General features: G+C 35.8%; 2 protein-coding genes and 2 long non-coding RNA genes across 5 annotated transcripts; 3 read left to right on the top strand and 1 right to left on the bottom strand.

The window, feature by feature from the left end:
• Window positions 1-90,785: 90,785 nt before the first annotated feature.
• Window positions 90,786-132,260, top strand: dag1 (dystroglycan 1). 2 transcript variants are annotated; one of them, XM_069189411.1, is made up of 3 exons: window positions 90,786-91,788; window positions 112,331-112,806; window positions 126,078-132,260. In XM_069189411.1, the coding sequence occupies exons 2-3, from the start codon at window positions 112,495-112,497 to the stop codon at window positions 128,388-128,390; spliced, it is 2,625 nt and encodes an 874-aa protein (XP_069045512.1). In that variant the 5' UTR covers window positions 90,786-91,788; window positions 112,331-112,494; the 3' UTR covers window positions 128,391-132,260. The 2 variants fall into 2 exon arrangements, with proteins under 2 accessions (XP_069045512.1, XP_006631055.1); XM_006630992.3 differs by having other exon boundaries at window positions 90,786-92,066.
• Window positions 132,261-132,930: 670 nt separating this feature from the next.
• Window positions 132,931-234,956, top strand: LOC138238441 (uncharacterized). The gene is made up of 4 exons (XR_011189487.1): window positions 132,931-133,895; window positions 160,474-160,572; window positions 180,571-180,611; window positions 234,880-234,956. It is a non-coding gene; the product is annotated as an uncharacterized lncRNA (long non-coding RNA).
• On the bottom strand, window positions 195,482-281,771 carry LOC138238442 (uncharacterized). Its single transcript, XR_011189488.1, has 3 exons — window positions 281,710-281,771; window positions 276,375-276,471; window positions 195,482-195,569 (listed from the first exon to the last, which is right to left on the bottom strand). It is a non-coding gene; the product is annotated as an uncharacterized lncRNA (long non-coding RNA).
• On the top strand, window positions 249,186-267,341 carry nicn1 (nicolin 1). Its single transcript, XM_006630962.3, has 8 exons — window positions 249,186-249,334; window positions 253,627-253,654; window positions 254,150-254,293; window positions 255,694-255,876; window positions 258,776-258,889; window positions 260,467-260,538; window positions 266,243-266,347; window positions 266,771-267,341. Coding segments are annotated over exons 1-8 (690 nt in total). The 5' UTR covers window positions 249,186-249,332; the 3' UTR covers window positions 266,813-267,341.
• Window positions 281,772-288,358: the final 6,587 nt, after the last annotated feature.

The raw sequence follows: 288,358 nt of genomic DNA, 5'->3' as shown, positions 1-288,358 counted from the left end.
ACACTCAGGACCAATCTGGCTGGCGTTATACTGATTTTTCTGGCTTGCTGTCTGTTGCACCAATTGAAGTTTGAACATCCGCCAGTATTGCAAGATTCCTTTCTGCCTAAATGCACACTCCAATAAATTGCAGTAGTATAACTTTCAGGTACAATGAAGTGCAACTCCAGAGAGGGAATGAAGCGAATGAAAGATGTTATTTGGATTACTGTAAAATAGGGTTACAGTGGAGAGCTTCAGAGGAATATCAGAATATAGCAAACAACTGAAGCAATTTGCATGTTCCTTATGGCTGTTCATTGTACTCATTTGAACTTGTTTTTTTTTCAAAACATGATTGAGGTACATGTTATGGTATATAATTCCCAACCAACTTTTCTTTATTCACTATGACCATTACAAAAAAGTTTAAAACCTGTCTATTGTCAAAGCTTTTTTATTTTTAAAATAAACTTAACTTCACTGCTAGTTATCTTTGAACCTGTGCACTACAGCTAAGCCATACAAGTGTGATTCAGGCTAAAATGTACTTCTAAGATGGTGTTGGACTGAGTCTGGCATGAAGCCCCTATGGGTAATCCACTGACCATCCTATTCATTTACAGCACAGAGTGAATGACATGGCACAACGGGGGGTAAGGAGGTAGAGTCTGTTGTCTGTGATACTGAGCATGGAGAGGTCAGGGTCGGTGATAAAGAGAGAGAAGAGTAGAGCAGCAAGCAATACAATTGACACACAGGCCTCTGAAGGCTAAACAACAGAATTACAACAGAGACCCCAAATAGGCTTCTCACTGACCTGATGGCCACTTGGCTTTTTATTTAAAGTTGCTGTTAAGCAATTCAATAAACATAATATGTCATCTACAGAAAGGCTATTGTTGTGGTGCTGTTTTCCTTTCAACATTAACATTATCAGTAGGAAGGATAAAAAATGTCTGTTTTGTGCTAAAATGCTGCATAAAGAAAGCATAAGTTCTTCACCTTTGTCAGTGATATCATCTCTTTTGGTAAAAGGCCCCCACTTAAATGGATTATGAATCCCTAAATTGTTGAGAAAGCAAATTTTACAGACAGCTGTACTCATCAGAAGTGTGCTAGAGAGCTCAGGGTAGCTGTCATGCTTCCCTACAGGCTAAGGTTAAGAAATATCAACAATTTGGTTAGAAAAAACAGGGCCCTGTGGAACAGAGGACGTCAATAGACTGTAAAATTCAGACATTATACTTTATAACTTCATACATCATTATTAATATCCTGTTATGGTTTTGTGTAGTGTCACTTACAAGCCCTAAACCTTCTGCATTTAGGCTTCCTCACCTCAGTATACCAGTTCATATGAGCAAGCAAATCATTTCACTTTTTGAACAAGTCAATTAGGGAATTCATGCCAAACCTCTGAAACAGCATGCATTCCCAGTGTAGGTAGCTCAGGAGCAGGAAGACAGACAATCCCTTGTTTTAGTCCTGCTTTTCCAACACTTTACAAGACTATCCCTGAGAGCCGATTGTTTTTTGGCTTGGATTTGCACCCGAGAATGGCAGCTTGCCATAGTACTGCCCCCACTTTCATCAAGAAAGATCATATTGCCTTCTCAACACACAACAAAAAAAATGAAATGCCAATTGCTTATATTTTAGTTTAGATGTGCTCTGAACCTGAGTTATTATACGTTGGTAAATACATTTTTTCCATAGGTTTTCTTTTAAAAATAAACACTTGTCTCATGTTTAGTAATGGGCTACCAGACTGGATTAATTCTAGTTTGTTTATACACTCTTGTGTTTGGACATTTTCATTTTTGTAACTATTTGTCTGATGTTCATCTTCTTAACAAGACTTGTTACAGCCTTACAAGACTTGTTTTTAAATATTCTTAATTAGATATTGATGTACAGTGGTTAATGAATGTTGTTCTCCCTCCTTGAAAAGTACTGTAAAAATAGTAACCCAAACTGGCATATTGTTTCCTGGAAAGCACTAAGAAGCACAAGGCAGGGTACACCCTGGATGGGACGCTAGTCCATTGCAGGGCATATACACATACACTCATGCCAAGGGTCATGAGAAGCCAGTTAACCTACCGTACCATTATGTCTTTGGACTGTGGGAGGAAACCCATACAAACATAGGGAGACCATACAAATTTCCCCTGAAATTGCAATTTAACCCAGGGACCCAACGCTGTGAGACAACAATGTTAATCACTTGTGCCACTGTGCCAAAAAATAGCATTTGACTGAATGATTATAAATGAGCCTATGTGCATTTCTTAGGAACAATACAGAGAGCAGCTTTGCCAAAGGTACCCTTAATAACATTTAAAACACTAGCACTCAGGCCAGGAACAAAGAGGAAAAAAGAAGAAACTGAGATGTAAGTAATGACACAAAGACAGAGAAATGACATTGAGGAATAAAACCTTTTAAGAGACACGTGTTAAAGAAAAATATTCTGAGGGAGTTGTTCATAAAAATAGTTTGTATTTTCGGATAGCTATATTAAAACCCTGTGACAGCTTTTTTTCTCGTTCAGAAAAAAATGTCAGGATAAATAAAGTAATGTAGATGGAGAGAAACGCAATTAACCTACAATTAATAATAAAGAACAATCTTGTAGCTCAACCTTCTCAAAACCCTTAAAAATGCAGTGAATATTGAGAAGCATGTCCAGCTTTGCTATAATGTTTTGCTGTAGAGTACCCCTGAAGCAATGTTATTGTTTCAGAACAGTGAAATACATTCAGAAATGTTTTAGGTCTCAGCTCTTTTAGGCTGACCATCATATAACAATCCACAAGTACATATAAATGATAGTTAATAAATTGTAGTACCAGATCTGAGTTGAGAAACTTGCACCTTCATCAGCCCCTATGCCAGTACTTTAATAATATACTTTTCACTTTATTGGACAGACACTCAAACTCGGGTGAAATGCATCCCATGCTCTCCCTTTTGCAAGTACCATTATAGTCTACAGTAGGTCAAATAAAAGACCTGACAGTAAAATTAGTACTGTGGTAATAGTTATGGAACTATTAAACTAAAGCAATTTGAGGGAGATAACACAATAATAATAATAATAATAATAATCTGTTCCTTAGTCCCGCTTTATAAAAATGTGTTTTTTTCTACTTAAGAAAAGAAGAACAATCAAAATAAAGCCTGCACACACATATGCAGAAAACAAAAGTGGAAAACTGAATCTGACACATATTCATGGACATGGTCTGTATACAGTGTGTACAGTATTTCACCCGGATGTTACTAACACAAGCATAAGAACATGAACATCTGTACAGGTGAGAAGTATTTTGGCCCATTGGTTTTTAGCAGCTAACTCACTCTACAACCTATTCCAGCTGTTTGTTTCCAAAAGGGATAATCTCTCATTTTTTGGGAGCAGATTTTCTGTTCTCTTTGAGACAATTTATTAAGCAGTGTTCAGCTTAATAATAAAACGGAATATGTAATGATGTTTTGACTAGGCCCCTGCTGAAAGCTGAAAGACGGCATCTTCATGGTCATGAATCACATAATCATCTGATTGAGAGTGCCATTTGTTTTGTAATCAAAATCAGTTTTGGAATCACCTAGTGGCCAGTTCCCAAGGAATGAAACAATAGGCCTACTCCATTGTATTCTCTGAAAAAATTTAAGAGGTGTTAAGTGCATTTGTCTGTGAAGTGCTGAGACTATGAGAACTATTAACAGAGCTGCAGAGTCCATTAAATTCACTGCGATTTCCATTTATTGCCTTTTGGGACATCAGGGAGACATGATAGATTTGCTTTCTTTTAACAGAGCCACCAATTTTGATGCGGTTAATGCACACAACAGTGGCATGCCTTATTATTAACCCTGGCACTGTACTTGTGTGGGAATATCTCATAAAGATATTTTTTCTCGCTCGTAAACAAAAGAAGGCAGTGTGCACACATTCCTTGCAAGACTGAGATTTAAAAAATAATTGATAGTGTAAACTGGATGTACTGTATTTGGGTAAAAAGATAAAGTAATGCATTGTTTAAGCCTTTGTACTGATCCTGCTTTTCAGTGGGACCAGCAGCAGATTGGGAGTTGTATGGGGAAGCCACTTGCAGGGCAAAATTCACTTGGAATTTTATTAACAGGAAAGACAGACAGCACGCTGACAGTGCTGTGCTGTGCTGCGCTGCATGTAGGCAGAGGTTCAAAAGCTGCACACGAAATGGTGGTGTAGCAAGCAAAGTAGAAAATCCAGGTGGGCAGCCAGGCAGGCAGGGATTCAGCTGCAGTCAGGCAGCCACACAGTGGCTAAGGAGCTGTAGCCACGCTGCTTAGGTGGAGAAAAGTGAAACAACCAGGGAGCAAACCAAGTGGGATGATCAGGCAGGCGTGAAGTCGTAGCAATGAAGATAGTTTCAGGAGACGGGCAATCCGAGTCATACGTAGGGAGATGTAAACATAGCCAAGGGGAGATCCATGAATCATGATCGAGAGAACAAAGCAAGGTCAGAAATCTAAAGGAGTACAGGAGACAATCCTAGAACACCAGACATTTTTTTATAATGTTCAAGCTCAATAACAGAGCCCACAGCAGAGTCTGAGCAGTTCTTAAATATCCCCCCAAATCACCTGGACAGGCACCACCTCCAGGTGATCCAGGTCTCCTGTCAGTTGGTGTCCATGGCAACCAGCACTGGGAGACAGGTGGGTGGAGCAGAGGTCAGCTTTCATGCCAAAGCTAGCTTACCCCACAAGACAGGGAGAACATGACAGCCTTAAGAAAAAACATTGCTGAAATTATTTTTTTGCTAGTTCACCAGCTAATTCACCAGCAAAAACCAACAGTTTTTTTTCAGAACCCTTAATTTAAAAACAGAATGAAGATACATTAGCATTCCTTTCAAAAAGGAATTTGTAGAATAAAACACCATGACTGATGTCTTTGAAGAGGAGAACAAATTCATTAGTGCAGTTTACAGTTGGGATTCATTTGATGTCATTTAAAATGAATCTTTCATGTTTCATTTAATTATGCTTGTTTTCTTTCTCTAACCATTTGGAATATAAGGTAAATTTTCTTTTCAGAACAAACAATGTAATCAAGGAGAATTGATCGTATGCCTTCAGATCACATTTTCCAACTATCTCCTTTCTAACAAAGGAAAATACTAATCATTTAATGTTTTATAAACTAAATAGCTAAATCTCCAGCTCTAGTGTTCCAGGTCCAGTCCTGATTGCCAAATCAAATTTTCCTTATGAAGTGAAACATTCTATCATGTGTAGGTTAAAGATGACTCAAAGAGAGCTTTCAAACCTGTAGGATCCTGGCTTTCAAGGATCAGTGCGGCAGACTCTAGTTTATAATGTTTAAATCAGAGGGAGGTGATTTTTCTATCACTTCATGATGCTCCTGCTCAGTTGGAGATGTAGCAGAGTGAATGGAATCAAACACAGATAGCTGACTTGTCTTCAAACCCTGGGAACACTGTTGTCAACCTCTAACCTCTATATTGTAGTGTACTGTTTCACTATAAAATATACTATACAATCATTTTGTTTGTTACAGAGAATTAATCAATTAAATATTGCCTTATTATTTGGCAATTATGTAATTAATGTGATGTTATGCTAATTATTACTAATCAAGTGTACACTTGGATCCCTATGTACCAGATAATCCTTGAAAATAATTTTGTTGTATAAAGGAGGTGTGTTTGTTATGTCCTTATGTTTCTCCAGTGGAGCATATGCAATATGGTTGTAGATATTCCCTTTTTTCCCAATGATGCTCTGGGCATAATTGGCACCTGGCTGCAAGTGAGCATGCAGATGGCATGGTGACATTGTCTCAGCATTGTTGCTGTTGTGTTATCAAGTCTGAATCCTCTGCTGCTGTAAGAACGGTGTTATTTACTAACCTCGTGCAGGTCTCCAGGGGAGGTCCGGAAGCTAAGGTACCAAGGCATGCGACGAGGTAGAGTGGTCGGTTATTCCAGGCAGGGTTTAGTCCAGGTAATAGGCACGAAGAGAGGCAAACAATCAGATAGGGGCGAGGAAAGAGTGAGAAATCCTGATGTCCAGATAAGGAAGAAAAGGTTTTTAGGAACAAAAAGGGGCAAGGTGAGCTCATGAGGCAGAAGAGATCCTAATACCACATGATGTTACAGGGTGAACTGAGGGTTTATAAAGTGAAGGAAAGGGTGTGTAAGGGAAATTGGATAATGAGGGGTTAATTGAGGCCAGCTGCAGCCATAACAGGTGTCTCTGCAACCATGTTGTCTGTGTAACTAAACATAACATAACTTTGTCAATCAAATGATAGAAGCATCAGTATTTAGCTGGACATTTCAGCTAAGAGCCATTCTGGTATTGGAAAGGAAAAATTTGTGTGTGTGTGTTGTTAAAACTGCTAAGTAATGGCAAATGACAAAGGCAATGTATTGCCCTGACCTCCCATGGTTTACCCTGTGGTTTGTCTTTGATTATGAGAAATGGTCTAGCATTTTAAATCTTTTTTTAGTCTTTTTTTTTACAACTTTAAAGTCCTCTCGGTCCTGTCATAACTGAACTGTCAGAGCATGTTTGTTGAACTCTGGAAATAATTCCATGAGAGCTTTTCTTTCCTTTTCAATCTAACTTTGCCAACACTGCGAAGGAGCTGAGTAAATGATGAAAATGCAAAATTATAAATTGTGTTCTGCATTGGAGAACAAAATATTTAAAACTCTTGGTCAAGATAGTGAGAAGTGGATGTGCAGATTACAACGTCCTGAGGAAAGAGATTTGTAGCACAGTAGGTTGACAACCTCCATGAATGCTGATGTCATTTTGTGTTTGTTATGCTTTAAAGTTCAAAGGGGATATTCTAGAACAAAATCAGGATAACAGAGCTCTTTTTCCTAAATTTAGTGTGAAAATAACTTGTTTATTTTTAAACACATTTTGTGTTAGATTTTTAAAACAGAACAACAAAAAATACAGCACATATGGAAAAGATACCATATTCTTTAGATATTCGGCTCCAAAAAGAAGATACATTCCTTACATTGGTGTAATACTTTCATCGCAAAGTTCTCAAAGCACTCTTTATACTGTATATTGTAGGAGGGAATTCACGTCATTCACCACTGAAGTACATCACCCTTCATGGGTGGCACACAGCAACTATTATTCACCAACAGCTCTACTATACAGCAGATCAAGTACAGCAGGGAATTATTGATTCATCAATGGAATTAACTATATGTAGGCCAGATTGTAAAAGTCCGGGACACTGGAATTGACACTATATTCTTGTGTGTTGTTTCATGATGAATTTAACTGCATCACAGTGTCCCTTCCCAGTTTGGGACTCTCATTTGGAATTTGTGGTAAGCACCTCTTACTGATCACTGAACACCACTAACTGCAGCAAACTGGTTTTGCTTAATGGTCTCCCATCCCAGTACTAACCAGATGTCTGAGATCTGATGAGATCAGATTAGAAGGTAGTAACTAAGCTGTGAAAGAGGTTTCAATAACATGAGAATAACATCTGCTTTTTTCAGTTCAGAATGGTTAGAGATAATGGGATCAAATATTTTGAAAATGATTCATTTTACTTTTATTAATAAAAAACAATGGAAAGCAGGAGCAAGAGGTCTTTATTTATTATTATGTATGTATGTACATATAATATATGAATACATACAGTGTTATAAGTATGCACATTTGGATCTCATGCCTAGTTCTTGTGACTGGTTTTATCGACACCCTTCTGTATATACTGTATATCTCATATATGTGTTATGGATAATATATCTGTATTGTTTACATTCAGGTGTATCTTTTGACCCATGTTAAAAATCCTCATGAAAGAATTGTCTATTTTTCAAAACAGCTAAAAACGGAAATGCATAACAGATTGTGACTCTCAGATTCTAAACCACACATTCTTTCGTTTGACGTTTTTTTCTTTTTTGTTTTTTTTTGGAAGCTTGAAAAAAAAAACAGCTGTTTAGAAGAGGGTAAAGTTTGCCACCCAGAAGATTCTGAATCTGCTGGGAGCAACAGAGAAGTTTGTATTCAACAAAGAGATCTCATTTATAAGCTTCTTTAACTTTCATACACTGACACCTAGGATCTGCCAGCTGGCATCACATAAGAAGCTATAGGAAGGATTTACAAAAATAACACAGTGATGCTTTTAACTTCTGCTGCTTTTGAGGTGATCTTGGACATTTAGTTAGCATTACATAACGAAGCAGAGCAAAGAAAAGATTATTGCCAAAACAGGAGAAATAAAGACTCTCTGAAAGCTGTTTGGTAATTCCAAACAGATCTTATTTGTTTGATCTCTATAATGTTATGAAATTTATTCTCAACGTGCTTTGGTACAGTAAGTATCAGGGGAAAGTGTCATGACTTGGTAATCACCTGGCACGCAACCAAGCCCGTAGAATATCTCCTCAAATGCAAACACGCCAATATACTTGCACTTACATACAGTGCAATTCATGTTTAGATGTACCCATCTCAGTACCAACTCACAAAAAATACACAAAAATCCTAAAACAATATCGAAACCACCACAGTAATCATGATAAAATGATAAATAGAAATCAGTTGATTACTTTGAATTGGTTTTCCTGTAGACCTCATTTTAATTACACTTTGCAATAAAGCAATATGTATATAGTGCATAAGGAAAATATAAAAAAGCAAGAAAAATATTTAGCTTTTTATATATACCTACTGTAAAGGCATGTACATATATATATTTGTGAAGCTAATGTGCCATATCATAGGTCTTAATACAAAAAGTTTTAAATTTCTAGGTATTGTACAAATATCCAGAAAGCAAGGTTAGAATGCAGTGAAAAGCAATAACTGAGTGAATTAAAACAAAAGTCACTTTGTTTCCAGTATGTACGTCATGATTCTTACACCCACAACAGTTTTCTCACACTGGATAGTTTATCCTTTTTGTCATGCATTAAGATAAAAATGAAAAAAATGTAATGTGTTTTTTTTAAACATTCTTAATGTAGGTTTAGCTGTAAAAAAGATGCTGGCTTTCTCTCTTATCTCAGAATAATTGGAAACCTACAGGTATCAAAAACCTGTTTCTTCTATTGTAAAATGTCCTTCCTTTTCTTGAACCTTGGGTGTTTTTTTATCTTCTTTTCCCCTTTATAAAGTACTGTATAGATTGGGATTTGTTTTTCTGCTTCAAGTTTTTTTTATGTTTTGTGGAATTTATTATTGCTTAAAATAAACATGACAATAGTTGTTACTGGATATGTTCCAGAAATGATATTTATTTAGTGCGAGGAACTGATATACAATGCAAATTATGTTCTGAGTTTGGTTGTTGGTGTGTGGTCTTGAAGAGTAATGTTGCAGTGAAAGCATGACGTCCATCACCATCCACTACAGTGATTCAGAGATCTCCTGCAACCATGAAGGCGGCTAAATATAAGCATCATCCCCAGTTTCTGACATATTTGGACAGAGAGGCAGCCATGCAGCTGTCTCCAGACTCAAGTTACTCTTTTTTTAAAACAGAAATATAAATAAAGTAAGATGAACCAATCACCGTAAGTTGCAGAACATCAGGATCCCAGTCAGGCAACAACAGAACTAGAAAAGTCTAATATCTGTTACTATTATGTCACACAACTATATTCAACTATAGGAGTTTTACTGTTTGTGCTGTGAAGTGAGATGTTCCTTTTATGGTATCATTTTCTAGCAGTACTGTTCATAGGCATTACTCAACATCTAAAAACCTCTGCAAAAACAGGGAGAACATACAAACCCCATGTAGATATCCCCAGTGCCTAGTAATTTAATAATTACTAAAATTGTACATACCATTTTCCAAAGCATACCAAAGTGCTTTACAAACGGGTGTAGATTCACTTCATTCGTCACTGAAATGCAGCACCTACTACCATGTCCTGTCCCAGCAGCCCCACCATACTGCAGATTGAGTAAAGAAGTGAAAATTGCTTCAAAAAATTGGTTTAAAGGAGAATTATAGGTAAACCAGATTGTGTAAGCCCAGACTGAAATTTAACTAGGGTTAACACCTCTACTCTTCTGAACATTGCCATGATATCTTTTGTAATCAACTAGTCAGGACCCCATTTAACATCACTTACAAGGGAACTTCTACATCACAATGTCCACAATCACCATAATGGGGCACTTATTTATAAATTATTTCCAGGGGACAGAGTGCTGCCTGCTGGTTTCCCAAACCAGACCGGGCCTAGCCTTGTTTATTAGCTTCTGAGATCTGATGAGATTTGGATAGATAAAGGTAGCACAGCTGTCGAAACGGGGCCAGGAATTTGTTAGAAGGCAAAAGAGAAACTACACTCAGGGTCATTGCCCTTGAACTATGGCATGAATGCGCATTGGAAAAGTCATGTCTTTCCTTGCATGACAGCTTCACTTCCACTTGAGAGCACTGAGAGACAACAAGGAGAAGCAGACCCTGATGAAGTACAGACTTAGCAAACACAACCTGACCATATAAACTAGGCAGACCTACAGTATCTACCCACAGCTGACAGCTTATGCTCCCACTGCCAGTGGGGTGAAGCATAAACAGAGCTGCTCATTAAGCTATTGTAGGAAATAATCAGGGATAAGACGAACATTTTTCTCCAAAATAATAGATCAAATCCCACATTCCTCAAACTTTCCAGAGTTAGAATACCTATCAGTCCTACTGGGGGTGGGGGAGAACACTGTGATCTCCTGTCACAGGCAGAAGGAGCCTCTGAAATAGTAATGTTATTATTTTAAAAGTCTGTAAATGTATTAGAAAAGCCACCATTTGCTAATTGTAAGTTGGAGTTTGTAAATTGGCAACATTTTAATGTGGTGTTAACTTCAATCCACTGGTCATACCAATAAAGCTTTTTTAATCTGAATTTACACTGTATCATACTTGGAATATCCACTTTTTAGAGATGCTGAATTAATCTCATTCAAAGAAATTCCCATTTAATTATTTCCAAAACTATACTATTAAAGGGCTGTACATGATGAACATACAGCTGTTCTCAAGTCAAATAAAAAAATCAGATTCCAAGTTGAAGAAGACATAGTGACATATTTCTGCTGTGTTTTACTGAAATATATGGTACATACTTTTGAATGAATTTAATCTAAGCTTTCCTAATATTTTATGTTTTAGTTGTTACAGACTATCACATTTTATCGGTCAGATAGATTTTTGATTGTTTCTTCTCAGGCTGTTATTTTCAATGCTGACCCACAGTTTTTCTGCTAATGAATATGAATAGCTGTGTCTAAAGTCACACTCTGCACTCAAAAGTCTGGGTTTGTTCTCTCTGTTCAAATACCCACCATTTGCATCCAGATTTGAACCCCCACTTCCCCACCCAATCTGATCCATTTCTGAAGCATCATTTGCCAGTTTCAATGGAATTTGTCTCCATATGTCAGAGTTGAAGCATTTTTTGGAAGTGTTTATTTTTTTGTTATGTTCTGTGGTATACCCACCTAACTTAGAATCACCAATGTTTAAAACTTGACTTATGGCCTGAAAACAATGCTTTTCTGACAAACTCATCTTCCAGAATCATTCTTTAGTTGACTTGCTGCAACTCCATGAAGACCCTGGCCAAATAATATCACCCCTGTACAACCAGAGAGCCTTACACTAGTAACATCTTTACTCTAGGGCTCAACCTGCTCTAATGAATCTGCACCTGATTGAGCTATTTGGGAATCTGATGGTAACATTTTGACATGAATTGCATTGTGCATCACAGTCTCCAGAGGAAGGAGGAGGAGAGTGTGGAGTGTGGACCCAACATGAGGCCCTTCCAGTTCAGCCCAGAGCTGTAGTTCAGTATACAGTTGCTGGTGCTGCGGTTATTTGTATTGAAGCTTCAGTTTATTAATTAAGTGATTAAGAAAAAATAATCAAGAAAATTAAGAAAAAAATTGCAATGAAGTGGCCTGAAAGAGGCACTGGTTGAGTATCATGTACCGTATTCTCTCTTAAGATTCAGGGACTAAGTTTATTTTGTGACCTAGTAAATGATAAGTGATTGACTAGTGACAAGGGAGCAGCCCTGCTTTTTGCTTTCAGGATAAGCTCCAGGTTGTTCATGAATGAACACCTTCCTGATAAAGGATTTATATGCATAGCTGGTATTGCAAATAACAATATTAACCTAAATAACACAAAGTAAAGCAGAACAGGATAAGATATTAAATAACAGTGAAATTCAGAAATGTAAATGCTGTAAACTTTGAAGTCCTCACTAAATTCTGAACCAGGGTTTTGTGGAGTTCTTTTGTCAACTATATCCTGACCTTTTCTAAAGAATGTTTTGCCATCATAATCAAGTACAAAGTACTTTGTGAAGTAATGTGCACATAAAATAAACAATATGGAAGATGTTTCAGCATTGAACCTATGGGAATGACATTCATGCTTACTTGAGAAAATACAATTTCACATTAAAATACAGTAGATTCAAGTACACCCCTCCCCAGTCTGGTTCAGCTGTCAATAGCATTAAAAAAAAGTATTTAAAAATATTGATTTCCTTTGTGTGTTCTAATGCCACATCATATTGACAGGCTTAAACTTGCCATGCAGAGGTGATTAAAAAAAAGTCTCTTGTAACTTTCCCATTTCCACACTGACTTAAACCATGAACTACATAAATTATCACTGGGGTGTTACATTGAATAAATACACACCCCACCCCCACACCTAAAAAAGTAAGGTTTCTATGGTTGATTTGGTGGAATGTGGCTTTCAGAAACCCCTTTGTGTCATAGCAGGAGAGGTAAACAGTGTTGGCATTTTTCCAGGGAGGTATGGGTAAATTTCTAGTCTCCATAGAAAAGCGTTACACTCAGAAAAATGTCAAAGGGCTGGGGGAGGGCAGGAGCAAGGCCTCATCTTTAACCACAAATGGAGAACTTAAATAACATTTTTGATATATTGCCCAGTATTGGAATTGTGGTCATTCCCAAGCCAAAGAAATCATCTCATCTTTCTTCTAGCTATGCACGCTTATTCTGCAATATCGGGGTGCAAGTATTTCCTGTGTTAATGTGAGAAAATGTGTATAAGCCAGGCATGGAGAATTATATTTTGAGTGCAAATATTATTGTTCAATAATATAATTAATGTTTTTGATGTACTTCATATGTTACAAGTTGAGCATGTTTGGGTAAGTGTAACATTTCTTTAGAAAAAGTGAATACAATATATGTTTATAAGAAAGCAGCATGATCCTTTTAATTCATTATTCATGCCAATAAAAGGTTGTCTTGAATATGTGGTTAACACTTGCTCATTTAGATTAAATATTAGGTTTGTATTTCTGTGAAAATGTACTGAATGCAGAGACTTTGAATATTCAAGTTATATGATAAGGAAAGATGTCTAAATTTCAAGTTTGTGTTTGGGAGGTGATAAACTGTGTATTGAAGTAGTACACAGGAAAACTTTATCTAAAGTTTAGGTCTTAAAAACATCTGATAAAACAAACATCAACTGAAAATATCAAATCCACAAAATACAACATGATACACAGGTACAACAAAACATTGACACTTTTATCTATCCTTAAAATTTCTTGCGTTCAAGACATTGTATTAATTGAATTAATAAGTAGAATAGTATGAAGAAATACAAAACATATTATAAAATATGTATCTCAGATTTTCCCCTAAACCACAAATACCGGGGCTGAAAAAGACTTCAGAGGCTAACATGTCGGATTTCAGCAGTGAAATCAGAGTACACAGTAACAAAAAGGGTCATAAAATACAACTCCTTTTCTGATGAACAGTTATAGGTTATACTGCTCCCTTTTTAGAATTTAAAGGTATCTAGAGGTTACTTTGATACAATTGAACATTCTTAGGAATTAGGAACAAGTAATAGGTTTATTCCATGCTGAAAAAAAGAAGAAAGAGAACACAACGTTTCGGCCGTGGAGCCTTCTTCAGGTGTGAGAGAGACAGGGCAGTAGGCAAAGGTAAAGTAGCGGGAGAACAAAGGTTGGGAGGGAGGAGGAGTGAGAGGCGGGAGCAGGGGACAGAAAGAGAGGCCAATCAAGAGGTAAAATCCACATATAATTCTTAGGAATTATATGTGGATTTTATTCAAAGGTTGTTTTCTGTTCATATCAACCTTTATATACCTGATACCTTCATATCAACTGAAAATAGCTTGTGCTTCAAGAAAAATGAAGCACGTTGTGATATCACTGTCTGGCACATACCTAAGTACAGGCCCTCACTTTGTATTTATCTAAGTTAAAGTGGTGTTATGAAGTGCCTGTGTGAGCTTCAACCCTTCATTTGTAGTAAATCAAAAGAAATCCACCATCATCTTGGCAGTCAAATAATGAAGAAGGGAACTAGAGCTAGTGTTTTTTTTTAATTGGAAGGGTAGTGTGGGTTTTCCCTGTTATTTTATTCAACAATTTGTGCAATCTGCTCTTCTGCTTACATGCAGGTCCTCAAACAAATTGTAAATTGAACAGTCTTGAAAATGTTCACATCTAATAAGTTTTTAACTCCAGCTGTTTACTCCATTGAAGCCTTTGAACACTGTGATCTGACTCTATAGTGTAAACAAAACTTACTGTTGAAGAAGTTAAGGTTGCCTTTTTCATTTTTGAAGTGTTTAGGCATTTTGTTTTACATTTTGTTCACATTTTAGACATTAAGTTGTTATAAAGAATACAGGTAAAGTTAAATTAGAAAATGTTTTTCCTGTCCGTTTTTTAGAATCGGTGAAAAATAGACTTCCTCACTGAACAGCTTTCATTATTCACTGCTCAAAAGTGTATGTCCACTTTTTTTTCATACATCTCTTATTCTCAAAAGAAACAAGGGACATTATTAATCCTGCTCAGTATTACAATTGGTAGTATTAGTTACAAAGTAATTAAGGTTATAATTAATAAATAATCAAATCATACCACAAAAAGATCCACCAGAATAAACACAGCTGAAATCACCATAACTGAATGCTATATTTAGTGAAGCCTTTATTTATTCTTTTACAAGAGACTTCTGTTTGTTTTAAGGGGCTAAAATAAGTATTAAAAATAACATAAACTAAACTATCGCAGTAGGTTGTATACCATGGTGATTAGTTTTTGTTTTCTTTATAGTCTTGTCAAATCTTACTTGAGTTCTCCACAGCAGGATATCATCACCATTCACCTTTTGCACAAAGCTCTTAGAAATTTAAATTGGCCTTCAATTTTAAGCTTTGTGGTTAAAAATTTAATTAAACCCCCTCTGTAACAAAACTGTAAATGCAGTGTTATAAAGGGCGTTTGCACAAGTAATATGAAAAGTGAAGCTAAGCACGTTTTTGTCTTTTATTGTACTGATCATAAATGTAAATAATCATGGAAACCATCAGTTTCCAATATGCTTTTCTGAAACCTTAGCTAAGACAGGCAACAATGAAGGGCCTACTTCCTGCCAAATTAGTCCATGCTTGGCTCTTTCTTTTGATCGTCCAGCACATAAAGCAAAGAGTCAGCTGATTCTTAATCCTCTCATGCTGGCTGAGCAGTGTTCACTGCTCAGACATTAAGACGAGGGCTGATTAGTGATGGGGGGTTTTCAATCATATAAGCCAGATGTAGGAAACCAAGGTCTGTTTGGCTGAGTGAACCTTTTTTTTTTGTCAGGAAGAAAGGTTTTCTTGAGGTTTTGGCGCCATGAGTAAAGAAATCATTAAGCAATGTGACCAATGTAAGTTATACTCTTGGTGGTCCAAAACTGTAGGAAAAATAGTGCTTCGAGGCAGTATTCAATCTAAATATATACTGTACAATTTTGTTTTCACTCCGGTGTTAACACTGACCTTTGCACTTTTGTAAAGGAACAAACGAAGTGATTTTCGACAGTGTGTTAAAAAGTGCAAACAAACACACATGTAGCGTAAAGCAAGAAACAACTGGTTGGATAAAAACATAAGGCTTTCATAACATTTGATCATTATTGATAGAGGGTTTATTGTTAATACATCATGTTATTTGTTAGAATTCTGCTAAATGTCATGTTTTATACACTTATAAATCAACCTCATTTCGGAACCTTTGGATTAACCCCAGTATTGAGCAGTTTACAGCCGGAGCAATTTGAACCAGATAAAAAGGGCTTTAACCCACCTGGCTGAGGAAACCAGCTACTTTGCCATGAGAATGAGGTTTTTGGAATCCTGCCAGGGAGTTGCTGCAAGGGCAGTGACAGAGTGGCGAGAGGGACACAAAGTGATGAATGCTGGGAATCCCTCTACTTGCACTTAATTGGATGTGGCAGAGGGTCACTCCTTCATTCTTCAGATAGACACTTTATTTCAGAAACAAATATTCCAGACCAAAATGAAAAACATTTTAGCTGATCTTTTAGCAAATCATCATTATTGGTAATTTGTGGTAAAGACTGTGTTTTCTTTTATGTACATTACATGACCACATTGCAGGACACACTTTCTCTCTTTAACACTACATACAGTATATAACTGAAATATACCATTCAGTCATGTGCAACCTAGAGAATAAGATCGTATCCTGTCTAATATTCTTCTTTCTTTTGTTGTTTACATGGAAAAATATTTTTTTAATGATGTTATGCCTCAGTTATTATTTTCTGGAAGAGAGCCTCCATCTGTTGAACACAAAGATGACCACAATGAAAATATTCCAGGAAACAAATTGCATATCTATGCACATCTACAGATATTCGTAACCAAAGGCTGACACAACATTTTTTTTCTCCTCGTTCTTTTTGATGTTGTGAAGAGTATGGCACTGTAGAGTGTGAAGTCACCTTTGGGCTTATAGTTTTGTAGAAGAAGAAATAGGAATTTATAGAAGAAAAAAGAAAACAAGAGAGAAGAATGGGAATTTTTATAATGTATAATATATAATACATAATATATACATAATAAAAATGCAGTGGTTCTTTATTTTAAAAAGTAATGATGGTACTTCTCTTGTTTCTTGTACACATATAGTGTAGAAATTAATAATCCAGGAGGACAACGTGACACTCAAACAAACTCTTTATTTTTTAACCTGTAACTCTGAACCCATTAGCTCCTACATTCACTATGGCCTGTTACCCTGAACCACCCTTATTCCCGCTCAGCCCTCCACCAATCAACGTGCAGTTTCACTGCTGACACACACAAATATTACAGTACTGAAAACTATATATATATAAAGTTCACAATCTGCTTACAACAAGGAACAACAGCTGAATACTTATCATTCTCTTTAAGAACCTACAGTAGTTAGACTCAATTACAAAGCCTTATCTAAGAAATTGGTGGCAGAGCACTTGGCCCCCAAACAAGCAAGCACATTTTGCCATACTTTAATGGTTTCATTTCCATTTTTAGCTTAAATGAGTTCTTTGACATGTCTTATAAATACAAATATCCACACAATAAGGAAGGTTTTTGTTCACGCTGAGTTGTCTTTCTGAAAAACTCATAGCCTTCTTGTCATGAAGCGTTCTTTCAGGACCCTTTGCAGACAGCACAATCTGGGGAGGAGTGAGGAAAACACGAGGAAAAAAGTATGCGAAGGGGTGATAGGAAAACAGGGGGTGTGTCCTAGGTGCGCTGGTGTTCAGGGGGCTGTCCAAGGCAAACAGTCCGAAGGAGTCCGAGGCAAATCCGAGAATGTTTCAATGTCCAAAACCGGGAAATCCATCTAGACACAGACAGAGTTAAAAGCCGGAGTGGGATCTGGTGGAGGGTCGGGGAAATAAAAAGAGGGGTTACAGGACCGGACACTCCCTAATCCCGGACTCAGAAGGTCAGGACACCGTGATTAAGCCTGTGCCATCGAGTCACTCTTGGACTCGCGGATAGCGGTTCTTCCGGGTGTCCATCTTCCAAAGCTGAGCCCAGATTGGCAGAAATGCCTGGCTTTTATAGGATGAGGGGCAGGAACCAGAGGCAAGTGCAGGAGATAAATACAAAACTAGGAAGGGCTGGAGCATCCTTAAGAGGACGGGTTTAGGAGCTTGACACTTCTAGGACTTTCCATGTTGTCCCTGAACATTTACAGTTTTCAGTGGACAGGTTACAAATGATAGAAATGTCATACCACACTCTAAAATCCTTACCTATTGGTCTGTCACAGGAGGAATAAAGAGGACTTACTCAAAATCCCTTATCCCTTCCATTAATGCCTAAGACATACATACTTGACATACTGTACATGGACAATTTTGTACTCATAGTAGTTATTTTGGTCTTACATATAAGTGGGCAAATACCTGGCAGTACCTCTGAGACCTCACAAAGGTGTACAAAAGAGTTGTTTTATTCAATACCCTGAATAGGTGGATGGGATGAAAATTGAAACTTTATTATGTTATAAAAATATGCATTTGCTCAGACTTGCATGCACTCACACAAAGCAGCTTTTAAAGCCAAAGAGACATCTCACAACACATGAAATCTAAAACTCCACTTTGACAGCTGCCTCTTTGAATTCTGGGTAAAACAAAAGGTTTGATTTGAATGACATAGTATCTGCATTATAATGTAGCATTGGATGGTCGTATGGTCAAGACATGCATTGCCTTCATTACCATGTCCTAAAAATGAAATGAAATTAAGCTAAAAGTTAGTTTTCTGCATGATTTCATAGTTAAATTTGTCAAGCACCTGAAACTCAAGTGCTTTTCCAGCTCTAGTGGCAACATAATAACCAACTATTATGTTATGTAATGCAAATGCTCGCTTCTATTTTTGTTGTCGTGGGTTTAATATGTAAATTTCATTCCCACTGTACAAAATAAACGTATACTATAAAACAGATGGTCCAAATTCTAAAAATGTCAATATCCTAAAGCAAAGAAACTTTGTGATTCATGGACTTTCTATTTACTGATGTAAGATAGCTGATATGAGAAATCCTTTAATAGTAACTGGACAGAATGCAAAGGCGTGGTTTTGAATTCTCATTAAGTCACTTAAAAGCCCCAACTAGTGATATTTTTTTTCGAAACAGAAAACCCTTTTCACCTATTCTGTATTACCTTAGTCACCACATTTGAAAATGGCTATCAATGTTGCTTTTGCTGGAACAGCACTGTTTCAGGTAGCATTTCCTGGTATCTACTTTCTAAGAACTTATTTTTTACCACTTTTGCATCTTTCATCATTTTTGTTTCAGGAATGTCTGTGTATTGACACCGGCTAGATAATAATGAGGTAATACCACATTGAAAACACTCTATATTATTTATTGTGCTTACAGTATAATGCGAGATAAGAGCATTATCAATGGAAACAAACTGTGACAAATAAGACAAAAAAAAACAAGTAAAGTTATAGAAATGGCTCAATATATAGAACAGCCAACAACAATAATAAACAAGATGAGCAAAAGAAGTAGAAAATACTTATTTTACAAAGAAAAGGTGAGACAAGTTAAAAACTTTTCTACCCAGGACATCATCATCACCAACATTATCCTTCTGCCCTTTACTGTCTGTGACATTTTCTGGATTAAGGCTGTGCAAAGTTAGTAGCCTTCAGCTAATGCAGTATAAAACAATGTTAGTGTACAGTAGCCACTGTAACGTCTTTGAGTTGCAATGATTCACCTATTGCCTGGAGATGAAGTGGTATGTTTAATTCAAATGTTCTTTTCTCATTTTAATTGCTGAAGAGTGATTGACTGGGAAAAGCACTGAACTGAAAATGTCTTTGCTACTGAGTGACTAACTATCCAAGCTCAAACAAGAGCTCTGTGGCGCAAGGATATTTTTTCATTTAGTGGGGATTATCACTTACAGGCACTCAGTCATAATCCCACAAATGGTAGGTAGCTTCACAACATCTTACTTCTAAAAGAGAAGAATAGTGAGTTAGAATATAAAGATAATTTAAAATAACAAGTATTATCTGAGATGCATTTGAAATTGAGAACATGAGGCACTTTTTATACAAAAGGTTATGGGAGTCTGCAACAAGATACCATACCTAGTCTTGTTTCCAAAGCTGATAGCTGCAGTTCTTTCAAAACATCATCGGTTGAGATCTTCGGATCAATTAACTACTAAAAACGCAATAAGCATGGATGGGCCAAATGGCTTCTTTTCATTTGTAACCTTTCTCATGTCCTTATGTTCCTAGTTTTGTTACATTTTATCTGGCTGGAAGACTGCACACCACTATATTTCTTGAGCATTTATCTAAGTGTATCTTGAGGCCCTCAATCACTGTTTTAAGTAGACTTCACAAGTGTGTTTTTAATTCAGAGCTACTAGCTCGTGTCTGATAAATTAATAATGGTCCTATGGATCCCTTAAACTGAAATTTTACATATTATTTCATTAGCTAAATATTTATATTGCATGGGAAATGCTTTCATCATAATAGTGTGCATAAATGTACATAAGCCCTAAGGTAATGCCATCCAAGTTCAAGGACACACTGGCACATCTGTATGAATAAGGGTTAACTTTCATGAATGCACTATTTTTCCCACATGAAACGAACAGCAGCAATTGTATGGCAGCTGTGTTGAAGCTATCATGCTATGTGGGGTTTTATCTTGCATGCGTGGGTGCTCTGAAGGACATTGGTTTCCCGTGAGAAACAAATGAAGTCACTGGCTAAGTGGGGTTCTGCCTGTTTCAGTGGGCCGATTCAATCATAACACCACAGCCCCTCAGCTGGTATCCTGCATGGAAACTCAGTAGGCTCAGATAATACTCAAATAATACTTTGGAGCTCATTACTCAGCAGGATGAAGAGTGGGTAAACCACACATAAGATTTTTTTTTTGCTTGGTAAAATCCCACTTTTCAGGAGCTAGATCCAAGCTGAATAATTTGTGGGGTTTTTTTTGTTGTTTTATTTTTGGCTTTTTTCCTTGCACAGCAACATTACCCATCACTTAATGTACAGTAGATATTTAATAATTTTCTCAGGGAAAAATACATTTTCTGTCATTGCAAAATAAAAATAATTATGCTGGCTATGGGGCATGTTTGGAGAAGATAAGATCACTTTATTGTCCATATACAATTTCTTGTATTAGGAATTCGTCTTTTTGCATACCCCAACTTGCTCTCCGTGAGACACACAGACAGGGAGAGAAGCTTGGGGTCAGAGTGCAGAGTCAGCCATTTATACAGTGCCCCTGGATGAGGTTGGGGTTGCTCAGGGGCCCAACGGAGTAGGATTCCTCTGTCAGCCGCAGGATATAAACCAGCAACCTTCCAGCCTCTAGTGCAGATCCTTAGCCACAGAGCCACCCCACTACCATCCCAAATGTATGTGTTGTTAATGGTTTGTACACACCAAAGGATACCTTTGGCTTCTTTAATATTTTTGAAAACTTTCATTTCTTGGGGTACTCCTGAGTGGCTGAGCCAATAAAGGAACCCATTCAGAGTACAGACTGACCTCCTTGATCGAGAGGTTGCCAGTTTGCACCTAGTCTATTTAATTAGGCTTGTGGTGATGTCACTGATAAATGCTTTGCCCCTCCAATTGATGGTAACTCTTCTGCCAGACGCTTTGGAACTTGCAGCATATCAAATGACAAATCACATTGACAAGTGGGCGTGAAGATCTTGTTCACCGGTCTCCATTCATCTCCCCAAGCAGTGTTATCACTATTAATGTTCAATTTATGTAACTGATATTCTTATCCAAAGCAACTTACTGTACAAAGGTTACAATAACCTGTTTTTTATTATTTTCATGTCTAAATATTCATACATATGGGTTTGTTGAAACATTTTGGATAAAGCAGATACAACAACAAGAGATAAGGGATACAACAGCATGTGTTGCCAGGATTTGAACTTAGAACTCCAAAGCCAAGGTTTAAATTCTTGCTGACTGCAAACGGAGTAGATATAAAACAGAAAAATAAATGGCAATTCCAATTTTCTAAAGAGGTCATCTTTTGTTACTTGCAGCTAAAAGAGAGTTGACGTTCTGACCAAAACTATATGCTCATTTGCATTTTTTGCATGCTTGATATTTAATTACATTTATTTCTTGTTTAAAATATTATACTTTATGTGTTTTGTCATTAAATGGATTAAACAAAACTAAAATATAATTTTTTTGGGTGGGTAGCTGCGTCAGCATGCGTAGGCTTCTTTAGGCCTTCCTAAAGAACGCCCCACAGCCGAAACATTGTGTTTTCTTTCTTCTCTTTTCAGCATGGAATAAACCTATTACTTGTTCCTAAAATATAATTTGCTGTGTTTTCATGACTGTGTTTGTCTCACAAGCACAGAGCTGGAAAGTGCCTTGAAATATTATGTAAATTATGTATGAGTGCATTTCTGACCTGTGTGGCTTTTGTAATCCAGTAGCAGACCTTTTCAGATTAAAGCCTGCAATTTGCCTCTTCCCCAATACTTAATAAGGGCACATTACACCCAACAGAAGTTTCTCTTCATTTATTCTTTGTTTCCTTCAATCTGTCAGGTTGAAACCCTTGTAACCACACAGGTGACAGACAGGAACTATTGTACTGAAATGGAGGACCCTGCTGTGCAGCAGAACTGGTTGTGAGTTGCCCTTCAGAGACAGTGTCAGGGAAAAAAAAAGTAATATAGGCTTCATGTGAAGCACAGATCAAATCCTGACACTTTCTTGCAACACACATTTACAGATGTATATAATTAAATAATAATGAAAGAGCAAAGTTTCCTGAAAAAAGAACTTTCAGCCTCACTGATGTTTGCCAGATCATATCAATGGTTTAATATTGAAAGTGTCACAAGCTCAATACTCCTATTGAAAAGAAATGGGTTTTCTCAAGAATGTCTATAAAAAAAATCTGTCCAACTCTTCCAGGCCTAACAAGGAAATGAAGCAAAAAAAAAATCTGCTTCAACATAAGAGGTAATAAACTTTCCTATAATCGCTTAGAGATTATTGTCTTACAATTATTTAATTAATGGAATACTGTAGTTTTTATTCTCTTCTCCTACTGCATTCTTAAGAATTCTAGCAGCATTTAAACACAAGTCAATAGTCAATGGCATGTCTGTGTTAAATTAGGTGCATTGTAGCTGTGGCGATTCTGGCCAAACGAGTCTCACGTCCCCTCCCTGTTATTTTCAGCCTTTGCTAGAAAGGAGATAAGAAGAGAAAGAAAACTGATTTTAGCTTGTCTGGGCTTACAGAACCTGAAGTAATAATTTATACGGGAAATATCCTAGATATGTGGTACTGAAATGCATGCCTCAGTGAGAAAGGTTAGAGAGTGCCGCTGGTGTGCGTGCTGATGGAGTGAACAGATTGAGGGTCTGACGGTGTGCTTTTCCCCCACGTGTTGTGTGGATGGCGAGACTTTGATTTATGTGACTGACAGCCCCATGTGCTGTTATTAATGTGCTCTGTCTGAGTTTAATGTCGCTGCTGCAGTCTCAGGGTTTATGAAATCTGCGCATTGTCTTCTAGCTTTTTAACCCACTCCTTGGTTACTACCAGCTGGTTTAAAGGGCTTTCTCAATCTATTTTGCCTAGCTATTTCGGAATACAAGATAAACAACCAACAACCACATCCAGTACTGTGCTAAATCACATGAAAATAGCACTGGTCTGCGTTTGACAAATTATTTGGCCAGTTATGTCATACTGTATATGTTGCTTGTTTTTTATACACATATTTATTTGCCTCTTTCTACATCTTTAATTAGCTTTTTAACAAATCCCTTAAGGAGCTGTCTTTTATGATGAATCCCATTTTGGCTCACAGCAACACCCCAGTTTAGTCACAACATCTCATAATCAATTGTGGTTGTTTTGTCTCCAGGTGTATCTGTTTTGGTGTGTCAATTCAAACCACATGACAGCCTGAACATGCAATCCAACTTAAAAGGGTTTGTTTTTGTTCATAGTATTTATGACTTTATTTCTTCTGCTTTCTGCTCTAGATCGTTGAGTTGCATTTCACGTCAATCAGAAACCTAATTGTACAAAGGAGCAAAGGTAGATAGAGATTCCTCCCATATTAAAACTTATAGACTGCACAATAGTGACAATCCATACACAGTACATGTCACAGACATGTCCATAAAATTGCACATACAGCACACCTGGGCTGGAAATATAGGCCTTGTACATCAGGCTAGATCTGAAATTCACACACAAGACTTATGTTCATACAAAACAAGGTTTAAGGTGTAAACTGGCTGCAGTATGCAGGGTTGTTTTTATACCATTTAAGAGCAATAAAACAAATAAGATGCAATTACATGACATACTGTAAGATGGTAACGAACACAAAGGCATTTACAAAATCATGTTTGGATATCCAAATATCAGTTGAAGTTTATCTTGAAAATAAAAGCTAAAAATCAATACAACGAGTTGGTTTTGATTGTAATTGCTTCGCAGTCACTGACAGTATTTAAATTTAATTCATTTTTGATTATGCTTAAAACTCAATAATGAATGTTGTCACATAATTAAGAAATTTGTTCAAACTGAAGTTAAATCCAAACATCATGGGTACCGTTCAAAGCATCAAATAATAATCAAGAAATGAAACAAATGAATTTAGACTTTATGATATTAACGACTAGCGCTATGATTTGCTTCTTGATCTGAAGAGTTGTGTACGAAATTCATTGTCAGGCTCCTTAAAACCTGTGTGTTTTCTTTGTGAAACTATATGATTGGACACCTACAGGCTTCATTCATTATTGAAGAATTTCAAAGGTTTTTTTTAACTTTATGTATGCTGTTTGCAACTGTGTATTTGCTAGTTTGGTCTAACTTTGGTCTAAACAAACCAACGACTTTGAAATGACAGCACTGGACAAATTTGAGCACTGACACAACCCCCCTCAGTTATGAGGAATAACCCAGGGAGCTCTTGCAAAGATTCAGCTTGGGAGGGAGGTGAGAGAGGGGTACTGGAAAAGAGTAATTTGACCTCCTCCCGGACTTCTGTTGAATAATACCATTTCATGTGTAACATTCTCTAACAATAAAGCACCATTGATAGATAAAAGGTGACAGATTCTCAGAAATATGCAGAAACAGTCAGTGTGGAAATGTATCTTTATTGGTAGGAAAATCACTTAATCACTGGAAAGCAGACTCAATTGAATCTGCAAGTTAGCACATTGTAAGTAAACAGTATAACTCCATTTTTCTATCAGGGTAATTCTTCAAAATGTTTGCCTTTTAAAGGTATTCAAAAAACTATCATTGCACAGATCCTGTAAGAGAAGTTTCCATCTTGAAAGAAAGAAAATAACATCCTGCTTTTCCTGGGAGAAAGTAAAGTAACATTTCCAGGTGAGCATGTTGTGTGTTGCTGGAGTTCAAGCAGGTCATTATTAGTACTGCAGCAGAACATGACTTGAGATTGTGATTTTCTAGCACTGCTGCAAGACAAGTTTATGTATATTTGACAATCGCTCATCAGCAATCCCAGTATCAGCTGAAATGTCACGTAGTGTTCCTTAAATTGATGAGATTGCATAAATAGCCATTTTTGGAGCCTGTTTTAGAAGAGGAATGTCATCTTTTGCTCCCAAGGATGAGAAATCTTTTAGACTTTTAAAATCTGTATTAAATGGACGCTCAGTGTTTTTTGGCAGGTACCTGTAAATCCCAGGACCTGTGACTGAATGAAATCAGTGTCTTCTTTAAAGCTCCTTTTTTGCCATTAAGCATGTTACAGGTGGCATTCAAGAGATGTTACTCAGGTAAATGGTAATGCAATGAAATCCAAAGTGAAAAATGAGGGGAATGTGAGCTCGTATGTTATTTCTGAAGGTAAACACCCCTGACATTTTCTTGGCAAACAGAGAAGGACAATTGGGATAGACCTGCTGAGCTCAGAAACACAAGCTACACATCATCTGCTTTAAGTGAACCTGTGAGAGGGCAGGGCTTTTGATTATGTGCAGTGTAAGCTTGTTGCGTCCTAATATAAATCATATTTAGCATTTGCACGCCTTTCTACAATCCTATCAATCCCACTTAATAATTCCTTACACTTATATAGCATTTTTCTTCTGGATATTCCACTCAAAGCACTTAAAAGAAAATGAGGACTCCTCTCCACCAACACCCATGTGTAGCACCCACATGGATGATGTGACGGCAGCTTTAGTGCACCAGTACGCTCACCACACATTAGCTATTAGTGGGGAGCAAATCAGAGTAAAGAATCCAGTTCGAAGATGAGGATTATTAGGCGGCCATGATCGGTAAGGGCCAGGGGTAAATCTGGCCAGGACTCCAGGGTAACACCCCTAATCTTTTCAGGAAATTCCCTGGGATTATTAATGACCATTGAGAGTAAGGACCTTTGTTTAACATCTCATCTGAAGGATGGCGCCTTTCTTATAGTATAGTTTCATCATTACTCTACTGGTTCATTAGAACCCACACAACGGAGTGCTGGCCCCACTAACACCTATTACAGCAGCATCCTTAGCGTTCCAAGGAGATCTCCTGTCCAGGTACTGGCCAGGCTCACACCTGCTTAGGTTTGGTGGGTTTCCAGTTGCGAGTTACAGGGTGATATAACATCAATACTTCTTATTAAAAATTGTTAGTAACATAGCATAAAATGTAATTGTCTTAATTTTTGCAAAATAGCAAATGAAACACAATGTGGATCATGTATCCTGATGTAATTTTTCTATTAAAACTAGTTACTTTCTATATAATGTGCTCTCTTAACAAAATAATGCAGCATACTGATTTAACATGCTAAACAGTATGTAATATGCATTGATAAGCTGAGCCTCTATGAATCACTGCTCAGTCCATTATTGTCAGACAATCAACCACTTGATTTAGCAGCCTGTTTTTGTTTTTATAGCATTTTTCATGATGAGCATAATTTCAACACACTTTACAAAGATACAATAGGACACAGTAAATGTACAGCACATGAGAAGTACAAAAACTACAAAAAAGTTACCCAGTCAAGAAATGTCAAGAAAGAGGTAAATGTCTAAAAACAAATTTAGTTATGATAATAAATTAATGATTGTGGGCTCAATAATATTTATTTTATATATGAAAATTAAGAAGAAATTGAACAATTAAAAGCAAAATTTCAACAAGCATAATGGCTATGAAAATTGGGAAATCATTCAAAAATATATTGAACTTAGCCTATGAATTAATAATGCACTGTGTTCCATTCTACTAGATGGAAAACAGCTTCTCTTTCAAAACATTCTAAGCAATGTAAAATGGTATTTAATTTAATGAAACACCTCAATTAAAATCAATAAACAAAAGCACAACTGAGACACGCCAATAACTACATGACCAAACAGGTTTAATGTGTTAATACAACTGGAATTCATGTATTTTTCATTGTTTTAAAGAGACTTCAACCATTAAAAACACATGTGCCATCAGGCTAAGTATTTAATACTACATCTTTAATACATACTGTCAAAGAATTCTATTTCATCTACGTCCTACCTTTCTTACCTGTCTTTCACTCTTGCATCTCTTCCAGAGAGTCCACCTCAAACCTCTCTGTCTATCATTCTATCCCAGTCAAGGAAAGTAGGTCTATCTGTCTGGAAGACAGCAATAAAAATGACCTGCGTCCTGCTCACAACCAAACTCAAGCTGAAATTCAGTTTTCTCTAGATTTATATATTAAATACTTAATGCAAGTTGTTAACCAACTAAGTCTTAAAATTTAATCAATGTACCAGTGTTAAAAACTAAATATTCATCTTTACTTACCTCAATACACAGAGAAAACTACTACTCTCTACTAGTAATTCTGTATCCTTTTAAATTGCAAAAAGCTCCAATATCTTTGCACTTGAAGTTTTTTGAAGAAATAAAAATCATTATCTTGATTCCAAATCAAATTTGGAATCAAATTTTCTGGAGGCTGCTTAATTCTTACAATTAATTGTGGAGCAAAGACTAGCTGATACAGATAATAGTAATTATACAACATTATTCTAATTTTTTGGGCCACAAAGCTGTAACAAACACCACCATCTGAAACCAATTTTAAGAATGAATATGCCGTAGATACTTCATTTAGATGCTTTCATAATAATGTTTGAAATTAATATTTTACATATATTGTTTTGGCATCACTGAGTACGAAACCTAGTTTCTAATATGTAAAACTTGTATTGCAACTCATACTGTAGAAACTGTCAAAAATTATATTGAGAGTGCTGCCAGTACCATTTCTATTTAGAAGAAATTACTTAGATAAAGAGGGATAGTTAGCTACTATATGGTGTTCTATACGGTGAAAAAGACATCTTAAAAGTGAAGAAGGGGTATTTGAATGCAGTTGGGTGGTCCTTTTGATGTGAATTATAGTGGAACCTAGTGTTTTTTAGTCCTTCTCAAGATAAGTGCAATTTCATATAATAAATCTGTTATTCAATGTACTGTACATTTCTTGCACGAACCATTGGATTTACAATTGCATGGTGCTTCAGAATTGTTCATCTATTAAATATTTCATGCCAATGACTTTACCTGTCTTAGTTGTTAGCAATTTGTTGTTAATCCAAAAATAAATCTTTTAGAAGTTGCGGTCTGGATTTTTTAACTGGAAAAAATGAGTCTGACCATGTTAAAATGAGCAGCCGTAACACAGATTTAACAAGTGTGATAAAGTGTTAAGCACAGAGTGATGTGGATACAAGTGCATCTGAGTCTGGTTGGTTTTGGTCTTTTGAATTATACAGGACCTAATGCATGCTGAAATGCATAAGGCTCATATTTACACCACAGGCATGGAAGCATTTTTTGGGATGGACTTTCCATTTTAATGGAATAGTTCTTTTTTTCCAAATAAATCTCTTTCTCCTTCTGACTGCATAAACCATGTTTGTGTTTCATCCTGAGATGCACAGCATAGTCTATACAAAGGAAAGACCATTTCAGACTCTTTCATCTGCAAACATTTTAAACTAAAGTGTGCTTGATAGCAGATTTATCAGCTGATAACGCTGATTCAAGCTTGTTGTGAAAGATAAGAAAGCATTAAAATCCTAAGAGCTTATTGTATGTCAGGGTTACTTTCCTTTAATCGGGTTTGTCTGTTTGCCAATGAGATCATGCAGACTGAAGTCTCTATGAACAGTATCATAATAAGTTCTTAGACTCTGTTTTAAGTCACCAAGAATGGGTGCATCCAGATTGTCTTAGTTTACTGATTAAATACTCAGTTGTGTTTTGTTGTTAGTCATATACTCTCTAAGTGTAGAAAAAACATTTCTGTTATTGGATTGTTTTGCTGTTAAATTGTCTCTTTAGATTGCTTCTCATTCATGGATGATGTAACTGAAATTGTAATACTGAGTAAAGAATAGATCCGCTGACTTGTAACCTTAATCCTCAAAAAGTGTTTTTTCTCATTAAGATAAGTATTTTATGTTGGAGAATTCCTAGCACCTTTCTGTGCCTACAGCCTATTTAACTGCTTCTAGGTTTAAAAAATTGAAGAATGAAATCATGCAGAAAAACATAACTATAAAACTTTATTTAATCAAATCATTACTTTCTGTTTGCATTACAATGTGTACATAAGGTCTTTACCTATACAATATATGTAGTCATATATAAAATAGAACTCTTCACATTACTTTGCTTCCTTCTGAAAATTCATTGAAATTCAATCATGATTCATTGTCTTATTTTTATTCATACTGTATAAAATACTGTAGCTCATGGAGTCAAAGGTGGTAAACAAACATATCAGTTATCATTAAAAATAAACTGTTAGAGGTATACAGATACAATGGTGAGTCCTGGATGATATTACCCTAAGGTCTTTCTGTACAAAAGACATATTTTATTTTAGTAAAGTTTAGTAAAAGTTTTAGTAAAGTTCCACAAATAACATGATATAAATTAATATTACATTAACTAAAACCAGCACATTTATAAGTAGATCTCAGCAACAGCGATGATTGGTATTGAAACAGAAATCCTGCAGGCTCAGAACAGCTTTGTTTCAAGAACAAATCTTGGAAATGGAAATGAAAAACAGAAATGTGGTTTCTAGCAATTCAAATAGACACCACCAGGAAATCAGCAATTCAATTGTTGTGTCTCCAGCGGGAATGGACACAATACATTTTCTGTGCTTGATCTGCAAACATAGACAATTTCCCGGAAACACCTTGATACGAAGGGCAAGGGTTTACAATACAACATAAAATCTATTGGAATCTGTTCTTTACTCACTTTTGGTCATGATCTTATTGCATGCCTTATTTTAATTTTTCTGAGACATTACAGTAAAGAAATGGCTACTCATTAAAGATTCCATTGTAATCTTATTTTAGAGCAGGGATGTTAATCCTGGTGCCTGGCTAAATTCCACTTTGAGCTTGCATACGTTTTGCACTCTCCAAATCACCCCCTCTATTTAAGTGGTGAAACAATTTCTTAGTTCTCCATTTGCTGTTTTGGTGCATTTTTGATGCTATGCTTCACCCAGGTGAGTTTTGCTTCGCAGTAGAGGACAAAGTGTGTCCTGTTCTTTAGGTGAAGAGCTCTTAGATCCTTTGGAATGCAAAGCATTGTATAAATTTGAGCAACAATTATAATTATTTAGCAGACAGAAGAAAGCCTTCCTTTGTTTAGCTATCAATGCAGACAATATTAAGTTATCCCACCACATGTTTTTTTGCAAGGGCTTTGTTCAGCTTCTAGACTTTCTAGCCTTCTTTTAAGCAATTTCTTCGCCAGACACACATTCACTTCTTCAGAATTCTCCATAATACCAGGGTGACTCAACAATGTGATCAAATGCAGTATAAGAAAGAACTATCAGATTCTTGCTTTTGCAATTATACATGGTCCACATTTTGAATAACTCAATCACAATATTCTAGATTGCTTTTTTCACTACAAATGCTTTGGCTTTTGCACTTACACCATAATGGATGTTGAGAATAAACAAACTTAAGCAGACATCAAAGTTAAGACACTAGAATTAACTCAATCAAAATGCATTGAAATAGTTCACTGCTGCCCAAAACACTTTGATGATAAAACAGTGTTTGAGTTTTTATTTTCAGCATTCACAGGTAACCCCGAATGAAAGAAAAGGCAGAAATAAGAATTCAATCTTGAATATTGTGAAGTACCTGCTTGGGTGTACTCAACATGAACATTTCACTTGCCCATAACCAATACTCATTTATTGATGGAGCAGTTGTATTGAATGTGGGATAAAGGAGCTCCTGTCTGTAAAGTCTGCACTAAGGAGTCTCTGAAATGTCTGATTGAAGCCATCAGTTAGTATTGTTCATGCAAAACATGCAAGGGATCAGAGGAGATTCAACCAGCTAGTCTCAACATATTCTTAATGTAAGCAGTTTGAAAGCTGTGTTCAAGTAGCTGCCCTGCTAATTTCCAACACATCCTGAAGAGTCTGGACATCTTGGCTTGTTGTTGCATAGAAGCACTGTTTCTCAAGACAGATATTTCATACCAAAGTACTGTTGGCACCAAAATAAAGTAAATTCACTGTTGTACTTCATTACCATTTAAGTCTACATATGCTTTTCAAGACAGATTAGTATCTATTGTACTGTATGTACTGTATATTCCCATATATGGAAATATCTCACCTACTGTATGCTGAGATGTAGAGAGAGAAAACATCGACCAGGCAGAGCTTCTGATCTCTACCATATCTGTCACTGAGCACACTTGCCGACAGAAAGAAGAAATGTCTTAAAAGATTAAAATTGTGAAAAGAAAACAAATGCAATTCAGAAATGCATGTCTAAAGATAAGGCCAACAAAGGCTCTTAATGGAATCTGTCTCCCAGCTATTGATTTCCTAAATGTTCAGGAAAGAACAAAGCAAAAAGGTTGCCGGCAGCCTTTTCTACTAATATGTCTATATGAAATTCTTCCTTTTTTACCCCTGTTTTTCTTTATGTAATCAAGATCTATTAGGTTTCCAAAGAAAATGTAACCACACAGTCATTCACACTGGATGTGTACTAGTAAGTAAAAGATAAGAATAGAGATGCATAGCAGTTGCCTCAGAAAATTAAATTGCCTCCAGGAACCCTAAAATGAGACAATTAAGCATTTTTGTGTCTTGAATTGCTGGGGGATTCTGTAAAAATAGCGAGATATGTTTATACACTAATGCAAAACAGTGCAAAAGATTGAAAAGGGATAACTTCACCTAGAACAAGCTTTTGAGATCACGTTCGGAACAAGTTTTTTCAAACAGCTCAATGGTAACCAGTTAATTGATGAAGACAATGATGAAAGACAAGCTTATGCCTTGAATAAAAGTAACTTGTCTTTGAGAACATTTTGATGATATGCTGGAGGAAATATGTAAGATTGTTTTCGCAAGTTGTCTTGGCTGTGTTTACCTTTATTGGGTGTAGTGGAAAGTATTCACCTAAAGACCATCAGGTACAACATGATTTTAAAAAATCAGAAGTTCGGTAAAAAAGGTTGCCGCGTGATAAATTTCATGTATGTGAATTTGCTGATTTTTCGAAATCGTTAAGAAAATGTTTGTTCTTCGAGCAAAGCATTGAAGAATACAATCCTCTATCTCTTGTTTTACAACAGTAGTTGAATAAGTGTTACTAATGGGGTCAAATGTAAGAGTGCAGTGTCAAATGTAACTTGTTGCTTGTTTATTTTCTGATATCTGTTTTTGTTGTTGTTTTAGCTCTGACCTGCGCAAAGCCAGAAGGTCTAATCGACTAAAAATAAACCTCCATGAATGTTCTTTTGTCAGAATGGGTCAATATTCCATTAGATGCCTTTCACAATCCAGCAGGAAGTATTAGTAACAAGACTAAAACTACAATTTGTCCTGCAGGTGAAACCACATAGTAGTTTGAAAGGTGCAAACATAAACTTTATCATACAGAGAATAATTAAAGCACCTGTGAATAACTATGAGTATAGCCTGTGATTGTTCTTATGGGGCTTTGTCAAAAAAACGTTATTGAGTCATAAAAGAAGACTACAGCCATTAATATTTCTGGAAAACAAGAATATAAAACAAACAATACATATTAACAATTCTTAATGTGTAGACTTGTATAGGTATATTTTGCTTAATACTCATAGAGATGGAAGATGTTTTTGGCATGTATAATTTATCATCATAGTACTCAGTGGTTTGAAATTGTTTAATAAATTCGGTAGAAAACCAAATAAACTGGAAGATGTGTAATCCTACTGCAGTACCCAGCATTCTATAGATCTAAATATCTATCTATATCTATACAGCCTTTTGATCTTGAAAAGGAGTTCTCCATCTCCCACTTCTTCTGAATTTTCATCTTCTTTTTTTATTATTATTGTTAGAAGACCTAAACACATTCAGCTTGGCTTTTTGCAACCAGAAGAAAGACAGTGTTTATATCATAGGTGTTCAGAAATGCTGCTCTACGATTGTAGGCTTTGTTCATTTAATTATGAATCAATACATGTTATAGGTATTATGTTTTGGTTCACAGAATCACAAAGTTTTGACAATATTGTAATATTAAATGAAAGTCAGTTGAGTTCACTGCATTATAGAGTTCACCGCATTATATCAAGTAAAATGTGGTACTAATGCATTTGCCCATGCTGAAGAATATATTTTATGAGATAGAAGCATGGATTTATTATAAACCATATGCCTTCTTTAGGTAAATGTTTATATAAAAAATTGCCTTGATTTTTGTGTAAGCATGAGATGTCCCTGTATTTGAGAATATCAGTAAAAACTGTAAAAAAAATCAGTAAAAAAAATTCTGAAAAGTGAAGTGTGTGGGAAACAGGAGCTTAGGATAAACACACAGCAGCTTGACAGGTGCTAAACTGCAGAGGGAGAAATGTTAGAAAAGCCCATGCCAAAATAAATCAACCATAAAAAATGCAATGTGCTAAGAGAAGCTGAGGTACTGTTCCAAGTGATACCTTGCCACTGTAGGTTAAGCTGTGCTTCCCTAAAATGATAAAAGCATGTAATTTTCTTACAGGATCTTTTGCACAGTTGAAATATTTTCTGCATGTTTTTCCACAGTTTGACAAGTTAACACTCACATACAGTCTTACTATTATGTTGTAATTCCAGCATTATACCATGACTTTCCTATCACTATCAAAACTCACTTTTTAATAAAACCAAACAGACCTTAATTTAAAAACCCAATCTCATAACAAGCATATTTATTCTTACAAACTTAAACAACTTTCTTTTATTGTAATGTCCAACTATTTAAACAGGAATTGAAGTCGGTTGACTATTCTTCTCTCTGGGCCACACTTTCCAGACCAGTGCCCCAGTAAGATGACTGGGAACATTGTGTTGTAGGTGTTGCCATCCTTCTTAAGAGACATTAAACCAAAGTTGTGACTATGACATGGTCAATCAAAGGATCCCATTTCAAACTTCAAAAGTTTTGTGTTAACTCTGGTGTCCTGACTCAGATCCACTTTCAGCTTGACCAGACTTGCTTGTAAGAAATCCCCCCTTAATTCGATATATCTCTCATGTGGTGAATGGATTGAGTTTTTTCTTGTATGTGTTAGTGTGCTTTAGTATCCTTTGGGATGAAAATGTTTTATTTATGAAGTGAATACCAATAGCAAACGTAATAAAACAGGGCTCTATTAAAATGAATGTTAAGCACACAGCTTTAATTTCAATATGTAACAATATTGTGAAAATGGTGTGGAGAACATACAAATAAGAGCCCCTTAATTATTGATTATTATTGAGATATTTATTGATATAAAAATTGGATAAAGTAAGAAAACCAATATCCAGCTAAATGCATCACAAACATGGTTGAGTAGGATGTTCCAGGCTCTTTTATCCCTTTGTCTAGAAAAGTACCTTCTATTCTCAATTAAAATCACTTCACCTTAGTTGAGAACTATGGATACTTGAATCAAGTACCCTTGTAGTCTTCTCTGTTTGAGATTTAAAAGATCTTTATAGCCTGTCAGAATAGGACCTTCTCTCATTTCATCCAGTGAAGGTACTTGCTTGCTCATCTCTGGACTGAATCCAGAGCACACTATTCTAAATGAGGTCATAGGTACATTGTAAAGTTTTACTATTCGATCCTTAGATTTAAATTCTATGTTTTTAACTATAAATTCAAACATTCTGTTTTCCTTTTTTTATTGCTTCTTCAAATAGAGTACAAGATAATGTTGTGTCAACATAGTTTTTTATTAGTAGCTTCTTCAAGCTCAGCATTTTCTATTTCTTAAATCAAGTTTGTTTTTACTACCTGCATACAACACTATGCACTTGCCTACATTAAATACCATCTGATAGGTGTTTACCCAGTATTTAATTCTAATCTTTTTTTTAATTTTCTTTGCATCATCTACAGTGTTTGCTAATACTATTATTATTTGCTGTTTGCTAATACTATTATTTGCTATGATCTGCAAACTTGACTAGTTAGCGAACGATGCCAGAATCTATATCACTGATATAAGCTGGGACAAAATCGGGCTTTTCTTCCTTTTTCTTCCTATTTAATATTAATAGCATTATTTATTATTTACCTATCCTATTAACGCCGTCATTTACATCTACAAGGATATTACACAGCCCAGATGACAGTGATCATGTAGATAGAGTTCAGCTAGTAAGTAATGAAATAAAAGGAGCATATAAATATAAATCAATCTTATGAATACTGGTCAATAAAAGCCATTCGTTTTGCTAACAGAAATGCAGCTTTTATGGAAGTGTTAATCACAGGATCAGCGCAATTAAAACATAACAATGGTGTATTTTAAAATTTCCCCTTTGAATCTCAGAAAAAGCCAATTAAATAAAATGTTTCTAATGGTAATCTTCAGTGACAGGTTGAAAGATCCGATGACATTGTGCAAAAAGGCAGTGACATTGTACAAAACTATCAATGCTTAATTGCCATAAGAGCCATTCATACCCTGCTTAATAAAAGCTTCCTAATCCTAGAGGTTGCTATAGCATTCTGGCAATAAACGCAGCCCCTGTCAGTTTGCTCTTCAGATTGACATGTTCAGGGTTTTTGCAGTGGTAGAGTTGTTCACAGATCCAGGTGCCATACAAACATGCACCTTTTTTTGAGGCCAGTGCTGACTGTTCCCCTGCCTTGTTAATGCATTGCTGGAGGGGAAGGCAGTTGTCCTCTGCCAGGCATCGTGATGATCTATCTCTGTCACTGCCGAGAATAAAGATTGATACAGCTGATTGAAAGTGACATTGAGAAGCAGCTGGATGTCATCGGTGCCTGGGGGACCTGTGTCCAGGTAACACACTTGGTCAGAAACCAATGCCCTCAGTGTCATTGTGCCACAGCAGAGAAATCACACATTAGCAGCATCTTATTAAGTAATGCTGAAAGGTTTAAAGCAGGAATCTTTAAAGGTTTAGAGCAGGAGAAAAGATTGTTGAATTAATTCTGTTTCTCTGCAACCAGATTGGCACCATCACTCCTCTGACCCATTGCCCCACGGTCCTGCTATACTAAAATGTGCATCATCTAAGCATATATTGTCCATTTTTACCTTAAACCACTCCTAGCCTTGAACATCAATGTTTGCATTGTCTCTGTTCTAAGCTTGGTTTTGCATTGACATTATATTTTAACATTAATAATGGATCCTAAAACTATTATTACATACTAATTACACATTACTTTAATATATGGTATTAAGTTCCAGTATTATGGTACAGTTTTTTGGGTTGGAATCTGATTCTTTCTGTAGGATAATGCTCCCTGTAATACTTAACCTAATGTAATACATAACAACTGGCAGCCCTATAAAAATAAGAATGTAAGAAACACCCACCTGAATATTGTAACATTTGCAGAGATTATGTCTTGTCACATGATGGCAGTCTCCATGTGACAAGTGGCCTCGCAAGGTATTAGAGGCTCATGACATGGGCCATCCGAGATGGTTGGTGTCTGGCACATTCAGAGGAATATATTATGTGTATGATACTAAAATACAATAATGACTTAACTAGCACTATAAGAATATTTAACCAGGATTCTGTGTGCATTTAAGACAGCATATTGTAATTGTAATTACACACATCCATGATAAAATCCCTATATGAAGAGTTGTCATGTAAATATTATTTTTCTATGTAAACTTTTGATCATTTATTAATGTATATAATATGTACAGAGATTCAAAAATATCATTTGGAGTTTATCCTTTTTAAAGTTTTGAAATACCCAGAGAGACATATGTTAAACCATCTATCCATCCATCCATTTTCCAACCGTCTTATTCGATACAGGGTTGCGGGGGGAGCCAGAGGTACAACGTGGACAGATCACCAGCCCATCGCAAGGCACACTCAGACACAAGCACACCAGGGCCAGTTTTCCCAGATGCCAATTAACCTAATACTGTTTCGTTGGACTGGAGGAAGATGTGTCAGTGAGTGTGGGGAAAAAACCCAAGAGCAAATGTAATAACTGGGAAGAAAAATTAAGGACAATAAAGGGTTATCCCCTGGTCTAATACACTGTCTTCTAAATCAAGTCTGATTCATAACTGTCGACTGACATCTGAACAGGCTCCTTCAGGAGTTGTGCACCTCTCCTCCATGTTTAGAGTGATTGTTTTTGTAGCCTCACATTGACAGAAGCCAGAAACGAGGCTGTTTAACCCTGTGGCTAAGGATCTGCGCCTGTGATTGGAAGGTTGCTGGTTCAAATCCAGCGGCTGGCAGAGGAATCCTACTCCGTTGGGCCCCTGAGCAAGGCCCTTAACCCCAACTGCTCAAGGGGTGCTGTACAATGGCAGACCCTGCACTCTGACCCCAAGCTTCTCTCCCTGTCTGTGTCTCCATGGAGAAAAAGCTGGGGTATGCGAAAAGATGAATTCCTAATGCAAGAAATTGTATAGGGCTAATAAAGAAACATTATTATTATTACCATATGGAGAAACACAAACTAAGCTGCTTCTTTCAACTTCACATACTACTGCATCTCAGATGTTTTCCTATTTTTCTTTCCAATTTGATAATTACACACTGGATTATATACTCTTGTTGAATTTTTTTTGTTGTTGAACTTTCTACCTTACAGTTTTCCTTAAGAAAATATCTCAAGTGCTGTATTTCTGCATGTTTAGACTATGGCTTTTATTTTTATTATTTTAATTGGTTTAAAGTATCCCAGAATTTTTGAATGGTCTGTATTTCCAAGTTCAATTTTCATTACAACAAGTTAGACTTTAGAATGAAGCATACAAACAAAAGTGAAAAAACTCTGAAGTAAAAAGGGAAGGTACAGTATATGATAAGCATAAAATGGTTGAAGGGTCAGAGGGAGTAAAACCATATCATATGAAGTACAGATGAAAATCATGTAATATGAAGGAAGGGAGATGTTTCTAATACAACCTGCATACTTCATTCCAGCAGTGTGTGACCATAGATAGCATTCCTAAAAAAAGGTTTCTTTGACACTTTTGAAGATCAAGAAAGTATTTTTTGCAATTAAATAAGTCTTTTCATTCTGAAGGATCCATACAGTAAGTGTTTTACACATTAGAGGGGATCCCACTTAAAACTGGCAGATAGATTGACAGGAAGGCAGACAATTATAATAATCTGGATGTACCAGGACCTGGTTTAAGGAGTTGTACAGAATAGCTGATAAGGAAGTTGTAGATTCTGTAAATGTTGCTCAAGAAGAAGCAGCAGGAATGAGCCAGAGAAGAAATGTGCAGGCAGTAGTGGACAGGAGGTTCAGGAGTAAAGCCGAAGTTCATGGCAAAGGAGGAGGCATAGAAAATGTGAAAGATGATTTGGTGAATTGAGCAATAGATAAAATGCAATTACGTAGATTATGACACTGTTACAAGCAGTGAAAGGCTGATGCAATGCAAAGAATTAAATGAGAATTTGAACTCTTGCGGGTGAAGAAACCAGAGTGTACACTGATTTCTTTGTGTTGGGAAATATTTCAAGCATTCAAAATAAAAGGGTTTCTTCATCACGCCAGTGTTCCCAGCAATGATTCTCATTGTGATGATGTCCATACCATAAATATGTGCAGCTCACCGCAACTGTGCACAATAGAGTCCTCTGTATGGAACTGAGAAGTCACTTTGTGATAGTTTTAAATGGATCAATCTAATGAACTTGTTCATTCTGTCCTTTTTTGTACTGGTATATCAGTAAATTAGTGATACAGCTCACGGGCTACATTGTTTTAGACGTCACTGATAAATAAAATAGTAAAAGGAAGAAATGTTATTCTTCTGGGTTATCACTGCTGATAAGCTTGAAAAACAGTGGGAAGGAAGACTGTAGTTTTCCTGACAGCTTCAACAGCTTTTAAATTGAATTTTTGATTAGTTGGATCAGTTAAATATTCTACACACATTGTACAACATGGAGGGTATCCATCTATACAGCAGGAGACTTGCTGACACTTAGAATTGGAGTGAAGTAGAATATTCAAGTATATAACATCTCCATTTATCTCAAGATTTGAACCCACAAATTTTGGAAAAAAGCACCAACACAGCTCTCCACACGTTCACAGGTACCACAGAGGACAATGTTACCAGACAAACTGAGAAAATAATGGATGACTTCAATCTTTTATGAACTCAGCAACAGAGGATTCTAATCAAACTCAGCTATTGACAAGCCAGACTCTAATCAGTTATTTAATAGCTATAACGGACATTTATGCTTTCATCATACTCTCTATAATACATGATTTTGAAAACTCTAGTCCATTCTTTCTAGGAAGTTTAGGAGAAATCTACCTTAACAATACATGCCATTGGAATCTGAAACAATTCTTTGGAAATGTAATCAAAATATTATGTTCTGTTGTTTTTTCTGCTTGTATTTTCAATTCTTTGAAAAGCTTCATGGAATTCCAATATTATTAAAACCATTCACTTTTTTATGTGCCCAGAACCTATCCCAGGAAGTATTATTGTGCACACAGACACAAACACACTCACTCACACCCGAGCCAAACCCATTTACAAAGCACCCTAGGAATTGAACTCAAAGCCCCAGCACTGTAAGGTGACAATGCTAACCACTGAGCCACCATGCTGCCCTCCCATAACATTATAGGAACTAAGTAGTATCATAGAAATGACAGTCTTCTAAAAGAAGACATGTCAATTTTAAATTTGGTCCAACTCAGATTAACTGGAAGTGTTATGAGCTTAATCTGGGGAAGTGGGATCATTAATGGAAACTCCAATGTTAAAGAAAAGTACAATATGGCAATGGAATTAATTAATTTCTTAATTTGTTGCCCCTCCCCTTCAAGAGACCTTCCAAACAAAAACACTAGGACTGTTCAATATCCCTACAGTACTTATCATCCCTTGTATAAATATCAGCCCTTTCCTAACCATATAATTCAGGATGCTCAAGGTCAAGCTACCAAACACAGATGTGGTTTAACTCTTTGTGGGCTTTTTTCACATTCCTGTACCTGCATTGCTTATTTTAATATCCATGGATTACCTCTTTAGGCCAGAGACACACGAGCAGATTTTAACAGAACGAAATTTAAAAACAAAGTTTTGCAAGATACTGAAAAGGCTTAAAAATTGTTCACATGTCTCAGGCCTTGAAAGAAGCTACATTGACAACAAGGTCAGAGCACAATTGAAGTGCTCTGTTTGATTTTTTTTTTCTTTTAAATAATGGAAATCATGAGAGGGACAAAACAGACTAGAATACTGTGACTTGGCTGTTCGAATGTACTCAACAGGCACAACAGGAAGCTGCAGCAGCAATAAAGTCTGATGTAAAACAAAAACTATTTCTTAGTGAACCACTGTTGTGACCATTCCAACTTCGAAGCTTTAAATTTATAATATTACCTTCAGACGTTACATTTTAATAAAACCAGTTAAGAAGAAAACAAACCTCTTAAAATAAAATGCATAAAAACAAAAGTACCAACAGTAATGTAAGAGGAATACATGTGGCTTGGTGTTTTCTATGTTCCAGATAAATTCTTTCTGCCTTTCCCGTGTAACACATGTTTAATATTTTGTTTAAGTATTCAGCCATAGAAACTTTTTGCAGGGGACACATAGGAGGGCTGCAGTCAAGAATGTATTTAAAGGCCTGGAAGAATGAATACTTGCAGACGCTCTTGTTGCCCTATAGGAGTAATGTTGCGCCACCTCCGATGTAAGTTAAGGAATTACATTTTAGTATTTTTGGTGTTCATTGATCACTTTTATTTTTTTCTCTTAAAATATGTCTTCTTAATTTTTTAATAATTTCACTTTCACTGCTACAATCGCTTTCATTTTTTTAATTTTCTCATATGATTTGCAGAAGGTTCATTCCAAATGCACATTCACGTTTTACTCCTTACAACTGTCTGACTTGCCTTTGAAACTACTCTTCTTAATGTTCCTATAGTTCCATTTTGGTCTTCTTCCATGTCGACTTATTGCCTGTATCTTAAAGAAGAGGTATAGAGTAGGCTGATCTTGTCAGTCTCCTACTTTTCAAAACTGATTTTAAAAATCTATTCATTTTTGTATGGAATGGAGTCAGGCAGTCCTTATCTTTTGGAATTGAGCAAAGTGTTAAGTCTACGAAACAAAATGATTTTAACACGGCCATTGCTCAGAAGAAACTAGCTACAGTACAAATGGAAAAGAGAATAGGGTTAAGGGCCTGAAATATTTAAGAATAAATGTATTTCAATTATTCTTTGTTCCAATGCAGTGTTCTTCTATTGTTACGGATGCTTACTGTTATTAATGCCAAATACATCAGACAAAACCAATCCATCCATCTTACACGTTTTAGCTTCAAAGGGATTAAATAAAAAGGTTTGTGCATGATAACAGTTAGGTCAAGTAAAGGTTAAGCACCAAAATGAAACAAGTTAGGTAACAGAAGCATTAAATATAACAAACCAAGGGTGTTAAAAAATTTTCTTACATCAGAGGTGTCCAATCCTAATGTTTAAGAGCCCCAATCCAGCAAACTGTATTGTCAACCATCTCACAGACAAACTCTCAAGAGATATGGAACAATGTATGCCTTTATTCATATCATCAGAATGCCTATCATATTTTTATTTTTTTCTCTTTAAAGGGCTTGCATACTATTTCTTTGAACCCAAGCCTAAGTATGTCTTGTATGCTTAAGTATAGGTGGGGTCATACAAACACTAGTTCAATAAACTTGGTTCTGTCCTGCAGTAGTCTGAACCTGGTGTAATAAATTGTTTTCATTAATGTGAACGGTAACAAAAAAAAATGAATCATAACTGCATTGTAAAGGAATTTCATTTTGTCAAGTAATCACATTTATTTAATCTTATATCTACCTCAGGGAGCAAATCTTCATATTCATTTTGATACAAAATAAACCTCATATTGTTCATCTTCCTGTGAAACAGCTTTAATTTTAATGTTTGCCTTGGGATTTGTGTGAAGCTTGGAAATTTGATATTAAAAAAGCAAAAAAAGAGTTATGATCATAACATGTAAAGCCTAATGACCTTATCCATACCACTTACAATTAATAATTTACAATGTAAACAATTTATATTTATTACATAAGTCATTATAAAAGATATGATTTTTTTCCATGGGACCATATTGAACACAATACTTACTGTAGTAGTTTCATTACTCCGTAGTTTTACTTGTTTGAATGGCATGTCTAGTTTTCTTTTCATTTATTTGAATTTTATAGTGTTTTGTGCCTTGAGTTAATTGTGATCAAGATTGTCATTATTTTAAGAATCAAGATTTCTTGAACAACATTTTATTGTTCTTCTTGAGGTGATAAAGAATCCACAAAACAATTCCAGCTGGTTTCTATGTGAAATTGCTGTAAACAGAAATGTGAATATAGAGGATGTAGCCATTATTTAGGTATTTCTTGATTAAAAGGAGACTTGGAAATTGATCTAATGCTAACTGATATCACCTTTGAAGTCACTGATGTTTCTTCTTTTCAGAAAGGGGGAAACCTTTCCATATCAATAATACAAAAGAAATCAACTAAACAGAAGACTATATAAAATATGAATAAATGAAGATGACTACAATGAAAAATGTATAGAAACAGGTAGATGGGGAGGGGAGAATACAGCTCTCTCTCTGTGGTCGAATGTTACAGTGAAGATTGTCAGGATGCAACATCTGCCTGATGTACAGTAACACTGCAGGAAGGGGTTTACGTTGGAAAATTGACTGCACCTGCTGTTTGACTTCTTATCAGAAGTGAAGGCCATTGAGTCTAATGCAGTCAGGTGCAGTCCTGATCACCACTGAGAGAACCTGAGAGACTTCCAGCAGTTGTGGGTAGTCAGTGTCCTCGTTGCCTCACTTTCAAATGTAAAACAAAAAACAAACGTGTTCCAATTGAGTTTAATACTTCCTTTGAGGACTGTAAATATCTCAGTTAACAAAAAAACACCTGATTTATTTTGTTTCTCCCAACATAAAATATGTAATCTGTAAAACTGTTCCAGATTGTTGTTTGCTTCTTCAGTAACATTGCCAGCCAGTACTCTCAAGAGTATGTGTATGCAGTAATTTATTCAAATGTGCTAAAGTGCCTCTTAAAAGGGACTTAGGATGCCCATAAATATTACACAATTTTTGTGCAATGTAATTTAATATTTATTTGTTTACAGTAGACATCCCCCACCCTTTTAGCTACATTGGACAGGCTGTCTGTGGAAACTGTTGAAAACATTTCCAAGTCTTGTTACTTGTTATTCACATAAGACTTTAAATGGGTTTCTAATGCTCTATTCATAAGAGGTCTTTATATCCCTAACCACCACTTAAGGAAGTTGAATGAGAGACTAAAGACATTTAGTGCATACCTTTGGATATACTACATTGGCAATGTATTCGCGGACATTGACTCGTAGCCTAAAGGCATTACTGATTATAAGATTTGTGGAATATGCAGTTAAACAATGGCATTGAAGCATTCTTAGGCTTCTATGATTGCACTGGCATGGTTTAACATGTTATTTTACATGTGAAATTGCAATGCATGTTCATATTTGGGAAAACAACTTGACAGCAGCATCTAAAAGCTCTTTCCACCTCCTAGATCCTCTTTGAGCCTGCTAGAGTATTTCTACTTACTGACAACATGGAACTCCATGTCCGAATAATAATAATAATAATAATAAACTTTATTTTATATAGCGCCTTTAAAGGTGGCTTCTCAAAGCTCTTTACAGGATGACAATAACAATAAATAAGAAGACTACAACAATAAATAAGAAAATTTCACAAGACAGGACACAATTATAATTACAACAATACAACAATAACAATAGAGGAGACCGTGGAAGATGGTATTAAGAAGAGCAGAGGGGTGAAGAATGGAACCAGTTAAGTAAAGGCTTTTCTGAAAAGGAGGGTTTTGAGTCTGGATTTGAAGGAGTTTAGAGAAGGTGACTCTCTAATATCCTTGGGCAAGGAGTTCCAGAGCTTGGGGGCATAGCAGGAGAAGGCCCTGTCGCCCATACAATGTAGACGGGCTTGGGGGACAGTAAGGAGGGCAGAATTTGAAGAGCGGAGGTTGCGAGGTGGGGAGTAGGGCGATAAAAGTTCAGACAGGTATTGAGGTGCCAAGTCATGTAAAGCCTTGTAGGTGAGCATGAGGATTTTAAAGTCTACGCGGAATTTGACCGGAAGCCAGTGCAAGGACTCCAGGATAGGAGTAATGTGAACACTTGCACTAGATCTGGTCAGGATTCTGGCTGCTGAATTTTGGACATACTGCAGCTTGTTCAGAGTAGATTTAGATACCCCAGGGAGCAGAGCATTGCAGTAGTCAATTCGAGAGAATACAAATATGTTGATCAGCTTTTCAGCCACAGTTAATGATAGCATAGGGCGTAGTCTTGCGATATTTCTAAGGTGAAAAAAAGATGTTTTGACAGTATGCTGTACATGTGGGTCGAATGTTAAGCCAGAATCGAATATAACCCCAAGGTTTTTCAATTTTGATTGGAGCTCAAGTACAGAGCCATCTACAGACAGGGTTACAGGACTGGCTTTACGAAGTTGATGGGGGGTACCAATAAGCATGACTTCAGTCTTGTCACAGTTAAGATGAAGGAAGTTTTGAGTCATCCAAATTTTTATGTCAGAGATGCAATTAGATAGAATAGAGACAGCCACATCAGTGTCGGGTTTGGTATGGATGTATATTTGAGTATCGTCAGCGTAAAAATGAAAGCTGAGGCCATGTGATCTTAAAAGCTGACCAAGTGGGAACATGTAAATGCTGAAGAGCAAGGGGCCCAGTATTGAGCCCTGAGGGACACCTCAATACCTTAACATCAAGGATGGTATGCAACATTCTTTTGATTGAGGGTTCTCGCCTCTCACGTCTACCACTTACCCACCTGTTGCAATGATTTCATCATATCTTCCCTATTCATTAATAACAGGATTATTTTGCATTAAAGGGAATGCTGGGTGGTTGTTACAGCCTTGCTTCTCTGAAAAAGAATGCATTTTGATACACTTTTTCAGATCTGTCCAGTTGGCCTCAATGGATTCTGTGAATCGTCAATCTAGCATATAGCTACCAGCTCTAGCGGAGAAGGGCGGAGCTGAGTGACATGCATGGTGCGACTGGATGACTTTTGTATACTGTCTCAGTTAGACAGCAGTCATGTGACACTGTAGCAAATGCATTCCTTTTCAGGGACCCAAGGCTGTGATAACATATAAATCCATCTTAAGTATATATTTGTTCATTCATTCAAAATGTCACAGAATTAATTAACAGAGGTATTATTCACATCTAGGACTATATGTCATCCTACCAGTGGCATTTAAAATGCGTATTGGGAAGCTGCTGTAAAACAACAGTGCATGACAAACAAATCAACCAGACACAACAGATTTACAACTGAGAGATTTATTACATATGTGTTGAAACATTTTGTTTATTAGGAGAAAGGGAGCAGATAAGTTATGTTTTTCTGTTGTTGAACAAAGTAACAGATCTAGACTGACTGAGATTGCTGACTTGCCCAATTGAAAAATGAGCAACTGATTTAATAGTCATATAAAAGTACTAAAATCTACCTGCCTCACAGTACAGAAAGCCATGCATCACCAGCTAGAAGCTGCATGTACAAAAAGAAGTCGACTCTTGGTAAAACTCCCAAAACACAGTAGGATGATTCAGCAAAGCAGAATGGTGCCTGCGGTGCAGGAGCCCTCAGTTTGGAACTGTTTCAAGGTTATTAGACAAAGTCTGTGTGTGGAAGGAGAGGCCAGCTCTGCACAGCCTGTGTGACAGAGCAGTAGTCTCATATCTCCAGGCTGCTTTTCAAACATGAGGATGGCAGACCTCAATCTGACTCCAGCCAGCCTCATCTTAAAACTTGAAAACACAATTCCTCTCCTGTGGAACAGCTGTGCTGAATAATCAATTACAATCAATTACCAGTCTGTCCAATTACCTCACGGCAGGGTCCTTGGAGAAATCAATTAGCCACTTATTTGTGACTAATCAGAAGCAGCTGGCTGAATGTCTCCCAGTGACAGGTATTCCCCTCTAGGACTCCTGCGGTCTCCCTTCATTTCATATCCTAACAATTTTTGCAGCTCACTGGTGTGTAACTCCTTTGTGTTCTTGTCCTTCAAATCAATGAGACACAACTTTTGATCTCACTGACCTTGATCTCAATAACTCTCAAGCAAAAGTCTTTACTTGTTCATTGCTTATGTATTTTATAGCCTGCATTCTCTGTTACCCAATTATGAATGAGAATTTAGGACTACATGGCTGATTTATTCTGTCTGGTCACGCAAAGCTTTTCTTGCCACTAAACATACCTACCATTATTTTTCTGATGCCTGGGAGATCTGAGATGAGATGAGATGAGATTTGATCTGAAATCTCAGAATATATTTGCAAAAGTTCAGTAGTATAACTTGAGTTGATAAACTTGATTTTTCTTTTCGTTCAATTGTAAAATCCCACATACCTGATGTTACTGATAGTGTTTAACCTCACATGCAAATCCCCAGTCATGTCGTCCATACAAAGCTGAAAACATTAGAAAGTAACTGTCATTACGCCGATGATTAATCAAGTCAGGAAGGTTTCATGTTCCAGTTTCTTGAGATATTGCAACTTTATGTCCTGACCATTTGTCATACTGTCTCAAAAATATAATTTCTCTGTAATTTCAGGCATGTACTATTTACAAAACACCTTTTCATGAACCCAAATTTCACATTCAAACAGCACTCGCATCACCTACAAATTTCTCCTGCCTCAAAACTTTGCACTGGTACTGTCACTCTTCACCGAATTTTATTTTACTGTATTTGTGTCATATTCCATTCATTGTATTTCTGCACAGTAACATACAAAACATTCTGCCCATTCCTGAACTATGTTAAGTGAGACATTTTGTCATTTTGAAACTTTAAATTGTACTGAATTTTATTATTATAACCCATGTAAGATGTTTATAAATACTTTATTCAATGCTATTAATGTTATTATTATTATTTTAGGGTAGCGTGGTGGTGCAGTGGTTAGCATTGTTGTCTTGCAGTGCTGGGATCCTGGCTTCAGTTTTGGTTCTGTTTGCATGGAGTTTATATGTTCTCGCTGTGTTAAATATTGGGGTTTCTTCTGGGTACTCCATTTTCCTCCAAAAAAAACAGTAGTGGTTTTTATTTGGTTCTGGAAAAGGGCTTGTGTGTCGTGGTTGTGTCTGTCTGCCCTGCAATAGACTTGAGTCCCATCCGTCGTGTACTCTGCCTTATACCTGTAGCTTGCCAGGATAGGCTCCAGCTCCCCTATGATCCGTTAGAAATGCAGTTAGAAACTGGATTTTAACACAACATATTTCTCATTTACATTTGCGCAATATGGCAAATGCTTTTGTCTTTGTTTGTTTTGTGTGTGTGGGCCTGAACCAGGTTCCATTTTGGAACAATGGCTGGTTTTGATTTGGATTGCTCATAAAGAATTTCGAAGTTAGTAGCAACAAACAATGTTTGAGTATGTAAAGCTATGAAGGAGAATGGAGTATAATCATCTTTCCTTGTCAGGCAAAAGTATGATATAAGATATGTAAGCTAGTGGAGGAAATCTTTCTTTACTCACCATTGCTAAAATCCCAGCAGCTCCACTTTATCATTTCACAGGCAGAACATTTGCAGGTATTGGGAACATTCTTGCTTCATTACTTTCACGTAGAGTAATCGCCAATAAGCAACCAGCTATTTGGATGTTGGGTCAAAGTTGTGCAATTTCTTGAAATAGGGTTTCGAAATAATCTTCCTATCCTTAAAAAGATCAGGAATGATAATAGATAAACACAAGTACTGTTTTGTTGAGAAAGAAATGTTCAAATCTATCCTAGGGAGATGTGGATGAAAGGAATTCAAATTATGATTACGCTGTATATATTGCATCGCAGAACCCCTTGATTTTCAGATATTAATTCTCTTTCATTCTTGACAGAGTTTTAATTGCATTAATTTCACCATTTTGTAAAACATATTTTTCTTTTGACTGCTTTCTTTAAACATTACTATTTCACCTAAGATGCTTTGGCTATTTCCTAAGATATTTGATTATTTTTGTTGACAGTATCAAGAGTAAGCTAAGGAAAGTTACTTGCTTAAGGAAAGTTGGTAGAATGGCTATTACCGAGCTTTTGTCCTTTAATATACTGTCTTACTTCCAATTAGCTTTTGCAAATAACTTTCCTTAGCTTACAGCCTAAGATGTGTCAGCAAGATTTAATTTTAACCAGTTCCCTTGCATATCTTAATTGGCTTACAAAATATTTAAAGTTTCAATATTGAAGTTTATTAATTTAAAAAAAAAACTTTGGGAAGTTATTTATATTGATAATGTAATATTACCATTAGAAATCACATTTCAGAAGAGAAAATAGATTTTTAAAAGGTACAGTATCTCACTGGGTCATTGGAGACCCAATTGCATTACTACTTACCTGTGTACTTCTGTGTATGTTTAAGCTTAGATTCCCACTTCCAAACCTGATTCTTATCTTAACTTCAGTCTAATTCCTAACTGCAACCCTAATCCTAATCCTGAAACCCTATATTATGCTTACCCAACTAAGGCACATAGTTTTGGATTCTCTTGTATTGTCAGCATTGTACCTGGACTGACAATAGCAATCCTGGTAGGTTATAACTTATTTTAGTATAGAATTACAATTTTATTGGAAATCTATAAAGCCACCCTTATCATATTGTTAATCACAAGCATTCCAATTATATCTCTAGTGTTCTTTTAGACTGATTTCAAACTGAACAACTTGTAGGCTATGTTGCTTACAACAGTGTCTGGCTTAACAAATGCCCACATTATGACCCACTTAATGTTTTTTTAATGACAAAACTAAGTACATAGCTTTTGAGAGCATCCTAGATTTTCTGTGAAACATTCCTAATGATTTGAATTATATTTCCCTCTCAAATAATGTCTTGAATGATATGTGAATAACATTAAAAAGAAGTTTTAATAAGTCTTGAATAGTGAAAAATCACTTTGAATAAGTCCCATAGTGTACATCTGCTATTAACAGGGTACCTCTTCATTTAAATGCATAATATTACTGAGGGAAAAATTAATACAAAATGCTGCTATCATAGTTGATTGTTTTTTAGTTAATTCAGTGATGCTTATTGAAGCATCAACTTTCTTAGAGAATGTGAGGCCAGGGAATTGGACATTAAATTTGAATGGGAAATAACTATAAAGTGTTCTAAATTGCATTTTACTTGCAGAGTAAAAAGTAATGCTTAATGTATAATGACTTACTTCGGTATGACATTATACAAAGCCTATGTGTACTGCATGCAAGCTCACATGAATGATATAAAGAATGTGACAAATAACAAATAAAAAACATTGTACTTTCATGCACATGGTGATTACAGTGAAACACACTTTGTAATATATTGTAACCCAATTATATGTTTACTTTAAGAAAATATGTTATTATTCAGTGTGAATTTGTTAAGTTCTTTAAACACACTTAGTTATTGCAAAAGCTGGAGGAAGGATGGTAAATAAACATGAGCAACCGAAGTGAAGGTAACTAAGATATAGAGTTGAGAAGCTAGTTAATTCAGCATCACTATCTCTCCAAGGCACCTTATCTTAGAAAATCCTATACACCATTCAGTTAATGTTGAACTGCGTTGTGTTGACTTTATGAGGATTTCCATAAGGCCTTAAATTGAAATCACCTGAGAACTAAGCTGGATTTGAAAAGTCTGCATAATTCATGCAATGCACAACCTGTCCTCTAAGGCTGGCATTCTTCACACTCTCTTGAGTTACACGACAGGCTACACTACAGTATAAGAGGTCAAAATAATTCACACTGAATGATTCCTTCTTTTTTGTTGTGAAATCAACAGATTTCAGTAAGGCCTGCGCATCACCATTTTGCCAAATAGAAATCTAACTTTACTCATTTCATTTTGAAGAATACCTGCAAATACGTATTTACATTGCTGTACGTGTAATTTGCAGGTATTCACCTCTTGATAATAGAGAAGGCCTCTGAATCTGATCTCAGCTATAAAGGATTGCATGTCAAAGCTTTAAAAAGTGATGAGTAACAGTAAAATATAAGCCTAAAGTTAACAAAGCGCTGCAAAATGAGAAGATGGTCAAATTAAAATTTAAGTTAACAATGGAAACTATTCTTTCTTTCGGTGTTTCTTAATAGCAGATTGCCACTTCTCATTACAGTACCATGTGATTGCATTTAAAAATAAAATGAAAAAATAACTATTTTTAAAAAGTATTAACCCTGCACTATCCATGCCAGTTGAATAAAAATAAGCTCAGTCCTTCAATTGCTCACAAGCTGAACGCGAATGTGATAAACATATTTTAAACAGTGAAGAACTATGACTTTATCTTACTATACTGTATGTACAAAGCTTGCTTCCTTTTTCCATGGGATAGTGTGGAATAAGCCTGAAGAAAATTAACAGATGCATGGCTTTTTTAGACAGAGCTAAACTGAATACGATTAACATGTATAGGTGTTGTAGATAGTGATGATCAAACCTACCTCGATATTTTGTTATCGAGATTCATGCTATTTATTTATTTGTTCTGATCACTTCTCTGATACATATGAATATAGCAGTATTCTCCAAGATTAAAAACATCAGGAACTGGGAAGAAGCCAGAACTACCAGAAGTTAGGGGTTTGTTTACTTAGAGTAAAAGTCAGTGTGAATGAGGACAAAGATGAGATTATTAGTTTTCATTCATGGTAGGCCCACTCTTTCTGAGGGAAAAAGATTATGATAATCATGATATAAAAAATTCATCTTTCTTCTATTCATACAAAACTGAGTTAAACAGTGTGGGCTGGGTATAATAACTTGTTGCTTGAATTGATTTTGTGGCTTCAATTATCTCTCGACCTGTATCTCATGTTTTTGTCACTGCAAACCTTAATAAGGCTGAAGGAGAATATAACACTTCTTGCCTTAACATGGCTATATTTTCAAATAAAAAATGCAAGGCCATCCAGTTTAAAACTACAAGCAAAAGGTTGGAGATTGTAGATACCAAGAAATAAGAAAATTCTTTGATGTGGATTTACATACAGCCTCAAAGATAGGCCATAATTAAATGAAAACCATATTAATGCACCAAGATAAGGGCAGGAGCAGAAATTTCAAGAAAAGGTCATGAGTTTTTGGAACAGAAAACAGAAGACATGTCTTTGCAACTAGTGTCATGGGGGGTCTGAAACGTCTTCTCTAGTCACAAAGAGTAGTTTCAACAAACTCAAAGGCTCCTGTCAAGTTGGACATTGAGGGATCTTAACATTACAGGCAGCAGTGTGGAACAGATCAAGGTTCTGAACTTTTGTCTGGAAGATTTTGACTTCAGATCTGAGATGGAGTGGCGCTGTTATATATTTGAGTAAGATTCTTTAGAATACTCTTCGCCTGTCTCAATGAGTAAGCTGCTTTCAGTTTAAATGTCAGCCTTATAAATTAACAATAGTTGTTCATGAAGATCCCAGTAAAAATGGAGTCATGGCCTCCTATATTTTTTTAATGTTCTGATAAAGTTTATGTAGATTGAATTGTATAATCACAGAACAGCATTTTGTGTTTCTGAAGGGGATTGAAGTTTGTGCATGCAATAATTGCACAAAAATTGTCCACAGACACATGTATTATTAAACACACCAGAAAATGCCTAGGGCAACAGAGGCATTTGTCAACACTATAAACATTCTTTGAGACTTTGAATACTACCTGCTGTGAAAATGATGATATTCAAAAGGACTGACTTTCTGTCTAATTGTCCAACGAGGGAACAGGGCACCCCATATCCTTTCATTAAAAGGTAGACTAATCCTTGTAGAGATCTTTAAAGAATTGAGAACTATCCAGAACATTGATAGAATGTGTTTTAAGCCTTGAACCTTTTGATGGTGGTGAATCTCGACTCACAAGAAAATGAATGAAGTGAATAATAAAGTCTTTGTGTACAAGACGAAGACACAGACACTCAATTTAGAAACAGGTAGCCATCATAAAAAAATATTTATTATTGCTTTTCTGTTTTAATACTACATGTAAAAGTTTAGAACCTACATTTTAATAGTCACCAACAGGGGTCAATGGATTCAATCATTTGTGAAAGCTCCCTTTCCATAGTCATTATGCAAAGAAGGAGTAGTTATGAAATGAGTTTTTTTTTAATTATGAAAATGATAAGTGAAGCCTATAAGGCACCAGAAATCAGGTTAGAAGTTCTCAGTGACAGTGCAAAGAAGCTCTTGTCATTGCTGCAGATGGTACAAAAACAGCTTAAAGAAGAAACAAAACACATGTTGGAGGCACAATGAGGTTAGAGCTCTCGACTCCAGACTAAGGGGCTATGAATTCAAACCCTGAGAAGTATGCCACTGTTGTACCCTTGAACTTTTAAGTATCGATAAGAATTCACAATTGACAATTTAAAGAAATAATTATGTATATGTGTGAAAATTCTGGAAGGCAGCACTAAAAACTACAGAATTGAACTTCACATTACCTGTGTCTTCATGTTACTTATTTGTAAAATTACTTTACTATCCAGAAAGCTGACAAAAAAAATCCAGATGTACAAAATCTGTTCTTTCCGGACCCTATGCGGACGACACAGTCCAACGGAGTGGGGAAACACTAGGGAAACGTCATGCAGGAATACGTGGCTGAAGACAGGGGGGCATGCCCAAGGTGCGCTGGTGCACGGGGGAGGTGTGGCCGAGGCGAACAATCCGAGAGAGTAGTCCTTTGGGAATATTCAAAAACGAGAAAGTCCAAAACCAGAAGATCCATCAGAAGAAGGAATTAAAAACCACGAAGGCCGGGTCGGAACCGGCGGACGGGGAACAGGAACGGGAACGGGAACAGAGGTTAAAACCTTAACGGGACCAGGCGCTTCCAGGTCCCGGACTCGCATGATATGGAAATCAGATGCAGAGCCCGGATGAGCGTCAGCGCCTGGCTTTTAAGGTGGGCTGGGAATGGGAAACAGGTGCACCGAATAAAGTCTCACGTGAAAGGGCTGGAGCACCCTTAAGGAGGGGGGACTAATATCGTGACAAAATCAGCCAGGCTTGAACCCTTTGACAACCCCTCAGGTAAATACTTATGAAACCAGTTATTTTCTGTGGCATATTTATGATTAATTTTGAGAGATCTGTAGAAATGTGTTTTCACTTGGACAATATAGAGTGTTTTGTGTCAATCAAAGATAAAAAAATCTCAATTAAATACATTATGATTCCATATTGTAACAGGATAAAATGTGAAAAAACAAAGGAGGGTGAATACGTTTGATAGCCACCCTATGATTTATAAAGTATTAAAGATAGTTACCAGAATTCTGGCCATGGTGAGTGCTCATCACTGGTACCACTCTTAAAAGTATTCTTGAGGCTCTTGAGGCAGTCAAGGAAGGATGTCTTCTCAGAATCACCCATGATATTCTTGACATAACAGAATAATATGCAAGAGAGCTAGTCTTTGGTTTTCTGTTTCAGTGCTGCCAGGTAGTCTAAAAACTTTTCAGAAGAGGCCAGGTTAATTTTCTCTGACTTTGAGGAATGGCAGTGAAACATGCTGAAAGACAAACAGCTCTTCTGAAAAGGAGTGTGAGAAGAGCATAGCTCATAATGTTGTGGTATATTTTGAATTAGATAACTACAAAAGAATAGCACATACTGTAGTAACCTCCAAAAACAGATGTAAAAAACAACAGTTGATGATTACACCAGCTATAGACATCGGCCAGTGAGGCATCAATATCTTCCACTACCAATTTTAAGCTCTGGTGGAGCATACTGAAGTCAGAGCTTGACTTAGTATCAGAAGACAAATGAATGACAAAAAAAATATTTGTTACTACACAACCCTTTCTGAAATGTCTTGCTGATTTTTCATTTAAAAAATACTTTTCAATAGTGTGCACAGCTGCATAATAATACATCAAAGAAAGAAGCAGATTCAGGTGCATATTTCATTTTCTCTGGATATTTAGACATTATATTAAATACAATACAACTGTGGCAAGATCAGTGTCAACAAGCAGTTCACTCATTCTGTAATAAGTGATCCTAAACTACCATCAATTGAGTTGTAAATGCACATGTAATTGATTTGTCATTAGTTTCCATCTCAGATGCTCTAGGGGTAAATGTGCTTGCACTATCATTTGATTTCTAATGGGAGAGAGAAGGAATATGTCCTCATCTTAGCTTTTAGTACCTCATTATCCAGTAACTAAATAGCATCTGGTGCCCGGGTTATCAGAAAAAAGGACCTTGTCATAACAAAGTGTTGTTATTATTGGTTGAGTTGCATTGCTGAATATCAGAAAAACTACCTACCCTGTTTCAAAACAGACATTGATGGCAGTAGTGAAGGTATATTGAAGCAAAGGTGAGTAACATAGTGTAAAACATAGGTCAGTTCCAAGTAAGCATCATCCTGAAATTAATATTTCACTGTTTTGATCAGCCAGGTGCTGAAAAGGCTTCTGTATCATTTCGCATAGCAAAAAACACAGAGTCATTGTTTAATAAATTGTGCCCATAACTCAAAAAAATGTTTGAACAATCAAAATCTTCCGATGTCATCAAAAATTAAAAATTATATAAATATATGTATGTCTAAGAACAGTTTGGTCATTCTGAGAGGTTGTGGATTTTAATCGATTTTAGGTTGTGTGTTAAATTTGATTAATTTTATCTAGTTGCTAAATTACAAATCAGCTCAGTTTAGATGTTAAAACTTTGCTTTTAACTTTCTAATACCTCAACATAGAGGTATTTCTAACATTGTAACCTTTGACCTCTGATGCAGCTATGAGCTATAATGATACTCTTCTAAGCAGGAAAAAAGTGAAGTCTATTTAGAGTTCACTTGGCCAAGGGTATGGTAGGAGGTTATCAAACATTAATGACTATACACTCATTTGTAACCCAACTTCAATCATCCTGTCAATCACAAGTTTCACATTTGCAATATGAGCTTTATAATGATGACCAGGTTTATCAGGAATTGTAGGACATTTGAAGGAATTATCGCAGGAATAATAAGAGCAAAGTCTGAAAGCAAAAATAAATTTGCACTGTACAAGTCTGATGAGTTTTACTGTAGATTAGTGAGGTGCAACGTATTGATTCAAGGGATAAGGATCGCTATGAAATCCCATTAGCTGTCTTTTTATAAACCAAAAGCAAATACTAATACAAATGTCTACTGGCTAAGAAACAATGTAAACAAACACAGATAAATCAGATTTAAATGATCCAGATTAGAGAAATCTGTTCTGGCACTTGCACCGTATCTGCATGGTCACTTTCAACTAATTCCGTTGGTGTGAATTTCTGCTCAGTCTGCTTTCCCAGAGGGCAACAATAAGCTTCTGCTTTCCTGAATGCATTCTCTCCAGGATTTGTGATATCTGAAGTTCTAGTGTTTCAAAACAGGTTTTTTTCTTATTTCCCCCTTTCAAAATCATTTCTCCTAATCAGTTTATGTTAAGCAGCCCATGTCTCCACAGAAATTGGTTCTGAAAAATGAATTATTAATTGAATGATTTAAAAACGAAGCTCCCCACTTAGGCAATAAGACTGGTAAAATAAGAAATCTATATAGTAAGTGCTTTGCCATTTTAGAAGGCAAAAACTTGTGACCCCGTTGCTGCAAGATTACTGGAAATTCAAATAAAGGATTTCTTTTTAACAAAGCATTGTGGACTTAAAACTTAACTTTATCTTACAACACAGCAAGCCTCACACTTGACTGCATGTATCACAAGGTCATTGTGCTCAATCCGGCAATATTTATGTCTCCTTCTGGCTTTATGAATTCAAATGAAGATATGGCAACCTGCACTTTTATGTGGGCGTAGTTTTTTTTGCCGTTCCTGTTTATTTTAATCCATACAAGACAAACTGAAGACCAACGGAAGAAAATAAAACAAGTCAACAGAAAGGTTTAATTTGCCCGCAGCACAAACATTTCTGAGATGATTGTTTCAAGAAAAGATATGAAATGCAAGTCGTGAGTGAAGGAACATTATGACCTGCTTACCCTGCTTTCTCAAAAAAAAAATAATGTCAAGGGGAGATTTTACTATTTTTACTTTGTTTACTGTTTACTTTTCTCCAATGGGCAACAGATTTAGGAATTAACATTCTTTTAAAGATAACTGCCTCACAACAGATATGTTTGAGTTAATCACGCTTTCCCATCAGCTACCTTAGTGATTCTCTGATTAACATAAACAAAAAAACTTTTTTTTACTTTGCTTGAAGGTAATTAGAGCTGTTATAACAGATTATAGATTTCATAACTGTGTGGCAGTCCCCAGTGTTGCTGTGATGATCTATAATACTTAATGCCATTAACCAAGTGTGGAATGCATTCTGAGCCAGTCAAACAGTGCAGAGTGTTTGATAGTGGAAAACACAGACCTTAGCAGGTGGCTACTGTGGAGAGTAAAGGGGAAATTTACTACTGTACTAATAGTATGTAAATAGGTTTTAAATGACCTGCTGAAGCTTATGCATCCTTGGAGGCCTGTATTATTAGATAGGCACCAGTCTCTTTAGGGGATTGAGTAGCTATAAGGGTAATTAAGGCCTAGTATAAGTGAAGCAAAGGTATAATTCAATTGATAACCTTGGCTGTGAAGTTGCAAGGGAATTTGGGCAGTCAAGGTGGATTTAAACTAAAATTGGCCAAACCATCTTGGGGTGAATTTATAGCTCTTATTTATAGGGAATATAAATAAGAGGAGTATTTTCTATTTTGGGGTCTATTTGCTTCTTAAACTTTCATGTGATCCTGGTGCAATCTTCTCTTTTTAACCTTAAAAAAGGAGTCTCTATAATGTTATCCACCTCTCTTGGGAACATATTTGGCAATAATACTTGATATGGCCATGATAAATTCACACTTGTTATTTAATAAAACAACACAATGAAGTTATGATCGTAACATAAAACTTCATTTAAAATCTCAATACGAATAATTAAAGATAATTATTTTTGTCCTTTCTTTCTATAATTATCACCTGACCTGATATTTTTGTTACATTCCAGGTACTGCAGTGATAAGTGAATATACCATTGTCAATAACTGCAAAAATTCTACACAATATTCTGATGCTGAAGGACAAAAAGAGGAAAAAATAATATTGTTAAATAAACCTATAATATTATTACATTTTTAGATCAAAGTTGTAATTATTTATTTTAAAAAGGTGAAATATATACATGTCCTCTTTTTTGCAGTTGCTGTATTTAATAATGCCTTATAATTTCTGAACAGTAGACTTAGATTTCATTGCAGGAGTTTAACATGTAAAAAGACCTGTATTCTTACTTGATGATAATAATAATAATAATAATAAACTTTATTTTATATAGCGCCTTTAAAGGTGGCTTCTCAAAGCGCTTTACAGGATGACAATAACAATAAATAAGAAGACTACAACAATAAATAAGAAAATTTCACAAGACAGGACACAATTATAATTACAACAATACAACAATAACAATAGAGGAGACCGTGGAAGATGGTATTAAGAAGAGCAGAGGGGTGAAGAATGGAACCAGTTAAGTAAAGGCTTTTCTGAAAAGGAGGGTTTTGAGTCTGGATTTGAAGGAGTTTAGAGAAGGTGACTCTCTAATATCCTTGGGCAAGGAGTTCCAGAGCTTGGGGGCATAGCAGGAGAAGGCCCTGTCGCCCATACAATGTAGACGGGCTTGGGGGACAGTAAGGAGGGCAGAATTTGAAGAGCGGAGGTTGCGAGGTGGGGAGTAGGGCGATAAAAGTTCAGACAGGTATTGAGGTGCCAAGCCATGTAAAGCCTTGTAGGTGAGCATGAGGATTTTAAAGTCTACGCGGAATTTGACCGGAAGCCAGTGCAAGGACTCCAGGATAGGAGTAATGTGAACACTTGCACTAGATCTGGTCAGGATTCTGGCTGCTGAATTTTGGACATACTGCAGCTTGTTCAGAGTAGATTTAGATACCCCAGGGAGCAGAGCATTGCAGTAGTCAATTCGAGAGAATACAAATATGTTGATCAGCTTTTCAGCCACAGTTAATGATAGCATAGGGCGTAGTCTTGCGATATTTCTAAGGTGAAAGAAAGATGTTTTGACAGTATGCTGTACATGTGGGTCGAATGTTAAGCCAGAATCGAATATAACCCCAAGGTTTTTCAATTTTGATTGGAGCTCAAGTACAGAGCCATCTACAGACAGGGTTACAGGACTGGCTTTACGAAGTTGATGGGGGGTACCAATAAGCATGACTTCAGTCTTGTCACAGTTAAGATGAAGGAAGTTTTGAGTCATCCAAATTTTTATGTCAGAGATGCAATTAGATAGAATAGAGACAGCCACATCAGTGTCAGGTTTGGTATGGATGTATATTTGAGTATCGTCAGCGTAAAAATGAAAGCTGAGGCCATGTGATCTTAAAAGCTGACCAAGTGGGAACATGTAAATGCTGAAGAGCAAGGGGCCCAGTATTGAGCCCTGAGGGACACCAGACTTGACAAGACCAATTTCAGACCTGTACCCATTGAGAGAGACAAAGTGACAGCGATCAGTGAGGTAAGACTTAAACCATTTGAGGGCAGTGTCAGAGACTCCAAACACAGTCTCGAGACGAGAAAGCAAGATGTTATGGTCAACAGTGTCAAAGGCAGCACTGAGATCAAGAAGGATGAGTATGGAAAGAGAACCAGAATCAGAAGCTATTAGGAGATCGTTGGTGACTTTGACTAGGGCGGTTTCTGTGCTGTGAAGTTGACGGAAGCCAGATTGGAGGGGTTCGAAAAGGTTGTTTGTCATGAGGTGGTTATGTAACTGAAGTGTGACAGCACGTTCTAGAATTTTAGAGAGAAAGGGTAAGTTGGAGATGGGGCGAAAGTTGTTAAGATTGTCGAGAGCCATGTTAGGCTTCTTTGGCACTGGGGTAATAGCAGCAGTTTTGAGGACCGTTGGTACAATGCCGGTGCTCAAGGATTCATGTATTATATTGAGGACAATGGGACAGAGAGAAGAGAAACAGGACTGGAATAAAGTGGTGGGAATGGGATCTAAAATAGATGTGGTGGGTTTCATGCGCGTAACTAGTTTGTTTAGGGATGCTGAGTCAAGAAGAGAGAAGCTGGAGAGACGGGAACCAGAGAAGTTGGATGAGGAGGGAGGAGGTGTGGAAATTATATCCGTAGTGGAGAGAATGTGATAACAAACTAACTGGTTATCCAATTCAGGATCACAGGGAACCAATGCCTATGCCAGCAAGCAACGTGTACAAGGCAGGGTACACTTTTAATGAGACACCATTCTATCATAATGTAATGTATAATGTTTCTTTATTAGCCCTATAAAATTTCTTGTATTAGGAATTCATCTTTTCACATACCCCAGCTTTTCTCCAAGGAGACACAGACAGGGAGAGAAGCTTGGGGTCAGAATGCAGGATCTGCCATTGTACGGCACCCCTGGAGCAGTTGGGGTTAAGGGCCTTGCTCAGGGGTCCAACAGAGTAGGATTCCTCTGCCAGCCGTGGGATTTGAACCGGCAACCTTCCAGTTACAGACGCAGATCCTTAGCCACAGACACAAATACACTCACACCAGGGTGAATCTTACAGAAGCCAACTAGCATACCAGGCAGATATGTCTTGAGAGACTGTGAGAGGAAACCAGAACACCCGGAAGAAACCAACTCAAACACAGGGAGAACATACAAACTCCAGACAGCACCCCAGGAATTGGTCTCAGGTCTCCAGTGCAGCAAAGCAACAATACTAATCGCTGCACCACCATGTCACCCAATAAGAAAGTCATGATATTGTAGCGCCATGCGGGGCGCTTTAGCATGCCCTAGCAAGGCGGGCTGAGAACAGCGCCTGGGGGAGGGACTACGGGACTCTGTATAGTGGGACAGAGGCTGGGAGACAGTCTCTTCTCTTCGTGTCTTTGTGTTAGTGTAGGTGCAGTGCTGTAACCCCTGTCCCTGTGTGTGTACCTTTCCCTGGTTCGAGTTAATAAATGTGTTGTTCAACCTCATTCCCTGAGTCCCATGCCTGCTCCATTCCATACCGAAGCCCACAGTTGTTACAATATAAAACACAATAGCTGATGATACCCTAATAAACTGAAATGTTTGTTTCAATAAGATATCTGAGTCTTTGTCGAATTAATTTGCAAACTAAATTTGTACTCTGTCCTTTCTTTTACAAAAAGACCAAGTACAGGAATCAGATTTAAAGCAAAATTAAGCACTTTGGTGAGAAACTAGCGTGTTGCCTCTTCAGTTTATGGATAGAACATGATGATTTTGTTTCTTTAACATTTTCAGACTTGAGTTTTTCACAGGACCAGCAATTAAATTCCATGGTTTTATTTAATTTTCAATTATTAATGAGAAAAGCAATTGAAACTGAAGAAAGAAGTTGTGAGAAATGTTCCCATTTTGAATGGACAATTTGAATGTTTTGTGATGATGGCCTTCCTTATGGTGATGTTGATTTTTCTGTGCCCAGCTAAGAAGGTATAAATCATTTCCTACAAAAAATACTTAACTTAACAGTAATTATTGTACTTAATTAGACTTAGAATATGAAATTATTGAAATACCAATACTATATCTTCTTTGTCCTTTGCACATATTAACTATTCTTTTTTCATTATAAATACTGTGTTTAAAAATAGTCTTGGAATGGATATAACGTACTTATGAGCTACTATCATACACCTTGGTAAAGTCATTTATCTCAATCATTTTCAATTTATTGCACATCTGCACCTCAGACAGGAATCATTTTACACGTCAAGAAAGCCTTCCTGATGTAATATTTTTAAGACAAATTCTTTAAGCATGAAAAAAAGTGTTCATTAAAATTGCTTGAAACGTTTTGTAAATGGAAAATTTCGATTAAGGAATTAGGGACAAAGTTCCGGGGATGAAAGTGATGAGTAAAAATCTTGTAAAGTACAATGCAAGACCTGCAGTAAACAAAATATACATTTTTGACCAAACAACCATGAGAGCATAAGCTTCTGTGCTGCTGGTATGTGCATGAGGCTGTTACTATTTAATGACAAAATCATTCAATTTTACTTTCAGTAACAGCTGTAAATTCTCAAGCATTTGTCCCACCAATGTGTTCTTTCTTTCTTCACATCCAAGATATAATTTGTTAATGCAGTCAGGGGAAACAATGTGGTTGGCCTATATGAAGACCTCCAGGAGGATCATATAGGCCACTCATGCTCTCAGAAATAATGTAAAAATAATCTGAATACTATTGAGATGTGCTTTAAAAAATGCTGTATCACTTCTTTCCCTCTGTAATGTTTCTGTGGCCAGCTTTGAAATCATGGCACATTTTCACAAACACAAAGTCCTGGGGTGCATGAGATGTTGCTTAGGAACAACAAATCAAAGCTAATCAAAATGGCAGGGAAACACAGGTAACAGGGAAAAACCCCTGTTCTGTGATGCTACCAGCTTATTCAGACGGAGTGTTATTAATATGATTGACATGTCCGTAATGTGAAAGCAGTTACATTATAAGTAAGGAGATCAAAGCAGACCTTCTGTTCCTAATTAACTCCTGTTATTCAGTAAGGTTGCTGTTCAATCCAGTATAAACCATTACATTTGACATATAATATTGATTCTATTTTATATTTTAGTACCAAATGTTCAGTATAAACTACACAGTTTAAACATGTATTCTTTCTGCAGATTACTGTTGAAAAGTGTGTTGTGAATTAGAAGGAAAGAAAAGGCTCACTAAATAATAACTTACTTTCTACAATAACAATTGAAATTGTTTATACAGCAAAGTACAGGAATGTACAGAGTACAGAACATTAAGGAGATTAAATACAATATAGTTAAATATAGTACAGTACATGAATACTAAAATAGGGCAGCGGCAAAGCAGAACCATCCAGCAGTCAGTCTGTACAAAGCTTTTAGAAGGATCTGCCCTTATGAAAGTTAAGCATAATTAATTTATTATGGTATACTTATACTTTAACAGGGGATTTGCCTTACTTTTGCTATGGTTTATGGTTATGTTTATAACATGACTGTTTTACTATACTGGACTCTGAGTAAACCATGGTGTACTATAGTATACATAGTAACTAGAACCATAGAAAAATGTATACTGTAAATACCACTAGAACTTCAGCACAGTAAAATACATATTTAATTTGTGGATTTTATAGGCATAGATTTTATGTTTATAAAGATTTCAGAAATGTTGTGTCTTTTGTATGTCAGTGGCATACTGTAATTGAAACTAAAGGGAATATTAGATAAATTGCAGTGAGCTCATCAAGCAGCTGACTCATTCCAACTCAGAGACCTGTCAAGCCTACGCTGTTGAAATTGGTGAAATCAAAGAACTTTGTACTCTTGTGCTGGATGGTAGCAGTCTTTTGGAATGAATGGATTATTCTTTATATCAAAGCAGACCTGAGTCACATGGTGAATATCTGGATTCAGCATTTGTTTGGAAACTATCGACGTATCGGTCTAGAGGTTGTGACCTGAGATTTAGTCAGAAGAAGTACCATTGTCTTGAGCAAACAAGCAGGAAAATGTATTATTCACATCATGAAAAAAAAGTCAAACTGTCAGCAGATCTGAACAATGATAACTTTAGAATTGCCGGCTTGATGGTGCAGCCTGTGGCAGAGGGCTGATCTCTCCTCACTTTGTAATTACAGAGAGCACAGAGCATTGGGTAATTACCATTGATCTAGTCACAGAGCCATTGCAATTGATCTGAAAGAGAGGACAGTTTGTTTTTCCAGTGGCCATACCTCTGTTTGTACACTGTTGCACCTCAGTATTGACCATGCAGGGATGAGTAAGTAAAGATTTTCTCTGAAACAATATAGCTTTAAAAAAACTAGCGCACTTCTGCTGCATTGCTTATCAAAGTCAAAGGACAGAGTCCGTTGAAAACTGATGTCCAGTATCTAGCCTAAGGGCCAATGTACAGCCTTTAATGAGATATTTGCTGGTTGCAGCTCTGTCAACTCACCAGTTGAATCCCAATAGAAATGGTTCCTGCTGTCTGCAAAAACCAGCTCTGTTTTAGGGCTTGAGCCAGGATTTAGCTTAGAGTTAGGTATTAGTTCTAGAAATTTGTGGGTGCTCCAGTAGCCATGAATATCCACAGAAAGCTTTAAAGTAATCTGATTGAGAAAATGTACAACCTTCCGTACAGTCTTTTTTGTGGGTCTGCCTCTTGTCTGCTCTGGTGATGTAACTTTTTGTGGAGTGAAATTTTACCTCCATCTGGCCCACAGTTGTTGATTTACCTGTTTGAAATACCGAGCTGTGTTGAATTAATTAGTCAAAAGGTAATTTAATCTGGCAACCATTTACATTCTTTAAATCAATAAAACATTTAATTTAATTTGATTGGTAACGTTGTAAACCAGGTGTATTTTTAACTTAGCAATAAATTCACTTTCCAGATGTGTGCTTGTTTTGTCTAAGCACATGAGTTTCCAGAATCTTGCTATAATAATAGGTTTGTGTGATTTGTTTTATCCCACTGTTCTTTAAAAGCAAAAAAAAATTACAATCTAAGGATCTTGAAAGGTGTTAACTCTTGGGAAATCCCCTCACATGTACTGCTGACTCTACCTAAAAGGCATAGTCAAGGAAAATTCAGTGCTACTGTTATTGAATTTAGTAACTGATTGTTGAGCTGTTTCGCGAGCTGTCTATGGAGAAAACAGCTCTATAGAGCAAATATTGAAAGGGTTGCATGATTAAATTCAATGAAGGTACTGAACAACGAATAACAAGTGAATCAGGGCCAAAACAGGCAAGAAAGGACCTGTGCTGTTGAAGATGCCACATCTTTTCCGTAAGGCTAAAAAATATATTAATTTACATCTTTAAATAAAAGAATAATCACACAGTACTTCCAAGTGTCATTTACTAGTTCTATGGAGATCACTTGCATTTTTGTTCACCAAAAAGTTTCACAATCTAAATGTGAAGCATTCACTGCAGTCCAAAAGTTATCATAAGGTGTCTTAGTGAGGTGTCATTTAACTTTGAAACATATTTTAAATCTGCAGCACAAGACCTACAGTGTATTTTATAAGCTGCAGAATTATTATACCAGTACATCAACAACTTCAAACTCCATATGAATAGACATAGACAGAAATGTGTGTCTCTTAATCTTGTTTTCTCACATTTAAGGGAAGAGAAGTGTAATTTAATTTTGTTAAACTGATTCCAGCACCAAATCATCTATAGAACCGTTTATGACATTTTCATTAGCTCCATGAAGTTTACACTTACTAACCAGCGACCCACAATTCTCCAAATTGTGTATTCACAAGGGAAATGTGTCAATAGTGGTGCCTTGATTATGTGGTTGCTGTTAATTATCATGTAGATTGTCAATTTTTACAAAAAAATCCGAGAAATGTTTTAAAAATGCTTGTTTTGTCTGTATTTGTCAGAACTTTAAGAAAATAAAACACAAAAGAAAATTGCTTCTTTTGTACTCAAACAATAATTCATTGTGCTAACTTAACTATTACATTAGTCATCACAAACATTAGGAGTTCGCCTATACAGAAAAATAATACATTTCAAACTTATCTAATGAAGTTACAGAAAAGTTAATTGTTTAAATTTAAAAAAAAATCCTTAATTTAAAGATAAACCACTTTAAAAACCATGTTTATTTTATTTGGAGTAATTTTATTTCTGCTTCTGTCAGTTGATTTGCCTATCACTTTGGGATCTGTGATTTCATAACAAGTTCCAACTTCTAAACTAAGTAATGATTTAATCTGAACCGAGTTGCTTGCTAAATATCAAAGATATAACACCTGTGTCATTAAATCAAACCAATGCCTCCAATGAATTAAGAAAATTAATTAAAATGTTTTTAACTGACAGTAACTGTGAAAATAATCTATGCATAATCTATGCAAGGATGAATAAGGATAAAGAATTTTTGAATACCCAGTGCCTTAGAATTCTGCTCTTAGAGCATTGAAAGTAAAGTAAGATTAATTTAAATTAAAGTTCAAAACAGAAAGAACCCTGGATACAATGAGTGTACAGGGCATCATTCTATTAAAAACAAGCAGTTCTAATTTTCAAATAATATAACTGTTTTATCCATAGGCCTACATTTACTGCAGAAAAACAATTTTGTAGATGGACTCGTTAAAAATGGGAGGGGCTTTGTGTAATACTCAGAGTGTTTATTCATATAGTCTGAAAAACATATCAGAATGAAGGTAGTAATTCCTGCCTGTAACAAGCCTTACTCCACAGCTGCTACATCCTGCTGTCTGACATATGGTGTTATTCACATTTTATAAATTATCCATGGAGAGTGGCATGACTGTACATAAAAAAGAAAGAGGATCCAACTATGTATTTTGGAAAACATTTGTAATAGTCACTGTATTGGCTGCTATTATTATTACTACATTAGGCATTTTATAAGCTTTATTAGCTTTTCAGCTTATTAGGAATATAATTTTCACAGGAATTTAAAATATATTTACTCTGGTGGACAATTTTAAGTAATCTTATTAAGTTACCTTTAATAAGGGTGAAAATTAAAACATACATCTTTTATTGTGAGAAAGAGTGAGATAAAGTTTCTATCCTCTGTACCCTCTTCTTAGCAAGAATTTGTAGCCAATCAGGTGTGGCAAAGAATTACATTTTCCAGCTGGGCATGGAAGAAAATGATGATGAATCGAATACTTCCCCGTGTCCATTAAACAGTGGTGTTTTCAATAAAAAAACAGTGGGCAAAAACAGTGGGTGTTCTTTTTGTGATTTCAGTTATATGGGCTGAATCCTCTCGTTAGTACACTTTCCTTTTATGCCATCTGCCTTCCATTCTGTTGGAAGAGTTCTTTTGAAAAAGGGATGTTGAGCACTTTTATTTCTGATATACATGAATACACAAGGGCAAAGGGATTGGGCATCCATCTCTTCAGAAAGACTTGTCTCTTTAAAGTGAAGATAGCTCTTGAGAGAACGAAAAGTGTTTTTGTTTTTTCTTCCATCCATTTTGTGAACTTTAAATTATATGCTCTTTCACTCTTGTAAATAAAACCACCATAATACCAGCATTGAAGCTTGTCTTGAGACTGCCTTATTTCATACAGCATGTGTCGACCAGCAGTCCTGATCTGTTATAAGACATATGTGCATATGTGCAAAAGTTATAACTTCAATGAGCTTCCTACATCAGAAAACATAGTTGTGTTTATTCCTTCAATAAATTTAAGTGTATATTAATTGTATTAATATATTATGAAGAAATAAGTGCATAAATCAGTATTACAAAATGAATAAGATTAGAACTGAAAAGTATTTTTGTACAGAAATTCTAAAGAAATTTAAACAGAAGCTCTTGGAATAATAATTTAAAGTAGACCTTTTCTTTGATAAATAAGGAGTGAAAAACAAAACTTGGAAAGACCTTATTGTATTATTAGTTTCAGTTGACTATGAACTTCTGGGTTTGCTTGTAGGTCAATAGATACTGTATGCACTGACCCATTCATTTGTATTGTGTTTTCCTGGGAACTTTCTCTTAGTTGGAAGGACGGTATGCTGGCTGTTGTTGTTGTTTTACTGTAGTGCCAAGATTTTGGTTGCTTTCTGTTCACATTTACTGTTTAGCTGGTGACATTGATTGCAGTTGTAAAGATTCCATTCATGACTTCAGGCCTCAGAAACGTCCTCCCCATTAAAAAAGGCAGTGCTGTGTACAGAAATTGCATAAAACCTGACATCTTTCTTGCAGGTTTTTGTTTTCACACTACAGCCACATAGGAAACACCTCTGTTTAAAGCAGCAGGGTACATCTTTTGCAGTAAAGAGTTCTCTTTTCCATCCACCCATCCATTTTCCAATCGCTTCTTCCAATTCAGAGCTGCAGGAGAGCCAGAGCCTAGTTCTCTTTTATAGTCTTTAAATTCTTATTTCCTAGAACAGCATTTATTTTGTAAGTAATGATCTTTTCTGTACTGACACCAATATACAAAAAGAAGGGTTAACAAAACACAAATATGTTCTAACCTGGCCTTTATGTTTTATCATACACAGTCTGATGCAGATGTTTAAATAAGGTTTGTAACGTTTAACTTCAGTAAAGGACAAGCAACACTACAGAGAGAACACGAACTGAACACAGCTGGAAATAACACAAATATTTTAACGGAAGACCTCTCAGATTGAGGATAAGTATATTAATTATCTTTTACTTCTGGATCTTTATTTTTACCAAAGGGGATTTTCAGATTTGTGCAACACAAACTAGTTTTCCCCTACTCAGCTTTTCAGTGTATTTCTACAGGTGAGCAATGTGATAGCTAGTTTTCTAAGGAGGAACAACAATAGAGAATCACCTGGGTTGGAAACCTACTTGAAACTATGAAATCAAGTCATATTAAGACATAAGTAAACATTATTAGCTTAATAAACAGCAATACAAGAAGGTTATCTTTATAGCTGTAATATGTTGCTTTTTGTTTTGTCTTACTTTTTGACAGTATGTATTGTATTTTCAGAAATTGCACAAACAGTACAATTTTAATATTATGTTCACCTGATCACTGAAAGATAATGAATCCATGAGGCAAACATACCACTTCAAAAGATGTCTGAATAAGTAAACAAAAACTAAAGTAAAGCATTAGCTATATCATGAGTAGTGAAGCTACAGTATATCATATACTGTATGTACTGTAGAAGAATGTCACGTAGTTTTGACTTTGGTTATATTATATTAAGATTATATTAGCATGCTTTTTTCAAGCTAAAAAATGTAGTTCGTGGTGAATTGCGGAAGTAGAATTTATATAGAAATGCATTATCTTGAAAAGACAAAGGTATTTTTTTGTAGACTATATGAAAATCATGCCAGATTGAGGGGATGACAGCTGATCCATTCAGTCTGTTGAGTGTTTGTGCTTTTTAAGGAATGAGGATGAAATCTAAAGCAAGGAATTGTAACTAGAAAACAACATAATAAACTCTTTTTGGAATGTTTTCTTGTCTTCAACCCCCCAGAGAACCAGAGGTCATAATCTTGTATTCAATCCAAACACTAGCAGGCTATAATAAGCAAAATACTTCAGGAGAAGATGAAGTTCCATACCCTCTAGAGACAAACATTTCAAGGTTTCTGTGCTAGCAGTTTTTTTTTCAGACTCTATGAAATATAATTGCTGATAAATAATTTGTTGTCTTCTAGTTCACAAAGTATCTTTACCATAACCTCCCTGCACAAAAACAAACATTGGACTAGAATCAAAATTCTGAAAGCAGGGATCCTGAGTGGCTGAATCAGTAGGAATTGTTTTTCAGAATATAGTTTGTGTCCAGTAGTTCAGGCATCATGTGAACCATTTGTTTAACCCATTTTGACTGTCCCAAGAGGAAGTGTTCAATTGGCTGAGTTGGTTATCTTTGAGTCCGCCAGTGTATCCTGACATCACAGTGTTATCACTGATCACTGCTTATGTCCTTCAGTTGATGGGATCTGACAATGCATATTAAAAAAATGGTTTCTAAACTTCAAGGGTAGTTCTGAGGTACAGGATAAGGCTTTGTCTTGCTTGATAATGCAGGGTGCTATGTTGGACAACAGTGGTAAATTTGGAAGAGAGGATAGATCTCAGGTTCACAACCTACAGTATATTGGACCTCTCATAGCAGTGTTGACCTGCGTGTCAACATACCATAGCAGGTCTGTGCAGTGTTGAGCCAGACAGGAACACAATCAGAAGAACAAGAGCCTGTGCCAAAGTTTGAAGGTTTGAGCAAAGCTCGCCATGATGTTTCAACCAACGTCTGAATTATATTTACTCTCAAGATTGTCCTCTTAACAATGGTTTCGAGTGTTTGCTTGAAGCTGAGAGTCTTACTAAGGTAAATTCCAGGTACAGGGTCCTATTGTCATATGACAACAGAGTTCCACAGAACCTCATGCTCAGTTCTGCTCTTTAGTCAGATGATTCCTTGTGTTACTGGAATATTGTAAATTGCAAAATAAAATTTGGAAAAAGTTTCCTTTGTCACTTGATGTTCCTCTCTAACAAATTGACAAGAGGGCTCTGCTGGATTTTTTTAAGGTTAACAATTTAGAAAGTTTGAAGCAGACACAGACAAAATTAAACTATCATTATTACATTTGACAGGCAACATGAAGAGTGTTTGTATTGGGAAAGAAGCAAGTAGGTACTTTAATCTGTGAGTCAGCACTGAAAGCTGAGGAGGAAACCCAAAGTACTTTGGTTCAACCCACACTATTATGGCTGTTTTCATGCCAATTATATAACCGCTTCAGTGAGTTCCCAATCCAGCTTGGCTTCGATGGTGATCACAGGACAGTCAGAACGGCTTTTATTCGCATTAAGTTTGGTCTTTACTCCTAAAATCTCATGATTCCCCACCGCCCAGTGAAGGACTGGGACATCAGACAAATTCTGCACTACTTGCTTAAAATATTAGGCAGCACAAACTTTATAGAAGCAAATCTGGCTTTATTTTCTTGTCATCATTTAGTATTAATACTGCATATGCAGATTTAATGTATCTGGCATGGTTCAAGGCCTTTTGTGGTGATCCAGGGACCATGTTTGACAAGTATTAATCAACACAGCTACCGGTCTCTTTAAAGCCACACAAAGCAGTGCAAAACGTATTTGACAACATTCTTCACTTTTCTCCCTAAACCCAAAGTTTGTGGGTGTTTGAGTAAATGAACTGATCAACTTTAGGCAAAGAAGCCTTTGGTTTTATATTACATTTTGTCAGTGAACAAAAGATTATAGCTAAAAAGAAAGTAATGACATTTAACACAAAGATAAGTAAAAAATATCAGACAATATATTAAGAAATATACCTCAACAACATGAATTAAAGTGCTTTGCTTTGAACAGATAGAACTGTGAGAAACATTTTGTCCCGGGCTATATCTTATGCACAGTATATTATTTTTATTGCTAGGAAATCCAATAAAGGATTAGCTAGAGCCAATTTACTTAGGGTTTTCTGCATGGTCCATTTAACATGTGGTAAAACATCCTCCATCGGATTTTACTGAGACTGTGATGCAGAAGAGTCCAGCAGTAAAACAAAGCAGGAAGGAATGGCCTGTTTTAACCCATTACCATCCAGTGTCTTTCTCCCTCAAGGGTTTAAAGTGGTACCTGAGGTGCAGAGGTGATAATGGTGTATATGGAAGGGCTCCAGGCCTCCTCCATGACATTCCAGGCTAAGGGAAAGGGATTGCAATCTCTTGTGACAGCCACAACCTGCAATTACCCTGGTATTTGAAAATAAAGGTTCCTGAAATGTGTGGTTGTGAGCTGTTTTTACAACAGGGTCATTAAGGTGTCTCTATAACTGCCACCCTCCCTCTTTTTCTTCAGCTTCACACCCCATCCATAGAACCTCTGTTCCTTGGTATTTTTTTTGTTGTGGTTTGTTTAAGGACAAACAAATCTCAAAAGAAGGGATTAGTTAAGTGCTTTCAGTTTTGTCCCTTTTGCCTTTCACTCTTGGCCCTGTTCTAAAGCCTTCGGCTAAGGTCTTCACAATCCAAATTACTTTTATTTCAAATGCCTGGCTTAAATACTAAGAGAATGGTCTTTAAACCATGGTAGGAGGGGAATAAAAAGTTTTTAAAAATTGTGACGAAATCATGATGGTATATATAACCTCCCTTCAACGACCCCATATTTATCTGCATTTCTATCTCCAGGGTTGAGACTGCCTGGGTGTTGGTATTCTTTTTGTGTGCTCTAGGATAGAGAGAGATGGACAGATGGTGATCAGAGCACTTTTTCTGCCTTAAGGAAGACAAAGACAATGTTTGTGAAAGGTGGGAACCTTGTTTTTGGAAAGATCTAAAAAGTTTTGTAAATGGGTGGCAAGTGCTGTAACACATTTAGCATTTCAAAAGACAAGACAGGGGTTGTGTTTTAGATGCCTGGACTTTAGATAGCCATTGAAGTGGAGATTTCACTCAACTTGTCCTTGCTTGCAAACAGAAAGAATGTTTGCTAGGTGCCAGCTGGAGTGTTAAGATTCATATTTGTTTCTATTACTTATCCTAACTGTGTGTCCTTATAAGAGGGAATATATAGGCTACAAACTCGGTGATATGCATTTTCCAGAATGCCTAATACCTACAATCTGAGAATTTATCATTTATGAAGGACTTTAATGAAAGCCTTCTGAAAATCTATACATACAATATCATATGCTTGCTTTGTATCCATTACTGTTGTAAATTACTTAAAGAAGTCTTTTTCTTTGCTTCTATACTTTGAGATAAGATAGACGTATTTCCTAAACCCACGCTGACTCTTCCCTAGAATAGTACTGCCATACAGAAAAGCCACAAGTGTAGCTCTAATTATTGTTTTATAACCTTTCATATAATAGAAGCCAGACTTATTGGTTTATAATTACTTGGTTTGGTTTTGTCATCCTTTTTATGGATTGCTGTTGCATTAGCAATTTTCCAGTCAATGAGTATTGCCCCTCTCTTAAATGACTGATAGAATGACCTATGTTCCATTGGTAGAATGGCATTTGATCCTGGGGTATAACAAAACTCACTAGAATTATAGCTCACAGAGATAGAGAATTACAGAGACTTCCTAATTAATTTGTATTTTTTAAGGATACACTCAAAGGATTTTTCTAATTAGTTTAATTGTTTTAATTGCTAATTCAATCATTGAAAACACCTTTAGCGCTTCTTTCTTGTGTTAATATTCTTTTGAATGCCACACTACCAATACCATACCATACCAATAGCATTAAAGAGACCATTTTATGTAGATTGAAAATTGGATTTTTCATAGTCAAATTATGTGTTCAATTTTGAATACATATGGTGTATCTTTGCAGGGGGTTAACATTCTTCATGGATGTAACTGTTTAGTTTCTTCAGAGTAGTTGTTTAAAATATGTGTTATTTTTGTCTGTATACAATACAAATATAATGTATGTTCCTCTTAACCTTTTAAGTCATCATATTCACAGACAAGATTCTAAATATTGGTGGTGGGGGGGTAGAACATGAAGTAACAAACTAAAAATAAAATCTACATTTTAAATAATTTATAAGATAGTGAACTGATCCCTAAAATAATAATACAAAGTGCTTTTAAAAATGCTATTAATACAAGGGAATATATATGTATACATGTACACAGAACATTACCAAAAATAAAATGACCAAATTGAAAATGTGTATCTACAGTATGTGACTATTTTCATTATTTTTTAGAATAAAATGTTTGGTAGGAAAAGAAAACTACTAAGAAAATAACTTTCCATTTCAGGTCCCAATACAATATTACTGTGTTATGGAAAAAATGTAGATCTATTTAAAATGCTTTAGTCAAATTTACTTTATCATCAAATCAGGCAGTCAACTGACCCTGGTTATTGATTATGGTTTTATCAAAGAAGCAATTAACATTGCAATTGCTTAGTGCTCTCCACAGTGGCTGAGTAAAGGAAAAAGCCACAGCCTTCTGTGAGGATAGGTGAGTGTCTTATACAGTAGGTGTTGCATTATGTGACAACACTGCAGTAAATGTATTGTCTGGTCTTTTGTTTGTTCAGCTGTTTCCTGTTGAACTGGCTATTTTGTCACTCACTGTGTATACAGTATAATGTCTTTGTGACATTAAACAGTGAATGGAGACCAGTTGACAGAAACAGCTGAGGTCATGCTGGAGGGTTGCAAAGACGTGTTAGCAAAGACATCAGAAAAAATCCTAATGATACAGATTGTATAGAACAGAAAAGCCACTCCCATTAATTCAATCACTTTAGAACAACTAGGAGCACTGCAGAGCTTAAAACACTTTCAACTTAAATGGCTTCAACAGCTACTAGGACAAGTCCATTTATTTGTTTAGTCTTTCAGCCACTGTGGAACATTCTGGAGCAGATTCTTGTCATGTTGCCTGATTGCTAGATGATCAGCAATATATCAATCATGCTCTAATGTCACTTTCAGTTAGACACGCAGTGCAACATTCCATAATATCTTAAAGGGATAACATGGTTTACAATTCTACTGGAAATCTCATTCTGAATCTCATTCAGTCAAGTATGGACTGCAGTTTACTCTGATTGATATATTGAATTTACTGTCGTAGACCCTCAGCCATGACATTCCTGTGTGAAACCATCAGTCCTGAGAAACACTTTATTCCTTTCCACTACAGCCCAAATTCCCTTCTGTGTTTCTATTTTTGTAGTTCAAATAGCAGAATGTAAAGAATGTTAAATTTATAACTGATTCAAATGATTGAAATCATTTAAAATTTCAGATAAAGATTTAAATGGATGTGGCAAGCAGAAAACTTTTTTGTCATTTTGTCAAATACCTTTGGTCTTACTTGGAATAGGGATTCATATCTAATCATATATGATCATAGGTGGATGCTGCACATTGGTGGTGGTGGAGGGGAGTCCCCATTACCTGTAAAGCGCTTTGAGTGGATTGTCCAGAAAAGCGCTATATAAGTGTAAGCAATTATTATTATTATTATTATTATTATTATTATTATTATTATTATTATTATTATTATCTGAATTGAATCTAAAATTATAGAAACTGAACCAGCTAGGTGTTTTTGCTGCATTATATCCATGTTAGGCACTATGGGTCTATCATGTTTCATTCTGCACCTCCTCTGTTCCCTCCCTCTCTTGATGTCCTCTCTTGCAGCTCCTCCTCCCACCAACATTGTTTTCATTTTGTCAAACATGAATCAATAAGAGTTATCTTAGACCTCATAATTAGCACACCGCATCATGAAAATAAATGAACACGGCTGGGGGAAAGCTGAAACTAGAGGGAAATAATCAATGTTTCACTAACTTTATCTAATTACTCTTGCCCTCTCAGAGGCCTTCTGCTAGTGCTGAAGAAGCCTAGGGCCCCCAGAGCTGTGACACTCAGGATCTTCTTCGATCCTTTGTGCATCCAGCAGTCACTCTAGCAACACAGCTCGTTCTCTAGACGAATCATTGCTTTGAACTAGTACACTGCTCTCTGGAGATACTACTGTTTAAAACTGAGAAAAAGAATGAAGACATAATGAAAACCTTAGGAGCCTGTGTGACAGAAAAGTTCGCACTCAGCACAATGATGTTGCAAAAATAAGCATACTGTATAAAATTCAGTGTGCGTTATGACAGGTACGTATACTTCAAGACTATCATTCAAGAGGAGAACATTTTGTAACAATTTTACCAGGATATTCCCTTGAATGGGTTTTGACTGCTTGCAAAAACAAGGCAGCAATATATGGATTTATTATAAATATGAGAGAAGCTCAATGTAAACTAGAGTTTTGAAAAATGGAAAAGATTTCTTTGACAAGTTGAAAATGATATTGTCTGATACAGCAGGGCAATACAAGTAAGATTACTTTGTGGCATTAGAAATGTTACGAACAAGTGGAAGCCATTTGGCCCATCGAGCTTAAGGCAGCTGCGGTACCTGTGATATTTTCTTTCAATAATTTTCATTTTGATTGTTTTGGATTATTAAAATAAAACAATTTATATTATCACAATGGTGACACCGTATTGCAGTTTTTTATTACTTACTGTTGAGGCTTTCGTTCCTAAAATGAGAAACAGAGCCTTTGATGGAATTTCACATTTTAAAGCATTCAGTGTTCCCCTCGACACCTAGGAGTAGACCTAAGGAATTTTTGGTATGCTAGGATCAGGTGTTACTCCTTTAAACATTGAAAGTTTTCTCCAAATTACAGGTTGAAAACAAAACTTTTTGGGTCTCTCTATGTTGATTCAGTAGCACTGAATTCTATTTTTGTCCTTAGCCCATATATTATGATCGGTTTAAAAATAGAATTCCACAGCAGCACATAGTAAAAATAAAAATACAAAAATCTATTAAAATCACATTGTGACAGTTTGTGATGTCCCTTGATGATATACAAGACTGTGCAGCAGAGTTCTTTAGAGTTCTAAACCTTTTAAGAAGAGCTCTCATTTATATTTTTCAACTTTATATGACACAGAGAAAAGCTTAAATCCAACACACTGAAACATATTTAGGCCTCATTTCTTGTGCATCCTTTCAGGGGATACAGATATGCCTACTTACTATGTGTATGGCTCTTGTAGTAACGCATAGATTGGCATGAAGCCATACCATTGGGATGCTAATGTGATCAGATTTCTGAAGGTAAGCAGAGTGAGTTTAGTAAGTGCATAGAAGTGCACCAGGTGCATTAATCATGGTGTCTTTGTCAAATTTCATTAGTGGTCCAAAATTGCAATGCTGTTTAAGTCCCCTGTGTGTTGGCCAGTTTAATTCAAATGTTTTCAATTGTTCTAAGTCTCAAAATGTGCACTCTACTGCTTTCGGAAAAGTAGTGCTGTCTTAAAGTACTTAACACAATAGTGCATCCGATAGCTGTTTTAGCAATAGAATAAATTTTAGTAAACCAGTTAAATTCATAAAAAAATAATCTAGTTACACGTGTGATATGCAAATGCACTGGCTAGTCCCTCACTGATTCATGTATTATATAGTGCTGCTTTCATCTTCTTTAAGCACTTGGCCCATATTAAATTTCTTCATCATAATGACAGTTTTTTCTTTGACAGGCATATGACATCAAGATGCTATTCACGGTGAAAATGTTGTAGATCGTTTTTTTTTGTTTTAATTTAAGAATGACACAGAATCAAACACAAGATTGTGGAAACATGACATTGAAAAAGAGGGTCAAAAGCAAGCATATTTCAAGGCAATTGAAAATAAGGAACATCAAAGTGCAATGAATATATTAAACATGATGCATGCTTGATTAAGTTGTCAAGTGAAATAATAAAAAAACCTTGTCTATGTTTGTTTCTCATGTGAGGTTTTCTGAGGTGCTATGTGTGAGGCTGCCCACTACAAAATGACAGAAAACTTTGAGTTTCTTCTGCTTTTCATGGGCTTGGCCTAATCCTTGGTTGCTGCAGCTAAAATGATGACAGGGGTAAATCCTTACACATATTAATCCTGCCACATAAAAGATGACATTGCAAGGTGTAGGAAATTACAGAAACTGAATTATGAAGAATGAATACACATAGGACAACACAGATATTTATAGCAAAACACAGGCCACTGCCAACAAAGAAAAGCTTTGCAAATGCAAAATACAGATAAAACAAATACATGCCTGTACTGAACTGGAACAATGAAATGTTTCAGTAACCTGTACCCTGAAATAGTCGGACACATACAGTATTAATCTGAAAATTATTAGAGGTAGAAAAAAATAGTTAATTTGCTGTGAAATGTCTATTGCAGTGCCCATCCATAAAATGGGTGATAAAGTGAACCAATTAATTATAGACAGCTAATCGTATGATTGCTTGCAAAGTTATGTATAGTAAATGATAAACAGAATTCAACTAGAGGGTAATCTATATAGCAATATGATGCTAAGCAATAGTCAACATGGGTTTTGAAAAGTTATATCTTGCTTAACTAGTTATTTTAATAGCAATGGCAATAATGGATACATTGAACAGTGCACATTACAAGATCCTCATAAAAGATTAATTATTAAATTGCAGGCAGTAGGTAGTCAAGGAAATGTATTTATTAGGATTGAGACCTTGTTGTAGGATGGAAAACAGCACAGATAAGGGGTGATCGCTCAAATGTGGGTGAATGTAACTAGTGGAGTGCTACAGGGATTTGTATTAGGACCATTGCTGTTCCAAAAAGCTTAAATTGCTTCTAGAGGAAGTCTAAGATTTCTACATAAAATGTATTTTCAATGAGAAATAGTAGCAATGATTTTGACTGCGGAGACTAAATTAGTCAAGCACACAGCTATCAAAACCAAACCGAAGCTACAGAAGCTGAAAAAAGAAATTTAAAATGATTTTGACCATTTTGTACTGACCACAACTTCCATACAACATTCAGTATACACAGGTACAAAGTGATACATGCAGGTCACTAAAACATAAACTATGAAGTTACTTAGAAGTGATAGAAAAAGGAACCAGAATGGTGAAATGGTGTGTAAGTGTAGAATTTACTGTGGCACATTCTAAGAAGATATTGAGGTTCTGGAACCAGAGAAGAGTGACCAGATACATTCCCAGGCTCAAAGGAATGCAGAGTACAATATACATTTTTAGGCTCAAAGGTGTGTCTTACATTGACAGGCTAAAAGATCGGAATTTTCTTTCATGAACAGAGAAGACTATGTGGGTACCTGTTTCAAGATGTTTAAATCTTCAATGTCAACCCGATGAACCTCAGGACATATTAAGCCAAGGGAAAAGTACATTTACAACTGAAAATAGAAGGTATTTCGACAAAGGGTTGTGGGAGTATAGAATAATGTTCCCAGCCAATATCCCAGTTATTAAAGCAGACACCCTGGTTTATTTCAAGAAAAGGCTTGATGAGATTCACAAATCATTTAGCTCCTGGCAACCGACTGAGTTAGATGGACCAAATGGTCTTCTCTCATTTGTAACCTTTCTTATGTTCTATATTCATTAACCAGCTATTTTAATGAAATGCTGTGTGTTTGTCGGACAGGTCTGACTGTTTCCATTTGTTTAAAAAGGTACTGTCAAACCTTAAATGTGTTCAAATTCATTAGCATTTGAAATCAGAACAAAAGCCTGGGATGCGCTGAAAAAGCTCTCTACATTTTGCCATTTTACAGTCATCTGATGACTAAAGAGATCACTAATATTAGTGAACAGTTTTCCAAGGGGGTCCATTTTGAAAATGTATTATCATTGTATAAATTAAAGTCAAGCTACTGTACAGAAAACTGCAATGTTGACATACCAATTTAATCTCTTTGACAGTAAAACTACTGTACTTATAGTCTTCCAATTTCATTGTCTTTTACTGTGAAGAGCAAGGACTCCATTCTCAATTGTCAGGGTTGGTAGAGTGTTTATGTTGTGGGTGTTCATTGCACTCCCATTCAAATACAGTAGCACAAAACCTAATTCTGCAACTTACTGTAGAATTCAGTTACTTTTAATGTGCTAGAATGATTTGATGAATAGAGTTGCTGGTAGGCATTTGACTGATGGCCTACATGATTATCAGAAAAGAAAAATGCAGTCAGTCAATCAAACTGTTAAAACAAATACAGTACGTCCTTGAATAACTTTTTAAAGGGTAAAGCAAGGAAACTTATACTTGAAAATAGTAGAAATAATGGCATCATTAGGTCAGACAGAAGTGCAAAGGGATTCTGCATGAGCTCTTCTGCACATTCACATGAAGATCTTTTGTGTAAAGTTAAAAAAACACCAGAAAATACTCATTGTTCTGCTCATTAAAGTCTATGTTATCATTACATTGAAAACAACACAACATTTGCATTGATTAATTATTGGACTTATGGCAGGCTTTAAGTCCATTTGTTTTCTCTTCATATTGTGTGTATGTGGCATGTCAGTAACTCTTCCCCTAAGAAAGACAAAAACTGTACTCTATCCTTTTTCAGAAAGCTTTTATTAATCATGGTAAGGACTGAGACAGCCCAGAGCCGAAGCTGGACAAACAGGACACAAGGAGGGCCCTTATCTAAAATACCAGTCCATTGCAGGGCACACACAAGCACAGTGAGACAATCCTTTCACAACATTTAATTTAATACCCATGTCTTTGAGAGGCAGTCGGAAATCAGAGTACTACATAAAAAAAACACATGCGAGCTCCACACAAAAGGTACCTCAGGCTGGAATCAAATAAAGAGCTATGAGAAAGATGCATTAACTGCCAAGCCACAGTAGCACCTACATATAACCCTTTTGGATCCAATGAGGTCATGAGCATTGTAGTGTTTGCTATGAGCTTGTCGCTATGTAGAAATAAAGTATATCCATTTATGCATCTGAATAGTACAGTAGATGTTTAAACCTGTTTCCATTTCAATTTCTTCTATTTCCAGAAGCCTCTGCTTCTGGCTCCTGACAGGCCTTGCTGCAATGGCTATTTAATTTTTAGTAGCTGAAAGCAATGCAGAGGAAAGTGGGAATCCATAAAAATGAGTGTTAAAAGCACTCAAACTCACACAACTATTTCTCGGTTTATTATAGCAATAAACAAAATTAATAACCTTTGGAGCAAGAGTTACCTCATCTCTGTCCTGGGACACTCAAATTTGGTCAATTATCGAGAAGATGATTGCCCACAGCACTGGTTATTGGTGTTTAATAATAGATAGGTCTCTTAAGCACAAGCCTATCGTGCATTGCAGAGTTTGCTAACAAGGTAGTCCCTCATAGCATTTCACCTAATAGGATCTACAGTGTCGCCATTTTTACCCCACTGTCACATCTATAAAATGTTCTGCAGTCTTTTTCCCCCACCACAGTCTGCTGTAAGAACAAAGGATAACACAGGGGAGTTGTGACAGAGGTATTCAAACTCCTATGCAGGAATAATGACCCTGCAATTGGATTCAGGACTAAAAAGAGGAATGTTACTGCAAATAAAGAGCAGTGGGTAACCAATGTTTAGGAAACATGTCCTTCAAGACCCTTACACAAAGAAGTTGATAAGGGTTTTTATTAGAAAACCACTATTATCCCTTTCCTAATTGTAACATTTTATTATCATATTTTAACAACTGCTATTCAAGAATCTTATCCGCAGTCTTTCCAAGTTATATGTTCATTAACATCTAAGACAGTACCAGTTTAATATAATACTAGTTTCATAAGAAATGGGCCAAAATGGATCAATTTCTTACATTGGAATGTATGTCATAGAATAAGTTTTACAATTTGGTATTTTCTTTTTGCATTTCCTGGATTATTCAGAACGTCTTATTTTTTAAACCTATTGTTTAGGCCATCCTCATAGCTCCAGATACAACTTGCTACACATACAGTCCTTAACAAAGTCTAAACTTGTAAGAAATTTACTTTTAATTAGGATTTCACAAACTCTTAAAAGGCCTAAAATGCTTAACCTGTATTTCTGCAATGCTTTTTTTTCATTCTAAAACAATCTAATTAACATTTAACAATTAACATATAATTAACATATAATACATACTATTTTAGGAAATATGCAGAGTTGTAAATGTTTTGAGCTGTAATGTTTTTGTTTAATTAATGTTTTGGATTCAGAGTTTTGAAGGATATCTTTCTGTAAAAAATCAGAATTTTTTACAATATTTTTATTCCATCAGTGGAACCAAAATCAGATCAAATTAATCAGATTTTACTCATTAGACATTTTAATGTTTTTTTCAGTAACATAGTCATTGCTGTTCATCAGTAATTATTCACCAGAAGAGTTTTTCTTTAAGAGATTTCATTTCAAATATGGACAACCTAGAGAAAACAAAAGGTCCCAAATAGGATTTTCTCAAGACTAATCAGTAACGAGATTAGTAATAAGTAGTAAACCCTGCCTTGAAATATAATCATAAACGGTTGTTTCTTAAGCGGACAGTATGTTTTACGTACAGTACAATGGGATAAGGGAACTGTAACTTTTTTTCCCTTTTTCCTTATGTTACTCACACTTTATTAATCTGCCCATAAAGGAAACATTCCACTTTTCAGAGGTAGATTGTATCACCCAAGGAAACACAGCAAATTCATACAGAGTATGCAATTAGTTTTTCACAAGACCTGAGACACTTCTTCTGCATTGCTTGAACTGTTATCGTCCCAAAATAATCTCATTGACAGCATGATATATAAACATGTGGTGGAACAAGAATAAAAGGCAAGGCGTTGTGGTTTGGGAAAGTGCTCAACAAGTGACCAGTGACCTTGAATATACTTTTCTATTGTCTACTCTAGAGCGTTTGGGCATCCATCTTTATTGGTTCTCTGTTGAATCTCACATTAATAAAAAAAAAGCTGTGCTTTACTTGATTTTCAGAGCTTTTAAACTTTGTGCTCTAGCCTATTTATCAAACTTATTGTCACATCTGGCTCTCCTAAGGAAGCTTTTTCTCTGCTGATGCCATTATGCTCAATGTCGTAAAGTTAAGGCTTAAAGTCCCCATATACAGTGCAGAGTAACTTAAAGACTTTTTGCAGTATTCTGATTTGCAGTAGTCACCTCAATCTCCATGGAAACAATAGATCTCAATAGCAATTGTAGATAATTATTGGTAATTTCATTTTCATTGTTGTCAGTGTTTGGAAAAGTTACTTTTAAAAAGGAATCAGTTACAGTTCCAAGTTAATTGTGTAAGGGATTACCATTTGAAACTTAGAAGAAGCTGGGGGACAATAATTTTAAAATGTTATCAGTTGCATTGTATCTATGCAGTATATAATTATGATGAAATGTAATACCTCTTACAATCAGTTTCCTTCAACCGCATATTGATAAACTAAAAGAGATAGATGAACCGAATGGTTGCCTGTTGTTTGCAATCATTAATATGTTCTCCTGTTTGATGTAATTAAAATGATGCCTAAAACTCCAGAAAATGTCTGCCACATTATCAACTGATAAAGAATCCTGGAGTAGTTTCTCAAAGATTATATGCTAACAAATATTTTAATCTCTTAAACACAGTATTTAAAACATTATATAATGCAGCTGCTACTGACTACTACTCTTAAAACCTTTTTATTTTAACATCAACGTTATTGAACAAGGAAAACATTCAAATAAACGATACAGATGTTTAGGAAAGAAAATAATATTTCTGACCTGAAAATTCAGAGTTCTAGAGCAACAGCTTTCTGTACCACTTGAGAATAATGACAGTGTTTTTGTGAATTGAATGGAGGTTTCAGAGTATTGCTTTGTGGACTTCAGGCTTCAATAATAAACTTAAGCCTGCCTCTCTCATATGTTCTGTGTATTGTTGTATGACCATAAATGGGATCCTAGATGCTAAGGTTATGTTTGAGTTTGAAAACCAGGTATTAAAGGATTTGACATTTTGTCTTCATAGATTTTAGCAGTGCTATCACAACAGTAATGTTGCTTCTCTCTGATGGTACAAGTATGTATAGAAATTATATTACATACCCACATTATTTTTCCTTCATGCTTTAAAATATTTTTTTCTAAACTTAATTCAATCTGATTTTCTACTTTAAAAAAAACAACAACAAATGCATTAACTGAGAAATCGTCCAGTCGTTTCTCTTTTTTCATTTTATTCACATTTAATTTGCTGTCTGTAAGGATTCTAGGATAACATCAGATTTTGTTTATCTTTTTTGTCTACAAAATTGCTTTACTGTAGCATAATGCATCTTGTCTAAATTACTATAAAGAACACAAACAATTTAAATCTTGCTTCTGGCTATGGAACTGCTGTTAATTGTCTATTTTTCTTTCTGATGAAGAAATACCCATGAGAATTCAAAACATTCACATTTCATCTTGATAGTGTTTAAAGCAAACAGATATTAGTTCTGAACATCTTGAAACTGTATTCATGTACTGAGCAAATGAAAGAATACAAGGGAGGCATCAGGACAAAAACTATTTTTTAGACAGGAATCTTGCCTCAAAAGCTTGGCAGTAAAGGAAGAAAGCTGAATATCCTCAAAGTAGTCAATGATGGCATCTGATAAGAGGTGCTAAGTGCTCTGGTGCAGATGTCACTATTTTTATCACAATATGTGCAGGACTTTCTTGAATGCCTGGGAGTCATTTTTAGCATTTAATTTTGGCACCTTCAGGTTACAGATTACCTATAGTATACAATATAAAATGGTGTTCTTCTGAATCTGGAAGCTGGAGTTTGTTGTTTGCTTGAAGGATTTTTTTTTCTGGTAGCCTTGCAAATGTCCCCATTATCTTCTACCACAATCTGTCAGCTTTCATTGACATTTTCTGCAATCTGTGGCAACTGTGACCAAGCTGCTTATTCATACCGTGGGCATGCATGTGTCTGTGTGTGTCCACAGATTTTAAATTACTTCTGTTTTTGTAGCAGCTTACCACTTATCTTAAGGTGCTCCCCTCCAGTGATTCTTTGCTCAGGTTTGTGATTTAAGGTGAAAATAAAATATTAATCACTGGGATAACATTTACAGTGAGGTCCTGAGGGGGGCAATTTAAATGACAGGCTAATCATCTCTGGAGGGAGTGAATGGGATTCTTTGCCTGTGCTGTTTCCTGCAGCATACACATGCACACATTCTTCCAATACCGACACAGCTGTATAATGTAGAAATAAACAGCGTTGTTGATTTGATATAAGGAATGTTCATTTATTATGGTTATGCATTTTACTTTCAAATATATTGACAAGGCGTGTATTTGAAGAATCCATAATAATTCAGGATGATGTAGATCCATGTCTGAAGGATTGACCACAACTTGAGTTAATTTTGATAGACATCCACGTAATACAAAGAATTCCTATATTGTCATATAATTGAAATTCAAGATCACCTTGCTCTTTTTTTAGCATTTCACTCAGCATGAATTGCAAATTCCCTCCTGACAACTTATGTTCACATTCTAGTCTGCTTAAGGATGCGTTAAAAGCCCATTTCTCTCCCCTTGAAATTATGCAATCACTGCATTGTTTGGAGTGCTCTTAGATCATTTTGTTTATAAAATCAGACTTTTGTTTGGACACTTCCATTTGTCAAAGTGTTTTCTTTTCCTGACTACACTAGAATACTTTCAGTCATTTTGTTATTATCCCTATATCCCTATATACCTGACCAGGAATGTTACAGGATCCCTGCAGGAATGCTGTAACTGTGGGGCTAAAACACCTTATCCCAATAAGGATCTGCTTGCCAAGAGTAATTACGCATAAAAATGTCTTGGGGAATCAACTTAATTTAAAAGCCTTCAGGGCACATCTTTCTACTTCTGTTTACTAAAGAAATAATTTGACGGGGATGTTTTATCTTAATGGTTATAGTAACATTTCTTCAATTTGGGAAATAAAGACTAAAACCTGGATGTATGGATAGCCTCCAGAATGAGTGTTTTGGATTTTTAGATTTGATATTTCATTACAACACTGCCCGGCCAAAACAATGAAATACGGAGTTATATATCATGCCTGCAGTGAATAATTCCTTTTTAGACAGCAAGTAATGAAACCTCATGACACTTTAGCAATTGGTTTGACTTTAGGTAAAAGTGACTGTTTGATGAAGGTTTATTTTGTTTTGTACAGTGCAAATCAGGCAATCTAGAACTGAGGTGTTCCAGTCTATGAAAGGTCTCTCATTTTGATCCAGACAATCTAGACTGCAATATCACTGTAGTTACAGGAAACATTCAAATCACAAGAAGATTCTTTTTTCCCTCAATGTAATCTGCCTTATACCGGATAGATTTTAAATAGGTTAAAAGTCTACATCTTGCATGCTGTGTGGATCCTAAATGTTAAAGGTACTGAAACTGTGCAGAATGAATAGTTTTATCTCTCGAGGCTTTTGCAGTGTATCATAATTTTAAAACAAAAACAATTTGATACAAAAGAACGTACTATCTCAGTCTCCATCTTCATCTCAACACTGAAAAAATGCAACCATAGAACATCATTCCTGAATAATTTGCTCTAAAAGGGCTCAGCGTATTTCAACTGAGTACTCTGGGGACTGAACACTTTTTTGTTCAATTTGTGTGTTCAGTGGCCCCTTTTCATAACATAATGACACAAATACAGTATATTTTATGAAGACAGCTTGATCTTTGATTTGGGTTTTCAAATTTAGATGCTCATTACATGCCATTATTAAATTATTCCACAATGCCTTGAAAAAGTCACACTAGCTGTGAGCAGAGCATTTAACAAGTAGCCTTTAAAGTTACACATTCTATACAGCATGTATTAGCACTTGTAACATATTTGCAAATTAATTTGGCTTATTGGAAAAAAACTCTGTGTTGAGACTCTTATCTCTTCATTAGTTTAGCCACTGAGAAAGACTACTGGCTTCATTGTGACAAAGCCTTCTATTTTTGGTAAAAACTCTGTTTTAATATACAGCATATCCAATTTCATATCCCAGTCCAGTTCACCCATCTTTACATAATTCTGGGCTGAGAAATAACAAAACAAACAAATAAATAGAGGGCCTTAAAAAAACTTTTATAAGTAAAAGTGGGTGACTTTTCCATTAAATACCCTAGAAAACAAGCAGTTGACTGAATACTGAATAAACAACAGTGTTTGTAATACCATGAAATACCACAGAATACTCATGGGGATCCTGCAATGTTTCATTGTTTTGCACTACAATGGCTTTACTACCACAAGCATGTAAAAAGTCATTAGTTAAGGATATTTATTTACAATTTAGGCAACTGAAGTCCAAAAACATTTTTTTTCTTATTTTAAGGAACATTGGAAACAAAAGGTTTTTGGTGCTTGTATTTAGAATGATTTTAATGTAGAATAACCCAGAAATCTACTCATATTTAATTATCCTGGCCTTTTCAGTTTTATCTGTATGGTAATATGCCAAAGTGTGAAACTTTTTCATGAATGCATGTACATACAACCAGTGGATGAAATGCTAATAGAGCCAATAATTACTTCATCTGAGTAATCCATAACTGGGTTTGGAGAACTCTATACTAATGTGTTGGTTTAAACCATGATACTTATTTCTTGCTGACTGTTTTTTCTTAAAGTCTTGAAGTACTTTTTGTTGCTTCCAACAGTACAACAAACTACTAGTCTGTAGTACAGCAACTGTTCATTAACTACATTGATGATTTTTTATTAATAATGTTAATTAAATATTAATTAATTTGAATTATGAATGCACAATTTACTTATGTTCGATGAAATGTCATTGCACCTGCTGATTTTAGCTTTTTCTCAATGATAATATATCCTTTTGATGCATAGTATATTAAATTATCCTATTAACAAAAGGTAGAAACACTTTAAGGAATCGCAAACAATGAATTGCTTGCAATCCATTTCAAGTGTAGACTTTATATTCTGTTTGCAAAACCATGGGCATAAATTATACTCCTCTGCAAAGTCCTGGATAAATGTAGCCAGAGTGGTTTTAGTGTCCTTTGGGAAATACAGTAAAAAGAGATAATCTTGACAATTTTCAGACTCCATTACTGACCATTAATGTATCCTGTACAGAGGCTGATAGGCTGCTCTATTTTTTTGTACCCTCAGCTATAATGCTAGGATGAAGTACTTGAGTTGGAAAAAAAATATGACTGTCCCTCAGATTTGGGATTATTTCCTATAAAATATCAGATCAAGTACAGCTGGGAACAGTGACCTGATTAAAGGCAGTCCTTATTGATCTCGGATTGTCACCCTAGGCTCTCTTAGAAATGTCCTAGTTTATAACCAGAAATTGTAAGATATTGATTACTGGAAGGTAGACAATCACAGGGGAGACTCACCCGTTGGCCACTGTCCTGGCTATAGTTTTAGTCTCTTGTGTCAAAGAGAAAGTCTCTTACTGTCACTGTCAGAATGCCCTCTAATAAGTACATTTCTAACCAGCAGTATCAACACTTGCAAGAAAAACAAGAAAACAAACATGCCAAGAACACTGTATATTACCTTTATTAGAAATGTGAGACTGCTCCTGCTATGATAGTTATATACTGTATGGTGTAGTTGAGGCCCATTCTCTATGACATCTCTATGACAATACAGGACAGAGAAATTTAAAAACTGCAACTGTACATGAGCCTTATTTTTGAAAGTTTCCGCTTCTGCACCAGTAGAAATGTGTCACCTGAAAGGGCAGTGATCTGTTTCTGCATTTCTTCACTTAAAATGAAGAGTTACTGTTTGAAACCCAATTGAGCAGTTAGTGTGAGTAATGCATTTAAAATATGACATAAAGCATTTAGTGTGTTGTTTTGAAAATGTGTGGCATTTCTCCTTGTCTCTAGTACTGATGTTTATGCTATTTCTGGTAACCTAAAAATAAAGTGCGAATAAATTTGGACCTTATTGGCTAGACATTAGCAGAAAATGCTGAATGTGTGGCATATGTTTTCAGTGGTGACCTGTTAGATTTCTTTTATTTCTAAACCTTCAAAATTGTTAAACAATACACTACTATGACAGAACTGAATATGTCTGTAGATGCACTGATACAATACAAAAACACTACTCTTGTTTATAATAAACACATCTCACTACACTGGGATGACTAACATCCCATTCAAGGTGTATCTTGCCTTGCACCCATTGCCGTTGGGATAGGCTCTGGCTCTCCTGCAACCCTGTATTGGATAAAGGTTGATTGTTAGAAGATTGATGGAAGGATGTGAAGGCATTTTCATGCCACAATGAAGTGACAGATACAGTCTGCTCTCGAATATTCACAGAAAATGAACTTGGTGTCATCCAGACCATAGCCTAAGGGTATGTCCAAGAAACAGAAAATGGCAAGATAAAGATAATCCACTTGCAGCTATGATAACTGGTGATGGAAAATAGGCTGCAGAGTTGGATTTAATCCTTCAGCTTCTCCCTGAATTTCAAGGGCAAAACATAGGAATGGTTTCCCCAGATATAGCCTCAGATTTGTGAAGTTCTGTCTCTTTAACGTTTACGTTGTAAGAATATAAGAATAGTTACATACGAGAGTAACCCAGTTGGCCCAGCTAGTGTCACGATCGTTACTCCTCCTCTTAAGGGCGCTCCAGCCCTTCCTCGTTCTGTCCTATTCCCCACACCTGTTCCTTATTCCAGCCCCCCTTTAGTTCCACATTTAAAGCCAGATGCAGGCGTTTGCCCGGGGCTTCTCATTGAATCCCGTTTCGTGAAAGCCCGGGGTCCTGCTGTGTCTGGCTCCGTTATGGTTTTAGTTTCCTGTTCCTGATTCCCTGTCCCACAGGTCCCGACCCGGTTCTGGTTTTTAAATTACTTTGGATGGATCCCCTGGTCTTGGACTCTGCCTCCTATTTTGGATTTCCCTTTTGGATTTATGCTTGGATTGTTTGCCCCGGACTCACTTCCCCTGGACACCTGCTCACTTCGGACACGCCCCCCTGTCTCCTGACCCACTCCTGCATGATATTTTTCCCTATTGTTTCTTCACCTTCCGGATCGTGTTGTCCGCATAGGGCCTGGAAAGAACTGTTCCTGACAGCTAGCCTATTTGGTAGCCATTTGATTATTGATCCAATAACCCAACATCTTCCTTGAAGAAAGCCCTTGTTGACTTCAACACCACGGCTGGGTAATTTGTTCCATACTCTGTTTTTTGTAGAGTTTTTCAACTTTCAATCCAACACACACGTTTCCTAGAGTGCCAACTGCTTGAAAACTTTGACTTTACCTTTTACTAGGAACTTTCTCAAAAGTTTCTTCTGAAAGTCTCAATACATCACGTCAAATACTCAGCCACCTATTACTGTTGATTGTTGTTCAAAGAATTGCAGCAAGTTGGTCAGATAAGCCTGCTATTCTAAATTCCTGTTTGCTGTTCCGTAGGATATTTTTTCACCCAGATGATCTTTTAGTTAGGTTCTAAATGTCCCCATAGTCTTATGTGTATTAGAAGAAAGACTTACTGACCTTTAATTGCTTGGGTTTGCTCTGCACCTTTCTTACCTTATGGATAAGGCACCACATTAACAGTTTTCCAGTCTGTGAGTACTACCTGTGCTTGGAATGATTGCTGGTTATTCAGAATGGCTTCTGAGTAACATTTCTTTTTTCCTTGAATAGAGTTGGTTAAATACCATCATCCCTGGTGAGAGGAGACCTTTCTTCATTGTCTTAGTACTATAATCATTTTTTTAAAGAAACACGACAAAAAATAAGAATCAGTGAGCTGCGATTTATTGTCTGTCACTTACTACTCTAGAAAAAAATGAAAATGTCTTATGTTTACAGTACAATGTGGAACTGCATTGTAAGGTTGAAGAAATTGCACTGTTAAACGAAAGTGATTAGTATTCATAATAAACATTTTTTTTATTTGTTTGTATTGGTTTGAGATTGATCACCATAACAGTTCAAATGTTCTAATACTGTTGGTGGTGTGCCAGCCTTGTAGTGCTATTTCATCCAGTTGAAACATTCAACAAACCATGCAGCGGCTGTCTCCTTTGAAATGGGTTTGCTTCCCCATAATTTTCTTTCACAGGAGAACTCCCCTACTAAATCGAAAAAAGACCCAAGAGGGACCCCTGAGAAAGCATAAAAACAAATAATAGCTCCCCCTTGCACACATTATTAGTGCTCACACTATTTTGTGAAACTCACTTCCTTTCTCCCACTGCACAGATGTTCTATTGCCATTGCCTGCAGCCACCTATCTCAAAGAAAATCTGCAATATTTCATTTTCAGTTCTGACACAAATCTGTATGATCTTTTTCATTAATAAGGTCTGTGACATCATGAAAATGCGGTCCCGGTTGGTGACACCATCGGTTTTCCCAAGAGACTGTCAATAAATCACTGTCTGAACTGGCTACTCAGTGCCAGTTCAATTATCAAACCTTTGGGCCCGGTCTGCATTTATTGTGTACACAGTGAACCTGAATTCCTCCTGTTGACAACTACACAGAATGCCTCGAAAAGAACATCTGCCATCTGCTCAAAACAAGCGGTGTTGTTTTTGAACGGCAAACTGTTCAGGGTTAAAATCCTTGTTCTTGTGCTGCTATCACTGGTTTTGATCCACGAAGTATGTAAAACGAAATAAGTACGACATGAGATTTTCGATAAACACTGGGGGTTACTGCTACCCTTAAAAGCAAATATTCAATTGAATAAACTATGTAGGAGTATGTAACCAAGAAATAGGGAATCAGAAACGTAGAGATGCATAAAGGGGTTAGTTACGTTTCTGCAATCACGTACACACCGATTGATTTGTTTAACCGTGCAGACAAGGGAGCATTGTTCTTAGTTCACGGAAAACTTTACACACTTAAATTCTCTGAAACTTTTTCCATAGCAAAGTCCACGAAATTAGTTTATTGAAACATTTAATCAAAGAACATAGAACACTTATTTGACTTGTTTCGTAGTCACAGAGACGTAGCCAAAAGCTGTTCCGTTTTTATTATTTAAACTGAAATAGAAGCAGGTGCCACTTCAAGCGTTTATGTACCATTTTCTTGTTTATTACTATGCACCACACTAATTATTGTAGTGAACACATTCGAAGATAGACAAGACGTAGCATATCCTCCCCCATTGCCCAGTTGTCAGGGTCTGTGAAGCAAAGCTCCTTGTGTTCCTCGAAATTCCACCAGTACGGAAAAAAAACGTTTTTTGTTTGGTCGCTATAGCAACCAATATGGTTACGGAATTGACTCTCATCCATGTAGGGGAGGGGGCAAAGTGCGACACTTTTGTTAGCGAAAAACTATTGAGGAGAGAAAGGAGAGAGAGAAAAGTGGAGGCTTTTCTTCTTTCTCCCCCGTGGAGGTAGCTGAGAGGAGGGGGTGGCTCTTCGGGTACTTCTCTGTTCCACTCCTTGAATGCAAATCGGGTTATATATATATATTTTCTTGTTCCATCCGTACCTTGGTGTCGGATAACCTGTAACTAAAAAGTCAGCGGGAGGTGGAGGAAAAAAGTTTTAAAAAAAAGGGGGTGGAGTGGAAAACAGATTCGAGCAAAGGGGGCTTGGAAAGCAAAAGCAGTAGTTAGTTCGAAGGAGGAGCCGTGGACGGACAAAACGGGCTCCCTGTTACAACCCGTGCAGAAGTAGAGGAGGGGGGGAAAAATAAAACCTTCATCTTGTGTCTGCAGTGGTATCGCTATTTAAGCTAATTAGAGACAGCTCAAGAAGGCTTCACTCTTTGCTGTTTGGCTAACGCCGTCATGTGATTGCCCTTGGCTTTTCTTTCCTTCGCCTTTTTTTTTCTCCTTTCCTTTTTTTTAAGCACCCAAAAGCAGGTTTAGTAATCAACCGCCGGTTCTTCTCCCGGCCCCCCGTGCTTCAGTCGGCGGATTTTCTCCTCGGCAAGCAGAGCTGATCCGGGCAGAGGCTGTCTGTCTCACCGGCTGGGGGACCTGCTCCGCGGGGCTGCTGGCGAGGGTCAGGAAGACAGCAGGGGAACCCCCCCATCGCCCGGGCCCCCGTTTTTTTTTTAACAGCTATGACGCCACAGCTACACTGGAGGAAATAAAACAAACAAACAAACAAAAACAAAAAAAAACAAAACAAGCCTTGCAACGGTTAGTGGTTCGTTCTTAAACCCCTGTCTTTTATATATATATATTTCACCCCCCTTGTCTATGTGGCAGGGCTGAATCCTGAATCGACTGGTCGAGCCTGCTGCCTCCTCCGACTGTGTTGAAGTCTATTTGTAGATAGGGAGAGAATTGAAGGAGATTTTTTTTTTCCGCCTCCCAGCCTCGTTGGATATAAAAAAAAAAATAAAAGGGGGGAAAATAACGAAACAAACGAACAAAATAAGACATATGCATTATATCTGGGTGGTGCGCGGAGCTAGGTAAGGAAATGATTTTTTTTCCTCCTTTCCTTGAAACAGGTGCATTTGGGCGATGGTGTGAATTCATTTTACGTTTGATATTTTTGTTTTCTTTTGTCGTTTTATTTAGCGTGGCAAACAAAAAAACGAGCAGTCCTCGGTTTCCTTCCTAAGCACGTTTGGGGGAGTTTATTCGCACTTCTGCCTTCTAACGGAACAAAGTGATTTAAAGACGGCCTTTGTTATTGAAGGGCCCCGACCCGACGGCTGTAATATGCAGTTATATTCAACTCAGGGGCTGGGTTTGGGACGACAAGGTGAAATAAATTAAAACTCCTCAATTCGTGCGCTCACACCGGTTTAGGCGAGGCCTTGATGGGGGTAAGGACGCTACTTGAGTCCTGTATAAGTATCCTGCTACCACGTATGGTCATAGTTATTAACGCCAGCGTTTCTAAATATTGATGCTATGTCCCTGTTTTAAAATAATCCCACCAAGTACTTGGCCTTTCAACGTAGCGGTGCGTCTACAATGTAATTACATTCAAAGAACAGTATATAAGCATGATTAGGAACCGCACCGTTTCTTCCAACAAGCCTTTTGTAAATCTGAAGTTGTCTTTTTCAGGGTGACCTCTTGTTTGGCAATCGAGGTACTTTGATTACTTTGAAACTTGCTACCTGCTGTAACTACAGTGGCGCAAACAAAAGGCGCCGTAGCAAGAAGGTTTATATTTGTGAATCTGGGCGCCTTTTGGATCGTTTAATTGTAATGTACGGGGTTGAGATGTAGCAAAAGTATACATTTCGTGTTCCCGGGTCTTGCAACCGTACATGTAGGTGGTACAGAAATAGATTCTGTAGGAACATTGTGCGTGCATGTATGCAGGTGCCGAAGAAACCCAAAGTGAAAACAAGATGAATAAAAAGCTCTAAAAATCTAGATGCATTGTCTTCGTTCTTGAAGTTTTCTGAATCGGTTTAGCTTCTTGTACGAGCACCCTCGGAGAGCCATTGGGCCGATTGTGTTTAATGCGTCTATCGATGCCGCCGTATATGGCTGGCCACCGAGTCTGTCTCGATAGCCAGCGATCGCGTTGATCTGCTCATTTTTATAGACCCGTATCGGACATGCCGCTTAATTCACTGGTGATACTTTCGTTAAATGCGAGTCGAGCATACATTTTTTTTTCTTTCAAGGGAAGGACGGAGATCCTTGTAATTCCCGGTTGATAAAAACAATTTCAGAGCCCTGGGAATATCAAAATGGGTCAGAGAAAGGGACAAGCCGCGGAGAGAGGCGATCAATGGAGAAGAAATGAACTGTCGAGCACTGCAGTTTAAAGAGTACTGTTATACCCTTCACTCTATATCCCAGCCCCTGTTTAAATGTCTGTCAGGTTGTATTTTCGTCTTGCACAAGTATACCATGTTCGGGCTCCGGCATATTTAAGCTTAATGCTGAACGTCATTCCGAGCGATTTATGTTGAGGTGCATCGGATGGCTTGTTCAGCTTTAGTGGGGGGACGTGTTTGGACATGATTTCCCCAGTTCTCCCCTGGCAGCGGGGCTGTATTATAAAATACTTTCTCTTGGAAAAACCTTCAGAAGATGGTCGGCCTATTAATTGACCAATAATCGTTCTTAAACTTCTCTGCACCACGCTTCAGAGGCGGCCGTCACCCGGAGACTGTTCTCTCGACGGATTCCAGGCCATTTTTCTTCATCTCGGGTGCAGAAAGCATTTCGTAGACCGGCTGGCTGAGGTTTTCCCATAGCTGGTGGTCAGCCAGACGAATACAGAGCGAAAAGGCATAAATGTGAGAATTAGATTCCCCGTCCGTTAATTGCAGTTGAGTGATTTAGGAATGGGAGGAAGTCAAGTGAACTTCTTCACCCCCATTTCAATTTTCTCCCACGGTTGTAGTTAAATGTCAAATAATTGAATGACTCGTTGAGGTTTGTTGTTTTCCAAAGTTTAATTCAACTGGTTTATGTACTTGTGGTTCACTTTTTGCCCAGACACTCGAGTTTCTTGCTTTTGTGAAGGAAGGTGGAAAAGGTACTTTCTTGTTATGATTCATATGTGCATTCCACATCGGTAGTTAGTAGAAGATTATATGATAGACCTTTGGATTTCTGCATCCTTTATCGTATCTCGAAGATAAAGCCCTTATTCAGAGCAACAGAGTGCTAAGCTTTGTGAAGCCGCACTTTCTGTTTGATTTGTTTTGTCTCTGTAGCCGTCTCTTATTGTAGGTCTTATAATACAGAGACCTACAGTTAACCCGGTGTGGAAGTCTGGGCAAGCTGAATTGAAAACCTGTGCCCTTTAGACTGATATTTTAAAAGAGCAGTTCTTGTCGTTTCATACCACACAGAGGATGGGGTGGCGGAGGGGGTTGGGTGGAAAGCAGTTCAAAGAAGCAGCTTTCCTCTTAGGAAAAAGGGTTGGGTTTTTCTTTGATGTCTGATTCAAACAGAAATCTTGTTTACTGGCTTCTTTTGTAGGCAGACAATTAGCCCCCTTTTTAAGCATTTTTCGTATTTTCTTCTCCCATCCATATGTGGAGATTTTTCAACCTTAACCGATACCTTGTAACAGTAATTAGTTTTTTTCTGTTCTTGCTAGTAGCCTGTTTGTGGTTCTAAATGGCTGTCTTAGAGCTTTTGCTCATGTTAATGTCTGTTGAGTTTTTTTTTTTCCCGTCAAGTACGATGAGCTCCTCAATAAAGTTTTAAAATGGTAAGTCTCATTTGTGAAGAAGGCTCTCAACCACATAATTGTGCCAAATTCCCATTGGTATGCAGGTCACAAGTAAATAGTTAAAATAGGTAATTTTAAACTTTTCTGTGTAGTTGGCAGGTAAACCTTTTACCTCAGATCAATAGACCTTAAGTTTACATTGAGCTGCAGGTATTCAAATACAGGGTACACGTTAATGGGTTTGTGGACTATTAAACAGGTTGTTACAAGTTTTTTTTGTCGACCTAAACAAAGTAAAATTGCCCATTGTTTTATGTTATTTTGTAAAGCCCATATACAAATATTATAAGCAAGTAGAAAGCAGCTTTATGAATGACCACATTGTAGATTGTATGAACATTTTTCAACAGTAGATAAAAATGGGGGAACATTTTCTCTGCAGTGTATGCTATAAAATGGCAAACACAGCCCTGTTTTAAGCAACTTAGTCTTTGGTTTTTAGGTTTTACATATTCCACTTGTGTGTGCTGTTTGCTTTGAAGTGTTATTGTAATAAACTAAATCTCTGCACAATATGTGGGTAATGATTTGTTCTGATTAGGCGTTTGTCAGCAAGTGTGAAGCCCATGATATTCCCCAAAGGCCCACATACTAGAGCTACTGAATGTGTCTGTAACCCCCCCTTAGTCTCCTTCCCGTTTCTGAGCATTCCTCCATGTTAGAACTGAACTGTAGCTTTTCAAGTGAAACAAAAAAGACTGCAGAGCAGGTGTGGGTTCATGGTTTCGAATCGGCATGAATACAGTAGCACCTTATATCGCATTGTTTATATGTCTTTCGATTATTTTTTTTCCCCACATTTCGAAGCTCGCTTTGCTGTGGTAAATTACTGACTGCATTTAATCATTTAACTACACAGGCAGGTTAACATAGTTTTTCGCTGGTTAATTATAAGTAACCTGGGCTTGCTCCTGGATTTAAAGACCCTCTCACACACCACATAGTTATTTCTCACATAACTGATGATAAGCATTTATAACTTTACACTTCCAATACAGCTATAGTTTAAAAACATAGTGTGACTAATTTAATCAGTTTTAAAATACTCTTTTCTACTCATGTAAATAGTGTAGTACAAAAAAAAATCAGTTCCCCCTCAGGTTTGTTTTATATCTGAGAAAATGGTTTCAGTTTATCTTTCATCTCAATATAAACATTTTTACTTGACCAAATTCGAAAGCAGGTATCACGGAGAAATCGTTATCTTATTCATGACACGGCTCTACTTTTTAATTGTTCTGGTAGCAGTTAAGTTTTGCATTGTTTTAGTGGGGAAGCACTATAGCTTAAAAATACATGTTATATTCTAATTTGAAGAGATTTCAACACTGTAAAATTGCTGAAGTAAATAATTTTTTAAAAACACTGGGGAAATAAGGAGGGTTTTACAGGATATAGGTTATACAGCATTGTGAGGTCTTGACACCAGTTCAAAGAATCTCCTTATCTGAAATTTATATAGTCTACAGATTGTCTTGTAACTAATTTTATAAGTTCCATTTTGTCTTTTTAAATTTTCAGGTTCTTTTGTGTTGATTAAAGTAATAAAAAGTGTGATTTAAAGAGTGTAACATCCCACAATAAACACTCCTGGCCCTGTTGTAATTAATGAAATGATGCTCAGTGCACCATTATGAATGTCATCTAAAAGAATTGCCTGCAATGAAATGAGGAGAATATTGTTGTGCTGTTCATTTTGGATTTCTACATACAATATAAAGGAGAAAATGTATTTTATGATAGGGATATGATTTGAGTTTATTAAAAATATTAATCTCACTTTACGCTGCTGTAAAGGTATTTCAATGTGAAATCAAATCTGGAATATTCTGGATAAATATTTGTTTGCAAATATAGATTTTAGGTATTTTTTCTTTCCAAAGTTTAGGGGTTTATAATGTTTTGTCATTATTTTTGTAATACAGCAGTGTATTTTTCAAAAATAAGCCATGATAACAGATTAATTATGGGCACATAACTGTAGTCATGCTTGACAAAACATAGCTCTAATTCTTTTAGACTGGGAACTTGTATTGAAGTTTTCAGATCAAAGTGTCCCTATTGACAAGAATACTACAACATCATGCTACTAGGCTGTCTTTTAAAGAGCCTACAGGCCACTCAGTAAGTGGAAAATGGGGAATTGCAAACTGTAATGGGAAATCACAAGTTAAATCATAAGTTAAAACAAACTGAATTTAATGGAGACTTAATTTGATTTTTTTTTATTATTTATTGTTGGGTAGCTTAGTTGATTTGAGCATGGTACTGACAATACCACAGTTCTTGAATCCCTCTCTGTATTAGTGCACTATCTTGCTCCTTAACTACTATGGCTAGTCTTGGAGTGATAAATGGGCAAGTTTGACGTGGGGTGAGAGAGATATGGAGTAGATCTCTAAAAGTCCAATCTAAAAGTAGTTCTTTGTGTACATTTAAAGTGCCAGTGGCACTAAGTGGTTTAATGTAGGTTGAAGAGTATATATGTTGTTTCAGATAAGATTTCAATGAGGTCATGAGCAAAGGTTAAAGCAGTGACCTTGTCAACACACTGAAAGACTTTAGCTGTTTTTCCATCTCTAGACAGAAGGAAGAATTAAAAACAACTTTGGCTATGGACAGGGCAAGAAAAGATCTCTTGGGATACTGAGAAATATTGACATCTTCATTTAGTAGTGACTATGTTCTAATTTGTCTCATAACAAAGACTAAGCTCTTTTTGGTACTTATACAGGGAAATACAGTGAAATGGCCTTTGATTCAGTCCGTGGTAGTCGAGGCAGTTGTCTCTGCAATGCATTTCCAACAACCGGTAAGCTGCCTTTAACGCAGCGTTTGCAAAACTAGTTATGCCTGTGTGAAAAACCAGCATGTACCTTTGTGTATGGTGAGGTAGAAAGGCAAAATTGTTTGGGGGAAGTTGTTTAGTTCTTTACGTTTTTGTGTGCATGATGGAAATGAGAAGATTCCTTTGATAGTTGAGACTATTCAACAGGGTCATGACTATCTCATCTCACAAAAAAGGGGAATTATTGAATTTTATGACCAGAGCACATGAATGAAAAGTTATTACTATCTTTATATTTTAATGTAAAAAATGTCTTTATTAGTCCCTGAAGTGTTTGTACCTAATTTCTCATAACCTATCATATGTAATATTGAGCTGTTTTAATCACATTGATATTCAGTCTGAAGATGTGAAGTTTCATATCCATCCAAGTGAGACGGTAAAGGGTGCTTATATTGCCTATAAACCAGGTTTATTAACTAAATGTACAGCTCTTTGCTATTTTGCTCTTCTGTATCATTTAAAGAGGGCCTTCTAGATATAGAACATCTTACCAGAGAATTGGTTCAATATTCAGATCATGTTCGGTTCGGGTTTCACCGTTGGAGAATCTGCAATATGCCAATTTCCTAGAATATCATAGTGTTGTAGCCAACCTGACATCTGCAGTGTGAGATGTGCTCCCTATCATGGAAGCAATTATTTGCTGAGCAAGGGTTTTAATTTTTCTTGTTCAATTATTTACCAAAGAATAATTAAGTACTGCTAGGTGGATTACCTTTCAGTGGCTAGATATCAATAGCTGAATCACTTATTACAACCACGAGCTGCATAGTTGTAAAGGAACAGTCTATCCTGTCTGTGGAGTTGTGCTTAAATAGCTGGTAGATTGACCTGCAATATTCTGTTACTTATTACCACAGGTTTAACCAAACTTTAAAATGACTGGCTAAATGTGCAGGCTTTCAGGCCATTGCTTAATGAAGCTAGTTATTCAGCCTGTTAAACTGAGTGTAAAGGTTGTGGTTTTGCATCTGTGACCTTGGCTGGCGGTGCTGTGTGAAGTGACTTCCTTTAATAGTAAGGTAGGCGGACATCACAGCAATGGCATTTGCAGATGACATGACTGTAAATGTGCACAAAATAAACATCCCTTTTTGAAAAGTTATACCAGCCTCTTATGCACTCCTGTTGTCTGGAAATGGAACACTTAAGCTGAGTCAGGTGACAAGTTTAGCTTCCACTCTGGTAATTATACTTGTGCTTACGTTTAATTATCAGTAAAAGGCTTACTGAGCACTATATCATGAAATTTTTAAATATTAACACTAGATATTTCCTTATAATTAATGTTTGTTTTTTTTATCATATTCAGTACTGCATTTTAATTTGCCCTTGACACAGCTTTGCCTCTTGAAGTGGGGCTTGTTTATGCACATCAACATCCTGCGTACATTTCAGACCTTTTGAGATTTTTTTTTCCCCCTCTAGGTTGTTTCCTAAATGGATTTGTTCTTCTTAGGATTATCTTCTGTTGCAAAACAATTGCTTACTTGAATTATCAGAAGAGGTTTGATGAGATATGAAATTCTCCTTAATTACAGCTCATTTATTTACCTAACTACCGTGATCTCATGCCTTGTGTTTTGGGGCGCTGTCAGATGTTCGTAAAGTACAGCTTTGTTAAAATCATGCTAAGTACCATGAGAATATTTTCCCCAATTGTAGCCTGACTAACAAAAGCTTTTACAAGTGGTCCAAGTAGCTGGTCATGACGTAGTAGTCGTTGGCTAGTATTAACAAGAAGTAAGCAGGGGTTCATAAACAAAATGGCTTTCTTTTTGAATGAGCTAACTGAATTCCTTTATCCAACCCAAAGCACTCAAGGCAGCAAGCCCCGCTAAACAAAGAAGGGCAAGGTGGGTGAGAACAAGAGGCATTGGCTGATGTCTTAATGGTGCAATGTTATTTTCGTCAGTTAAACAGCACTGCCTGTTTGTCACACCATACCATGCCTTTACGTTGGAATGTGAGCAGTAGTGCTTGTAAACTCCTCAACACTTACAAATGAACAAATACCTCGTCTGACGTTTACACAACACCTTCTGCACTTTGCCTAAGCAACAGCTTTAGGTCGTGTGAAAAATATAAGCTATGCCTTTCATTTGTAACTACGGCACCTTCAGAGTCACCTAAGCTATTCAGATGATTAAGTACGATAAGAAGATGCTGAACCACAAAAAAGGGCTTCTTTTATTAAAAAAAATGAAAGGCCCGTTGAAATTGTTCTAGAATTTTGAAAAATGGGAACACCATTTTCATTATAAAATGCTAGTCTGATACTGAAGTAAGAGCATACTTATTTTTTTATAACAAGGCCAGGAAATGCAGCGTCTTGATGACTTGGATTTGCGAGAAGGACAAGGTTTTAATTTTCATTGAGGCAGATGGGTAGGCGGGCTTTCCCCAGAGCTGGCTGCATTCTGAGCAGTTGTCTTTGAAATGGCACTGACAGCCTTGTTCAAAAGGCCATCCCCCTTTCCAGCCCTGCACAGAACAATAGCATTTGCTCTTTTCTTGCAAACCGATTGTTCCTGCTGGACTGTGCATGCCTTGTCCCTGTAAGAGGCTGTCATCACTCTGACTTGCTTTAGGAGGTGCGGGGGTGCATATTCCAGTTAATAATTAGGGTGCAGAATATCTGAGCACGTATGTATTTTAGCCAGATGAACAATCTACTTTGTAAACAAGTTTTAGAAAGCTGTTTGAAGTGCTATTTAGTAAAATGTCCTGAATATCATGTTGTCGGTATAAACTTCCACATCAAGGTTTTTCGTTGCCTCCAGATGTGACCTTAGAGCAGGGACATATCACAGACTTTTACCCACCTGCCAGTAACAAGTTACAGACATGTTGTTTTATTACAGGATTCTTTTGGATAAAAGGGAAAATTATATTTTAAACGTTTTAGTTAAAATAAGCTAGTGAGAACTAGGTTTGCCTTTTGCAGTCATTTGGTGTGTTATTATTATTTTTTTATTTGTACAGTAGTCCTTTTATTTAAATGTCCAGCTTGGTGTCTGCCTATTTCTGATTTTTAGCATAGCTTAATAATCCTTTTCCTCAGCATTTAATATGGATGATGATGTGCAAGGGCAGGTTTCTTCAATACCAGGAATTAGAGTATACTGTTTAAGGCGTCTTTGTGTTGTTCTGAACTGCAGCCATTAAAACATTTAAAGTGCTTGCATCTCGTATTCATGTCTTTCCCATGTTGCCTGGGCAGTCCTGGTAACAACTGTCTAGTCACCGGCTGACGCGTACCAGACTGTAACTCGCAATGTCAGAGCCACAGAGCAAGTTTGTGGTTGCGCCACTTTAGAAATTCTTTTATTACGAGAGCTCCCCTACATTGATTTTGATGCCATAAGCTGTGTTTGAGTTATCTGAACTTTCTACTGGAAGTACATACACTGCCTGAATAGTTTCAAGACTTTGGTTTTTCCCTGACATGGGAAAGCATATAATTTAAATGTCTGACACACAAATTTCGATTACCTGCCATCTCTTTGAAAGTGCGGAAGGAGGTAATTTAATCTCCTTTGTTATAATACAAATTAACATGCAGCTTTTGATGGGTCGAGAAAAGTTCCCATGCAGAAGTGTGGGTGGTTGACCATACTGAAATAAGATTCAAGTCTTTCATGAAGAATCTTCTGCTTGCATTGTCTTTATTAAAACTCTCTAGTCCTTTAAAGCAAAGTAGTGTTACAAGAATAGGATATCATGCAACTGGGTAGAACCAAATTACTCAGATAAAGTCCTTTGAGTTCTAGGCTGATGTCAATCATGGAAGTCTTTAGAATTTTTGTCAGGGGGTAATGCTTTAAGTACACAACCAAAAGAACCAGAATTGTCAAGAACTAGGTGCTTTGATCGGTTTTGATATAGAAGCTTTAAAATACCTCCTTAAACAATATAATTCTGACTTCTGAGGATATTAATTGTACATGATCAGATGACTTGGAATAGGAGATTTTTGGAAATAGCCTATTGTAGGAATGATCCATTTTTTCAGTGTGCTTTCCAGATAGCTTTCATAAGCTGAGAACCTTTGGACAAGTAGTGGAATGTTAGTTTCTGTGAGCCAGCAAACGGTTGTCTTGTGATGCATCTGTAGCTCTGCCTCTCCAGTAATCTGCTTGCTTGCGATCATTTGTTCTTTGGTGTTCTTGTCCTCAGCCAATACAAGACCTTGTGTTTGCGCAAAGCACTCCGTTTGTAGCAGCGTACTTTTCTCTTGTAATCTATGGGAACATTATATGCGGTAGAGACCATCAATCCGCCACTTTCATGAAATGGAAATTAATTTGGGTATCTCTTACTTCTTTCCTTGTCAGTAGTATTCATCACTTTGCTCCTCGCTGTTCTTGGCACTGTCTCACACATTGAAGCAGTCTTTACACACTTAATTGTTAAGTTGTAAAGAATCTTATTGGCTAAGCAAAAATTTTTTCTGACAATTGTACAATATATTTGGAAGGAAATAAGTTCCTTTTCTCAACTCATATCATTAATTGAAGTTTTTGAGAATTCATGGATATCTCATCATGAACTCCTGTGTCAAAATCATAGCCTTAATTATGTATTGTCATAAATCACAAGGAAAAGTAAGTGGTTATGCATGAAATGCTATGAACTCAAATGTGCTGCTCCTCTATGCACAGGAAAAATTCTTAACTCTTTGTTCTCGACAATATTAGATGAACCCAGCAGGTATTAAGCAAGTGTACACTTATTGAGTTTCATTCGTCGTCTGTGAAATTAGGTGCTTTTTCAACAACTAAAGACTAGTTGGTCTTTCAGTTTTTAAGAGACTGTATGCTTTTTTTAGTTTCAAACAAACGTCCTTACCCTTTGAAGTAAATTGTTTGTTTTTTTATCTAACACTTCACCATAGCTTTACTTTTTGTATTTGTTTTACACACTTAGACAAACATTTCTCTTTTAGATCCCAACAACTGGTTTATTTTATCGAGGCGTTACTTGTTGCGAGCCAGTAAAACATGTAAGATGACTCCCTTGTTCAACATGTTGCATCGTGTTTCCTTGTAACCAAAGGCCACCTGGTACTTTCTCTCTTGCCTGCAGATTAGCACTCTCCTCCCATCACTTTTGGCTGAAAACCAAGTCTGCCCCCTGCCCTCCTGCTCTTCAGCTTGATGTCTTCAACTCAAGACACACAGACCCTTTTCTAGTCAGCAGTTTCAACTGCTTCAATTTATTCTTCAGCATCTTGGTCATTATAGTCATTTACCACTTACTTTAAACCGTCAACCAGATTAAGGGAGTACATCACCATGACTGCAAATTTTGGTTAATATGAACCCAAACGCATAGTCGTGTGGGTTCGTCTAATCTTTTTATGGATCAGTTTGCAAAGCACTTTTTTGAATGTTTTGCATCTCATCAATAGTTCTGGAGATGCTTTTAATGATCTATAATTTTGTTCTCATCATTACCACTGCAGCGTTTTTTGTTAGAGCAATAGATCATATTGACTGCCCTTTAAAACTTCAAAAATGGATCAATATTTTCCACGTCCCAAGCTTCACAAAGTGTATGCTTTCAGACGTTTCAGAGGTAGAAGACGTTTTAAAGCTTTAGAGTATTTCATATATTTATTTTGCATTTTTTGTTCATAGTTTAAAAAGCGCTGTAGAAATATAAAGATAATTTAGATCAATAATTCTGAAAAATACCAGGAGATGTCTGTTTTAACTGATGACAAAGGGCATTTTTCCTTCTACATTTCCAGTTAAATATTTTGGACGTCTTTATAGATTTACCAGTGCTTGTAGCGATCACTGCACTGTGGTTATTTTACTTTATTTTGATTACGATAAGTCTGAGACGGACGTCTTCAGTAGTTTGCCTATTTTGTTTGTTCTTAGTCATACTATTTTGGTCCACATATTCTGTTTGGATCAAGGGCCTGGGAAGGGGAGAGAAGGGTATATTTATAGCCTGGCTTCTGATAAAAACACAGTGAGAGTTGGAGCCTGAAGGCCAAGGGTTATACAGTACATCATCGTACATTCATCTGTGTGCGGTGTACTGTGTGTACAATGTGTTTTAATCAGGAAAGTATCTTCGCTTGGTGGTTATGAAAAAGGTGTTGACGAGAATAGGAGAACAAAACGGCCCTTTTAAGATATTGTATGACTTCTAAATCAGTGTCTTATGATTATGCTGAGTGAGTTTGATTGGGAAAACCTAAGTTGTGTACACGTTTACTGCAATTGTTGCTATATCGCACTGCAATTAAACTAACATTTGGATTACTTATTTTAAAAATGTTCGGGAGGACTGTTTGATTCCAAATCACATTTTTACCCCACAAACACTTCTCCATTTTTGTGCTAACTGGGCCTTTCAGTTTGTGTGCATTAACTGGTACAGGATGAAGTTAGCAGAGATGCATAGGGTGAAGGAGTGGATTGGTTAGCACAATGGAGGTGTCATTGTTGATTGCTGGGGTTGGTGCGCGGGTGAGGGGGGTGGTGCTGAAGGGACAGTGTTCCTGCTGAGACGGTCCTGGCCTGGCAGCTGTCAGCATCACGCCTGCCAACTGCAGTCAGCTGTCTTGTCAGCCTCCCAGTAGCATAGTATTTTTTTGGGGGGGGGGGGGCTTGGGGTCTGCAGCAACAATGGCCTTTAAGATAGGGGACATTAATATTTCTAATAAGCAGAAGAAGAAAAAAAAAACTTACTTGCCTTGCTTAGCGTTTTAAGCATTATTAGGTTTTACAAGTTCCAGCCTCTGGATTATGATGAAACAGAAAATCAAAAACATTATAATTTTACCTCCTCCCTATGCACAATTTACTTAAAATAAGGTACCTGTCATAAAATATCCAGGACACATGACTTAAATGGCTACGCAGTATATTTTGAATCTTGCCTGTCCCTGCAAAGCTTGCTCGTGTGCTATAGGTCGGTTTGCACTGTGATCAAGTTTATTTTACAAGGTGTTCAGAAACTGCCATAAAAACGTTAAGTTTATCAGTGGCCCTACCTTTGGTTACCCTGTAACAGCTTGCCCATTTACTGTCTGATGACATTGAAATGCTATGTCCCCTAAAAATCAAAAGACAATGAAACACAACCAATAATGTCCTTGCTTGTATTTTATTTTTTTACATGCTTTGGTCTTGGTCTTCATACTCTTTATTGTTTAATGTTTCAAACCATTTTGTATTGTATTTTTTATTAGCTTTAGTAATGGAAGTGAACAACGCATCGTTGATAGAACAAAACACCCTCACTGTTTTGATCATTTCAGTATTGGTTATGTTTTTTCATCTGCCTACTGTATCCTTCAGAGTTTTACATGTCTGCTGCTATTGTGTGAGAACTCGGTTGATATAATTAAAGAGAACACATCACAAAGCTGTGAACATTTCAGGTCACTTGCCTTCCACGGTTTAGAAAGAAAAAAACAATGAAATGGCAGGAATTACAGTTTTTTTTTTATTTTTTCATTTGAATGCTCGCTTTGCAAAGCAGAAATGTGCTTAATTTCTTTGGTTTTAGAAAGGGGTGTGGTTTTGCTAAAAATGATTTTGAAGCCTATATTGACAGTAGGAATTTTTAGCTTGCTGTCAAATCATGACATTTCTTTGCACTTTGTCTAAAACCAGGTCCTAATCTCTGTGAACCTTATCACTATACACATCTCCCTTTAAGTGTCCAGTAGACAGTGAAGCAAAGCATGGCTGGTATGTTTCTAATTTTAGAAACAACTGTTTTAAAATGTGGAAAAATGTAGGTAACCGAGATAATGTTTTTCCTTTACAATTTTTAATCAGCCCTGTCACAGCATAATTACGAAGGCAGGTCTATGTGCTGCAACAACTTTTTGCAGCTGTAAATTTCAGAAATAAGAGGCTGCTCAGTGAATGCATTCCAAATTGCCACACTTCTCATGTTATTAAAGAAAGCAGTCATGCAATTTCACAATTGTTTCCTGCAGTTTAATTTCCACAACTAATTCAACTTTCCTTATAGAGTCTTAAAAGATTACATCAGGTAATCTCTTAAATTAAGGATGTAGGTTTCTTTTGATAAAGCCGTCTGAGCAGTAGAAAGTTCTACAGTACAGTGTTGTGGCATTCTTTGTATGTGGTATTAAAATAGACACCACGCCCCAGTACCAAAGTAGTATTTTTCACTGAGTTCCAATAAACTTTTCCAGGGCGTGTAGAAACGGGCAGCTTCTATACTCATCAGGAAGTTTAGTTTCAGATTTCAAGGTTGCGAGTCGACAGGCTGACTAGCATTTTCCACTGCCTCTTGCTAGTATATCACTGAGCTGGAGTTATTTATGGATCCTCTAAAGAGCAAAACTGGCACTGAATTTATACTGCACTGTTTAAAACTCTCCTCCTCTCAAGATTGACCCACTCACTCAAAGCACATAAAATCACATTGACTTACTGCAGGCACTGGATTTCTAGTGAAAGATAACAGTTCTGCCAATTTTAGCCACATACTGTACTGAGCTACTATTGATGTCCTCAAATCGTCAAGTCATTAAAATTTCATTATAAACACAAGATGAAAAATAGAATTGGCAAGGAAAGCCTAAATGGCAATCTGTGCTGCTAAACAACAACAAAAATGTTTTTGGGAGGCACATTTATAACTAAGGTTTGTAATACTTTGTGGGAAGGGCTGACAAAATTTGTCATCACTCACTAGAGCTGTTCACTTGAGGTTATTTGTGTAATCTCCATGTGTGAGGTACTCATTTGACCTGTCTCTGTGAGTTGTTCTGCATTCACAGAAGGGTAATCTAGTTTCCATTTATAGTAAACAGCTGTTGGGAAAGGTGCTACACAGTATCCCTGTTCCCAGTGACCAAGGCGTTGGGAGATGGAAGACTCATTTGTCAACCCAGGGATTCTTGCATAGCTGTCAATGTCTGGAGCTTGGTCATAGAGCCTGCTTTCTGTTAAATAATACCAAAACTGCTGTAAATTACACGTTTAACATCCTTCACCTGCCAGATTAAAAACCTGTCCTGAAACCACTAAAACAGTTAAAAACCGCACACCTTAGCTTCTCTAAGTGATCATTTTTACTTACCAATGAATAACCTTTCTATTGTATTACGTTTGTTCCCTGTATTACACCCTGTACCTTAAATGATAAATTATCCAAACTGTTACTTGATTGAACAATTGAGATATTTCTTCTAAGGTTACTGAACAAATAATTCTTGCTGTAAAAAATTTATATTTGAGTTCATTTTCTAGACCAATATAAAAACTTTATGAAAAAGAGGATTGACATGCAAATCATTTATTAGACTGGTGATTATTACAGAGGATTAACTGATATACGCTCAGGATAAACACACTTTATGCATTTGTTTGGGGGAAAAATGAAACGGATTTCAGATTTCCATCACCTCATCAGTGCAAAATGTGATTTGGCACAAGTGTTGATGCAGTTTAACCTGGTGAAAGTCAAGAAAAACATTAGAGCCAATAAGCCCTGCTTTTTGAGAGAGCAGTGCCCTCAAGCTATTGGCAATTTGAAGGATTGCCTATCCTCAGGCGTACTCAACAGCAGTGGAGCCACATCTTGTTTTGTTCTGAATCAAGGTTTTTGTATAGACTATCCTGATGGACGTCCGTGAGTGTGGCACAGATGTTGTGGAACGATATGCTAATTGTGTGCAGCAGAACAATCAATGGAGAGGTTCAAGTGTGATGGTCTGAGAAGGAGTGTCTAGTCACTACAGAACTCCTTGTAGTGATTGATGAATACCTGACTTACTGTTCTACATTGATCAAGTCCTTGGACCTCACTTTGCTGCATTTCCTGCTGGCTCATCCTGACAGTGTTCCAGCAGGGCAACACATCCTTGCAATGCTTGTGTAAGAAACATTTACTTGCCAGATAACACAGTGATTATACCATGGATCGCCTAGTTTCTGCATTTTGGACCCTGTTCAACATCTGTGGGGTCAGTTGGGGTAATGTATAGCATTGAGGGCTTGATCTCATATTTGTCCAAGCAGTATTGGAGGAAAGGGACAGATTCCTACATGACCGCACTTGCTATCTGATGCAAATAATGTATTGCACATGTACTGTTTGTGTTGCTTCCAGTAGTGACCATGCAGATAAACCTTGTTAACTCAGAGTTATTCAGCGTGATGAATGTATGCCATGTCTCTTCAATGAATTGTCAGTGCACTTGCTCTAAAAGGAAACATTTTCCTGATACCTTTGTGAGTTTGTTGCAGCTGTAAATGATGTTTCTGCTGCTGCTCCATATCACTGAGCCTTAACCTTCTTTTCAAAGTGATCCATTGATAGGTGCTTATGCTTAATAAAGACTATGACCTTTTTGCCTGTTGGTTCCTTTTCTGTTTTTAATGCAGTCTCTTTCTAGGTAGAAATGAAACAGAATTAGTGTTTATTGCATAGACCTCTCACAGTACATATGATACCTTTTCATAATAAAGCCATTACCAATGAAGTTCATTTGCAGTTATAAATCTGTTTTGAAGTATTCCAATTAAGATTATTTGTTTACCAGTGAATTAGGCATAGGGTTGAACACATACAAAACAGAGATGGACTTGAGTTGGTTTAATGTGACCACACTTCCAACTGTTTGCTGTATTTTAATCTGAAGAATGGTTCCGGTGCCGAATTCCAATGTTTTATTACTCATAAAATTCCCCAAGTACTGCAATTACATATTTAACTTCCCCATTTAGGAAACAAAAAGAGAAGCATTAGCTCTTGCGTGCTTCATGTGACCTGTAAGTCATGCATTGATGTTGAATTTAGACTATTAAAAGCATGCTTCATAACTATAATTCAGATTGTGGGAGTTACTGTATGGCTGAATTTATTTCAGAAAATGAAACTGTGTAGGAGGGTTCAGGAATGCAGCAGGAAATTTGGAATTTGCTCAGCTGTTGCCTTGCCTTGTTTGCTCTAAATACATGGGAGTAGGCAGTGGCCATATGTACCATCCGTTTACAGAACATTTCTTTCAGTATCATTACTCAAATTGGGCTACAGTGCATATGCATAGCAAAGGTCTATTTGTTTTTCAGGGTCAAAAACCTTGTCAAAAGAATAAATGGTGGGGCTTGAAATTAATTGTATTTATTTATGTTTTTTTTGGCATTTGAAAGTCACCAATATTTGAAGTCCCTTCTACAGCAGAGGCTGCATACCTTAAATGTGTGAAATCATATCCTTAAATTCTTGGAACTGAAAGCTTTTAAAAACAATTCTAGGAAACCTCTACTCCTGACATGTTTTATTGATAAATTCGGCTTTTTTTTGGTGATGGATTTATTACTTGGATATTATTCCTTCAAGTGAAGGGAATTAAAATATACTTTTTCTTTATTAAAGAAATGTTGCACATTTTATATCTATGGTGGTTTACATATAATCTGATTAATATATCGTTTTTGCTGAGGTCGCCTTTTTAATGTTGAGTAACCAATGTTAACTGACAAGATTGATACTATTTCCCTTTTTGAAATGCAAATGTAGTAAATAGGAAAAAAGTAATTTTTTGAAGCCTGACAAGCTGCTACAGTGCTTTAAATGTGCCTTAAATCTTGTTGCGCATTTTGATGCACTGAGAAATACGAAGATTGCCCTAAGCAAGATAGATGTAAAGTGAAATGTAGGCAGAAATGTAAGCTGTAAAATCAAGTTATTTTTCTTTGCACTGGAACAGGAAAGATACCATTGTGCCATGTGAGTAATACACATATTTTGAAAACATTTTCATTCAGTGATTAAAATGCTAGTGTGCTATTAATGAATTGGTCTCTTTTTGTTTTGGCAAACGGATATGTTGAGTCAGATGGTCTTCACAAAGATGGGTTAGCATTAACATAATTATTTCTGAGGCTGCAGGAACTCAGTGCAGTAGTTACCTGAATATTGAAGTTCGCAGCTCTGGTGCAGTCACAGACGGTCTGTACCGGCGTTGTGACAGTCAAGTCCTATGGCCAAATCCCCAGTGTATGCAGTGTAAAGGCTGTTTCCATGGTACCATGGGAAACTGCATTCTTCTCACCAGTGAACTGTTACAAACAAGTTTCTATTTCAGACTTTTAGGCCAAAGACTCATTTACTCCATCCATTGCAGGAAATTAGGTACCCCCTCCCCCCAACTAAATCAGTAACAACACTGCCCAACGTCTGGTGACATCTTAATCTCATTATGCAAAAATAACTTCTTCAGTACTGACATTAACACATCCTTTGCTATTGTTTGCATAAACACGTGTGCACCTGAAGAAGGCTCCACGGCCGAAACGTTGTGTTTTCTTTCTTCTCTTTTCAGCACGGAATAAACCTATTACTTGTTCCTTTGCAGCCTACGCATGCTGACGCAGCTACCCACCTGAGCTACTTCAATAAACACCATTAGCTCGCTTCAGAAGTTCTGTTTCTCTGAAAAGGCCCACAGTACAGAGTAGATTTTCAAGCATAATGCATAAATATTCACCTTTTCTGTATGTTAATTAGTACAATAATTGGTCTTGTACTGATTGGACTGGATGTTCCTGTGATCGATCAGAGCTTGGTGACTACTGCTCCTCTGTGAATAGTTCTTGCTTTGTATGGTGAAAGGCACTCTGTTGGGAGATTTTTGGTTTTTTTCCAATTAAATTAAAGCACTTGTAGAGGCTGATTGTTCAATTATTTAAAGACAGGCTACCTGTAACATGTACTTGTAATTTTCAGACTTATTCTCCATTTTCCAGTCTGTGCCAGTAAGGGATCCATTTCTTATCTGCAATAATCATATCCATAGTAACTCTCTGGATCACTTATCGGATTGGTCTAGTTCAATAGATTAGAACATTCAATTGAATATTATGGCAGGTAGAAGAGCAGTTTTTTTAACAGATTTTATCTAGTTTCAGCAATGTCCAGTGGGCTTGACTGTAACATAGAAAAAATACTTTATCTAGACTTTTTTTAGATAAAGTATTTTTTTTTACCCCTCAGAGTTCACATACTTAGTCGCATTCACCTATGCCAAATTTCTGTACACCAACACAGCTTTGGGAACAGTGTTGCAGGTCTGAGTAGGTCAATATAGTAGAATCTCCCTCCCAGGAGCATTTAATTAAAACCTGTGACCAAGCCAAGTGACCTGTGGCTTGTCTCCAGTCAGATTTGTGACCTTTTCTTATGAAGGCATCTGAGCAAAATCTATAAGGATGCCTAGAGAGCTGGCCCAAATACTCATTATGTTCATAAATATTCATAGTTTTAACTGCTTTTGCTTTGTGTGTCTTGGTAACCATAGTATTTCTTTTGTTTTCTAGTTTTGTAGCTGGACAACTGCCTTATACAAACGTCTGTTAGTGTTACATGATTGCGTTCATCTTTACTCAGCATTATTTCATGTTTCTGGGGCAGCTGCCTCTTGCACTGCTAAAAAACGTCTTGATGTGCATCTCAGTTCATTGCTTTTCATATCAAATCTTTCTGGATTGGGAGGACTCGGATGGATTCATTTTAAAACGCCACTCTGGCTGTCTTTGCAGCACCAGGCTCGACTCGTCTCGTGCAGTGAACAGAATAATTATTTGATTGTACTGTTTGTTAAACAGCAGACTTTTAGAAGGGAGACTAGATCACTAGGCAGTTGGGATTTTTAGGATCATAATATGCTACAGTTCTTAAATTCTGCCACAAGAGTTAAGAAGTCTTCACCCCTGTGGTGGAGGACATCGGCAAGAGCGTGAGACTCAACCTTTTCCCATTCTGCTCAACCCCCATCCTGAACTCTAGCCAGACACAAGGCCTCTGGGTAATTATATCTTTTTTACCCCCCTCCATTCCTAATTCCCCTTTCCCCACTCTCCTTTTGCACAAAACACATTTAAAAAAGTTTCCATGAAAGGTTTGAATAAATAATGCCCATGATTAGCTTTCCAACACAAAACACAATGAAAAACGTGTATTCATCCTGAAACCCTCATCTTGAAGGCTTTGCTGATGGGTTTTAACAGCAATTTATTGACCCTGTCTTAATGGAGAGCATCAGTGGTTCTTTTGAGTCTCGGGGGGAGAGTTGTTTAGGGGTTTGTGGTGATGGATCAGAGAACTGAAGGAAGTCAGGAGGAGTTTTGTTGTTTAAATTGCTTGCATGAGAATACCCAGTGGATTAGACCATCGCACCTGTTGCATGTGAAGCACAAATAAAATGACAATGCAAGGCATTTTGCTGTATTGCTTCTGAAAGCTGTGAAGCCGCGGGTGTAGGAAGCCTTAAGATGCAGATGAATTGAATTGTTTTACATTAGGCTTGGTTTTTGTTTTCTTTAAATCAAGTGGCATATGCATTTATTTACTTAAGTAGGAATGTTAGCATGCCTGTGTGTATCTTAGATTTTAACATTGTTTTTAAAAAGTACAGGCACAACACTAAACCAGAGGCATATTGCTTTGTTTTGTGTTTTATGCCTAACCTGATTGTGTCAGACACTGCAGTTAATATCTATCTGTGATTTGAACAGCAGCATGAGAGAATTAAAGTTGTTTAGAATTCTAATTAAAACCTGGTGCCTGGTATGTTGTTATAGGTAAATCTCCCAACCACTCTTTTTCCAGTATTTGTATTTGTAAAACCTGTTTTTTTCTTCTGTTTTTTACAGGAGCTTAATTGACGGTGAACTACAATGGGATTGTGAGGCTGCAAAGCTCGGAAGCAGAGTGAAAGAGAGGAACAGAGAACGGAAACAGAGAAAAGGATCAGCCCAGCAGTGACGGTGCATGCTGTCCCTCAGTTTGGTCTGTTCTGTTGTGAGAGAGAGACAAAATGCGCAATAAACTAAGAGCGTGCACGAAGCCTGGGGTCTTTCTCTTGGCTGATGGCAGGACTTCCTTTCTAATGCTGGCTCTGTTGGCAGTTGCTGTCCACGGCAGCTGGCCCGATGGACAAATGGAGGTGGTCCAGGACTTGAGGAACCAGTTGGAAGCTTCCATGCAGTCATCAGTGCTCACAGACATAGAAGAGATGGCCACTGCAGGGGTAGTGCAACCTGCTGGTATCCCAGACTCATCTGCAGTCGTGGGCAGGGTATTTCAGATGAAGGTTCCCATAGAAACCACGGATGCCAATATGGTAAAGGTGAGGACATTTTCTTTTCTTAAATGACTGGGGATTCCCCTCAACCTCCACCACACCCGCAGTCTATTAAAATAAAGAGCCTCGTTTTGAAATTTTTGCAAAAGCAGACAACGTATACGCTCATGTATAAATTTGAAGAGGATCTTCAGCTACAATGTACAAATTAAATACCGAAAAAGAATGTGATGTTGCGATGATGACAATTGGATGGATTGGCAAATTCCAAAGTACCCAATTTGAAGATTAGATTGAAATTTTGTTCCTTTTCTTTGTGGGAAGCATTTGTTCCATAATACCAACTCACTGTGGATGGTGATTTATTATTATACTGACTTCAGTAGCATTGTTATCAGGCAACTAGAAATGCTATGGTATTAATTGAATGCTTTATATATTCCACATAGTTGTCAACTAATTGATCTTATACATTTCTTCAGTGTATAGCTAGATGCATATTTTTTCAGGTTACACAGTAAAAGACTCCTTTAGATGTGAGCTAAGAGGTTTGGTGAATACCAACTGGTTTTGGACAGGTCTGAACTTTGTGCAGATACACTGGACTGTAATGCGAGTTAATCTAATTGGGATTAGTGGTCAGTGTCACCTGTAAACTGCTTGAGTGGCTTATGTGGCTTGCGAAGCTAAGATGTTTAAACAAAAAGTATTTTTAACATTTAGAGATTAGAGATTTTTAACTGAAAACCCAAGCAGTCAACAGTAAGTTCAAAGGGATGCTGCATTATCAGAAATAAACATTGGAAGTATGGTACTCTACTCATAGTATAGAACTTTCTTCATTTCATAGGTGAAGTATTTTTCAAATTCCTGGTGAATACTGGTTGAGATTAAAACCCAGTATGTCAGAGTATTTAGTAACAAACTGCCACTTCCTATGCTCTGAACTGTATCTTGATATCAAAGTGTGCTGCATTGACAAGGTAATTCTCAAAGCTTTTTCTGATGGGGACCTGTCAGTGTTCAAAGGTACAAATCTAGCAAGAGACAGCATAAATATTTTTGGAAAGCAGGTGAAATTTTCACTGGAGGGAAACGCTTTGAATTTGTCCTGCTATGCTGTTTTGCAGTAAAAGAGAATTCAGAGGATGTTGCCCATGTCTCCTGTCCCTTAGAGCTGTGGGTTTTGAACCTGACCATTACAAAGACTGTGTAATATAGAGTAACATAAGGAAGTTTAGTCATTATTGGAGGGAGGTGATGGTTATTTCACTTTTAGAGGGCAATAGCAATGAAATTAAGTATCACGTTTATAGCTAAATTGCAAATTAATTTCTGTACTGTACAAGGTTTCTATTCACCAGGCATCTTATGCCGATCAGTAAGGGGGAAAAATTGTGTGTAGTATGTTTAAGATTAATTATTCACCTCGCTTAAGGCTACTTAAGTGTCTCTGTCTGTTCTGTAAATCTTAATGGTACAATAAGATCATATAGTTCTCAGTTCTTTGTTATATCAGTGTTGCCAATATATTCTCATCAAGCATTCTAGAAAGAGCTATGCAGAGAAAGGAACAGTTGAGTAACTTTTGACCAGACAATAAATCTATTGCATTACAGCAGTTTGTATCTGTCTCCCTTACATGTGCTCCAAGATGACAGCTAGCCTGGCCTCTGCTAGAAATGCTAGCTGTCATCCTGGAGCACACATGAGAGAGACGTGCTCCAAATAATTCTGATTTGTAAAAATATCCTAACATTATCTGTCATTTAGAAAAATGTTAAGGCTTCTCAGTTAACAGGTTAGAGTGAAGGAGACTGAATTCAAAAGTTGTCTGTGGACAAACCAGAACATATGTAACAAATGCCTCCTGAGGCCATCAGTGCTTAGACTGTGTGATTGCAGATTCAGCTGTGTAGCTCTCATCTTATTTGCAGTTATTTGTGGCTGTCTGAAGCATGTATTTCTTGTTTCTGGTTTCAAGAGACTACGTATTTCCTTTTGTGGTCATGTACAGTTCATTTCTATAAAAATAACAGAAACTTGATGACTCAGTTTTTTTTATCTTATCAGCTTGCTTTAGGAGGTAGTTACTGTATCATATAGGATCATATAGGATCAGAGCCTGTGAAAAAATAACCATTTCATTATTTTTCCAGATTTCAATGCTGACTAGAAAAAAAGGTATTTCCACAAATGTGGTGGTCACAATGGACCTGCTTGCCAAAACGAGTAGTCATTAATGCCTGGCTATTTTGCTCAAAGGACAAGTTGATTTAGAGCTTGCCACACAATTGATTCTTTGCAACCGGAAGTTTACAAGATTAGGCATCGATGGATAGAGCTGAATTGGGTTCAGCTAGTGATGCATTGTTTTCTCTTTTCGGTGTGCATAGTTCTCTAGAATGAATGGAAGACTGTGACCTGAATGCCCCGAATAATTTTGTGTGAATGCTTGTGTGGGCTCCCATTCCACAGGCTTGAGGTGTTTCTCAGCAGATGGAGGTTTTAAAGTATGTGCCAGCTGATGAAAATGTATGACTCCAGCACATTCCTGCTTTTTGTCTGCCACGACCCCCACAGACAGATGTGCAGTCTTCCTCTCGAATGGCAAGATGTCTCAAAAACTCCCGATGTAAATTTATAGCTGTACATTTATTTCTGCCTTGTCAAATGTTTCTTTTAGTAGAAACCATGAACCTTTTTGACATGTTTGGTAAATCTCTCTTGACAGCTATGCCCAAATACATTTTCTTTTTCTGCAAGGGAAAAGTAGGTACAGCTGTTCCTCTAAAATATTTTAAAACTAATTATTTTTGCCACACTCCACTCACACTAAAGGAATTTGTCTATGCAGCTTTTTTATATAAGTATTCTCTTGACCTGTTTTAGTTTTTCACACATTTCTTTTATGGCCTGATTGTCACCTCATGTACTGCTGGATGGTTGAGCTGCATGTTGGAGCAAAAACTCTCCGACCTAGTTTTCTTTGTGTTCAAAAAAGTTATGAAATAGTTATACGTTAAGCAGTGTGTTCCAAAAGAATCTTTGACTTTGGTAGAAGCTTTTCATCTTTTAAGACATTGGAACTTCAAAAAGGTTCTATGATATACTTTATGCAAGGTCAGAAGATATGTATGAAAAGAGTTTGGATCTAAGTTTTTCTGCTTCTCCTCATAAAGCTTGAGTAAAGCTGCTCAGTAAGACCCATTTCTATGCATGATCTTTACAGAAATGCACCAAGTATGAAAAAAAAAAGTAAACAAGAAGCAAAGCATTTTACACCTTTAAATACGAATTTGCTTGTTCAGTAATTAATTTTTATGCTTCTTTGTCATAATAGACTAATTATAATAACAATATTCTAATAAGCAAAATTATTCAGTGTTGACAGATACATCCTTCTGTGTATATCTCAACAGGGGTAAAATCTCAGCTAAGTGAAAAAACAAGCGCAGCCTTTACTCTATTGCTCATTTTTTGGCACTACACCCAGCTGCAGAGTGGTAGGTAGCCATAAAAACAGCTGTCTTCACTTTAAAATCCCCTGAAAATCTAAATACCTTAATACCTGAAATGATTAGTGTGGTGGTCTCTTATAGAGAGGTTATATCACAGGACTGTATGACTACTATGAAAAACACCGTTCAAGGACCCTGCTGGGCACAGTGTGAGATACAGAAGCAGCATTTATGTGTTTGTTATACCTTTGTCTTTTTATTTGTAATTCTTGTCAGATACGTTTTGGATTTTGTGAAGTCAATTGATGTTCGTGATGAAAGGCAGAGCAAAAATGGGAATCTCTTTAGCCATTCGGAGTCTGTGCATTTCTCTTTTTTTTTATCCTGCTGCTGTGAGTTTGCACTGATCCAGCCGTGACAAGCTTTTTTTTTTCTCTCTAGTATTTACAGAAGGACTGGTCCTGAAATCTAATTAGCCCCGGCACCAGTGGCAACGGAAAACTTGTATCAGTAAAACATGTAGAGACAGCAGTGACTCATATTTTGGTCAAACGTAAATTGTTCCAGATTAGTCTGCTGAAGTCTGTCTCGTCTTAGATTTCATTTATGTATTTTGATTCTCCTAACATGGCAACAGGCTTTTGTTGAAATCTCCATATTTTATAAAGAATTTACATTTTGCGTTCATTTCTGCCTTTATCTCTATGCTGCAGATTTCCAGATCATGGATTATGCCGAGTATGTAATATAGCAGAATCAAAGTGAAGTGAAGATCAGCATTTAGAAATACATTTTAAAAACCATGGTTAAGAACCTTTTGGTGTTGTTTTCAAATGTTATCAATAACTTGGAGATAATTTTAGTTTCTTATTTTTTTAGCAAATAGAAGGACTGTGCCACTAGAGGGCAGTAGGTTTGTGTTCTGTACAATAAGATGACCCGTTGGTGCCTATAAGCCAAACCTTGCACATTCAGTGGTCACATAGATGTCCATGTGGTATGACTGATATTTTCATTCTACAGGTCTGTGTATTAGTGAATTACGTAATAAAAAAAAGCTTCCCTTCCCTCAAGCTCCCTTAAAACTGATACCCTTTTTTTTAGAAAGGTCCTGTATAGTCAATCTTGGTGTGACAGGCTTTTGTTAAACTGTAGTATAATGGACTCTGAGGCCTGCTTGAAAAGAAACTAGCAGATAGATTGGAGAGTGGTGCTGTTGCCATCACAGATCCATGCGGAGCCTGACTGCGTGACTAGCATCCTCTGGTTCAGTGATCCACATGCATTTTCTCAATATAGAAATGACAGCACCTCTCATTTGGCTAACTGTGCAAGATGACTGGTGAGAAATTCCACTTGTACTGCATCATTAGCTTCTGGATTGCTTCTTAATTTATATTTAAAAAAAGTTCAGACAGCTTGCCTAGTGATAAACAAGATCACATGTTTGGGGACTGGCAAATGGCACCTGAGAAACCGTAGATGAAAACTTTTACTGTACCTGTTCCTAAAAGCACTTCAGGTTAAGCCAATTTTTTTTCAGTTAATTTAATTCTCTAGTCTTCACACTCTGCCCTTAAATTATTAAAGGCATTGGAAAGACGGCTTATTTTCCTTGCATGTTTTGTCTTACTAAAATTGCTGTTTCCTCACTAACGTGAAGATTATACAGTAAGTTAAGTGTTTATCAATAAGAGTTTGGTCTATGCATACATTTATGAGCTGACATGAGACATTTTTTATATTGTTATTAAGGAATATTTTGATTGGAAAACCTCCGTGCTTCATATCTTATGCATGTTTAATCATATGATTTTGTATGTCACATGAACATTCTTTTTTATTTTGAAATCCCAGAAAATGCAACAAAAACGTAGGGAAACTCACACAACAAAAATGGAAATGGAGTAATTTTGTATTTGAAGTTATTTCATAAGTTAGATTTCTATTAATATAATATGGTAGTCTTGTAGTTCACAGGAGAGGTTTTTACTTCAGGTTTACTTTGGCTTCTTGTTTGTAGAAAGGTAGTCTCCCACTTCCTTTATAGAGTATGGACACAAACTCACAAATAATTAAATGGAGTCTTAACAGGCTTGTAGATTGACGCTGTTGGGATCGAATATGTAGCCGTATATGCCGTGAATCTCCAGTAAATGTTTCTTTCCAGTAAAATGTGATGTGCTGCAATGCCTCCAGCTGACAAAATAAGTACCAAAATAACTAAATAACTTGAAGTCTGTTCTCATCCTTTACAAGCAGCGGGCTCCATTTGTATTCAATTTCCCTTCTTGCACGGCCCTGGCTCACTTCGGAGTTGAATGTGTGCCTTTCATAGAGAACGGTGGTATGCTTCATTTGGCTTCTGAAGGCCTCGTTTGTGGTTTTACTGCAAACTACCAATTTTGCTTTGGAGAAGACATGCCGTTCTTGGTATCTGCATTGCGAAAGAAGTGAGGGGAGGAATTTCTGAATCCTTGTTCCTACCTGAATAAATGTAGTTTTACAGCTCCCAACTGTTTTTTTTTAAACAAAATACTGTAATAGGTCTTCTGATTTTCACACAGCAGTTGAATTTTCAATGTAGTTCAGACTTGTTTTACAGAGTAGGGCACTCATTTTGCTTGCTTACACATGAAATCCATTCATGTTTCACAGTTGGAACACTTTGAAACTGTATAATACTTGATTGGAAACGCATAATGTGAGAAATTAGATTTAACTATTGAAGTGCCTAGGCACTGATTAAAAGGTCAGTGCCATTTTTCCATTTTTAACTATCTCATCTTGTGGAAATTGAATTTTCATGACATTTTTTATTATCCTTAAATGTTACTTTTTTTAAATAAATGCTGAGCATTGTCATAACTTGAAAGAAAGGTTTTGTCACAGAGGTAATTCCACTGTGACAACAGAACACATTCACAAGCTTTTCTCCTGAAGAAGGAAGTATTTCAATAAATGCTTTGACACTGTGGTTTAAATAGAGCTGCTTCAGAAGGTGATATTCCCAGTAAATATTTAAGACTTTATCCTTTTGTGTTGCCAATTCCAGTAGAAAAGCGTAGAAGAGTTATATTTTTATTAGCTGAATGACAGTTTTTTTTTTATCCTAATAGCAGGTCATCTTTTCGGAATAAAAGAGTTCTGAGCCTCTTAAACATTCACAGACAAGCCTGGACTGCCTAGCCTTCTCATTTTCCACAGGAAAATCAAGAGCTCAGACAACGTTTCATCTGCTCAGCCTCCATTTCACCCGCATAACATTACAAAGGCATGCCTGTGCCTACTCTAACGAAATATGAAATCTTATCATTACAGCTGTCCTCAGACTGATACAATAGTCTCCTTTTTACTCTTGCCACCTTCTTTTGTTGAACAATACAACTCTTTTTCCTGCTTTTTTTATCAGAAATGCTTTTCTCTTCTCCCCCGATCTGCCTAAGAAAGAAAATTATATTTCCCTAAGGAATTGCTCCTTTTGTTACATTATTCGACATGCACTGGTTTTCACCCACAGGCTTTTGGAACTATGGCTGTACATTATGAAGTGTAGGAACTTTTAACCCTTTGCCCATAAGGAAAGCCTTTGTATTTTGAGATCCTGAAAAATGGAACTCTTATTACTTTAAGATAAGTGACAAACTAGCAGCTTTGGAAAATTTGATTCTGAACAGTTCATACAATAAAGGAAAAAATATGAGTTAATTTCTTGCTGAAAAATAGAAATGAAAAAACACATTTGCCACCTGAGGAAGGCTCTAATGCTTTTTTCTACTTCTCAGTGTGGGATTAACCTCTGCTTTGTTCTTTTGTGTTGTGCACTCTAATGTAGCACCCCAGTCGGATCCTTTCATGCAATATACTTATTTTAGTGTAGCATTTCATGCAATATACTTATTTTAGGTTTCCATTATTATACTACTTTGTACAGTATGTTTTCTGCAAGGCCATTGCAAACCAGCTTTGTTACATATACATTTTCAACTCAGTATGAAGTATTTATTTTTGATCAGATTCCAAAACTGTATTTTGTTCTAACCAAAGTAGCAAATCTGTTCAGGGTAATAGCAATGAGGTCACAGTGTTTGAAATTAGACAGGAACTGTTCATATTGGAAATGGGGATTAATTTGAAATAGCCCAATACTTTTAATAGAATGATGCTGTAAACTGCAGTATTGTGTTGCAGTGCTTAATGGATCAGAGAGGTTAAACATGAGTAATGGGAGCCTTGTAATGCAGGTTTCAGCAGTTCTGCTTCAGCTTTGGTTATTGTTGCTATAAATAATCAGGGAAAGATTTATATCAATAAGTAAACAATTACATTATTGTGGCGTAAATATATTTTCTTTTTGTGGCAATTCAGTGCAAATCCTAATATGAATGATCTGTAGCCCGTCTTAATTCATGAAAAATGCAAGGCTAGTTCTGACAGTAGAAATAAAACTGCTGTCTGTTAAAAGTATTTTAGAATTGAATACCATTTTTATATCTTTTTTTTTTAGCAAACACTTTTTAGCAACTGTTTCTAAAGCAAAAATGAAGTATTAGCAAGATCCTTTTATGTCAGTGTAGACTTGCTGAAAGCTATAGTTCACTTATAAATCCCCTTATAAGTTTAGTTTCCTTTTTTTAAAAAAAGGTTTTGACTATTGAGACTGCCAAAGATAAAAGGCCAGTGGTGTTAATTAAATGGAAATGTGAAAGAATTTATTTTTATGTGTAAGTGATTTTCAATCTTGGGGAAACATTTTAAAGGCTGTTCTAAGCTTGTGTTTGAAGGTCAGGGCTATAGGGCTATATTCTGGGCTATAATAAGAATCTGTTTATTATCTTGACAGCTGGATATCTTGTGTTCTGGCATCCTAAATGCTTTGCTCCCTGGTAAAGCAGTTTGGTTATCGACAAAAGAGGTTTTTTAGTAAGAGAACCACACTCCAAGCCCTGGCTGCTTAAATCTCCAACCCTTACAGCATATCTATGCTGTTTACATGCTAGTAAACAGCATAGGGTTGTGCTTTGAGATTTAAAAAGCAAGCTACAGCAATTTTAAAATGGGCAGTTATGTCTGCGTCATTTTGGTACCATGCTGTAACCCAGACCAACACTGAAACTTTGGGCCTTGCTCTGTATTGTAAAATTTGGTGTTAAGGTGATGTTTGAAACCAGGACTGTGTTCAGAAGGATGGTGAACGAATGGTGGTAGAAAATGTTTTGCAGTCTGTAGCGCTTTCTATACTAGTGGTTACCACACATTACTTGGATTGCTAACATTCTGAGATGAACTACAGTAGCATTGGTTTCAACTACAACATCGTCTTTTATTGAATATTGTGGGCAGCATATGCTCTTATTATTTTGCCTCATTTTCCCTCCTCTGGAGTGAAAGGTTCAAAAGTGATAGCTGACTGGATAACAACAGTCTTTAGAAGCATCTCAGTTGTCAATTTTATTTTGGAATGGCTTTTCTGATTAGAAAAATACCAATAGGGGAAAAGACTGGAAGGTTGAAAAAGACTGATGGGAGCAGAATAAAACCAAGGCTTTAGCACAGCTCCCCTTGTGATGGCTGTGTACTGGTTAGTGCATTAATGATCTATCGTGGGTGCAGCAGCCTTAAATAATTTATCAACTAGGAATTATTAACTGTAAAATTAACTTGTATAGGTTGGGTGCGGAGGATTTTTTGTTTCTATGGCTAAGAGTGTGTACTTCACTGAGTGGGCTGCTTGGTCTTATTTTTAGCATTACACTGGTAGTGGTAAGTTTTAAAGTAGACAAATACAGGGTGTTGCTTGCAGACGCAAAATAGAAAATGCTCCGCTTCTATACAGTTAAGAGCATAGAACTTAAATCAAGATTACAATTAACTGTTTTGTAAACAGTACAAAGTTAATTGTGTGATTCGCTTGAAAGACTACATTTTTAATAGTGTACAATTTTTGTCACCATGTTACAAAAAATACACTGCTGCTACAGAATCAATCTGCAGAAGAGCAACCAGACGCATTCACAGACTTAAAGTAATTTACTCCACTGGCAGGCTGAAAGAGATGAAACATTTCTTTCTGTAGTCGATTATTATAGACAATCATCATCCAAGGATTCAAAATCCTAAAAGGAAATGACATAGTCAACCCAACGAACGTCAGCATGAACAGTGAAATGGAAATAAGTGGAAGAAACGTGGCAGTGCTTTTAAAACCTTGAATAGGAGGCACTTTTACCATTTGTTTTTCCATAGCCATGTTGTTGTAGCCAATACCCCTTTTTACAGGGTACTTCAATAGCTACTAACTGTCAGACTGTAACACTGAAGCAAAAGTGTTTTTTTTTAAGTGCTTGTTTTAATATGGCTGAGCAGTATATATTTATTATAGACTAAATATTTTGGGGGTTTTGAAAGTCCATTTCCTTATTCGCGTTTTCCATCCGGCCATTACCTATTATCAGTTATTTTCAAAACGAGCATTGTTTCATTTTAAGATCTCAGTCTGGTTTTAAAGTTTTTTTTAAATGTACTAAATGTATTTATACATCTGTTGTCACCAAGCCTCACCAGCTTTGTGATAATCTTTCCTTTCTGCCTATGGTACAATGTGAAACCAGGAACGCTATACTTATTCTGAATTTAGCTGTTGAACTTTTAGCCTTTTTGTGTGTGTGGGATGCATTGTTGTTCTCTGCACGCTTTTATATAATGTTGTGATCTTAGACTCAATGTATAAAGGGCCTTAGACACTTTTAAAGAGCATTCAAAATCAAAGATGTGAAGTTTACCTTTTAACTTGTAGCAGCTAGCCCAATGTACCAGCAAATGTTGACTGCTGTACAGTTGTACTGATGTCATATACAAGCTGACTTTCTAGTGTATTGAATGTATGTCTTAAAGCCTTACATTTCTTTTATTTCCATTGCGGGATATTCATAACTGTCATATCCCTTACTAGTATAAACCTGCCAAATGCATCACAATTGGATTATAGTTCCATAAAATGTGTTTAATGGGACAATTTGAGTGAAGTACCTTTCTCAAACAGTGTCCCACCTGGGTTTAGATCCCATGACCCTCTTGTCTGTAATCAGGATCTCTTCACATTGCGGTGTTTTCTGCTGTTACACTATTTAGTCAGCTATGAGAAATCTAAGCATTGTCAACTCTAAGCAGGAACATTTTTTATAGACAGACTATAACCTAGAAGTAGATAACGAAACGGCTAACATTTTAATTTTCCACACAGTACTTCCCCATCTGTGGTAAATTATTAACTTCTTAAATGTCTTTTTCTCTGCCGCATTTTGCACTGATGTAGTATTGAGTGATTAACATTGCAAGAGAACTGCAACACTATTTAATGTTTCAGGGTTAAAAAGAATCAGCAATGATGAGTGTATTTCAAACCACAATAAAAGTAAAATGTACACTAACTTTTAAAACCTCCAATTTATATCACAGAATATCTGAAATTTCAAGGCATGCACAAACACCCTATTCTGCAATTCAGAAAAAAAACAAAACTTCTGGTGACACAAAGCAACCTTATTACATTATAAAGAAGCAGGTTTGCAAATACATCTTTTAATCCAACAGAAATACTGCTCTAGATTTAAAGAAAATGACTTACTTATCTCTGCATGCAGATAATGTTGGAAAATTTCAGCAAATGAATGCTGCATAACCTGTACTTATTTGCTCGTACATTGCATTACATTCATTATTAGAGTGACTGGTGAGTGGGAAGGGGCTGCATCACACTATTGTCCTCTTGCTCTCGTTCACAGCGAGACCAGGGGTTAAGGATAATATGGTGACTTACGGTACTTACACAAAGTTCATCATTTTGTGCCAAATTTGGAATTTGTGATTTTTGTTTTGTACAGTCTAGAAATTTATCTTGTTACTGAGATTTAATAACCGGTCTTATAATTCGGGACTGCAGTTCCCCTTTAAAGCTGCTAAGTTTAGTATGGACAACTGTTAGGGAAGCAAATGACAATGATATTTATGGCCTTGCAATGTCCTCTAAACAGAGGTGGAGAACTTTTCATATCTCCTGTTCGTGCCAGAGCCATTTTCGTCCTGAGGAATAATGTTGCTCTCAGATCCGTTTTGCCACCCTGACAAGGCGCAGCTTGACTTTCAGTGAAAGGCAGGGAAATCACATTGGCCATGTTCAGCTGAAGAGGTTCTAAGTAGGCCTGATATGATGTGAATCATTCTTACAATTACAATGACAGTTGTTTTGTTATCTGGCTTTCTGTTCTTCTCACCTTAGTGACAGGTCACAAAAGTAGAAGGAGGAAAGTTACTATTGGTGATGCAAAATCCTTTCTTAGAGTTAAATGGTGTGGATTTAGCACTGGGTTATCCTTTTTGCTCTATAATGGTCTTTGTCTTTTCCAATCACTCATGTGAGATTTAGCAGTGAGAGATTGTATTAATTCAGACAGCTTCCCTGTGGTGAGATTTTGAAAAGCTCACAGTCTGAAGGGATAAAGTGGCTGAGGGTTGTGCTCCAATGTGAGCCATTCCAGAAGTGCCTAATTTCACAGGTCTCACCTCACAGAAGTGGAAGTATTATACTCCTGTAATTTGGCTGTGAAACCCTGACATAGAATGGATTTGTTCTACCTAGCTAGATACCCATTTCATTCTTAATTCCCTCAAGAAAGGCTGTAACATTGACAGTTTTTATTAGCTTTCTCACATTCGGTATAGCTATCCTTTAAAGAATATTTGGTAGCACATGAAAATGACACTTTATAATGCATACCAAAGTTATAAATATTAAAGTATCCATTCATAAAGCATGTATGAGAACTTTTTGAATTTTATTAATGACCATGTAGTAAATCATGTATAGAGGTCAGTTCCTAGTACCAGATTAACACACAATTAATGTTCTATTAATCTATTACACATAAAGGATTTACAATGGACTTCACAACCCCAAAACTAAAACATAGCTACCATATTTTCTTTACATTTTATTCAGGTTTTGGGTTGACTAAAACCTGATAACAACCTGGCAAGAAATAACCAAGCAAGTTCTGGTACTGTTGTGTAAACATTGTGAGAAAAAAGCACCGTCAAGGTATATTTCTAGGTTTCTTTAATCATTGGTTTTGACATTTCTGATGTAGATTACCATACCTAATTTTTGGGAGAGGTAAGCGTACCAGTTTAAGAAATTATAAAAATACATTGAGCTATAATAGGGTTTGGATTAGCCAGTCCACTCTGCTTCCTAGCAAACAGTGACTCCTGTGAACTTGTTTCATTTTAAGATCTCAGTGACTACAGGCTTCTAGCGACATTAGTGAAAGGCACATCACTCCTTTAATCAGTGCTAACTCTTAATACGCTGCTGTGTTTACAAAATATCAAATGGTGAATTTCTTTAAAGGTGGACATGTGGGAGGAACATGTCTGTAACTCCTGTACCACTCAGAGACAGCCACAGATCTAAATCCTATATTATTGGTTATTCCAGACTGGGTGGGTACAAAATTAGGGAAAATGGTGATTTGATTTAAAAAAAAAATCCTAGGTGCTACCTTTTTTTAAAGGCATCTTGGATCTCAGGGGTTCTTAAGCTTTAAGTGGTTACAGAAGGAGCAAAAAACAGAATGAATGTTTTGCTTGCAAACAGTGTTTATAAGGGTGTTCCTATTGTTCACTGCACAGATATCACATGCAGATGATTTTAGGTTGATTCTAAGTCAAGTATTTTAACCACAAGTCCAAACACTTTTTTATGTTTCTGAATCTAAATGCTTTATCATTGATGTTTTTTTGTTTCATTTGTAGTTGCTTAACTCTTTGTGACAAATATCTCTCTTTGTTTTCTAGGTAACCGAGGCTGGCAAGGACAGCTTGCCTTCTTGGCTACACTGGGATCCCAAAAGCCATATGTTACAAGGACTTCCTGTGGAGGCAGATAAGGGTGTCCATTACATCTCTGTCTCGGTTGTGGAGTTGATGGCTAATGGGAGCCATGTTACTCAAACTCCTGATGTTTTCTCCATTGAGGTCCATCCAGAAGAACATGCTGATGATCCTATCCAACTGGCAATCCAATCTGCCAATGAGGTTCAACCTTTCATCTGCGGTAATGAGGATCCCGTGACTGTTCTGACAGTTATACTGGATGCGGATTTAACAAAAATGACATCATTGCAAAGAGTGGAGCTCTTGAGTAAGATGAAGAAATTCTCCGAAGTTAGTCTTCAACATATGAAGCTCCTGCCTGTTGTCAATAACAGACTCTTTGACATGTCTGCGTTCATGGCTGGGCCTGGGAATGCAAAAAAGGTGGTGGAAAATGGAGCATTGCTGTCCTGGAAACTGGGCTGTGCCCTTGATCAGAGTAGCGTTCCTGACATCAGCAGCGTGCAAGTGCCAGCAAAAGAAGGAACTATGTCAGCACAGCTGGGTTACCCAGTTGTAGGTTGGCATATTGCCAACAAAAAACCCCATGTTCCCAAAAGGATCAGACGACAGCTTTATGCCACCCCCACACCTATCCCCTCAGCACTGCCTCCAACAACACCTCCTCCTCAACCACCCATTCACATAGTGCCAACCCCTACCTCTCCATCCATTGCTCCTACCACTGACACTACTGCCCCTCCAGTGAGAGGTCCTGTCCCCCTACCTGTAAAGCCTACGATCAGAACAAGAGATCCTATTGCTCATACTCCTACCTTAGGGCCTATTCAGCCTACAAGAGTCTTGGAAACCACAAGTACAATACCTATACAACCCACTATGACGAGACCTGTTTTTGTGGAGGCCACTGCCACTCCAACATCATCAACCATTACTACCAGGAGGCCAAAAACACCTTCTTCCACAAAGAAACCCAGAAAGCAAAAGACATCCACTCCAGTCCCCAGAGAAAGAAGCACCACCACACCCAAGACTCCCAAAGGTCCCCCATCTGTTAGCCTACCAGATACTAGTAACACACCACCACAGCTACGAAATCACATTGATAAGGTGGATGCCTGGGTTGGCACTTACTTTGAAGTGAAGATTCCTTCAGATACATTTTATGATCACCAGGATGGCACAACAGATAAGTTGCGTTTGACCCTAAGGAAGAACCAGAAGGAAACAGTTGAGGATAGTTCTTGGATACAGTTCAATAGCACCAGCCAGCTCATGTATGGCTTGCCAGATACACCCCATGTGGGAAAACATGAATATTTCATGCATGCGACTGACAAAGGTGGCCTGACTTCGGTGGATGCTTTTGAGGTTCATGTGCACCGTTGGCCTCACAATGACAAGCCACCTGTCCTTTTTGCAGCTCGGTTCCGTGGGGAGCCCCATATGGTGACTAATGATGTGCACAAGAAGATTCTCCTCATTAAGAAACTTGCCTACGCATTTGGGGATCGTAACAGCAGCACTGTAACTCTGAAGAACATCTCAAAGGGTTCCATTGTGGTCGAGTGGACCAACAATAGTTTGCAGCAGGACCCTTGTCCAAAAGAACAGATTCAGGCCATGAGCAAGAAGATTTCAGACACCCAAGGCAAACCCACCCTCTCCTTCAACAATGTCATGGAGCCAGACTTTAAGCCCATTAACATCACTGTCAAGGGGACAGGAAGTTGCAGAAATTACATGTTTGTACCACCTGGAATAATACAAATGCCTGTTCCCCCTCCTGCTACGCCTGCAGGAGGTACAGGTCGCCAGAGCACCGATGATGTGTACTTGCACACAGTCATCCCAGCAGTGGTGGTAGCTGCCATTCTTCTAATTGCTGGCATAATTGCCATGATCTGCTATCGAAAGAAGCGGAAGGGAAAACTCACAATTGAAGACCAGGCCACCTTTATTAAGAAGGGTGTGCCAATAATTTTTGCTGACGAGCTGGATGATTCAAAACCCCCACCTTCATCCAGTATGCCCCTCATCCTACAGGAGGAGAAGCCTCCTCTACCACCCCCAGAGTACCCCAATATGGTCAGCCCAGAAACCACCCCTCTTAACCAGGACCTTCTGGGCGAGTACACTGCTCTGCGGGACGAGGATCCTAACGCACCCCCTTATCAGCCTCCCCCGCCCTTCACTGCCCCTATGGAAGGGAAAGGCTCTCGTCCAAAGAACATGACACCCTACAGATCGCCACCTCCCTACGTGCCACCATAACATCTGGGGGAACCTCCAGGAGAGGAGGAGAAGGGAACTTTGCAGTTCCACACCAGTGTTGTCTGTTTGGAAAGTTGGGAGGGAAGGGTGGGGGAGGTATAACAAGGGAGGGAGGGCTAGGTATGGCTGCAAAGGGGTTAAGGAAGGAAAAACTCTAGATGGTAGCCTGCAAGTGCTTTCGTCAAGAACTTAGTCCCTTCCAATGATGGCTACAACTGAAACGGCATACCAAGAGGTACACCCACCCCAGCGTTTTTTGTCCCCCCCCGTTTCTTTTTGTTTGTTTTATGGACTTCAAATCAAAACCCTTCTTGCCTAACAGCACTCTTTTTATTGTATGAACTCTTTATTTTTAAATAATACAAGACAATAAAAACCAAACAGACTGCAGACTTAAATGTTTTGTTACAAAAAAAACATAACCTTGGGGGACATGTACTGACCAGCAGGCAGCACTGGGGTTGGCGTTCAATTCAATAAGGTTTGCCTTTAACACTAATTGTACTGTTTTTATCCTTATTCACATGTGTCTAGCAAAAAGAAGCATAACAAGAGGTAGCCTAAAAATGAGACTTAAAGAATTTTTTTTTTTCATTTAATCCACTGTATATCTGAAAAAAATGTTCTGCTAGATTTTATTTTGTTGGTAAGTACCAGATTGAAATAACCTGCAGGAAACCTTTTATAAAAAAAACTATGAACAGGGTTTGTCATTTAAATATTTTTTTTAAAATGGCAGGCTCATAGTGTCTGCCCACCTGCCAACCCTGGAAAAAAAGCTAATTTTGAAATCATCTGTCAGAATGCACATGGCCATTGGTTTCATATTGTATATTGGTGCCATTTTTATTCCTGATATAAAGTGTCTTTGTACCCAGTTGTATGCCTGTGTAAATACCTGCATCATTATTGAAAAATAAGCTGAGCAGTTGTCCAATAAAAAAGCTTCCTGCAGGTTATTTTGGAAAGTGGGTTATTATTTTTTTTTATGTAGAGTGATGCTCTTGTTCTCACATTAAAAAAACAGTGCAGTAGTACTATAATAAGCCTGTGCGATTGATCCATAGCTTTGAAATCACGGTTCCAGGCACATGAATCACTGAAGGCGAGAAGGGGGGAATGAAATGGGTGTTTCATAAGTGAAATCATCAAAAAAAAGAAAATGATTAAAAATTCTCAATCTAATTTTTTTACTAAATTTTTGATACAGCCTCAAATTGTTTTATTATAAGAGGAAAAATAGCATACAGCAATTTGTAAAAGCTTAGCTTCATAGGTAAAATTGATTCACTGTATATCTCTTCTTTCGTCTCATTGGTCACTCTTTTTTTCCTAAGGTGAATTTTAGTTCTTAATGGCCTTTACAATTTGTTATCCTTGGGTTATATAGTGTTTATGTTCTCACCTTTTGAACAGTGGCTTTCTCCCACATTTTAATTTGAATGTCTTCTGGAATGTCTGATATTGTCAGCAGATTCCATTTTTTTCTTTCTTTTGAAAGTTACCCTTTGCAATAATGTTTGGCGCAGTCTTGAGTTGGCGAAAGTCAGGTTGGCAATGTACAAAGCCATACTGGGTGGTGCTAAGTGTCTGGTAATGTGCACTGTTGTGCATAAATTTAAGAAGTGAATGGCTGGATGTGGCAACCCTTCATAATGCCTGTTAAAGGTCCAAAAATTACTTATCATAGCTCTTTATCTAATAGAAAAGGTGTGTACTAATTTTATACAATAATAGTTTAAATCTCATTATAGAGTGTCTATTTTTATTTTTTAAATTATAGTGAAATGCTTCCATTGACATTGATATTTGTGTTAATATTCACCAGGGCTGTGATATTTTGCAGTTTCCCCAAACCTATGTAATATTTAAGGTTCGCTGCAATGCTGACTTTATTTTCCAGTGGCTGATCAAAACCAGTCACTTCATAGTGGGTTTCTGCATGAAGTCCCAACTCTGAGATTGTCTACTGATGAATAAGCTCTGAACTGTCATGTTCCTTTGTTTTTTGGTTGTTTTTCTCACCTTCTGTAAAAAAGAATTTAGTAGAAAAGCTACTTGAAAGCTCATGGTGAGTTCTGGCTTTCAGAAACGTTTATGGATGATAATGGAGAGGGTTGCATGTTAGTGTTTTAGTCCTGGTGCTTGTAGTGGATCCTGAAGATCAATCTGCAATATAAATTGTTTTTGTGTGCACAGGAATGTGAAATATGTGCAGCAGAACAAGAAAAAGTTTTATTAAATACCCCACCAAAAATGTTTTGCATATCAACTTTGCAGTTACCCTTGCACAGGTGGACTACTCAGACTTACCCATCAAATGACATTCACTGCAAAAGCCAGGGTTTTAATTGTGTTTCTTCACAAAATACTGATTTTTTTATATACAAACAAGAATAAATTAAAACTAGGATTATTTGTTAGTGTTCCAATACTGTATCCAGTGTTCTTTTTTTTTTTTTTCTCCTATACACCGTTTTCCTTGCGTGTCAAGTTATTCACCTGAGGAACGGGGTTAATTTCTAAGCAATGGAAGTTTTTTTTTTTTGGAAGTGACCTTTTATGCCTCTGAACAGTGTGCAACAGCTGTGTGCCTAACTGAATTCAGTGCTTAATCCTAAAGGATAACCACAAATTCCAACAGATTCCTCCTGGTTTCTTAGAGCTCTCATTTGTCCTATCCACCCTCTGTAGAACCAGAGTGCATTACATCGAACAAGATAATGGCATGTACTTGAATTTTTGAGTTAAGAAATGGGAACAGGAACTCAACAACAGTGTATTTATCTTTATCACAAAACAATCTTGACTTGTCAATCATATACTTTGATACAGAAAGCAACGCAGAGAACACAGGACAATTCAAAACACCAGGTGGTGAAAATAGTTTTGTGTGGGTTGAAAGGTTCAGACTGAATTGCTGTTTTGAAGTTCAGGAGTATCTGTAGCAGGTTAGATTCAGGAACAGTATCCCCCCTTATCTGCAATAATTGTGCACCGAGCAGCACTGCTAAGATTGTACCGCTAAAATGTTAAGTTGAAACCTGGCACCTGGTGTATATCTGAGGGAAATTCGTCATGGTGCTTATTACCTTAAGACAGCAGCTATATCCTTGTCCTTCTGACATTCTTTTGTTGTTTTGGGTTTTTATTTGCCAATATAAATGTGTGGATTCATTAAATCATCACATCGGCCTTACATACATAGCTCCCCGCTGTGCTTTGAAGTGTTGAAGTGTTCGAAGGGGCAGACATTTTGTTGGCAATAGAAAGCTTATGAGATATTTACTTTTTACAGTAATGGTGTTATTAATAATGACAAAAAAATCCTTATAACTGGAATAGGAGGATATTATATATGTATGAAGAAAGAAAAGTATTTTTTAAATGTAAATGTTTTGTATGTCTTCAGAAAGTTATATTAGACCACACTTTTTTTCTCCTTTAAGTTTGTAGTTTCATGATTATCCCCCCACAGACACACCTTTTTGTAAGTGCATGTTATTGAAGCTAGGCCAGTCACAAAGATGGGTTCACTGTTCTACAATGAGACTTGGCTTAGCTGCATTGATGTGGTCCATCTTCACGTTGGTTCCACAATGTGGTCAGCGGACACGATAGCCAAGCCTGATGATAAACAGGTAGCACAAGAAACGTTTGCGTGAGTCTAGAAAGCCTGACTACTGTCCATCACCATGGCAACTTAACTAAAACGGGGTAAAATGACTGCTTTGGTAAAGAATACAAAAATGAATCTTTATAAAATGCAAACGGCATTTTTTTTCTTTTTACTGTTTTTAATAGCATTGTTTTATTTATGCCACTAGACACTGTATGTTGAACTCTTGTATTAAAAAGTGTTTTCACCAACTCTGACTACAAGCTTCTTTATTGTTTTATGTATGCAGCTCTCTGTTTTGTTATGGATTCTTCTTGATTCCCAACCACCTCTTTTTTTGTGTGGGTTTGGGTGGAGGGGAGGGTGGTGTAACACTGGAGCACTTCTTCTGAAAAATCAATGAAAACCTTGAAACAATTCATCACTCTTAAGTGACCAGAATAAAAAAGTCAGACTTATGTGTTTGAACTTAATACCAGTGTTATTTTGCCAGTGTTTCCACCTCTTACTGTATGTTTAGTTTTTTTTCCACCTTTAGCAGAATAAAACAAAATACCTGCAGGATCTTGTTTTTATGTTTTTTTTTGTGTGCACCACTGATTAGAGAGGAGGAACAATGGAATAGGAGGAAAAATGCTTTGGCTAAGTCCAGTTTTGCAGTTATGAGCCACCTAATGAAAGCATATACTGTATGTAATGAGGTGCATTTAAGTAGGGAGCCAGTTTGTTGGTTGTTTTTTTGTAATGGAGTACAGAGTCCAAGGCAAGTGATGTCATAAAAGAAGCCTGGTGGTCAGTGTTTGGTATTTTAGCTTGTTTACGGTCAAAACAATTTAAGAATCTGTTTTAATAGCCAATCAAAGAGAGGTTTAATATGAAAACAATAGCAAGATCTTCCACTGGATGAATTAAGGTTGCCTGATCACTTAGGTAACTTGTTTGTGGCAGATGGCAAAGTAGTATCTTGAGTTCTGCTTCACCAATCTGCAAACTGGACCAGAGAAACTAGGAAACTTCCTTTGTGAGGAATAGAGCACATACTGGATGGCATAGGATAATCACAATAACGCAGGACTGATACAATCATCTGATCCATTTGCATAATAATGATCATACTGTGGTGGATAAAGCAAGAGAAATTCCTGGAAGAATTAACCAGTGCATTAGAAGAAATTACTGGCGCGTCATCTGCACCACAATGATATGCATGGTGGGAGACCTTCAGGGTTAACTTTTAGAGTTGATTGGGAAGATTCTCATAGTGGTGCAGTGTTTTATTCACAGGTGTTTTGGGTGGAAAAAGTGGTGGAAAACGGGTGGTTTTCAATAATGGGAAGAATTGATGGACTATTGTGTGTGGATATGTCATGGTGAGCATTATGTGGTTGTGTTCATGTCAAGCAGGAAATTGGAAGTATGAGGATGTGGGGAGACACAAAAATGTGTTGAACTGATGGAGGACAAAAGTGTTACCTTAAGCTAGCAGGTTATTTAATTCCTGTGGGCCAATATGGATTTCTTTTAAAGAAGAACAATATCAGACCTCACAATGCTAGGGGTATAATGACAACTTTTTGCTATGAGGTTTTGCTTTGGCAGATCTGAATCTGATCTGTGGACTTACCAATGCCAGCAGGAGACCACTATGACGGGCCAGTCTTTGCCAAGTACTATAGCTCCAGCTGTACAGGAAGAGTGGTAGAATATCCCACAGAACTCTATTCAGAGGCTGATCAGATTCATGCTTCAGTCTAGCAGGATAGTGCTAATGCTTAGATTTGTTGTACCTGATCTGTTACATGGTTTTTGTTTTAATAGTGTCATCCATCAGTACATAAATCTGACTTATTGTTCAAACCTTTCACTGAAGGAATTCTAAAAGCACAGTGAGTATTAGAGGAGTATACTTTTAATATTTGATTTCATTTTTTGCTAAAATGATGCCTTGCCTTAAATAATCCTGTGTCCTTTTGTGTCCTGCAAAAATTGATCTTGAGGGCATGATGACCTAACCTTTACAAAGGAAATGGAATCAAACCATAATGCCAAATATTAAGTTTGCATTGAATGGTTTATACCAGCAAACTACAACAGTCCTGGAGTAAACATAGAAGTAATGCAAAAACCATGCTTCTGTTTGTAATGCTGGTAAGCACAGTTCTCTTTCATGACTCACACTGATGGCATTATTGCATTTTTAAATATTTTGTTAATGGTTTGAGAATGTTTTAACATACATTAATTTCCCAGATTAAGGTAGAGTGCTTTTCCTTGTAGATTGTTTAAATTAGCATAGAAATGTCAAAAAGCACTGCCTAATAACATTAATGTTTAACAGTTACCATTGAGTTTACATTTTCTTATGTTTTGTTTGTTTTGGTACAAGTGAGTTATTTTTTACTAAAAAGCATTACATAACAGATTTTTAAGATGTTTTAAGACCGTCTCAGGGAACATGAATTTAATTTCAATGTATTTTAAAAAAAAATACACTAATAAAATGATTTAGCAGTAAATTGTTGATATTTGAAAACTTACTGTTTGATGGCTTAAGTCAGTTTTGTCTTTGGAAGCTCTTGGAAACCTTATCATCTGGTCATTTTTCATGAATTGGTAAGTAAAGCTTTGTCATAATGCTGGAGACAAAATGAAAGCCAAATTTACTTTAGTGTGTAGTGGTCCTGTACCTGTAGTGTAAGGCTCCTTAAAGTTGTCGGTGTTAAATAGGCAACAATAGATTTCTCTAAAAATAAGTAAGACACTACCATGGTAGAGAAAATACGTAATTCAAGTTAGTGGTTGGTTAGTTGGTTGGTGCCTTTGCCTGCTTGACTATTTTTAGAATTTTTCAATTCATTTAAATACCTTTATGGACGATTGTTACAAGAGCTAACAATCTCCATCTAAGGCTAGTATTTGCCCATTAAATAGCAGTAAAGAGCATCAGTAATGGAGCTAGAAAATATAACATTAATGGCAAGTGTTGCCGTTGAATTTTACAAACAGCATAAATTCTGCATAACTGATCATGCTTCTGTTTTCGGTTTTCATAAGCAGAACATTCAACTTATAATTAGAGATCTTAAGAGTATTAATTCATTGCAACGTTAGGATCACACCCCAAATAAACCACACAGAAGACAACATAGCTTGATTTGAGTTGAAATCCATGTAAATGAATATATTTTGCAGGGCTATTCTAATGTTATATTAGAACAGAAACCACATATGCAATAATTTCCCTAGGGAAATAGAGTTTTGCTGTTAGATTTAGAAGGAGTCATAATCAGAACAGTTTGTCCTTTAACCGTTTGTTGTGAATGTGAAGGTTATTTTTAATGTTCACAAAATTCTCCAGTTCTGTTACATTCTGTGGACATGATCTTGTGATACATGGCTACAAGTGCTACCCCCCTAATTTTTCACCCCTTATGTATTTCTTATAGAGGAATTGCAGTCCCAATTTCTCGGACTTATGAAACCTCGATAACAGCATTGATGGTATTATACAAATCCTCAATTAAGCACAAAATTGTGGACTTTGTGAAAGTACTATATAGTCTCCACATTGTTGCAAAACACTGGTGCAACATAAATTAATCTTTCCTGCTCACTATTCACTGTAATGACAAATGTAATAAGATGCACAAGTGAATAAGTACAGGTTGTGCAGCAGACATTTCACCGTAGAAATGTTCCAACGTGATCTGCATGCAGAATGAACAAGTAGTATGTTGGCAAAACTGTCTCAAAGTTGAGAGCGATATTTCTATCGGATTAAAAGAGATGTATTCACAAGTCTGCTTCTTTACAGTATAACAAGGCATGGCCGCTTCATGTCATTGGACATTTGGTTGCCTGGTTCTGAATAATAGTAACATGGAGCTGCACCTATTTAAAAATTTAGTCTATTTTGTGATGTAAATTGGAGGTTTTACATGTTACTCATCAATGCTGTTTTTTTTTTCCAAATCCCAAATATAAAAAGTTCCCCTTTAGATGAGGTCATTCTTTCTTCAGTCCCGGGAGAGTAGCATTTGTTGACTAGAGGGAACATTTTCTAACAACAGAAAAAGAAGTGTGTATCTTTCAGTTTTCAGTGTGTTTTTGTGAGACTAAATGGGTGATGCATTTTGTTTTAGACATTAAGTGAACATGTGCATCCCCAGTTTGAAGCACAGGCAGATTTTCTCAGGAGAATGGAAATGTCAACATTGTGCAAAAACAGCATGAAGTTCCCCCAAGTCTTTTTACAACTTCTTCTGCAGATGGCTCCTTTTGATTTTGTTACTTGATGTGTACAAATGCTTTCTTTTGTCATGAAAATCCTGTATTTAAGACAGAAAAGTTTTAGGATTTTAGAATTCCACACAGTTCTGGCGATGGAGAAATGAGAGATGTTTTGTCATTTCTTAAGTGATAACATAATAGGCCCATTCCATTAATATCTCACAGCATACGTGAAATTCGGTCTATTTGATGTATAGGCTATACGACCAAATACCATTGTTTTGTGCTTCATGGTGCGTTGTAAAATGCCTGATATCATAGTGACACCTATGATAATGATAAAATATTTCTCATTGCTCTTTAAAAAAAAAACAATCACATTACATTGTAAATATAATAGAAAATTACTCAGCCAAGAACAAAGCAGATGAGGAATATAAAGCAATCAAAGAAAAAGCCCTTCCAAAAAGTAGGTTTGTAGGGGTTGACTTAAAAGCACCAAATGTGGTCCCAATTTCATTGAAGAAGAAAAGGCTGGTGTCACCTATGGAGTGTAGGTGAACAGTGAAAATTGTCAACCAGAATCGGCTGAGCCCTGAGAAGGACATGTGGAAGGGAGAAGACAGATCCTACAGATCCTATAGTCATGAGATACTGGGAAGTCATTTGGAGTCTTGGAACTCGGCAGAAGAACTTACCAAGAAACCAGTGCAAGCACTCCAGGTCAGGTATACAGTATGTGATCACTTGTGTTTGACCTAGTCAAGATACTAACTGCTGAATTCTTCTAACTTTGCAGTTACAGAACCCTAACCACTACTGAGACAGCACAGGACAAAACCTTTAAGATGGCAAAAGCCTTTTTCCCCAATATTCTGTACACGAGGTTGAAAAAACACCCCCTGATCAAAGACCACCCTGTTTTTTTTTTGTTTGAAATTCAAGCACAGTGCAATCCACTGACAGTAAATCCATGTGTTTATGAAACTGAGGGAAAGAACATGATATATCATGTTCATATCATGTTGTACGATATGATATACAAAATATGATCTCTTCTTGAGTTTTATTTCAAGATGCAAAACAGTTTGTCATCCAAGTCAGAAATGTAACCAGAGGGTCCTTAAACAGCTATCACTGTGTCAGATTAAATGTGGACACCTGCCTTTTTTCAGACACTTAGCACTGAATATGCACTTGATAAATTATATTGTTAGCAGGTAATCACTCTAACCTTTCCATGGTGTTATAAATCTCAAAGCCTTGAGTACAAATGTTTGCCACACTAAACAAATGGCTTTGTCAAAATGTGTCCTACAATCAAAACCAAGAAACATAAAACTAGAAGCAGTTCAAACTTGAATATTCTGTACTTACTAGTACCTGCTAAAGTAACTCAACACAACAATCATATTTGTGTAAAACAACTTCATATTTGTTATGCTGGTGTTTGCCTTCCATTGTGTGCAGTGCATTAAAATAAGTTTGAAAGGAGAAACACTCAAAACGAAATATTTACCGAGTTCTAGCAATAACTGCAAACCAAAAAGGTTATGACAGGAGAGTCTGTATCAGATAGTATAATGTCAGCCGAAACTTGAAACTGAGATGGTACTGTGCTATAGCAAACATTGTAGGGAATGGGAGCAAACAATCCTGTTGAAACTGCTGAATGCCTTAACTTGTAGCAACAGTTAACCATTGGCTTGCTGAAGAAGAACATTGTGCAGGCTCGTTTAGATTCCTAATTAACAGCTTGCCAAGGTACTGGAGGACATGTTTATCTGCTGTCCTGCAATACAGTAATTAACTGGAAGAAGAATAAACAAATTTTCCTAATTCCTCCCCTTTAACACTATTCAAGTCACAAAAAAACAATGCCAGAAGGCAGAAACTCCTATGTTGAAGAATTAAATTATCAGTTTGTGTCATGTAAGAGCTGCTGATTTTAGTTTTGTAAGGTGTCAGCTTGCCAGGTATCAGACTGTGATGCAAACTTTTGGTATGTCCTAATCCTACTGTTTTAAAGGTGTGACCAAAATAGCTATTATAATTTGTTGACACTTGTGAATGGCGCTTCTATTTATGGTGCACACATTGCTGCTTTCAGGGCTCTAATTAGAATACCTACATGGTTTCAAGTATGCTAGACTTTCGTAGATTGCAGTGATTGCTATTGCGGCTGGTGGGAAGTGTGCTAGCTCCAACCCCTCTGCTACAACCTGCAGAGCAGTGATTAAAGTTAAGAGGGTTTCTCCTCCTCAGCAGCACAGAACCTGAGGACAAACACAAGCACATACTGAATGCAGTCTGTGTGTGTTTTCCGAATGATAATCCTCCCTGAACTACTGAAAAAAATGTCTAGTGCCAAGAGAACAATTTTAAAGACAAAAAGCTGACCTCTCGGGGAATAGTTCCTGCCTTCTGCACTTTTCTCCTTCTGTTTTTGTTTTTTGGTGTTAAGGGGACTGCAGTAAAATAAATTGACAGTATTGCAAAATTGTACACAATTAAAAATAAATAGCAAAATAGTGAACTTTGTGAAAGTACTGTATGCTCACCATGTCGTCGGTGACAGACGAGAAATGCGAATGTCCTGCTCACTAGACACTATAAGCAAATGGAAACTCCTAAGAACATCTAGCCTTTTTTGTCTTACGTATATATTTAATTGATGCCTTGCTGTCGAGCCTTTGGCTGTTCAGAACATTGTGGTCGTACATAAACCAGAGGATCGGATCAACAGAAAGTCAAACTGTTTCCTTTTCCAGGGAATCATCAACTAGCCAATAGATGGGTAATAAATAATGATGCTTGTCCCATCGACGGTTTTTCAAAGAGATTCAGCGTGATGTGTGCTGAGTTAACAAGTAGTATTTGTCGGCAAAACTGTCTCAAAGTCAATAGGCTGAATTCAATTCATTTTAGTCATTCAAATCATCTGTTCAGGTGACCGCACGGGCCCAGGAAGTCCAAAAATATAAGACCTGCTAGAATTTCCTTTTAGGTGTGATTTATCATACAATAACCATTATTGTAAACGATAAAACACTTTTACAAAACTTGAAAATGTATGAAAGTGTGTTTGAACAAGTAATAGGTTTATTCCATGCTGAAAAGAGAAGATGGAAAACACGGCATTTCGACTGTTTTCGGTGACAGCCGAAGAAGTCTCCATAGCCAAAACAACGTTTTCTCTTTCTTCTTTTCAGCATGGAATAAACCTATTACATTTTCATTTGCGGCCTACGCATGATGATGGAGCTACCCACCTGAAGTGTATTTTGTTTGGCAGGTTTCTCTTTTTTGCAATACTTAAAGTATCTAAAAAAACGTATTTTGTTTAGTTTTGTTGCCTCATTCCGAATCTCAGACAATGACGGCAATATTTTTTGTGGTGTATATTTGAGGCTGTACATGTTATTGTGTCACTGTGGTTTGAAATGCACTCATCATTGCCGATTCATTATAACCCCTGAATGTCAAAGTGGCGAAGCAGTTTCCATTTAAGGTAAAAATTTTAAGATTTCTAATTTTTTGCAGAAGTCCTAGTGAAATAGAACTCTGGAAGTATTATGAAGATAGCACCACTTTTTTAATTTTCAAAATCTTTTTAGCTGTTTAAGACAGCTGTCAGCCATGTGCTAGGACTGTGTTTTTGCTCATCATGAATGAATAAAAGAGATTTTTAAATGGCATGTCTAATAATACTTCAATCTCCTCTGCTGATATAATCCCCTAAAAGTGAAAAGTTTCTTCTATGGTGTCAACAGCAACCTCCCAACCCAGAGCTGAGAAAAACAATTGAGATAGACAAGAAATCAGACACAACTGAGTTTTGCTCAGAGCACAAATATGCAGGAATGCTTTTGGTTGCTAATAATAAGAAAAGGCATCCAAAAGGAGAAGAGGGCCTGATGGGAAATCCCTTCCCTTTTGAGCCGTTTTATTTTTCCTTTGAGATCAGAACAGCTTAGAAGCCTGTTCTCTTTTGTCAGTTTCTCCTCTCATCTTCCAAAGTAGCTTAAGATACAGGGTATAATGCATCAATACAAAGGATTCTTCCCACTGCTAAATCCCTTTAACTCATTTAAGGTGAATCTCCTAGAGTTTTAAAACTATTTTTATTTAACAGATGAAAGATATTTAGAAAGAAAGTATGTGGCTACAGACTAGTCATATGTTTCTTTACAGCCTCTTAATAAACTCCTTATCAGCAATGTCTTTTTGTAAATGCTGGAAAACATGAATAACAAAATTCTAAAACCACATCTTGATCAGTGTGCTGACTTTCTGCCGAACGTACAAAACCCCAGAATAAGCCAAGTTATAAAAGGGGAGGTGTGCAGGTTGCTAAACTTGGCAGCAGGTCTAAAGTCTGTTGATGGCAGGTGTAACATTTTTAAGTGGAGAATCATGTTAGAGATAGCTTTCACTTCTGAGTTTGCATAAAAAGTGGATTTAATTGTTATTGACAAGTGAGAGTTATTGTTCCATCTTCCTGAATCTTGGCAAGACTTTTAATTAAGATGGATGTTAAAATGTCCCATGTCCTTCTTAGAAAAGGACAGAGAAAAATCTATAGCAATTATACATTAAGTACTTATAGAAAACTTATTCTATAAGTTGCATGGAATAAAGTGAAATTCAAAGGAATGTTTTTGCAAAGAAGAATGTATAGCTCTGTAATACTCTGAGGAATCCTGCATCCATCAAATGGTATTCTAATGAGATCATTATTCAGGAACTGGGCAATGCTAAAGTCATAGCTATTCATAGCTATTGTATTTGCTAATATGCAGTGTAGTCTGCACAATGTTTTCAATAAAAAATATTTAAATGCAAGAAGATTCCACATAAGAATTGTACTATAATCTGTATTCTTTCTTGCTGTGTAGACTTATTGGTATATAGAAAACCCCTCAACAGACCATCTGTTAACTGCAATTCTTAAGTCCATTGTAATCATTTCCAATGAAAGATGTGTCATCATGATGATGCATTTTAGAATACAAAGCATATTGGAATGGTGATTGTTTTCATGGGTTGTTAATATTCAGATCTGTTATATTAACCTAGTCTGGGTACGCTGATCCTTCAAGCACATTTTCAGATTCATCTTACTAATGAGATTTTAACACAATGAGCCTTTCCTAGTAAACAGATTTCTGCTGTATGTATTCTAAGCTTAAGCTATTCAACCTTTGGTGGAGCACAGCTGCTATATACTATTTTAGCATGTAGTCCTTTTCTGAATTGCAATTCAGTTATTCACTGATTTTGGCAGGTGTATTAAAATGTCTACAAAATGTAGATTTGTCATGCATAAAAAATATGTTTGTACCTATACAGTGTCCATCAACTGTGAATCGTTTTGAGGTGTGTTTAAAATACTGTATACATGTCTGACCAAAACTGATCAATCAAATGATCCTGTCTAAAAGGAAGCAGAATAACACTAATTTATTCTTACAAACACTATTCGGTTATTTAAAATAAGGTGTCTGGACCCTGGGGTTAGATGAATGAAGCAGCTGCCACAATCTGATGAAGGGAGAATGTTGGATTATTCTTCAGCAGTGAGGCGAAGAAAGTTTCGCTCTTGTTTATAGTGACGTGCTAACATGAAAAGTGGGCTTGTCCCCCCTCCAAACTTTCATTAAAACCTGCATTTCCTCTTCTGTCTTTCTAGGCCCAACTTGTGACAAAAAAATTGTGACTAACTTGCGAATTAGTGTTGTTTTTAAATGTATGCTGTGTCAGTGCACACCTGTTCCAATTTTGAATCGCCAGTTGGTTCTTAGGCCTTCGTTCTGTGTGGCTTGCCCCACGTGACAACATTTTAAAAAGGCCACATTTGCTGCTCCAGCTCCACAGCACATGACGGAGAAGAGAGCTCCAAAAAGAGAAGTGACATGAGTCTTTCACTAAACCTGCTAATCTGCAGACACTCCAGAATTTCCTGGTTTGGTGTTAGCCCTGGTGTTACTGAGATAATCCCAATTCTACCCTCATGGCACTTGGACAATTATGTATTCCCTGCTAAGAGAATCCCAGTCACAGACCTCAATTTTTTTTTAAATAAATATTTAATATTTAATTATATTTGTAGATTTCTACAGTCAAAAAATGTGATCAAAACAAAATGTAATCTAGTCTATTTTGTCACTCTTTATAACTTTGAGCTGCTAGTAAACCTGGAAACATGAATCACTAGTTGTTCCCCTTTTTATATAAATCCTCTTTTTGCACTTTTCTTCCAATAACTTTTTAATGCATAAATGTACCTTGTGTCGCTGATTCTTTACAAAGCAATAATGATTTTACTGTTGCAGATAGTATTTACATTTGCTTAAATGTAGTCAGTCATTTGGCTTTGAAAACAAACATTCATGTAAATGTATTAAGGAATAATTTATTTTTCTTAGCAACGTTCTGTCATTTAAAATCAGTGATAAAAGGAATATCCTGGAAATGCTAGGACCGTTGTTGCTACTGTAAGTAAGGCTTTTTTCTGGAGAGAAATTTAAATTTTGCCATTTATAAATTAAATTATTAAATCAGCTGAGAAGGGTCTAAACATGAAAGCAACAAACATTTCAAAGCAGTTCCTCGGTTGTTTTAAATTAAGTTCATGTGAAATAAAAAGTGAAACGGCAACGTGCTAAAGTGAATTCCAAGAAAACACAACAAAACCAACAGCAACAAAATACATTTAATCTGAAAGGATATAAAAATGTCTTTTGAAGTACAGATGAAGTAAATACAGATACACCGTTTGGATACAAAGAACTATGAAATTGGTCCAAAGTTCTGAAATGCATTCAGTATCAGAATGTAATTAAAATGATTATACAGCTTTTCTTATTTTTATTTTTCAATTGGAATTGCATGTCAGGTGCTTGTTTTTTTTCCTGCTGTGAAATTAATCCTTTTGAACTTCCAAAAAGCCATTTTTAGAGTGTTTTTAATTACACAGGTATAATCTGTGTTCATTTTGTGAAGTACAAGGATGCTGAGTTTTTTTTTACGAGACTACACTGGCTAAAGTTTGGTTTCTCATTTATTTTTCAGATCACTAAGTTACAAACGTCATCTTGAAACAGCGAGCAAACTGTCTTTTGTGTGTTCTATTAAACAATGCATAAAGAGAATCGAGTAGACAAAAATGTACATTACACCAGCTGTTATAATACTAAAGGTAATATGAAAAGACTGACATCCACTCTTATCTAAGCTGGAAAAAAAAACACTCTACGCTGTGTACTTCACTGCAAAGACGTTAAAATATGAGATCTGGCGTGGTTAACCAGTGGCCCTTCTCCCTCTGAACTTCATATTGCCAAGAACATGTAACAGAGGATTTCTTGTGGTCATGAAGTATCTAAACACTACTTGAAATAGCAAATCCTATTCTTTTATTATAATTCAGATGTTCACAGTCTGACCTACTTACATTTTGTCTTAATTGATTAGATCCCTGACTTTTTACCTTGCACATTCAAGGTCTTGTGATAATTGTTTTAAGATGATTTAAATACATTTGAAACTGACTTGAAAAAACAACAACAAATACATATATATTTATATATGGTTTCTTGGCTGCCACTGTGCCATCATTTATTGGAAAAAAAGAAAACAATATGTACCTTGCTAGATAAGATTTTACTTATCACTGTGGGACCAATGCGCTAATGTGTTCTTCTGTAGCTCTGGTACTGATAACAAGAATGTGGAGTGAAGGGATTTATTTGGTTGAAATGGCAGACTTTGGGATTTAGTAAGCTACTGTAAATGTACAATTAGCTCGTTCTCATTCTAGACTTGAAAATGAAATGACACTTTTTTTATTTTAAAATGTCTTACACTTTCAAATCAAGTACACCTCATAATAAGTATTTAGTCTTTCCATCACACTTCTGACTGCTTGTTATCTCTTGCACTAGAAAATAAAATTCCTAATCTAAACAAAAATTATTGAATGAATTAATCAACTATGATGTTAGTGGACATGATGAAATTATCATGGATTGTCTGTGGTATTCTGGATTTTTAAAACAATGTTTAGTCCTTTTAGCACAATATTTATTTAGGGCATTTTCAGTGAATAGATTTTAATCCTGTTGAAAATGTTTTTTGACCAGGGTTTGTAAACTACTGAACAGTGTTTACTAAACCCCATCTACTGCATTTTTAACGTCTCAAAGTATGAAACCCGAAGGCAAAAGGTATGTCTTCCCTGTATTGTATTCATATCAAACAAATTGTAATTGATCTGTTTTGGGACTAACTCAATAGAAATAATTGGCTCATTCTTTCACTTAATTGACATAAATCACCGCTCTTTCCAGATTTTTATGATATCTAGGCCTACCTGTCTGTTTTTTCTTTTTAAATTTGTGTTTGTACTTATCAACTCTTCAAAAACTTAACCCGCCTGTGTAATAAATCAGTTAGGTACATTTAACACCAACTGACTGCGAGCACCTTCCTAATTGGTTTTAATTGTTAATCGCTAGGAGTGAAAATTGCTTCAGGGTGGAAGATTTTAACAGGACTTGTCTTTGCACAGACACCCTAAAGGATTTAACACACGGCTCCTTCAGCTGTAATACCCTAAATATGGCCAGAACCTCCATTTCTTATTCCCAGCAACACATATCGTGCATTTCCCATTTAGCACATTTTCCTGAAGAAGCAAAACATTGCACCCAAATTACAATACAAATGAGGCCTATGAACAGAATATTTCAACTCTGACACTTCTGAGAAAAATGACAAAACATATATTAAGCTTAATAAAAACGCATTTAGGTTAACAAAGGCACAACAGTTTTTCGTCACCTTATTATTGCTGCTTTAATTAACCTTTCCAGCAATTTATGTAAAAGAAATCTATCATATATGCTTGAAATTTTCTTTATTTTATGTCCGTAAGTGCTTTGTCCTTTCCCAAGAAAATAATGTGTCTTGAGATTTTTGGTGTAGCTCTACATTTTAGGAACCTATTCCTGATTCGTGAAAGAAACACCACTGCAGTAGCTCTGTTTCTGTTAAGTGTTTAAATTTGCTTATACTGTATCTCCATTAGCTCTTAACTTATCCTAAGCCAAAATGTGAAACACCAAGGGATTTCCTTTGATGAATTTACAAAACAAGTCTTCATACTCTTCCTTGCGTGGCTGCTCTCCACTGCTTAGATTGTAACAGGGCATGGAATATTGAGTGCTAACAATGCCTGACAGTAATAATATCTTATATTTTAATTTACCCTTAAAACAATTGTTTTCTTGCAGTCAACTGTGATCTTCCATCTGGACATATCTGAGTCACTGAATTTTACAGAAGGTGCAGAAGGCATTGTTATTTTAGGAAAGACAACTACATTTCTTAACAATAGGTTACCTCTTTTCAACCCTTTGCATTATGCATGACAGAAATAATCCAAGACCATTCTTCCTTTAAAAATGTAAATATGATTACTTAATTCAGTTTCCTCATTTTTTTGTGTTGCATTACTTTAAAAGGTACCTCTCTGGGGTGCAGTTTTGAATGATTTATAAATCTGTTTTGAGATCTCCATATTAGGCAATGTCTGAAATGAGACATGCCAGTGCAATTAATGTCATATTCGCTTTTTGTCTGAATGACACTGCATTTTCTCCAAGATCACAAAATGCATGGCTAAAATCCTCAGTATTTACTTCCATCCATTATCAGAAATCTGCTTATTCTTAGTGAAGTCTTAGTGAAGTATCATTCTTAGTGAACACCACAGAGCCTATCCTAGAAGCTTAGGTAGCAAAGCTAGACTACACCCTAAAGAAGACACTAGTCTATTGAAGGGCACACAAGCAATTTAAACACAATTTAAAGGTTTCATTTAGCTTAGCCAGGAAATCCTTTGAAGCAAGGATGAAATCAAAGAACCTGGAGAAAACCCATGTAAACACGGTGAAACTCCTCGCAGAAGCCACTGCAGACCAGAATCAAACACAAGACCCAAGACCTGTAAAACAGCAGCAGAAAACTCTATACTACCATCTTGCCTCCCTATACCCCTGTATATATTTCCACAGGGAAATTGTCACTGTGTTAGTTATCTCTTTGATAACAAATACAAAACTAAACTAAGCGGTCTGATTTTGTCATTAAAGTGAAGGAAAGACTGAATGTTTGGTCAATTAAATTAATAATGTTCCATTCCAAATTAGGGTTAAATAAAAACTCCCGATTCCAAATTTGAGAAAATAGCAGAATGTAGTCCAAATTGTTTTAGAGCTCAAAAGCTCTATGTGGAACTATGGACGTCACATCATAAACTGGAGCACTGCCAGTCATGTGGATTATAATTATCTACTTTCCAATATTCTCAATATCCAATGCATAATGCATGATGTGACTTGTCATCTGTTATTATCTGTAATGCAGCCTGACTTTAAAATCTGAACATAACATGTCTTTTCTTCCTCTTGCAGTAACTGATAAGTCCAACAAAGCAGTTATTCAAACAACAGGGCAAATTGTGGAGGAAAAACACAATGCCACATTTTGTGCTCTGTGAAAAGTCAGTATTGAACATCACCTTTGTTATAATTAAGCACTGTACTGAAGAAGGTGGTGAATGCAAGGAGAATTAGTGATCCTTTTAAGATCAAACTTTGACCAATGAACAATGTAAAGTATGAGTATTTTGACCAAATGTTTGAATTCCATTCTTTGAGGAAAACCAATGGCTTCTTCTTTATTTGTAAATTAAGTTTTCACTTAACTGATTTAATTGCTTGTTCAAACATATCAGATTTTTTCATGATTATCTGGCTTTTTATGCCCTCAAATCCCTCTTCTTTCTCAGCAAGAAGTCAAGCTTGTGTAAAGGAAGCGAGGGCAACTTAACATTAAGATTAAGGGAGAACAATCCTGCAGGAGAGGGTGAGAAAAACTCAGACTAGTGGACACTCAGGAATGGAAATGAAAGAGGCTCTAAACCGGTTTAAGACTTAATGGAACAAACTTTAAGGTGTTCCATGGAAGCAGACTAGTCTGAATCTTCAAGAGAGAACTTGATTTGGTTAATTGAATATTAATTTAACAGCCGCACATCACAATTTGCACAAGGCTTACATACATTCATTTTCTCTACATGGCTGAGCACTTATCATTACAGGGAAACGTTTACAAATACATCACTCATCTCGGTGATAATGCAAGTGATATAAAAGCTCTTGTAATTGTGGTCTAATTTATTATGGCTTCTATGTACACATAAAGTATTAGATCATTCTGCAAAAAACATAGTTTTTCGAGGTCTGCCTTAGTTTTGAATTGAAAACAGCTGTGGCTAAATCTCATAAACTGAGGAAACGCCCAAACCAAATTCTCTTATAAAAAAAAAAGATTGAAAATCTTCTTGCAAATTAACAGAATTCATTCTGCCTCATGTCCACACAGGCCACCAAAAACAAAAATGTTTTTCTCTTTCAAAATGGCACTCTTTTGAAATCCCCCTCTGCACAGTTTCTTTTATTTATTTAGTCTTTTTTAACTTGAATACTCTTGCCAAAAGGATGACATGCATAGATTCTTACTTTAGGAAATAGTGGCAGTTGAAGATTGGGCATTGCATAAAAAATCCCAGCCAGACCTGTCTACACTCATTAAAACTGTATTTTTTAAGTGCTTTCCCTTGTTAGTTCTCTTAAGGCAAAAGTGTTCAATTTACAGAAACTTTTTCAAATTATGTTATTTACAAATGTCTTAAAACAATTTAGTTTTGAAAGCAGTATCAATAGAATATTGATGTTCTGATATCTACAGATTCTAATATCTACAGATTCCATTATCTTACATGGGGAGGATGTATTGAATATGACCAATAAGTCCTGACCAGTGCTCAGGTTGATTAATCTTTTGTCCCATCTCCCATGACATGCACAGTGCTGGGACAAGGTAACAGCATGAATTACGGGTGGGAGACTTACAGTAAGTAAGTTAGAAAAGCATCAATAATTCTCCTCCAACTGTGGAAATGACATGCCTAGTTTACAACACCAACACTCTTTTAGAAGCTTTCAGAACAGTTTCACTGCGGTCCTCCTCTTTAAGTACTTAAATAGTGTTCAGCAGCTTTTCTGAGGTAACTGTGGCACAAATATCCCCTAAAGCTTTGTGAGTCAAGCTCAGTGGCTGATAATCATCTTCCTTTTTACAGCCTTCCTTATGCAGTTATAGATGCCTTAATCCTTTAAATGGAATCCTTAAACTATAAAAAAGTGCTAATCAGTGTTAGGTGGATTAAAGATGAGTGCACTTCCCTGCTGTCTTGGACTCCCATAAAAAGACACTTTCACCACCCCACTGGCATGCTGCAAAACCATCTTGTATGTAATCCCATCACACTGAGCTGAGCCCATGCTTTCTCCAGATTAATCACTGTCCTTGCCTTGACCTAATAACCCAATTATTCAACACACTGACCTTTGCATAAAAAAGTTCTATTAATGCAGGATTACATGTGACATGTTTACTTCATCTAAAGAATTGACTCACACCGCAAGATGAAATCACTGATCTTAGATTCAGGCAGGGCAATCTGTCAACAAGTTGTGTTATGTCTCTAGCAGCAATCAAATTAGCCCGGGGCTGTAAAATGAGATGTGTAAATATGAGACATCGTGTTATGTAGTTTTCATACATTCATACATTTCAAAAGACTAAATCCACTGGCTAGACTTAACGCAGGTGAAGTGGCTGGGATATTAAACATTTAATCACTTTACATGACTTTGTATTTCTAATGAATCATAAAGAAACCAATTAGCAAAGAAAGTGCTTTCTTTGACTCTGATGTGAATGTACTGTAACTATCATTTGGTCTTTTGTACAATTTAAGCAAAAGTCATCTGATTTTGTCTATTTGGTCTTTCATGATAATATTACTGTATGTAAGGAACAGTTTTACTTCACCTGATTTGTTATTCTAGTAAATGTCTTGGTAGATTTAATAACACTGTTAAAAGCCCCCCTTGGTAGTGCCCTACAATTATTTAATTCAACAAAAAATGAATATAATGCATCAAAGCCACCCCAAGAGCTTTAAATCAAGCTAACAAGCTGAACTGTGGGTGTAGCTATAGTTTCTCTCTCTATATTACATTATTGTAAAATGCATTGTCTTGGCACACTAAATTACACATAAAAAATGCCACATTGTCAAGTCATTGGATAACAGGAAATTAAAAACTTTAATTAAAACATTTTTCAACTTGAAGGCACCTTATAGGACTTTATTAAACTTGAATACTCTTTCAGAGTAAGCTTTTCAATTAACTAGACAGCAACGTTGTAAACTTTGTAGGTGTTTTTCTTCAGGCAGCACTTCTAATCAAAACTTCTAGAAATGGATCCATGATTAACGGGAATTTGAGTTTTTCTTATTAATGGGAGTCATGTGCTCTACTCTGCTACATGCATCTTCCATTTAAAAACAAATACCACTTCGTAGGAATCATGGTAAACGTGAGTTTTATTAAGTGTGCCCTGCTAATGAAATGCAAGGCAGGAATGATCTGCTTGCACAGAATCTACACGTTTAAAATGCATAAATTAATTCCACATTTCAAAGAAATCCTGCCTAAATTCATATCGTGTAGCTAAAAATCTAAACACCACCCCCAACCTTACACATAAAAGTTTGTTTTTCTACAGTACCATCATTTGATATTGTTTGGCTTCCTGTTTTTCCATTAAATTTAAAATAATTTCATAGTTAATACACATTCATGCTGTTAAAACAGATGTCTTGCACAGAATCCCGATTGTGAAAGTTCTGAGTGAAGACTATGCTTTAAAAGTCCTGACAAATGAGCTCCAGTAGAAGAAACAAGTCACACTTTTACTATCTGAGCTTATTGAACATTGTGGTTTATTGTGACAGTTAATGTTGCTCCTTCTGGTTGCTCTTTAATTACTGTATCAGTCATTTTAAGTACATTATGGATAATATAAAATGTATCCTATTAACAAATACTGTCTTTCAAGCTTTTTTAAAAAAGCATGAATCAAAAATTGTTATCCTCGACTAAGGTAAAAACAATCTTCTTTTATGACTGTATACAGTATATACACTGTATTATTTATGGAACTGTCAAATGTGAAGAGCTAATAACATATTACTCTGATGACACCTGAAGGGAGACTCAACAGCCAAAATGCTGGTTTCTTTCAATTTTTCAGTATGGTATAACCCTGACTTGAATCATAGAGAACTTTTCATCCACTGTGAACCTGGTTTCTTAGATTTCACAAATGACAGATTTTCAAGAATTATGCCAATGATGTAAGTGGTATTACAGTAGTCATACATACAAAGAGAAAGATGTGTACATAAAAAGTTTAAATCGTTTATTTTTAATATGTTATCCTTTAAATATGTAGTATATACAGTAATCATCGTCTTTATTCAAGGGAAATATGTTTTTAATATAAACAGTTCAGTTGTTTCATTGCATACAGGAACTAATGAGAGCATTTACAGTACACATTTTCATTGAAAGCCACTCACAGATGTTTGGAAATGGCACATTTTCCTCCAAGGCCATTTCCTCCAATAGAAATTTTTTCTATTTTCCTGTCTCTCTTAATCTAGTACCTGTCAATTTATGTAGCAAAGCTAGGAAAAGAAAAAAGGTAGAAATTTAATTTCATATGTTATTAGAAGTCTGGAGTTTTCATACCAATTGCTTACTTCTCACACGTGTATTCCTCAGGGTGGGATCAAGGTGAAAATTAGACTTTGAATAAAGTAGACTAAAAATTGCCTGCAAATGTTTATAAAATATGACATTATACAGGTAGTTTAAAAACATTAAGGCAAGGCCACATTAAAAAAGAAAGTTATTCACTTTCTCTTAGGAATATTTGTAGAAATAACCTAAAAAACAGCTTCTTACTGTATTGCTGAGAAGAATAAAACTATTAATAAGCTGCACAACATATACTGTAGATACAACCAGAAATGTAATGGAGTGAATGTCAAGCAACTGGAGCCAGAAAGCCAGTCAACAACTTAAAAACAAAGCATAATAGTTTTGGTATGGGTCAATCTTAACAAGAAAAGCCATTTCATCTGTGGATTCCCAATCCATAAAGAATTTCAATAGTGATTTTCTCTAGCTGAGACAGGAGACACGTTTCCCAGAATCAAAGGGACAAAGGGAAGGGCTTGAAAGAGTATCGCAACAAGTAGAAGTGATACACAGATCGAGAGAAAGTAATGTAACAGGCTAGTCCCTACATGTGTAACTCCTCTGGTAAGGGGTTACAAATCCCTCTAAGTTTTGGTTTCCATTCGAACTTTAAGTATCAATATGCATTTGGGCCCTTTACAGTTTATGAAAGAAAATATGTTCTTGAAGGCTCACCTATAAAACTGCTTTGGACTACTTTTGAATTCATCACATACACTGTACAGTTAAATCAATGAAGAGAGAGAGAATTCCAGAAGAATGAAAGTGAGATCTAACTGTGGTTCAGTGAGAAGGGTGTTTGATAGCCATGAGTTAGTCTGGAAATGTTAAGCTTTTTTGCATCATTGAAAGAAAGGTTACAAACAACAGGATGTTCAATCCATGTAATGTAGCTCATTGTTATTAGCTGATTGATTTAAGGGTCCCATCCAGCGATTGCTTGAAAGAAGCCAGGTATCATGTTCAGCCGCTTGACTTTGTATCTTTTTCCAGATACTTGTGTAAAGAAGTGCCTCCTTTTCCAGGTCTTAAATGTCCTTTGTTTTAATTTCCATTTGCTTCTCTCTGATCTATATTTCCTCTACATCATCTGGTGGAGTAGTGGTTAGGGCTCTTGACTCCTAACTGGTTGTAGTTTCAAATGCCAGTTGGGACAATTATACTGTAGCCTTGGGCAAGATACTCAAATTGCTCCAACAAATCCAACTGCAGTAACTAAAAAAATCTTTGGGACAAAAGGAAAAAAAATGTAACCCTTATAATTCCGTCTGATTAAAACCATCAGCCAAATCAATTAAACTAACAGATTAGGTTTTCAAATCTTTTACAGTATTTTTAGTAACATGGACCCCTTTAAAGACTTTGAATGTCAAAATAGTCTCTTTGTATTAAATGAGGGATTGCTGGTTACTTGAAACGCAGAAGCTCTTCTTACCACTTCAAATGTTAACCTTTCTCTTTTTAAAATATTAAAACCCACAACTGAAATATACCTATTATCCCTTTTAATCAGCTCCCAGCCACATAACCTGGTATGTCTGAAGAAAGGGCATTCCCCCTAAGGCTGTAGTATGAGGTTCAAAAGATTGCGCTTTAAAGGTAACAACCTCTCTAAGAAAACAAAGGGATGTCAGAAACTTCACAGGGGAAAAGGAAGACAGTGGGTGCTTGTGCAACCAACTTGTCTCTCAGCACAGAAGCTGTATCGACCCACGTGTCCATCAAGATTGTCTCCCGGGAATTGTGGGAAAGGAGCAGACATGCTTTAGTGGATCAGATTGTAGAAACCAGTGCTAGACAATGAACACCTATTTCAATTTAAACTACTTTCTGGGAGCTGATCGTTTCCAAGGCTCTTAACCATAAGGTATGTAGGATTACAAAAAAAAATTGTGTTGGTAATGATGATAAATGTTGTCTCACTCAGACTCCAAAATAAGCTACTGTAATAGCCTGCTTAAAATAATAAGAATTTTAGCTATCTATCCTTCTGTTATGTACAGTATGTCATTTGTACTGCCAGTTATATACTATAATTTTAAATTTTTTGATGTTCACACTTTTACCTAAAATTTGACCTCCCATTTGAAATGGGAATATGATGGTCTATTCATCCATCCATTTTCTAACTCGATTTATCCAGTAAGGATCACATGGGGAGCCAGAATCTAACTTGAAAAGCAAATAAACAGGTAATAATACTAATAAAATAGCAGCTGAAGTAGCACTACTACTGTAGTACCATAAGTTTACAAAAAACAATCATGCAAAAGGTTATCTAGCAATTGTTAATATTTTCTAGGAGTTTTATTTCTTGTTTCCACTGCTTGGATAACAGTGTAGTCCACAGACATAAAACAGCTATTTTAGTCTTACACATTTTTCTCAAATGAAAGCAAAAACTTCTGGATCTTCATCTTCATATACTGTATGTATTTGGCTTGGCAGCATAAGGAATTTTGCCTCTTCTGCTTAAATGAAAATAAAACTACTCTTAGCACCCTAGAAAAATAGCCCATTAATGTGGGTCCTGGATAGTAGTCCATGTCAGCTTTTTATGACTAAAAGTTCTTCTTTAAATTATCCTAATATCTAGCTCTTTCAATAAAAAGTATGATTAAAAATCATGACTTTGTTGGGACTGGATTAGTACAGGAAATGTCTGATAGTTATTTATTTGAGGAATGAATGTGCTGGTTTCTTTCTTACAGCCATTTCTGCACAAAGCAAAGATTTGTGTTGCCGAGCAAAGACGTGATTGTGTTGCCAATCGAAGATTGTAAGTGACCAGTGTAATGTTTAAAAATTCAAATCTATCTTTGAATTGAGACAGTTATTTACAGCATTTGTGGAGATTTTGAAATTAAGGTTTGTGACATTCCAGGAATGCCCCTTTTCAGTACTTATAAATTGTAAACACATCAAATATATTAAGGTGGTTTTGTGTCTCTTTCAATCTTTTGCTGTAGAATTTTATTTTATGATCCTCATGAAAAGATTTAGTTTGAAAAGAAGCTTTACATCAGAAAAGTTTTAAGGATTTACTCTAGGCGATTTTAATTTGACACAGTTCTGCAGATTTGTGAAATGCATTGCTTTGTTTAGTTGTTGATCATAGATCACCATAATTTTTTAAATAAAAGATTGCAGTCCTCTTTTAAAAAGAAATATTTCACAATGTATTAGGCACAGGAGATATACTGTAACACTCAATATTGCTCTCAAACTGAAAAATAAAACAATTTATTTGAATAACCTCACCTCCCAACAATGAATCACACATTCATATGAGCATTGGCTATCTATAACTACTTTTTGTTCTGGTAACATCTGAGTTTCTATAAGAAAAGGAAGAAAAATTGTGTCCTATACCCGTCCTTCAGCTAACAGTACCAATATAAGTCAAACCTAGTTGTTGTAAGATTTTTTAATGAACTGAACCCACTGTGAACTACATGGATGTTAGGGAATGTGTCACGTTTTCATTTTTAGCTGACAGTCTTATTTTGGAGTGCATTGCAGTTGTTTGCCAAGTGCATATAATTTATACTGCAGCACATGGAAGGTTTTTTTCACCTTGATATATTTATATAGAATTCCACATGCAGTAGGTGTTGAGTGGAAAAGTGCATTTTGTTTTATGCTTTTTCTACCTTCTTTAGGTTCGTGTCCATGGATAGTGGTCTGCCTAATACTACTCCCATTTATTTCTGTATTTTCTCATTTTCCCATATGTACAGTACCCTATCGTGAGAACCTCACAGTTTTGACAGCTTTTTATAGTTTTAAGATAAGATAAGCACAAGCACTGATGGTTGTAGTGATAAATTACTAAAGGCTATAGTTTTTTCCCTATCTCAGAAATACACTGTATCTGCTTATTTGATCAACAGGATGAGCACACGTATGTATTTGCACCACACCCAGAAGATCAAAGCAAGTCATAAATACGATTAAAGAAAAAGTAATTTTTAATTTGGGATATTATTCTCAAATAAACTGAAGTAAATCATCAATCTAGAAGAGACATTTTGTCTGTGACTATAAATGTGTTCACATCTTTTCAATAGATAGGTATGTTATTTTTAGAGCTGTTTACCACAGGAAAAATATAGAAAAACGTTAAAATTGCTGTTTTCACACAGACGCCTTGTGTAAAATAGGTAATATGCAGTCAAAGGAATTAGAACAACTTATAAAGCATGATAAATGGACCACAATTATTAATGAACATTCTTTTGCATGTGAGGTATAGTTAATACAGTTTTTAACTAGCAAAAGAGAAGTCCTCTTGTATGTATAATAGTAATTAATGCACTCCCATAATGTACTGTAATGTTAAACCAAACATACATTAGAAATAAAAATGAGAATTTAACGTACTATAGTGTATTACGTGCCTGTTAAAACATATATCTATAAACTCAGTAAACCCAGCTATAATATCTACCACAGTAGAGGTTTGCTTACAAATGGATCACTGCTGTCAAAGCATTTTTTTCTTGTGAGAATAGTATATTACATTTTAAAAAGCCCATTCTAAATATATAAAAGAATAATATTATTTGCCTAAATCAGCAAGGTGAATGAATAAATGGTAATATAACCAGTGAAGAACAGCTCTGCCTGCAATCACATCAAGAGATGAGGCAGCAACCACTGTTAATGATGCCAAACATATGATTTCTTGACCTTTTCATATTAAAATGAGATTGCAGATTTCCTACTTCTGTAGTGAAGTAATGCAAAAATGTAAGCCTCAATGTCAAGTCAATTAAGAAAAAACAAATGTATGCATCGAAACATGTCTTCCATGTTAATCAGTGCCAGTTAAACGAATGGCTCTAAAGGGATTTTCAGCATTGCAGTATGGCATAATACAGTTAACTATTGTCTGGCTTCCATTTGCAGATATAATTTTATTAATTAACAGTGGCATTGCAAAATGTTTTGAGCATTAGGCTTTATTTATGTGGATAATTAAAGACCTGGTGTGAAAATACATTATATGGGGCACTGTATATACAGTACAATGAAACATTGATGGATACAGTAGTTTAACCCCTGATTTCCATTATGCCTGGAGAATTTTTAATAAAAATTGTAATTCACTGATGAAGGAAACAAATAGTACTATTTTTTGTATATTGTTAAATTAATAGTCTGTTGCTAATAATCTTGTAGAAATGGTGTTATAATACTGGAGATGTCTGGTTTCTGAGACAGTGCCAACTCCTGACTGTGGCCAGAAGGTCACCACAGGCAGTCAAAGAAATTGTTTGTATACTGCTGATATTGGGTTAGAAGGAGATGACTGGAGAAAAATGTGACATCTTGGGCTGCCGGAAGGGAAAGTTGCTGGATTAAGCATTGTTTTCTGTTGCTCATCACTACTTGAATTCACATTGCTTAAGCCATCAGCCTCTTTGGGCATACAGTATGTGCAGTCTTCGGTTATTTCAGGTCAGTGCAAGCTTGGTGCTTCTGAACATTATTTGTAGTGGAAGAGTTCTTGATTTCCTGAACTCGTAGTTGCCAACATGACAACAACACAGCAAGTGTCAAAAACACATGACGGGAAGCCTCTTATGATGCAGTATATAAAGTGGAATTAGAGAAATTTGATGATATGCCATTTTAAAGAAAATGTAACAGATCTCCGCCCACATGTTTTTAACAGGTTGGAGATAATAATAAATTACTGAAGGTAAATTTGGTATACGGCTCCTTTCAACATAACATAACTTTATTAGCCCTATACAATTTCTTGCTTTGGGAATTCATCTTTTCACATACCCCAGCTTGCTCTCCATGAGACACACAGACAGGGAGTGAAGCCTGGGGTCAGAGCACAGGGTCAGCTTTTGTACAGCACCTCTAAAGCAGTTGGGGTTAAGGGCCTTGCTCAGGGGCCTAATAGGGTAGGATTCCTCTGCAAGCTGCAGGATTTGAACCAGCATCCTTCCAGGCACAGGCATAGATCCTTAGCCACATAGCCACTGCTCTGCCTACTTTTATTTTTGTATTAAAAACCCATTCATTTTTGGTGACAGCGTGACCTTTGCTGAATCATCCTTTATTTAAATCTATTAATAGACCTTATGATAATATATTGAGACACTAGAATACATCCAATAAGTATTGGAAGTGAGAGGTGTAAATTATATATAATTACAGTATAATGTAAAATAATATCTATTTTCATATAACCTAGAGCTAAGCAATGAAAATTTGGGGAATTCAAGAAAAAGCAATTACAGCTTTGTATTTTATTCACAATTTGTAATCATAGTCCATAAGAAAGTCTCAAGTAATTTATATAACTTATAGGGTATACTGTATATCAATTCCCAGAACTCTGTGGAGTGTAATGTAAATAATTAATCAGGCCAATTATTTATATTCCCAAGTAAGAACTCAAGCTAACAACTACCTGCTCCCAACTCCCTGCTCTACACTAGACAACTGCTCCACTACAGGGCTTGTAGTCAGTGTCTTAAACATACAGAATGTCAAATTCTGCCATTGAAGATATCATACTAGCATTAAGAAGCACATTTCTTGCATTTGAATTATGCTATTAGTTTATTACTCATCTCTACCTTGATGTATTATGTGTTCTCTGTGGCTGCTGTTGTTCTTGCTTGGATTAGAAGTTCTGAAAAGTCATTGAGAAAATGAGAGAGCTTTTTAACCTTAGAAGAGCATTTGAAACATCTTATTCTTCACGAAGTACTAACACAAATTGTTTGTTAATGATTAAAACACAAAGGGCTTCTGTGAAGAAGTCTAAAAATCAAATGTTAGGAAATTTGGAAAACGTATGACATGAATATCACTGCCTTCATTCAGCGTGAACTTCTTGCAGTGATGTACTGTAACTTGCCCTTGAACACATTCTGCATTGCCAATTTGGTTCTTCCTGCTTACAGGTTTGTCTGAAGGTTTTGCAGTTGGTCAAATAAACAATAACGATAATCACATGTAACACAATCGCAATTTGTAACTGCGAAACAGGTTTACAGGTTTGGGGTTCAGGTTTGGAAGCCTATTTGAGAACAAAAGTCCAGAGACTACTGTCTCAAGTTATGTCCCATTATTCTAAATTGCCTTGCTGGTGCACTGCCTTTTGCAAACGTGACATAAGAATTGGGAAATGAAAAAATACTACATTTGGAATACTGTGTACCACTTTTAGCAAAGGCTTTGGGTTTGTTTTTTGGAATAAATCATTCATGGATGGAAGAAAAATTAATTTAAAGTGTTTTGCACATTGATTTGGCCTACTTGCAGAAACAGGAGAAAAAGACCTAAAAAAATTAAGAACTGGTTGTGTAATTACAAACATATACTATTAGAAGCTGCAGTTACTGTCAGCTTGAGTTTTCTTCCAATTAAGGCTCACAATGTTTCAAAACAACCTGGTAAAACTAAGAAGAAATGCTTTGTATTTTTTAATACACTACTTACATCTTCATTCTCCAAAATTAAGACAAAATGTATTCGATCCATTTTAAATATAGTCCAGACCTATCTCACAAAGCTTTTTCTGCGCTGTATTATTTGGAATATGAGCCTAAATACCTTAAATAAGAAGTAAAAACGTGACTTAAGCTAAAAATCTCCACTCCTGTGATGTACACCAGTATTTCTATGCCTGAACTTCACTCTTTCTAAATGAGGGCATCAAGAGATGCATTTTTATTGTAATGTTTGCCTCAGTCAATTGCTTATAATACCTAGCACCTGTCAGCACCAGCTAAGTGTGGACAGCTCCATTCTTCAAATTTCTTCATGCAACCCTACGAGTTCCTACCCTGATTTGTTCCCCATGTGGAGCATGTGGGAATTGGAATGCGATAACTAGATCATTATGCACTACCCACGAACATGCAGTCCGGAATGTCAATTAAATAGAAAAATGTATTTGAAGTCATTGGCTGTTTCCTTTTCTTTCTTTCTTGCTCTCCCTTCAGATACTCTAACAGATGAGGTGGCTTCTAGCTTTCTGCTTCTTTTTGAGCATGTTCCGAGGTAAACAAAGTGATCCCTCACAGACTCTGGAGGGCTAATTGAATTTCATTCTGGTATTCACACGCAATTATTTCATAGCGGAATCAATTTGGAGCGTTCGTTTCCTTAGGTCAGGTTTATCCTGCATGAATTCCGTTGCCTGGATACATTCTGACTCGGTGTGGGCTTTTTGCGAGGGCTTTGCAGTATGCAGGCAATGACGTAACTACTAAAAGTTAAGCCAAACTACACTTTCCTAAGGCTATTCTGTTTGTGGTGATAAAAGAATGATTCTCTTGCTGCCCTTTAAAACCGCCTTTCTATATTTAGAACCATTCAACCCCCATAAAAGTCTTAATGTTTTAGATTTTTGGTGCAAACTATAGAGTAGGAAATAAGCAGTTAGAATGGTTCTTGGCATTGACAAATTCTATTGTTTTTAAATTGTACACTAGTATTAAACTATAACTATACTTCAAAAGGCAAACACTTTTTATGTTACTGAACAAATCCCAGCTCCTAAAGTTCTTGGAATGAGCATGCATGCAAACAAACCAAAGGGATCAATTAGTCAATTTTCAAAAACTTTCAGATTGACATGAGCTAATTCTGTTTTATAATAATATAATCTAAAACATTAAAACAAACCTCTCTCTCATTCTAGATACTACACTAGTATCTCTGAATTGTGCTGCAGGTGATTGTTTTTAAAGCCATGCATTCTTTTTTCTTTTCAGCCGCAGTATAAGAGATTGTTTGCTTTATTCAGAAGCCTATAAGTTTGAAATCACAAGCCCTCACATTGTTCTGCCTGGTTGTGTCGAAAAAAACTATATAAAATAAATAAATTACTTTTGAAGACTTTAATGTTATGCACAGTCACCATGGAAACCAGGACCTTGACAATACCCAATATTGCACCTTGTACTATCAAAGATGCCAAATCAGAAATGCGAAAGATGAATTCACCTACACACACTTTTTTTTTGGCACACAATTTTTGTAAGGCAAACTGGAGTATCCAGTTACCTGATATTAGGTAACTGGAGATGAGTAACTGTGAAAAAAATCCATCCAAATATAAATTATAATCCCAGATTTGATGAGAGTGTGTCACCAATGGTGATTTTTGTAGTAGTTTGTTTTCTTGTCCCATAAATGGCTTTTCAGATATCTGTTGTCATGCCTGCCTTTGCTGAAGCACTGCAGAGCAGGCTACTTCTACGGTGGTATAGCAGACCACACCTCTTCCACCTGCCAGTCAGGCCCGTTGCCACGGATACACAATGAGATAGAAAGTTTGCATTACCTGTGGGTAAACATGTCCTCCCCCCCAGTCTCCTAATGAAGAAGGGTATTTAACATCTGACCGGACAGAGCACTGTGCTATGCTATAGAGTTTCGTTCCAAGCGACTGCTTTGTTTAATGTATGTTTCTCATTCAACTCTCTACTCTGCTTTCTTCTCACCCTAGTTTCCTAGCAGCTCCTGTTCCACTCAGCGACTTACCTGGAATGCTTCTTCGGACCTCGGCTTTTGGATATCCCCGCAGGTCTCGCCTTTGTCTCTCCAGGTTTGAACTGTGCTCATTTCTTAACTATGATTCTGGACTGTGTTTTGTCCGTTTGCTGTACCTGCCTGCTGCACACCAACTTATTGTACCTGTGTCTGCTCTAGGGTTCATCTTACAATCCACAGACCACTGCTATAGTTCCACCTTTAGCAGCAGTCATTACATCCCTAAAATATTATTAACACTGCACTTGTCCACTTAGAAGGGTGATTGACAGTGGAATCTCAAGTAGCTTGTTTTAGTGATTAACACTTGGGACTGCAATCTGGGGAATGTACAGTCAGCATAAAGCTAATACAGTATTTCAGACACAGGCAGAGTCCTTAAAGGAAGTCTAAAGAAGCCATTGCTTACCACTTGTCTATGATGAGGAACAGGATAAACCAGCTGGTATTCCATTGAAAATAGCTTTCATTATGTATGTTTAACTAGTGTCCTTTAATGAAATAATATTAATGTTGCCAGAGTTTCTGTTTGCCAGAATACCTAGAGATCCTTAGGTATCCAAACCAACCCAAACCCTACTCTAGGATGTTCTGCAAATTGTGTCTTATTGCTCAAGAAACCCTAGTGACCGTCGGTTAATGACATGATCCACACATGATTTTGCAAAGTGTGGATCACAGAGTTCAGCCTGCACTCTGGGTGAAGCCCTTTAATGGTTAAATTAGTGTTTTGTTCTATTTTGTCTTAAAATCTCTTCCAGTTGCAAAAAGCACAGCTTCATGTTCTCAGCCAAGGTGTTTTTTTGCCATTCCAAAATGATTAAGGAAGGAAACAGCCTTGAAGTTGAGTTTTACAGACTGTACTGGTGTGACCTTCCATCTGAATGGGTGCCAAATTGATCAAACTGAGATCATTCCTAGGGGTCAACAGTATTTGCTGATGCATTTCACCAAGTGAACAGTTTTGTTCTGTTGTGGGGCGGAAGGTCTCTGATTGGCTTTTGGTCTCCCCGGTTTTCATGAACTGTAACTGTGAGGTCAAGTTTGAAGTGAGCTTTCCAATATTGTGGGGGGGAGGATTAAACAAAAAATGCTGACAAATAAATTTGCCAGCTAATACAAATTAAGCGAAGGATGGAGTCTACAGCATATTCAGTTAAACAAGATTTTTATACAACAAAAAGATACAGTACAGTAGGTACAGCAGTTTTTGAAAAGCCCCTCTGTCTACAGGTTATATTTCATTTAATCAATATACACCTGATTTTCTTTTATGGACACAAGAAATTATTGGATTTGACTAAGGTGAAGATTTTGTGATGTTGACTATTAAGTAAAATCTATGCAGGAATATTCAACAAAAACTTTTAAGATGCTGGATAAGCATTGGAAGTCATTCATTTCTATTCTTATTGAAATTAAATTAAAACTTCCACTGATAGTATCAGCTGTCTTCATTTTGTCTTATCCTTCCAATATTAATTTGCTTCTAATTCCATCCTCAAGACATTGCATGGAAAATGTCAATAAGCTGAAACATATTTTGTGATTTGAAATACCAAAATGTTTCCCTCATCTTTCACAGATGTACATAGAGGATAATTGGAGGGCTTGATTTCCCAAGTAACCTTACTAGATAAACAAGTTAGTGATGTGTGGGTGCAGACATTCACTTTTTAAGTAACAGTGTTCGAAACGCCTGGACTTGCAGAAAGTATGCTTTGATTACCATGCTGTATGACAACCTTAAGCTTTGACAATCAGCTTTAAAATGATTGATTAATACAGCCATTGATTATGAAGTAGAGCTTTCCATGTAATTTGCATTTGCACACTTTTTTCTCAAGTTCTTTTTCTGAACTGACATATATTCTTGTTACCTACCTTGTAAGAAATTGAAATATTTGAATGTTAAAAATCTGAGATCAGGTAAACATCCTGAAATTCATAAATGGTTGTAATTGCTTAGAGCAGCCCATTATAATCTAAATGGCCTTACCATCAAGGAAAGTTTATTTAAGTATGTTGTGTTTTCTCTATCCTGTGCTTCCTTTCTACATAAAATATGTACAAACCTTGATATGTTGTCTCCTTACAACCTTAAATTTAATTTGATATGTCCTCCTGTGGGAATCACATAGGAATCTTGGGAATTAATAAATCTGCTTTTTTTTGCTTAACTTTGGCATAATCCCTGCATGTTTTTTATCAGTTTGCTTTTTTCATTAACCCAACAAAATACATACACACATGTTTTGCCTACATTTGCAAATGCTTCACATTGAATTTAGATCTCTATGAATGAACCACTTGTACAGTATATATTCTGCAGGAAATGTATTCTCTCTACCCCAAAAAAACATGAATATTTAATAAAGAAGATTTACATTTTCATATTTAAATTGCACATTTTTGGTCTATGAAAATCTTTGTTTCTGGTGTAGTATTGGTTTTCAAAATATCATCCTCATAGCAAATAAGGATAACCTGAAGATGGTCAAGTTTTGAAAAACGGAATGTGCAACATATCAAAGGAAACATACCTTTGGAAGCTCCAGCAAGTTTCCTGTTTTCGTGCATGTAACCAGTTTTCTAGTTTTCTGGGAAGTTTGATAAAGAGAACAAATGTACCAATATTGATTTGTGCCCTGATATTGTTACACTTCAAGGATCGCATATTTCTTTATCAGATGGATTTAAGTACCAAAAAGAAAGCCAGGAACTTTGGTTATTTGCCGAAATGTGTATGGTTTGTTTAACAGACTTAAGACATGATATAAATACACTCCCAAATGCCAAGAAGGTGCTGTTCAAAAACAAACTATTAAAAACAAGATCAATTGGTGAAACTATACAACCTTCCAAAAAACAACCTGCAAAAAATACAAAGTGTACATGCAATTGATTCTGTCCTCAACAAACTTTACAATGTATGTGCAACCGTTAATTACTTATTGGTATAAAATAAGAGGGAACATTCTCAGTAGTGTTGAATCCCAAAATCTTTAAGGCTAATAAGGAGGTTTTTCTAGCTATTCTTTTTGATTCCTTCTCACGTTATATTGAGACACACTTAGAACTGTCTCTGCACAAAGTTAAAAGTGGAGCCAGATAAATTCAGATACTGTACAGTATACCAGGTGCTGAGGGAAATTCATCTGAGTTTGACAAGTGCATAGCTGGCTCAAAATTATATTTGAAAGTGTGAAGAAAAATACTACTGTTTCTCTGTGGCTTGACAGATCTGATTTTCAAGGTCCTGACACTTCTCTGCCATTTGGATCTGTGTAACTCACCTCAGTGAGTACTTTCTTCAACCTTTATCATCTTTAATGCCGTATTATGAATAATTGGTTCTTTTCACAGCATTGTTTCAAATATGATATCATTGTGCTTGTGCGGTTGATTTCATTCTTTTCCATCTGAGAAAAATGTATTATTTTTGTCAATTACTTCGAAGGCTGAGCATACAGTATATATAAAATTAAACCTTTTTTAGTAGGCGACTACATTCTCTAAAGTGACAATGTGTTAGAAATTCTTAGTCCTCAACTAGTTTTTTCATGACATAACGTGAAAACTCACTTTCACAGCATTCAGAATTAATTAGAATACCATTTTCCTGCCGGTACAATAGACTGCAATCAGTTTTCTGGTGCAATCAATTTGCTATAAATGAACTTTTGTACAATTGTATAGGTTTCCATTTGAAAGCTTACTCTGAAAGTCATATGCGATGGAGATGAGAAGACACATGTCATTATCATTATCCATATCAATTGAAAATGTTGTCACTTTACAAAGGGTTTTTGCTACACTATCATTACTTTGAAGGTCAATACTAGAAGATTCTTGAGAGAGATTGAGCCATAGTTTCCATGAAATAAATTAATTTTTAAATGCGGATAATTCAGTTTAAATTGATTTTGATATGTTAATCTTTGATAATAGGAGTTTTAGCATAAACCTATTAAAACTGAAATATACTATTTTCTGTTTATGCAACAAAGTATCAGCATTCAGTGTTAAGAGATCAGCAAGGATTCATAAACATCATAATGTTTTGTGAATACAATTACTGTATATGTTTATCAACATTATTATTCAATAACATTCCATAAAATTAAGTTAACAGAAGATCCTTCCTTTTTAAAAAAAAAGTTGAGGTATTTCTTTAATTGCTCAGCATTGTTGACTAGCACAACTCTGAGATACTTCAAGAACTGTTCTTATGAAATTCTGGAATCATTAAGTGAATAGCAACCAAAGAAGTAAGACAGGTGAAATGGCCTCACCTGGTCTAATCTTTTTGTACTTGGTGTGCACTGAAAGTTCACTTTGAGTGACTTTTTTGAGAGGAAATTATATACTGTTATGTTATGTCTGTTATGGGTGTCCTAAGGCTTCTTAACAATAAAAAGAGAGAGTGAAAATAAACCTTTTTAGCTTTTTATTCATTTGTAAAGTTGTCACTGTTTTATGTTCAGTATTTTCACAAAACTTTCACAAGAACTGCAATTTAATTTATTTTTTTTCAAGATTTCTATGCTCATATTGTTGTACCTGTACACAGTCAGCCAGGCACAGAGAATTTAACCATAGCTACGTTCAGAGTTCAAATAAGAAAGTTGAAGCACAGAATTTCTTTAATTTATAGTTGTAATGTTTCCACAATTTGTCATAGCATAGTAAAAAATTCAAAAACTTGCTATACTTTTTAAAATTATTTTTTTTATTTTTCAAGGAGACTAGTCTTGTTAGACAGGCCACAGGATTAGTAAAGTGCTCTCAAAGTGTTCTTAATCACAGAGAAGTGTTTTGAAATGGTAAGCTACAGTATTTAAAATCTGTGATAAATTAAAAAAATACAGTTCAGTTTAAAGAAACTTCAAAAGATACTTAATGAAAGATAATGTAAAGCTATGCCTGTCCTTTGAACTCAATATAGAGGACCAACAATGAAATTAAGTGCAGCATTCTGGACCAAATATAGAAAGAAATTTTAGCAAAAAGGATTGTGGGTATAAGGGACAGGATTTTTAGGAATTCAGTTGTATGTGGAACAAAAACATTTTGGAAAAAAGTGTGGGCAAATACAGGCATAATAATGCATTATTTGATGCTAACCCTTTCATCTGTCTATTACCTAATGATCCAAGTTTGATGAGCTCAGTGTCAGAAAGTTAAGAACTTCATTCACCTTTGCAGTCCATATTGCAATATGGTTATTATCATCTAACCAATTTTAATTTATGCACTGAGCTTCCTCACTTATAAGCCTGCCTTACCCAGATTTCACCATCTAAAGAAAGCCGGTTAGTGCTTTTATCGGGAACATCAAAGAAGAAATTGGGTTGCTGAGGGACACATACTTTATGTGGTATTTCTTCATCAACCTGTACCAGGACATTCAAACAAATGCCACAGTGGGATTAAGTGACACTGTTAATAGTAGCTTCTTTCTGATGAGATAATAAACCAAGATTGTGTGAGCATTAAGAAATTACTTTGTCCTTTTGCAAGACTAGGACTATTAACCACACATATGTACTGTAAAAATTCCAAATGTAGTTAAAAAACCCATCCTACCCCTTTTTCCAAAAATAAGGTACATTTATTCCATCCAAACCATCCTCCAGATCTTTCTTATGAAAAATAATTAAATATCAATAGGACCTTCTGGTTAAATAGTTATTTTAAAGAATTTACCGACTGAAATATATAGATTCAGCTTCACTGAAATATTAAAAATCTTTTCTTCTTGAGAGATTTTGATTAATAAATTCAAAGCTGAATTAAATTCAATGGGAGCTTCAGGGAAGTTGGTCCAATTGGGAATGAATACTTAAAACAGAATCCCTACTCATTTTTTCAAAAATGTTCAAAAAAGATACCTCCAGTATTGAGATTCACCTATAATTCACCACTTCAGGATGTAATTAGATTCCCCTGGTAATTTTTAGTAGTCTTGGGACTTGTGTTATATGCACCATCCAACCAGTTAATGAGTAAAAGAAAAATGTGGTGTAATGAGGACTAGTCATAAGGAAAGGAAAATGTTAAAATCAATGTAATCTATTACAAATCCATTAGACTAGCTGATAAATCTGCCTGGTCTAAGGTTGAGTTCAGATCAAGGAACTCTACCCCTCAGTCATCTTAAATACTTGGATTGAATTAATTAGCCAATATATAAAAATACTACATTCCACATTTTCTGAAATCAAATCAATATACATTTCTTGCTTTCTCTGTACAAGCATAACTTTCCATGTGTGGGTTGTGGAAAAATCCTTTGATACTATCAAAATAGATACAATCATGTTTTCCCTGTCTATGGTTGCCTCTCCTTCACCTCTAAAGCATCTCTTTGTTTAATGTCTGTTTGAGCAAAGCGAGGCCATGGATGAACAATAATTGTGTTTGAAAAAGAATGGCTTAACATAGGACTTTTTAACCATTAATTTTAATGCAAGAAACATACAACAAATGTTCTTTATAGGGCCCTAAAAACAAGGCAGCACATTGAAACAAACGGACCTTGTATTTTGAAAATATGGAGGATTAGTATTTAGTATTAGGGAGATATGGTTTATGTTGTACAGAAAATTCACATGCTGTTCATTAGTATGTTGATAAAATGTGGCCCCGTGATACCTGATTGCATTTGTAAATGCTATCCTTTTGACATTTAACAATGCAAAACAAAATGCCAAGGGCTGCCAGAATCATAAGCCCTAAGCATCACTGTAAACTAGTCTAACTTGTCTCACAAGCCATATCCTAGAGGATTTACTGTAATGTTTACCCAGGATTTTTATACCCAATCAGATCTCTTATTGGAATAGAAGACTGGCACATTTCTATTTTAAAGCAAACCACTTAGGTTTTAAACTTTTCAATGATTTCATTTTTATTCTCCTGAAGAAGTACCTCGTTAAATGTCTCGTGAGATTACAAGACTATATTATAGTCTAACAGGATTTCTTAGAGACTAAATATTTCAATTTAGACTTTGATTTGTAACATGGGTTTGAAGAATTCTTTCCTGAAGTGTGATAACTCAAAAGGTTATGGCAGGCTTAGACCTAAAACAGCAAGTTTGCTTAGAGATAACATTGTGTTTTAGAAAAGGTCCACCTGAGCCCTGCAAATGTGTGTTAATATATCTTAAAGAACTAATTCATTAAAAATGATTATGAACTTCAATAAGATATAAAAGAAAAAATATAAGGAAGTACAAAGCAAATATAAAATCAATGAAGGGCTAGATCGTTTTCAATTAACTTGTTTTTGGCTAAAAGACAACAGTGTTTTAACAGCTGTAAATCTTCAGCATACTGTAAAAATTTGTCAGACGCTGTCCACTTTATAGACATTTATTGCTGTAGTTTTCCCCAAGGATAAAGAACGAAGCCAAATATCAAAAACTACCACGAATCAGCTGCTATAAATGTGGAGGTTATTGGCTGGATCCCTGCTGGTATATAGGTTTTTGGTACAATATACTGTACTGAGCTTTCAAACCACTTCGATTTTCCTCAAAAGAACTCATAAGAAAGCAATTTCTGAATACAGCAATTAGTACTACAGTGCAATCTTAATATAGGGGTATATGTGTTCCAAGACCACAGTGAGCACAAAACAGAGCAGACACAAGCGGTTCTAGTTGTTTAGTCTTGAGTGTTATACAGGACCTGATGCCTGAAGGCCTGATGTTTATGCCATGTTTATCCCACTGCTTATGAAGTTGGAACACTGCACAATTTCACACTGCTTTGGAGTGAAATGCTCTGTATTTCAACTGAATTGTTATTTTGCATGTATAATCGCAGTTCTATAAAGCTCAAATTTAGTTTAGGGCAGCTGGGTGCTTTGTTTTTTTCTTTACACTACCATGATCACTCATCTAGTGCAACAGCTTGTGCACACAGCCAGAAGTGACTGACATATGTCAAAGCTATCTGAAATGAATTGATCCCAGCATTTAGCTTCAAGCTGTACAGCAGCAGTGCAGGTTAGGAATTCTGTCCATCAAGTCGTAAGCCACATTCAGGCTGTTTCCTTGCAGGGCGTGTCAGCCACTCCAAGCAGTTTCATCTGCCAGGCATCCCCAAGATAATTACATGATGTCACTCTTTGTTGTCCCCCATGAGAAGCTTGCCCAACAAATGATGGCCATCAAACGCCCTTGGAGCATAAGTGTTTACTAGAAAGGCTGGAGTTGTTCCAGAACTTAAATATAAAAAGATTGTTATCACTGATCTTTCCAGCAGATTCAAGGGGTCAACAAATGCTGAATATATTAGAGGAAACCTGCTGAGGAGCCTTGTGATGTATGTTCTTACGGGTCCAGGAGGAGGGGGGACAGGAGGTTGAGAGAAAATAAGCACGGTAGAGCACAACAGCAGCTCATCCTGACATTACTAGACCTGTTTTGTAATCTCTCTGTCATTTTTGGATTCTGGCTGCATTTTAACTGTAACACAATAATCTGGCATTATTATGGTTTAATCTTGTATACAGCAACATAACACATATGTAAACAGTATATATATAACCAGAGGGTTCCCAAAAGATGCTGTGCCTTGGAATCTGAAAAGGAAAATTAAATGTTTATTTCTCTACTCGTTGATATGGACTGTTACAAATGGCCAGCTCCAAGGGAATGGGTTCTCCTTTGTTGCTGTTTATCAGAATCTCTTTAAATTATTTATTGTAGGATGTGCTTAGCTTAAATTCACTCATCAAAATAGATAAATATTTAGATTTGTTACATTATAATGTTCAAATCTCTTCATCTGGTCCCTTCACTATACACGTATCTCTAGTCTGATGATGTTCAACTATTGTATTTAAAATAAACTGTAGATAATAATAGCTCCTTACATTTGTATGGTATGTTTCCTGTCAAAGGAACCCAAACTTTACACATAGAAGGGACCCACTTCATCCATCTCAGAGCCAACAACCACTCTGCACACAAGATCAAAAAGAGAAGTAAGAAATTTCTTGCCCAGTTGAATTAAGGGGGAAAGTTAGGTAAGTCAGATGGTACAAGCCCAGAGTGGGCTTTAGCCAATACATCAGGGTTAACAGCCCTGCTTTTTCACAGTTTCTGTAATGATCCAGTACAGTAAGATGAAGGTGAGCACTAAGTCCTGTTTGCTATGTCTCTCTGCTGTGTCATTGTTGTGTAAATCCTGTTCCAGTCCAGTGGGAAGATTGCCACCTATTGGTTCACCAACACCACTTGCAGCAGTAACCTTGGTTTCCTTGGAGATGTCCCTTTCCAGTACTGACCAGACACAGCCTTGCTAAGACTCTGAGATCTGATTAAATCATTGCTAATTCTTGTGTTATGAATAAAACAAAAGGGCTCTTGTAGAGGCTGATAGAAAGTTAAATAATACTAAACAGTATTAACTAGTGTTTTTTTTATCAATTTATGAACTTTGTTTTTTGATGAAGATTTTCTGGAATTTAGAATCGTGGACTCTCTGAATTTTAGTATGTACATATTTATAGGAAATACTTCAATCTGGTTTTTATTCTTAAACAGTACACATCCTCACTTATCTGCATTCCTGTCCCTTCCTACTGTCTCTTCATGATTCCAGACCTTTGCACAAGATTCAAATGTATGTGATGACTGCCGGCTAATAAAGGAGAAAACATTTTATTTCATATAGACACAAAATGCACTCATATTGTCTATGTTTTTGTTTCTTCATCCTTATTGCAGAACATTAACTCCAAGGATATTTTCTCAATTCTTGTACTGTATGATGATGTTGCAGTTCTACATTTATTTCATTTCAAGTTACTGGATCAGCTGTCATTCTTTTGGAGAAGTTACCATTTGTTTTATTAGGGGCTGTTGTACTACTCTTGCTTCTGATAAGCACAACTAGTGAATTTCTCATCTAAGAGCTATAATGCGACAGCTGGAAACATTAACAAAAATTAAGTTCTTGGGGAGTTCACTGGTCACTCTGTAAATTTTAGTAAATGACAGAGTATATTTTACCTCACCAGCATCAGAGTACAATTACTGGCACACAAGACAAGGTAGCTTTACTACAAACATGCTTGTCGCCTTATTGACCTACTTGCACTAAGACCATTGATGTTTGTTCTGTTGTTAAAACCGCTGGCAAAGGCCATTAGACTATATGTCAACCTTAAACTCTGAGATGGAGTTTCACTGCACTGTGCTATTGATGTCCCTGAGGCCACCATTTTGGCTCATATTCAGGCCATGATTCAGCCTGAAGTTAAAATGGCTGCAGAGCTATGTAGTAATTGGGAGCAGGTGTGCTTTGTTAGGCACACCTGTCTTTGTAAGTGTAGTGTAAGCAGAAAGAATGGAATTGCAAATGAGGATAAGATGTCTTGAAATGCTCTCATGGAATTAGCCACACCCCTGTATCAATTAGGAGGCTTATAATATACAGTAGCAGTTTAGAGGGAGGCTGTCAGGCTCTGCCTAGATGCAGAGAGGGAAGTGTCTAGTTTTATGCCAGAGCTTACTATTGTTCAGTGTCTGAGCCCAAATGAGATCAGATTTATAGATACAAAAGTGTGGGGCCTGTGCATAGGATTATTCACTCAGCGTGTTGTGGGACTTAGTGAGTTGAAAGAATATAGTGGGAGATTATGGAAAAAGCAGAGGAATGGCTCATCTGTTTGCTGTGACCAATCGCAGGAGTAATAAAAATTGGAATCTTATGAAGGCGCTGGGATCTCTTAGAAAATAAGTGGACATGGCAGATAAACAAGCCTAGGGGCATCGATGAGCTGAGCGATGCCATACTGATAGTATTCTAGGAGTCAGACAGATGAGCAAAAGGGTGGCCTTTTTGGCCAGCCAGGTTATGGCTGAGGGAGCATCATGCTCTCCTCTGTGTCTAGCGAGAATTTATCTGGAGAGTTAAAGTCCTGGAGGGTGAGATCTCAGGATGGAGTGAAAAGTGTGAAAACTGTGCATTATGGAGCAAAAAGAGAAACATTAGTATAGAGAAAGAATAGTGGTCTGTTGAGAGAGAAAGTAGAAAAAAACACATTCTCAATCTTATCTTATGTAAGCTGATCAGACCCCTTCCTGCTGAGGACCCAGGTTACCTGATCAAGTAACAAGATAAACCTGAAATATTTCAGTAAATATTTAGCAACTTAGCTTTTCACTCTTACTAATAAATAAACATACCTCTTGGGTTCATACAGGAGGTCTCTCTCAATGTGCCTGATTGTGTCAAACGTAGTTGATCCTTTAAAGTCAGGTTTCTCAGTTTGGCAAGGTTAAATCAAAGTGTGTTTACTACAGTTAATTGACCAATTTTACATTTCTAAGCACTTTGTTTATTTCATGCATTTTTAAAATGTAACTATTTACCACTGTTCCACAGTTTCAATTTCTCCTATTGGTGTTCATAACCTTTTAGCTGTTCAACTTTTTTCATATAGAGGAATCTAAGGTGATAGAGGCAATGAATTAGTTCATTAGTAGTAATGAATTGTAAAAATTAGACAGAGTTTGTTGAGCAAAAAAGTAATTAAAAAGCAATGTTCACCCCCAAAAAATAGGAAACTGTCAAGCCCGGCATTATTATTGAGCTAAAGGCCACATGAAGAACAACCTTCCTAGGTTCTACAGAGAATGAATCTCGGAAAGCTGTAAATCATCGGCAGCGGGTTAAAAAATGGAAAATCATTAAAAAGAAAAAGAAATAAAAATGACAAGAGAAGGTGGCAATCACTTTCCATGAGGAGTCATTGTTATTCATAATCAAATTTGCCCTTATATATTTCTGAATTTGCTTTAAACGGTCTTCATTAACTTATGACTGTCCCCCCACACATTCTTTTTCTGAAGGATCACTGCCAGGGTGTTTGGTCGATAGCTTCCCCGACTGATTTCCTGTGCAGGCGCAAGCCTCATTAGGATGACACTTCATGGAACTAAAACTATTTTACATCCACAAGAGAAAGTCCTTTTTAATGATAATTTAACAGAATTGGGAGGGGACTTGTTTAACAAGGGTGAAGTGCACTGTCTTACCCAATTCATATTTGAAAGCTGTGGGTTTTGCTGGCATTTCAGAATTTGGGAGGCCAGGTCCTGAACTCATGGGAAAACTAAACCTAATCATTCAATGACTAGAATTGATGAAGTACAGTATGTCACCTGGCTGAAGAATGATTTTGCAGAGGTGAAAGTAAGGTTTTATTCAGGGTACAAAAGCACAATTCAACCACCTGCCTTCCCTGGGGTAGAAGTATTGACTCAACACACCTCCATTTAAGTGTTAGATTAGTGGCTGACATTAGGCTGAGAGCCATTATGATCCTGTAAGTGAACTGAGACATGATCGATGTATCTGAATCCTCTTTGTCTCTGTCAACCAGATGAATGCCATTTGAAATAAGAAAGTGAGGGGGGTATTGATTCATGTCTTTATCATTGCCCCCAGGACTTCTTCTTTCAGACAACTTTATTTAGCTGGGGACAAAAAGTAATTCTTAGGATTCCAAGCTTGAGAGATAAGATCCTGTGAGGTTAAGAATTGAAGTAGGCTGGTAGTTTGGAGGCCAGATCTGGAGCTTCTACAGGAAGGTTCAAGAGTCTAAATAAGTACAGTATTCTAGTAAAAGGCCATTCTGATTCCCCTGGGTTGAGGAGTTTAGACACTAATTTAATCAGGCTTTTGCTAAAGCTTTAGTCAGATGGGTGGACTTTCCCAAGTTTTTGTTTCCATGTAAAATTTGCTTCATTTTGTTTAAGCTGAAATAAATCACACTTAATTTTCCACAAAATACTTCTTATGGAAAACAAAACCTCTATTCCAAGTCTTTATACATTGTACATCTGCGTTCACTTTCAAAAAATTATGAAAAAAAAATTCACAGGAGCATATCAAATTGGCAATTGATACTTTCAGAACATGGGATCAAAAGTAAACATAAGCCAGGAGCAGACTCTTGTGGAAATAATTTAAAATATACTGGCTTTCACAACAATTTGGAATATATTTGTTCAGCTTTCTTTCAAATGCTTGAAGTGGATTTTTGTCTTTTAGGGGCATAGTTGGGGCTAGAGAATGGAGGACAGTGGATGAACACCATCTATTACTTGGAAATATACAGTAACACAGTATATTTGGGAGTCTGATTGTTCAAGATAGGAAAGGGATTTACAGATTCATGCGCATTGTACCTGTGTGTATGTGCTTTTTAGAGTAATGACAGCTGATTTAACGGCTAATTAAATATATCAGAAATTGCCTGGGTGCAATATACTGTAAATACTAAGCATTAAATACCTACAGTAAGTACTCAGCAAATGTTTGTTTATTAAAAACAAGATAAAATATCTCTATCTGCTATGGTTTTAAAAAAATCAAAAAAATATTATTTTTTAATATAACTGATCTTATTATTAAACTTGCTTTCTTAGGGCTGGCAGATTAATAAATATAAGCATTTAAAGATTCTTAACATTTAATTTTCATAGCTTTTATTAAAATTACAGACTTTACTGATATTAGACTTCTTTACTCACCACAGAAATTCAGATGCAAAGAGGTACAGTACTGGTAAGAGAACACATTCTTTTGGGTTTTTTTTGTGGTTAGACACTGTGCTTTTCAAGGCCTCTCTCAAGCTTATGCATCTCTGGTAAGAATTTATGCATTGCAGTATTGTTTGGTGTTACACGTGAATTTCAAATTCATGCTTATCCTTGGGAGTAGATTAAAAAAGAACTTTGTGGTAAAGTGTTTTTCATTTCAAGTTTAACAGATTTATGTTTAGGTTGAGGAAATTTCTTCTAAGGAAAAAATAATCTAAAGTTTGCTTATTTTAAAAATATGTAATTCATTTTAGTGTTGTTTCTCCCTTTAAAAAACGAGTTGTTGTTTCAAATTCTCTTTGAGATGTTGGGTGTTTGGTAGTTCTTTCAAATAGAACTTTTTAGGTGCTTATTAACATAATTATCTGCTCATTTGGAAATACAGAAGGTTCAAGATACACTCCTTGCAAACCTTTCAAAAACCCAGTCAAAGTGACAGCATAGAAGGCTTTTTGACCCACTAGGAAATTAATTTGAGAATTTTGCACTTCTCCAGCTCCAAGATTTTGTGGCTACTCCTATAATTGAGGTGGCGAGATGCCAGCACTTCGACCTGTTTAATCCACTTTGAAGGCTTTAAGATAAATTGTTTTACATCAGTGATTTCATGGATAAGTAAATTTTCAGAGGATACAGGTCACAAGCTTGATTAAGAGATCTGTTTATCTCAGATCCTTGTCACACAAGGATGTTTTAAAATCCACCTTTCAGTAAAGGGCACCCTGATTCTACACCTCACTTCTGCAGAACTGACCTACACTGTACATAGTTGCTTCTATTTTAATCTTATGTCAAGACCAGTCTTATTTTAAAACTTTATACCCACTTTATAAGATTTATCTTCTTTCTATACAGAGGAAATTACACTTTTAGTTGTAGCTATATTTAAATCTTGCACTAAACAACCTAACATTTGTTGTTTTCTCCATATACCCAGAAATGAACAAAAACAGAACAGAACCTCTTCTTCCTTAGACTGTGGATTACACTTTTCTATGTAGGTTATAGTTTTTCTACTAAAATAAAATACAGAAACAATTTCTCAAAAATACCAAGAATAACCTCTATAGAATATGTTTTCTGTAAAGTCCTAAAAATGCAGAGCCTAGTTTTATTGTTGAAAATGGTTACACAATGCTTTTGGTGTGACCATTTGTAATAAAGCATTGTTTTGACAAGGTCCTCTAATGATACTAATGTAACCAGATAGCACCGACTAAAGGAATCTAGGAAGTATTTACAGTATATTGTCATTGAATGTTTAGTATTGTTCTTTAGCACTTCTTGTTTGCAACAAAGAAAACACATTTGACATTGTCTTCCAAAACAGACTGGAATCACTGAAGTATGTTTTATACTTGTGCTAATGCTTGGGATGATATTTGGATGTTAATAATGATTTTTAAATCATAAATCATATACCCTATAAACAAAACCCTTTGAGGTGTTTAGTTCCAATTCAAGCGCATCCTAGCTATGACAGTACAGACACATTTACTGTACAGTAATACTCAAGTCAACTTAATGAGACTTATAGTGTTAAATAACTGTAACTTAAATATAATGTTATTTAAGGTTGTTATTGCTCTTTCACAAAGCTTGAAGAGGACTTTTGTGATAAAATTTCTCTGACGAAGAATTTCTGTTTTTCAAGGGCTAAAAGAAAGTGCAAAATAGCTGAGCTGAGGTAAAGGCAGAGTTTATTTGCTGCATCTTGGTCACTTTTATCACAGAGCTGTGCTTGGTAATCAGTTTTAAAACAAATTTCTTCCCAGGTCAGTTCCCAGTATGAAACCTCTTGGTGTTTTTGAGTCTACAGACAGAATTTGTTCAAATGTATTGTCTCATCCTTATAAATTATTGAGTTATAAGGGGCTGCTTTTACATTTGCACATTTGATGTTGACCACCTACAATTTTGTGGTAAAACCATCTTATCTGCTCTGCACCTAACAGACACGTTTTAACAGAGATGTTTCAAATGCCTCCAGTAATCTAACTGTCAGCAAGGCATGCCCTTTGTCTCTTTTAATGAGTATAGGCAGCAGAGAGACTAATTAGTCTTAATTTACTCGATACGAATTTGAAGAATGTTTAAATCATGTCTCAATCTCTCTGCCCCAAGAAATGTCAGTGAGGTCATTTCTAAGCAATTGTGGCATCAAATCAGCCACAGATGATGTGTGTCTTTGCAAAAGTTCTGGGTTATGCCTCACCCCTTGGCAGATTTGTGGGTTTGGAGGGCTAAAAACTTTTCATGTTTCTGTAGCTTGATTACTTCAACTGCATCAAATAAGGAGTTCATGTCAGTCTTCTTCTGAATATCAAGAGAAAATGTATAGTTTTCAGAATAAATGCCTGAAGTAGGTTTAATGGTATGCTGTGCATTATCACAATTTATTCCATGTATGAGGAATCCATTTACTTGAAATTAACATCTTAATTCATCAAGAGATTATGAAAATACATTAATTTCAGTCCAAATAGTTTTGTATCTTATTCTGGACAGTGGCATACTGTACTGTATAATGGCAGAATATGCTGTAATGCCTGGTGATGGCCTGATGGTGATCTGTATTAGATTATGATCTGCTACTGTATCTGTTGATGAGATATTGAAGGGGAGAGGGAAGCAACCAATATAAATGAACTTGTATTTTCTACGAGAACAAGGTGATCTACATACTAGTTACACATCTATTTCAAGAAGTGACTTAGTGTTGGTTTCCCATTGAAGAAGTCCAGTAATGTGCAAAAGCCGTAGGACCTCTCAATGAAGAGGCTTTTTGAATTCTGACATTTGAAAAAAATGAATTTACAGATTTTATGTTAGCATTTTATCCTCAAACAAAAAGCATGGTTGTAGGGTGCTGGAAAGATATATTAGGCCCCAAGTATGCTTGTTACTGTTACGCATCACACCCACCTCAACTAAAAATTGTTATGAAATCATCTCAAAAATGAAATCATTCAACAGTATGGGAGAACATTTATTTTGATGACCCTTTTAAAATGCTTGCCGTGGTCCCTTTTTATTTTTCATCTGGCTGTGATAGACTTCTTCCCTCCCGCTCAGCCTGTAAATAAAGTATGGCATTGCTGGTAATGAGATTTACAACTTGATGCATTTTTCCATTTTAAGTGACTAAACATCTGCGCCTGTGGCTGGAAGGTTGCCGGTTCAAATCCCACAACCGGCGGAGGAATCCTACTCTGTTGGGCTCCTGAGCAAGGCCCTTAACTCCAACTGTTCCAGGTGTGCTGTACAATGGCCAACCCTGTGCTCTGACCCCAAACTTCTCTTCCTGTCTATGTCTCATGGAGAGCAAGATGGGGTATGTGAAAAGACTAAATCCTAATGCAAGAAATTGTATATGGCCAATAAAGTGATCTTATCTTAACAGATGGGGAAGGGTGGGGGTTAGGTTTCACAACATTTCCATACTTTTCATAATGGTAACCTTGATTTTATTCTGGAGATGGCAAGAAAAGGGAGTATCTTTCTGTGGACGTTGAGTTAGCATAGCCATTTGACTACAAATTATGGTCTCTGAGTCAAAAAAATGTCATTAGTATGAATCAATTAAGAATGAATTGCTAAACAATTGTATTTGTTTGAATTAAAATATGTCTGACAGGTAAATTCATACAGACATGTCTAAAGTTCACAGATACACAAGAATAGAGAATTATCTATATCTTAGTACTTTGTGGTTACCTTCATATAATCCATGATTACTTGGTATGCAATTTGTATTTTCTTACACTTGGGTGTCTCATTAATCAAGGTCTGGATATATTATGCCAAACTTATCTCAGCTTTGAATGTGTGACTGTTTTGTTACAGTAGTTTCTCTATGTAGTAAAAAAAAAAGGATTCCAAGTTTTTAAATGAGTACTTGTTTTCATGTCTTTCTCTTCTCTCTCCCCATCTCTTTGCAGTTGAGCCCCTTGCCTACTTGCCCCACGGCACTCTTTCATATACTGCACATGAGATGAATTAGTGGTTACGTGTAAAAGTGTTTAATTAGGTTTGAAGCCCTTGGAAGTTTCTCCTGCTCTCTGACTCGCTAAAGCAGCCTATGGATTCTCACTTGTTAGAACTGTGTCCTGAGACCACATACTGTAGATTGGCACTTACCTTGTGCAGCCCTCCTGCCTGGAAACATTGGTTCTGTTTTTATATCCATCCCTCAGCATTGATAAAGCATAATCTCTCTCCATATAACTGTTTTTGAACTGCTCAAGAATCCCCATTGCCTGCAGAAAATAAATTTGGGGCCTAGTCCAGAATCAAGGCCAGACAGAATATCTGTTGCATTCTTTAGAGCCTGTGTGCTAACGTCTGCTTAACTATGCAAACGTTGGAGTACAAAATGAGAAACAACATTCTCTTGAACTGTAATTGAACATGTTCCATAACCAGGGGCAGCACAAAGGCATAGCAGGTAGCACTGCTGCCTCATAGTTCCAGAGTCCTGGGTTTGTTTCAGGCCTCGGGCACCTGTCTGTGTAGCTTGTTCATGACCTTCCTGTGTTTGTGTCTGCTTTTGCCAGTTTCTCGGGTTTCCTTCATCTCCCACAAGCATGCTTGATTGACTATTCTACGTTGAGCTTTTGATGGACATGTTTGCAATTCAGTGCCTTCAGCACTGCCTTACACTCTGTGCTTCTGGGATAGACTTGCCATAAACCCTCACCATGATATGCGGCTTTAGTATTGTCCATGGAGGTTCCCAAGCCATCACTATTTTCTAGTCTGTGGTCTTTGTTGCAAGTGCGCAACATTGAGGCTAAATCAAGACATTTGTTCAGGTATCGGACTTGGAGTTGTGACCACACAACTGAATACTTTCAGGGCATACTTTAGGTGTCGCAAAGCAATTCTGCACAAACTTTAGGGCCATATTAATTTAAACTTTGAGCCAGCCACTAATACCCTACCTGTACCTCCAAACAGAAATAGCTTGGATTATAATATATCTGAGGTAAATCTTGTAAGTGTATTATATCAGCTTGCCAAATCAAGTACTGTATATGTTTATCATGCCCATTTCCAAAACTTTCAGGACTCTTCTCAAATTATATATTATATAGAAGTATGTTGCTGTCTATAATACCTTCATAATAATACCTATCTCAGTTTTGACCAATCATGTGCTGTTGGACTAGAGGGTCCCAGGCTTGGTTGTCCTTGACTGCAAGGTTTCCTGGCCTTTCTCTCTCAACCTTGAATTCAAGGCTACTTTCTTCTGCATGAGGCTTGGAGTACCCACTCGAGCATCATCATAATCATCATCACCATAATAATAAACTGCATTGTATATAGCGCCTTTAAAAGCAATTATCTCAAAGTGATTGAGCCAAATTCAAAAAAGACTGAGCGAGTCAGTGAGCGATTTCAAGGATGCAGGAAATTAATTATATGCTCACCTTATCACACAACAAACCAGTCAGCAAGAATAATTGCACAGAGGAAAATGATTGTAGTAGCTGCAGACTTGAGGGAAGGTGATAAAATAGTATTAAGAGATGACCAGTTTGTGTTCCATTAGCTGTACAAGTAATAAATATTTATGAGCTGCTACAATACAGCTTACATTCTTAATCATTGATACCAGTGCAATAAGACATTTCATGTTAAGCAAGCATGGTTTTACTCGGTTTTTAAGAATCACAATCCATGGGGGATATAATATTGAGTCATGTTGTAGTTATGTATTTGATTTATGTAAGAAAAACCTCTGTAGTTATTTTTTCACAATTATGTAAATTTATTTGTGCCATTTTCCTTTCTCAATTTGTTTCCTACCCTCTTGGTAGGAAATGTAAACTATTCTGGTGTATCTGTATTTTGATAGTGATAGTTGTTTACTTCCACTCTATTTAAGATGAGTAGTTATTAAAGGGGGGAGGGGGGCAATTGGTATCTCAATACCTTTATCTCTGAACAGGCTGTATCTCAAGTTGCTTCATTTACTGAAATTCATCAAAAATTCTTTTTCATTATACATTAATTTTGGAAACAAAGGGAAAGAGTTCAGTCATTTAAAATTGTGCCACTGAAAATCTGCATATTTTCAGGATGTAGTCAAGGAAGTAACACAGAACAAATACCAAATTGGATTATTTAAAATATTGTCTGTTGTCTCATCCCCTGTAGCAAGCTTATTCTTTCTTTCCCTCCATTAGTTCTTCTTTGAAATTGAAATGTCGCTTTTTTTCCTACTGTGCCAGAAAATGCATATTTGCCTTTTGTTCATTTTAAAGATCACTGCTGAAGCTGATCAAAAGCTTTAGCTTAACAACAGAAGAGAAGTCCTGGTATTAAATTATTTAAAAAGTTTTGGAATGAGACTCATGATCAGTAAAGAACAAAGTTGTTGCTGGTTTATGATCATTTTCATTGTTTTTAATCTCCTAGCTCTCTGAAGCACTGGGACTGGCAGCAAATGAAGCAAACAGGTAGGTTTAAAGTTTTGAGCAATTATGCTTTATTTAAAAAAAACTGGATAGGTGGATGAAAATGTGCTGTTTTTAATAAAATTCCAACTTGCTGAAACAGTCCATCATTCTCTAAGATGTGACAAAAATCGCCAAATTATTGAGTTCTTGTAGACAAGGATGGTAACATAAAACACTAACCAATCCAATCAGGATAACAGCTCACCACCAAGAGTACTCTGCATCTTCTGAAGCAGCCCTTGGAGAATAGAGTCCCAGCAGTAAAGAAATGTTTTCTTACAATATTAAGCAATGCCTCAAAATTATCAGGTATTTGGTTGATTGCACTGACTTATATCATTCCACGTTATTGCAAATAAAAGACTGAGAGTACTAGAATAAATCTAGCATTTTTTAAAGTATTGTACTGAACTACCCTAGCTGCTTCTGTGATGTAACAGCGTTTGAGGCTAAAGAAGATGCCATTTTTATTGAACAGGAACTATCACTGTTTCCTCGATGGCCTCCACAAACCTGTACACTAGTGTAAGAATTACATTGCAAAGAGGTTATTAATGAGGTTATTCTGTTCCAATGCAATAAAGTCACACGAGTGTATCGTGGTCTGTCATGAGTGAGCAATTAATGAAAATGATAACAGAGCATTTAATTAATAATAAAACAAATGTATACTTACTTTTTATAAGGCATGCATGCATCACCATTATTTATGTTGTGAGGCTCAGTATACTTAGTATTGCTGAGCCAATTGTGGGATCCTGACTTGCATTTTAAACCTAAAAGATTTACAGTTTGCTTATTACTGGTATGCGGATGCTTAAGATTTTAATGGCTGTTATTTAAATGGGTAGAAACGAGACAATGCAGCAAAGAAAAGGCAGTGCTGAGGTTTCAGAATGCAAATCTTGAAGTGGAGAATGTCTCTAGGTGTCAGACACCATCTGTGCTCTCTTGGTTAGACTATGACCTGGGTGCTGTGACAAAATATTTGTCTTTCTGAAAAAAAATAAAGCAAAACAAAAGATGTGATTGTTATATGATCATTTTCAGCAGTGAAAGGATTCAGTGCAGCACTAGCTGTAACCAGCACATCCTTCTGCAAATGCCTTGGAGTTGAAATAGACTGATTATGTTAAGAAGCAAAGCACATACACATGATTGTCTCACAGGTAGGGGAAGACTGACAAGGACTGCGAATCAGGAGATTTGATTTCACACCCTCTGGGATATGCATTGCACTGTCAGTCTCTCCCCTCCAGTTTTAGAGCCATGTCTTTAATGGTATCCCAACTGAGCTGTGAAGTACTCAGATACAGTGTGTCTTAAATCTAATTGTAGCCAATTAAATACACTCAGAACAAACTCTTCAGATAATAGCCTCAGATGGCTACTTTGGTTAACCCAGGGTTTTCCTTAATGATAAACACAGCCTTGCCAGACATTCAGGTTTATTGCATAGTCCATACTATTGCATATTACAAGTAGCACAAAGTATTTATTTCCCCTAAAATAGAACATGGGGAACTTTTTTATTTTGTGATATGATTTGTTGCAATGAATTAATAGTTTTTTTATACTCTGCGTACAGGAGTTCTGTGTTTTAAACCTTTGATAGTTACATGTATTTGTGATGAAATCCTGAAACACTTCTCCACCTTCTGCTCCTCCCTGCAGATAGCTTGCAAAATGTCGTAAATGTGGGATTAATGTTGGAGTGAAAAAACAACATTTCACAGCAAATAAAAGAGAATGGAGCAATACTGTACTTGGCTGAGCTTCTATTCCCTCCAGGGTCTCCTACCTATTCCCAAAGGGAAGAATTTACACAGCTTTTGGAGGTCAGATTGCAGAGGCAGATTGCATGCTCTTGGGCAAAGAACTTTGGTCTATGCATGAAAGCTTTTAAGATACCTTTTGTTATATAAAATGTCTTGGGACTCTTCAATTTCAGAAACCCTCTCTTTAGGCAGTCTTTTACAAGCAATAAACCAAATCAGATCTTCTATTTAATTTTTACTTGAAGATAAGACTCGAGCTTGTTACACTAATGAAAATTACCCTGAGTATACTGTATATAACTAAATGTTGTAGAATCAACTGTTGTGATATTATTCATTACAAGTCGTAATGGAATCTGCTAACAGTTTCTTTGGGAGTCAAATAGGATATTAACTGGAATGATTAATGAAAGATTCAGGTGTTGAGTATAGTTATGAAAAAGACGTAGTTTGACACTTCATTTACATCTTCTATACCTTATGGGGAAATAGAGAAAAACAACAAACAAAAATGCTACGTTTAATACTAAAAAGCGTACAGTTTAAATCAAAGGCTGTTATGTCAGAACACAAATTACTATAGTATTTTTTTCCCTGTATTTAGATTTTTAACATTTATGTTTATGAGCACATTTGTCCATGGTCTATCTTTTTACAAACGGGTCTTCCGATATCTGAATTTTACGACTCTTGTATTCATATATTTCAAATAATAACATCAAAACAATTAAAAGTGAGAGATGGACATTTGTGTAATTATACTAGATTTGTTCCCACGAGCATGTGTATCTATTGATCCCCATTAAGCCACACTTTGAAGTGTTTCAGGGAATCTGCTTCTCATTCTACCTTAAATCAAAACTGGAAATCATAGACTGTTAAAATTAGGCCTTCTGTGGGAGCATTCAGGATGAGACATCTGCCCTGTTTTGTTTTATTTTACCCTCACACATTTGTGTCTAAATAGCTTGCATCTGCTATTTTGTTTTAGCATAACAAACAAAGGCTGACCCCCATTTATGAGGTAAAGAAACAGTAAAAAACCTACAATTACTTGATTCCCTTTGATATTTACAGTAGTTTGCAGGAATTCTATTGACTGTAGGGTCACTAATAACATGTGGCACTTGTTTTTCCTCTAGGATGAAAGCAGCTTTGACTTATCTGAAGTTATTCTTTAGTACTTGAGTCCTCACATCTTCCTGATATTACTATACCTGCCTGTTTGTCCTAGCATTATCATCTGCCTGCAAAGCTCCTGAATGGTGGTAACAGAAGGCTCTGAATGGTGAACATATTTATTTTCTCCTTTTTCCCCTATGCTCCATTTCATATTTATTTGTCTAAATCATGATATACCATCTTGTTCCGGGGATGATGTAGCCCCTACACCACTGAAAACATTTCCAGATCCCATCTCCTTTTCAGCCGAGGAAATAATGAAGTTGGCAGGCTGATAAGGCCAAGCCACATTTTTTGTTTTCGTAATCTCCTCTGGTAACCTTACAGCTCGACCTGTTACTGAACTTGTCATGAATCATTTGGTCTGTGTCATGTTTGTCCTTGGCCAGATCTCTCTCTCCTGCTCTAGCCTGTGTGACCGGAGAGATACTTACCGCTAGAGAAAGTATACAGAGAATTTTGTGGTCTTTTATGTCATCAGCTTATGAGGCAGATGATTTTAATGTTCAGTATTTCTCACTGTTTATCCCATAAACAGTTTATCCCATAAACAGGAGAAACATATTTTACATGACACCTTTTTGGTTAGTGTTTTGTTTTGCAGATCCATTCTATTTTCACAGATACAGAACTTATGCCGAGTCTTTTCTGATCAAAGTCATAAGAAAATGCTAGTAATTAAATCAACACGCACCTCGTTTGCACAGACTGCACTAACAGTCAGTATATTACTTTCTTCTTTCCCTCTGTGAGAATGGAATGAAAAATAATATTTAAAATAATGTAATAATGTAACAACTGGCAATGGTCAATTTTACAAAACTGAATGAGTAAAACAGGGGCAAACATTAACTCCATTAAAGTAAATAATATGATTTTCTTTTTAATTGCACTCTTCATGATGGCTCTGTGTTTTCATTTGAAGAACTGAATATTTTTTTTGTCTCATTTTATTTCATCAACAAAGATTTTGCACTCATGTTTATGTGTTTTCCAGCTGTTTTTTCTGCAATAGCACATTGAATTAGCCAGGAATCTGGGGCTACATCTCTGTCCTGGACACTTTTTAAAACCAGCCAACTAAGCAATTTTTGCTATTTTCTTTTTTTCTGAGAAAACCAATATTAAGTTCTCAGTACCATCTCGTCAGGAATTGCCACCTCAGATATTTATGGGCACATGTTCTTTACTTTTCTTCTTCTGACTTAGATCTTAAAGATGCAACTCAGCTCTTGAACATACTAATGCATTTCGTAGTAATAAAAGCAACCTTTTTAGACTCAGTGTTGTTTTAGATCTCTATGTGATATTAATCTCTATGTGATATCTCCTGTGATAAACATCTAAGCAATGAAATATTTTAAACAGAAACTGATCTTTTAATAATTCTATTAGCCAATTCTCAAAAAAATCAAAAGTATGATGAAAATCTAAAATACCTTTTCATGCAGTCTGTTTCATTTACTGCTACAAAACGTGTTCTGAATGTATTTAATTAAGTTAAAGCAAAAAAAAAGAAAAAGTTAAATAAGACCTGACTATGTCATGTATTGCCATACAGATAACCATTGCTTAAGTTTTGTATCTTTATGATCTCCTATGTAGTAAAAGTAAGATGTGTCTATAATTACTTGGTTTGGTTTTCTCACCCTTTTTGTGAATACTGTATGTGTTCCATTAGCAAATTTTCAGTCAAAGTGAAAGAATTACCTTTGTCTTGAGTGACTGTTGGAAGTGTCTAGATTTATTACTGTAATTACCAGTAATAAAAGTGTAAACTTGTTTTCCTTAAGCACAATTTGTAGAATACCATCAAGACCTGGACATTTTTATGTAATTCTAGAAATGACTATACTTCTGCCTCTTACAGTTCAGTTATTTCTTCCTTGTTTCACACCTGAATTTTATAGTTATTTCCATTTCTTTTTTTATCGATAGTCTCAATTGCAATGTTTGTCTACATTTTGTTTTTTGTTCTAACAACTTATTATGCTCCTTTTATTTACCTAACTATTCTATGAACATCTTACTTTGTATTTTTCTTATTTGGTTTATTATTTGGGCCACAACTTTGTAAACTTTTGGGATTCATATTTTCCTTGTTTCAAGAGTAGTATTTTGGAAAACTGCCACCCATTGTTTACTGATTCTATATCTATCTTATCTAATGCCACGCATCTTAAACCTGTCCCATTGCTTCCTGAAATTGTCTACCTTGTTTTGTACCTGTCCCAAAAGTACTATAAACAATATATTATTACAATACATTTGTAATATATTACAATAAATAATATATTTCCTTACTTTGTCATGTTTTTTTCAAAACACTAGATCAATACAAGCATTCCCTCTGGTACTGTAGGTACTCTGACAAGCTGAGTAAGAAACTTAACATTTTACAAAGCTCCCCGTAGGTAATAAGAATGTTTCAGAACGGACGATAAAAGCTAGAACAGTAGTTTTTAGAAGCAGAATACAAACTGCTTTCTGGATTTTTACCTATAATAACAGATCATTTTATTTCCCTTAGGAGTAAATGAACATATAATAAAAGCCCTCCTGACTCCAGTGGAAGAAGAAGCTCATTTTATAAGGTATACCAGTATGGCAACAGTTGGCCTGGCTTGGGAGAGAGAGGGAACAACACTTAATACACAGCAGGAGGTAAAGAAGCCGTCTCTTTTGAAAAGACAGATGCTGCTTCTGTTCAATTGAACACCCTCTTGCCTCCCTCTGGCATCCCCCCTCACTCATTTGACAAGCACGCTAGTAGACCACCTATGTTCCCTCTTCCCCCATCCCCTGTGAGACCACCTCAGCAGGTTGACAGGCTAAACAGATGGCAGCCAAGTGATTTCATGCGGTTCTGGTCAAAATTAGACACCACACACCGTGACAGCCTCTCGCTTTGCCCATTAGAGAGACACTTTCTAGTCCCGTCCAGATTAAGTGAAGTTACTTTATCTGCTTTGAAGGAATAATACATGTCACAGGTCATTTTGCAACCCTCCATGCTTTGTTTTAGCTTTTCCACAAAGCTTCGTTCAGAAGTCAGTGGGCCAATTAAAAGATGTTGTCTTTTCCCCTCAGAATAAAAATCTTTTTACAGAACAGTTGCTCACCTTTCAGATCCCAAGTGAATGGCAGCTGCACTTAAAGATCTGTAGGGAACATTATCTCACACTTGGAATGCAAACATGTCGTTCATTAATACATCACACTTGAACACTGATAAAACAGCTTGAGGACCATTAATCGCTTTCTTACAGAATGTGTGTTAAATCCTTTCATTTTCATACACAAGTATTTCCTGTCTACCTTTTTTTTCCAATTGCATAATTAATTTTATGAACACTTACATAAGTGGCTTCGTATTTCATATTACTAATTATGTTGAGAGCAGTTCCTATAACATTTCTTTTAAGACAGACCATGGCTCCGCAATGAATGTACTGTATGTGAAGTCTTTTCTCACAATCATTAGAAGACGAAGGCTGTTCAATAGTGTATGAACAGATAACAGTAAGTGATTGGGTGCTGCTGTCATTTTCCAGAACAAGATGCCCTTTCCTCAGTCATTGTTTAACTTCATTTACATTTTCTGTTTTTTTTTTATCTTTTCTTAACTTTCTTTGAGATTTGCCACTATCCACCATGATATGTAGGCTTGGTAAAGTATGAAATAGAAATTAACAATCCATTTTCCTATTTTTGCATCCCCATGATTTCAGGCAATTGTTTTTGGTTCAGTTGGCTTATTTTCTATTTTAAAGAGATATTTTGTAGAAGATGTCATAGATGGGGGGCATGTTTTGGACGAAACTGTTAATCAATATAGCCTGTTAAATTTCTCTTTTAGACAGAAATTTGTAATTGCCAATTACTGAACACAAGGTCCCTGTGTATGACATTTGTATATTTTGTAAGCACTTCATGGTAAACATGCTGTTTCTTTTCAATATCTGCCTCAATATATTACACCAACTCCTGTTTTTATTACCTTCTTAAGAAATACAGAATCAGCAATGTGACAACAGAGAAAGATTATATGATGTAATTGCATATAATAGCAAGCTAAGGGACTACTTTTTGGTTTACTGCCCATAATTAAAATGAAATGCAGTCATCCATTTTCAGTGGCTAATATCTGGATGCCTTATTTTTTAAGTAACTAATTTTGTTGCCACCGAGTAAGAAATTGACAAATCTTGTCTAACTTTTTTATGCATTGCCCTTTTTTATTTCAGGCTTTCTCAGATTAAATCAATTTCACCAAAAAAGCTCTTACTCCAAACCTTAAACATAGCATGCAGTATAAATTCAATACAAATAAAAAGAAATCAGATCATTTTTATTGTGTTTTACAAGTATATACTATGTTGCAATAAGGATCAATTAAAAGTAAAATAAGTATGAAGTTTGAGAACAGATGCACCAAGTGGTGCTCGGGAGGTGAAATATTACTGTGAGATAGTGTATTTAACAAAGTTAAACAGCACAAGATAGGTTAGAGTGAATATCGTGTTACATCATCACTGATTGAATTGGTAGCTTAAAGAACTGTTAGACAAATCAGTTTCCCTGCCAAAATACTTTCATACAGAGTGACCCTTGAAGTTTATGCAACTATGAAGCTTGCTTGTTCACAGTGAATTTCATGTTGAAAAATTATGTGCTATGTGTTTTTGTGTACTGTACAGTATGTGCATCGATTATAAATATTTCAAATAAAATCAAAACAGCACAAAAGAACCTTCAATTTTTTTATTTAATGACTTTTGCAACTTAATGAAAATGAACTACAGTACTTAAACTCTAAGTGACTCATAAAGTCTTTTTTTCAGGCAACATCTTGTTTTACTCTACATAAGTAAATGACAAATGTTAAGCACCAGTGATCTCTTTAATTAAAGGTAGAACATAAAAGGTATAAAACTATTGGACTGACAGCACACTATTAAGACCAGTGCTCCTCAGTTTTCTCTCTTAACCACTATTTATTGTCAACGTCATCTGAAGTCCTGTGTGTGGCGTTCTTTAGGAATGGAGGTCCTGCAATTCAGTAGCCTTTGGCGCACAGGGAGCAGAAGTGTAACTCACCGAAAGAGCAGCCACTACCCATTTGGTCTGATGTGTATTTTTTGTCTGAGGGTGCAACTTGACAGATCAAACAAAAAGCAACAGGGGACACTCAGCAGGCTGGGAGCGAGGCTATTTTGCAGAACAGGAAGGTCATGGAAGACTGCCAGGCTCTTGGCAGGAGCTCCTTTTTAACTGCATGCAGGTTTATTGGCGGCTGTGTCTTTTCTGCAGCAGGGGAGTCCTCGGCTCTCAAGGTCCTGGACTTTGAGCTGATAAATGCAGGTCTCACACCGTGCTTTTGATGAAGCGAGTAGGCTTGAGAGGGCAGGCAACTTCACCCGTTTGGCCTTAGGCCCAACCAAGCCATGTTAGTGTAGACCAGTCGTCTTTCATCCTAACCATTTGTCTGATTTCTTTCATTACGACTGATGAATTCTGTTGTATCCATCAATGTACCAATCTATCATTTTCAAACCCAATTCTCTGTAATGTATTCAGATTCTTCAACATGATAGCCAAATTCCTAAATAATAATTGCTTAAGAACTGTATCAACACAATTATTTTTTCCAGCTATTTCATCATTTATTTTAATTAATATGCAGTATATATATAGGTTCTTTCTTTGACAGTAAGGCGATCACAGACTCTTGCTGAGATGAGATCTTTTTGTGACTAAGATAGTGGTAGTCCATGCTAAAATTATGAATTCAATTTTACGCTTCTAATCAGCTTAAAAAGCAAACTTTAAAAGTCTACAGAATCACTCTGGAAGTTTTAAAATTGTAACCAACTGTCATCTTAAATTAAATTTAAGTCAGGCTTTAATAAAGCACATACCTTATGACCCATAGGGCAGGATACATTTAATATTGATATTTTAGCCATATATGGGTTGATAAGGTCTTCCCCATGAAAAATAAGAATGAAATGGCGGTCTTGCCCACTTCATTGTTGAAAGATCCCATAAAGATGACTTAAACCATTTGTTCTACAAGTTTATTTTCAATTTTTGTTAAGAAACAGTATGTTCAATTCTTAAAGGACCTCTTATTTTTCCTTGTGATAACATTTCATCATATAAAGTACAGTAGCTTGAAGTGGTCAACATTTCATTGTATAGCCTTAAGTGGTCTAAGTTAATTTGCTGAGTTTGAAAAAGTTAAATTTGTGTTATGTCCTGTTTGCCACAATAATGAGGTAAAGGGGATATATTTTTCATATACTGTATTCATATATTTTTCATGATGGCATTCACATTTTAATGTTGTATTTAAAGTTTGAAAAGTATATGCATTGTAATTAATATTATTGTTCTCAGATAACTACTGTAGTTGAGAGTGGTGAACTGTTTAAAGAAGGCAACCCAACAATTTAATTCTACTGTAGTTAGTTCTGTTAAATCTTTGGCAGCCTCCAAGGGTTGATGTTAGATATCATGTCAAAAGCCTTTTCACTCAGCTGAAACAGCACTTTTGTGTTACATTCTTACATTATCATCTTATGTTATTCTGCATATTAATTTGGTTTGACAAATCCGAGTCCTTTCAGCTTTACACTTTACAAAATTACAACATGGAAGTTTGACTTTATTCATTCTAGAATAAGGTTACAGCACTTGAGCTACTTCAGTGAAACTGTCATAATTCCGTAAAATTAAAGCAGATGCAATTTAAATACACCTAAGTATGTGGCATTAAGTGATTCTGAATGCATAAGAAAGTTTGAAGGGAAAACACTTTCCCCATTTATTTTTATTTTTGTCAGTAGTGTATTCTTAACAAAACATTTCATAGGTTCCCTTGATACTTTTAAATTATAAGAAAATGCTATTTTTTTTCATCTGTATGCTGCATGGAAAATCAAACCAATATAGTAAAAAAGAATTTATTGCATACATTTGTTTTGGTGCTTTGATATTATTTTGATTTAACCTTTGCAGACCTTTACAATGATTTATTCTCACCACTTTTTTCAGTTGCCTATGCTTCATCATGATTAATTATGTTTGTAGTGCTCCCTGTGTCCTTCCCCATTTACTAGTGTTCATCAGTCACCATTATCTTCCACTGATTGAGAAATTATTAACGAATGCCGTTCCATTTAAATGGGCCAATAGGTGCCCATGACCTGAACATGCATGTCTGTCAAGACTATCAACAACCCGTATTTGAAAGTCATTTCTTTTTTGTTCGTTGGTTTTTAATCTGCCTTCTAAATTTGAGTTTCTCTGTCACACTGCCATATCCTTGTCTAAATTAAACTTGAAGATTGTGAGTAAAAGGATATGTGTATCAATTGTCAAGACAACCTACTTTATATTTTATTAAGAACACATATTGGGAGGAATTGGGAGGAAATTGATACTTAGTGACAAATTTCAGTAAGTCACTGTTCAAATCGTGGGGAATAGTGGAAGCTATACCAAGATACTGTATATGAGAATTTAATGAAAATATCATTTAATGTTAACTCCATATCAAAAGAACACATTTTCTTTACTTCAGAAGTCACTGTTTAATGTTAAAGACCTGCTGCTTGGCAATAATCTTACTTGTAAGTCAAGGAGGAACTGACTTGCCTGGTAAAATACATTTCCTTAATTATACTAATTCATTAGACCAATAAATTCACATGCTACAGTAATTCATGTCTGTTCATGTGCTAAGTAATCGTCAGTGAAGAAGATTCCACTTCACATATTTTAACCACCATGACTAGGCTAGATTATAGTGTTTTGGATATTAATATTAGTATTTGTGTATTCACAGTTTGAAGCTAACAGAGTTTGACTAGCTGCTTACTGCATTTTGGAGCATTCATTTTTCCAGTCCTCCACTTTCTAACCGCTGTATCCAATACACAGTCATGGGAGAGCCAGAGTAAGGCAGGATACACCCAGGATGATTCGCCACTGCATTGCAGGGCACACAAAAGCACAAACACAGACACAGAAACACAGACACTCATCCCAGAAGGCAATTAACTTACCTGTATATCTATGAACAATAGGAGAAAACCAAAGCACCCGGAGGAAAACCATGTGAACAAGGTGAGAAACATATAAACTCCATGTAGATATTGTAGATCCCCAGGATAAGAACCTACAGTAGTTCTCCAGTGTTATATGGCAGCTATGGTAACCACTGCGCCACCATGACCTTGCATTCCATTTTCCACCGTTTGGAATTTAGAAAATTGATATTTCGCTGTTAGGGTTGCGTGGTTTATATGGCTGCTCTTACAATAACAACAAAAGACTCTTTTTTTTTTTCCTTTATAAAACTTTCATTGCTCCTCCTTCCCTATGGATACAGTACTTTTCTATAGATATTTTTCTTTCATTTTTGTCTACAGGTAGGTCTTTACCTCAGTATGTTTCAAAGGATGATCAGGTTGAATAATAAAAGCTGTGTCAGAGAGCTGATGTGAAATGCGAGAGGAAATTTAATAAACAGCAAATTAAAGCTTCATTGTGCCAAAGAATCATTATATTATTATACCATTACAAGGAGATTAGCTGTAGCCAACATTGAGTGAGAACACTGTTCATATTAGGGTAAAGAGCCCTACCTCTCACTGCAGCACTGTGCATAAATACACTTTGATCCTCTTCTGCATAACCCAGCTTGACTTTATTCTTACATGAAAGGAAATCGGAGAGATGAGGTGCTGTACTTGAATTGAAGAAATCTTGTTTACCATGGCTAGGCACACAACTGCTAAGGCTTTGTATGAAAATATTGAAATCATTGTTAGACATCTAAAATTGGACAAACAAAAGTCATTTTTTAAAGATAAGTTTAATTTTCTTTGTAATGTTACATTTGAAAAAGCAGAATTAGTTCAATTCTGTATAAAAGTTACAATTCTATATAATTCTTTAATTTTATCTTTAATGTTCAGATGTTTTGGGCGTTTGAAACTATTGACATGCAAGGCGTGCAAACAATTTGATCATACTGTATGAGTGCTTCTAGCAACATTTAATTTGCACAGTCACAGGAATGATTAATAAGAAAATAGATTTCTTATCATTTCAGTTGAAATACATTTCTTTAAATGAATTCATAAGAAGTTTAAATTCAAAATAATTATTCAAAACATAAATCCAAAGGGTTTCTGGTGATTGCTATTTTTACAAGGGAAAGACAGTGTTCACATGTATTGACTGCAAAAGAAATGTGAAAGAGAACTTAACATTTGGGATATACTGCACAACTCCCCCCCCAAAAAAATTAAACGTTGCATGGTCTGTTATGTATGTGGTGATAAATTCTGATACTCAGATTATAAAATGCTGAGACTTAATGTATTACAGGGAATTTTACAGCAAATTCAGAAACCAGGCAAAATGCACCAAACTTTCACCCCCACCCAATATACAGTACTTCAAATCACCCTCTCTTGACTTGTTGTTGACATGTTATGCTTCTGCAAATACGAATGAAATTGTTAATCAAATACATTTACGATGATTTCGTTTTCAGAGTCTGAAGCTTAAAAGGCAGTGGTGTGTGCGAAAGGTGATCTGCCAATATAATTAATTTTGATATATAAAAAAATCTAGAATTTATTAATTTTGATTACATCCCATGCTCTGGCTAATACCCGTGTCCTGATGACATGGCCCTGTTCTGGAGCAGATGAGAATGGCTCATCAAGCATGTTTCTATCTTCCCAAAGACCTCCAGACCTCAATCAAGTAGCAGCACCATCCAAGATTTCACATGCATATCTTTAGCACATTAGGCTGCCCACTAAGTGATTGGATTGCAGCAGATTAAAGTGAACCTTCAGTAGAAATCTGCAATTTTTTGCAGTGCTTGTTTGTACTGTACATGCGGTTATCTATACTTTTGAATTTTCTGATGGCACAATTTATTTAAAGAAATGAAAATGTTGTGTACAGACTTAACTGAGTATCTATAATGTCCTCCAGTTATCCTTTGTCAAGTCTGAATGTTTCAAGAATTAAAGTAATCCATTTCAATATTTATTCAGTCAGTTTTAGAGTGTTTATTGTAAAAGATGAAAAAATGAAACAATGTAATTTACTTTTTTTTTACATTTACATTTCTATAGCATTTCTAAAGCAATCTACCACATTAATATGCACTCTCTCCAGCAAATTTATACAAGGTAAATTGGATAATGGTTTTTAATAAGGAGCTGGAAACCATAAAATGTTTTCTTAGACATAAAAATCTAAGACTTGTTGTTTTGTAATCCTTCTTCATGAGTGAAGTTTTTATCTTGCAAAACGTGAATGGTGAATGTTTCAGTGTCTGTCTTCATTCATCATATGACGATGAGGAAGACCGATTTTGTGATGTTTGCAAGCAGATAGCCAGAAGAAAATTGAGAATATGGCCATTAGTTTCTTCTGAACCTTAAAATGGAATTCTAAGTCTCTCATGCTGTTATTTTGGATACATGGGAATGGGATCACTGCAGGTCTACACCGAGTTGTCTATCAATGTCCTAGGTAAATATAATATTCCATTGGTCTTCATCAAATTCAATTTTTTTTACCAACACCATTAATATTAATAGCTGATATATATATTTCAGGTGGGTAGCTGCGTCAGCATGCGTAGTCTGCAAAGGAACGAGTAATAGGTTAATTCCATGCTGAAAAGAGAAGAGAGAAAACACAGCGTTTCGTCTATGAAGCCTTCTTCAGGTGTGAAGAAGAACCTGAACACCTGAAGAAGGCTTCACAGCCGAAACGTTTTTTCTCTCTTCTCTTTTCAGCATGGAATAAACCTGTATATATAGACATATTCTCAGCACACCTCAAATTGAAATCAGTAGAAATCCATTTTAATGTACAGTATGCACTTGGATTGAAAATAGTTAACAAATAAGAAACAATCATTTTAAGAGCTTAAGTTTAAATCACTGTTAGCAGTGTTAAAAATAATTCTGGTATAGTAAGTCAAACAATTTGTTGTATTGTTTGCAGACAATATAAAAATAAGGTGGTGGGGTTACAAACATAAGTAACAGCAAGATAGTTAGAAAGTTACACAAAACTATGGAGTAGGTTGTTACTTGGTGAATGAATTTTAACACTGACACAAGCAAAGTGATCCATACAGGAAATAAACACACACTAGATCAAATAGGTAATTCTGAACTGCAGAAAGGTACTCATTAGATTAATCTACAGTAGGCGTTTATATGAGTGCATCTGATGTACAGTAAGCAATGAAGAAATAAAACAAATTTCTAAATCATGAGAAGGTTTGCTTTTGCCATACAACATACTTGTAAGACCTCATTTAGAATATTTTGCTTGTTTTTTATCACCATACCACTATTGATATTATAGCTTCAGAAAGAGTGTAAAGAATAGCAACCATAATGATACCTGATCTCAGGGAATTGTCAAATACAGACATGTTAAATGAATCAACTCTCTATAGTCTAGAGCAAAGGACAGTGACAGGCTGCAATTGAAAACTAAAAGACAATTTAATTAGCACAGAGAATAAGAAACACCTCTTTACACAGGGAGTTGATGTTGTCTGGAATACATTTCCCTGCCAGGTTGTTAAGATCCAAACTTCATTAATACCTGGGTTATTTCAAGTGTCTAGATCTAATTTTAGACTCACTATACTACTAAACCACCAAATTAATAAAACGGGCCAAAAAGTCTCCTTTCATTTGTTTCTTGTATGTTCTGAAGACCTGGGAAATGGGCTAGATATTGTTCTAATTCTGATTGAGTTACTTCACATCCAATTCTTTTTATCTATTGCTTCAGTAGTTTGTTTAAATCATACAAGACAAATAGACCTAAATAGACCTTTGTACTCACAGTAACAGTGAAGTGGTCTGAGGCTGGAGACTGGATTCAAGTACAGGTTCAGTAAAGGATAGGCAGAAATGAAATCCAATATCGTAGCCTGCATCAGAATAAAATAATAAAATAACAATGGGAAACATGGAAGCAAATGTAGAAACAGCAAACCAGGGTCAAAACCCAAACCCCCCCACTTAGGAATAGTTCAGGGGTAATCCAGGATAACAAAGTGAAAACTAGCATGGCCAACACATGGAAGGTGCTGTAGGAGATTTGAGAATGCTAAAAGGAGTGACCAGGAACTTAGATCAAGTTCTGGAGGATGCAAATGTAGGTCTTAAATAATGGAGGTAATTATAGTCTGACAGGTGGTACAGATTGCCATCCATAGCCCATTATCATGGTTACTGATTGATTGACAGGATTGGAGTTGTTAGAGATTGAGTCTGGTGTGATTGCTCATTGTCTGGTGAGGACAGGTATGACAGTTATTACTTCATTTTATCATTCTAGTTACTTTATAATGTCCTCATGTACTCACACATTGTTTATTTTCACAGATATAAAAGTGTGAAACTTTCGATGCAGTGTGTATGACCACCTGTTGGTTTTTAACATAATACAGTAATAAGAATGTAGTAATGTATTTGGAGATTAGAAAGAGGTTCTAAACAAAATGATTGTAACAGATTGCATTACTCACAGGAATTATTGCCCTGTGTTGTGATTGCAAATAATTATCATTTATTGTAATTGACCTACTGTATACCTTAGATTTGTAGAACATGAAAAGCATAGCTTTCTATGTCTTGCATATCTTCCTTTATTTTCTTACTTACATTTCTTTACAACCAATTCGTATTCCCAGTAAACATCTTGTCATACTCTTAAAATATTAGTACTGTATTGAGGATCCATTGTTCCATAATGCAGACTTGTTTTCTTCTAATGGAAGTACAATGGAAGTTGGCACTGAATTAATATACTCCTTGCACAGAATACATTTTCAGGTCAAATGTGGGACCCAAATGTTTTATATGACAGTTCAGTGTAATTGAAGTTAGATTAGGGTGTCAATGGTTCTGGATCTTGTGATTATTAATGTTATCCTTTTCATGAGGTTTCAAAGAGTCAGATATTTAAAAGCTGTGTGTGGGAGAGAGAATGCTTGTTCTACTTTCAGCTGTGTTTTCTAATAAAGCTGTCACCTAGCAGTCTAAGCTGAACAGGAGAGAGGGTTTTACATGTAGGAGAGAGCAAGATAGGAAATCTCATTCTGTAAGTAGCACTTTGTGTTGTCTCTGCAACACGTTGTGTCCCATTGTCTGGAGCTAGGAAACCAACCTATAATGTGAAGTTATGATGAAGACACAGCTCAACTGTGTTAAGCTGCATTAGATAGGGCAGACTTTGAGTAGTTTTGACACTAATTGCAAGCACACAAGTGGATGTGCAGTTTTTTATAAAGTAACTCAACTCACTCAGTATCTGTAGCTTTTAAAGGTAAATAAATTAGATTTTTTAATGAGATGTGGTGGCTTAAACAAGTACATGTATGGAAAGATGTTTACACACCTATGTTAATAATTATTAAAATACTACATAGAATTCCCATTCACATAAAAATATTTTTCGATGCCAGTTTTACCACAGATTTCATGTGTAGGCTTGAGAAAAGAAAGTGATGCCAATGTTAGCCATGTTAACATTTTGTGATTGGACTGTTAGATGTAAATACAAAATTTTGTAATAATATATAATATATTATTATTATATACAAGAATAATATATAATTCTTGTCAGAATGAGATTTGGATGCAAAACCATTTTTGAAGTACAAAGCCTATCACCTACTCTGAAGTATCTGGAGATCCCTTTCTCTATTCTATCTAGTTTATTTAAGTACATTTGGCATTTGGACTTTGCTGTAGAGCTGATATCATGTCTACAGCATTTTTGTTGGTTCTCCTTGGTTTGTTACTTTTTACAGGAACTATTTAAACTATCTTACATTTCATTGTGCCTCCCTTGGGTGTAAGCACTGTCTTTCTTTTCAGTAGGTGTGACTGAGCTCATCTGCATGTCTGACAAACAATGCAAAGGTTATCAAATCTACTTTACAAAACAAGAAGAAAATGCAATACAGGCTGAGATGAAATAGCCAATAGTCTAAAAAAGGTTGGCTGAGTGAGGTATAATTTACTGTATTTATTGTGTACTTGCAAAGGCATACAATCCCTTATGATGTGGGATGCTTATCAAATGACCATTAACTCAGAAAAAGATTTTGATTTCCCTTGCCAACTTTATTTGTTCCCGTAGTTGCACCAGACGTTGGGGTAACAGGTATGCCTGTTATGACTTTATAGCAAATAAAGCTTGATTTCCATTTTGCGTGATCTCCACTGCAAATGTTCAGTCACTTATGCCCTCTAAATGTATTTTTGTTTACATACACATTGTGTATTTGTGTGCAGCTGTTGGAGAGCAAAAATGGAGTCAGGGAATTCAAAGTCAGAAATGAATAAAAACAATAAATTATCATTGTTATTTTTAATAGTATTGCTACTTTAGGCAGCTGTCTCCAATGTTGGAAAAAAACATTTAGGAAATCAATAAAAGAACCATAATCCAGCAAAGGGAACGCTCAGAGAGCTGTCTGTCTTTTGTGAGACTCAAGATAACCAAATCAGCCAATCATGATGTTCCGCTGGGCAATTCCCCCCAAAAATACAGAACAGCTTGTAAGATCCTCTGGGAGTCCTGATGTTATTGTCAGTGTCGTGTTTGGATCCATGCAGATGGTGAATGTGCATATTTACATTTTTTCTTTTTTGTTGTTTTTATCCTCTTTCATTTGGACAAACCCAGAAGTGTGCTATTTCCATTTTAATGCTCTCTGCAACGTGAGAGGAGGACAGGGCGAGAATACTGATTCTGTTTTGATTCGATTTGACATTTTGTTTGCCCAGATCCATCTTTTTATTGATTCGCAAGGGTTAAAGAAATCACATTTCTGTCTGTGTGTGAGCGTGCCCTTAGCATGTGAGTCTGGGTCTTGTGTTCCTCAGCCAGCTGCAGCCATTCCATTCACAATGCTGTCAAACCTTTGACTCTGATCTTGCAAGGATTAGTGCTTTACTTTGGCTATAGCATGCAGTTACAAGATGAAGGGATCTCCTAGGAACTGTTAAGTGACACACTACCCTGCATTTTTATTGTAATACCTCAAGCCCTGAGCTTGCGAGGTGTGTATACTGGCCTTTTTGCTGCTACAGTTGAAATACCATGAAATAGGCCTGTAAATTATATTTAGGCAGAACATTGAATAAAAGTGAAATGGCCGTGGTATAAAAATGCCAGGAGAATTCTATTCTGAGTCTCTTGGTACTGTCACTGATACAGGAGCTACTGCAAAACACATTCTAAATAGAACATTATCATTTAGAAGGTAATACTGATTTTTCTTTTGTTTAAAGCTATTAATTTCTCACACATTAGCTTATAATACTCTTCCCTGGTTATTTCTTGGTGCCTGTGTAGTTGTGTATTAAGGTCTTGCAAATAGAGTTTAAGAGTTAAAAGCCTGCCTTTGAGAAAAAGAGATTTGTCTGTTTTCCTATCAAATCCATATTGATGGTAATGAAGCTCAACCTCTTAGGCACCTTTGAGAAGAATTTCCATTTATTGGACTAAAAGCAGAACAATGTTCACTGATGACATGAGGGAAAAGGCTTCAAATTTCATCTCTATTGGCCACCTGCTGAAATCCTTTTAGCTCTAAAATGAGAACCTTCCTGCAAAAGTTTTTTTTTATCAACGCATGAGCAAATATCAAAAGCTAGTTGTTGGCATGGATTAGCTTCTGCCTCTTTTTTTTTTTCAAATATTTTTGATTCAGGTTGGCTGTACATAAAATTCATACAAACACAGTTCAAACAGCTATTGCAGTTGTGTTGGCTTAATGTGTACTTCCCAGTTATTATTATTTTAATTTGGCCATTTTCTTTCCTTAACATGCACTCAACATTTGGAATTGCCAATTTCCAGTTAAAACAGTTCAATGCTGCAGCCCTTCTACCAGCATGGGGGAAGTGATGTCGAGGCATGCTTTCCTCCAGCACCTGCACTGTCAAAGTGTTTGCCATTTCTACACACTGTAAGCTCTGCCTTACTGGTAGTTTGAATCAATTGTGGGAGCAGCATGAATCTTTCTGATTTGCAAGCTCACAGTGCCCGGCAAGTTCCAGGCTGTCCAATTGTATGCCAGCGGAGAATGCCATTGCAAACTCCACCTTATCTAGCACAATCAGTGGTGTTGTGTTTAAGTAATCCTGGTCTAGGAGGAAGTGGAAATGCTTTTCCAGAGGGTAATTTTTTAATAAATAATAATCAAACAGTCTGCAGACTGCAAATAGAACACACTATTTATATATACTACAGAATTAAGAGATGTTAAGAAACACACACAATGTTTATTGTGTTTGTACTGAAAATGAATTTCTCTACTTTAATTTGTTTCACACTTAATCTGTACGCCCTTATTTTTTGTATAGTTAGCCAAACGAACTGAGTTTATTGCACATGTGGAAGAAGTGTAAAAGAATCATAACATCTTTCTCTCATCCGATGAAAGCCCTGTGTCACCCAGGAGGGAGCTGTATTTTACTGCTTAGGGAAAAGGTTTCCCTTTCTATCTAAAGCTCATTGAAATCCTATGGGATTGAACGTGACAATAAATAAATATTATTAATTCATTTTAACCTAATTAAAATTCAATTATTTTTGTCAATTATGCTCTACATAGGAGATAGTAGGTTCATGAAGGAGCCTTTTTTCTGTTTTCTTTTCGTATTTGTACTCGTTGGTAAGACTTGTTTCTTAATCATTATGCTGCCCCCAACCCCCTTCCCTGGTGATGTTTTAGCAAGATGTTTTAACACAATTTTATTTGATTTTATTTGTCAAAACACCATGTAATTAGTTTTAATCAGCGGCCACAGAAAGGCAATAAATCTAGTGCAAAGAGATAAAAATGGGATCTCATGATGATTAAATGCCACTAAGCTCTAAAATCAATAATTTGAATACGTTTTCAGTGTTTGAAACGCTGTGAGGCCCAAAGAACAAACTGAAGAGCTGGACAGTGGTGGACACACTTCAGGCCTGGACAAAACCATTTTAGCAACTAGTTTATTACAGCTTAGTGTGAACAATAGAAGAAATTGCTTTTATCAATCTAGTTTTTTTGTCATGTATTTATGGCAAACATTGTTTTTTGGGATTCTGATATTAAGAATGGGTTCATTCAAGATGATATTTTATGATTAGTTTTCTTAAGCATTAAACATTCATTAATGTTTAATGCAAGGGGAATTTCCCTTTTAGCTTAATAGAGACGCAGATGATGGCAGTGCATGAAAAAGAAACTCCAATTTTTTTTTCTTAACAGACAGGGCAGAGTGGTGGCTCTGTGGTTAAGGATCTGTGCCTGCGCCTGTGCCTGGAAGGTTGCTGGTTCAAATCCTGTAGCCAGCAGGGGAATCCTACTCCATTGGGCTCCTGAGCAAGGCCCTTAACCCCAACTGCTCCAGGGGTGCCATACAATGGTAAACACTGTGCTCTGACCCCAGGCTCTCTTTGTGTCTCATGGAGAGCAAGCTGGGTATGTGAAAAGATAATTCCTAATGCAAGGAATTGTAAAGGGTTAATAAAGTAATGTTATTATTAACAGATATTAATTGTTCAGATTGTTGTGTTTTGTGTTTTTTTTTTCATTTTTTGTTTTTGGCAACCAAGGTTTCACATACTTAAGTGTATGAGTATATTGAGACAAGTGTTTTATCTGCACTTTGAGATGCCTGTATTAAAACTTTGGAATGCAACAGTCAAAATAAGAGAACATATCTTTTTTAAACTGTACTCATTTTAGTGGTGCTTTCTGTTTGAGATGAATGGACTGGGCTCGTACAGACATCGACTGTGAATTTTTTACTCTTACTAGTTTGGGTGCTTTGCAGCATGTAGACTAGTCGCATATTCTCATTGATCCTTCTGTGAGTATAATTTTCATGTAATGATTTTGGCCCAATTTCCCTTTTGGCTAAACTGATGATCTTATTAATTAGTTTACTATGAAGTGAGTAATTTGCCCACAGGGAAAATTATTCATAGAGTGGCAGTCAATATAGCACAGGCATTCTTTTTCTATCTAGTGCTGGTGTCTTACACTGAAAACCTGACTCATGGAATAGACAAGCATGCAGATATATAAAATTGTCCGGTACCATTAATTATCACATACAATATAAGGATTTAATAAATATGTATCATCACACAGAACAATCTAAATATTAAATGTATAATACATTATAAGGCATACTTATTTGCACATATGGCTGTACAAGAGTCTTAAACTGTTTCTTTAATGTATTTTACATCACACAAAGCTGTTCTGGTAGCACCTAATCCCTGCTAAGCTTCACTGTAGGAAATTACATTTCAGCATCACAATGAATGCTCTCAAGAGTAACAGGAAGTGAATCAGGCATATGAAATAGAAATTTCAATTAAAAAAATGATACAAACCATGTTTTTTTTTCCCCCCTCAAGCAACTTCAGAGCAGAACACCAAAATATAAATGATGAAATTCCAGAGTACTCAGTTTACCTTATACGGCTCAGCTGCGGTTTTATGCATATGATTGTGCAGAAATGGAGTATTGCATTTTTTTCCCTCTAAATTCATTTTAAAGTTCTCAATACATTTTGACATTGTGTCTCCATGAGATGTCCTCTCACTATTCCACTCTATCGCACAAACAAGTCACATGGGAAAGGACTAGCCTGATTTACCGTGAAAGGCTGCTAAGCATTATAACTCTATCAAAAGTTAACCATTCCTAGCAGCATTCATTTTCCAAGCCTCTTCTGTCCTCTGTAATAGCTTCACTGAGGCTGTTAGACAACTCACATTCTTTATACCTGAGGTCAGGAAGCTCCAGGACAGAAACAACAAAAAATAAAGAAGAATGTAACAAATGCTTCCCTTCTTTATTGCTACTATACCTGCAGAGCTGGTTTTAACTTCATGTGCTGAGCACTGCTATATAAGGCACCAAATTGTAGAAATGTCTTCATTCTGTCATACTGTAGATATTCACTTGTTAATATAAATTACATAAAAATACACAGCACATCCCTCTAGTTCCTATACAGTAAGTCCCTGTCTGAGATACTGTAAAGCTAGAGATACTTTTCTTTCACAAAAAACTCCTGATGCCTTTATTATCTAAGTTCAATACAGCATCAAGAAGTGCAATGAAAGGAAAATAAACTCAGTCTACATATGATTCATAGAGCTTAACTTGAATTAAAGTCATTTTAAAAGCTCAGTCTATGAGCCGAAAATTATTTAAATTATACTGTATACATGTAAGACTTGTCTCTCCAACAGTTTGGGAAATACTTTTAATTTTAATGTAGCATGACGCGCCAACAATGAAATTATGAAGTGACTCCCATGGACAGCTTGCAGAGAAAGCTTACAGTAATTTCCCTCCCTAGATCCTCTCCCTCATGGAGAAGCCTTGTCACCTGAGGACTGTAAAGATCAGAGAGGTGATGTGGAAGGCCCTGTGCCTCTAGAAGAGCCAAAATATTAAGTCATTTGAGGTCAAGCAAAAACAGTAGATTTACTTATTTCTCTCAGGGAGCAAACAAAATGCAGAGAGATGTGTCTGTCAATTCTCGTTCTTGTTAAGGGAAGACTTCAAGATGGGAAAATATGTTATAAATTAGTTTCAGGGAATGTCTGCTCAGGGAACAAATTGTTTTGTCCTAATGGTGTAGCATTTCTTTAACACACTTCCTTCCAATTATTAAAGGAATTTTGTTGCTCAGATTACATATTGTAATGGAGTTTCTCATGCAAAAAAAACATTCAATAAAATCTTTAAAGATTCTTGACCCAGAGATGTAGCTTATGATTAACATTTTTTCTTTCAATAAAATTATCACATTTTAATATTTATCTACACAGCTTGAAATTGACATTTGTTTTACAACTCATTTTTATGGCTATGATTCCTGTACCGAATTTGTCAGATGCCTGACTTATGAATGATGAGCAGTAGACTTATTTTCTTACAAAAAGCAGCCTTCTCTCCAATAGCTAACAACAATAAAGAAGCAAGGTGATAGTTTATCACTGGTTTTGTTCTGAGTTGGAAACCAAGCCTCTCACCGTATTTTTGTGTCTATTTGCAGTGAGCGCTGAGTGTGTTCTGCTGTCAGAAACATAACTATCTTGTATAAAACAAATCCCCTCTCTCTTACCTTTATAAGGGACAGGAAACTAGACACATTTGCTGACAGTCCTGATTGAGATGCAGTCTGAGGCAATGCTTCCTTTTCCTCTGAAAACCTAACACCTAATCTATTGTAAACCTATGCATAGAATGTAAACAGAACACTAAAGTGATTATTCTAAAATGACAATTCAAGTTTCACTTAATTCAATTCAGTTTCTCCTTATTCTGTTTTTTGTCCCTTTACTACAAAGAAAATTAATGAACACATAATCCATCCATCCGAATTTCTTCTTACAATACAGGGTCAGTCGGGAGTCAGTGCCTATCCCAAAAGCAACAGGCGAAAGGTAGAGTACACTCTGGATGGGGTGCCAGTGCATCACATGCAGAGAGACACAAACACACACTCACACAAGGGCCAGTTTTCCCATAACCCAATTAACCTGCTAGTATATCTTTGGGCTTTTGAAAGACCACTTGGAGGAAGCCCACGCAAACACAGGGAGCACGACACAGCTAGAACAGACAAGCTCCACACAGATCGCACTTCAAATCTGGAATTGTAACTGGGACCTAAGTGTTGTGAGGCAGCAGTGCTATCCACTGTGCTGACACATAATGTTCTAATAAATTGTCATCTGGAATTTTGTAATACAAATACTATAAAGTGGACTTGACAGCAAATAACTGTCAGTACCACTTTCTTATTGATGAAATAGTTGCTTGTTTTTTTAAACAGAGCTGAGTTACAAAAAATCACCTTCCTATCCTATCTTTATAATTCAGATTCAGCAATAGTACTTTTCTTACTTCTTTTAGATGCGTCTTTATTTATTATTGTAATTAATTTGTTCTTCAAAGATAATTGTCTTGCAGTGGAACGAAACATCATACAGATGGATAGACATACAAATACACTGTTTTTCAATTTTGGGTTTTGCCGATGGAAAATATAAAGGATTAAAACGGTATCGAAGGACATAATTGAATGCAAATCATAAGTGTTTATGTAAAATGCCCTCGAGGAGTCCACAGATGAAATGAGAAAGCAAGGAAATTGGTGAAAACTGCCAGCGTTATATCACTTCACATATTTTAGGAAACCATGTTGACAAATTGATTCACAACCCATAGCCCAGTGGTCATATGTTGTTTCTTTCATCACATCCTGTCCTGACCTTTAAAAAACAATGACAAAGTAGCAAATATCAGAGCTTAACAGTACACTGAGAGTATTTATGTGCCACTTACCTGCTCTCTGTAATGTAGCGTGACATCAGAAAACGAACTACGAAACACATCAATTATATTTTGATGCCTTGCACGTCCTGCAGCCTTCTAGAATTTTATTTTCAGGTTTATATGGGTCATGGCTTTGCAGGCCTGAAGGTAATTTTCCATTATCCAATCATTTTTGATTTTGATTGTTTAACATGAGGAGAAAAGACAAAAGGTTTAGAAAGAAAGCATGATACTACTAGCTAAACCTCGATTCAAATCTGTACACAGATATTAAAAATTTTATATTGTCCATTTTCACGATTTGAGGTGTGCTAAGAACTAATGAAGATTTAATCCAGTCTCCCAAATTCAGGAAGGGAGCATTTGTTCTTAGATGTTTTAACAAAGAAAAGGCTGTCAACTTAATGTCCGTTTTAATATTTAGGAAGACATTCATTTGGCATCCACATAAAAAAACAACTGTTCTTTGTTGTCTCTGTTAGTATTCTAATGCAAATTGGTTATTGATTCACAAAACATTTTGACAGTTTGAAACAATGGTTAATGTAATTCTACCATTTCTTATGGGGACAGAGTGGAGTCAGAACCTAATCAACTATTTTAAATACTTTATATTTCTACATTTCTTTAAAAGGTTTTGGGGTCTGTACTTACATGAAGAATATTCATTATGTCCCAGAAGCCTTCCCCCCTCCAAAAAATATAAAAACAGCAAAATGATAAATCCTTATCTGTTAGGTAAGTGAGATACAAATTAGAGAAATGACATAAATGACTTCTAAGATATGGTTAGATATGACAATAGAAGCCATCACCCTCATTCATTCTTTCATTCTTGAAAACTGGAGCGAAGTGTAAGTTCAAATGAAGAAATGAATAAAAAAATGGATTTTGAAATCTTTTTATGCCTTATCAGGAAACGTTTGGGTATTTTGCTCCAGGGAAGAAGGGAAACCTTCTTATCTGCAAATGGTTTTTGGATAAATGGAGCTCTGATGCATGCAGTTCAGCCATTCTTCTACAGCATCCTAAATTTTGTTAACATTTTATAAAGATGTTCTGCAAAAAAGGCCCAGCAGAGGATTCCAAACAGGGAAAGGCCTCTGGTTGGAATCTACTGAAATGTCAGTTTCCTGCACTTTGGTTTTTATTGTCATGGCATGTGACAGATAACAGGTTGATGCAGGCTCCTGCACACAAATATTTTCACTTTACTGATAGGCCAACAAAGCCTAGTGCTCTGATATTTCCTTGCTCTGTCATTTTGTTTGTTTTTTATAAGGTCAATGCAGGCTGTGCTGAAAGGAAAATAAAGCCCTATCCATCTGAGAGGCTGCAAAAACATTTTATGGAAGCAATTTGTGAAAATGATCTACCCTTCTGTAGGTGTGTTAAAAGCAGTTTTGATAAAGTAAGTTTTGATAAAGTAATCTAGTGATGGTTATTACCCAAGATGTTCATCGTCCACTTTTACTTTCATGTGACTGACTTTTATTGATATTCTAATTGCATTATTAGTAACTTAAATTCAGGTAATTAATAAAACACACATTTATTTTCAGTTAATGAATGAAGTAGCTCCACTAAGTACTGGTGTTCAATGTGCAAGCTTACTAGTTACTAAGAAGAAAAAAGGAAAACTGTGCAATTTCAAATAAGGCAGAAAAGAAGGACAATACACAGATGTAAAGTTAAATTACTAGAACAGGTATAAGCTTTAAACTTGCCTTTGTTTCAATATGTATTTGTACTGTACATAAGATGTACTGTAACAAAACTTAATGAAGTCACTGAGATGTTAAAAGCAATGCATAAGGTATAGGATCACTTTAAGGCCATATAGAATTTATTGTATTAGGAATTTGTCTTTTTGCATACCCCAACCTGCTCTACATGAGACACACAGGCAGGGAGAAAAGCTTGGGCTCAGAGCACAGGGTCTGCCATTTATACAGCGCTCCTGTAGCAGTTGGGGTTAAGGGTCTGGCTCAGGGGGCCAACAGAGTAGGATTGCTCTGCTGGCCGTGGGATATGAACTGGCAACCTTCCAGCCACAAAGTGTATGATCTGTTTGTAACCCTCCACTAGCTAGGGAAATGATAATAAGTTTAATTTTTTCAAATTCAAATTTTCCATTCTCTAAAATAAATTGAATGACCATTACACTCTTGGGTTAACAGATGATCTTTGGAAATGTTCTGTGCTGCAAAGACCAGCTGTTACGGTGGCATGTTTTCAGGAATTGCAGTTTTATATCTCTGCATGGGAAAAAGCCTATTTGTTTTCCTTGTATCAGATACACACTTCAGGAACTGCCCACCCTCTAGCTAGCAAGGAATCAATCGGGAAAGAGTTCATTACTAGAATTAAAATTATTGTACCTGCAATACAGTGATTATATAGAAATCCAGCTGCTAGCAAGTTTTAGCTAAACTCTCCAGTGACACATAATCAGGGAACAATGAAGTGCAAATTGTTCCAGTCAGAATTATGCTTTTAGAATGTGCAGTATTGTATTGCTGTAAGGATGTTACAGAACCCGTAAGGTTTGGAAGTGATTTTCAACGAAGAGACAGACAAGACTTAAATTCAAAAGACACGCTCTTTGTTTAGAACTCCAAAAGCAGAACATGTGGCCTATTACAAAAATATTCCCAAAAATGCTTTTACATCACACATTACAGGCAATGCACTATAAATGCAATTGCAATATCAGCTTGATAAAGCCCAGCCCCCTACATGTAAAGGTCTAACAAATAAAAAAAATAAAATGTCACCTCCTGAAGTTAGACATACTGTACAGTACACAGTATAAATGTCTACCACCTTGCAGTTGCAAAATAACAATTTAGGAACATGGATTACAGCTGGTTTGCTCTGATTCTTTGTTTTCTGATCACTTATTTTATATATTTCAGGGACTAAATCTTAGTGTTCTATGATTTGATGAGTCTGTTTTTATCCTCTATTTTTGTGATCTTACTGGGCGACTAGTACATTTGGAATCCTCAGTTACGTGAAAGAAAACCATTGACTTAATTACCTTTTTCAATTATCCCTCTCACCCTCTCTGCCTTATAGCAAAACTTCATAGCTTGTGAAAATTAGTAATGACTGCCAAAGGCATATGGTAGATTGATAATGAAGCAGAGTGTATGGTAGGACAATCACTTGATTCTCACTTGAGGATGCTTAAGCTAAATGGATGGGAATCTTAAGCACGGAACTTGAGCTGGGAGAAAATGAAACTTTTTTATTTTTCTGTAAATGGAACCTTTTTTTAAGATAATTGATATGACGATGGGTGTCGCTGTGGAGTCATGGTTAGCATTGCTGTCTCGCAGCATAGGGCCCTTGGACATTGTATGTGAGACACTAATATTGTACACTTGAGCAAGGTGCTTCCCCTAGAACTGCTCAGGTATATTACCGAGCTGTGTAAATGGATGGAAATGTAAGTCACTTTGGCTACGTTATCACTTTGTCTCACTTACTAGCCCTGAGACCTCAAACGTAAGAGAATAAAGAGACCCCTCTGACCTGTCCACGTTTGAACCACTATGGTGTCTTTTCACATAATGGAGGTTCAATGCCAATTGGGAGAGAAGCACATCCTTCACCAACAGTACTGCAAAACTGTAGGCATCACAGGAGGTTGCAGAGGTCACTCCATTTGTCAAGAGCCCTGGCTAGCTATTTCCACCCTGCCCTCAGAGCTTCTCAGCGAATTGTGCGCCACAACTTGATGAATCCCAGTCACAGTCAACACTAGAGATAGAGTTTGTCCTCGGCACAAACCCGCAACGATCGTCTACTGTACCCAGGTGAATGTCTTTACTGCTTGAGTCGATAGAGAGACCCCAAGAATTTACTCATAAAAAATCACATTCTTTTCTAAGAGCTGCAAAGCTTTTGTACTGTAACTGTCATCACATTGGAAAACATGACCTGAAGTCAAGGTTGCCTTAAACACTAGCAATTGCACTGAGTCCCACACATAGAGTTAGGATACAGCATGCAGAAACAGTGTACTACAATATGGGATCTTATTTCTATTTTTGGTTTCTTGTTGGTTCATATAGGATATGGAATTAGTCTCCTGTTGCTGTTGGCAACAGCACGAAAACTAACTTTTTTAGCCACTTTTGTTGCTTTTTTTTAACCCAATTCATCAAGGTAACGGAATATTTTCTTCTCATGAAATCACCACATAATTCTGTTAATGGGCATTACTACGGAAGATTTTAAAATGGTTCATTCACATTGACTTTTTATCCTTTAAAAAACAGCACTCAGTACACACAATAGGAGAAGGGCAAAGTTCCTTATCTTTTGTGGACTCAAACCCTGTGCAGCAGAGTAAAAGCATTTGTTTTTTGAGCCCAAGAGATTCTTTTAGTTATATCCTTTGTTGGTTGGTGACGGTGCAGTAGGGAGCATTCCTTTTCATTGTGCCTTCATTGACATTTTTTTTTCTTTTGTCAGCTTTCATTTCCTGTTGCCTTTTAGGGTCAGTGGGTTCTTTAGTTGTTCAGGTCAGAGACTCTGCTAGACAACAACCGGGCACAGTTAAATTAACTTATAAATCCTATTTTGAGTTTGGTAATGAATTATGGTTTTAATCAGCTCCAGTTAACATTCAAATCAGTAGTCAAGGAACTGGAAAAATTGCATATTCAAAATATGGAATATGCTCAATTAATGTATCCGACTCGGGCCAAATGGCCTCCACTCATTTGTAAGCTTCCTTATGATCACAGTTTGCCAGCTTGCACAGCACTACTACCACAGCAACTGGCCTGAGTTTCCACTCAGTTTGCAACTCATCAGTCGCTGTGATAAACAGGGTGCGATGATTATCGAAACCACCAGACTGCTATCAGGGTGGTAACTTGTCCCAGCTTGTACAGTATTTAGGTCCAGCAGTAACAACGTCCTTTGTTCAGTCATCGAGTCATTTCATGAGTTTTGGCAATTCTAAGCAAATTGTTTTTCATGGCTTACTCATCTTTTTGTCTTCAACCACATCTCTCGGATGTCCCCTGGACTTCACCATCTTGTGCTTTGATACCTGCTTCCCAAGACCTTGACTCGACTGACCTTTGTGTTTTGATCCTGTCTGCTCAATGGACTCGTGTTTGAATTTTCCCTATATTTTCGGACTCTTTCCCGGCGGCTTGCAACCCCTGCTTGTCTCACTATGGCTTCGGCTTCGATATCAGTATTACTTTCACCAGCCAATTCAGCTTACTCTGCTCAAGGCTGCTTGTGCTTGGATTTTTTTCACTCGTCTCCAGACTGCTGCTCATACCAGCTGTAGTAGCAAGTCTCATAATTACATTTTAAATTTGTGTAAACTTTTAATTTAACAGGTTAGACTGTGATACAAAACCTCAAAGCTATTGGAACGCAAAACAGAAATACATTTTTAACATCTATATTTAATCTTTATTGTACCTATAAGTCCACTGTTTCAATCTATCATTTATGGTCTACATACTACAAAAAGTAAAAAACTTACTCTTCCCAAGTATTTCTATTCTCACTAGACAAGGAAAGACCCCAGTTATAGAATGTTTTTTCACTGCTTTCTCTGAGCACATTGAACTGTGGCACTGAAACAATCCCATAATGCATGGCTCTCCATCCTCTATTAAAGGTCCAGGAGGAAAGAAAGATCCAGAAGGAGTAGACAGTTAAAGAAAAGCATTGCCAGGGCTGCTGAGACCATAAAGACTCTTGAGGATGGGATCTTCAAAGGAAATCAATGTTTGGCAGCCGAAATGGCAAAGTGGAACTGGAGATACTTCAAAGCTGGGCCTCCATTGTGGTCTCAGCTGTTCCAGGCTTCAGTGTGGCCTGAAGTTGTACCAGAGGAAAACAGCATGCAAATACTTGGGTGTGAAGAGTATTCTCCGCTTTCCAGCCAGCAAAGGCAACTGGAGTAAATTCTCATACTCCAGGTTGTGCTCCAGGGTCTCCAGGTTGTGCTGGTGGACAGATCAGAAACAAGTTGTGCAAACTAGAGCACAGCAGAAAGAAAAAAATGTGCATGATGTGTTTAGCATATTGGAAGCCAGAAAGTGTAAAAGCTCAGATACTATTATTAGAAATAAGTAGTTTAATAGTGCCTTTTTAGATTAAATGAAATTTGTAAATGCATTTTTATAAGGTGCATTTATGGAGGAATCTCTGTGAATATTTCAGAATTCTTTTATTTCATGCCTTTTCATAATGCTCACCAGAGGAATAAGGCCTACTTCTGCAGACACTCCTATGATAGGCCCACTATCAAGCTGCTTGCTATCTGACTTTTACAAACTCCACAGTGCCTTCCAGGAGATTTGAGAACAAAAATGTCTCTAACTTAACCATTCTGCAAGCTTGCAGGTTGTGTAACTGTCCCAGTATGCCATTACCAACTCAAGCCTGTACCCGGTTTTGTTCAAAACTTTGTTTAAAACATCCTGCTTATGTAGTGTGGATATGTGCAGTCAGTATGCTGTTTTTTTAAGTGAAAAGGGGATTTGAACTATTATTATTGATATAAAACATATATCAGTAGCAGATGTGCCATCATCCATTAAATTAGACTACATTCACGTTATGCATCAGCGGTTAGCAGGCATGTTATCAGCAGCTAAAATAGCAGGTAACACAGGTTACTTAAGCATAGGACTTTATATCACAACTGCTGTTCCATTGTCCAGTACATACTGTAGTACATGAGAACCTACAGGGGTTCATGGTGCAGCACAATTTTCACTTATGGATAAAAGAAGCAGAAAAGCAAAGGACAAATCTCACAGTATCCCAGAGATCCTCACTCCTTTTTCACACATACCCCTTTTCCTTTGGTTCTTTTTTTCCTCAGCGTTGCAATGAACACAAATCACAGATCAGACCCACTTAACCCCTTGACCACCTTTTGGCTCTCAACTGTAAATTTCCGTAAGTCTTACATTGCATTGCACTCAAGTTTTCAACTCTCTAATTGGTATGTACTGTAATATACTAATTGCAATTAATCACTGTAAATTTGGGATACTTAGAGAGTGTCCACCCTAACTGTGTATGATTGCAGCTGTTTAATATGCAAAGGAGCAGGTAAAGGTTAATTCCATGATGAAAAATAGAAGATTCTCAATATTTTGGCTGCTAAGCCATTTTCAGATGTGAAGGAGGCTCAACACCAGTAATGTTGTGTTTGTTCTTTCTATTTTTCAGTCTGAAATTAACCTTTGCTTGATCCTTTACAGCCGACGCACACTGACTCAGATCGCCACTCAAACTTCTTTTTTTTTAATATGTACTGCTTTCCAATAATACTGTGCTTTATTGTGCTTAGTAGGTTATAATTCTATTCATTTATTGTGTGTTACTTGTGCTTGCATAATCATAATTTTATTAATTTACTGCATTGTACTTGCTTGTACTTATCTATTACTTCCTTTGAATGTAAAGTGTGTAAATTGCCCTAGTTTATGGCATCTGGTAAATACAGTTATTTAAATTACTCTACATATCAAGTACATATTTAAGATAAAAAGTCGCATTTTCTGTGTTTATTCAATGTTTAAATTCGTTATACACATTATATATAAACACATATTTGTCAGAAACAGTGACCTTCATCAGAGGTTAATTCAAGAACAGCATCTAATTGTTCAGGAGGCCTGTTCTTTATTGCTGGTGTGCTCCCTCTTGTTCTTTTATCTCTATTTCTTTCAACCCTGGTGCAATTTTTCCTGTTTTCTTACCCATGACTGTGCAGGACCTGCAGGTATTGGCATATGAAAGGAGTGTGCGTGTATTGAGGTAGGCTCTAGGAGTTGTTGCACTAGCAACATATAACAACACAGGAAATTGGGAAATTATCTATTAATGTTATAGAAACAAGAAACTAACTCAGCAATAAAGTGGCTAGCTTGTCCATCTTGTCTAGTCCAGGGCAGACCAACTGAACATGATGGTGGGGATTTAGTTTTGTTGCCATTTTTGAGTACCAAATTGTTAGGACGTTTAGATATAACTTAAAATGGACCAATGAGTTGAGCCTCTTTAGCTGTGTTTGTAATAGCCTGTATTCTTCTCCTTGTCAATCAATGAGTGAGTGAGTGTTATTCTGCCTGAGCTCTGTTTGTGGTCCATTGTTCTGTATGTTTTTCTAGATGTAACCAAGGCACTTCCTTCATGCACGGAATTCCATGAATATCTGACCAGTCAACTAGTACTCTGCCAGAGTGGCTGCTGTCTAATTAGCGATGAGGATTTGAGACTCTCTCAGCTAAAATACTGACCCCATACACTATCAGAATTTAGTTCTTTGTTGCTTTTAGTACCTAGATGTGTCATTTTTACTTGCCTAACATAATTTGATAATACATTTAAGGCACCTTTTATGTACAGTATTTGTTTAATTAGTAAATGACTCATGGGGATTTCTGACTAGTTGACATGTCTATAAAACAGTAAAAGGAGAATTACTTGTGTTTTCAAATATATAGACATTGCATTCTCTAAAGCATTAGTGGTTTGGTGGGTATTTGCCAACTTCTGTGTTCTGTAAAGGGCAGTCCTTTCACCCAGACTCCATGAGAAAAGTATCTGCTAATGCTGTGTATTTCAAAGTACTTTTATCTGGTAACATTGTCTTAGTGGCAATATTATGTTTGTGTCATTGAACTCAATAAATGTATCATTTACTGACTAATTCAGTTTTATATCTGTTTTATGGAGTTTACAATGTCCTTTATAACATTGAAGGCAGATAGTGATAAAAAACTAACCAAACAAAAGCAGCAGAATGCTAATCCAGTAAGTGATATAAAGAACAGTCAGAACAAAAGAAATATAAAAACAAATACTGCATGCAGAACATTATTAATTATATCACACTCCGGGAAAGAATGGAATGTATATTTTAAAATGGTTTCACCATCTTGTTCATAGTTTCACTATTCAAGGAAGAATATGAATGCCAGAATGACAAAAATGCATATTGAATGCACCTCCTCAGTTACATTAGGTGTGGCAAAATACAGTTTGATTACTTGATACCTCCAGAAAATATATTTTAGGGAGCCACTGCATCCTCAACCTGCAGAAAGGGTAGTAAAAAGGGACCAGCACAGGGTAGACCAATATTTACTAAGTCGTCAGCTGGCTGAAATCTACGTCAAATCCATCTTACTGTTTATTAAAAATTGTAAAAGAGACATCTTGCCCTTTAAAACCACCTGTTTCCTAGCAACCTTCCTGCCTGCAGTACAGAAGGTACAAGTTCAGAACTGTCTGTCAGCACTCTATAGGTATAACAAATATATTAATCGATTTCCCAGCTCCTATCTACATTCACGTACTGTAAGTGACCTTGCATTTAACCTGTTTACATATTTAATGCATTTGTGTATGTCTAAGGCATTTATTAAATCTCATTTCACTCAGTTTTTGCAACATTGCCTGACCAAGGACTCAGGAAAACTGCCTTACAGATCCCTAGTTGTCTTACTAAGAGTTAAGGATTGCAAATCTAGTGAAAATTATACATTTGGCACACAAACCCTTGTGAATTGAACTATTATGTCCTCAATGAAGTGGTGACATCAGAGGTTTATCTGTGAAAACAACTATGAGGTACAGTATCTATGACTGTGAGGAGGTGGCTTCATGTGTAATATTTCTGCAAGTGGAGCTTAAAACCAATTATCCCTTTGAACCTATTTGTCTTCTTTTCTTTTTAGATGCTGGAACAGCATTTTAAACACAAATAGAAAGATGTTAAGAGTATCCTCAGTTCTTGGTAACACATGGGCCTGAAATGCAATAAACTATGGGAAAAACAAAACAAAAGCCTGCTTAGTGACAAAAAACCCATTAATCTCCATGAGTGATTAACAACACATGAGGGATTATAATATCATTATTTTAAAGTCTGCAGCATTTTTAAATCATCCTGCATTGAATACATAGTTCTGAGGCAGCGTAGATCAGAATGATAAATTTGAAAGACACGTACTCATCATGAACATTGCTTGTTTCATTAAACCTAATCTTAAATCACTATCTTTGAAAGGGGTACAGTACCTAATCCTGCAATCTACATTAGAAAGTTCGCTTGAGTCATCAGACTAAAAAAGTTGCTTTGCTTCCTATGTATAACATCATCATTACTCACAGGTCAAAATCTTAATTACATAGATGGATATGTCTGATAAAATATAAATGAATGGAAAAGTGTAATGCACTTACATTATTACAGAGAATAATGCCTTAGAAATCCCCTTTCAAAGATGACTATCTGGAGTAGTTTTAGAACGTGACTTTTTTTCAAACAGTATACAATAGGTCTGTTCTTTGTGTTAGGTCATTCGGTAGTTCTGGGACCAGCAGAAGCTCCACTTGCACATTGAAAAAAAAACAAAAAAAGCACAACATTTAGGATGTGAAGTCTTCTTCAGGTGTGTGACCCTTTTTATTTTTCAGAATGTAGTTAACCTCTATTTGTTCCATTACAGTCTGTTTGCTGATGCAGCTCCCCTATCTAACCTCATTAGGTAGTGATGTCTGTGGTGTACCACAACTGTACGTTAAGTGCTCTCCTTTCCCTAATGCTGTCTCCTTTGTGAATTAATCAGCAGTAAAAATGCAGTGAATATTACAGAATTTATGGCAGGCATGAAAGAAGCAGAACAAAAAGTTAATTTGCAAGACATAGGACAAAAAAAAACAATTAAAATGAGTATTTGTAGTCCTCTTGTGCACCGCACACAGCTTTGGGGTGGGTACCAGGAATGTTTTCCGATGCTCCCTGTTACATTTTAAGTGACACTAGTCTGACCTTTGCCTTCTTGTTCTGGCTATTTTATCAGCTTGCTGTTCTTCACATGGCATAAGATCTGATGCATTGTTCTCCTTATAGATGGCATTGATAAACCTGTCTCCATCAGCTTTGTTACTCTTCAAACCTGATTTTCTCTTGATTTTTTGTTCACATATCATGTCTTTTGTCACAGAAGAACACCCATAGACATAACCTCCCTCATCCCCTAGGGCAACCCTAACATCACTTTCAACATGCACTTTATACAGTAATGGCTGACATATATAATGCCTCCCCACCACACATCCAGCTGTAAACTGCCAGACAAATCATTTCATATTATCAGACTTACATATATTATTGTCTCATAATAAAAACTAGATGTAAGTAATAATATATACTGTAGTTATTGTATTTATTATTAATGAAGTAATTACCAGGAATGAAGTATGGAACAAGAAAAATAATCCAAGAAAAAAGATTTAATTGAACTTTCACTGGTTTAAAAACTGACATAATGGGACTGTTTTGCTCATATTCACTGCCCCTTTAATCCTTAATTCATTGTAGCAACTATTAGCTTACAAAGGGCTCCAAGACAAGAAATTACATTCCAGACAGCTGCACATTATATGAATAATTTGCAATCAACATATATTGAAGCTATGTGATTGCCATTATGCTCATTTTAATTTGCAGAAATATGGAGTATTGTTTAGATGTTGTGAAGAGCATAACATCTATCAAAATGATAGCAATTTCTCAAGGAATGGCATCCTTTATTCATGCTATATAGTTACTTTTGAATGCAGATGCCGTAAGCTGCATAATATCAAAAGGATCCAATTTTATAATCAGTGGGCTTTACTGCCCTCACAGTTTCCTTAATGGTTATTGTGTTTATAGCTCAAAGTCAGAAGTCTCAGCTATTGCAGAGAACATTTCAGGCCAATGCCTTATTTAAAGGAGGTTATATTCTCTGCAGTTTCCATTTAGTTCATTTATTTTTGTTATATTGTATTATCTTCTGTCATATGATCTGTTCAATTTTACATTGGCATTTCTGCTTTTTTTACATTCAAATAACTACAGAATCATAAAAAAGCATCTGAAAGAAATACTGAAGGCTAAAAAATAATACATAGTAAAAGTCACTTTCACTGCAATGTTTTATTAATAAGCAAAGAGAAACAGAGAAAACGATGTTATAACTCCAAAACTTCAATATATCAATTAAGACACAATTAACACCTCAGCGCAGTGTAATTAAAAAAACATCCTTAAATGGCTTATTTATTGGAATTTGATTACCACTCTGCAAAAGAAATGAATAGGATAATCAGAAAATACCTGCTGCACACAATCACATTAGATATTACAAGCTCTTCTAAATAAAGGGTATTAAAGACTCTCCTGGAGAAACTTGATTTAGTCCTCTCTTGGACAATTAAAAGTGACAGAGCTATAGAAAGGTCCACAAATTTAGACACCGACGGCCAAGAACGATATTTGTCCTAAAAATACAATGCCTCTCTGTGGCAATAGGGTATGAAATAGGAAAATTAATACTAATGCAAGACTAGTGAAAGTAACCATAAAGGTTCTGAGACGAGAATTAATTTTTTGGGTTAGACCCTTTAGATTGGTAGTTAGGATGTAAAGTACCTGTGGAGATGTTGCTAAAGGCAACAAATCTATAAGCCTGCCGTAGTGGTTATTATAGGAGCTTGGGTAGTTGGGATGAAAACTGCACACAATTCTGTTAAACAAGTGTCTTCAAACTAAGCTTGTAAGATTAGTAAGCAGCAGATTTACTTATTCATCAATCTAACTGCCTATACATTTAACAGATTACTGTAGGAGCGCATTCCTCCGCCTGCTTGTAGTTTTCTAAGGTTAGAACAATGTCAAGTAACAAAAACATTATACTCCCAACATGTCCAAAGATCTTCGTATCCTACAGAACATTCAAGTAATTTTTCTGATTAGCATTTGTCTTTTTCAAGAATGTTGAGTTACAAACATCCAGGTTTGATTCTTGCTCCAAGTCTCCTCAATACAACAACAGACCTAGAGTTTGAATCTCTCAGTTGAGGCTGCCAAAGGGAAATAATCCCAGATTTATCTGCATCTGTGGGCTGTGAAATCCCTGGGAAAAGAGCCTATTAAGAGTTGTGAGAAGGGAAATATTGATAAAACAGTTATCTTTATTCTGCGAAAAGAGGCTTTGCCACATCCCAGTAGCTATGGCAAAGCAAGGCTTTTCTGTCATCTGCATAGAACAATAAATCTACGTTGTCAGTGGTATAGCTAACTTAACCTATCAAAGCTTTTTGGCTTGGCTGACAGTCTAAGGCTTATTTCCAAATATGCATACTATACATATTCATCTAATTGCCTTCACTATGAAGTCTGGACCTTAAAAAAAAACAGTATTGGTCTCATTGTAAATTTCAATGAAGTCATGTTCTCTTTCATTAATTTCAAGTTCTGTTCCCAGATATCTATTGCTTTTCCACATATGCTTTTATAAATAAAACTACCATGAAAAATATTTTGAATAAATCATTAGCTCAATGTTGCATGAACAAATTTGGACATTTTGGTAGCATTAGCTATTCTATTAAGATGTGAGAGGGTAGTGGGCTCAGACAAGAACTGCAATCTTGTCTGAACCAATCACCCTCTCATAAAGCATAAAAGACAATTCAATGAGAAACTTAAATCGGTAGGACTAAATCTCTAACTTTTGATCCATCATCATTATATGAACATCAACTTCCACCCATTTATTGGGTGGTGAGAATTCATTAATTGAGAACTAAAGTAGCAATGGATACCATTTTACACTCTCATTAAATTTAATGCGTTTTCTTTTTGTTTTACTGACAAGAATCAATCAAGCACCATACCAAAAGTAATATTTTCTATCTCTGTTAATTAATAACCAAGCTATCTGGTATTTGATTATGGGACAATGTTCTGCTTTACTGTGTGGACAACTACATTGTCTTGGTTCAAGACATGCTCATTCTCAGCTCATAGTTGGTTTTCATAATTTTAGAGGGCTTAAGATAAGGAAAACAAGATTGTAAATCAAAAGAGGCATTATGCTATACTTGTCAATTTGATAAATCCTTGTTTAGTCCCCTAAATCCCCATGATGCCTTACAATTGTTTTAGGAACATAATTTTAGTTGATTAGAATATATTACTATTCAATGGGCATACAAAACAGTTCAATTAAAACAATGGAGTTTTTATACAATGTGCCTCATCACTTCTCCTCATACAGAACACCTTTCAAGTTTGCACAATCTAATAATTGACTGGCCTATTAATTGTTAAATATCCCAGAAGAATTATCACTATACATATTAGATGCATCACATTTTACATACAACAATGAAGAATCAAGGAGAAAACCTATTTTATCCTTCCTCAATTCCTTTAATTCCAGCACCAGTCAAATTGAATTAATCAGCAGTAAAAAACAGTACAACAGACACAAACAACAGCACAGACATTCAACTCCATTACACATTATCACACAGAATTGCATTTATGTACTGTACGTCATCCTGGAAGTCCCTAAGATTGATATGAGGGATGTTTATTGAAGTAAATAGCCTTTTTTATAATTTTGTGTTTTTTCTATAAATTTGGTAATGAACCTTGGAGACAGTGTAAATGTATAAAAACCAGCTTTAAATAATTTTGGACAGAAAAAAAAAACTGATGAAAAAGAATTACTCAACTTGATCCACAGCCAGAGCTGGATTATTTCCGGAATAAAGAACCCTTTTTCCTTGTGTGAGAATCAAAGCTTCACTGTACAAACATAACCCATTAAAAACAAACTGCTACAGCATTCTGTTGTCAGGCTCAGGCTGCAGGTACACTACCCTGAAGGGAGACTATAATGGAATCATATAAACTGAGGAATGTGAGACATATCAGACTGGCACAGGGGTCATTTTAAAGCATGGGCAGCTGGGTGAGTTGAAAGGAAGAGATAGGAGGAGTACAGAAATAAAAATAACTGATTTCCTACTGTTTTAGCTGATTCAAAGGTCTTTTTCTTGTATTTGTATTCAAATGATCAGAGTCCTTAGGAATCTATTGGATTTTGAAGTTGAGCGTAAAATTCTAGAGTACATTTTCTGTTGTTTGATAAAAAAGTAGTGGTGTCCTATTTGCTAAAATATATTGCAAATACAATTCCTAATCAGCCAATTTAACCCTGGAAAATGACCCCTAATAGGACTGAAAAATATGAAAAATGTTTAGGCATAATTGATGCAGGCTAATGCACACGAAATGATTAAGTAATCTGAAGCATTTTTGCACTGCACAATAGGACAGAATCCAACAAATTAAATTAAATTAAATTAAATTATTATTATTTAAATTTTGGTAATGCCAAGATATACTGCTTACTTAGAAGATTCTCAGATCAGATAATGAGCAAGAAATCTTCTGTAGTAATGTACTGTTGGCCTGCACACATTCAACTAAAATACAATACAGTTCTAGACTCCAGCTTTGACTTGCGGGTTCAAATGTAGTGTGGGATACTGCTGTTGTGCCCTTCAACATAAATGTCCAGATAAATTAATTTGTCATCATTGTTAATGCAAATTTGATTTCAATTGACTAATGCAGTAAGATAAATGAATTAAAAATTCTTACTATAAAACAGTAATCTAAATGTAAAGGCACCAAAAAGGTGGACAAAAGGATGGAGAAATACTGTATTACTGTTGAATACATTATAAAGATGCAATATATTTTAAATTTAGTGTATTACTTTTATTATGTAAATATTATCCATAGGCTATCAGAACTTTGAACAATTAGTTCAAAATCTCAAAAGATTCCAAAATTGCTAAGAACAATCTGTATAAAAAATAACTGTTTTGATGCTCTACCAACAACGCCTACTGGGACCTGCTGCCAGTGAAGCGCACCTAAAGTTAAATGGAGTATTAAAATAGACATATTGGTGTGGTTCTCTACAGCTCGGTGCAATCATAGTTCAATATGATTTATTACAATCACTGATATTCTGGCCAAAGGCAGGCAGCTTTATCAAGCTGGCAGGTGAAAACACTGAGTTCCATCCACCTGCCTGTTTGATATGCCAGTCAGAATCCACACCCAACTTTTGAAAAACTTTTGAAAATAGCTATAGAATATATCTTGTATCATTTGAAGAAAACTGAAAGTAAACCTGAAAATGAGCAAATAAAATATACTTTGTGCCGCTCCTCACACTTCTTTTAAATACATAAAAAACTTCCAATGAAAACTGTCCAGAATTCACACTGGAGCTTAAATTCTAATCTGCAGTAGTTTTATCCAAAAAGATACAATAAATATGAAATTGTGTGTTTCAGTTTTACAATAACAACTTTACCACAGTTAGAATAGCAATATACTGTATAGAGGTGGGGTGACAGGGGCTAGCACTGCTCACTTGTAGCACTGTGGCCTTGGGTTGTGGAGTTTGTACAGTATGTTCTCCCTGAGATCCTGTGGGTTTCCTCTGGTACCGTTGGTTAATTGGCTTTGGGTGAAATTGGTCCTGTTGTGAGTGTGTATGTGTTTGTTTTCTATGTGTACCCTGCAATGTATTGGCATCCCATGTAGGGTGTATCCTTCCTTGTGTCTATTGCTTTCCATGTTAGGTTGTGGTTTCTATGTGACCTTGTACTAAATAAAGCTGTTAGACTATGAATGGAAGGATATATACAGCTGGGTCTGAAAGCATTGCAAGCTACAGTTTAAGCAGATATAATCGTATTTTCCCATTTAGCTTTTTATTTTCTTCTCTAGCCAGTGTTCTTTAAGACTCACATTTCACAGATTTCCAAATTTAAAATTAAAGAATGTCGGATCCTATGTATTTATATACCTAATCTCAGTTGTGTAAACAAGGTGTAAATGTGCTGACCTGGCACATCAATTCAATTTGTATATAAACATCACCAGATTTACTTTCAACACTGCAAAGCAATTAAATGTTCCACTCTCTCTGAAGCTGCTCATAACAGTCTTTTTCCAGTCATAAATACATTTTAAAAAAGTGGATAAGAAAATAAAAACACAAATGATAATAGTAATAAAAACATTTACATTTCAATGACAGCTAATCCCTGTGAAATCAATCTGAGGATTTGGAAAGAGAGCAATACCTTATTTAATGATGGTACTGTATGTGTATGTGCTGCATGACTACCTTATTCAAAACTGACTAAATATTTTTCAGTTTAGCATGATGATTAGGAATGTAGAGGATGAATTAGCCCTGTATAGTGCAGAAGTAGTCAATTACAGTACATCCTTGAGAACACTGCAGGAGTTAAAAACAAAACAAGGGGGAGAGGCTGTATCTTTAGGTATTTGGTTAAATCCAGAGCTGTTATTGTGCATGAAATTCCTACCAGGTTCTGTAAGGCCATAAAGTACAGAACAATGTTTTGTGCCTGTCATAGCAAATGCATTGGTCCTACTGGCATGGGGTCATGTTAAGTGACATGTAGCAAACGAACAACAGTATTCCATTAAAATCAATGCATCAAGAAGGGTTAATTTAAAATTACTGTGTGTCATATTTTGCAGTGGTATACTAAGCCCACTCTCCAAAACCAAGCTAAAATACAGTACAATATGTTAATTCACAACACAGTCTGGTTAATTTTTTTGTCTGTCACTTTTTAGGTACAGAGCTAGATTTTACAGAAGTGTTTGCCTATTTTAGTAACTTTACAGATGCAGCCTTCTAAGGTGTATTTGTAAAAACAAAATTGTCAGAATCCATGAAGCTCGAGAATTTAACTCAGAATGTGGGGTCTCATATACAAACTTGGACAACTGTTTCCCAATTCTTTGTGTAGTCATGGAGATTAGCGGTCAAAATAACACAAACGTGTGAATTTGAAGAAAAGAAAATGAATATATTACAGTACTGTACATCACATTATTACTTTACATCAGTTTTAAGTATCCTTGCAGTTTTGTAGCGTTGGTGATCTATATTTAATAAAAATATAGAAAACACACACATCATTAATGTAGAGACTCAGAAAACTTTGTAAACAGTAGTTACTCCCAAGTATAAAAAATGGTTGTATAACCGTGAGAGCTAGGTTTGATTTGAAAAAGAATGAATAAAGGATTTATTGTAATTTATTTTTAAGAATTGGAATTAGAAGGTGGAATAACTTGGAAGTACAGAACTCTAATACTTAAGGACACCAAAAAATAAATACAAAGACAAGCAGCAGCCTACTGTATTACTCAAATTAGCACAGAAGCCCTGTTTCAAAGCCCAGAAACATTAGTAACAGGTATTTTGTTCCATGTGTGGTGGAAATTCAAGGTTAGAGAACATGGCCTGCTATGATTTCTGTAGCACAAACATCATAACAGACATCATGCAATATAAGGTAGGGCTTCACAAGGACATTGTACAACCTGTCTTATTTTTGTATTGTTCACTTCTGGCTGGGTAACCAAGCATGCTGTATGAGATTGGATACAGTAGCTGAGTGAATCATGTTCATTTGACAGGAATTCCTCAAACAAATTGTTAGAAGACCTTCTGTGGATGGGACTTGTTGATTTTATTTTATACTTAAGCTATTTATAACAAGTGAAAGCTGATGCAGAGAGTGGTATATAGAGTTTTAGTCAGGGCTATGTACAGTATCTGAGTCTTTACGTTAATGATATCTATGCTATCAGTCAGCAGTCATATCACCCTGCAACCCACTGAAGCTAAGCAGGTGTAAGCCCGGTCAGTACCTGGATGGCAGACCTCCTGGGAAAGCTAAGGTTGCTGCTGGAAGAGGTGTTAGTGGGGCCAGCTGGGGGTTGCTCATCCTGCGGTCCATGTGGGTCCTAATGCCCCATTATAGTGACGGGGACACTATATATAAGTAATGGAATGGTATAAGTCAAATTAAATAATAACAATAATAATAACATTAATAATAAAGAGAACAACTAATATTACTATCTCTGTTGTCCTATTTTAATGAGCCAAAGTTTCCCTATGATTGCCCTCAACAATGATAAAGGGTGAATTCCAAAGTGACAACCTCCTATTAAATAAATAAATAAACTAGGAAACTCTGTGCTTTGATTAAAATATGGAGACAATTTCCTTTTCATTATAGTTACATAATGACATCTAATTGTCTTTCTGACTTCTAATGGCTTTTCTTAATGAAAAAATTGCTTCTATTATATAAGCTTGCAACCCTGACAAAAGCAGTAGGGATGAGAATAGTCATGTGAGGGGTTGGGGAAGCTGGTGTGTAATGGTGTAGGGGGGCTTTCTTACTATAAATTATAAGCACAGCAAGTGGCTAATTGACTGCAGCTTTGAGATTAAAGTCTCCTGTCCAAACATTACTCCAAAGAGTGGCTAATGAGTTCATTTCAGGTTTTATTATGACCTGACAAAGTTATCACTATATAATTGTAAATTCCGAAGCCTTAATCTGTAATCACATGCAGGGAGAAGGCACCCAATTTATAATTACGAAAGACATACAAAATGTTTTACGTAGGGGGTTTTTGATTAAAGTGCAGTCACGTTAAAGTGTCATTATCTATTCCAGGAATTTTCAGCTGATGTCCTTGGAAGGCAGCACCCAGCAGTTATTTATAAACCCATTTAAACCATCATCTTAGAAAATGGTGAAAAATGCTTAAGTTTGTCTCATTAAGGAAATGGGTTCAGTTAGGTAGTCAAGTGTGCAGACAGAATGAGAACCAGAAAATCCTGCTGCCCTCAAGGACCAAACATGAGAACTCCTACAGTACTTCTGCAAACATCAGTTAAGCAGGTAAAAGTTGATTTTCATTAAAGCGCTTGACTCTCATGGCAGATTTTAAAAGTAGAAGCCCGTCTTTGTTCCATAATAGTTCTGCACTCCCCCTCTTGATTGAGGACTTGTTGAAAGTCCATATCTTGCCCAAAGTAATTTCAAGGCCCACTAGTGGAACAGCCCAAGAGATTTCTGTTATTTTTACTTGATGTTATGATGGTGCCAGTAGAGTATGTACTATCCAGGAAGTTTGTAAACATGCTTGGGCCATAGTACACATAGAATCCAATAAATCTTTTGAGGTCACAGATCTAAAAGTTTTCATCTTTTAAAAGGGGATTTATATCTAAATATTGTACATAAAGGTTACTGGTTTTTCAAAACTGCAGTAATGGTTTAATGTATTATTTACATTTTATTTAAATGCATAAGCACTTAGAAAATAACAAGAACGTGGTTTTGCAACATGGTAGATTTACAGCGTGTACTGTACCTCATTGTTTAATTTATTTAAATTTTGTTGAAATGGTGTCAAATGTTTATATAAGCCGCTTGCAGGTCCACATATTTACTGTTTGAAAATATGTTTGTTAGTGATTGAAAGGTGTGTTAATGGATGTGGATGTTTGCCCGTTATGCTTTCCGGGATGTAGGAGCAGCAATATCCTGTTGCTGGTACTGTAACATTAGTTTTTTTACGGGACAGGGTTGTTAAGTCTTGTGCCCAACCTTCAACATGGAGGACCTGGCACCCGACTTGGGACACAAACCCACTACCCTGAGATTATGAGTCCCATACTCTACCAACAGAGCTAGTTGGGGCCCAAAAGTAAGTTAAGGTGTAGTCTTTTGTGAAAAATGAGATGAAAAACATAGCTAACAAAAAGGCAATGCAAGCAGTTGTGCTGCAAGCTATTTGTTAAGTAAAAACAGGGCCATGCAGATTTTTAATATTGTTTAGTCTTGACCTAATAAATAAACATGGTCTTTAGATCACTGAAATAAAATGTCAGAAAAGTAAATAATAAAATTGATGTGAGAGGAAATTAAACAGGCTTGAAAGGCATTGGATCTGGAATTGCCTGTTTTTTTTTATCCTGCTCATCGACACAAAGCTCTTCAAACCACAACTCACAACTTTTTGAGGGATACTTTTCAACTACAGTATGTTTATTTAAAAACTGTTAGAATGGCAGTTATCAGAATTGAATTAAATGATAAAAGCAATAAAAACACGAACCTGGATTTTAAAGAAGGTTTACTATGCTGCCAGCAAAACAGCCTCAAGTTATTATTTTATGAAATCGCTAGTGGGAAACTGCCTTTGAAATTCTGGAGAACTAGTGATATGCCATGTAAAGCGATCGCCCCTTTCATTTTTTTGTAAAGCTTGGCACAACGTGGCATTACAAAGCAATGAGATAATTTCTTCATAGAAAAACATTTTTTCAGACAGTTCTCCCATGTCTGAATGCATATTTCATGGTTAAAGGTCATATACAGTATGCAGAGAGGAAACTCCCTACATAACTGCAAATCACTTTAAGCAGTCATGACTGATAGGGTTAGTAAGTGCAAGTAGCACATTATACAAAACAAAAATTTACTTATAATTAGCTATAAATAAGGTAATTTCTTTGTTTCTTTCTTTGGTCTTGCGTCTGCAGTCTGAATCTGTTCTGTGAAATGGAATTCAGAATTGCGATAACTGAACAAAATTACAAGTGATAAGTCAATTTAGTTGTTTTACACCTTATTAGTCAATGTGCAGGTGTACAGAAATATGCTAACAACAGGGATTAGGTAGAGGAGATAAAATATTAATCATTGGTCACATGTGAAGTGAATTCTGCTTTCCTGCTGTGAAAAGGCTTGTCAATACCCACTGCAGAGCTTTAGCAGCTGCAAGGAGAATCTGTCTGGTCTTGCTAATGCATTGTATAATTCTACCATAACATCCTTCGATTTAAAATCTATACTTTTAATTGTATATGCTAAGATTGTGTTTCTCTTTATTATTGCTTTCTCACATTGTCTAGAAGCTGTAAATGATGTGTCAACATAAATACCTAAGTCTTCTTCATAATCAGCCTCTTCAATCTCAGAGGGCTCAAAGAAGCTTTAAGAGGGTGGTCTAAATTCATTTTTATGGAAAAGAGTTCTTGCATAGTGCCAGGAATGGCTTAATTGCATACTTTTGCACAATGTTGTAGGTAATTACTTGAATGCTTAGCAACCCTGTATGATTAAAGGTTTCTTTAAATAGATGAAGAACCAACTGGAAAGTGTCTTTTTCAGAGAACAGCCATTGCAAAACTTGAAGGTTAGGAAAGACTTGAAATACCTCCAAAGTTTAAGGATAGTTTCGTTCCTTCCAGGTTTTATGGAAAATTGTTTGGAACTGACCACATATGAAACAAAAAGGTTTGTCTTTTGATTCTTAAGCTGGCTTCTAAAGAATCCACGCTTTTGCTCCAGGAAAAGAAGGAAAAGCTTGGCTTTCTGCCAAAAATGAGCATGAATGGATGCAGTCTCAGGCTGCGATGGGAGCATGATTAACTTCCTCCAGAACAGCCAAAGCCCCATTGAGAGGGAGAAAGAGCTACCTCTGGGACAGAGAAATTTCAATCACCAGGAAAAGCTGAGAAAATCCCATGGGGCATGAGAAAGAAAGATTGGTGGAAAGCTGAATACTTTCATGATCTGAGATAAGGTGAAAAGGTTTGATTCCAATATGGATCGCAGGTCCTCTCTCTATGGTTTTTCTCTATTTAAATTGCTATGCTATCCTTTGGGGCACACAGAAATTAGTGGTAAAAAAAGGTTTGCTGTGCAGAGGCCATCCATAACCTCCCTACCTGTAAGGAGGGTCTTCCACACCAATCAGGAGGACAAGAGAACAACATGTTTTGGACGTTTATCCAACGTTTATCCAACCTCACTTCTAAAACCAGGAAGAAAACATGGTAGAAATTAGTCTTAAAGAAGAATCAGGTGAATAATATTCAAGCTACTACAGTAAAGTTGTAGACAGTGACAGTGGTGTTAATACCTTCAAAGCCTGATCTAGTCAGATCTCAGAAGTTAAGCAAGGCTAGGTGTGGTTAGTACTGACTTGGGTAACATCTAAAGAATATCAGGTTGCCATCATAAGAAGTGTTTTGTTTTAGAGGTGATTTTTGCAACCAATAACCCAGTATGATTAAATGAGATGTTAAATGTCATTAAGATACTGTTCATAAGAATAATATCATTAACAGCGCTCATGCTAAATTCTACTCTGGGTTTATACAATCTGGTTCAATTAAAAATTTCTGCACTTTCTTACTTCTCTACCTGAGATAGTTTAAAAGAAACATTTAAATTTTTGTTGCACTTAAAGCAGTATGACAGTACAAGAGAGCTAATATACCCTATAATCCATAATCTTGTATAAATAGGTAGCTTGTATTAACAGCTATTAATAATAGCTTATAAAATTGAAAAGTGTGTACAGTATGTGAAATATGTTAAACACAAATACTGAGTAGGTCACAGCCCTACAGTTATGTGAGGGAAATAAAAAATATCCTAGACAGCCCATTTTTATTTATCACCTGTGGCTTCATATTAAAACTTATAGATCACTTGATTTTACTAAAATATAACCAGAGCCTTTATATTTTCTAATCAAAAGTCACCCTCAAATTTAGACCTGTTCTAAATCTAAAATCTAGTGCTTCAGTAGGTCCCTTTACTTTACTCACACTGGACTGACATTTTTCCTGTGCTGTCTAAAAGACTCCAAAATGTTTTTATGCAGGTGCACTTCCAATAACTCAATTAAATAGTTTTAACAAGTGATTTCAAAGAATGCATTCCAGACAACTGTCACACGTGACTCACAAAGAAATTAAACAAAACATTCAGTGCAATCGGATGAAAACCTTATATTTTGACCCTTTTATATGGGCCATTCAACTTTTTGAGGCAATTAAGTAACAATTGCAGGAGATGTTCTAAACAGGCAAGAGCATGTTGCTTAATGCATCTCAGGTCATTGCTGCTTTCCTGAAAGACATTATATTAAATTCCTGATTACAAACACTGCTTTTACTTGATCGTATGCTTTTAAAATGTCATTAGAAACCTTTGATCTCAATCTTACAAATGTTAAGATTCAAGGATGGCTGGAAGAAAGCTTTTGTTCAGTTTTGTTCCAGCATTAATAATGTGCGATATAAAAAAAAAACGTAAATATTCCAATTCGATACTTAATACAGAAAGTAAAAGTGCTGTATTAATTAAGTAAGGCAGGTCTCTTTGATGAACTGAGTCCACAATTTGAGGCAATACAATATTTCAAAAGGATTTGTGCCTATACCTTCCTGTGGCACCTGAAGCATTTTAAATAAAGGGGCTTCCAATTCAGTCAAACAGTATTTCAGTGTTGCCTTATAGTTATCAAAAGAGTGTCAGGGGCAGAGTGAAATGGAAATCCACAAGCCTCAAGGCATTCCATGTTTTTCAGGTAATGAGGTTTAAAATGAATAACTGTTGGGAATCGAAGGCTAGAGCACCTGTCCAAGCTTTGGACATTATAGGTCCTTTGGCACTATTTCTATTGCAAAATTCCAACCTATTCTATTCCAACCCCAGTCTCATGATAAAATCCAATAGAGGTTAACAAAATATGGCCAGCCTGAGATGCTCCTATTATGATTAGTTCTAAGGCTGTCTCTTATAATTGCCTAAATGTGGCCTGTTAGTGTGTATTTTGTAAATGCATTCTCAGAAAAACCTCTGATTCACTAAAGGATGGCTTTCAACTATTTAAAATTAAGTTAACAGCATTATACAAGCTTTACAGGAAATTGGATCAGAAAGATAACCCTATTCTTTAGTAGAGTAAATAATCAGACTAAACATTCAGTAAATATTTCACTATTTTATTTTCTTATGATATTATTCATGATTTTTCCATGAGATATCAGGTTGAGGTTAAGACCTTTCATCTGTCCATACAACATCGTTTCTTCTTTTAAATAGACCATGCCTTGCTGTTGAATTAGAATTAGGGACTGGAAACAATTTGCACAAATACAGTATGAAATTCTAGCTCAACTAACAAAAGAATAAAGCCAGACAGTAATTTCCTCCTCGAGTTGATCAGATTATGAAACATCCGACTGAAGTTGGGAGACCAAAAAAGAGACATTATAGATAAATAAAGTTGTATTCTATTCTAAGAATAGGAGACATACTGTATCATAAAGCAAGTTTATTGGGAACTGAAGGATGGATAATTAGGCCAGCAGTGACTGAATATTAGACAAATCCATTTAGATATCCGTTAATCATCTTAATCTCATGTTCAAAGAATATTGGTCATCCGTCCACTGAATTATTATAGTTGATTCAGAAGGAAAAAAAAACTCCTACTGAGTTACAATATTAATAAATTGCAGAACATAGCTAAATACTATGGCATCCTTTCATATGGGTGATGTGCAATATCAAATGCATGACAACTTTAGAATGGCTAAGAGGAATTAAAAAACAGATCTCAAGCAATTTAGGCTGGAATGTAATTGTCATAACCACTTTAAAAAGTACTTGAAAGTTCTGACTCTTGAATGAACTGAAATTCATTGTCATTCTTCTTTCCTTTTTAAAGATTAAAGATGCTGAATGTATTTTTTTAAAATTTCACCAGAAAGTGAGAAATGCACACTGCAAACTCTGCATTCAATATCCAGAGGTGTACATTTTGCAGTGAGATAACCTCCACTGGAAATGTGAAATTAACCAATTTGAGTATGGGTAGAGGCATTTTAGTTATATTTGTTTGTTTTGTGTGTGTTCTTTTTTTATCAAAGCTGTCTGTTATTTCAGAATGAAGCTGTCATTAGCACAGTTATTATGCTCTCTCCAAAACAAATAAAAAATGACTGTGACATACAGACCTTTAAACACAAGAAGTGCATACCTTGTAGTAAACACCAATAAACTGGAAAAAGTAATTTTTTAAACCATGTATTCTACTTCTACTGAAGGATAAATGGATTCTCTAAACCTTTTGTAGAAATCCATTATAGTGACCTACTTTGTTAGGTCCTCTGTGACCTGAATTTCTGTGATTATAAAAAAATAAACCTCAAGAAGACAATTGCACTGTTTAGTTTGAACTATGGAGGCTGGCATGACAAATGATTGTGAATCAGTAGTGAATGAATTGAATCCAAACCAAGTTTTGTGAACACAAGGAAATAATCCTGCTACTAAATCCATAGTGTAGTCCAATCGCTCCATTCTTTAACAGATTTGCTTTTGGATTACTGTGTTTCAGCTATTTAACCCACCTGCTTTGCTGTGGATTGCCATTACCACTCAATGCTTAATTTTTCTTCTGTCCCCATAGCTCTCATTATAACAGTTTGATAAGCAGTAGGACGTGCAAAGGCCAACAATGCTCTGCCTAGACACACACTCTAATTATAAGGATCTCTAACTGTGGACTATTTCAAGTCAATAGCTAATTGGGAAAAAGTGCACCTTAATCTTGTATTTTAATTCACAAACGAATTCACTGCAAACCTGCAATGACACATTATTTAATCCACATGAGCAAAGAGAATCTCCTTTCTGTATAATTGTGCACCTGTATACAGTATATGCATTTACTGAAAGGCATGCATTTTCACCCCATAATTTGAAGCATTATTTAATGTTTCAGTGTGACATTATAAGAGGGTCTGATGTGCCTGGAGAGCTCACATCTCCTTTTCCCTCTCCTTCCTATGTCTTGAGTAAGTGGTGTGACAATGCATGTGTGGTTAGATGTCTGTTTGTGACACTGTACAAGCAAAGGTGAAACTTGCTCATATGAATGACAGCAAGATTTGCCAATTTCAATCACACTCCAGCAATGTCATGGTTCAGTGAAAGGTGCTTTGGGTATGTTTCTGAAGAAATGTCATAATGTGAAGCTCTTAAAGCACTCAGGGTCTGTCCTTGGGATATAATTATTACTAAACTGTACCATTACTAAACTGTATGGTAGGATCTCAGATCTGCAGGAAGGTGGCTAGCTATTTGTAATTACCCAGGACTGACTACTTGAGATATATGTTCAGGGCAGCAATAACTATAGCTGATAACAATTCTGCACTATTGAAAACCTATAAACCCAATTATAATGATCAAATAACCAAGAGATGCCTTTATCTACCGGACTTACCCCAGTAACGGCAACATTATTCATCACCAGACTATACGGTATATGTACTGTATGTGTGTGTGCATAAACTGCATAGATTTTTCTTTCCTCTCGGAAGATGTTGCACACAGCAACAGCACACTGCCTTTCTGTCTCCAGATGGCTAACATCAATCAGTGGCTGACTGACCCTGATAGCCTCTTCTTCCTGACTTTTAAACATTCACCTGACCAATAGCCTTCCACCAGCTGATCTGGTGATTGAGGGCAGCTATAGCTCATTCTCCAAAGGCATCTGGGTAATGTGGTCTTAACCAGGCTGCCATTTTGTCTGAACTGGCTGTACTGCTACAGCATGTATTCAGTTATGCATTTTGACAAATATTGTATTGATGATTAGTAACTCAGTGAACCGAAAATCTCCACCTTATTACTTGCCTCAAATAAAAAAGAGCTCAAAGAATCTGAATAATTATCTACATTGTTCTACCTTACAGCCTCACATCTTTTTTCACATTCCAAATCTGTCTTAGTAAATGTACTACATAACCTAGAATAATTCTGTATATTGCATTGTCAAAGCTCATAAGTCCATAAACTGAATGAGCAATGTTAGTAATAATTGCTTAACATCTTTTTGAATGTTATATGTTTTCATTTACGTGTAAGTTCTTTGACTATTTTTTTTTCAGTGAGTGTACCTGAATCCTTTTGATGCTACCATAGAAATCTTGTTCATAGTCCCTCGTGAAAATCTGAGTGTACACATTTTGGGAGTGTTTGTGGTTAAGTACGTTTTGGAAACGTGTTTTCCTTTATTGTGTTACTGAATTTTTCTTATTTTATTTTTTAACCAACTGTGGCCCATGGAATCCCACTTACAGCTGAACTTGTGATGTCTTGATCACAATATTTATTCTTTAAATGCCTGAGTCATCTTGGTGTCCAACAATGTCCTTAATCATTAGCCTTGGATACATAAATCTGACTTTGGGAGACTTTGCTGGATAATGTTTTATTTTTAGTTCTTCACTGAGTGTGCTAACAGACACATGTTATGAAGAGGATAATGTGTAATACAGTACTGTATATATACTTTGGTTCACTTCATTTGACCCTTGTTTATTACAATAAAAGACACCTTTTCCATAGGATGAAAGAGGCTAACTCCTAAAAAAAGCTGAAGAAGGAATAAAGCAGGAAGGGGAAGATTAAAAAAAAGTATATTTAGCTCATTTCCTCCCTAAAAATACATAAATGTGGCAAAATGACACACAAAATCCACACAAAATGGTAAACAGTCATTTACAAAAGTCAGTCTAATAATAAAGTTCAAAGAAAAGGATCAAAATTGTAATACATTGTATGTGTTCAACACTCTTAAAGTCACATCCATTCAACACCCTTCATATGTGGTTCCAAGGAAAATAAGGCTCAGAATGAAGAAAATTAATGTCTCCAGTCATGCATAGCCTGGAACCTTCTCAGCACTGGCTATGTACATATCTACCTAACTTCCTCCACAACTGGTGCATATGATTTGCTACCAGTTTGACCTTCTGAGCGTCCAGAAATAACTTGAGGCTTCCAGAGCATAATATTCAAGTCACTACAATGTTTCTCAATCTTTTAAAAGAGGCTTTCAAAGATAGCATCTATTTTTTAAATGTTTAAAATGCTTTACACTGCAGTCTTATGCTATGAAAAGATTGCTTTTGCAGGTATTGGTATATAAAATATTATCAGTAAACTAATTCCATTGGAAAAAATGGAGGGAAATGCATTCTCATCCTTTACTTCCCTACAAAGAAGCAGTGAAGCTTCTATATTTCATTCACATTCTCCCCTCAAGGGGCGTCCCTAGTCTCAGGAATAATAACGGTTTTCTTCAACAGAGAACTTTTTCTCAGTTTCCTCTGTTGACTGATGAAAAAGCTCCTTGACACTGTGATATTGGTTTTGACGATACTATTGCTGTTGAGCTTGTGCCCCCTGTAATCTATTTCTTCCTGAGACAGTTATAACAATCTAAATTATGCATCAGGTAAAACTTCAGGACACCAAACAATACTGTATACAGTACATGTTTTCAAAAAGCACACTATTCTTAAATATATACATATGAGATCAATCTAATTTTTTAAGTAAACATTTGATTAATCTTTGGTACAGCAGATGTTAGTAGCAGTATACAGTATTAACACTGATTTACAGTCCTGCCATTGTATTACAGGTTATAAAGAATTTGTTAAATAAAGATAACTTTGACAGTTCATATCAGCATGACACAGCTATTTTTTACCATATTATACTGTAATGTATCTCTCAAAGAACACCTTTTAGGGTTATGATGTCATTCAGTCCCTATGAAAGAAATAGAGAGACTAGACATTAGACTGAATAAATTTTGAGAAAACATTAAAGTTATGTATTTTAATTTAAATCACAAGTAAAGAAAGTAGAAAATCACAAATTGCCACCATAATAACATTGAAAAAAGGTTAGTGTGCAATGTAGTTTACATACAATTATTTCTTTATTGTGTTTTTCTGGTTAAACAGAAAAGAGCACTACACAATCACAGCAGGGTGGCAAACTGTACTGCAATATTCTCCAAGTTATGATAATGACCGCCCTCTACTGCCTTTATAAACGTTTACTGCATCGTACAAATATAAAAGCAGAAGAGAATGTAATAAAACAGTTAAATCTTCCAAATAGCACAATCAAACTTGTTTTTACTAGAATGTAGCATAATTATCCATGGGTTTCTCTTGAATAACCTTTACATCATAGTAGAAGAAAGATGTGTTTTATATTACAGTGAATACAAAGTAAAGAAGCAAGCAGTATGATTTAATATACATAAATTATTGGAAAGCAAATATATTTGTAGAATACAGTTTACTGTTAAAACCACTCTGAACCTGAAGAAGTCTTGTGTTAACGAGTTCATTTTCCTTCATTTCACAATGGTGTCATTACTAAATGATTTCCCAGTTTAATATGTTGCAGATTTTCCAAGGACACAGAAACTTGTGTGCAGTTTATCAGAATTCCAAGGACAAAAGCTTCAGGTGTGTATTACTCACTTTCATTACAATCTAGCACTCACTCACCAACCAAGTGTCTGTCACCTGTATTTCAATAAAAAAAAATGATAGATGGTACTTTGCTGCCTATTTTTGATAGCTATAAAATTTCAGATCATTTCTCCTTTCAAAACGGGATTGTGTGTGTGAAATTATGCAGTTGTCCAACCCCTCCCGCCCCCGGTCTGCACAGTCATTCATACAAATGATTCAGTTCTATGTGTTATATGACTTAGATTATTCCTCCTCCTGAGGTTTCAATAAAATCACCATGTTTGTTTTTTTTTTTAACACAAAGTTAAAAGTGAGCCATTAATGACTCAGATAGCCAACTTAAAAATATAAATAAATTGTGTAACTTCTATTCAATTGAAGTTAAGGGTCAGAATGTTCAGAACGCTTTAATGTTTAACTGCATCTTAAATGTTTGGTCTACTTTGGTCTACTTTGACGCAGATTGTCCATATTTTAGAATAAAGTGCCAGGTAAATTAAGACATCTATGGATAAAATAGTAAAGATTCATTTTTTTTTTGTTTAAGCACTGTCTTGCTAAAAAAGATGACACTGTACAGTATCCTGCATTTATAGTAAATGTTCTGCTTCCACTGGAATGTTTTGTAAGAGATGTCGTTTTGTGTCATTTACAGCCAGAAAAAAACTTAAAGTCTAAATATTACAGTGTACTGTATATCTCCCTTATGTATTGTACCAGTCCTCAATATTTTGTGCCAAGGCTACAAGACATTTCACAAAGGTTTCAATTACTTATCTTCAGCTTTTAACATCTGGATTTGGACATCTCAAGTTGGTCTTCCCTTCATGAGTATGAGTATATACCATTTCTTGCTAAACTTGCTTTCTTTAAGGCAAGAAAGAGCTGAGTCATGTTAAAACAGCACTGTGGAGGTCAAATCTGCAATAGCCATTGTCTGCCATAGCTTAAATAAATCTTTTAAAACAGGTGGATGAGGACTTTGGAAAGCAGGTTCAGTTAGGGAATTAATTTGATAATTTAATAAATGTCTAGCAAAAAATGAGCTCTGTTGCTCTCAGATTTCCATGCTGGGTAATTGCAGATGCTGTAAAACAAATATTTATTTCGTGGTCAAATAAGCTCAAAAAAGCACTACTAACCAGCTACTCTGAGACATGTATTTAACTTTACAGTGATGTTACAGTGTGTCATGGTTCAACCAACCAGGATTACATTAGCAGAAAACACATCCTCTCTTAGCCCTTGAGGTATCCTTCATTGATTTCACATGAACTTCATGTTGCACAGACACTGTGGATGATTTATTAGGGGAAGAAGTCCTTTTTTCGCTGTAACTAAGAGCTCTGTATACATTATTTACTGTTCTTTCATCTACCAGGTCTTTGTCAGAAAAGATGAATTTTAACCCTGCATTTGTATTCCCATGAATTGAAGTTAAATGAAATGTGAAAAGTTAATAACATGGTCAACTTTTCTTGGGGTCAGTTGTGAAGGTCACAAAGCAAAGTCTTCCTTCTCTCAGTACAGTAAGTACTGAGAGGATAATAAAGTGGCTTAGCTTACTCTGCAAAATGTATTAAAAAGACTGAGAAACAAATGTAGCTCAGCCAGTCAAGGATCTCACTATGTAATACACTAGTGGGATGACCAGTGGTCAGCCAGCCTGGCCATTTATCCCAGGGTAGTTGCCTCTAGGAGACAAGTTAATCATCAAAGAGTAGCTTTGAGACACAACAAGAGAGACTGATCCCAGCTGGCAAGGATCACAGCAACTCCAAAGCTTGCAGCAGGTAGTGGCACATAAATAAATCAAACTGAAGTCTCAGCTTCTAAAAGAAAATGAATAATCAAATCAAATATATACCAGATACAGTAAAACCAAAATAGAAACATCTAGAAGTGAAGCAGAAGCCAAGGTGAGTCCCCTTCTAACTATAAGCATTCAATGTAGAGTAGCATTGCCATTATTGCTTCTCACTTTCCTTAGCCGTATTTAAAACCACTCCAGGATCATGGACGTGAAGTAACACCTGTGTTGTCTTTCAGAAGTGTCTGGCATCAGTGCCAGAATCACTGATGGGGCTTTAGTATACAGTACTGTATGTAACATTATGCCAAAGTTCACAGAAAAGAATAGCTGTGATCTATTAAGATCTGAGAAAAGATTTAACATGCCTCCTGGGATTTTGACAGGATCTTAAATTATAACCTGGTTCTATTTTTTCTATTCAGTGGTTTTAATTAGCTTAGGATCCCAACGAGCATGCAGGTAGGTAATGCAATTCACTAGTGATATTGACATGTGTTACCCAGAGAAAGTGTTTCGGCGCATTCTGTTAAAGGTCAGAGCGGTGATAGGTGAGCAGTGATTTTCAGGACAAGATGAACCCTCAGGTTTTATTGTGCAACATATCAAGTCAGCGCAGATGCCCTTTAGAAGCTGACAGGTACATACAGCATCCACAGCAATGAAAAGCAGTAAACACTATTAATGCTCTGGGGCTAGCTGTTATTAGTGTGTTGTTGTTTTTTCCTGATCCAAAAATTTCACCTACTAAAATGCTACTAAAATGTATGTTGTAGTCTTCACCACACACACAAAAAAAGAATTTAAAAGCAATGTGGAAGAACTTTTCCTTATTTTGGATAAATATTTTATTTAGAATGCTGAGTTGTCTGATGAGTTCTCTTATTGTAATATTTTTCAACATCAGTCTTTGTCAGCTTCTTTTATGAAGTGGTAAACTAGCCAAAGTAATTGTACATTATGTAACAATTCGTAATTACTTGATACATTATGATTGGGCAAAATAGTCACATACTGTACTGTATTCAAAGGTGTTCAAAAACAACCGTTATACAGGTTTTCATGTATACAAGATGTAGTGATTCCTACCTCTTTTTTCATTTAATGAGCAGAATTCCACTCTTATGGGTTTTCTTATAGCATTGCAGAGATCCATTTTTTCTCTCATCTTCTCAGATGAGGAATTTACTGTTTATTTTTTTATATTTAAACTTTTTTATTATAATAAAAGTGTCAGTTAAGTGCAAATATAACAGGAAAGTAGCATATGTTAACACATTTGCTAATGACTGTAACAGTGTTACTACTGTACCATAAATGAGCAGGAATGTTATTGTTTTCCTACAAATTGTTTATTCATCAGCTAATGACTTTAAGCTAGTTACTTGAATAATTAGCCAGAAATATTATTGTTTTTATACTTAGGTACTGTTCTGCACTGTATTAAGGTAAATTTTGGGGTTTTTGGGGAGTGGGGTTTGAGGGAACATTTTTTAACTCTGGAGCCAATTGGAAATTATAATGTGGGAAATAATGGATATTTAATTTCCATTATACGAGTTTTCACCTTACGAGCAATCTTTGGGTAATAGATTAAGCTCATATAACAGGGGATTACTGTATTCACTTTCTTATGCACTATTGCAGTTACAATATTAGAGACACCAAAGAAGACATTGCTGTTAACAACTTCTTAAAGGTGTACCATATGTTTGTATTCAGCAGTTTATTGTAATAGTAGATTGCATTTTAAATTGTATATTTATACGACTCTATAAACATATGATGGTCTAACAATATTAGACTATGGCTGTGTCACAGTCTGCATTATTTCACTGCAACAAATAAAACATGTAGCATGTTCTTTACAACTCACTCTCAAACTCTACTCAGTATTGTGAAACAGTAAATCACAGCATTGTGAAAGTAGTTAGTGTCACTCACTCCTGGAGTTTGGTATATCCATTGGCTTGAATCCACGGCTTGTTTTACATTCACAGAGGAGGGAGATTTAATCTTTCAGGTCTGACAATGTGAGATCTCATAAGGGTGAGATACTTGGAGGATCAATCAGTCAGCCTGGCAAATCCAGACCCTCTACACATTACCCCGACTTGCACAAAAGCAAGTTCTATCGAAGCTTTGAGAACATATGAAACACACTGCTCTGAAGCACACTTCATAATCAAGACAATTGGTTTGTTTGGACTCCTGCCTGCATGCCATTGTAATACAATGGACTGCTGCTGAGGTTGGAATTTTGTTCATTTCATGGTTTGTTGTTGTGCACCTAAATAAGTGAATAGATTAGTCATATAGCCCTACTGAGTAATTAAAGGTTTTAGTAATGCCTGGTTAAGGTTTTTCATTGTGGTTTTTTAATTATATTTTCTCTCACTGGTTGTATGGCCAAATGATTGCCTTCAACCTGGTCATGTTTAACAATTAATAAATGAAGAAAAAGCATTATATTTTCACAGAAAAGCATGTTTTTGTATGCTTTACACTTGAAATCAGAAGGTGAAGGAATGGGGGAATATACTGTAGGTTGTGCAGCTTATCTTATTTGAAACCACAGTGAACAGTCCCTTTTTTGTGTGGATTGATTTTCAATCAACATGTAAGTGGCTTCTTACTGCTGTATTATAGCTGCCCTGTATTAAATTCAACAATCAAAGTAAATATGGCAAATATCCCAAATTCTGAAAACCTGATGTCTGTGTACGGTGGTGCTTGAATGTTAATGAATCTTAAAGAACTATAGTCTATGGACTTATTTTTTTTATAGGGAATCTGATAGCTAGTCAATGTGCTCCCTGCTTTTCGTGCTCACTTTCGTCTTTTGTCTTGCTCAGTTCAGCCTTTGCTCAACAAAGGGACATGTAACATACTGTACTGTATGTATTTCTCTAAGCCTTTAAATGCAGAGTGTTCAGTTGTACTTCTATTCCAGAACCTTCTTTCTAAATAATGTTTCATTGTTAGTTCAGTTATCATCAGAATAAAGTTCAAGTACAATAATAATTAGTTTACTTCACTGTATAGCTGTTTTAAATCCTGAAATATCCCGAATCTCTTTTCACTTTTGGAGCAGACCTACTTTGCCCAGCACTGAAGTACAGAATGCACCAGATTGACGTGTGGCAGCCAAGATGCACTATCAGCCCCAATGCACAGCAGATTAGGGAGAGAATTATGAAATTGGGTAGGGTTGGATAAGTACCCAAACTCTTACAACAGTGCTATGGCAGTTTAAGACCAAGTCGTCAGAACTTCATTTGAACATATCATTAGAAGAAAAGCATCTCCTAACCTTTCTTGAATATTAAATAAGTAGTGTCTCTATTATTTTAAATGTACTGTATGTTATCGGTCACTTAGAAAATCGCTCACAATTAGAAATCACAATTAGATGAAAACATTTGTTCATGTTCACAATCTGAAAAAGCAAATAATAAAATGTCTTCTTTTTATTATTTCTGAACTGCTGTAAAACATGAATGAAACGAGGATTTTTTTACATTGTGAGATACACACTATATTAGGTGAGAAATGGTAATATACTGTATACTTTAGGCTTGAATTTACAAGAAACTGCCTCAAAATCCTATCAGTGTTAAAGAGAGTAATTTTTTCTTCATAGATATCAACACCTCATACATATTAGATATATATAAAAGATGCCCAATAACAATGAACACTGACAATAATTTTGTTATTCAAATTGCTTCTGAATTATACTTGTCTTAAAATCCCTCTATTTCCCAAATGTAATAACTTGTCATTTAAAACTGCAGTGTCAGCAGAGGTCTTCTTTAGGCACCTCAGTAAAGATTTTTATGGGGTTGTGAAGCTGTGTTTGCATAACTGAACATTAGAATTTTGAATGTGAATTAAGCATTCATGTTCACTCTATAATTGACTAGAGACTAGAATCTTGTCAGCACCATTTTAAGGTGAAGGGCACCTCATGAAGCACAAGGTCAATTATCTCTCTGCGACAGGGAAGTTAATGGCAATGTGAACAGACAAGTTGCCAGAGAAGATATCCTTTAAATTGAAAGCATTCTTTTCCCCTTAGATCATACACTTTTTCAAAGAGTGAACTTGTTCTGGGATATGTTTTGTCACAAGGTTCTTAAACTGTAATATTACATGTCCACAAAGTAACATTATACCATGAACATTCAAATTGATATATACTGTACAAGGTTAGTAGCTGTGCTTGGTAATTTGTATGCATTTTATGAATACTTGGGTAATCTCATCTAGCTGATTGTTTTTATCAACATTTTTTTCAGTTAGCATTGCTGTCTAGACCACTGTTACTATTCCACTGAGAGTGTGATTTATTTATGTAGTTTATACTGCCAATGATAGTCTGTCAGCTTTACAATTGGCATTTGCTTACATTAAAAAGTACTCAGAAATTACAAATGATAGAACATTATTAAGATTATCATTAGTGATACCTCAGCAGTTGAATAACATGGAATGCTCACAGACTAATAAGTAGTACTGCTAGATCATTTTCTTGTTAATCACAAATTACAGCACTTTAAGATGTTTAAACACGTTTATATTGTTATTCGATCATCCTGCCTTTTGCTGACGTCTGGAGAACTTTTCTGCCCTCTACCTGTGGTTGTGTAACAGATTATTTTTGAGTATTACTGAATTTAAAGCCCTGTTCATTTTTAATAGAGTTAAAGAATTGTTTTAATATCTTCAATATTTCAATGTCATGAAATACAATGTGTACCATTTTTAGAAAGTCACAAAATCAAAACTTGTTTCCCAGATTAAGTAAATTGTTTAAATATGAACAAAGTCCCAATTTCACAATTGAAATTTCACAATTTCTATTGTTTTTACTTTATATACAAATGATTCAATCATTTTACATATCAAATAATTAAAATTAGTTCTGAAAAAGGCCTATCTTGAGTGAACAGTGCTAGTGAAAGTAGAAAGATTTGTGAATATTGTTTTTTGAGTGGCTGTTTGTCCAGGACCTGAAACGTACCAGCACCAAAACAGTTTTCAGATAATTTGATTCTGAAGATCCAAGTGCTCCTGCATTTAATAATCAGGCTCTTCTGCTGATTTCTTAGGAGAACCATATTTCACAGTCAGATAATGAACATTTTTCTGCCTCAGAAGTCAATCAGCATCAATCGAAAGTGACAGTTCAAAGCAGAAGATAAAATATTAAGCAGTTACATTTAGCTGCATTTACTTAATATTTAGAAATGCTCTTTTCATAAATGAGTGATAAACTCTAATTACTTTGAAGCCAGTTTTCTTAAGATCTGTTTTTCAAAACCACTGTAGAGGACTGTTTTTGATCATATAAATATATAATACAAACACATCCAAAATAATGTTCAATAATGTGAATGATCAAAGACTGAAAATGGATTTCTTAATGTAGGGATTGGTAAGTTACAGCACACATGCTGATGTCTTGGAAGACAATGGAACAAAGATTAGGAAGTACAAACTGGGAAGATAATGGTATACAATAAGAATTAACATTCATCTTTCAAAGAGGACTTGTCCGGTCTTCATATAATACACATTTCTTGCCAAATGTTTTATTTGCAAATGTTTGCTGCTAATGATGCTGTAAGAAAAATAAATCTATACATAACATTGATAGATAACATCCCTACGTTTCTACATCTTATTGTTGAGGGACCGCTTACATTAAATATACATCAATTAGTAATTGATTTTTGGTTTGCAGTTTGTTACTGTCAAATTCTGCAGCCACACACCCAAAAAATCCATATGAAATAGATTTATCACAAAGCATTCTTAGATTCCAAGAACACACAGTGAACACTTGCTTTATTCAAAAACCAAAATTAAATGATGGTAAATGTGGGCCCAAGTACAAAACAAATGTTAGTAATAAATGTTAACACCCTGCCCATTAATTAAAAAGTGATCAATTCAGTTCATTTTAAATAAATTTGGAACTACCAAAGACTTTTTATTATATGCCAATTCAATTTGTAATCTGTGATACATCTTTTTGTGGGCCACAGGAGGCCCTTTTTGCTGAAAAACCAAGAGATTTCTTTCTGATTCATCCCAATCTATGCCCTATGGGTATACAGCCAGTTGTGTGCTATCACTTGGGGAAACAATGATCACAGTAGACTAACAACATGGCCTTGACATGCTATGTCAGACTTATAGAGATCAACCTCTGCTATGAGTGAGTACCTTTTCTGGATACTGTACAGTATGTCTCTTCAAACCCATTTTACTAATGTTGGGTTTTCATTAACTGAAGAAGAAGCTTCTGGTTAACAAAAACTGCTGACAAATAATGGGTTTACATTTTGTTAACACATTCAAGTCAGTCTTTTATTGTCATATTTTTTTTTACATTCTCCACTAAAAGTCCTAGAACTAAAGGCACAGTCATCTCTATGAGAACTCAGAGGTGTTAGTTTTAGTTCATTAAACTTTAAACTTTTAGAATTATAAACGGATTAACAGAAAAAAAATAGACATTTTCCTCATGTCTGTAAGGAAGATAATGCCATTAGTTACAGCACAGTATCTTAAAATATGCTTCTCCAAAAATTGTCTTCACGTTTCACTTCCTGACATTCTTTTGCTTAAGATAGAAAACTATCTGAAGGGTACTATTATATTAACCAGCAACCAAAGCGGCAGCCACATAAAGAAAAAAACCAAAACAAATTCCTTTCCAGGAAGCTATAAAAAGGAAAAAAGGAGATACAAAGAATATAATGCCAATGTGGGTTGATTTGAATGTAGAAAATTATATATAATTAATATCCTACTGGTAACTGTCTTATTAGTGGTGATTCACTGCAGCCTATTTTTACTAATTCACATCTGTTTAAATTGCATAGATCTGAAAAATTAAGCAATGCTCCTCTTCTAAATAAATATCAGCAAGGCTGAAAATGAAACAGTACTGCCTATGGACAACCCGTTTTCATTCTGAATATGAATGCAGCATGCTTAGCTTTCGGTTTCTTAACAATCATCCACCTACTCAAATTAATTTAACATATACCATTAAGTGTGGTTATCGTCACGGATAGGATAGGATCGTCACGTCATCCATTAAGAATGACATCATAAGATGTGCAGAAATAGTATGTTGGAGGCACTCATTTACAATGCTAGGAAGAACAAGAAAGCAGTTGCTTCTATTAATTGAACAGACAATTTTAACACAAAAAATAATTAATGACTTTCTTGCAGAGCTTCTGAGTGGCTCTTTCAGTCTAATCACTCGTTGAAAAGTGAAGGTTAAACTGTATGATCTCAAGATCCTAACATTGTTGGCTCAAGCCTTGGCTATGCTCAGGTAAAACTCCACACCTGTCTGTGTACTGTACATTTTGGGAATGTCAAGCAATAGAGCACATTTGTGTACATTTGATTAATGTGCTTAGAAATGTGAGTATACTGTCGAGACATCAGTTGCTCCTCCTCAATGACAATTTCAAAGTTACTATCAATGTTCAGACAATAATTCCTACTGTTAGTATGTCTACTTGCAGCCAGTAAAATCTATTTATGATGTTGGATGGAAACTGAAATAGTTTTTAACCACATGTGGTTGCATGGATTTGCAGAAAGTGTTGCTATGGAAAGAGATACAGCCAATTAATATTTTGCTAGTGCCAAAAATGTAACAGAAAATGTAGGTGCTTTCTCAAATCCTCATAAAATTTTGAATTAGAACTCTTTTACCCTTTGTTTTCTCTTTTTTATTTTTCTGTATCTTATAATTCTCTTGTGTCTTGGTCTAAAACAATTTTTTTGGGATTAAAAACAATTCCATAATTCATTTTCATAATTTCAAAAAATCTATTAGGGACACATTAAGCAAGAATGGCCAGGCAAATTCCTCATGACTATTCAAACAAAAATTAATGCTAAAGAAACACAGATACTTTACTTAATGCTTTGTGAGGTGAAAATAATTCACATATAGTTTAAAAAAAGAAATTAACTTCCACATTTTTATTTCAATATATTTTGTATGACAAATGCATAGCAAATAGTGACTTTACTCCACAATGTTATGTAGCTGTATTTGCTAATTAGTGGGAATGTCATGCATTATTCATTCTTAACAGTGTTAGCCTAGCAACAGATATACTGCAGCAGCCAAGATAATGGACACTTTCAGAACTTTTACAATTGAACAATTTGTGGTTTATTTTGCTTTTCAATGCGGTTTGTGGCCATCTCTACTGAGACTGAAAACTATAATGAACTGGCTCGTTTAATGTTTCAATTTTGCTTGAGGTTTCTGAATCTGAGTCTTCAATACAAACAGAAAATCAGGCATGGTTTAGGTAACTTCTCAATTACCTAAAAGAAATATCTTAAAAGTACTTGACATTTAAGAAACATTATCCAGTGCTTCATTGTTTTTAAAACACTGTACTATAAGTTAGATGAGATGTGTGCAACATATTTGTAGCAGTATTTTTATAATTCATAAGAGATTGTGATTCTGAGAAAAGTTTAAAAAAAGTGTACCATTAATTAATTACACATAAACATATACTGTACACATACAGTACAGTACCTACATACACATACTGTACCTGTAGAAGCTGGAGATACATTTTATTGAAGTAAAAATGAAATAATGCCCAGTACCATTTTTAACTCAGGATACTTTATGAATTATTTGGAAATCACTAATTCATGTAATGCCATCATGATAAATAGTTACATATCTTGTACTTGTGATCAAACTGAAAATATATTATAATCTATTATGTTGTTGTACTTAGAGCAGAATTAGTATGATTAATTATATATACACTGTATATTAAAACAGAGAAGTATGTCATAATTAGTTTCTGAGAATACACTAGAGATGAATGGTTTTCACCCTTTTTTATATAACCCTGAATGTAATTATATACTAAAACATTTCAGGCATACTAATAGTAGTCCGGAACTGCAATGTCACCGATAACTCAAGTCACCAGTCTCTTGTCATAGAGAAGAACAAGTTTTGAGGTTTATCAGTGACAAGATGTTATAAGAACTTAAAACCAATGAGTTACTGTAGTTTCTTTTCTAGGATCTATTGTGTCTGAGACATTTATTCTTTGTGTAGCAATCACAATTCTTTTCTAGCTTTCACTGCAATGACAGTGAAGAAATCTGTAATCTTATTCACAAGGAATAACATTACACAGTAAGAAAATGCATAAGAAGTTAAAGTACAGTAAGTATGCTTAGACTTGTCTGTCATGGCACTGTTCAAGTGGATCAGTTAATGCGTTTACCTGTAGAACTGCACTTTACCAGAAAAATGCACTTGAATTAATGAATTGTTGCACCCTATGGTGACATCAGTTTAGCGTGTTACATTTTAAAAGAAAAGACATCTCTATCCAGAACACAAAATAGAACCACAATGAAATTATCTCTAAGAGATACCCACTTTAAATTTACCACTTTTTTATGGACAAATTGGTTTTAGTCTGATTACACATAACACAAACCATCAGGTTGAGAATACCCTTATTTTTCAGAGTATAATTAGGCCAACTTAACTTATGAGATACACTCTACAACATTCCTAAATGAGTGCTTAACTGCAACTTCTGTCTTTCACTGCTAGATTTACATTTTTTGCTTATAAGACCATCCACTTAGTGCTCAAATTCAATTTGGAGACAGTTAAAAGAGGGTTGTTGTGTTGCACTGTACATATTACCTATTTTGTTCTAATTCTGACATCCAATTTGCAGCCTTTTACAAGCTGGAAGACATTGTATGATATACTTAATCTTGTCTTGCATTAGAAGTGTTGTAGTACTGTAATCAATTAAAACATGTTAAACATCAAATTAAAAATTAAAACATGTACTGTATGTACTATATATATAGATACAGTGTGGTAGTGTTGACTTGACATATCAATTACATTACATTGGGCTTCAAATGGACATCAGACTGACAATAAAGAGAGAAAGGGAAAGCATGTGGAACCACTAGCTACACTGGACTGATGCACAGCTCCAAGGCCCTGCTCCAGTTGCTTTGCTGTTTTGCACACTTGCAGCCAGAAGAACTTTTTTCAGAACGTCCTCTGGACGTTCCTCTGGACGTTCCTCTGGATGAGAAATTCTAACCCAAAGCCCACATGTAGTAAAAGGGAAAACCATGATGTAATTTTACAAATGAGAGACTAAACAACTGTCCATTGTTATTATTAAGAAACCCCCAGTATTGTTCATAAGGGTGGGCATGTCAAAGGCTAAATTCCAGCTCAGTCTTGCTCTGTCCAGCCTACGAAGATTTCCTCCTTTGGTTTAATTGTTGAAATAATCTCTCAGTCCTCCATTGCTTTGCAGTGAGATGCTGATGATCAAATGTCTGTTACACAATGCCAAGCCTGGTGCTACAATTCATTGGTGCCTATACTGATTCTCTAATACTTACAGAGTTTTGTATTCTTTGTTCATGAAAATACTGTAAATAAAGTACAATAAATTAAAATATTGATCTTTTTTTATCTATGTATTGTTTCACTATACAGTTTTATTTCCGTTGAAAAACACTCAATTTTAGAATGGACAATATATTATATACTATTATGTTACAATTATAGGTAATGTATTCAATACAGACTTTACACTGAAAAGCATCATGAACATTGTCGGGTCTAGCCTGTTTTTACAATATTCACAATTTAGATCTGTATTAAATGATAAGCAAAGTGGTTTTGTTTTCTGTAGACTGTACTGTATATGTAATCTATATTTAAAAAGATACTTCTCTGTGAATTTGTTAGCACTTAGAGCTTTCTCACAGTGCTGTTGCTTGGAACAGCAAACACCCTTGTGCTTCAAAAGCTAAAACTCTAGATCGATACACCTGAAAAGAGCTTGAAAAAGATTTTTGTCATGTATCAGAATGCATTAAGCCCTAATGAATAAGGGAAAATGTGATACATTGCAAAACAGGAGTGACTTTAAATGGGTATCTGTACAGCAGAAACGTGCTGGAAGGAAGTAGGAACCAATTAGTAATTTACAGTGATTATATCTGATAAAATATCTGAAGAAATGTCTGATGTAATATTTTCGAGAGGTTCACAGAATTGGAAAAGAGATTAAGAAAATAGTTTATGGTGGCATTTACAGTATCTATGAAGAGTAAACTTTATATTGCATGCATCTTTAGATAGGGTTCTACTTGGAATAATGGAATAATATGTATTATATCTATTATCCACAGAAAATACTGATACCAAAAGAAAAACAAAAATATCATATTAGAATGATCAGATTAAAGAACGTAATATAATATGTTCAGTCATTCCTGATGTCAAAAACATTCAAATAAGTTACAGATTTTTTTTTAAAGAACAGTTTCTTCAATTGACATTTTTACTACTGCCAAATCTATTAGATTGGTATGCATTTCATCATATGATTCTTTCGTATGACATGAATGCTGACAATTTTAAAAACTACTGAAGCAAAAAAGCAAGCAAAGTCAGGATTTCTTCTGGGAGCCAGCTAATCTAGAAGTTGATAGCTCTCTGGTCCCATTGCTTCCCCACTTTTTACACTAGCACTGCAATGAGGAAGACACATTGGCTTTTAAATATCACTTTCACACATTTAATTCCCCTACAGATACTGGTATAACTCTTCAGGTGTAAATGGAAGGGAATATGGGGGAAGGGAGCCAAACTACTTTTGGTCATTTACCTCATGATAAAGTGCCTTTCCTCGTCATACTGTATGTGACCATTTAAATGATAGCCACAAACTATCTTTACTGTATATCTCTACACGAGAATATTTCTGTAGGGTGCATTTTTGAAAATCGCACCTGCCAGCTTCTTTTCAGGTTATCAAATTCCAGTCTTTTTCTGTCCCCTGGGATAGTTGCGTGTCCTTCCTGCTGCTAGATTGAGCACTTCTTTCTAAATGAATTTGAAATAACACGATAACAAGACAGTGGAAGGGATTTCCAATGGCTTATCCTCCTTTAACAGGATTCAGAACTTCTACTGCTTCAGCACATTTTCCTTTCAGTTACTTACTCATTACATATTTACTAACTTTTTATTTTAATTAAATTCATATAAAGGTATCACTCAGGATTAAATAGGAAATAATATCTTTTTGGATTACAGTATGTTAAATGAAATACAAGTGTGTATATCTGGTGCAACAGAAAGGAGCTTTGTGAAGTAAAAAATCCAATTTTTTTAATTTAATTGTGGTTGATGAAGGTTAAATTAAATATTGGTCGCTCTGATAAGGATTCCTGTTATGGTGCTTTTTTCACTGCTTGTCAATAGAACTATTTTTCTTAGTCTCTTGTCTCTTTAAAAAAGCAGCGGTGTTGCCATGGTTGCAGACAGGAAGTTGTGCACAGAAGGAAGCTTTGGTATATTCTCTCGCTCTCGGGATGAATAATGTAATTGTGCTGTTTAAAGAAAAATATATTTAGACAAAACCCTTCCGTAATTTTTGTATATTCGTAAAATCCCAGTCAAACGGAATATTATGTAAGTATATTAATTTAATATTAAAGGTTTGAAAACACCGTGCATTTTGTGCATCAGTGTGTCATTTCTATGCAAGCTATACGTTTTATAGTCTTGGTTTTATACCTTGATACCAATCTGCTAATTGTGCTAGCTATGCAGTAAAGACATCGTGCTCTGCAGAGACCGAAAGGAAAGGCTAGAGTATAGTAAATATAATGTTTTAATGTGTCCCCTCGTGCTTAAATATTTAATATGAATATAAACAAGAGTGAACAATAATCAGTATATAAGGAACACCTTACCACTCCTCTCTTGTACAAGTAAGTGTAGAACTGCAGTAGTCGTAGTGACGTTAACGCTGCTTCCAAGACTACTCCTAGTTGATGAGCATAAAGACGTCGCCAGTTTTACAAGAAGATATAAAGGCAAAATATTGGGAAGGGATTGGGGAGTTTGAGGCACGCACCTGTATATAATGACCCATTAAAACTTTTACAGTCTGTGAGTTGTGCTATTAATGTGGACTTTATGGTTTCTCCAGGTTTTAAAGGTGGTTAAGCTACAGTATGCTCCTTTCCCATCTTACCGTCCTGTGCCAAGAGCTTTTATTTAGAGCATGTGAGGGATCACGATGGATGTGCTTGCCAGAAAGAGCTGTATTTCTTGTGACCTGTGACTTTATGGGTCATTGGAGCTGTAGAGCTGGAACCACAGATATGGATTAAGGTTATGCCCATTCTTTTCCCATGGGCTCCAACCTGGTTTGGAATGTAAGCCTCTTGCCACCAGGATTAGAGCAAGTTCTCCATTGTTCGGAGGTGTGGCAGATACTGTAATACGCCTTTTGGCTTATTTTCAGCTGAAGTGCAATCAGTTTCTTTATCGGAGCTCATTTCAATACTGGGAATATAAAATCCACATAGTTCCATATAAATATTAGTATTTGTTGTTTAACAGACAGTCCATCATGGTTAGATAAAGGGTAAAGCAGGTATTTCAGACTTTCTGGAGGGACTGCAACCATTTTTTTCCATCCAAGCTCTTATACTTATATAGCTCATATACTTATCTGAGGTGTTTATGTAGGTACACACGATGAAGTGAATGTCCTCAACTATAAAAATCATATGGTGACTCAATTCCTCATTTCTCCAGCCTGTGTTGTGGAGCTACTGGTGCATAATGGCAGCCAGACCTTTTAGCAAGGTGGGCCCTCTCCTGTGTAAATCACAATTGGATGAATAGCAATATAAAAAAGGGAAGAAAAAAAAACAATAATTTCTGTTATTAGCAGAAATTCTAGTGTAATGTTTGTGATTAATTTAACAGTTAAAAATATTCTGCTACTCATGAGAACGACACAAATAGATGTTTACTTCCCAGAACCACAAAGCAGAAGAGAAAACAGCATTATCCAATAGCCTAGTCCTTTGAATTGGCCTCTCATTTCAAATATTCATTTTGTACTGTATGTATTAGGCTCTGCGCAGCATTAGTTTTGGCAATAAATGTGTTTTTTTTTGTAAGCTACAGTATATTAGGAAAATGCACCTCAAATGTATGAGATATCTATAATGTGTATTATAAATTGTAAATGGTGTTTAACATTGCTGTATTCCTTTCACATGTTCCTTCCCTAGGCCAGCAGAAGCAATTTTATAGTGATGATCTAAAATGTTATTAATGTTATTTAATTAATCATTAATCCCGGGAGACCTGCATTTTGTAATATGAAAAGTATCCTTTTACCTTCATTGAAGTACAAAGGAATAAATTACGTTAATGATGAGAAACACTTGACAGTGAATGCATTTGTTTTGATTAGTACATTTTGTTTGAAGATTCTGATCAATATGAATTAAAGATTGTTTAATGGCAAGCTTGGTTTCTTTACACCCAAATTAAGCTGTATTAATAACAAAGTTGTTCTAAGAGTAGAAAACACTAGTAGAGGCTTTGGATAAATTGCTGATGCTCATACAAAAGAGAGATAGATAAGAACTTTAAAATGGTTTGATTTCATGACAGAAGGCTGTTTCGCTCATCTAGCTCAATTCGTTTCTAGTTATGAAGTGATCTGAGAATCTCATTTAATCGTTTCTTGAAAGAAGCCAGGGCATCAGCTTTGACAACATAGTTGAATACTGTCGTCTGTTCCAGACTCCAGCAGCCCTTTTGTCATCACATGTCTGCTGTTATTACTTTTTAAATACAATTTTACGGTAAAATAAAGTGTATCCTGTGATCTGTATTGTTTATAATATAACATAATTGAGTGGTGGTGTGGAGTGGTTAAGGAAGAACTTCTGACTGGGTTGTAGGTTGAAATCCCTTACTGTAGTTTCCATTTGTCTTCTGATTTGTGTACAGTACTGTACATTGTTGGTTCTGAAGATGTCCAATGGGTGGACTTTTGTCAAATTCTTCAGAAGAGAATTTTGAATACATTACTCAGGTTAATGTATTCTGTATTCAAGATACAAAGATGTATTTGTTTTAGTGTATCAGATAATTTATTTTTAACCCAGAAATGTATTTGGCTGCTTGTTATTGCACTGATTCAAGGGGCACATGATCTTTTCTTGTTATAATGGTGTCCAGAATTGTGCACACTATTCTAAATATAATGCCCAAACCTTATAAATGCATTACACATTTTCTTCTTCATTCATTTTATCCCTTGATTTAAGTTCTACAATTCTAACTATATTCTAACAATCTGTTATGGTTTTTATTGCTTCCTCACATTTTCAAGTAGGAAAATGGTGTCAACATACAGTAAACACCTGTCCCACTATAGGAACGTTTAGATAACATTGACTAAGACACTGATATGTTGGTAACAAAATGTCAGTGTCCACTCAAACCAAAAGCATTATAGTAGAATAAAAGTAAAATTGCTTTATTTGGGGGGAATTCAAAGCAAAGTCTCAACCAAGGAGCAAAGTTATAAACCAAATTTAAAATACAGATGTTCAATGAATTGGATAATCCATGCTGTAGAATTTATTATCCGGTTTACTTATTAAGGATTATAATTTACAGTAGGTATAGAATCTGGTGGTCTCTGCTTGTTCAGGACCTAGAGTGAATATCCTTGCCTTTACTTAAAGCGCATGTATTCAACAAGTCTAATTCAGGAGACTTCCTAACTGAAGAAAGTTTCTAAGCTAATAATGAAAATTTGGTTTAATGAACAGTGCAGACAAACATCAAAGCATGGAAACATGCATATACAGTAAATGCTGTGTTATTGTACAGTAGTGGTGTTTGGGAATGCTGCTCCCCACTGTATTATTTAATTTTGTATTTGTTGAAAGTAAAAGCAGAAGAAAACCAAGGCAAGCTTTACATATATAGTTTTGTACACCCGATTTCAAAACGTTTAAACTACCAAATTATTTTCTGTTTGATGAATGTCTGTTTTAACTGTAAAATAGATGCAAATCTAAAATACATAAACCAGTGTGCTCAATCCTGTTGCTTTCTACTATCTGAAAGTTTCTCACAATACCTCATGAAAATATGAAAAGTACTGTATTTAATATTTCTTTATGGACAATGCTGATAACAGAAGTATATTGAAGTTGTCCTCATCAAAACCCCTGATCTTTTTCATAGTAGCTTCTTCATGCTTCATGTTTTCAACATAATATTTATAGTTTGTGCCTGCCAAATACATATATAGTCATAATCTGCACTTTTAAACATTAAATGTCATTTGTCAAGTTCACTACAGCAAGTGTTTGTTTTCATTTTTATATCTCCTTTACCATTTCTAAAAAATTTGCTAATCCTCTCATTTTGGTGTCATCTGGAACATGGGATTTGGGCTTGTTTATTAACTATACCAGAATCTAGATAATTGATGTAAATTAGGAAGAGCACTGCTGTAACACATACTGTAACTGTCCCAATACAGTTACAGTATGTGTGTTATTGCACTAATTACATTAGTCTAGTTTGAGCATTCACTCTTATCCATTGAACTGTTCTTAATTTCAAGGCATGCATTACCTTGAAAGCCTACTGTCTGGCTGCAAGTTAAAAATTAGTTTTATGAAGAAATGTATCAAAGCTAACGGAAAATCTATATACTTCCTATTACGTCTGTATCCTCACCTGCAACTGCGTTTTCAAAGAACACCATTAGCTTATGTACAGTAAATCAATTTTGACTATTACCTTGAATTATAATGCCATATACAGTACATGATCCTCTTAAATTATAATTATCATTCTATAACTTTACATTCAGTAGAAGTAAGAGTTATTGGTGATATATTGCTGGTTTTGTTTCTGTTTTTTAGGATGGATGCTACTCCAATTTTCCAGTCAGTGAGTATTACTCCTGTCTTCAGTGACTGTTTGAAGAGTTTTGTTAATATTTTATGAATTACATCTTTTGTTTCCTTTAGGATAGTTAGTAGAAAACTAGAGCCCTAGAAAGTTGCTTTACAGTATATTAACTGCTTCTTGTACCTTTAATATGCTTGTCATGTCTGTTGTATTTTTATTATGCTTATACTGTTTAATATCAAACTTTGTCTCTGCTTAGATACAGAATATTGTCAGTTTCATCCTTCATAAAACTAATATTTAATCTCGAGATTTTGTCAGTGTTTTCTTTTTTGGAAGCCTAACTGCAGAGTGGAAATCACCATTAAGTGGACCCAGGTGTTAAGATCGACCTGTTATAAAACATAAACAATAAAATAATATTTTCTTCCATTTCTTTCGATTTTCTCTTATTTGTTATCATTTAACTATGAATATATATATACAAAATCTATACATTTATATTTAATTTTCTGCTTTAATTCTTCTTTGAAGAGATTTTTAAAAATGAGTGAGCACACAGTAGAATGCACTGTGAAACGACCAGTGGCCCTGCAGATGGGAGATGTGAAGACCGACATGTCCAGGCCAGGGATCTTTGTTATAGACGTCACATTTCCACAGGGTCAGACTGTCAATGTAAGTTGAAGAAATTAAGCATTTGATGCAGGGATGGAAGCTGTGATTGTTTGGCGCCTTTCACTTTTTCAACCAAGTGACCTGGCTTTAGTAATAATACTGGCCCAGTTGGTCAAAGGCAGCACTTAATTTAGATTAAAAGAAACTGTAAATAGAATAAGATCCTAGAGAATCAGATGCATTCAGTTGGCATTTAATGGTCTTGGCTGAACTTGATGAGAATTTGATGTGATATAAAAAGCCTTTGAGGTAAAGGCATAGCCACATTGTAGTCCTTTGAACTTAGACATGGTACCAGTAGCTGAGACCTATTGTCACAAGTTCAGTCAGACCATGGCAAGAATTGTTTATGAACCAGTGTTAACCTAAGTCTAAAATCCATGCAAAAGGCTTAAAGTCTGTTTGACAAAATGGTTGTATGTGAGGTGTTTTAGTGCTTTAGTGCTCTTTGTGCAACCCACAGTATAGCTGAAGTTTCATTCATTTCATACTGTATCTCCCAATTCAGATGTACAGTACTTGCTGTCTCATTGTCAGTACTCTTTTGTAGATTTTATGGTCTAAGGAAGAATCAGCCTACTGCAGTTTTAACCAATCATTAAATAAAACACAGAAGCATTTAAACATTTCAAAATACATTAATAAAACATTATTGTACTTCAGTTGCAGTTGTAGGCTTACAGTTTCAGGGTGAAAGTCTTCTGAGGAGTTAAGAATTTATTATCAAAATTCCATTAAGGCTTATTTGTGAATAAAACATGCTGTATGCCCAAACTGAGAAATTATGATCATCCTTTGGTTTAATGTTGGTCTTTTACATGCAAGGCTCTGGAATATGACCTGAAGGATATTGGAAATTGTATTGCATGTGCTTTTGCTTGAAAATGTACTGTAGTTGTACCTGCCTGCTACAGCATAACTTCTTACCACCTGCTTTTTATTTCTATACATTTTGATTTGCTTACAGCATCATATTTATTTATTATGATGGTGAAAATGAATATTCCCCAACATTATGTTTTTACATTTTTTGTATGAATAACCAATGATTCAAAGTGTGCAAATACAAATGTGGTATGATCCGTTTCCTTCAAAACTCAACAGAAGGCCTAGGATTTAAGATTGGGTTTACCCCATCCAGGTCAGCCATTCCATGAGTGCTTGAAAACACCACAACACATGTAATAACTGCCAGGTTTTGAAGATGCAGTGTTCAGTTCAGACATATAGTTAAACTCTAACGTACACTCAGTAGCCTCTGGTTCTTTTTATAGAATGTTGTACCAGATATCCTCTTTGTACCCAGTGGAAGCATGAAGCACGCTATTAACTAAAATTATAAATAGAATGTACACCAGACCTGCTCTTGTTTTTCAATGATATTTTTTTTTATTTCTCAGATACAAGAAATTTCTTTTAAGAACTATTACACTGCCTTTCTAACGGTGCGCCTCCAGAGACAGGACCCTGAATCTCCAGAGAATGCTCTGAAGTGGATTACTGGCCTGAAAGACTGCTGCCTTATGCCCAATCCACACACTGAGAGAGGATCCCAGGATTACTTCTCTATCTATAGACAGCAGGTGAGTCCAGGGAAAACACAGCTTTCACCAAGTTATTTCTAATAAGACAAAACCCACTACTTACTATACATTTAGTGTATCAATTGAAGAACAATACATTTGCAGTCTGTGTTGATATCTTGCATCTGAGCTTATGTATTATATGCTTATATGACTCATTATAGCTGTCTTAAGTATTGTATATATCCAGCAATGGTTTGAATTGTGTGAGAACTACTGCACTCAACCTGTTTTTCACTTATTCTTTTTGGGATAATCTACTTAATAGGATACCTTGACAGCTAAGACTAGTCTACTTGTTCTTTCACCATAACTATAAATTCTAAATTCATCAAAAGTAATACGGTCTGTATTTACAGTTGAATGTCCCAGAGGTATATTGAATTGCTTTCAGGGTTGTACAGTAGAACTGGTCACCAGATTGGCCTCAGTGTAATTCTCAAGTCAGCTGAAACACGTTTATTTTTAAGCAGACCTGAATTAACCCTTGCCAATCTTATCACAAAACTGAACATTTGAACTAATGGTTGCTGTTAAAAACACATTTAGTTGAATCTCGTTGCATCCATTCAGATCACTTGGTTGTTTTCTAGGGATTTTGTTTCTAAAGCTTTCAGTAATTTGATGTATTTCACACATTATTAGTCAAACTTCACCCAAAAAGCACATTGGTGACTTTTAAAAATTGTCTTAAAAATTATACTTATCATAATTATAATTATACTACAATTTTTTCTTTAGAATGTTAATTTTCTGTAGCATTTTGGTACAGCTACCACAGATGAACCTATATTCTTCATACATTTAGCAGAGCAGTAAGTTTATTCCCGCTTTTCACCACAGAAATCAGCACAATTAGACAGCAAGGTTTAGCTGAAGTCTTTCAAGATGCTAAGAGTCCCTTAGTTAAAAAGTTAAAACAATAATTATGTAACAGATTGTATTTTCCTGTTTTTTTAAAACAAGTGAAATTTTGATAATTTACATATGATATTTAGGTATTTCAAAAATATATCAAAAGGTCTTTCAGCTCCTTGCTGGATTCCTGAAAGCTTGTAGTGATGCCAGTAAGAGATGTGCCACTTCATATCTATCAGTAACTTTCCTGAATTGCACTTTGGGGCTTGTAGCGTAAAAAAAGATAAATTACTTTCACTAAGGACCTAAGATATTCCATAAAGGTGAGTCATAACTAGATATTGCAAAGTGAGTGGAATATAATAAAAAAGTACTTATTCCAACTTGAAAAAAATTATGCTGTTTTTTAAACCCTAACCCTTTTGCATAGAAGTGGTATTTGCATAACTGTATTGTTTTAAGAACTCTTATGTTATGCAATGCAATTTTAAGGCACTCCTGGTTTAAAGTAATCTGTTTATAAACTGCAATCATGCAGCTTGTTGTTGGCAGTCCTTTTCTAAAGCAACATTGCATACAGAATTTGATGATGGTGCTGTCAGCTTATCATTAGGATGCACAGTTCCCATGCTTTTTGCGTACTTAAATTAGTGCTTCTCATTTCTCTTCCCTTTTGAAAGGAATTGGCCTGTCATGATATCAGCACCTATTTCTGGGTAAATTTGTGTATCCATCACTCCAACCGACAACATTTGATCGAGGTGGATCTGATTCATGACAACAAAATACAGCTTTAGACAATTAATATAACATACTATGCTGCTTCACTTTTGGAACTGTGTTATCATAACATGCCTTTTTAAAATATTCTTTAGAGTGGTGGACGATGTTGTTGACCATAGTCTATATGGAATAGAAACAGGCAGGCTACAGTATATATACTGTATATACACAGTATATATGTTCATTATATACTTAGAAACATTTTGGAATTGTGCATTGTCAACTAATTACAGATATTTTTTTTTCTTAAAAAGGTACAAAAAGCTTTGGTGTCAAGGTTAGAGCAAAAACTCCATTTGTCAAGGGCATTGTCAGAATAGGTTTTTGCATCAGCCCATCACTGAGCATGCAGCATTCACATTAACTTGGTAAAATAAATAAATGGAAGTCTGAGCTCCTGAATATTGGTAATGTCAAGTCATATCTGAAGAAAATCTTGATGTGACAACAGAAACACAGACTGGATGTTAGCAATGATAAATATTTGATAGTATTCTAAACCAGCAATGGCCTCATGTTGTCTGGCCTAAATACCGTTAGTGCCTTGTCTCTCAGTGACCTGAGAAAAAAACATTCTTCATTTAGGTAGGTCCCTTCAAGGGCATGGCATGCATTAAGGTTATTTGCTGGTTCTTACCAACAGATTGGTGATAATTTTCCATAGTCGATTGACTATATTATACTGTGAATCAGGTGGGTAGCTGCGTCAGCATGCGTAGGCTGCAAAGGAACAAGTAATAGGTTTATTCCATGCTGAAAAAAAGAAGAAAGAGAACACAACGTTTTGGCCGTGGAGCCTTCTTCAGGTGTGAAGGCTGAACACCTGAAGAAGGCTCCACGGCCGAAACGTTGTGTTCTCTTTCTTCTTTTTTTCAGCATGGAATAAACCTATTACTTGTTCCTTATACTGTGAATGTTGTTGTTATTATTTGTAGTCTCAATTTAAAAGCACTGTTATTACTGTAGTTTGGTGTCAGTTTTCTTAAAATAATTGCAATGATATACTGGAAATTCTTTAAATCATGGTAGTTAAATGCATCCGTTAAAAATTAAAGTTATAATATAAAAACAACAATTTATTAAGTAGGGTGGGATATTTTAAGTTGCTAAATTAAGTTCAGTTTAGGTGTCACGTTAGTTCTTCTGAGGAAGATACTGTATATTTTTCAGACTAAACCCAAACACATTTTACAATGAATGTGTAAACTATGGTAATACAGAGCTATAATACTTGTGCTCAACTATCCTTTGTTTGCAGATGCTTATTGAACCGGATGATGTGACCTCAGTGCGTCTCATCTTGAGGCAGCCCTCTTCATCATGGCTAACCTTCACTCTGGAAGAAATTAAAATCTTTGAATGTGTAAACGAGGTAGGTGACCTGGACACATTTAATTCTTACATACAGTACAAATGCCAGAAGTGTTACAGTTGCACAAAAAATGTTATAAATATATATCATCTGTGTTCAGATTTTGAATTATGAATGCTAGACTGGCTCAAAAAGTAGATGTTATTTGCTAATAATGCACATATAAATGTAATTCTAAAAAATAACGTTGACTGATACAAAATTGAAAAAATACATTGCACACATAAAAACAATATTGAGTCAACTAAATTCTCAAGTGCAGTATCCCACCATAAATCTTGAAGATATAGATGTATATTTTAGAGATAAATAATTGATATGAAAAAGCTGCAGTATATTTTGCAGCAACCCAAATACCTTTGCATAACATTATTTGAGATTCACTTAGCATTAATTAAATTCTGCAAATGTGACTTTAGGAATGAAGTCCTTATTATCATTTGAATGTTTACCACACTTTATAATGGCTTATTTCGACAAATGTATAACTTCAATTTTACCTGTATTTGCCTGTGATTTATCATAGCATAATTGTTTTTAATCTTTTTTACAAAGGTTTGCGAATTTGTTCATTATGGTTTGGGCTACTTCTCTTTCACATTTAAAAATGTATTAGGTATATCACAGTAAATGACCTTTATTACAGTTGGTCTTAAAAAGGTCACAAAAATCAATCCAAAGACATATGGTACTAGTAGGTTAATTCACTTTTGGGAAAAATTGTCCCCTATGTGAGGGTGTGTGTTTGTGTGTGTGCCCTCCGATGTTCAGTAGGCACCTCATCCATGGTGTCCCCCATACTAGATAAAGCCATTAGAAAATGGATGATACTGATGAGTTTTTGGCAGAGCATGATGTTCCAGTTGACAGCCAAGTTCAGTCCAAAGGTGTTAATTCAGTGCTAATTTGGTGCTGTATGAAGTGACAACACTGGCCGGTGATGCTGCACACAGGAGCATGTGTGTAGTATTTAATAAAGGTGTGTGAAAATGGATGTCATTTACAAAAAGTGACTATGACTGGAGTTGGAACAATGCCATTAACCTAGCGACTGACTGCTAAGAGGACCACCCAGTGCTGCCTGTCTGTTGGAAACAGTTTTGCAAGCCTTATGACAAGAGATGAATTCTACACACTCAGATGCCACAGCCTGGCATGTACCTGTAGTTTTCCTACACCAAACTTTTGTTTCTTTGTCAGCCTGGACACACCAGCATAATTACATTTTGCATAATGAATTCTGTACCCTAATATACAGTATGCAAATATACTATATACAGTATACTGTACACTTGCTGTTTCTATGGGGGAGGATAATGTTGAAAACGATGTATTCTAAACATTGTGGAAATCATTAATTGTGCGTGTACTGTATGTAAGAATTGTATTTTTAAATTGATTAATAAATGTCAAAACTTTATTTTAGTATTGAAATAATATTGAAAAAATACAGCCAAGCTCATCATAACTACAGCATGCCTTTATTGAAGGAAAAACAATCAATTATCAAGGTTTAAATGATTGTTTTTGGTTTATTTTTCACTGGATACTAATAGAAATAATTTATTTTTTAACAGGATTCAAAAAAGAACTTTCCATCATGGTTTTCAAACCTTTCACCTGTTGACCAATCTCCAGATTTGCCAGAAGTAAGTTCTTTACAATTTATAAGAGTAATGTGTATACATTTTATATTTCACATACCTGTATTATATATACAGTATATATCTTTTCCACTTTGTGTAAGAGTGCTTTGTTAAAGAATCCAGCCATGTGTATTCCATGTTATCTGAGCACTATTTAAAGTTTCTCAGTTAAAGTTTCAAATTTAACAATAATTTGAAGTATAACATTAAGATTTTTTTTTCTTGTTTGAAAATAAAATACTTGTAAAATCAATAAAATAGCAGTAAATGCTTTTATCCCTTCACAAATTTCAGTGTTTAAAGAACTGAAGCTTCCTCAGTATTTGGGTTTTGAGAAGAGACAATAAATATAAAAGATCTCCAATTTAAACTGGGTCATTAGCCAGGTCCTGAATTCACTTCTGATGGATTATCCTGTAACACTTCTTAATTAAGTAATAATTAAGTTTAAATTGGTATTTTATGTTTATCCTTGGCTCTCAGGTACTGCAGTCAGAACAAATCAAGTCTAAGTGCTGTAAATGTTCTACATTCACCCATCATAAAATTCTTAAATAGAGGACATTTATCCCAAAGTTTTGCATTTTTATTTCACTGTTACCCTTAATGTCTTTTTTGCTAAATGTCATAGTTTGGCTTGAAAAAATAGGCATGCACCATTATAATGTTCACATTAAATTGGTTATCCTGATAGTTATATTATTCTATAATGTGCAGTTTTATTGCCTTCTTTTTTTTCTAACACTACTATGGAAATAGGTGGCCTTGACAAGCACATCTAAATAACACAAACTAAAAAAAAAGTCAAATTTCAAGTTGTCTTGAATTTGTTTGTAGACTACTGTACCATAAAAAACTTTCCAGTAAACATAAACTCTAACACTGGGAGATTCTCAATGTCTGTGCTGCTATAAATGTTCTAAATTTCATGCATATAGTAGGTTTATAAGAAAGCATAAAGATAAACCATGCAATTTCAATGGCTCATGTGAAAAAGTTTCAAAATAATGGATACAAACCAGAGGCTACATATCCAAGCTGATGGTGCTATCTTCATCATGCTTGAATGTTAATTAATGGTGTTCTTACAAATGGGAATGCCTTCACTGTTGTTTGTGATCCATTATGTAGCCTGGCACATAGAAAATTAATTTGTTCATATATTGTATAGCTCTCGCAGATAGTCCTAGAAAATAGATCATGTGCAATGTTTGTGATCTTCATTATTTTTAATCATTTACTGTTGATAATAATAGAATATTCATTACTGTGCATAAGCCCACCCATTTATAGGTTAGACTTAAAATAAATTTGTACGCTTAAATAACAGTTTATTATAGCGGTGTAACACAAGAAGATAAATATACCTTGAATTTAAGACAGACAGTAGATTGTATTATTTGTAATGTCTTAATGTTGGCACAGTGGAGTTTTTGATAATACATTCTCTTAATATTAATCCTAGTGAAGAATTCAATAAATCACAAATAGAAACAGGCAATTTCCCAGACATTAAACTCAGCAGGCTATGGTAATAGTCTGTCTGCAGATGGCACTGAACAACTCATTCCTCTTAATAGATGGAATAAAATCAATAAGATCTTAAATCTCTTAACATGCAAAAGTTCAAATCTGTCTCTTGAAACATTTTTTCTATTATTTCCATATATGGTTGTATTGTATAACAGGTACATTCTTGCTGCATCTAATTCTGAAATCTATAACTTTGTTAACTTAACATTCCTTCCTACATAAGTTCCTGATTTCAGAGTAGATCTATTATTTTGATGCCACCTCTTGTAGAATCAAAGCCCTCTGAGCACTGTAAAAATGTAGGCCTTATTCATAGATATATATAGACTTGATGTGTTTTTTGCTTTCTATTTTTCTTATAGTATATTTCTTAATAGAATTCTGCATGGATATAATAATCACATTTAAAACATTTTCAGGGATGCAGTAGTGGGGCTGGTCTTGTTGTAGTATTTGTACAGCAGCTTTGTTTCTGTCTATGTAACTTTCATTGATCTTAGTCAGGTGTTAGCTTGTAGCTGAGGTTTCATACAGTAGGATCCTTGTCTAAGCATCTCAAATGAATTAAATAATAGATTACTTGTGAACCACATGGTGTTTATTACACTGCTAATCTGAAATATAAATATCCAAATCTGGTTATCTTTGAAATTTCGATAATGGGCAAGTAAATCCATTCTAATTGGACAACCTGCTTAGAGAAGCTCACTTTGGCACTTGGTATTATTATTGCAGGGTTACCAGACAATATTTTGGCTGGCCTTGTACTTTATGTCCCTTGCACAGGATGCAAAACATTGCCAGACACTTCTTGTGCAGCTCTAATGCGAGGGAAATAAATATGTGTGCTGTATATATAAAAAGGCCAATCTCATTACAGAACAAAATGAATTATGCTTCTGAAGAAGCAATTAGTTCAAGACATTTTTTTAAAGTCTGTTCTCAAATTCCACTACAAGATCCACCTGCAGGAATTGTAAGGTTTACTTAAGTAACACCATCAGGAAATCACACATTGCAGTAATACACCAGTCTTGGCCAGGGCCCCACAAATGATGTTGCATTGGCACAGTATCCTAGGATTTAATTGTTTGAAAGCAAAATGTCTCTCACTGAAGCTGAAAATAATCTGAAACACTGCAGTGGATATTTGCAGTTTAATGAAAACTATTAATATTGAAAAATTGACAGTGGTGAAAGGAAAGCTGTACAGAATTCACAGTTGGATGACAGTGCCCAAATTGCTATTGATCAGTTCCAAGTTTCTGACAGTGTTCATAACCGTACCAAAGAGAGTGTAAGGGACAACTGGGGAGTCTTTCTCAGATTTTCTTCATAAGCACCTCCTGTGAGCCTGATGTGAAAGAATGAGGATAGAACAAGTGTTACAATTAGATCCTCTAAAATCCAAATTAACCTTGAGCCGAATATGTGAATTTATAAAACCAATTAAGGCTTTTTTGGATACATTTACCTTGATGCACCTTCATTTTAGAATTATTAAAATAGGAAAATTATTTTTATTGTAATATGTTGTAAAGGGTTGAAATCACTGCTATTTGGTAAATAGCTATATGGAAATGTGAAACAAAGAACATTTTTGATCTCTTCCTGGGCCTATCTGGTACCTAGTGTTTTACATTATGTTCAAAGAAACACAGATAAGAAATGTTGCACTGCAGCATTGGATGTGGATAATTGTTAATGTATTTTGAATGGGCAATATACTGATTAACAATTTAGTGCAATTCTCCCAATGAAGTAAAAGAAGAATGCTGTAAGGGCAGGTGTTGCCAGTTGTTCTTATCTGAATGTTATGTACTGTACAGTGCTGTTTATTGTAGTTCTTTAAATGTTACTATAAAATCCATCTTTAATCAAAATTAGTCCATACATTTCTAAAAAAAGGGGTTTACATCCACAGTTTCTAGATGAATTGATGCATGTAATAGAAAAAGAAATAGGTAAATAAGAATTAGTGCACAGGTTCATTAGCTCAGTTAATGAGGAACTGTAAGTATAACCAAGTGCTAAAGTAATAGGTTACCAAGGTAACTAATCAAAGAGCCAATCACCACAAAAAAAAGTTTGTGAGGCCCTCTACTATATAAAGGTAAGAAACCTAGTTAACTTGTTCTTATCCATACAGATTAGTTTAACACACCATGCCACAATCTAAAGAGACCTCAGACTACCTCTGGACAGTAAGTGGTCATCAGTCTAGAGAGAGATATAAAACCATAGTAAAACATTTTGGAATTCATCAGTCTACTGTAAGACAAAGAGTATACAAGACAGTTTAAGACCGTGGTGGCTCTATCTAGATGTAGATGTCCTTCAAAATTATTCTCACAGAGCAACAAGAAAACTCATACATGATGTCCAAAAAAAAAAACAGAACCACATCCAAGAATCTCCAGGCCTCTCTTGCTGCATTTGATGTCTATGTTCTTACCTCAACAATATAACACAATCTGAATAACAGTTGCATTCATGGAAGGGTTAGCCAGGAGAAAACCTTTGCTCCCAGTAAAGATCCTATATAGTATAGGAAATGTTTGGTTGCTGATGAAGCCGCTAAAGTATCCAAAAACACTTATTGTATTACATTGCACATGGGGGTCATTGACTTTCTGTTAAATAAATAGGTTTTATTTAATAAATAAACAATAAATATTGTGTTATTGTGTCCAAAATTTGGGTTATCTTCATTAAATATTGCATTTCAGATAAAAGATATATGAAAGATGAAGGGGTGCGTTTACTTTCCAGCACCACTGTATAGCCCACATGACCCGAGCACTACAAAAATGGGCTTTGAACATTTGTATGGAAGACAAGAGACAGAAAAAAATGCCTTTTAAGTACACATATAAAATATGATTAAAGCTAAGTGAATTTACAATCATCTTGTTTAAAGTTCAGGAGAAGGAGACTCTGAAAAGTTTCTTGCCAGCAAAACATGGTTTGATAATATTAAAAAGAGTTACAGTACACATAAATGCGAAATTAGCAGCATCCAAGTTTCCTGCTGAACTGAAGAAGCTGATTGATGAAAAGGGCTATTTGAAAGGGCTTCAACCCTGTAGGAACTGGGTTTTTTTTGGAGGCGTATGCCTAGTCAGTAAGAATATTAAAAAGAAATCTTTATTCTAACATTTTTTACCATTTATTTTTAGGATATGACATAGATAGTGTGTTGTTGTTTTGTTGATATTTATTGCATTTCACTTTATTCTGGTGTATTTGTGTTAACTTAATGGAGTTAAGTTAATCATTTGTGACTTCAGTTCCCCTAACCCTATTTTTCCCGGCAGTCTTATGTTTAACATCCAAGAATCTTTCTACTGTTTTCAAGAAAAGTGGGCAAAGTATTGCTGTATAGCATGTACAGTCCTACATTTAGTGCAGAGCTGTCTTATGATGTTACATTGGAGGCCTGGATACTGTAATGTCAGAGTGCCCTCTGCTGCTTGTGTATACATCAAATTCTTCTAAAATAATAACATCTGTTATCCCCTTAACACTTTGACGACTGTTCCACCATTAGATCACTTTCCTGTTATGTTTTAGTTATAATTTAATTATTCCCTATGACTTAAATGGAAATTCAAAATAATTTAATTAAGAGTTCAACCAATGATATGCTCATATCATTTGTAGTGAAGTATTTAAGATGTTTTGTTCTGGATCCTTGGTTTGGTGGATAACTACAGGTAGAATTGTTGTTCCAAGACAATTATAAATAACTTTTGATCTGTCTCATAAAAAATAAGTTAATATTATGCAGAGTCTTGAATCCAATTTGTAGAATGGACACAGAGAGTCATGTTGAACTACTTTGCATGTAACTATAAATAATTATTCCAGAATTTATTCAATTTAATGTTAAGTCACTCCATATACAGTATGCATTAACCCCTTATGCATTGAGCATACTGTATATAATTAAGTACTATTTGATTCAAAAGCATCCATTGTGTGATCTTAAATAAGCAAAGAATAGCTTTAACAGTTTAGTTATTTCTTTATTTGATAAAATACATGTATTAATCATTGTATCCAGACACTGTATGTTGTATATGATATGATATGATCTACATTATTTGTGGATTGTTAGTATGTTATATACAATGAACACAATTAATGTGTATTATTTCTTTTTGTTATCAAGGGAATACCTGATCCCAAAAAAGTGTCATCCAGTATCCAGCAAATGTGGGCCTTAACAGAAGTAATGCAGACCAATCAGACCGCTGCACGCATAGGCCGCTTTGATGTGAGTTAATTACAGATGTTTACCATCTTCCCATTTTATTTACTGTATGTATTTTGAACCTGTAGCTGCTAAACTGCTAAGCTAATACACCATCTTACGTTGGTAAATGTGCTTTACATCATACTATATAGAAGAGAACATCATGATGCTAAATAATGGTCTTACCTCTTTAATTTTGCTTCTCCAACATCATTTACATAATTTAAGTGCACATTTTGGGTTTATTTTGTTGAATCATTCTGACTAGTACAGTACCTTGGGACAGAATGCAAAGCAATGATGAATGTACAGAATAGGAGAGGTGCAATTTAAATTTTAATTTAAATGTTTATACAAATGGGTTATATATGATGATTAAAAGAATTAGTATACTGTTTATGTGTTTTTAAAACTGGTTTTGCCTTTTTGTTTTTTTTCTTAAAGGTGGATGGCTGCTATGAGATCAACCTGCTTTCATACACATAACTTGGAAATTCATGAAAGAGAACAATTTGCAAACACAGAAGCTGTATCCTGTGGTTAAAACTGCCCTAGAGGGGGAGAGTTTGATGGATTCTAATTCTGCTTTTTGTATACTGTATACTGTATAAAGTCAAAGTTAGCTTGCTCTTAAAACAACACCATTATCTCCTATCCTATCTGTCCCTTTAGACAGTTCTGCTTCGCTCTACATTGTGATATGGCAAGAACTATTAATATTCATTCTCTTAATTCATATATTTGTAGTGTTTCTCCTTCAGTTAGACATTTGCTAATTGAATGTTTTGTCGCATTTGCATTGTGGAACTTGCATATCAACAGAAATGCTTGCTCACCAGGCAGGGCTTAAATTGTGAGTCCTAGAGTAATTGGATGTCTTAAATTGTGGTTTCGCTTACTAGATTTTTTGTTCCTTTGACTGAATGTTAATGTTAAAAATGTAAAAATAAATTATTCCTTCATAGAGATGTATGCAAGAAGTAAATAAATTAAATCTGCTGGCTGTTTTATCAGATACATTGTCTGTAAAATGCTTTTTCCGGCAAAATAATTGCTCCTAGAAATAGATGTAAAGATACCAATAGGATACTGAAAAGGTCATGAGGCAATGTAGGCTGTAAACAGTGGACCGGGAAGGAGCATGTTCATTTCCATATTATGCCATATAATCAGCTCATGGGGGAGCCCTCCTTTATTCTGTGGTACAGTTGTTCTTTAAGGTAAGGTTATGGCTAGGGGGCAGAAAGGGGTGGAAGGCAGTAATAGTGCTGGCAAAGTACATACTGTACATTTTCTTTCAACTGTTCGACTTCAGGCTTCCTGTTTTTTGCAGTTGTGACTTATTTTCATGCACATATCAAGCAGTATGGATTTCAGCAAATAGAACGTGTGCTTCAACCCTTTTGATATTAGTATGATCAAATTAGAAGAGTACAAAATGTTTTATCTTTGTGATTCAACAGTTGGCATTGTTGTAACCTTTTTTTCCAATTACTGAATTGAAATTCAATTCAATTAATTTCAATAATTACTTATATTTGAAGAAGGGGGCACAGGAAAGCACACTATAAATTAGATGCAGTCATTCAATTTCAAAGTAATTCTTGGAGTCAAAAGTTTGCCAAAGGAATGGAAACTTTTATTGTGGAAGTATGCCAGAAAACAGATGTAGAAAGTGAAATATGCTGTGTACCATCTGGCCTTGGGACCTAGGTGAATAACATATAGGAAAGCAGTCTTAATACTATGTTATTTATTTGTAGCTATTATTTCAGGTGCTGCATCAATGTATGCTGTACAGTTATGTTCCTGAAAACCATTTGGCAGTCTGACCACAACCAGTACCAGTAAGAAAATATAGGTGTAATTAATAAAATATATAATGTAATTACTAATTTCACATTCACAAAAGAAAAAGGTAATACAAAGCTTTCTGACCCGGGCATCATGGAGCAGAGGCAAACACCAAAATACAGAGGCAAGGGCACTAAGGGTTATACCAGACAAGGTTATGGTAATAATTATGAGAAATTTAGATTAGAAGAGATAAAATGCAAGAATCTGCAGTAACTGAAATTGTGCCAGCTGGAATCTCAGAATCAGGAATGCAGACCAAACAACATTAAAAAATTGTGGGTATGTGTCAAGCCAAGACTGTTTCAATTAAACAAAACTATGAAGTTGGATTTGGTCACACGTAAGCTGTTTGACAATCTCAGTTCTTAACACTACTGTACTCGGTTTTGATTATTTAGATATCACAATATCAGTGACAAACTTGCACTTACAAGAATTGAAATGTTCAAAGCTACATTTAGACTACTTTTTTTGCTGTTTGCTGTTTTAATGCTGTTTGCATTAAAAATGATACAATACTGCCATCTAGACAAAACAATGTAATTTAACTAGTTAGAAAATCAGATCCTGAGTTACAGTATGTTTTAACTGTCATCACAATCACAATTTTACTGAGCAGCTCTAATCCTTGAGGTCAGTAGCGTTGTCTACTTTTAATTTCACTTCTAATCTTAATTACATAATATGACCAATTATTTGAATATATTTTTAAATTTTAATCAGATGGTAATTGAAACGTACCCCCAAACCTTCAGAGCTCTAGCCTTTGAGGCTTGGAATTGCCCATACATGTTCTAGAGAATGTAATCATCTTCGTTACAATCATCCTCATTAAAGAGAAAATTGTAGTATGAACTCAGATCACACAGAGGTGTGTATGGCCATGCACTATAATATTAATTTATACAATATTAATCATAAGGACTGTTTAGCAAGGTGCATTAACCTTTTCACTTTATTCTCTTAGTATTACTAAAAAAATCTAGAAGTTAACAAAGCACCCTTTGCTTTGTTACCCTGCTTCTCTGTCTTGTCACGTAATTATATTGAAGAGGAGAGCCAGATATTTATAAAAGTAGGACACTCGTTTTTTTTTCTTTTATATCAGCAAGGCAGTTGAACTATTTTTACTATACATGGTCTCATGAAACTGTAATATTGGTATCTGGTAAGAGCATACATTCTGTTGTTTCTGTTTGGGTTCTATTTATCAAGCTGCTTCTTTATGGGAATATCTGCTTAAATAATATGTACAGTATGCATGCATAGATACATTTTGGTTGCTTTTCTGTCCAGAAGTGTTTTAGCTTATGTACGCAGCCGTCATCTAGACAAATTGTTAAATTTGTTAGGACTAACAAAAGGTCAGTCCCCTATCATTTATGCAATTCATTGGTATCATGATTTTCAATGACTAGTTCTATTAAAATAAAAGCAAAATCCGGGGACACAGGCCTTGTGATAATACATCAGTCTTTAATAATGTTTCCACAGTGTTCAGTAGTAGCTGTGTATTTTATAATGGAAGTCACTTATTGTAACATCAACTTGTACTGTAAACACTAATGAAATTCAACTCGAGTCTTAATCATTCTCACACAGTAAAAGGTAGAGTTTGTTGGATGACAAAAGATCTTCCTTTTTCCAATTTAGAGCTGACAGCACTTTCTAAATGGATTAATTGTGCAGGATTTCCAAAGTGAATTTTAGTCTCAAGAGCAATGAGCAGTTCATTACAAGAAGGAAGAAGAAGAAAAAAACTATGTTCATTTACTCTGTCATAAAGCACTGTCAGACTAGTCAGAACCTATTTACAACACTAACCCTCATGGGATGAAAGAATTGGAGACAACTTTAGCATATTAAAAAGATTTGTGTAATGTTAAAATAAAGCACTCCAGGTTACCATAGAGAAATTACCAGTGGGAGATTCCTGAGCACAGCATTATCCATTCTGTTGTGTATTCCTTCATCATTGTGGACTTCCATTAAAATTCTTGTTTCATATTATAGGACTTGAGGTAAGTACAACTGATCAGTGCCTGCAGTGACAGCACTTCTTCTCAGATCACATGCTGAGATGCAAAGGAATACATCAATGAAATATAGTCCTGAAGGAAGCTGTTTGAATGGCCATGGTCAGTTTTCAAATATAAAAACCTGAGAGAATTCTTCTCTTATAATTATTGAATGTTAATTGATCATTGGTTAATGCCCTGGACTAAACTTACCCCCTTTCCAGAACTGCCTGAAACAGACAAATTCCCCCTAAAATATTAAAGCCTTCTGCTATGTTGTACATGGGATATATGAAATATGTCTATGGAGGGAGTTATTTTCAAATTTACAAAGGCACTGTACATAATTTGGTTTCTATTACTGTGAGAGAACCATGAACAAACAACTAAGACTTAAAGGCAGGAATGATTTTATTTATATCATATGATGCTGTTTGATCTTCATTTTTTGTATGTCAGCTACACCTATGCAAATAGTGAAAAAATCCTGTTGTGGATTTTTTTTTGTGAAGTTGTGGAAGTGAAGAAATTAAAGGAGGCAATGAGCAAGTGTTGAACATTTAACAGGTTTAATGCTTCATTTTATTGTCAAATAAGGCTGGTGCTGTTTTTAAGCTATTTTCCATCTAGTTTGTTATGTTATGTTAGATGGTAGTGCCTTTTCTGTTATGAATTTAAGAGTGGCTGCTTGAATGGGCACCTTGCATAAAATACCACTAGAGGGCAATGTTTCCTCATCCTTTCTGAAATACATTCTGCTTTTAACAACTTTTCCATTCAAAGGGCTCTGGAGAATCAGTTTATCTACTGATTTCTGAGTATTCTGAAGTTCTCTGTATTGCGTTAATTTATCTGCAGGTTGAATGTACCTTATAATAGTTGTAAACCTACATTTTGCTTATATAAGTAATTTTATCATTTTTTAACTCACTGTACTGTAATTGAAATCAACTCTTAAACAAATAAGATCAAATTAAATCAGATGTTTATATGATGCAAATATGATAGCCTATAGTCTTAGTGGCCTCATAGGTGTGTGCTGAAGCACGGAGGAGAAACGAATCAGATTATTAGTGGCATAATAGTTGGAAGTAGAATAAGCACCACACCTCAGCGGCTTAACGTTCTCCTGAATTTGTTTTCTTGCAGTGCATGCTCTAGTAGTGAAAACAGTTCATTAGCAGTTCATTACGTATGATAGGCATACTAAAGTAACTCGGGAAGTGTTTTATAAGGTGTGCTTGATTGAGAGTCCAGCTTCTTGTTTCTGATTAAAGTCCAGATTTCAAAGCCCCTTAGACTAAAAGTACATTGCCCAGAATCCACAGTTATACGGGTCAATGTATGTTGAGTCATTACACCAAAAGTGTTAAGTGCAGCTTAAGTACCTGTGTTTGTAGTGAGTCCCACCAACCAAGGAAACCATGTTTTTGCCAGTGTAGGAAGCCAGAATATGAGTTATCATTTAATTTGCTTGGATCTATGTTTTCCTTATAAGGGTAGGCCTATAATGTGCCTATGATCATATTTGCACCAAAAGCTTAATTTTTAGAAATACTACAACTTTGCTGTATTGACCATTAAGTTTTCAATGAAAAAAAAAATGTCTGCAGTTTCAGAGTATTTTTGTAATATATATTTTTTTAATTATTTGACTAAAAAAATAAAAACTTTCAACTGGTATGACAGATCTGCTACAACTAATATATGGAGTCATTCACATTCATACATATTTAATAAAATAATGAGCAGCTGGCAAATGTTAAGAATTCTTAAAGACTTTTCCATTGTAAGATAACCTTAAAATTACATGTTAAAAAAGTGGAAGAACTCTTCTTCAGACCTTAGTTATAAAACATGATACATTTTAATAATGTTAAGCCTTGAATGGCATTACTTTTGTTTTCAAATTGTATTCTAAGTCAGTAAGATATGCTTTTTTTAATTTACAGTTCCTTAAGATAATTCTTTTTTATTTATATTTAGGTGGGATAATTTCCAGCTGCTCTTGACATTTTAGTAGGATTTACTGCAAATGTCTTCAGTGCTGTTGATTTAACTGGTTGGGTAGCGTATTCTGAAGTAATCTGCCAAATTTAGTGTAGAAATAACTCAAATGGGATTAAATTAATACCAGTGCACAGTAAGGAGACAGGAGACTGTCTTCACTTTTTATTGCAAAATTCTGACTACAGACTCCCACAGAAAATGTGATGTTCCTTTCTGTGATTATAATGCAGAAAATTGAAGAAACATGGAGAACAAAAATGTTTCACCAGATCACTGCTAATAATAGGTTGTATTTGGCAGATGTTTTGCATCTTTTAGATAACATTTCAAAGAAGCAATATGAAGAAATGCAGTTTGCACGATAAGGGAGCATAGTGTTTTTATTAGAAAAAACAAATATGTTCCAAATACCGTATATGTGATAAATAAGAAACATACTGTACAAACATGCTCTCATCCACAGAATTAATACACTGTAAAACAAGTGTGTTTTACCCTACTGTATATCAACAGAGAGCAGCTTTAATCAAAGCTTCATCCACACCATTAAAATTGATAAGAGGCCAAAGTTCTACTTTTAATCACCTTAAAGGTACATTTTTGGGATTCAGTGCAAATGTTACCCAGAAATAAAAGAACATTAAGTATATTTTGTTAAGCTGTGGGATGAAAAATGCCTTCTTTTAAGAAGTGTTTGGTCAGGTCACTAACCTTTCAAGTCTTTCTCCTGTTGAAGGTGTCAGTTCTGTTATGAAAAATGCATAGATGTTCTTAATTTGGAACTTTGTATCTCAAAATACAATACCACATAATTACATAGAAGTGTTTCAAAGTATCTTGAGAAGGGAAAAGCTTAAAGATTGAAATGAAATTTCACCTGCTTTGAAATAACATATTCAGTAGGTTTAAATTACAATGGAGAAGCCATTTGTACTGTACTTTAGCTCCTTCTCCTGAATGTGTTCATTGACTAGAGAATTGTGATCACTGTGATGGCCAGCTAGCACTTAATAAAAGAAGCACAAAACATAATTAGTGTTAAAAATCAACAATTGGAATAAATCATAATATTTGTTTCCATTTTGCTGCTCACTCTTATCCACAGAAATTTACAGTAGCTTAAGTTTCAAAGAACATTCCTACAAGTTTTAAATTTTAATCATAATACTCAAGGTAGTTAGCAGTATCCTAAAATCTGACAATTGAAAAAAAGTTAATCATCGCACCTACTAGCATATACAGACAATGACCCAAATAGCATCCCCAGCGTCTAGTCTAAATAAGTCTGGCACCAGGCAGATCTAGAAAACAAATTTCTTGGTAGGACCTTGGTAGAGTAGGAGTGGTTCCTACTGTACCATCCTTTTTACTGTAGCGAAGCACATTTTGCTGCGACATTTTGTTCACAAAGTTCTGTGTCTTTTCTCATCTATGTTTGGCAAAACAGAAGTGACCAAGAAAAGTTTTTATTTTCCTGCCCAAAAAGTCTTTTTGGAAAAATTCAATAAAAAAAACAGATACTGTACAATAAACAAGAAGCAGGCCTGTCTCTGAAGCACATGAAGGCCTAACAAAAAGTACAGCCTCAATTTCACAGCTGACCTGCTGTGTAATTCACTAGGGGCTCCCTGAATATAAATTGCAAGTGCAGTTCCCTTGCTCCGAGCCAAATGTCTAAGTATGCGTAATACAGCACAGCTAGGGATGTTGCTTCACACTAAACTTATTTTTCTCTCACCCAAACAGCCAGGACTAAGCAGTTGGCAGGAGAGGTGTCCCCATTAATAGTGAAGCAGTTTTAAACCAGCAGTGAGTCACTGCATCACTGGGTTCCTGCAACAGGACTGGGAAAGCCTTGTACAGTATATCGTTAATGCCTGATTCAGTCCCCAAATAGTGATCTATTTTAAGCCCACAAATCAGGCCACAGTTTCTTATGTAAAAGCCCATACTTATTCAGTGGCACACATTTTTGTTATTGTTTAGCTAATTTTAATGCAAAGAGTATGGCATGTCAGTAGCAATGCGTATTGATCATTGTGCGATGTTACTTTCATGATTCCACTTAAACAGTAACACTTTTCTTAGTAAATAATAAAAATGAATTTTATCGAAAATCCCAATGGTGGAGTCCCAGTTTTAAAAAACTTTTACAATAGGTTTCACATTTATTATTATAAAAGTCTGACTACAAAAGGGAAACAAACTTTCTCCTGATATAAATACACAATACTGTGCCTCTCAGACTGGCTTGAGATCTGACTGATAACGAAAAGAATAATTTCAACTCTTGGGGGGAAAAAAGGTCAAATCCATTATTTTCAATTGAGCATGACCTTTCAAGTATAATGTTCCCACTGAGATGAAACTTGCTGTAATCAAAATACAGTGCAACAGTTCAAGAAGCCTGTATAATCCCGACTTTTAACGAATAATACAATTTCTTTTTTTTTCCTTCTTGGGATCTGACCTTTCAATAGTTAAGAGTTTTTGAATAGGTATTCATCATTCACTCCACATACAATCTAGAGTTCTGTCTGCGTAAGTGTGTGGTTGGCACAGCCTCACTTTTTTCACTTATAGTACTACAGCATCCATACTGTGTTGTTAAAAGCAAAATAAAAATACATGGTCTATAGACAGTGTTGCATGGGTGCCCCACATCTCCCTGTCAGATACTCTGCTACAATAAAGACTAAAATTAACTCTCGGCCCATGCAAATTGGTTATGGTGGATGCGAGAAAATTCTGACTGACTGATTTGTCATCTGTCCAAATAAGAGAAATCATTTTGTCAGCATGGCAACTCACTAGTTAATCAGACCTTCTTTTTGGTCGAAAACATGGCCAAACAAGCTAGTTGTACAAAGCTGGTGATAGAAGGTGGAATGAAGCTGCACTTTTATGATTAGCACACATTGTATACCGTACAACAGTAGGTTACTGTAGCAGGCCAGTTTAAGAACGGCTTGTAGTTATAGCTGGTGGCCTCTAAACGGCCTCAAATTCCTGAAAAGGGCTATACAGTGAGAGTATTATGAAATTGATTCGATCAGTGGTGAAATCTGTTCCTTCAACATTCTGACAGGGGTATAATTAAGTTTGTGTTTGATATGTCAAGATCATGCATGGTGCTCTTGGACTTTACTTCTTTGTGACGTTTTGTGTGTGCAGACAATTGGGACCATTCTGGTTGAGGATAGGTTCTGTCAGTTACCCTAGTAAGGAAATTCTTATAGCAAGTCACTCTCTTCTGAATGTATAATACAATGTTTTGTTTTAATCTAAAGGAAAATACTTGTACATCTTCTAAGAAAAGGGATTCAGAGCACTTTCATATCAATACAGATATGGTGATGATGATTCCAATCAGCACTTTTATCACTAACAGTCACATTTAGTCCGTGATCGAATTTTTTCAGTCTGCCCTTACCCAGGGCTGTGCTGTACAAACATATTCCTTGTTCAGATAACCAGGATAAACTGCAATCATTTTTTCCTGTGTACTCTACCTTTCAGACTCGTCTGCAGTTTCAAAACTGTCCACGGGGATATCAAATAGTGAAAAGTTAATAGTTATCACATTTTATTGTTAGCAACCTTTGACTTAAATAAACTTAAACCAACATGGAGACTTGTTATATTTATTAGACAGTTCATGTACAGTTTATATATGTATGTATGTATTTACTGTATTTGCATACACATCTAAAAATAACACTTACAATACTGACTAAATAGAAAATATTTCTGTTTTGTTGCTTAATTCATTCCAATTTAATTTCTTACTTGGCATTCCTGAAAGAAAATCTTTATATTTTAGAACTTTGTGTTGTCTGAATAATAAATGTTTGCATACCATGTTATGTTCTAGAAATAAAATCATGTTCCATTTTAATTCCTTATTTGGCTATTTGAATGATCTGTACCACCACTTAAATGCTTAAGAACCTGCCTACCACGAGGCAAGAAAAGAACAACAGCACATCAAGGCATAAAAAAAGCATTAATCAGGGAGGCTGGCAACATGTGCTTCTATAGTTAAACGAGAGTCCTGGGTAATAAAAGTGGGTCAGACATAGCCTTGAGATGAAACAACATTAAACATTTAGTTCAGCTGACAGGAAATAAATTTTAAGAGCGAACAATTTACAGGTACATACCTGCCCATCCATTTTCAGTGGCTGAAGAATGAACAACAGACGGAAAGAGAAATTTGTGCCCATTATTTTTTCTTGGAGAGACTTTCCACATGATAACCTACAGGAAACATTGAAATGCACCATGTTACACATTTCCATCTGTTGTTGTTTTACTTTAATGTACCTGGAGAATACCAGCATGTAACCTAAGGGAAATAACTGATACCCAGGGTGTCCAGAAACAGTCTTGAGTGATTTTGTCTATTTTAAAATGAGTGATATTTGTCTTCTTTAATTGTACAGTTACTTGTAAATTGTAAGCCAATGCGTCCAATCAGTTGATTTAAAGATGGGTTCTATCTGTACTTCTATTCAATGACAAATCTGCATACTTTGTTTTTGTTTTCTTTTTGAATATGATTATTTGTTCCTCCAAATAAATGTGTGCTCTAAATATTTATTCCCTCAAACCTCTATTCCCTGATTCAAGAATGATTCCTAGTATACCACAATTTTCCTTTGTAAATTTCTATACACCACTATAATAATGAACTTTATACCAAAACTTAAATAAAGGGAAACAGCCCAATCCTATAATATTTGTATGTATATAACTATACAGATGAATTAATTATTTCTGTTAATATTAACTGACATATTTTTTATTAAGATGAAACATACAGGTTATGTTAGACAGTTCAGTGTTTTTTTTAAGTTAGAAAATTGCATAGTTATCCATTATAATTACATGAGATCCATAAACATACATATCTTAAACTGAAAATGTGTATAATTCCTGATGAGAGTTTACTGTACTTTGTAAGTAATTGTATTTTTCTTTGAATATGTCCAACAGTACTGTGAAGTATTATGGTTTTCTAGAATTACAGAAAACATTACAGAACAAAACCGAGTCACCTGATTTTACCCTGACCACAAGAGATTAATGTGAGACTGTCACTTTGCTGAACACCTGTCAAACTGGTGCTAAAGCAACTGTAACTGCAGAGCCTGTTCTACATTTTGACAGAAAAGATGTGGAGGGCGATGTGACCAGGAGATGGCAGCAGCAGTACATTTCTGTAGTGACCAGACAAACAAAAAGAAGGAATGAAGTCTAACAGCAGAAATGTGTATTGTTTCAAGAAATGCTTAGAAAATTTTTAGAGTTACAAGTGGAATATACATACTCAATTTGCTTTCTTTTTCTTTCATAACATTAATCAATAAGCTGTGAATTGTCTTCTCATTTAGGACTCTTCTCTGAAAGTGACCCACTATTTGGGCTTCAGCTGTGAGTAGCTTTATACTTTTAATTTAGAACAGCATTGATTTCTCTGCTTCATGTCAACATTAAGTCAGATTTTTGGACTTTGCGTGACACACTGAAGCACTCAAAAGAATTGAAAAGAATGTAATAGATTGCAAGATACTTTTTTGTTAAGCATCTATCATAATGCTTAAAAAACAAGACTTCAGTTGAAAGCAGAAAGACTTCAGCTGAAAGCAAATGAAGTAAAGGCATAATGATTCTTTGAATATGTAAATTTCAATTAGTGATTTGACTGCAGTCTTTCATTGAAGACCATAAGAAGAGTCAATTTATTAAACTGAAATTCATAAGCCTCTTTGTTTTAGTATGTTATTTTTGCAGTCCTTTTCAAAACTTCTTCTGCCATTAAGGATTATTTCATTTTTGAAAACCGCCAGGCCTTCTGTCTTTTCACAGTCCTGTTTACAAAAAACAATACTTGTAGAAAACAAGACCTTGAATGAACAATGTACTCTTTAACATATTTCTTCTCAATTAGTTTGGACAACATGCATGAAGTTGTTTTAGATTAAGTAGACCGTAGCATAACAATTGCTGAGCACAAAAATTAGTAAGCACATTAATAAGTTTAATAGTGGCTGACCCGATCATATTTTTAGATTCTTTTGCTTTTTATTCGGCGATTATTGTGGCTACCTGGAATGTTGCGGTTATTAGACACTATTTTGACAAAAACTCTGCAGTGAAGTCGATATACAGTAAACAAAATGACAATACATGTTGGTGTTTCCACATTTGGCAAGCAGGACTGTGGCTGCACTGCAGACGTACTGTAACACCCAAACATCCAATAACATATGCCAAACCGTATGCCAGACTAAAGGTTCAGATTCTGTGTTTGGCAGAACTGCCAGTCTACTCTTCTGTTTGGCAGAGCTGCCAGTCTATGCACTGAGCTGACTGTCATTGGAACATTTTACCAGCAGCATTAAGATACTCAAAACAAAACTGTGTTCCAAAGAGGCCATCTAGAAAAAATGCAGCTGGGAAACTTGTAATCAGAACCAGAATGATTTGGACATCTGAGAGGGTCTTGTAGAAGTGATTTGTATCGTGAACTACAATGTAGTGATCAGAAAGTTTGTATCATTGTCACATGCACAGCTACCGGGTTTTTTTGACTTACCGTATTTCTTTTTTTGGGGGGTGATTCAGCATGATATTGACTCTTTTCTACCTTTAGGCCTTTAAATGAAGATTTTAATACATTTGCAATTTTGAAACCCGTGAAAGTGGGGAATAAAATCAGACTTGTATTAGAATTAAGCTTTCCTATGTGGGATTGTACTGTATGTGCTGAACAAATATTTCTATACAATTGAATTAGATGTTTTGCACATCTATAATATTATTTAGCTTGATGAACACTGCATAACCAGTACTTACATAAGTTTCTTTTCAGTTGAACATCCATATATTGCATGCAGTTTGCAAGTCTTGTTCATGAAAGGTAATTGTATAAAGGCTTGAAATTCAAATACTAGAAACTGCTGTTTAGATCCCAGCCTTGTCTAAGCTTTCATTTTAGCATCTCCAAATTAATTACTGACACATTCACTAAACAGCTGACTACTAAAAAAACACCAGGTCTATGTTCCCTCAGGAAACTGATCTGAATGTCTGGCTTCATATATTGATCAAGTGTCTGAGTTCTGCATTGAATAAAGGTTGGGACAAGTGGAATTGAAAAAAATATCCCCTCATCCACTCACAGTAAGTGACTTATGCCAGGAAACATTCATGGCAACCTGAAGCTTACCCCAGAGGAATAGGGAACAGAGTTTGACTAGACCCTGGATGGAATGCCTGCCCATTGCAGGACACAGACACACAGAAGCACAAAGGCAGAGTTTATACAGTTCATTGAACATTGACAGCATTCTTTTGAAAGGTGGGGGAACAAGAGCACCAAGAGACAAGTCATACAGCAACAAGAGGAACATACTGTACACACTCCATTCAGAATGACTTGAAGGATTCATACCTTGGGATCTCCCCATCGCTCGCAAGGTTAGGGTAGAGCTTCCCTACCCTTTAATCTTGTAATACATTAGAAAATAATTATTGATAATACACTAGAAAAGACTTTTAGAAGTACCTATAATTTTAATACCAACTACTTAATGGAGCTTTTAAACAATCTCTCTGCTTTGACACTATCAGTCAGTTACCTGGTTTTGTCTAAAAAGGACTCCCTGTGTAAAATGTAGAGTCTAATTTCTGTTAATGTCTTTCACACTCTCGTATTTACAGAGGTCAAGGAAAGCAGCAGCAGTAAGTGATTGTAGATACTGTAAAAACTGCATCTTATCGCAAAAACCAGGAGTTCCAGACTCTCTGAGCTAGAGATGTGTGCTTCCTAGTGGATGAGAGATACTGCACAAAAGTTAAAATCTCTTGTCTAGGTATCTGATTTTATCTATGAGGATGACTTAAGTGACCCTTTTTGTGTTCTTTGCTAGGTGTATAGGAGCCAGTCATCTCTAGTTACTTAGGACTGCTTCAATTCCTTGTTCATGCATGAACAGAGACCAGTTATACAATACTCTAAAGATCGTCAAGAATGGCCTGTCATAATTATAGTAACTGCTTACTAATGCAGACCTTGTCTTTAAAGCTACTGGTTTACTTATCCCAGAATTCTGTTTTTGGACAAAATAATTCTAAGGAGTGGTCCCACAACATTGTTAAAAAATATTTACCCCTCTCAAAACGTGTATTACTGTCTACTGTATATCTACTGATTGAATTAAAATATGCAAGCTTCTTTTTTATAATTATTTGTAATAATATATGTATAATTTACTGTAGAAGGGTACAGTACATCACAATGCCTCTGGTACTTCTGCTAATCTGGTCTAAATGTTTAATTGTGTTACCTGCAAGAATGGGACAGGTGTGTTTAATTGCGATAAAGACTAGACAGACACAAAGATGTACGTGATATACTGTAAGAGCCTCTTTGGGACCTAAATAATTTTTACTTTATCTATGCCTCAGAGCCTGAAGGATACTATTTTATCTCACTTAAACTAGATATTAAGGGTTAGTCCATTGGTCATGTTATCCTTTGAGACTGTTGGAAAAACACACTGTAGATGCATTAGTTGCCTTATTTCTGAACCACTCACTGAAAACAATAAAGACATTTTAGAAAACATTAAATTTGCTTTCTAAATTTGTTTAAAGCACTTTCTATTATGTTATTGATTTATTTTGCCATATAACTTTAGATGGATGTAATCGTGCCTCTGAAATGTCAAAATGGTGACTCCTTTTAATGACTTCCAACAGTAGAAGCCATTGCCTTTACTGCTGCACTCACATATTCACTTGTGTGAGGATGGAAAGTGTGATGGTACTGTACCTATAGTTGGGGTCTTAAACCTTCAATTCCAAGCTATCCAAAACAGCAACATTTTTTCTCACACAGGAAAAATGAAGTACTTGACAGAACTTGAGGAGTAAACAACAGGAAATTAAATGCAAAAGGCACTGGTTTAAACTCTTACCCACTCTACTTTAATCTGGAATCCCCAGCAGCAACTTCAAGATTGATTCTAAAGATTTCCACCTGGAGAGAAATGATCTAGTAGTTGACTTTTCTCACTAATAGACTTCACAAATCTTTCTTACCTTGTGGGAATTCATGGAGTTAAAGCTTGAATTTTTTTTTATAGTGGTGTAATTTTGAGAAAAAGCTAAATTAAGTCAAAAGTCCTGAGTCTACTAAAGACTTCTTCCCTATTGCTTGCTGTATCACAAATCTTGTGACTGATTCTTTAAAGGTTGATATTTGTAAGCATTTAATGCATTTTTACTGGCAACAAAATAACAAAACCTAGATCCTTAAGTCATGTATTGTGTGAAATATATATATACATAAAGATACAAGGGAAATGCTGTATATATATATAAGTACTGTTGATAATTTTCTAAAACCTGATTTCAAATTGGAAGTTGCTTTCACCTTTCCAGCAATGACTCCTCTTTCCTGCTTAGGAGAAAATAGTACGCACTTACTGTACATGAACCTCTGACACACCTAGCTGCAGAGCCATTTGTCATTTTACATGCCTCATGCTCCACAGTAACTCACTCAGGAGAACTCAGGAGAATCTGTTGAAAGAGCAGAGAAGGTCTTACTGGCATGCCAAAAGAGACACAGCCCATGCTTGAACTAGCAATGTCAGGGGCACAGACCTCAAGATGTACCAGTAAAAACCTTTACTGCTTGAGCCACATCTGACCCCCTCTTGTTCTTTTTCTCTTTATCCTTATCCCTCTTTTATAAAAATATATACAGTATATATATTTTTAAAAAGAATCCTGTAAGAGGGCAACTAAATCTGGAGTGTCACTGGAGGGCTTGAGTCAACACAGGGCGCTGGCGAGGCATTCCAGATACTACAGTGGGGAAATATGCTAATTCATCACCTGGATGAAGTCAGTATTCTATATAAGAGTTCAGTGACTCAGTTCTTGGTCGACTCAGGGGGGTTGAACCCTCACTGTCAAGTGTGTAAGCAAGTGTCAGAGCTCACAGGGAGTTAGGCTCTCACTGTCATGGGGACAGTGAAAGACAGGGTCTCAGGATGAGACGCCGAGATAACATCTGAACCTAGGAATAAGCAGGTTGCAGCATAATCCCGGAGGGGATTGATCAATACAATAAATGGCCTGTTCTAGGGAGAGAACAGGGCTGTCTGAGCATATGTCTTTCTATCACGGTGAGTTAGACAGCCAGTGGAGTTTAAGGGGAATCTCACTGGGAGATGACTGGCTGAGAGCGCTCATTAGCGGATGGCTGGAAGATCCCCAAGTTAGGAGTGAGAGGCCTAGGAGCATGGAGACTCATACACCTATGCCATTCCTATGTATCCGTGTCAACCAGTGAAAAAGAAGACCAAAGGAAATAACCATGACAAGGTACTGTATTTACTACTGCTGCTTGTAATTTAGGGTACTACAAGGAAGAAGGAGTGAAGTCCTGGACGGACTTTGCTCTTGGTGAATACCTTCCACTAAATCTCACAGGCTTTTATACAAAAGTACCACCATCTGGCAGGGGTTTTCTAGCACAAAAGTTGCATACAACAGCACATTCAGAACATGCCATCAAGCTTCAGGATAGAATGAAATATAGTTTCTAGTCACATCCGATCTCCTTTTAGAATTGTTTTAAAACACCTCTGCAACCTTCTTAACATTACGTCCCCTCCAAATCTCTTTTGGACATACAGTACCTTGTCTCAGGAGGACTGTGAAAATCTGAAAGTATATATGTTCATATCTCTTAATAGGCAGTGTGCATTGTAATTTGATTTATGAAACGTTTTTTTCCAAGTGTCTAATGGTGACATATTAGCTGATTGTTCTACCCATGTGTATATTTGTCTCCAAAAACTGCTTACAAATGGGATTCAAAGGCAGTTCATAATTCCCAGGGATTACAAAGCAATTAGAAATTCAAACCAATGTCAGTTTACTAAAAGATAGCACATTGCAGTGGAAAGGGTGTACAGGAAGAATAATGCCTTCAGCCTGCTTTAGAAATTGTTTCCTCTGTAAAACTAATTAACACCTTTGGGTTTGTCTTATCACCACAGAGCAGCACCAGAACCTGCTGTAAAAGAAACTCCTTCTTTTGTGGTTGTCAACAGACACACACGTCACTTCTGCAGTTTTTTTTTTATTTTCCTTTGCTCCCTCTGTGTCATTCAGACTAGATCATTCAATATGTTATGATTCTTAAATAAGTAGTTTATTTAAATTAAGTTTACAATGGAAACATTTGATTCATATGTGGAAGCATATCAGCAAATGTCTGCTTTCACTCAAACCCTCCCTAAAAATAAGTTACTGTATTTTATTGTCTGAGGTATTTTTTAAATGAGAATGAAAATTCAAGAGGGAATTATCATTATGTGAATAACAAACACGAATGAAAAAAGGGTTATTCATTTTCATTGCATTAATGGTCTTATTAGTTCAACAAATTTGAAAATCGTTTGGAAAACTGAAACTGACCACAGGAAAAAAAAATGTACATTACCACATTAACAAAAAAAAGTAAAAGCAAAATAATAAAAGATCTACTGTACACAACAGCAGGGACACCCATAAAATGTCTTGTAGCCTTAAAATCGGACACAGAAAATTGTTAGCTGCTAAAAATGTAGGGCCCATACCATATACCAGGGACTGCAATACAGAACATTATTCTGTACCTTCTGTACCAGGTATTGAGGGAGTCAAGTTCAGTTCCTTGAGGGTTGCTTTGGTGTTTGGGTTTCATTCTGCTTGACCTCCCAGGTCAAGAAGGTATTCTTTACTGGTGTAATTGTCTGTTTATTTAGACAATTGAAAAATATAAATGTCAAATCGAGCACATACAGTGAACTAAAGCAAAAAAGGACATTGAAATATTGGAGAACTGGAGTTTACTGATTCCATACTAATCGTCTGGACTACTGGGAGTAACAGCTGGAAAATGAACAAAAAATGATTTGCCCAGGAACTATTGAATAAACTAAAGATTTACAGAACCCATGTATGCAAAATAAAATTAGGATGTTCATTCTACCTGTACAGTATCTTTTTTGCCAGTAGACAATGAGAAAAAAGAATAGAAAAAAATTGCTTTTATAATACCCTTCATGCTTCATATAGTTTAATGAAGATTCCAGTTTTATAGTGTATATCACACAATTGACATATCTGGAAGCTAAAAATTAAAAAAGAAACAATAACATATTTCAGGCTGACAATATATAAAATTTATATGACAGATACATTATTTGGTAATTTATCACTATTAATACTAGGAGAATAATACAATCTTATTTTATATGCTCTGTGTGCATTTAATTAAATATAAGGATTACTTTGTCTCATAGTGACAGTGTGCTGTGAGGTGATATGCTATCATAGGATTGTATTTCACAGAGAAAGCTGAGCTACAGTAGTGCCACAGAGGTATTGTACTGTTACTTACTCTCTGTTACACTGCTTGAGGAAGTGTATGGTTTAAATACTAGTGTTAAAGAGGAAGGGATTTATGTGCTCAGATATGCATGTATTATATACTTTACATATCTGCAGTACCATAGCTTATAACTACAGATTCATTTTGCAGCACATAGCCCTGAGTGTGAGCCGACTCCATCATTTTAACGTTTCACAGTATTTTGAAAACTAAACACTGGTGAACAGTATTAATTCAAATTAATATTGGTGAACCTTATGAAGTACCTCATAAACTACTTGTGTATCTCTTATAAAAAATATTTTATTCTTAATGCATGTTTCATGCAGGGGTAAAACATTTTTAATTTTGCAAGCATGAAATGTTTTGAGAATACTGATAGGACACACCTCATATACTGCATGTGAAGCTTTTAATGTTCAGAAGTAAGGATGTGTAAGATCTCCCTAGATGGTAGCCGAGCTTGGGGAAAATCTGCCAAATTAACCTGTTTTTACCTCATTTAAGTGATATTTGACAGCTTCATGGAGTTACTTTTGTATCAGGAAAAAGTACTGTATACTAATGCTTAGCATAGTTACAAATGTTTTATGAACATGGTACAGAAAGCATTGATTATTTACCAACCCCTTTTAATACACCACTAACAACAACCACAATTGTATTTATTTTATTTATCACCTTTCAAGGAACATCAGTGTTTTAATCAGGGGGAAAACAAATGTATATTTACTGCCAACATGATTTTATTTTTTCATATTTTGGAACATAGGATCTGCCATAGAAAAGAACTTTGTTCTGTAAAAGTCATAAATTAAAAGCATCTTGTCATTGCATAGAAGAACAATAACATGAATACCTTGGCATTTCTCTATTAGGCATACTGTACTTCATTGGTTCATAGAAAAACAATGTGCTTTTGTGTTTGCATTATGTGAGAGATTAGCCAAAGAGGGAGGGGTGGCCATTTCAGATTAAATTGATCGTAAGAGCCATTGAAGCAGACATGTGTTCAGTCCCTGTAACGTTTAGTGCTCAGAATGCACCTCAGTGAGCAATAACATCTCTTCAGAGTTTTGAATTATATTGTGATCATCATAATGCTAGTGGAAGATTACTTCAAATGCAGTGGCCATCAATTATTTTACAGTATACATTTGCATATGGGCATTTTTATTTTCAATTCTTTGCTTCAGTTTTACAAAGTGTTTTGGAATGATTTCTTGAGTAACAGGAGCTATGAAACTGTTCTGTTGTTATTAGTAGAAGAATCAATAGATGTGTCCCCAGGTGCTGTCACATACACAGTGAGTAAGTATTGCCTCCACCCACCTCTCAGATTCGTTTTCAAAATAAATACAAATGGACCATCTTTGATAGGTTGTTTATGAAACTGGATGCGAGCTAAGGAACATGAGTGTAAAGGTTTACAAACCAGACTGGGGATTTTTGTAGCCTAAATCAGATATATAAATAAAAAAACACTGTAATATACAGTATATTATGCATTATGTATATATTTAATATATATATATCACCAAGACAAATTCAATAAAACAAAACTTGTGTGCTAGAGTAAAATGTAAGAGATTCATTTTTGGAAATAGAAAGCAACTATAATAGGAATGGAACGTTGCGACCACAGTGCAGATTCTAATTCCATGAAATCTTCTAAAAAATGCAACATGAAATTTGAATTACTATGTCTGAAACACGATTGAACCTGCTGTATGGTCTCTTGTCTTTCATAACTATTCTTTATTCTTTCAAGATTTACATTATGTGAGAGAGTCTGAAGCTACACAGCGCAACTTAAAACCTGTTGAAAGGAAGAAGTCAATTGCAGGTGGTGAATTGTAGTGCAGTGCTTAAAATATCTCTACATAACACTTTTTAGGTATATACTGCAGATGAAAAGTCATCGAGGTTAATAGCTTTAAAAAGGTGAAGAGGTAATCACTGATGATCATACTCATTCTTTTAATAAAGTGGTGTGGAATCTGTATAAAGTAAAAGAAACCATTTAGAGGGCAGTCATTGGACTGTTAAAGGATTTTTTATATTGTTTTTGCTATTCTTTTATGAGTATGACTTACATTTACTTTCTTTGGCTTATCACCTGCACATGTTTCTGTATTAAAGCGATTATTTCTTATTCTTTTCATGTCCAAATGGATAAAGCATATTCTAAATACACTATGACATTGCCATTTTATGATTTCTTTCAAGTCCCAAACCATCATCCATAATAGCAGACAAATCGCAACTCTTTATAGTTAATTGTGACCTCTATTTCTCAGTACATTCTCGCAAATAATCATGTAGATGCCATAATGGAAATCATAATTCAGGGGTTTTATAATGCAATGCATTGCTAAACAGGGGCTCTATATCCCAAATTATAAAACAAGCACCTAAACAACCAGATGTGGATGAGTGGGTTGATTTTTTATTTTGTTTTAATGATGATGAATAGGATTGCAAGACCTACAGTACTACAGTTTAAACCTTTCTCTGTGTATAATATCCGAATCTCTGATCTATACAGCCTCAAACAGTAGATTAGCTGTGAAGAAAACAATCTGTTCTTGTGTTACAGAAATAAGAAGTAGAAAATGAAGCAATTAAATGAAAGCAAAGCCATACAGCTTTTAATCCTGTGTAAAACACTGTACAGATTTGGCAGTGTAAAGTAATTTGATTAATTTCTTACTTGGTAAAATGTAGCCTTTGCAGCCTACGCATGCTGACACAGCTACCCTCCTGAACTAAATGTGGTAAATTGATCTCTAAAAACCAAAAGTTTCTGAATGTCAGGTTTATGCTGTTATTGAAAACATATAGCATGGTACAGTGAGTCTAGTTGGAAGTTCTATTTAATTCTGCTAATTCAATCTTATCATGGATACACAAAACTACATCATTTCTGCAATATTGCACTGTATGTAATATTGTTTTTCTGATGTACAAAAGTTATAAAAGATAATTGTTTATTTTTACTTGAACGTTCCATGGCTGACAGTTTTTTAATGCAACAAAAAGTCTTTAAGGCTGCTAATGTTATACTCTCTGCTTCTGACATTATTACAAGCATACTATACATTGGTGAGTTTTCTCTTTCACTCAAACAGAATGAAACAGCTTTGATACACGTTTTCCACATCAATTTACAATTTATGAAGCAGAATTAAAACAGAGTCAACTAAATGTGCAAATGCATTTGCTATTTACTGTATATTGTATGTGCAAAACAATGATCAATTGTTGCAGATGGGAGTTAACTAAATTTATTTCCCAGAAAATGTTCCCTATTATACAGTTCATTTCAAGGGTTATCAAGTTTTTATGCATCTATGCTTGGACCTTGAGATAAATTAACTATTAAATTATTAAGTCAGACATATTATTATATTACATAAATATCCAAGAGTGACCAGACATTTCTATGTCACTAGGCCAGCCTGCCCAATAGATCAAAGGACAAAGTAGACCTCAAGACCTACAGTACAAGGATAAATACAGTGGAATGGCACAGACAAAAGAAAGGATTAAACAAGAAAGAAAGAAGGTATCATCATCACTGGTGGTAGCAGTGGAGATTAGACCATGAGTTTTCCTCTTTCATCAGACTTGAAATCAGATTCTGTCTAGGTACAGTAGTTTGAACACTGGAAGAGAACCACA

Source organism: Lepisosteus oculatus, chromosome 4, assembly GCF_040954835.1.
Source record: "Lepisosteus oculatus isolate fLepOcu1 chromosome 4, fLepOcu1.hap2, whole genome shotgun sequence".
In the NCBI taxonomy this organism is placed as follows: domain Eukaryota; kingdom Metazoa; phylum Chordata; class Actinopteri; order Semionotiformes; family Lepisosteidae; genus Lepisosteus; species Lepisosteus oculatus.
This window is presented reverse-complemented; position numbering and strand designations above follow the sequence as displayed.

Excerpts from the sequence above, each read along its gene's own strand:
- dag1 (XM_069189411.1), top strand. The coding sequence starts at position 112,495 with ATGCGCAATAAACTAAGAGCGTGCACGAAGCCTGGGGTCTTTCTCTTG. Across the intron at positions 112,807-126,077 it reads CGGATGCCAATATGGTAAAG|GTAACCGAGGCTGGCAAGGA; the intron begins GTGAGGACATTT and ends TTTGTTTTCTAG.
- nicn1 (XM_006630962.3), top strand. Across the intron at positions 253,655-254,149 it reads CTACTCCAATTTTCCAGTCA|AGATTTTTAAAAATGAGTGA; the intron begins GTGAGTATTACT and ends TCTTCTTTGAAG. Across the intron at positions 260,539-266,242 it reads AATCTCCAGATTTGCCAGAA|GGAATACCTGATCCCAAAAA; the intron begins GTAAGTTCTTTA and ends TTTGTTATCAAG.